General features: G+C 37.8%; 9 protein-coding genes, 1 long non-coding RNA gene and 1 pseudogene across 21 annotated transcripts; 6 read left to right on the forward strand and 5 right to left on the reverse strand.

Annotated features, from left to right (window-relative positions):
- The first annotated feature begins 424 nt into the window (after positions 1-424).
- Positions 425-11,226, forward strand: atf7ip2 (activating transcription factor 7 interacting protein 2). Of its 3 annotated transcripts, none has more exons than XM_052553169.1 (12): positions 425-674; positions 3,153-3,244; positions 5,968-6,099; positions 6,249-6,335; positions 6,445-6,521; positions 9,509-9,561; positions 9,654-9,712; positions 9,909-9,945; positions 10,034-10,080; positions 10,177-10,240; positions 10,349-10,404; positions 10,492-11,226. In XM_052553169.1, the coding sequence occupies exons 2-12, from the start codon at positions 3,155-3,157 to the stop codon at positions 10,891-10,893; spliced, it is 1,104 nt and encodes a 367-aa protein (XP_052409129.1). In that variant the 5' UTR covers positions 425-674; positions 3,153-3,154; the 3' UTR covers positions 10,894-11,226. The 3 variants fall into 3 exon arrangements, with proteins under 3 accessions (XP_052409129.1, XP_052409127.1, XP_052409128.1); XM_052553167.1 differs by having other exon boundaries at positions 430-674; positions 9,906-9,945; XM_052553168.1 differs by lacking the exon at positions 425-674 and adding an exon at positions 707-834 and having other exon boundaries at positions 9,906-9,945.
- Positions 11,227-15,482: 4,256 nt separating this feature from the next.
- emp2 (epithelial membrane protein 2) lies at positions 15,483-31,361 on the reverse strand. Of its 2 annotated transcripts, none has more exons than XM_052552975.1 (5): positions 31,194-31,361; positions 20,403-20,517; positions 19,965-20,061; positions 19,648-19,788; positions 15,483-16,873 (listed from the first exon to the last, which is right to left on the reverse strand). In XM_052552975.1, the coding sequence occupies exons 2-5, from the start codon at positions 20,478-20,480 to the stop codon at positions 16,704-16,706; spliced, it is 486 nt and encodes a 161-aa protein (XP_052408935.1). In that variant the 5' UTR covers positions 20,481-20,517; positions 31,194-31,361; the 3' UTR covers positions 15,483-16,703. The 2 variants fall into 2 exon arrangements, with proteins under 2 accessions (XP_052408935.1, XP_052408936.1); XM_052552976.1 differs by lacking the exon at positions 31,194-31,361 and adding an exon at positions 22,286-22,316.
- Positions 31,362-53,033: 21,672 nt separating this feature from the next.
- LOC127952677 (cytosolic Fe-S cluster assembly factor nubp1-like) lies at positions 53,034-79,883 on the forward strand (annotated as a pseudogene).
- Positions 79,884-80,501: 618 nt separating this feature from the next.
- On the forward strand, positions 80,502-93,019 carry LOC127952676 (MHC class II transactivator). 2 transcript variants are annotated; one of them, XM_052551328.1, is made up of 20 exons: positions 80,502-81,179; positions 85,004-85,054; positions 85,159-85,212; positions 85,298-85,324; positions 85,989-86,066; positions 86,159-86,209; positions 86,341-86,475; positions 86,562-86,654; positions 86,737-86,787; positions 86,863-86,976; positions 88,539-88,604; positions 88,684-90,367; positions 90,957-91,136; positions 91,291-91,356; positions 91,439-91,519; positions 91,620-91,703; positions 91,839-91,922; positions 92,032-92,115; positions 92,213-92,296; positions 92,646-93,019. In XM_052551328.1, the coding sequence occupies exons 1-20, from the start codon at positions 80,858-80,860 to the stop codon at positions 92,719-92,721; spliced, it is 3,465 nt and encodes a 1,154-aa protein (XP_052407288.1). In that variant the 5' UTR covers positions 80,502-80,857; the 3' UTR covers positions 92,722-93,019. The 2 variants fall into 2 exon arrangements, with proteins under 2 accessions (XP_052407288.1, XP_052407289.1); XM_052551329.1 differs by lacking the exon at positions 80,502-81,179 and adding an exon at positions 84,302-84,656.
- Positions 93,020-96,930: 3,911 nt separating this feature from the next.
- On the reverse strand, positions 96,931-100,086 carry LOC127951866 (uncharacterized). The gene is made up of 3 exons (XR_008152753.1): positions 98,057-100,086; positions 97,879-97,964; positions 96,931-97,239 (listed from the first exon to the last, which is right to left on the reverse strand). It is a non-coding gene; the product is annotated as an uncharacterized LOC127951866 (long non-coding RNA).
- Positions 100,087-102,308: 2,222 nt separating this feature from the next.
- Positions 102,309-103,134, reverse strand: LOC127951865 (dexamethasone-induced protein homolog). Its single transcript, XM_052549950.1, has one exon. The coding sequence runs from the start codon at positions 102,730-102,732 to the stop codon at positions 102,475-102,477; it is 258 nt and encodes an 85-aa protein (XP_052405910.1). The 5' UTR covers positions 102,733-103,134; the 3' UTR covers positions 102,309-102,474.
- Positions 103,135-103,270: 136 nt separating this feature from the next.
- On the forward strand, positions 103,271-160,338 carry LOC127951864 (protein CLEC16A). Of its 3 annotated transcripts, XM_052549949.1 has the most exons (24): positions 103,271-103,456; positions 104,015-104,143; positions 104,226-104,359; positions 104,453-104,601; positions 106,397-106,502; positions 109,383-109,506; positions 109,644-109,818; positions 110,464-110,514; positions 110,617-110,730; positions 122,114-122,345; positions 123,618-123,738; positions 126,771-126,871; positions 127,403-127,522; positions 129,153-129,262; positions 130,028-130,072; positions 131,664-131,714; positions 132,459-132,587; positions 133,311-133,431; positions 145,737-145,888; positions 148,273-148,477; positions 148,858-148,968; positions 150,602-150,727; positions 154,814-154,920; positions 158,399-158,545. In XM_052549949.1, the coding sequence occupies exons 1-23, from the start codon at positions 103,287-103,289 to the stop codon at positions 154,897-154,899; spliced, it is 2,862 nt and encodes a 953-aa protein (XP_052405909.1). In that variant the 5' UTR covers positions 103,271-103,286; the 3' UTR covers positions 154,900-154,920; positions 158,399-158,545. The 3 variants fall into 3 exon arrangements, with proteins under 3 accessions (XP_052405909.1, XP_052405906.1, XP_052405907.1); XM_052549946.1 differs by lacking the exon at positions 154,814-154,920 and having other exon boundaries at positions 103,272-103,456; positions 158,399-160,338; XM_052549947.1 differs by lacking the exon at positions 154,814-154,920 and having other exon boundaries at positions 103,272-103,456; positions 122,114-122,297; positions 158,399-160,338.
- A 4,923-nt stretch (positions 160,339-165,261) lies between these two features.
- On the reverse strand, positions 165,262-168,239 carry LOC127953841 (suppressor of cytokine signaling 1). The gene is made up of 2 exons (XM_052553173.1): positions 166,627-168,239; positions 165,262-166,216 (listed from the first exon to the last, which is right to left on the reverse strand). Exon 2 carries the CDS (start codon positions 166,143-166,145, stop codon positions 165,540-165,542), a length of 606 nt encoding a protein of 201 aa, XP_052409133.1. The 5' UTR covers positions 166,146-166,216; positions 166,627-168,239; the 3' UTR covers positions 165,262-165,539.
- Positions 168,240-172,545: 4,306 nt separating this feature from the next.
- Positions 172,546-181,725, forward strand: LOC127953746 (phosphatidylinositol N-acetylglucosaminyltransferase subunit Q). 3 transcript variants are annotated; one of them, XM_052553028.1, is made up of 11 exons: positions 172,546-172,734; positions 173,926-174,635; positions 174,726-174,857; positions 175,329-175,449; positions 175,715-175,841; positions 178,323-178,476; positions 179,014-179,125; positions 179,204-179,284; positions 180,301-180,415; positions 180,614-180,675; positions 180,902-181,725. In XM_052553028.1, exons 2-11 carry the CDS (start codon positions 173,959-173,961, stop codon positions 181,061-181,063), a joined length of 1,743 nt encoding a protein of 580 aa, XP_052408988.1. In that variant the 5' UTR covers positions 172,546-172,734; positions 173,926-173,958; the 3' UTR covers positions 181,064-181,725. The 3 variants fall into 3 exon arrangements, with proteins under 3 accessions (XP_052408988.1, XP_052408989.1, XP_052408991.1); XM_052553029.1 differs by lacking the exon at positions 172,546-172,734 and adding an exon at positions 172,883-173,626; XM_052553031.1 differs by lacking the exon at positions 172,546-172,734 and adding an exon at positions 173,357-173,634.
- Positions 181,726-184,198: 2,473 nt separating this feature from the next.
- On the forward strand, positions 184,199-204,882 carry LOC127952801 (ras-related protein Rab-40C). Its single transcript, XM_052551570.1, has 6 exons — positions 184,199-185,443; positions 194,443-194,503; positions 198,021-198,081; positions 198,350-198,427; positions 200,892-201,114; positions 202,446-204,882. Exons 1-6 carry the CDS (start codon positions 185,302-185,304, stop codon positions 202,718-202,720), a joined length of 840 nt encoding a protein of 279 aa, XP_052407530.1. The 5' UTR covers positions 184,199-185,301; the 3' UTR covers positions 202,721-204,882.
- A 423-nt stretch (positions 204,883-205,305) lies between these two features.
- On the reverse strand, positions 205,306-215,466 carry LOC127951809 (transmembrane channel-like protein 5). 4 transcript variants are annotated; one of them, XM_052549854.1, is made up of 18 exons: positions 215,327-215,466; positions 215,126-215,241; positions 214,390-214,492; positions 214,232-214,301; positions 213,879-214,133; positions 212,604-212,746; positions 212,161-212,308; positions 211,927-212,082; positions 211,673-211,842; positions 211,502-211,577; positions 210,691-210,788; positions 207,998-208,093; positions 207,834-207,909; positions 207,620-207,753; positions 206,620-206,784; positions 206,445-206,523; positions 206,240-206,323; positions 205,306-205,865 (listed from the first exon to the last, which is right to left on the reverse strand). In XM_052549854.1, exons 2-18 carry the CDS (start codon positions 215,214-215,216, stop codon positions 205,803-205,805), a joined length of 2,007 nt encoding a protein of 668 aa, XP_052405814.1. In that variant the 5' UTR covers positions 215,217-215,241; positions 215,327-215,466; the 3' UTR covers positions 205,306-205,802. The 4 variants fall into 4 exon arrangements, with proteins under 4 accessions (XP_052405814.1, XP_052405813.1, XP_052405816.1 ...); XM_052549853.1 differs by having other exon boundaries at positions 215,126-215,443; XM_052549856.1 differs by lacking the exon at positions 214,390-214,492 and having other exon boundaries at positions 215,126-215,442.
- Positions 215,467-283,775: the final 68,309 nt, after the last annotated feature.

Raw genomic sequence — 283,775 nt, forward strand, 5'->3', positions numbered from 1 at the left:
TCACAGAATGAATGAATTAGTTACATTGTGAAATATAACGTAAAAATAGTGTAACTGTGTAAATGTAAATTGCAATGCTAGATTATTTACAAAGCGTTTTAATTACATTTATTTACAAAAAAAAAAGCTGTCATACAGTCATATTGGTAAAGTTCCTATTATTCGACGGCTTTATTATTAGTTGCTCTATCAGTGAAATAGATTTCAGAGCCATAGAGAGAGATGGCTCTATGATGCTCTATAGATTTCTAATGCTCTCACTTGATTGCGAAATGTTCCTTTGTTCACCCCGGTTCTCATTTAAAGGTGTTGTATGTAGGATTGACACCGACTGGTTGAACTAGGTATTGCAATCCAAATGAAAAATATCGCAGAGGTTCATGTCATAAGGCTGTTCATAGTTCATAGTGGTTGAGCTGATGAGTCGAGAACCGCTCTGACCGATACGTTATTAGTACCATCCGTGAAAGAATCGCTTAGACCGGTTTTGTGAACCGGTTCAAAGAATTCTCTAAAAGATTCGACTCATAAGAACCATTCATTCACAAAGCGAACATTGCTGCTAACTACCTTTCGTGGCGGGACTTATATTATTTAAAGAAACGGATATCCCCACTACTAAGCTGACCGGTAGTTACGACTCGTTCGGCATTCTGTTTAAAAGAGCAGTCCAGGTGGGTTGTTTTTAAAAATGCCTTTCGTTTTGTTGGGAGAACACAACGCAAACAATTCGCAGGCTTCGTTTGGAAGATGTAACGCGCATTGTATGGCCAGCGCCATGCATGCTTGTACTGTGATAGAAAACGTGCTGATTTAGGAAAGCCAACTGATTTTGTAAGCAATATGGATTGTACCTTGCTTAAAACTTTTATTGTTTAAATCATTATTTGCTTATGGATCTTCATCGTCGAATGTAAGCTAACGTTAGCGTTTTCGAGGAAAGGCCATTAACCTTACAATTAATAGTGCAACTAGGAGCGTCGGTAACTCTTTTAAACCAGCTAGCTTGTTGTTGCCATACTTCCATACTTGCTTGTTGCCACATTTGCACGTCATTTCCGGGATGTTTGTTTCATTCAGTGTAAATGTGTTTATGTACAAAAAGCACAGGATTGTATTCGATGGCACGCTTTGAGCTAACTGTCTGTTTTATGGCTGCATCCCGTGGAAAACCTCGAGATAGTCTCCGTTCATTTTAACCAATAAGAAATGGACTGCAGCTTGTACGGCTTTTTTTCTCGTTTTCATAATTCATTCGAGTCAGTTTTTGGCGTTATTTTAATGGCAAATGTCGAGAGTGCATTATTGAAAGCCGAGAGGACGCCAGCCCGAGTCTCTCGGCTTGCAGCGGGCTTGCTCCCTCAGATATCACCTTTACACGTGCACCCTCAAACTTTGTTTATTATAAACGGGTATTCGTTAAATAATTGTATTTAATGGAGCGCAACCCTCAAAGAAAGAAAGGGCCTCATTCTTCAAACACAAGCAGAATATATTTGAGTGTGTAAATAGTTCGTAATGCGGTTTTTACGTAAATTCATGAAATTATTAATGAAAGTGTTCGTATTTTCAAAATGTTGGTGGAAAGAAATGTACACCTGCTTCTTACCACATGTAAATGTTGTGTTCTTTTTAACAAACTTATGACATTTAATTATTTTTATGATTATTATTATTTATTTTTGTAGCTGAGAGTTGATAACTGTTTAGTCTTGGGTAATATGCATAAACTGTATATATATATATATATATATATATATATATATATATATATATATATATATATAATTTTTTTTTTTTTTTTTTTTTTTTTTTTTTTTGCACAATAACAACATGCAGAGGATCACAGTGTATTCAACTAAACGCATAGACTGTATGAAAACATGGACGTAATGTCCGTGATTACACCTCTAGGTTTCTGAAGAGCATTTTTGAAGCTCAAAGTGGGTGGAGCAGTCCGTCGCCCTCTTGGCAGCGCGTCACTCCCTGATAATCGAAAATGGTCAAAAAGGCAGGAGCTATTTGCTGAAACCACGCCCACCTAGCTTGACGTCTGTGACAGCATTGGCGATTCACCTGTCAAAAAGGGCCACGCCCTTAATTATGCAGAAATTTAAGGCTTAATATAAACTGATGAGTTATGAAGGGCAAAAATAGCTATATAGACCAAATCACTTTTTTTACTATGCTGTAAACACCTTTTTTCTGTTGTAAAGTTGGGCATTTTAACATGGGCAGTCTATGGAACTGACTCTCTTTTTGGGCCGGTTGATGAATTGCAGTTTTAGTTACTTCTATGTTGGCTTCACGAGAGAGACCTGAAGGAGGGGGGCGGAAAAATGCGGAATTCTTTTTTTTTTTTTTTTTTCAGCTAGCTAGAAACGCTTTGGTGGACACGTTATTTAATATGTATTGTTAGGCATATTGCCTATTAGTCCTTTTTGCTTCTATGCAATATACTGGAGCCAAACCTGAGAAAGTACAACAGAATATTCCACTGCGTTCCTGGACACACAATTTGCATAGCTGTAATTCATAAGCGAGTATTATGTTTAATTGTGAATGAGCGTGCACGAACGCCCTATGTGTGAATAATTGGAATTCATATGCACATGTCTAACTATCAAATCTGATGTGTACGAAGCGTTTGTGTATCTGGAGGAGAGTTTTCAGGAAGGTCCGTTGTATGCACAAATTACACAGAATTTACTCCTATATTTACAAATGTTTCATGAATGTGTATTAGGCCTATTTGGTTACTAAATAAATTTCACTTCACAAGAACACACCATCCAATGGAGTATACTCTAGCGAGAGATTAAAAATAAACTAACAACCCAGTATAATTAATACAGAGTAATGAGAATTAAATAATAGAAAATATTAAAGGGGTCATATGACGTTGTAAAAATTACCTTTTATTTGGTGTAATGCAATTTGTTTATGCGGTTTAAGGTTCACTCACCTGCAAAAACATAAATTGGCTGACTGAATCTTGGATGCTGTTTAATCTGAAATGAAGGACACAATGAAGTGTTTACATTGAGGGTGCTAAAAGAGCTAATGCTTTACTTCGTCTCTTATTTGTTTGGTTTTCTTTATGAAATGTAACAGCTGATCATTTGATTTGAGGTTAAATCTCTTCCTCTCAGGTATGAAAAGGTCCAGATATGAGGACGACTCCACAACCTCACAGTTGGCTCAAGAAAGTGGGCAGAAGGCGAATAAACTCCCTCGATCCGAGGCAAGTTTGTCAGTTACTTTTCTTGTATGCTTTTCTCCCACAATAGTAATGAAATGTAAAATGATTTGATAAGTCTTTGTAACCTTCATTATGAAATGGAAAGGCTGTGTTTTTAATTTTACTTCAGAGTTGGCAAAAAACTCCTTTCAAGATCATGAGCTGTTGCATATGTAAATATGAATTTACTTTTTAAAAAGGAAGTGTTTCTCTTTCATTGAATGGGCATTCATTTGAATTAAAGGGGTCATATTGTTGTTGAAAAAAATAATGTTGTGTTTGTATTTAGTGTAATGCAATGTGTTTATGCAGTTTAAGGTAAAAAACAAAAACAAAAAAAAAGCTCATCGTTCTGAAAAGCGAGGTGTGCTCTGATTGGCCGGCTATCCAGTGCGTTGTGATTGGTCGAATACCTCAAGCGTGTGATGGAAATGTTATGCCTCTTAATATACTGTGATGCCATCACAACCAGACAAAAACATTAAAACCCATTATGTGGGCATTTGTTGCATCCATTGGGGACATAATTACTGATTATAATGACCTGTACTGTCTTTTTACGCATTGTGTATCGTGCTTCGTAAACAAACCCATGTCTGCATTTATGATCGGAGAAAAGACAAACGACAAGCACTATTCTACGCTGCTCAAAAATCGCTTATGAATCATCAGTGGCAAATTCTTTAAATATGTAAATATTTTTACAGACTGTGAGTCAGAAACTGTCCTTGCAAAGTTAGAACTGCCTCACTTTTTAGAAACAGACACCAGGATTGTAGGCTACTCTCACACAAGAAACAGTCTTCCTCCTCCCTAAAATGTGCTACACACATCTGAATATGTGTTCACAACTGTTCTGGAATAGTCTTGTAAATACAACTTAACCACTGATTTCAAGTTATGCTCTCTTTTGGAAGCGAGAATAAGTTGCGTCTTTTTTTTTTGGCGTGAACATTTGGGGCGGCATTTTAGAAATCTTCCCACATCATATATTCTTAGATTTTTTTTTTATAGTACATTAACATTATCTTGCACATTTTATCTCCCCAATGATTCTAATTTGAAAGAAGTTTATAATGAATGTTCAGTATTCCCAATTCAGAAGAGCGCACGCACACAGCCTCTGTCTCTGAATGCATTTAAAGTCGCCGCACATACGGAGCCTGTCTTGTAATGCTCGTTTATACCAGGGTTCCACAACTCTTGCCATGGATGGCCAATGCGCTGCAGAGTTAAGCTCAAACCCCGAGCTCACCTTACCTGTTAACTGTTAATTTTATTATTATTATTTTTAATGATCCTGAAGACATTGATTCGCATGCTCAGGTTTGTTTGATTAGGGTTAGAGCTAAACTCTGCAGGAAGGTGAATCTCGTGGCCAGATTTGAGGATCCCTGGTTTATATTCTCGCGTGGCTCCTCACCGCCCGTCTCCACGAGCGCATCTGGCAATATGGAAAAGGTTTGATGCACTCGCCCAACCTGTGTCAACTTGCTTGGTTCCTCGTTTAAAACTAGTGTAAATTCATTCAATGAATTTAAGGGTTAAGGTTAATATTTAAGGGTTATAATGGGAATTATATTGGCTTTAATTGAAACTATCATGGTTTATGTATTGTTTTTTTGTTTTTTGTTTTTTCAGCAGGGAAACGATACCCTTAAGTTACTGTGCTGCACACTATTGACATCATGAAGCCGATGCTTGACTTTGCAAAATTAAAATGGAAAAAAATACTATGGAAGTCATAGAAATTTTTATAATGGTTTTATAATGGGGTTTTACAATTTGTGAGTAAGGCCGGCGACACACTGGATGCGTGGCGCAAGCGTCTCAGCTGCGTGGCGTGTACATTTTTTAATTCGGCTCCCATGTTAACAGGTTAGAGCTTGCAGACTGCCTGTGTAAGCGCGGAAAACACGTGCATGCTAGAAATAGAAACAACACCTATTTTTCACACAACACGCAAGCGTGTTGGAAGCGTTTCCAGGCAAAATAGAGTAGGAAAACATGTTTATATGTCAATTTGTACACAAATACATATTAATTCATGACATTTTGATGTTTGGAAGTCTATAGGTTGAGATATATTCAGATATAAATGTAATTAACAAATCGATTTTCATTTGCCGTCAATACTGCTGACGGTGTCCTTTATCAGTAGGCTTTATATTTATGCTCAACATGAAATAAAGATATTGTTGTCGTGAAGACAAGAGCCTGGTCTGTCGGCGGTCTCCCTCTATGTCACCTACAGCAGCAGCAGAACGCCAGCGCTGCGTCAGGCACGGTTCTGGTGTGTAAAGACACCGAAAACGCAAGGCAGCCACCACGCAACTGACATGCATCAGAAATGCCACGCAGCCAGTGTGTCACCGGCCTAAGCCTGTGGTAAACAAAATGCGACAATACTTGATGTTTTGTACGATGTAAATTACACTCATCCATCCAAAACACCAATTTTGAAGCAGTCATGTACATTGTTGTTTTTAAAAAGTAACTAGATAAGAATGTTGGCAGTGTAAGTGTGTGCAATTTACACTGTGGTTGGCCTTGCAGCAAGACAAAACATGCAAACAATTTGAGTATTAATTTACATGTTCTTGATCTGCAATCCAGGTTTTTGTTACCTAAATTTAAATGCAATATTGAATGGTGTTCAAACACACTTGTGTGTATTTCCAGAACTGCATATGGTCTCACCCCGTTTGTAACCTGTTTATTGACAGATTGAAAAGATTATTTCAGATAAGGTTGTGACCGCAGTCGAGCAGTCTGACTACAAGATGAAGAATCTGATGGAGAGAATCGGTGAGGTGAATGGTGAACCCAGATACGATGCCAGAATCAAGAATCTTGAAGTAAGGGACCTGTGGACTTTAATATGCTAATATAAATACATATTTGATATACTAATCCATATTACTGTATTGCCCTGCAGTGCCAGTTTATTATAACCACCATGCACATTTTCTATGTTAAGTGTTTTTTCTTTTTTCTTTTTTGGCAGGCTCATGTAAGGAAAATAAAACGAAGGGGAGATGCAGTATTTGCATATATCAGAAAGTTCAGATCTTTAGGGATTTCTCAGAGTCAGGTATGAGCTAGATAATGAGATTTATTTGTAGAACCAATACGAAGACATTAATAAAGCTGACTTCTATTGTTGTAATTATCACTGTTGTGTTTTTCGATCTTTTTAACAGTCTCCTTCTATAAGTCCTTCTCCTGTGCAGCCCCAGCGATGCATTTCTCCAGCGGAACCAGTAACCAATATATCCAGGTATTCTAAAGTAGGCCTATTTTAGACTTAAAACAAATGTCGTTCATAATACATCACTGCCACCAATAAAGTCAAATATTGCCTTTGAAGGGGCTTTCGGTGTTAATGTAGCTGTGGATCTGTATACATTTTAATGCTGCAGACTGATGCCTTTCAACTTGAAAATGATGCAGAAGCAGTGAGCCTTCTGTTTGAATGACAATCACTAAAATATTCCATTTACTGTTTAATCAGAAGATATTCTATTAGAATGATCACCTCAGCGGTGCCCTGTGGTCCTTTTTCTTTTCGGTGGGTTGTTTTTAATTCAGTAATGATTCAAGGCTGCAGTCTTGGCACCTTTCCATTTCTTTTCTTTCCCTGAGGTGCTGTATGCCAAGTGGCATTTCTTCACTTTCATGTGTGGCTGTTGTAGCCTTATAAACTAGTGTGCTTCACTGAAGAGGCGTTCATTGCTGCTTAATGTTTGTTCCAAGGCCAACGAAGCATACTTGTTCAAACCAATGATTACAGCTATTTGTTATCCTAGCCGTTTGCTTAATTGTTGAATTACCGCAATCACAATTCGCTGTAAGAACTCGAATGCGATGGGCTGAGTTGTGCAAAATGTTTAATACAAGAGCATTGCCTTACAGTGATTTAAATGTCATTATTTTTAATAATAAAATCAGCCCAAACATCGCTCTGTTGGATTGATCTACTAGAGATGTTGAGAGTCCTGTTAGTTTTTTTTATTTTTATACATTTAACCTAGTTCCTTTACTAGTGTGCAATGTTTTCCATGAAAAAGATCTGCAAAGTCCACTCCGAAAGGAGTTATTCTCTATATCAGCAAGCACTCTTTCTGAACTCCCTGAAACACTGATTTATAGTCTTGAGTTTTCTACCAGGAATTTGTATGTCACACTATCCCTCATTTAAAGAATTCCCACTCAGGGCATATATCAGAAGATAAGGAGCAAGGCCTACATCAGAAGATGAGGGATATCATCATGTGTAAAAGATGCTGTTTCACAGATCTAATATATAGAGTGTCCTATATATATGTGTGTGGCTGGTTATGTGTTTTATGTGCATTTGACCGTTGATGTGAAGTTGACATTCTCAAGACACCTGAGATTTATATTGCGTGTTGTAAAAAGGGGCATAATAGGATCTGTTAAAAGTATGACCAGTATAATTAAGCCAATATTAAAATTGAGAATTTATGTAAAAACACTTAGAAATAAAATGTTATGTTAAACAAGTGAATTTGGTCATTATAACATTATAATCTAAGGTATAAAATTGGAACAGTTAAGGCAGATGTAAAAGATTAAAAGCTAATATTTAGTTGCAGATCCCTTGTGTGCAATCAGAGCAGAGTCTGCAACCCACAGACATGTGGGTTGCACTCTTGGTCTTCTGCTTTGAAATGCTTTCCCCAGCCTTTAATGCATGCAATTCCAGCTGTTGCTTGTCTTTAGTCCCCTCTTCAGCTGGTAATGTCCAATCTGATTTAAATCTGGAGATTGATTTGGGAAATCTAAGACTTTACATTTCTTTGTCCTGATGAAGTCCTTGACTGAACTGGCAGGGTGTTTTGGGTAATTTTCCTGATGCAATATGTAGCACTTTCTGATGAGTCTGGTGGCATTTTCTTGAATGCTGGTAGCCAAGATGATTTTTTACCCTTCCAAATTCATTCTGCTACTGCCATCAAGTCATCATTAAAAAGAAGAGGTCCTGTTCTAGAGACAACCATACATGCCCATGCCATGCAGTTCCCTTTTTTTCTCCACACTTTTGCTTTCCCATCAATTAGATAGTTTAAATCTTTGTCTCATCGGTCCATAACCCTCTATTCCAAAACACTTCTGGCTCACATTTGTGAAGAATCTTGCCTTTCTATTTTTGATCAGTGCTGATCGGAGGTTTGCATCTTGCTGTAGCTCCTGTAATTCTGTGTCAAATTCTCCTGCGGACTGTAAATTGACAGAACATCACCTCATCTTTCTGGAGGTTGTTAGTGATTTTTACAGACATGTATTTTAGTTCATTTTCACAACTTTTATGATTTGCCTGTCATCAACTGCTGTTGTTTTTCTTGGCCGATCACGGTGGTGTTGCTTGCTGATGTCGCTGGTAGTTTCCAAATTCTTGATTTCTTCATGCCCTTTGTTTGTGCAATAGCTCTAATTTACTTCCTCCTTTCTTTTAGCATCCAAATTGCTTGCTTTTCTCTCAAAGTCAGCCCCCTCGTCTTCATCCTAGTTTGTGTGTGTGTCCTCATCATATGCAAGACTCAAAATGCAAAAGCAATGGATAAAACGCCTAATACTGACAAGCTATGCAATATTGTGTTCATAATCAAATGTGATTCCTCTGTGATATTGTGTAGCTTGTCAGTGATATATGGATCTGTGTATTAAATGCTTCTGCATAATTTTCATCTGAAAGCATGTGATGGAGATTTACTGGTACTATTAATCACAGAATCAGCTTTACTAACGAGATGTGCATGACAATTGCATGCAATTTATCATGCAGCCCTTGTTTGTTGATCACAAAATACAAAGATGAGAAAAACTAGGATGTGTGGTGTATTCAAAGTGCCACCATTACTCACCAGAGTGCATGGAATGGTGCACTGATTGGTTGAGCTGATCTATCACATTCTGCTTAAAAGGGTGACTGGTGTTTGTCGCTGTTTGGAAGAAAAGGGAGAAAACTGACCTTATAACGTAAAAAAAAAAAAAAATCAATACTGACCAGATACAATATTTTTTTTTTTTTTATGGCATTTTGGAACGCATGTATGCATCTATGTAGTGCTATTAAATTAGTGTTTTTAAAGATTAATTTGAAGTGAGCATTGGGTGATGAAATTGTAATTATATTTGTGAATGGACAATTAACATCCAAAAAAAACATTGAATTCATTATTATATTATCATTATAATATTATTTGTTGGAATTTAGAATTTTTATTTATTTATTTTAACCAGAAGTTCAGTCAATGGAGGGTGTTTCAGTGACAACGCTTCGGTGTCATCAGCAGGTCTCGTTGCAATTTTCATTATTTATTCTAACTTCGGTGATTTCAGATGTATATACTGTGACATAATAAAATGATTGTTTTTGCATTAACAGACAATGATTGTGAGATGACCACATTGAGAAGACCAAAGAAAAGGTTCTGGCAGAGTTCGGTAAAGGTTTCTTTTCGATGTCTCATTCTCAGTCATTACTTGGCTTTGTTTATCTTTGGAGTATTTATATTGTTATAGTTTTGTAATATGTGGCTCATGTGATAACATGATCAGCCTTTACTAGGGACTATAGATTACCATTGTTCATATATCTACTTCAAAGGGGGGAAAAAAATCTCTTTTTTTATTTTAGCAGTCGAAGAATCAGGTTGTTGACCTTACGGAAGATGGAGGTATTTGATCTTGAATAAAATTGTTATAAAGAAGTGTGCTGTTGTATAGACTGTATGGTGGGCATGATGTGTTTTTGTTCTGCTTCAGCATCCAGATTGAATGAAGAGAGCCCGGTTACCCAACCATCAGATCAGGTTTGCCATCATCCTCTCACTCAGGTTTCTCTCCTTCAAGATTTGCATTTTCAGACTGTTTCATAGCAGTTTTGCTTTCACATTTGTGCTCTGCAGATATCTGAACCTTCAAGATGGGAACAATCAAATCCCTCAATTACACCACCAGTAGCCATTAAAGGTATGGAGACGTTGAGTTATTTTTTTATTTTTTTCTAAAATTATGGTTTATTATAGACTTAAACAATTATTTAAGTCTTGTTTTAATGTCATTTTATTTAATGAACAGAAGAAATGCAAAGTGTAACGGAGGACCGTGTCAGTTCTTCAGTACAGTTGGAAGAGGTATACTAATGTTTTGTATTTGCTAATACATCAATACGTTTCTATCAAAAGGGCCATAACATTTCGGTTTCTACTTTACCTTCATAGGAGCAGTGGCACTCCAAACTCCATCCGTTCCCAGACACTCCGTTTCCCAAAGAGCTTCCGGTTGTAGCTGCCTCTTACAACTTGCCCCAGAAGCCAGTGGTGAAACTAGCTCGGATTGGAAGTGCACAGGAACTAGGCATTGCATGGAACGTGGATCAAAAAGATCCCCATGTAGCAGAGATGGATTGCTACTACATTTACGTTTCCCACGAACACAAAAATGGCACTTTTTCAGGATGGAAGTGCCTTGGGGAGATCAAAGCCATGCCTCTTCCTATGGCCTGCAAGGTGTCAGACTGCAAAGGAGACAAACAACTTTGCTTTATCGTTGTGGGGAAGGATATTTTTGGCCGTTATGGGCCGTACAGTGACATACACACCGTTGCATCGGGACAAATATGATTTTGATGACATTCTCCAGTGTTTTGAAACTTCTGTTTATATAAGATTTGAAGGAGTATGTGACTCTCTTTATACTGGCATTTAGAGTATTTAACTGTAAGATTTGAATTTCTTAAAAGATGTTAAGTTGGGTACAAATAAAATTAAAGCTGCTGTTATTTCCTCCATTATTTTTGTATCCCTAGTTTTTTTTTCTCTCTCTGAAGAAAATGTTTTTTTTTTTGTATCAGAGAGCCCAGATCGTCAGTCCACTTGTACGAATCTCACTAACACTAAGTATTAAAGAAACTGCCGCCTTGTATTGTTTTTATTGATTATAAAGTTACAAACTGATTTCAATTGTCTCTGGTCTTCATAATATGAGGTCTTCAGTGGTATGAATTAACAAAGAAATCACTAGCCATAATAGACCGTGATGGTTGAAGGGCACCTAATTTACAAAATTCACGCACATATTTGGACATAAATTTGTGCTGGCAATTTGTATATACAACCACCCTATAATGATAGAAAAAATCCACCCGCTCCTTTTTATTAAAGGAGGGGTGAAATGCTATTTCATGCATACTGAGTTTTTTTACACTGTTAAAGAGTTGGATTCCCATGCTAAACATGGACAAAGTTTCAAAAATTAAGTTGTATGATTGAAGGAGTATTTCTGTTCCAAAAATACTACTTCCGGTTTGTCACAAGTTTCGGAAAGTTTTTTCCGAGTATGGCTCTTTGTGACGTTAGATGGAGCGGAATTTCCTTATATGGGTCCTGAGGGCGCGTCTGCCGGAAGAGCGCGCGCTCCCGTATAGCACAGCACTGAGAGCACAACAGACTTCACTGATCAGAGTGAGAGCGTCGCGAAATGTCACAAAAGGAGTGTGTTTTTGGTTGCCAGGGCAAGACAACCCTGCACAGATTACCTAAAGAGAAACAGCATTAAGGGACCAGTGGATGGAGTTTATTTTTACAGAGCATCAACGGAGTTGTGCAAGTGTTTGTGTTTGTTCCCTGCATTTCGAAGATGCAAAACAAACAAGGCCCAGTTTGACGACGGATTTGCACATCGTTTATTTCTTAAGGATAATGCAGTCCCAACGAAAAAGGGTCAGGATCGTGTGTTGGAACCGCAGGCGGTGAGTGAAACCGCTTCAAAAATATCTCTGTGTTGTTAACTTAGCTATCGGCGCGTAAGCACATCAAGTAAACAACATGCGATGTTGTCATCAAACTGCACTTTCCACATGTACAGCTTAAAAAAAAAAAGATGACGAAGTGGAACTTAGTCATTTTCCAAAACCGCTAAGCAAATATATATACAGTTTCAGTACATACCACATAGAGCCGCTGTTGTTGCTGCTGCTCTTGTTAAATTTCAGCCTCTGGATCATAAATATACGCTGAATCTGACTGTTAGCCATGGTTTGTTTTTGGTTGGTTTTGTCCTCAAGCTTCCAAACGCTATCAGCGCAAAAGCCTACTGGCTCTCGTGATTCTTTAGCTCCGCCCACACGTCACGCCTACAGACGCTCGTGTTTTTCCAGAAAAAATTGGTACAGACTATCTTTCTCTTATGAATATAATAAAACTAAAGACTTTTTGGAGTTATGAAGGATGCAGTACTACTCTATAGGTACTCAAGATTAACAGGATATTGAGTGAAAACGAGCATTTCACCCCCCCTTTAATCTCTCTTTCATTAGCAGCCTTTCAGAGCAAGTCGATAACAATTTGTGTGAAGTCAAATTTTGCAAGCCCCACCCACGAGTGTTGATTGACACTATGAGTCTGTCCACACCATAGACAGTAAAAGAAATGGACACAGCGACCCGATTGGATTCAGCCATAGACAGTAAAAGAAATGGGCACAGCAACCCCATTGGATTCAACCATAGACAGTAAAAGAAATTGACACAGCGACCCCATTAGATTCTACTGAGACAAATTAAGTCAATTAGAAGTACGCACTTCCTGGGGGTCAGGCGCAGACTCAAACTGACCTTGATGTAGATGTCACGTGAACAACCTGTAAGTCTTCTAATAGCAGTGCCAAGAGAAATCTGAATCACCCACCGGATCTTCCAGAGAAGGCGAGCGTGAACAGGAGCAAATTTTAGTAAGTATTTGGATAAATTAACTCTCTTGACTTTATGCCTCCACGTCCCCCGATAGCCTCATACAGTTAAAGATTACCTGCGAGCTTCTACTCCTGTCCATACGGTAATTTCTCTACTGTGCGACAAGAGAGTTGCTGATTATGACGCAATCGTTAGTCTATTTTTTTACAAAAACTGCTTCTATGGGACCATAACAAGGTAATGGAGCCTTTTATACATTTTCGTGTTTCTTAAGAAATAATTAATGGACAAATGGAGTCTTTAAACGCCTCAGATTTAAAGTTATTCGCTGTCAAAGTGGCACCAAAATGAATGGGAGTCAATGGAATGCTAACAGCAGGTGGACCGTGAACAGGAGCAAAGTTTGGTAAGTATTCTGATTAACCTCTTCAGCTCTGCGGCATATTTGGCATTTTTACTGAAATTTGGCATATCTGGATTTAAAAGAGCACCACAGTCACATACATTGGAGTAAACTGATATAAATGGTCTCATTTCATAGTAAACATGAAATAAAATTTTATTGTATTTTTTCAAAGTTTGTTTTTGAAAGTCTGTCACTTAAAGGTGCAATATGTACATTTTATCTAGCGGTGAGTTTGCGAATTGCAACCAACGGTTCAGTCCCCCGCTCACCCCTCCCTTGCCGACACAGGTAAAGATGTCCTCGGTAAAGACACCAGATAGCAATGATATTTCTTTACAAAGGTAAATCAATGAATTATATTTACCTAATTATTCAATAAATCGATGGTATTACGAATTTTAATGTACTTGTTCATCATTGTGTCAGTGTTTTATTCACAAGAACAACAAAGTGACGAAACGCTCTGTAAAGCAGTTTGTCAGTTTAGGGCAAGTGTAGAAACATGATGGCGACATCCATGTTAGGAGACCAATGGTGTATGTAGATATAAATTCCTCAATCTAAGGTAATAAAAACATAACGGTTCATTAAGTAACGTTTTTATACACCTCTGAAAACATAGTTATGTATATTAGCTTTCCAGCGCTGGAGAGAACTCAAGGAGCGGGAAGGCCTCCAATCAGACACCAGGGTTGTAAAATTGGTTTTGCTTTGTTTCACAGAACTAATATATGCTGGCTTTTGCTTGAATATGCTCGTGTGTCATGTTTGCTTGTTCATCTGCAATCGTATTGTCATTCCCTTCAGCTATGATAAAGACACATTAATGAACACACCCTATAAGCCTGGAGCATCTAAACTTCCTCCACTATCTGTTTCAAGCATCAGCTTCCAAAGCGTGTCCGAAAAGTAAGATAATATGTTTAAAACAGCAGATTCCGCCATAACTGATGCCTGGGTTGCATGCATATGTGTGGGGCTGAGCAGTCAAAATAGGGTCAAGACCCTTTTGGTGTAGGGCCGTGTTTGTTTTGGTCAATTGAAATATCAACATTGGCTACCAGAAGTCACAGGGTGTCCGTGGGTCCTTTAAAAAAATCGTAAAATGTCTTAAATTCAGATACGATGGGTCTAAAATATTTTTGTTCAGAACTTACTGCATCATTAGACAGAATTGCAGTAGCAGAATACGTCAAAATACATTTGTAAGTATTTTAATCTTTTCCTTTGATGTGATCCTTTGTGATTAGTTATATACCCCCGTCTTGTACCTCTTTAGTGAGTTTTTTTTTTCTTTCTCTTTTCTTGTATTTTTTTGTTTATTTGTTCGACATTACAACAGCTTTTTTCTTTGTCTATATAATGTTCTTAATAAATAAAAAAATAACCGTCAAAATACCTTCAAAAAGGTACATTTATAACTTCATATATTGAAATGTGGTGAAGGAGTGTTTAGAAGTAACAGACAGGAGCATATATGAGTGTATTCCTTCTCCTAGGGTCACAAGGTCAGCTAAAATGGTCAGTGGGGGCCCTTCCTCTACGTGCGCTGCGAGGGATGAAAAGAATTGTAGAACAGTGACATTTAGAAGAATATACTAGATATCAAGAATCCTGTTCTATCCAGTATTTCTATTCTTCAAGATTAATGTCAGCCTATTATGTGTGTGTATCCAACCGTAGTGATAAGAGACTTGCCAGTGCTAGAGAACCTTGAATTGTAGATATGGGCTTTGTGTGTATGTGTGTGTGTTAGCACCTATGTTCACTACATAACTGTAAATTCCCCTAACTGTTAAACGTTAAGCTTGAAAGTACTGTTTCACCACAATTTCATTTTGAGAATGCTTTTTTCCAACACTGAATGACATTAAAATGTTCCACTAGATTATTATTATTATTATTAGTGACTTTTTTCACACTTTCTTACATTAATGCTCAATTTTGAGTCAAACAATGTACATATGTAATATTTAGGCAAAATTATTTTGCATGTTGTTTTAACATTTGACATTTTTCCATGACTAAAACGCCTCAGATCATATTAACTGCCATATTTTGAGATTAATCCAACATATTTTGCTGTACATCCGAACAGAAAGAGTCACAAAGCGTTTGTTAATGTAAAATACATTTATTTGATAAAAAAAAGAAAAAGAACAATATTAAGCCCTTGGTGGCGATCAGTCTCCAGAAACAGACCTGACCTGAACAACTCAGCAGACATTTAAATACAAAGCTGCCATTGTGGTTTCATTCCAATTACAAAAGCCTTCACTAATATTCATTAAAAATCTTCTGAAAATTAAGCATTATACAAACATGTTCAGGCCTATTGATATAATACTTCATTACAAAAAATATTAACAGCAACAATGCAGTTAGTCTTAATAAATACAGCTTAACTTCACTTTTTCGTCTAAATAATATTAGCTAATTGCTTTTTATTCCATAGCAGATTTGTTGATGAAATGATTACAGAAGAAAGGAAAACTAAAACCATTGGTGTGCTTCACCAACACCATCATCTTAAGGTTATTTGCATGAATATGACATAAATCCCAAGTGCCCTAATCAAACAAAATGCCTAAAAGAACTACAAATCTGTACTCTTTTTGTTAATAGTGATTTCAGATTAAATGCTGCAAACAAATACAAAAACATGCAATATAATTAGTCAACACTAAAAGACTATTTTACAAACAAAACAAAAAAAAACCTCTATACACGAGAACACATCGTGCCACTAATATTGATAATTTGTTCAGCTTCAAGTATGATATAGTGCTCAGCAAACTGGCAGCACAATATTTCATTCAGATTTAATTTTGAATTACTTTTTCCCCAGGCACATATAATGACCAGGAAAAATCACACTAGCATGTTATTTACTACACACCAAGTGTTACATATAAGGCCAGTTTCACATCATGCATTACATGTTGAGCCCATAGTGGTTCCACTGTATTTATATATATGTGTATGTCCTATTATATCTCCCACTCTTTGTGTTTTTCCATGCCCTATTTTACCTTTCTAAATCACAGCACTTCTTTTACTGGGCAGGTAGAGCTAAATTATACATAACAAGGTAAAAAAATGTGACATACTATGAATAAAATCTAATTATGTTTCCAGTATGCCTGTAAGTCGCTTTGGATAAAAGCGTCTGCTAAATGAATAAATGTAATGTAAATGTAATATTATAAGATCATCTACTTCATTCTAACTTTGGCAAATATTTAATCTACATATAAAAAACAAGTGTCATTACAAATAAAGTCTCTTGGCTAAGGCTGTAGCTGGGTGCAGCTAGTGAGGTGGTGTGTTGTGCTTTATTTGCGTTTTCTTAGCACTAGATACATCAAGCCGCTCAGCAGCGTCATGGGGAACGCGACCCAAGCCACAACAAAGGAATATCCATAGTCTCCATCCTTAAAATTCTCGTTTTTGAAGCTTAAGTGCTCTGCTGTGTAGATAGATGCGCCGGTCATGACACAGAAAGCTGTGGAAGGAAAAAAAAAAAAGAGCAATTTACAGTTGGCTAGTAGAATTTAAATGGATACTTCCCCCATAAATTAAAGCTGCAGTATGTAACTTTTGTAAATATATATTTTTTACATATTTGTTGAACCTGTCATTATGTCCTGACAGTAGAATATGAGACAGATAATCTGTGAAAATATTAAGCTCCTCTGGCTCCTCCCAGTGGTCCTATTGCCATTTGCAGAAACTCCATCGCTCCCGGTAAAAAACAACCAATAAGAGCTGCGGTCCATAACTTTGTGTTCAAAATGTAGAAAAATGTATATAATAAGCGAGTACACCATGAATCAATTTTCCAAACCGTGTTTTTAGCTTGTCCTGAATCACTAGGGTGCACCTATAATAAGTGTTTATATTCAGACTATTTTAGATTGCTTCGGGGGTACCGCGGCGGAGTAGCCCAGTACCTTTGTGATTCTTCATAGACATAAACAGAGAGAAGTAGTTCCGGCTACAATGTTCTTCCACAAGACGCAAGCAGTTCTGTTTATTAACCGCTAGAGCGTCAAAAGTTACCTACCGCAGCTTTAATTTCTCTCCCTCATGTTGTTCCAAACCTGTAAGACCTTTGAAAAAATGAGAGAGATTTCTGACCCTCCATAGACAGCAACACAACTGACATGTTCAAGACCCAGAAAGGTAGTTAAGACATCATTAAAATAGTCAATGTGAAATCAGTGGATCAGCCATAATTTTTATGAAGCTACAAAAACTTTTGTGTGAAAAAAAAAAAAAAATGCCTTCATTCAACAACTTCTTCTCAGCAATGTCAGTCTTCGACGCGCTTTCAGGAAATTCCAAGGTAGAATGTCCATTTCTCTTTGTTCATCGTCTGTATATTCCAACGCAATCTCATGACCAATTCATACATATTTTATGAGGTGGCTAATTCATATACATTCGTATGACCTCACATGATTTTTTTATGATTTGTCTACACCCCAGTGATGGGTAGGTTTTGAAGCAGGGTTAGGTGTATGTCATTCATATAAATTTTTATGTAAAATGCATACAATTTAGCAAAAATCATATAAATTTGTATGAGTGAGGTCGTATGTATGAATTGCCATGAGATAGGGCTGTATATTCTTGTTCAAACAAGGCTAGGTAAAAAATTGCAAGTCATCCTCTTTTGAAATCAAAGACGTTAATGAATGATGATGTTTGCGTGCATCTTCCTCTACTTGTAAACTGAATGGCAGCTCCTGCGTTAGAAGCACCACATGCATGTGTCATGGTACTCTTGTGAAAGTGCAGCAGAGAATGACACCGAGGAGGACAAATTGTTGAGTAAAGTCGTTATTTGAGTTTTCTCTCAGAAATTATTCTCGCAGCTTCATAAAATTATGGTCAAATCCCTAATATCACATGAACTATTTTAAGGATGTCCTTGCTTCCTTTCTGGGCCTTGAATGTAGTTGTACCCTTGCTGTCGATGAAGGGTAAGAAAACTCTCGGATTTCATCAAAAATATCTTTATTTGTGTTCCGAAGATGAAAGAAAGTCTTACTCATTTGAAACAACACAAGTGTGAGTAATTAATGACAGAATTTTCATTTTTAGGTGAACTATCCCTTTACGGTTCACAAGCTATTACTTGACCGATAAAGACTCAACATTCAACAAACAATACAATAAATAAAAAACATATTATAAAATGAAATTTTTTGTATAAATAAAAGATTTTCTAAGGGAATACGTCACCCAAAAATACAAATCTGATGTCATCAAAGATGAGTTTGAGTTTGTTTCCTTGTTGGAACAGATTTGGAGAAATGTAACATCACATCAGTTGCTCACCAATGGATCCTCTGTAGTTAATGGGTGCCGTCAGTATGAGAGTCCAAACAGCTGATAAAAACTTCACAGTAATCCACATAACCCCAGTTCATAAATTAACTGCTAATGAAGAGAAAAGCTGCTCGTTTGAAACAAAATCATCAAGGTGTTTTAACGTTAATCCGTTTCATGATCCTCGTGTGATAAAGTCTATCACCTGTTGTCCTCTAACATCCCAGTCCATCTACATATTTCTTTAATGGGGTCATAGGACATGCTAAAACACGTTGTTTTGTGTATGTGGCGTAATGCAATGTGTCTGAGGATTAAGGTTAAAAAAACAACATTATTTTCCACATGCTGCAGATGATTGTTTCTCCTCTATGCCGCACCTTTCTGAAACATATTGTTTTTACAAAGCTCATCATTGTGCTGCGTAAACATAAAACAATGTTTGCATTTGTGATCAGACCTTCTCTCACAGGAAGAGGAAAATGTCCTCCGTTAAATGTGTTGCACACACTGTAATATTTTTCTAAGGAGTTTGAACTCCCATTCTGACGGCACCCATTCACTGCAGAGGATCCGTTTGTGAGCAACTGATGCAATGCTAAATTTCTCCAATCCTGATCTGAAGAAGAAGAAAAAATCATCTATATCTTGGATGATCTGAGCGTGAGTAAACTTTGTTTTGTATGAACTATTTCTTTAAATGTACTTGTAATAAATGTGGTAAAAGTTTTTCATCTTACAAAATAAGTCTTTCAAAGCTGGGTCAATTTACATACTAGAAAGATGGCATCAAAATAATAGTACAAATACTTCAAGGTGCTTCAAGACCCCTCTTTACCTGTGGCTAATTGTTCATTTTCTTTGCACAATACATAGACAATAAGAAACGGAAATTGTACTGCTAACAATGATTAGAAATATATTCTTTGGGAATGAACTCACCAGACAAGAGCTGGATGATGGCCGTGAAGACAAATCTCTCTCCCTGCTTCAGACGGAAGAGCTGAAGGATGAAGACAAAGAAACCCACACAGCACAAGATAGTGGCCAGTATCATGGTGGCCTGGACAGTCTGAAGATAGGCTGATAAAGATGAAGAGAACCAAGATGCGATAAGTGTCTCCTTCTGGACAGGTTTTATCAATCAACAACTTTAAACAATGCCAATAACACAAGCATTTATACTGTATGACATGTTGCTCTGACCAAAGTAAATGGTGGTTATATTTGACTTAGATTTTATGATATTCAAGGCTTGCCTGCATCGTAGGTTGCACTATTCGGTATATCATAACAGTCTGTGGAGTTGCAGTGATACCAGAGATCTAAGGAGTAATCCTTCCAGACCCACCATACCTTGAAAAGATGGAGAATATATATTGACAGCATAAAAACTCAGAGAGAAAAATGATGTGTTTAAGAACATTTTGTAAAATTCTAATTAGCTTTGCAGATTATTATTACAAGGTATATAATATACATGTATAGAAAAGTTTATTTCTTAAAATGAATACAGTTGTTATAGCAGTACATTGTACAGTATGTGCTGTTACAGATCAACAGTTTATTTGAGATAACTTTAGCAGAAATGGTGCTAGATGAGAAAAAGCTGGGCTTTTTGCTGAAAACCCCAATAATAACACATTGGGTTTTTTTTAAGCAAAAAAAAAAAAAGAACCTGATGAAGATCATCTTACGTTTCTGATGGTTGATATGAAGAGTAGAATTGCTGAGGTGATGTGGAAGAGGATGATGAGGGCCAAAATGATCAACATGGCTGATGGTGGAACAGAAAATCAAAAGCAGGAGAATCTGGAGGGGAAAAGAAAGACACGAGAATGTTATACAAATCCTGAGTACAAAGCTGAGACTGAGAACGGGAACTGCTGTTTTCTGCTTCTCTTGGTGGGAAAATCACCATGTGCCTATCTGAACAACCTACTCTTATTCTGCACTATGACCTTGGAAGTACTTATCCACAAGGTTTTTTTTTTAATCTAAATTATTTGGTAACACTTTACAATAAGGTTCCTGTTAACGTAAATACATTACATTAGTTAACAATGACAAATAACCCCAAAGCATGTAACAGTCTTAGGTAAATTTGAAATTATTACCAATAATACCAGAATCTGTTAACATGAACTGAGTTACAACCTTACTTACAAGGAACAGATGTTTTAAAATAATATCCGTTAATAGATTAACTAACATTAACTATTGGGATATTATTGTATTGTGTTAGCGATTAATTATATTATACCTATTTCTGTTTTGCATACGATAGACACTTCACAATAATGTTTAACCCAGCAAATTAAAATTAAATAAATGTCACAAAGATTTAAACATGCAGAGCAATACAAACCACTTTATATTATACCAGAAAATGTTTTTAGAGTTATTCGAGTTAAAGAAGCTACATTTATGATTTTGTAAGGTATAATTGAAAATTCAAGTAGATAGGAGGCAAGTCTAAAACCTCACATGCAGTCAGCTTCTGCTTACGTCACACACAAGTCTCAGAGTCAGCTGCTAAATTAGCTTCCCGTGATTCACTGCACTACAGCCAATACAGACAGCATATACATCTCAGCCTGCACCACAGCCGCTCCGAGCCATTTATGAATGCCTTTTTTCTTCTTCACCTTGTATAGTGGGTGTAAGTTTATACTGGAAGTGAGAAACCCATTTTTTGCTCTGAAGTGTTTTAATGCTCAGTACTTGAGGATACAATAAATTAAAAAAAGACACCTCTAAGGATTATATCACATCAGCACTATGTCTGTAAAATACATGTCGCAAAAACCATATGTGGTGAACAGGGTTTCATCTTTTTGCTAGGATACAAAATCCTTTACATTTACATAATTTTATTTGAGACACTTATAGCAATTTTAACTAGATACACAAACAGAAATGTAAACTCTAAAATACGTGACTAGTTTACGCAAGGCTTACTGAAGCAGGAACAAATGTACGAAGGATTAAACAGATTTTTTTTGGGTAATAAAAAAATGATACAGAAGGAGGTAAATGAACATAGTGAAAGAAAACAATGATATAATCAGCTGTTAACGATGATGTTTTCATCCTTTAAAAAATTCCCCCATTTAATCTGTTTCCTTACTATACAGTTTATACACAACCAGATCTTCAATAATTCCCATCTTAATTAAGATGAAGCTGTTTTGCTCCAGGTGTATGAATCTGTCCTGAGGTGGCGCCATTGAGCTAACATGTGGAAACTCTCCACATTATCAAGAAGCATCAACTGGGGAATATTTATATGTTTAGTTAGCTGACATCCCCACTCACAACTTGTAGAAGAAAAACCTTAACATCCTGCTTAACTTCTTCTTTTGGTGTCAAAGACAGGAAGTCATACAGGTTTAGAAAAACACGTGGAAGTGTAGCCGATATAAAGGCAGAGTTTTCATCTGTGTGTAAACTGTCTCTTTAAGATGGGATGTGGGAGACAGGGTGTGGCATTTGAGCAGTAAAGAGTTTAGGTGGGAAAATGCTAAAAGAAAGGAGGGTTTCTGTTTGCGCTTATCTTAAAGAAAGCAAAGAAACCTACCGCTCAAAACCGAGTCTGAAAGATTCAGCCAACATACTAAAAGAGACCCGAGTCGGAAGAGGAAGCCAGCCTTAGCACACAAGGGTGGGGCAGTGTGGGAGGTTACAGGATGACGCTCGTCTAGTAGAAGTCTTTACAAACACAGGCCTGAAAATCCTCTCTTTTTTAACTTTAACAGTTTCTTCTAAGGTCAGGGAAGGTATTGGGAATAAAATTAAGTGTAGGCATTAATAAAGACTGAGAATGTTGTTCATTTATTCAGAGGCAGTAGTGGAAATCCTCTGGAGACCTTCACCCCCTCAGGCTGTGCATTAGCTGTCTGTCTCTGTAGAGTGTAAAGTGGGAGGCTTGTCTCATTAAATTGTAGCCTATCATGTTCTTGATCCACACATGGTCTTCATTTTCTCTTCAGCTGCCTTCCTGTGTTGTACTTGGGGGCGTAGAGGGGCTGGAAGGGGAGGAGCCAGGAGAGGAGGAACAAGAGACCAAAAACTCAAAACATGCTGTCCCAAAATCTGTGATCTGAAGTAGGAAATGTGTTGAGCAGATGATTCTGAGATAAAAAAAAAAAAAAAAAATGAATATTTGAAACACGTTTTTACAATGAAAGGAGACTGATAATTTCAAGCTTCAAAAGAGATGCAAAAACAAATCAAGTAGTTATAAAAACGAAGAAGATTCTTAATTAAGGTCTTGAAGTTACTCCTTCATGCGTTCTTCATCTGAGACTGTAGCAGTCTGTCAGGATCACTGCATTTCCAAGAGCTGCTGGGCGGCATCTGTTAATTTGCTGAACTCTATAATGGCGCAAATGTGGCATTTAACAGACAGAGAACCAGTGTTTTGTTGTTTATGTCACTAGCGGCTCTGTAAATGGTGGGAAATTGAGGAAGAAAATTCCTGTTTCCTGAAAATGAAACCCTTTGACTGGGCAGAGGCCCACCAAACACAGAATACACGCGGAAGTACATACTGAAAATTGTATGTTGGCTACACAGAGGGATAATCGTCTGTGCACAGTCCCCTCAGGCCTTTCAGGAACAAAAGATCTACTGTAGAGGTTCACCGAGGCCAACGGCAAGAGTGGAATCAGTTTCACGGGTAATTCACTTCAGCCTTCACAGGAACCGTGTACCTGTAACCGTCAAAAAGAGGCGAATCCATGACCACAAGGGTCTTTAAGAAAAACAGTTTCAGTACAATTCATGCTCTATTGGCAGCATGTTGAGAAAGGACCAACAACAAGCTCTAACGGTTACTCTACTTGTGTGGCTTTTAAGTGTGGCTTGGGAATAAATATGTCATTCCTGTACATTAGATCAATCAGTCAGGCTCAGGTCAAATAACAAATCACAGAAGTCAGAGAAAAATCCAGAAATCCAGCATTTAGCGCAGCCTTGTAATGGGGGCTGGGGCCCCGTTAAAGTTTATATAGGCTGAGACATGAAAACCTATGAGCGTTTGTCTTGGAAACTTGCTGTGGAGTTTCACTTTGCTATGTACAATCCTGCGGGATGATAATGACAGCCATACCTCCCAAGCCTAGAGGTTTCCAGAGAATTTACAAACCATCATTAGTAAATTAATTGGAGTCAGCGCTTTAAAAGGTAGCAGATAAGCCATGTCGACTTATTTCTGCACTGGGAAATGTCTGCACATGAGTGTGTGAGTGCAAACGCTACGGAGCCCCTGCTCGTTTCCCCTAAGCTTGGTGGAAAACGCTGACTTGAGTTTCACTTTTAATGTCATTTTTTCATAAAAGCCGCAGTCTCCAGGAGACTTCCAAGTCGGCCACTGCTGAAAACAGAAACTACTGTCATGGAACAAATTATTGAGATGAGAAGGAAAGCTTCAGTGTCACCCAGCAAAGCTTTGCAGCTTTAATCCACGCAGGGCATGTGTACTGCACATCATTTATGACCAGGGCTGGATATCGGAACTGATTTGCAGATATGTTTACATTCTGTTCAATTAAATCTTAATTCATTTGGGAATCCTTTCAGAAACAATGTCAATAGATCTCTTTCAGTTATTAAAAAAAAGGTCACTTTTCAAAATATTTCTTTGTTATACAGGTTTGAAACTACGTGAACAGATAAAAGCATATAGATTCAAACAAAAGTTTCCTTTATAACTTTTTTTTTGTTAATTTAGTTTGATACATTTTGTGGTGATTCAGTGTCCCAAACCTCCACTGACCACAGAAACAATCACAAAGTGCTTCACTATTGACTATCCTGAGCTGTGACGTCAAAGGCAGCAGATAACACACAGACAACCCGACAATTACTCCCGTTTCATTGTGCATCATTGTTCTTCCTGCAGCATTTAAGCAGAAGCAGCATGAACTCAAAAAAAAGAATGTTCCTCAATAACATGACGCAGTCAGACATCCATAACTCTACTCAGGAAACAAATCATTGTGCAAAATCCAAAGGATAAAGTGTTTTATGAATTATGTCTGGTGCAGATATTTTGCTCATGAAGTCCAGATTGTACAACATTTGTTAAATCAATAAATGATGACAAAAACATGCAAATGGGAACTGCAGAAAATGTTACCACCCGGTTTGACCTAACCTGACCCTGACTACCAGTGCTGAGCTAGAGGGAAAACCTCAAAGTAAACGAGGGATATGAGGGGGAATGTTTTAGTGTGTATGTTTGACATGGCCTGTGGTTTAAAATGTCAGCCCAAAGGTAACAAACCGTTTATGGGTTGTTTTGCAGTCTGAAGACCAACTCGCACTCTGAGACATGAGAGAATGCAGATAAAAGGGAAGAAAAGCGTGCAATGGTTCAGATACGGGAAGAAATGATGATGAACAGAGTTTATTGTGGATTCAATCCATGCACGCCTTTTATTGTAGATGTCCTTCACTGCCGAGATGAAAGGAAATGTGCTAAAAAGAACCGTCCTCGGAAACAGTTGTGAAGCCATGAAGGTTAACAGCCATGGATAAACAACATTTTCATTTTTCAGCAAGTGCTAGGCATTCTTAAAGCTATAAACAATAATCTAATTAAGATCAGTGCATTCTCACAGACTCATTTCCACTGAAGCACTCATGTTTATCCTATCAGGACAGGGGCGTTTGTTCTAGAATACAGTCATAAATTAAATGCAGCCCAGTTCTTGCTCAATAAAGTTAAAATTAAGCACTGAAATGTGCCTGCTGGGTCCCATTCAACTGATTTCCTAACAGGCCTCTAGTTAGGTTTGATGGCTACAGTTTACAAAAAGACATCAGGGTAATAATTTTTGCCATACAGCATATTTGTCAGGGGGCATCATGGGTAATCTGTAGCTAAAATCTGTGGTCTGGGGTATGTGTTGCAAATTGCTACAAGGATCATTTTAAAGTCAAGTAAACGTGAAGACATCTTTGGCACATCTGTGGTACTTCAGTCATGTGATTACTGTTACCCATTGTTTTCTTTGCCCACAATTCCCAATACTTTTTTCAATAATTATATTCTATGTGACACACTTTAATATGTAATAGTTCACCAAAAAATTTGAAATTATGTTAGCATTTGCTCACCCTCCTGCTGTTCCAAACCTTTTTTTGTGGAACACAAAAACATATTCTAAAGAATGTTGGGCTCCATACTAAACAACATTGGACCTCATTAACTTTCATTGTATTAAAAAATAATAATAAATACACATTTTTCAAAATATAATCATTTTTTAAAGATTAAAAAAAAAATTCAAGGTTTGAAAAAAAAATGTAAATGATGGCAGAATTTGCAACCATTCTTTTTACATGCTTTCGTTAAGCAGATTTATTAATAACGAATGAAAGTTGAGTATTAAAAAGAATCACGCAATTTACTAATGTTTGCGCTTGTTAAATTACTGGGATTTGCACCATTATTTAACTCCCGGGACCATTTGTGGAGGAATGGTTAATTTTTCCCCGAATCCTACTAATTTCAACCAAACAAAATTCAAGCCATAGTAATATATGTAAATATATTTTGAATTAAAGTTCACATACAAGGGAGGCACAGACCGAAATTGATATAAAATTCAAGATGGATTATTTATGAAAATAAAAAAGCCAGGGACTTTGTTCCATCTTTCAGCTACTTATACAGTCAGATATAAATGATAGTTTACAGTTGATTTTAAGAAAAGGATTGGGTTTATACAGACTAAATGTTTGGAGAAGTCCAGCATACATCACCAGAGAGGTCTTTTCACTGAAAGATCCGGTTATGAAAATTTGATGAAAAAGAATGAACAAGAATATTATTTTATATCCCCGAATCAAACTCTCTACCAAACTACACTTACACCAACTAATCTTTTTGAGTCGGATAGAAATAGTGCCTCAAATTAACAGCTGCACTTAACATTTACAGTGTCGCAAGAAATTAAATTATACAACTCAGAACACACGCTGACAATCAGATCTGTTACTGATGTCTCCAATTATCTTTTCCCTACTGTGCAGCCCCTGTAGTCACACTGGTGCATGTGAACTAGAATGGAAACATAAAACATGTTTTTGGAGTAAAAACAATAGCCAGAATGGGGTTGCTGCTTTTGGCAGCTGCCTAAAATAAAGTTTAATGTACAGAACAAACAAAACTTGCTTTTGGGTATCTTCTATTAGTCTCACCCAGTAAAGTACTTCTTGGACACAAAAAAAAGGTAAGGAAAAAAAGAACAAACTCTCACCAAAAATGACGTGTACAGTGTGTATACTTGTACAAAGCCTTAAGGTTCCTATTACAAAACCTTGAGGTACTCCACAGATATTTCAACACCATTCTGGGCAGTTTTGGCACAAGGCTCTCTTCATTTTGTAGTAGAAGTGTATTTTGGCAAGGCACATGTGTTCCTGCTGCAGCTGATCTCAGTAGGAGCCTCATTCACACACAGTAGGGTCCCGCTCGGCTCTCAGCGTGGCCTGCTGATAGGCTTTCATCTCACTGCTATGGCTCTACTGCAGAGCAACCATGCTCAGGTGCCTCAGGCTCTGTTTTCACATCGCATTCCACTGATGACACGCCGCCAGCACGAGTAACGGCTCCCACATGGATCTGTCAAAAGACACGCTGCTGAACCCCAGCGGCCACATCCAGACAACCCCTCTCGCTGAGAATCAGGACGGCTGTGTTTAATGCATTCACACACTGTCCAGATTCTCAGTAGCTCCTTTGATCTTTCAGCAGGAAAAAAGAGAGAACTCTTGTTACTCCCAGGGAGTTTCTTGTTGTGTCCTGTGCACTTAGCAGCAAGTTTTAAATCTTAAGTGCACTAAAGCCACAGACTAGAGAATAATTTTGAGGCTCTCAAACCATAAAATCAGACTAAGGTCATAAACACCATTCTCTGGGGTTTTTAAAAATATTTTTTATCAGTGTTGAAAACAATCTGTGATGAATCAAAATTTCAAAAGAAATGCTTTTATTTAATATAAATGTAACATTATAAATGTCTTTAATTCATTTTTTAATCAATTAAATGCAATTTTGTGAAATAAGATTTTTCATTTCTTTAAAAAATCTCAGGGGAAAGCATTTAAGGGTTTAAACATTTTAAATAAAGAAATTTTACAGCATTAATGAATAAGAAATATGTAAGATTCTACACTATTTCTAGGTCACTGTTTTTAGTATTAGTCCCTCCTCTGTTTTAAGGATGTTTTTCCTTAATTTAAGTACTTAAATTCACAAAATGAAAGAATTGACATAACTATTGACTTTAATGTGTTTATTTAAATAAAATAGTATGTTTAGTAGTATTATTGGTAAACAGCATTAACATGAAAATTATAATTTTACTAAAGCACCCTCCCGCTGATTTGCCAAATGAATACAAAATGCAGTTTATGATTGAAAATTTACTGTTTAGACATGACCTTAAGGCATGACAATACAGACACACCCACATGAGCACATCCCCCTCTTTCCTCTAAGTGCATGTCTGTCAAAGCCATATCGTTTTCTTTTCTCTTATATTAGCATGGAATGTGACTGTTTACTGCTAAGCATGGCGTTGTTCTTGTGTTTAAAGCTGGTGTGGATCTCTGGTAAGACTGGTATATCAAGAAAAGACCTCCTCGTAGACTTTTTCATAAGCTAAGAGAGGCTTTAAGCTTCAGCAGTGTCACCCCTGTGCACACTTTGCTACCAAAATCCACAGCAACACTTCAAAAAACATGCAAACACATCACAGCTTCCCAGACTCAAAGACTCAGACTGGTTTTACGATTCACACATTTTCCAAGTCACTGTGTCTGTGACACAACAGTGACCCTGGATTCCACCGATCACTGGAGAAGAATGAGTTTCAGTGTTATTCTATCTGTAATTGGTGAAAACAAATGAAAAGTCAATGGAACCATCTTTAAAAAACTGCTTCATTTTTCTCTCTTTTGTCACAGCATTATGTTGCTGAGAACACATTAGCAGTTAATGGCAAGATTAAAGTATCAGAAATTCTTTGTCACAGTTTTGCTGAAGCAATAGCAAGAGAGTTAGGAAACAGCTCCCTGTCCATTACAATCACCTTTCAACTAAAGTTCACAATCCAGTGAGTTTCATTTGAACATGAACTGACGAGTTAAACTGGAGCAGCACCACATTTTGTATTTTGTACAACACATTTTACCCAAGCTACTAATCAGTCTGGATTCTCTATTGAATGTGATTAAATAAAAAGACTGACAGAAAAAGTCTATTTATCCACACATAAAACATTCAACTTGACAATTGTAGTCTAATTATGAATTACTTGAAGGTGGATCAAAAATAAACAAAGTGACCAATTTTGCATGATTCATAAACAAATGCCTCCCATGATACAGTTGGTTTTAGTAAATATGAAAAACAGTGTCCGATGAAACATAATTCCCAAAAAGAATGTCTCATGAGGCAGCGGAGCTTTCAAACAATCAGTTTACAAAGACAAGTTAACAATTTGACTCAATCTGAATCTTTTTACATATCATTTACAGTGGCTAGAATGTCTATCATATACAAGCAAAATGAAAATTATAACTAAAATACACCCAAATGATTTAGAATCAAATAAATGGGATCCAAACTGAATCAATTCCGGAAAATATGTATGGACATCCGGTCCAATAGTTTCACATGCTGTTCCGAGTCATTTAGTTTAGTTACTGATTCAGCCTTTTACTTAATTTACTGGCTTTTAATACTGCCATTTTAAAAAAAAAAAATTAAAAAAAATTAAAGAGATGCATGATTTAACTTTTCAATCTTTAACATATATTGAGGGGCACACGCCCCCTCCTGTAGCTTGGTCAATCTGAGCTTGACGTGAGGGTTAAAAAAAGAGTGTCCAGAGATTTGGCTCAACCAAAGGGAGAGGCATTTCCTGATCCAAACGTTGACAGCATAGATTCTAATGAAACAACCCATCCACAAATAAAACCTGCCACCTATTCTTTGGAAATCCCTGCAAGCAGCACATTTCTGAGCGGCATCAGTTCTGCTAGATCAATCAGCGACCCAAAACAAGAGAGAGAGAGAGAGAGAGAAACTGAGGTTGGAAACAACTTGGTCCATAAGTAACTGGAAAAGCCTCTCACTTTTGCAGCATGGAAAATTAATACATGGAAAATAAGCCATCACTTTGTCCAAATCTTCCAACACAGACTCTTAACAGGGGAGTTGGTGCGAAATGGCCACCACAACAGAGTTGTAGCATGGATGATGTATGGATAGGTTGGACTACTACACAAACTGTGAGTAGGATGATAAATATCTTTCAAATAATGCTGGATATGAGTTTTCGCGGTGGCTGAACTATACATCACACTGTGTTTTAAAGGCTCGCGCACATATCCTTTCCTGGAGCGGTTTGGCTTTTGATAGGTAGGTTTGAGTTATGGCACTCACTGCGGCTGTGTTTGTGTTGTAATAGCAGAGCAGACAGGCGTCCGGAAATCCAGTCCAGTGAAAAAGGCTGCACCTCATGAACACACTTCACACTCCCCACCCCCAAAACTGTCCCACGAGCAACACGCTGGAATGTGCCACCGAGAAAACACTGTGACTATCTGTCTCACACACACTCAACTGAGAGAGATGAAATGCGACACATGCAAAATTAATCAAACATGCAAAACAATTTGTATTACCACGTTAGGAACAATGCTTGGCCTTGTAAAGTGCAAAACATCACACCCTCTACATCTAATATGTTTTTTTTTTTTTTTTTTTTCAGAACACTAACACAATCTACAATATCTTTTGACTGGAACGTGATTGTTTAATGCATTTTATTTTAGGAAAGTTGGGAATACAAACTTTCCTCTTATATACAGTTCAATCCAAAAAAAAATACATATTTCAAATGTTTAATCATAGAAGTTCAGATATGACTTATGAAAACATCTGAAAAACAGGATAGCCTGTACTGACAGATGAAATGCTTTCACCAGGGGGCGATATGGGAGACAGAGTTGATGGTACTTCACTCCAAATGATTTTAAAATGAACAGCCGCCAAACACCAGAACAAATCCTTAAGGGATTAAAGTACAGCTCTATTTTTTTCTTTTCTATTCTAAAAACTGAAGTCAAACTAGATTGTCCTGCTTGCTTTGAAGTAAGAAAAAAAGATTATAAGTAAACAAAAGGTCTAAGAATATGAAGTTAAGTCTAGTTATAAGTATGCGCTGCTGATTCATCAGTGAAGCATCACCGCCAACGCCCCTTTTCTCACAAACTCTTCAGTTTACATTTTCAGGCAATAAACTCTCAAACACATAAATTAAGCCTTTCAGGTAGCAATAAATCAACTGCCTACTTACTCCAGCCAGTATTTTAGACATCAAAGATCCTGTGATCCTCTCAAAGAGTTTTATGACTTCTAAATGTTTGCATGCCTGTAGAAAAAGTTACTTATGGTTCACACTCACCGCTGAAGAGAAGCCTAAAGGGTCAAATATTGTATCGTTTGGAGAGGGCAGGCAGACGTGGAGACGAAGTGATGCAAGCGTGACTGCAGGGTAAACGTAGTAGTAGTGAAATGAGGAAAAAGTGCGCGCTCCTCCTCTCCAAAATCCTGAACAGCCCAGAAGTCTGGTTGGGTGTGGTCTGGAACTCAATACGTGCTGTGCTCTGCTCTGCTGTGTCGAGGGAGGGAGGGGAAGCTTTCTGAAAGCATTAGGTTTTGACAGTATGTTCACAATTCTTTGTGAAATGCTTCCTTTTTAATCTGGACAAGGTTTAAGACTTCAGAAGCCGACACGCATGTCATTTGTCCCAAAACAGCCTGCTCTGAACATCTCACGCATCTATTTTTCCACTCATTCTCACGTGATTTTGACGGAGAGTGTGACAGATTTGGTTGGTGGTTTATGTGTGTCTAAATGTGGTTCTGTGGTGTTGAAGACGACCAAGAGTGCAAGGGAAAGTCTTAGCTCAGCTACCTCTCCCTTGTTCTTCTAAGCAGCTGCTTCTGTGAACATCCAGAGGGCTATCCAATTCAAAAAAACTATCTGCAATACTTCTAGTTAAGTACATTTATAGATAGATAAGCACTATGTAGCTAGGTATATTTGTAGTTCCACTGTGCGTATTTATTATGTAACAGAGGGATATTGATATACACCATTGTTTTATACCATCTGCAGCCATCTGCAAATATTTGTCTATTCATTTCCCGTGTGCTCCTCCCTTTTGCATTACATCCCAAGGATTCTGGCTCCCTGGGTTTCCTGAGCGTGTGTGTGTGTGTGAGATCTAATCTAGTGGACTTCAGGTTTGACTGACTCTGATCTAGACTAAGACTGGATTGATTGGCTTTCTCTCTAATAGGACAAAAGTGCTTAATAATCAACTGTAGCACTTTCCTTTCAGAAAACACCTGTTGCCGTTCCAGTTCACAAGGCTTCTTTACAAAAAAAGGGAAAAAAATATTTTTAGCTGATTTCAAAGTTAATTAAACAAACAAATGGCATTTCAAACTACAGTAAAGACTGTAGACAAACTTTAACTAATTAACCCTAATTTATAAGAAAATTACATCACCAGCACTCTTACTGTAAGTCCTGAAAATGTTAGAAATTTAGAAATTTTTGGAATTTTGAATATATATATATATATATATATATATATATATATATATATATATATATATATATATATATATGAAGGTAGAAATATGTAAGATTCTGCACTTTTCATTCTGGTTTTTTACACATATGCAACACTAATCTTGTTAACACTTTCTAGATCTCTATTTTTTTTTAATATAAGTATTTAAGATATTGGATGGCTGTCTGAAGTAATGTATAGGATATCTCATTGGGGGAAAAAAGTATCTCAATCAGACATTCTGCTCATTTACAACTTGAAGCATAATTTTTAGGCATGTTTTTTTTTTATTACATTTTTTTGCTTTAAATTCTTATAATGGAATCGGTAACTAACTGACTGTAACTAACTAACAATGCAAACCTCCATTCTAGAAAGAATCTTTTTATGCATTCCTCTTTTGTCGCTCAGCTGTCATTTTGTGTATTCTGCAGTGATTACAGAGCAGGCAAACTTTACTCATGCTATATTTACAACCACAATGGCTTATGAAGTACCATTGTTCAGTTGTAGACAGCAGAAATACAACTAATAACATTCTGAACGAGTTGCCAAGAGAAATTCTTATGAGCTGTTTTTACCCACAACCCACATTTATGCTGCAAAAAGCATACAAAAACAAACAACCCCTATTTGATCATATCACGCAGATGAAAGCTGGTTCTTTTTTGCCTGCCTTTCACATTTCAGCTGTGTGCTTTTGTTGATAAAATGTTTAGAGCGCAGAGAGATGTAATACACGAATTTAATGCAGAAAAATGTGTATTTATCATCAGACCTTTCGAAGAAACTGTTAAACAGCAAAAAAATTAAAATAAATCTGTAGGAAAATTTAGGACATTGAAACAACTGCTAGGATATTGCTAAGCACCATAAATGTGTTATATAATAAGTAAAATAGTATCGCAGTGCATTAAAAGTGAAGGGTGTAATTTCTGCACAACTAGCATCAATATAAATCCACACCAAGCCGACGTTGCTGTTTTGGGCAGCTCAGATAAACTTTTTGGTAAATCATCCTATCGATGGCCCATCTTAAAGTCACACCCATCACATCTATGCTTAACTTACATTAGAAATATGTTCTGGTTTGGATCAGACATGGCAGGTTTATGTGCTCAGACTTTGTGCTGGATGCCTGGATTCTTCTGGCTCAGTCGGTGCAGTGATGTGGAAATTCTGGAGATCCGGACAGCTGTGAAACAACAGGACGACTGCCAAACAGCGCAGAATAAGGTGGAGCCAAAGACTGGGGAGGCCCCACCGTGGCCTCTCTAAACCCTCCACACCAGTCTAGCATTGTGCTTCAGATCTCTGCCTAATGAGACAGGAAAAATGGAGGAAAAGTATTCCATGTCATGCATTGAGAATGTGGCGTGCATTTATACAGTCCAATGTGTGAAATCATTTTGTTTACCACCAGTAATCCATTGTACTTCCAGGTCACAGGCTCCTCCCAGCTTTTCACTGTTCTCAAATATAATTTTTGCTGATTCAATGTAACAACAAACTGTCTCCAAGTTAAAGCTGTAATTGTAATGTGTCAAACAGCAAAAACAAAGTTTCCATTTTTCCTTCAAACAGACTGTCCTGTCCCCAGTCTGATAGCATTGGTTAAATCAATGTTGCTATGTTGGGCTGGTTGGAATGTTCAAACAGAGCAAAGTTTTAATAGTGCCACAATCTGTTAATCGTTTTGGGGAATTCAGCCCATAAAATGGATTGTCTAAAATGTATGTGATCCTTCACATTTTGAACAGCTCTAATTAAGACCATGAGTGTGCTCTTCACCGTGAGTGTGATTAAACTAAACAGCCTGAATAATCAGGATTCCCGTGCAGCCGGGGTGAAAAGGTGCAGAGGAGGAAGGTCAGAAACTACAGGCTGTTTTGGAAAGAATGCTGTGGGTGATGGCCAGATCACAGGTGGAGAAGTACGGGAGGAAAACCCTGGGGGGCTGAAGTGGGCTGGATTACCATAGCTCAACTTTTTACAAGCAAGGAGTCCATTTGTTTCCATGATAAAGAGCTTGTTTCCTTGTGTGCAGATAAGCTCACATAATTTACCTTATAGGCAAAACTCCATATCACAACTAACCAGGAACAACATAATTAAAAAAGGTTCATAAAAGCATTCAAGCTGTGCATTTTAAAAGGCAAAAAAAAAACAATATACATAGTTCCTATATAGATTTATAATAACATATTTGATAATAAAAATATATATTTCCTGTTCATGTTGAAAAAGAAAATATATGTTTCCATTAGTTTTACTGTAAAAAAAATAAATATATATATATATTAGAAAATCAAGTTCTAAAATTAAATTATTTGTTAAATTATTATTGCTGGTCTTCAACTCCAAACATGGAGCCACCGCCCATTTGCTCGGGGGGATATGGGGCGGGGGATTCTTTATGTAAGCAGTAAAACCAGTTCTAACACTCCCTCACACTTTCCAAAACCATCAATAGCTGTGAACAGCACAACATTTATTTTCCAGCACACGTTTTCCATACAATTTGCATTTCATCTTTGGTTCATTTGTTTAAAATGTGTGACCCACAGGAGAACGTTTGAGCTGAGGAGTCAAGAGCTCTCCAACCTCATGACAGAGGCTCCTCTTTCACACTGACAAAAGCAGAATGAATTGCTTTCTCCCTGCTCTGATTAAGCTCAAGTGCTCCCGTAGCTCGGCAGAAGTGGAAGGAAATTAAGACAAAAGTGGCCTTTCTGATGAATATGAATGAAAGGTTTATAAAAGATCTCTAATGGTGCCCAAGCTTCTCGACAGAGTCTAGTTCCTGTCTGTTGTCGGAGCAGTTTTCTTTGTGCCAGTTCAACTGATGATGTGGACTTCTGGCCATTGACGGAAGACTACACCTTCTGAATCAACAGACCTTAATAACCTCAATAAATAATGAAATATACCGTAGGTCAATAAGCCTACAGTGAGTAGGAGTAAGTTGGTCCTGGGTTGAGCAATATTCAAAATCTGAGAAGTTCAATTGGGATGACAGGAAGAGGAATTTAATGAAGTGGAATTCAAACAAATTAAACTGTCACACAATAGGGGGATTTCAATAGTCCAGCACAACAACAAACTGGGAAAAAACGTCTTCTGTATTCTTCTGTAATCCTGCCTGATTGGCATAGCTGTGTTTCCCATAGCTATTTAACACACACACACACAAAAAAAAAAAAAATTCCAAAACAATATGCATTTCACAGTTCACTTTGATCCAGTTCAGTTACATAATAAAGGTAAATCTTCATTGTTACACTCTAATGTGTGAAGGTATATTACCTAATAACATGAAATATGTTTGGCAAAATTGTAATTTCTACATCCTGTTTGCTTGCTAAATTGAACTGAACTGGACTAAACTGCAAACAACTCCTGATTGACGTCTTATTACTTCTGATAGTGGTCTGAATGTTCCAGTACTGAATAACACTGCAAGTTTACCTCTAACACACCTTAATTTAATCAGCATTCATCTACCTTCAAGTGTAACAATAAAAATCCATCGGCAGAGGTCTATGGTTGCAGATGTGATTTGTAAGATGGGTGTGTGTGCGCAGCTGTTTGAGGTCATTGCAGGCTATCCTCCCCTGAGACGAACATCTACTGCTGCCTCCTTCAATGTGACTGATGATCTAGTAGCTCAGTATACACACCCTAACACCCTACAAGACTCCCTGCTAGTCCTGTAATGTTCTCAGAGAGAAAACACATGTAGCTGGTATTGTAAGGAAATGCATGTCTGGATCTTTCCTTAGGAATGGAATACATTTAAACTGGATCGGAGTACAACCAAAATAGAAAGCTCTTTTCCTTCCTGGAGTGTTTTCTCGGAGCAACTGTGTCATAAATGGTGGTTGCGATGTCACAAGGCCAATTGGCTTACCATACATAGCTTGTTTGACCTCAGACACCTGACCTGAAGGGTTTACTGGGTTAAATTTGGTCTAACCATACGATTTAAATATACGGGAAGGAGTAAAGTGTTAGGGATCAAATACATAGCATTTTCCATCCTGGCACCCACACATTCCTACACGCCAAATTTGGTTCAGCCTCATAATACATCCTGGTATTTCATGAATTTCACCAACTGAGGATAAACTGAGATAATGATATTTAGAACTGAGCTACTCTTTTTGTAACGTATTCCAAACCAAATCAAGCTCTAAACGGTGAAAGCTGATGTTCCAGAACTCAATCATATGGGTGCAGTTTTCTTTCTGAAAACAGAGATTGAATGTCACCTTGCTAATGATGAAGCTTCAGTACAGGATCTTGGAAAAGGTTCAATGGACGGCTCCCTGCTGGCACAACAGGCGCTTTGTGTCAGTACTACTGTGCAAACAAACTGGATGAAAACACATTTATCTTCACTGAACATGGCTTTACTTTCAAGTATATGCTGGCAAACAAAACAAGCCATAACAAAACAGTAGAACTGTGATCAATTTAGAAAAATAGTTTCTTAAATCATTATGAAGTCACCCTGCATGTTCCTGGTCTTATTGTGGACAATTCACTGGTGCATGTCATTCCAAAGAGAAAACATTTTTTAGTATTTGTAATCTTTATCAAAATGTACAAACTTTATTTTCCACTGATGTCACTTAAGGCCGTGTAGATCATGTTAACCAACAGGTCAAAAAAATAATATTTAGGCACAGTGTTAATCTCAAATTCACTCTGGTTTTATTCTGCTAAGTTACTCCCATTTTCCAAGATTTAATGAATTCCAGATGAATAAAATCTTTTTTTGTCTCTCACTGAATTTCAGTTTACTTTTGGAAATACGTCCACATTAAAGAATTAAAATTCCAGGAATAAAAATCCTATTCATTTTCTAATTCTGCACAAACTTTCTTAATTTATATCTTACTTACTTCCTTCGTACTTTATTGCCTAAAATTTGACATCTTTATTGAAGAATTTTTTACAAATTTCTATGGAGAAAATGAAAATGAAAATACTTCAGGGACCAACGCTGATGAAAACGTGGGCCGTAACAGTTGCAGTCTGTTCACGTCGACTTTAATCAAAGGACTAGACTCCAATCAATCATGACAACTTTGCATTGAAAGTAGTGTGAGTGCAAGACAAGCTGAGTGCTGTTGACTATAAATCCACCCAATAACAAATACTGCAGGGTGAAGACAGGAAACTTAATGAAAAGAAATGCCTTTGATGCTCCAAAGCTGGGCAGAATTTGCATGCACGAGATGTGAAATGGTTGTGAAAAGCTGGCACACTTTAGTGGTGGTTTGCATGTCACGCATGTGTTGCTTTGTATTGCCGTTGGAAACTGGTCATGCACCAGTGTTTAAAAAAATCTATCACCTTCATAAAGAGGAAACTGCTGGTTTCATTTGGCCAGACAAGAACGATGGAGTTTTGGTTCCTTCGACAAACTGTTTTCCTGTTTATTACTGTACAGCTGCTTTGACAGAATCTGTTTTGTAAAATGTGCTATATAAATAAATGTGACTTGACTTGAAACTGGTTAAGACACCCTAACAGTTGTGGGAAAAAATTGATCCAGGTGGACAGAGCGCTTAGACACGCTTTGCTAAAATATCCTCACTGTAAAACTAAATTTTTACTATAAGCAAACAACTGAAACAATCTACAAAATATCTTATTTTGTGTTCGGCATACAAAAACTATTCATACAAGTTTGGGGATGTGGATGAGTGAAGAATGACACTTTTTAATTTTTGGGTGAACTGTACGTTTGAGCCAACTTTGGACAAGATAGAAAAAGAAGTCTAAAACTACAACCCCACAATATTTATAGCTCTATCACAACGCTGATGATAAAATGTGCAAAAACCTGAATTCTATTAGGAATATTATTTCAAAACACTGTGTGGAAAATCAAACATCAAAACAGCCGCATAACCTAAAAAGACTGTAGAGAATAAGACAAAATATAATTTCGCACCAACATTAAAATAGAAGGCTTAACTACTCTTGACCGCCTTAGAAATGATTGGTTATTGTATTAAAACTCTTACTGTGGAAAATGTTGAAGTAACATACTGGTGAAATTTATAATAAATACTCTGCTACGAGTACAATCTCAGGATGTTGTAGCTAGAGTTTCTAAATGTATAAGCTGATCAGATTCATCTTGCTAGTTGACAAAAAAAGTCTTCATTGCAGCATGGTAATGAGCCATCAATCGTGTTACCTGAAATTAGCTCTATACTGTAACAATGCAATGCAATTGAACTACAGTACATTTTCATAAGGGCAAGCACAATACAAAATCAAGAGCTTTAAAGTCCGTAACTTTATGAATTATTGACAAACCAATCATCTAACCCGTGGAACTGATATTGGGACAACCTGGCTTGACAAGTAAAAGCCTGATGAAATAAAAACATCTGTTAAGGAGAAGGAAATAACAATTTTCAGTATTAGAAAAATGTTGAGTAAAGTTTGTTTCATGGCACTTCTCAAGCAGAAAATTCTGTCAAACTTAAAAATTTCCAGGTGCTTCAATAATTCAAACATCTCACATATTTTATGCAAACAAGTAATTGTTAACTATTACCTAATTGCAGGCGTGTTATTAATTAACCCTTTTTTTGTGGATGATAGGTAATCTACCACAAAAGTCCATTCTGAATTCATGAATAAAGCAATAAATCAAAGGGCCAGCATACCCTAGAACCCCACTTAAATGGTTTCCTCTTCAGTTCCCCCAATGTTCCGACTAGACCTGTACACCCTTGCATATACTGTAGGTCTGTTGTGCTTAGAAATTTGAATGAATCTTACACCTGGTGGGGTGCACAGGGAAAATGCTTGTGCAAGCCCGTGCAACGCTCCAGGCCTATAAACAATGAATTTGCCTCCTGCTCCAATGTGGCCTTGAAGTCAGCCAGCCAGCTGCCGCTTTGTGTCACGTGTATCACCGAGCCACTGCTCCAGCATGTTCATTGTCTCGTGGATATCCTAGTCCTCAGTGCCAAAAACACACACCATACTACAAAACTTAATTCCAAAAAAGTTGGGACACTGTACAAATTGTGAATAAAAACAGAATGCAATGATGTGGAAGTTTCAAATTTCAATATTTTACTCAGAATACAACATAGATGACATTTCTCAGTTTAAACTGAGAAAATGTACAATTTTAAGGGGAAAATAAGTTGATTGTAAATTTCATGGCATCAACACATCTCAAAAAAGTTGGGACAAGGCCATGTTTACCACTGTGTGGTGTCCCCTTTTCTTTTTATAACAGTCTGCAAACATCTTGGGACTGAGGAGACAAGTTGCTCAAGTTTAGGAATAGGAGTGTTGTCCCATTCTTGTCTAATTCATTCTTCTAGTTGCTCAACTGTCTTAGGTCTTCTTCCTCTTTATAATGGGCCAAATGATTTCTATGGGTGAAAGATCTGGACTGCAGGCTGGCCATTTCAGTACCCAGATCCTTTTTCTATGCAGCCATGATGCTGTAATGGATGCAGTATGTGGTCTGGCATTGTCATGTTGGAAAATGCAAGGTCTTCCCTGAAAGAGACAACGTCTGTGATGGTAGCATATGTTGTTCTAAAACTTGGATTTACCTTTTAAAATTGATGGTGCCTTTCCGGATGTGTAAGCTTTCCATGCCACACGCACTTATGCTCCTATCTGATATTACTCTACTATTTTTTTGCCGCAGCATTGGCGGAATTGGTGATCCTCTGCCCATCTTGACTTCTGAGCGACACTCTGAGAGGCTCTTTTTATACCCAAACATGTTGCCAATTGACCTAATAAGTTACAAATTGGTCCTCCAGCAATTCCTTATATGTACATTTAACTTTTCCGGCCTCTCATTGCTACCTGTCCTAACTTTTTTGGAATTGGGTTTGTATATCAAAGAGGACTAATATCACATCTAATTGTTGTGCCACTGGCTCTAATCATTTTATCTTAACAGACATATCCGTTTCTCAAGATACACAAGGACAAATCTCCAAAGTTGGCACAGATCTGTTGCAGGCTCATGTCTGACAAAATAAAACGTGAGCAGTGAGAACTGTAATACCATGAGAGTTTTGCAGGGCTCTGACACAGCTGAAAGATTTCATAAAGATCTGACAGCATAAACAAAGGGTGAGATGTGGGCTGAACAATAATCGATTTAAAGGAATGTGAGTCTTTAAAGATAATGAAAGAGCTGAGTATGTAAATGAACATGGCCTGACTGAGGGATTTGTAAGGAGCAACGGGGGTGAGTGCCAGTAGGCTTATTAGTTATTACCCATACAATAATCTAAAAATCGCACTTTAAATAGCCTACAAGATATAAAGAACAGGTAGCCTATGAAAAGACAAAGGCTGAAAAAAGAGGGAGTTGTTCTAAATGTTTGGAACATCGGTAAGGAACTGTTCAACTCATACTATAGTAATTATTATGTATCTACTCACCTGTATGGTGTTCTGTATCTAGATGCTGTTAGTTTTTCCCAGAAACGCAAAAGAATAATTTTCGAACGGTTAACAATTTATAGTGACATGGCTGGCGAGTTCCAATAAGCACACAAAAGTTGGCCTATCATAGCATAGTAACGTTACACGTGCGCTGAATCCACGCAATATTTTTGTTGGAGAACCAGGCTGAATTCTCAATGTTATCCTTTATCGTCTTTTCAGTAAAAAGTTGCAAAATACAAAACATAGATAAAATGTTGAATAATGTCTAACGGAATCTCCAGCGCCGATGGCAAAACAAACATATTATCTATCAACGAAGAAATAACACGACGTATGGTCCGGTTCTTTATAATGAACCAGCAATATATCGCTCCGTTCAGTTTGATTCACAAGCATGACTCTTATGAACCGGTTCTTGTAATGAATCGTTCGAAAAAGACTGAAGAGCTCAGCGGTTTGAATCAGTCTGACCTGACGCACTCTTCAGTGAGCTCTTCAGTGAATCAGGGAGTGAATTAACATCTGATTCAAATAGTGAATAGGAGGTTATCATTACTTTCAATGATGTTTGTTTACTAAAATTAGTATAATAAATAATTAGTTGGCAAGTTACCTATTTAGTATAGATAGAGACCTTATGTAGACAGGCAGCTGTATCTTCCTAATTACGTCCAATCAAATTTCTCCAATCAATATTTAGAAATATCTCAAGGATTCTCCAGAGAATTTTTTGTGTACCTGAGCTAAATTTGAATTGTCATTGCAAAGGGTCTGAAAACCTTAATCTTAAAAATCTATGTAATAATAATAATTATTATTATATATAAATATAAATGGAAGGCTTAAATACTCCTCTAGTGTCCTAGTCTGTATTGCACCACTTTCAGTAAATCTCCTGCAGGGTCTGCGGACAGAGCACAAGAACAAATTGTGGCGGGTATGCTGTCATATTCTGACACTCCGGTTGTTTTAGTGTGACTCAAGCTCTCCAGTATGACTATGTGTGCTGATGTTTCTGTCTGACTCTCTTATTTTCTTTACAGAGTTCTGGAGACAAATGAGAAATGGCAAGATTAGCACATTTATAGTGAGTGAATCCAATCATTGTGATGGCTGGGGATGCCAGTGAGCCACTCCCCATGGGCAGCACACTGGCACTCTGAGTCACTGCAACAATGCACATTTGCATTCTCGCTTCTCTCTTTGCTTTGCCAGCACTTTATAAAATTCACTCACACATCAGAGGGCTCGAGATTCGTTTAATCTTGTTGCTCTTGCTTTCCACGGAGCAAAATTCAGCTGGAATGCAATTTTATCTGGTCCATTTAGCATCTTCTTGAGTATTAACTAATAAAACATAGTTGTTTTTCAACCAGCCATGGCCGTTTTCACATGAATACTTTTTTGGGAGGAATGTGTGGTCAGAATAACACTACAGTATGTATTCTATCCATACCAGCATGGTGATTACTGCAATTAACTTTCAAAGAAAAATGAGCATCCACACTTATTAACCTACAAAGCACTGAATTTATATCAGATGAATTATAGACACAGTAAAGCCTGGGTTCTCTCAGGCATTCCTCCAAATATATTGGATTAAATGAAGGCTTGGCAGAAATCCTGGATCATCCGTGACACATCTACTGTTCCACTTTGAATCACCAAGACACTTCATTGAACAGAAGTCATGTTGTTCTAGTATAACAAGTGAGCGCTGTGTATGATGAAAATCCACTGCAGTCTGTATTGCTCTCTGGAAGAGAAGGCTGAAAATACTGGAGATCAGCTCTCAATGATCCACAGGGCTGTCACAAGAGAACACTTGTTAACAAGTGCTGAACATGTCTCTTCAAGGTGAGTGTGTCCATGGATATTGGTTGCACATTCTCCGCTCTCCTGGAGTTGTGTTGTGTTGATTGAAGTGCTCTACTATCCTTTGTCCTGGCCTTTAAACATGGGCTATAGCCAAGCTTTGAAGAGCCAAATCTAAGCCCGTAGACATGACTAGCTTTGGAGGCTAATCTATGCAGAAGAGCGAGCGGGCCTGATGGAAGTCCAATAGATTTAAGTCTTTGCCCTTTGGGCCTGAAAGAAAGAGCCATCACAAAAATGGCTTAGTTCAGTTTCTCCACCAAGAATCATAAAGGCTTCTTCTCAAAAAGTCTGAGTTGAAGAAAAGCATATTTTGTTTCTTAAAAGAAAAGTGTGCTCTGTTTTTTTATGTAATAATAATGACAAATATATTTGCCGATATATCGGCAAAATTAATTATAAAAATGTCCAAATGTGTATTTTGAACTTTTTTTTTTACTTGGTAATGCAGCCATGAAGTCACTTTTCACTCATAAGCAATTGAGTATGCTAAGTATACTAAGATGAATGAATGAATCTTACCTGAAAAGCGGTGTAATCATGTTCAATTGTGCATATCTTTGAACTTTGAAACTTGGCCAGTTGGCTATAAAGTCTGAAATAAAATAAAAAACTGAAATATAAGCTTCATTGACTTATAATATGATTGCTAATTGTCTATGCTAATCAAATATTGTATTTTGTACATAAGTGTGCTTCTCAACTGTATTAACCAGCCACTAAATGGGATCTATGTTGCCCTTTGAAAACTTGACAAAGTCTGAAACACCAAAACACAAGACCCATAACGGAATACACATGTTTGACATTTCAGATCTGTTAAGATGCAGTCGTTCTTTATTCATTATTATTCACCCATGAGATAGGCTTATGATTCATGAAAAATTTGTACTACAAGATGATTCATTCCTTTGATTCACATAACATGACACAAGACAAGGGTGATGCACAGGACAGAAAAACTTGATCTGTCACATTCAATGTGCATAAGACGTTATATATGTAGTGTCTTTAACACTCAAAGCAAAAACTTGCGTTATTCATTATTTAGCTGTTCTGAAACCCATTTCTGGTCTCCTACTCTAACAACGATAACCATTAGATAGATGAGGAAATATAAATACACACTCTTCTTATTGGTTTCTGAAGTACTTAAAGGGGGGGTGAAATGCTCGTTTTCACTCAATCTCCTGTTAATCTTGAGTACCTATAGAGTAGTACTGCATCCTTCATAACTCCAAAAAGTCTTTAGTTTTATTATATTCATAAGAGAAAGATAGTCTGTACCGATTTTTCCCGGAAAAACACGAGCGCCTGGAGGCGTGACGTGTGGGCGGAGCTAAAGAATCACGAGCACCAGTTGCGTTGACAGCGTTTGGAAGCTGTGACAGCTGTGAAGGCTGAAACTGAACGAGAGCAGCAGCAGCAAGGACTCGCTCCGAGCGGGGCTCGAACCCGGGTCTCTGGCATGGGAGGGGACTCACTAACAAGGAGGCAGAGATATTCGAAGCAGTTTTACTCACCGCCTGTGGTTCCAACACACAATCGTGACCCTTTTTCGTTGGGATTGCATCATCCTTAAGAAATAAACGATACGCAAATCCGTCGTCAAACTGGGCTTTGTTTGTAAAACAAGTATTTTAGAAATGCAGGGAACAAACACTTGCACAACTCCGTTGATGCTCTGTAAAAATAAACTCCATCCACTGGTCCCTTAATGCTGTTTTTTTTTTTGGTAATCTGTGCAGGGTTGTCTTGCCCTGGCAACCAAAAACACACTCCTTTTTTGTGACATTTTGCGACGCTCTCGCTCTGATCAGTGATTGTCTGTGCACAGCCTCTCTCAGTGCTGTGCTATATGGGAGTTCGCGCTCTTCCGGCAGACGCGCCCTCCGGACCCATATAAGGTAATTCCGCTCCATCTAACGTCACACAGAGCCATACTCGAAAAAAACTTTCCGAAACTTGTGACAAACCGGAAGGAGTATTTTTGGAACAGAAATACTCCTTCAAACGTACAACTTAATTTTTGAAACTTTGTCCATGTTTAGCATGGGAATACAACTCTTTAACAGTGTAAAAAACTCAGTATGCATGAAATAGCAGTTCACCCCCCCTTTAAAAAAAACACACACACAAACAAAAACCTTGCACTCCATTTCCAATGGACAAGGACTGGCTTCAGGCTAGCCAGGTGGAATAGTTTCCTTGGCAATAAACGGACATGTATTTGTGCACTCGCCCTGGTGTATTTGAGGTTACAGAGACTCCTTTATGGGTAGTCAACGACTCTCTGCCATTTATGACTCAGTGCTTTTATATGGATTTGCATGATTTGAGTGCAAGTCATGTGACTGAGGGGATCACCAATCACACTAATGTGCTTGTTATTCAAGACGTTGCTGCTTTGTATAAGTATTTTTATTATTATTTTTATTAAATGACGTTTGAGTTTAAAAATACTTCTCAGTTATTATAAGAAATACACAACAAATTAGTTAAAAATTAAAATAAAATAAATAAAACATTTAATTGATTAAATTAAAAAAAAATTCAAACTTGCCAATTCCCTTTTTTTAGTGATTCCTTTGTCGCCCCCTACAGAACAGAATGAAGTGTTGCACCGGTGTTTGCATGAACTAAAATAACTTTTAACAGTACTGCACATTTTACTCTTTTCTGTCTAAGCTAAAATGCATTTTAAAAATGGACTTCACTAATATTTTGTATTGCCTTTCAAAAGAAAATATAGCTTCTGCACAGTTTTCTGATCAACTCAGCAAGAGAGAAAATTCCTCAGCACACCTTAGGGACTCATAAAAGAGGTTTAATATGAATGAGGGATGAGGGGGGACAAGAGCTCTCCTCCCATAATATCTGTCCATGGGCGTGACTCTTCATGGCTGACTGCATTTGTGAAGGGTGTAAAAAACAAAGGCGATCTCATATTACATTCCCTGACAAAGGAAAACTCATGGGCGCAAAATTTAAACTGATCACCCTGAGCTTTAACCGTCAAGAAACAAACCCCCCATTTTTAAATATTAAAAATAAATAAATTAAAATACAGAACTGGAAAAAAACTCGAACTCTTGTTGTTTGAAGTTGACATTTTCCCCACAACAGGAGCCTTAGATGTTCAAAGAGTCAATCTCAAAAGCTTTGTTAGAGTTGTGGATGACAAATGGTCAGAAGTCAGCCAATCACCTTTTGCCTTTTATGTCGCTCCCTGGCATTTAAAAAAGAAACATCCGTAACTGGGCAATTCAAGCACAAAGCCATCCTGTATACAGTGACATTGCCCTTGGGAGGGACTAGGAAAGTGACTCCAGTGTTGCCAGAAAGTCATTTCTGCTTCCTCAAAAGCCCTGCACAAACACTTGAGTTAACCCTTTGGTGGCAGAGAGGTACAACTGCATTTTAATCATTGTTTAACTAAAACAGCTAAGTGAGTGTGAAGATCTGAGACCAGAACTTGTGGCTTGGGTAATATGTTTGGAATTTGTAGCCAGAGTTACATTCCTTTTGATTTCCACAACAATTAATACAGTTGACCTTTCAAACACTTTGCTCAAATAGGCAGAAGGTCACCATTATTTATTTATCAAAAAAAAAACATGAAACAAGGCCTTGATAAATAAAAAATCTTTGTCTACCGCCAAGAAGTGAGAATCCTGAAGTTATATCATTCAATAACTTTCTCCAAAATACGTCTGCACTTTGTTCTAAAACATAAGTTACACACAATCATTCCTCAAACATGAGTTTAAAGCTGCATTATAAAAAAAAATTATATTATTTTTATTAATTAATAAAATATACATAATAATTAAATGTTACAATGTTATATGATGTTAAATTTTGTAATTATATATAGGTTATATAAGCTTTATTTTTATTATTCAAATATATAAGTTGATAACTACTTGCCAAAGACTATAAATCTGGGAGAAATCAGACAACCACTGCAGGCTTTATGTAACAGTTTGTTAAAATGTTAGTGATTAAGAATTAGTGAACAGAATATGAAAGTCTTATTACTTATGTATTTTACTCTTAAATCGAAAAATTATATTCTGAAAACCTACAGAATATTAAACATATTTTGTGTGAAAATTATTTCTTCAGTGTCACTTGAGAACACACAGTCAAAGGTTTATTTTTAACTGGAGTTACATTTATAATTTATAATTATAAATGCACCTAAAATTGTATTAAAATTGATAATTGCTATGTTGCTCATAAAGTATTTACCTTTATATAGTAATTTATGTTATGTGTAAGGTAAGTGCCAGTATATGTGTGCTGTGTGTGTGTGTGTGTGTGTGTGTGTGTGTGTGTGTTACTATTAGTAATTATGAGCCCAACCAAATTTACCGCAATGCCCTAAAACGTGACTGCGCTGAATCTTCGACACCAAGCATTATCCGGGGAAGTTCTTTGTCTTTGCACCAGTGTCAGGAAGTGTGCATGTTTAGATAGATGTCGGACGTTCCTAATGATGCCCCAGAACGTAAGTTCTATGAACATTAATACATTTTCACATTAAGCATATAGAACCCACAGCTGTCTTGGCTGCCATCTGTGTACAGTTTAAATGACGCTTTCGCCAACTCCGACACGTTTCGCTGTGCCCCTCTGATGTTTATGTCTTGGAAAATGACATGTGTCATATCAGAGAGTCTGTCACAACAGCTGCTTGTGTCAGCTGCCTAGACCTTTGCATTACTGTTTACATTAAAATCCATAAATACAGTTACACTTACAATATGCTGTCAAGCTAAGTGTGGGAAGTTAGTTGTGGTCTTTCTTTGAATGGCATAGTGGACTTATGTCTAATCCGCCAGTCTTTCAGTGTATTAATAATCTCGGTTAAAGCCAAAAAAAGGAAGGGTAGAATTTAGAGAGACATCTGTTCAGATACACACTATATATTTGTGTTTATCAATGGCTTAAATCTGTTGTCATCCCCTCTAGAGTCTAGACTGTCCAGGCACAAGCAGTGACCAGGCTGGTAACTCATCAGCATGTCAAGGAAGTCCAAACCAAAACATGTTGTTTTGTGTCACAAACACAGCCTCTGTGGCTCCCTCCGGTCACCACCAGAGGGAACCATCACCCGAGTATTAACCTCCTTCAAAACTCCATTTCCCATACACCGCGTACCTGGGGCTGATTACCTGCACAGGTGTCGCTCATCTTCATCCCCTATTTAAGGAACTCTCCCTGTTCTCTCAAACGCGAAGTCTTGTTTTGCCCATGCAGACATTACCGAGCGTTTTCCCACTGTTGGATCTTCCGTGTATGACCTGGACTGTTTATTGGACTGTGATTCTCTGCCGCCTGCCTTATCGACCTCTGCCTTGTTCTCTCGCCTCTACCTGCCAGCCGCCAGCCCTGATTCTACGCTCTGTCAAGGTTTATGATTGTGATCTGTCTACGTGGTATCTAACGTCCCTGATTGACCTGTTTCTGTTTACTCTGTGGATTATTGAAATAAAGCTGCTTATGGATCATAACGTCTCTGACTCAGCGTTACAGAAGACTTCGCCAGATATTGATCCAGCGGCTTTCTTCCAGATCATGGCAGAAGTATCCGCTCAAGCTGCGGCACTTACAGCACATCAGCAGCAGCTGAATCGACTCACCTCTCTCACCGAAGAGATGATCCGAACCCTCCAATCACTCTGCCTGCAAACCCCGGAGGGAAACATTCCAGCAGCACCTCAACCTCAGCAAATGGCCGCCGCCGTGGCCACACCTCCCGCTTCAGTAAGCCCGCGCTTGGCGTTCCCAGAAAAGTTCGATGGATCACCAGCCAGATGCAAGGGGTTCCTATTACAATGTTCGATGTTCGTTAACCAGCAACCCTCGTTATATCCCACAGAGGACAGCCGAATTTCGTTTGTGTGCTCTTTGCTCACGGGGAGAGCACTGGAGTGGGCCACAGCCATCTGGAACGGAGATCGATCAGTCTTCACCACCTTTTCCGCATTTCTACTCCGATTCAGAGAGGTTTTCGAACATCCCGCAGGAGGAAAGGAGGTTGGTGAACAGCTTATCGCACTCCGTCAAGGAGGAGGATCGGCCGCAGATTATGCCCTCTCATTCCGCACTCTAGCTGCACAAACTGGCTGGCCAGACGACCCTTTACGCCTACACTTCAGGAGGGGACTGGATGCTGAGCTGCAGACCGAACTAGCCTGCCGAGACGAGGGCAAAACCCTCGAACAACTCATCGATCTGTCCATCAAGGTAGACAATCTGATTCGGGCACGTCGGCCCCGATACCGAACTTCTTCATTCACCCTAGTCAACAGCTCAAGCCCGGATCCAGAACCCATACAAATCGGAGTTACCCGATTAAGCGAGGAGGAAAAGTCACGCAGGCGACAGCACAACCTATGTTTATACTGTGGCTTGGCTGGACATCTACGGGCTTCATGCCCCACTCGACCGCCACGACATTCAGCTGTGGTGAGTTATCCCTCTAGAACTTCTTCAATGTTGGAGATACCTGTCATGTTATATGTTCGGGGAGTTAGCATCAAGGTGAGGGCATTGATTGATTCCGGAGCTGCGGGAAATTTTATTGATACCACGTTTATGGAGACTCATAACATCCCATGTATTCCATGTACCTCTCACTTGGCAGTGGCAGCCCTAGATGGACGACCGCTGGGCTCCGGTCGCATCCAAACCATCACTGAGGAGTTAGAACTCACCGTCGGGGCTCTCCATTCTGAAAAGATCCACCTCTACAGCTTCCAATCTCCTAATAACCCCATCATCTTGGGACTACCTTGGCTGGAAAAGCACAATCCAATCATCACCTGGTCAACGAAGCAGATATCACAATGGTCAGATTACTGCAAAGAACATTGTCTCCATTCCTGCACCCGACCCACGATCACTCATACTTCCCCATCGGCCTCTCAACTGCCTCAAGAGTATGACGATCTCCAGGAGGCTTTCAGTAAAACCAAGGCTGCACAACTACCTCCTCACCGACCAGGCGATTGCGCCATTGAGCTGATGCCAGGCGCTCAACCACCCAAGGGCCGTGTATTTCCGTTATCTCAACCCGAAGCCACAGCCATGAAGGAGTATATCGAGGAGGAATTAGCCAAGGGATTCATTCGACCTTCAACCTCACCAGCTTCTGCAGGATTCTTCTTCGTGAAGAAGAAGGACGGAGGACTCCGCCCTTGTATAGATTACCGCGGTCTCAACGACGTTACGGTGAAGTACCGATATCCCTTGCCACTCGTCCCAGCGGCTCTAGAGCAACTACGCCGAGCAAGATACTTCACAAAGTTGGACCTCCGAAGTGCTTACAACCTGATCCGAATTCGAGAAGGGGATGAGTGGAAGACGGCCTTTTCAACCACCACTGGGCACTACGAATTCCGGGTCATGCCGTTCGGCCTTTCCAACAGTCCTTCAGTGTTTCAAGCCTTTGTGAATGACATATTCAGGGATATGTTGAATCGTTGGGTCATAGTCTACATAGACGATATCCTCATCTACTCTGAAACGTATACAGAACATATAAAACAGGTCAAAGCCGTCCTCCAACGCCTAATCCAGCACCAACTGTATGCTAAACTGGAGAAATGCGAGTTCCACAAACAGACTATCTCCTTCCTGGGTTATATAATCAGCGCTGGAGGAGTAGCCATGGAGGAGGGGAAGGTTCGCGCAGTAGTCAACTGGCCCCTACCCCAGACTCTCAAAGAACTTCAATGCTTCCTGGGTTTCGCCAACTTCTATAGAAGGTTCATCCGCGACTTCAGCTCCATCGCAGCACCCATGACTTCTATGGTGAAGAAGGGCTCTCAGCGTCTCCACTGGTCCTCCGCCGCCCTCAACGCCTTCCAGGCCCTCAAGGATAGATTCACCACCGCGCCCATCTTACATCATCCTGATCCAGAGCAGGAGTTCATTGTGGAAGTAGACGCTTCAAGTTCAGGTCTCGGGGCTGTACTCTCACAACGTCAGGGAGATCCACCTAAATTATACCCATGTGCCTTTTATTCTCGGAAACTAAATGCAGCCGAGAGGAATTATGATGTTGGAGATCGCGAGCTCCTAGCGATGAAAGCAGCATTCGAAGAATGGAGGCACTGGCTAGAGGGGGCTAAACACACCTTCACAGTCCTTACGGATCACCGCAACCTGGAATACCTCCGGTCAGCCAAACGCCTAAATCACAGACAAGCCAGGTGGTCGCTCTTCTTCACAAGATTTAATTTTCAAGTCACCTATCGTCCGGGTTCCCAGAATACCAAAGCAGATGCTCTCTCTCGTCTTTACGAAACCAACCACCAAACTCCAGACCACGAACCCATCATTCCTTCCACAATCATTCTTGGACCCATCCAATGGGACATTATGACTGAGATCAGTGAGGCCCAACGCATCGAACCTCCACCTCCTGAGACTCCCCAGAATCGCACATTCGTCCCTCAAACAATGAGACAACGAGTACTACATCAGGTCCACTCTACTCCAAGCTCAGGACACCCCGGTATAACCGCCACCGTCCAGCTCCTATCTAACCGCTTCTGGTGGCCCTCAATGCAAGCAGACACCATCAGTCATGTTAGAAACTGTATCACTTGCAACACCAACAAATCCTCCCATCAATTACCCGCTGGTCTTCTTCACCCGTTACCCGTTCCTCAACGTCCTTGGTCCCACATAGCCATCGACTTTGTAACTGATCTGCCTCTTTCGCAGGGCAAAACCACTATTCTATCTGTGATCGACCGCTTCTCCAAAGCCTGCCGCTTCATCCCATTACCCAAACTCCCGACTGCTTTCGAGACGGCAGAGGCACTTTGTGAGAGTGTGTTCAGGTTCTATGGCCTCCCGGAGGACATTGTCTCTGATAGGGGTCCCCAATTTACCTCCAGGGTATGGTCGGCATTCTGCCAACAGCTGGGCATCAATATTAGTCTAACATCAGGTTACCACCCACAATCCAACGGACAGGTCGAACGTTTGAACCAAGAACTCTCCCGTTTCCTCCGATCCTACTGCAACCGGAATCAAAATGATTGGAGCCGCTTCCTTCTCTGGGCTGAGTACGCACAAAACTCCCTTCAAAAACCTTCCACTGGCATGACTCCCTTCCAGTGCATCCTCGGATTTCAACCCCCTCTCTTCCCATGGTCTGGCGAACCATCCGAATTACCTGCAGTTGATACGTGGCTAAGACGCAGTGAGGAAACCTGGGATAGCGCTCATGTTCACCTCCTCCGAGCAGTTCGTCGGACTAGAGATCAGGCCAATCGACACCGCAGAGCTCATCCGGATTACCAGCCCGGACAATGGGTCTGGCTGTCCACACGGGATCTTCGCCTCGGACTACCATCCAAGAAACTTAGTCCCAGGTACGTGGGCCCTTTCAAAATCCTCCGTCAGATCACACCAGTATCATTTAGACTATCTCTCCCATCTCATTACCGTATCTCACCCACGTTTCATGTTTCCTTGCTCAAGCCCGCTGGTGGACCGAGAGGAGCGGAGAACCTAGAGGAGGCTGGTGACCAGAGAGCGCCTCCCCTCATTATCGATGGCCAGGAGGCCTATCAGGTACACGAAATCCTGAATTCACGTCGCCGGGGCCGAATCTTACAGTATCTGGTCGATTGGGAGGGGTACGGTCCGGAGGAAAGGTCCTGGGTCAATGCTGAGGACATACTGGACCCCACTCTTATCACGGACTTCCATCAGGATCACCCAGACAGACCCGCTCCTAGACACCGAGGAAGACCCCGGCGACGATCACCTCATCGCGTCAGGAGCCGCTCGCAGGGGGAGGGCTCTGTCACAAACACAGCCTCTGTGGCTCCCTCCGGTCACCACCAGAGGGAACCATCACCCGAGTATTAACCTCCTTCAAAACTCCATTTCCCATACACCCCGTACCTGGGGCTGATTACCTGCACAGGTGTCGCTCATCTTCATCCCCTATTTAAGGAACTCTCCCTGTTCTCTCAAACGCGAAGTCTTGTTTTGCCCATGCAGACATTACCGAGCGTTTTCCCACTGTTGGATCTTCCGTGTATGACCTGGACTGTTTATTGGACTGTGATTCTCTGCCGCCTGCCTTATCGACCTCTGCCTTGTTCTCTCGCCTCTACCTGCCAGCCGCCAGCCCTGATTCTACGCTCTGTCAAGGTTTATGATTGTGATCTGTCTACGTGGTATCTAACGTCCCTGATTGACCTGTTTCTGTTTACTCTGTGGATTATTGAAATAAAGCTGCTTATGGATCATAACGTCTCTGACTCAGCGTTACATTTTGTGTCCAAACAAAACTGGTGCAGCTAAAACCCCTGATCCAGGTATTTATACATGCGTACATGCATCAATATAATAAAATGAGTCTCCTCTGTGTGAGCAGTTTCCTCAAAGATGCTTTGAATGTTCGTAATGAAAGAACAAATTAAATTAAATTGAAATTTAGGTTGATGGCATGACTTTTTAGCTTTATCCTTTAGATTTGTTAACAGATGATGATGTACAACAAGGTTTATTATTATTATTATTATTATTAAAATAGATTGTTGGCTCTATCTAAATCTTAAGTGTGTGACTTTGTTTTCTCTCATTGCATCCATAAGGGAATCAGACAGAATTTGATCTCTGTGAAGCCCAAGATTCTGGTTTTGTCTGGAAAAGGAGGTGTTGGGAAGAGCATATTCAGTGCACATTTGTCTCATGCATTGGCTAGTGATGACTCCAAAGAGGTAAGACAAAAGAATACCGCAACTCCGTACTGTGCTGCAGTTCTTCAAAACATTGAGTAATGCAGAACTGCAGTAGTTTCATACAGTTATTACTTGTTAACTGAAATATATATCTTTATTCGTACCATGGTCTGTTTTAATATGACAGGTCAGTTTAATCACCTTCTATATTAATGTGCTGCTTTAATTGATGCACACAAACACATACACATCATTAGCATACACACACACACACACACAAAGAGAGAGAGAGAGAGAGAGAGAGAGAGAGAGAGAGAGAGATCGAGATCTTGTCAATGCTGCCCCATGACTTTTATGAAGCTGCTTAGATATTGGATTGCTACATTATATTGCTCTGCAACCAGGTGGTAAAATCGATCTATTTTAAGTAACAAAACAAACGTCTTTGTTTGTAGAGAGAGACACACAGAGTTGCAGGTGATACACACAGCTGTCGTCTCTCTCTCTCAATGGATCAGGAATTAATAAAAAAAATTGGTGTAATTCATTCAAATAAATGTGTTCTTACTGCTAGTGGTCGACCGATATATCGGCAAGGCTGAATTTTATTTTTATTTTTTTTATATCTGCTTCTGTAAGATTTTCTGTTTGGTCGATGTTTTATGGCGGGATGATTATATGCCGTTGAGAATAGGACTGTACTGAGACACGCGATCTGCAAACTTTAAACTGGTGATTTCAAATTATGCTGCGCTTCATGCTTTTGCCAAGTGTCAGATTCCTCATATTTTCACTGTGTGCTGTATTTAAAATGAGTGTTATCTTGGCTTTATTTGGAAAAAAATATGATTCCCAATGCACACAAGTGTCCTGTTGGTTACAGTGTTTACTTCCTTTTTAATTATATTTTCATTATGTTTATTTGTGAGAAATACATTGTCATTTAAAGTGTAAGCATGTTTATTTTTCATATTTTTTTTATCCATTTTCAAATTATTTAAAATTTCTAAATATTAAATAAAATTATATTGGCTTTACATCATCCATCGGTCACCCTGCTTTAAAAGATATCAGCATCTGCTGTCAAAAAAACTATATTGATGGACTACTACACACTGCATTATTTCATATCTGTGTCTGATTTGAAGCGGGGAGAATGCTAGCACTGATAAGCCATAAAAGACTCAAATAACCATCATTTTACCCTTCCAGTCAATTATTGCACTTCAAACAATATTAACAGCTTCTCAACTATACTCTCATTCTAGTGTAATACTCAAGGAGCTTCGCTGCCATACCATGGGTGCAGCAGGCGCAATGATATAATTCGGCCTTTGAAAAAAGGGCAAATTGGAAGTTTCCTAGTTGGGACCATTTTCAAGCGCTGCGTGATATCATTGCGTATGCTGCATCCATGGTACAGCAGTAAAATTTCTTGAGATTACGCCGGAATGAGAGTATAATTCCTAGCCATATCGGCCTAGAAAATTACAACTTTTCATTTTCCGTTGGTCTTAGTACATAATGTAACTACAGAAGAGTCAAGTTTTAAGTAGGAACAATACTGAAACTCTATGGTCATTTTTGAGTGAAATGCTAATGGTCTAATCAGATTCAATGATCTATGATCCATGCTAAGCTAAGCTAAAAGTGCACCGCCAGATCCAGAGATCAGATGAATGGATTAGAAAACGGAAAACTCAACTGTTTAACTCTAGGGATGCAACGATACCATTTTTTCAAAACTGATCCGATCCTATACCGGAAATTCTGAGTATCTACCGATACTGATCCAATCTGATCCCAGCACAGTTTTTAAATCAGTGTAGAATTTCTATACTTCTTTGTGTTGACCTGATTATCACTCTTTTGTGTGTTAAACACAATCTAATACATATACAAAACTTCATTTTAATGAAAAATAACAAATGAAAATATATATAATCATAATCTATGTAAAAAATACAGTTATTAACTAGATTAGTAAAAAATGTAGCAGATGAGTTTGTTGACCTCTTTAATCATGTGTTGTGTAAAGAAAAAAAGAAAGTAGAAAAGAAAGTGAAAGTGACGTGATACAAAGCCAAGTATGGTGACCCATACTCAGAATTTGTGCTCTGCATTTAACCCATCCAAAGTGCAAATGTAAACAAAAACTTTTACTTTGGATGCGATTAATCATTTATCAGCACTAATTTTGATATTGATGATGCTCTTTTGAGCATTTTTTTTTATTCACATGCACACTAAAAAATGTCAAATATTTGTGAACTAACTATTTTTTTTCTTCTTTAATTACTGTGCTTATTATAAAGAAAATCTATTGATTCATAAAAGTAATATATGTACAAAAATTGCCATTGAAATTTTTTCAGCCAACTAGGCCTACACATAGTGCTGTTGTGACATGTCAAATGGTACATTTATATTGCCTTTGACTAAACTGACTAAATTATAGTGTTAGTAGAAAGGATGTGTATTCTGGAATTGTTCGATGTCTTCCTTCCTCTGCCAGAAAAGTTAGCATTGTTTAGAAATCAGACACAGCTATTGTTTTGTCCAATATTTGTCTCACTATTGATGTGATACCAGTCAATGTTTTTCTATCAAGACTCAATCATGACCTGTCCTTTTTTATAAAAAATGCCCTTTTCTGCACTCATTGGAATATGAAATGCCACAGTTAATTTAGATGTGCTGCAAGCCCTGCTCATATTGTCCTAAAGAATTTTGATAAATTTTCATCATAGCTTGTTGTTCAAGTGGATTGTTTTTCCCTTACAGCACTATGAATGTTAAATCACATTTCCGAACTCGCCCATTTTTAGACATTTTAAGTGCGCTGCCTTTAGCAAAACTTTATCAAATTAATCAGAACAGGAAAACCAACCATGTAAAGAGGAAAACGTAACACTTATGCTTTCGAACTTGGATGAAGAGAGCAGTGAACAGGAAAAGCTTCTGTTTGTATATTAGCATCCGAGCCAGGCGCTTCACAAAAATGTGTCTCCATCTGAGACTGCTGGCTATTTTTAGTGCATTGTAGAGCTCTGCGGCAGAAAGAGCTGTGTTTACCGGGTTCATTGAGAAGAGCACGGCTCTGACTGGGACTCTTTCTGAGCCAGTGCACTGGGGAGAGCTGTATTGATCTCGTCTCAACAAACTGCGGCCACAATAGTGCAGTCAGCGTACAGACTGCGGCCGCTGTTTACCCTTTGCCAGCACACTGACTGAAATAATCTTCATTCCCTCAAACAATTTAAATCACACAGCTTGGGGACTTCCACTATGTAAAACACTCTATTGTTGGCAGACATCTAAAACACTGAGAGGAATCAAATCCCACACTCTCCGCTTACAGTATTCAGAAGTGGCTTTAAAAGGTCTCGCTGTGGAATTATGGGTCATGTCTTTTTTCTCTTACATCTCACTCTCTTTCTATTGTAAGATGGCAGGTTGTGCAACTGTGTATTTTTCTCTTTATTGATTTTTTTTCTTTTTTCCCCAAGGGACTGCTGTTAATTTTCAAGGACATTGTATATGTAGTAAAATATATATATATTTTTTAAAGTGGTCTATTTTTTTGTGTGCTCATCTTCTTGGGTGAGAGTGAGAATATGGTCACCCTGGCTGATGCTGTTGACAGTTAAAACCCTCTGTGTGTGTGTATGTGTGTACGTCAATATGATCTCCAATAAGCACCTTCCACTCTGTTTGGCCTGTGTGCTGATAGCTCCCTCTTATCTGCTGTGTCAAAAGTCCCTCTTCTGAATCCGGGAGGGCTGTGAGCGTGAGTGAGAATATCCTGTTGTATGCCTTGTGTTGTGTGCACACTTCCTGCGAACTGAAAGAGTGAGGAAAGCATTGAAAGGCTCCTCTAGTGTGACTTTCAACAGATAAGAGAGGCACCCAACACACACGCATGGTCAGTCATAAGGAGTTTATTTCACATGGAGGGAGCTAGATCTTGCATTTACTGCCTGACCCAAAACAGTTGGATTTAAATAAGTAAATACATAAGATTTTGGGGTTTAAACATTATTGCAGTGATTAATGTATTTCTGGCAAGTTGTATGTTTGGTATTATACTACGGGGCTGTTGAATGCTTGAATCTGATTGGCTGACGAACTTTCTGGGAAATGTAGTTCCTGGCAGCTCTCTTGACCGCATTACAGTTCCATATCACTACGCATAGTTAACCATAATAATGGTCACGCAGTTTGCACAAAAAGGTGTTGTCCACTGATGACTTTATCAGTTAGCCTATATAGTGTAGCATCTTAAAGGCTACAAATGACATTTCTCACTAGCGAGGAGACAGCGCTGTTTAGAGATGGAAAGAGGTAGTCTAATTCACACAAGCTCTCTTTCTCACGCTGTGTGTCTCTGTCTCTCTCGCTCTCTTTCTAATAACTTAATAAATAACTGCATTCGAATGCTATCAACAGCTCAAGCCTCCATTACCAGGTTTAAAATTATGTTTTAGAACCAGCAAAAGAGGCATTGGTTGAGATGCAGAAGAAATAATCCTGCTCACAATAGCGATTTAAGTACAAAAACCGGGGCATTGAATTATTAGAAAAATAATGCACACCCGTGGCCGCATCACCACCACCTATTAATTCAACGGCCGGAGTCAATTATTCCTTTCACAGTTCTTTTTAACCCTGATGAATTTTATTTTTATTTCAACTTTCATTGTGGCATTGTTTTCGACAACATAATGCAGCATCAAAACATTTATTTCCATCAAGAGTTGCATTCATTTTTGGCAGAGATTTTGTATTGGCTATAAGAGACCACACTGTTAAGTTGATACCAGCATCAAGTTTTTTTAACGTCTGCTTCTACATCACTGCCTATTTATCCCCGCCCACCGATTCATGCATGTAATGTTAATAACAAGAGAGGTAAACATCGGTCTATGCAGAAACCAAACAATACCAACATGTCAGTATGCTGTCAAACATAATCTTTTACTATTAGTCAATCATAGCGGTCAAAAGAGTGTTCTGATGAGGGTTTCAAAAACAGGACAGAGAATAGCCTACCACTTGTAAATTATGAAAGAAATGCAGGTCATGACCCCTTTAAGGCCAATTAATTTTTATCATACTGTTAGGGGTTGACCGATATATCGCCAAGACTGATATATCGGACGATATTTGACATTTTATTCAAATATCGGCATCAGCCATTAAGTCTTTCTGTTTGGCTGATGCGTTCATGGTGGCAGTTTTATTTTGATGGCGCTGAGAACGGCAGCGCCTGAACACACAGTGCTCACATTCTCCCTCTTGTTCACTGTCATCAGTCATTCTCGAATGATTCATTCATTTTGAATGAATCTTATTGTGACCCGGGAAGAATGAGTCTGAGAATTGAGTGAAGAATTTATTGAAAAATAATAAACTACACACTGCATCATTTAGGATTAAAAGAATTGGTGCCAGACATACAACATGCCAGCTTTAAGCAGAAAGTAGGCAAATTCCTCTGATAGGGCTCAGTGAAGCCTCAAAAAACTATTTTCTGTATTTGTTGTTTCCATGTACAAGTGTTCAATGAAGCTGGATTCTTTATATTTACGCTGACTATGTTTATCCCCACTGTTTTCTAGCATGTCCTCTGGAGTGAGTACTTCAATAAACCCAACCACCTCTAGTCATTTTGTTTTTTCTACAGTAAACGCTAAAGGTCATATTGTTAAATGTTGTAGACCACCATCGTGCATTACAAAAATACTTCCCAGTGTTGATTGTTATATATATTGTTTGCCCTTACACATTTCTTGCTAACAAGCATCTAAGTAGTGATTTTACTCTATTTGCATTTTAATGTGGGTTGAGTGTTGCAGGCTTTCACTGAAGGTGCATGCGAGTTGGAAAAGTAAAGTTATCTACAGGTGTGGCATTCACTCACAGTAACTGGAGCGGTTAAGGGGATGATGTCATCACTACAACATAATGAAAAGCATCATGTAGCTGTTAATGAGAAAGTTTGTGTGTTAATGGTGATAACTGGATAAACCTGCTCTAGTGTAATCAGATGCGGTTCACACATTTTGCTGAAATACACAGTGTTTAGTTTTATATTTATACTTTATGCTGAATTAAATTGTGATGAAACATAATTTTATTATGAAATTATTATATATTACACGTTTGTACCAAAAAACAAAGGCTGTAACAGTTTTTTTTTTTTTAGAACAATTGTCAGGTTTTTCGTTTCCATGTGGAGTCTGTCTCATAGTTTTGATTACAGGGGAATACTCCGCCCAGCTGAAACTGGGAAGAAACTTGTGTTTGACCCAAGAATGTCTTGTTGTTCTGCCATTTTAAGTGCTTTAGGCTGTTGCAAACACCCTCTTTTGGTTCTCAGAATGGAAGACATTCATAATCTCTGGCTGTTTATATTTTTCCTCAGACATTTCTATTGAATCTCTTTCTGTTGGTCTGTAGAGATATGGTGAAATATTTTCATAACTAGACGTGTGAAGAAATAAGATATAAGAAAGTATTTCCCTTTGGATGAACTCTGTCTTCCTTCCTCCTTCTCTTTAACAGAGGATAAATACCCTTTATGATAGAACTGTGCCTATATCTTAAACTTTTTTGCATTTTTCTTGTGTGTCCCAAGCTACTTTTTTAAGAAATGCTGGTGGTTTAGTAGCTGTCTGCAGAATCTTGATGAATATAGCAGCCACTTGTTTTGATGGTTGAAAATAATTGCCTGCAGCTGGGCAGTTAAAAAGCCAGGTCTTCAACAGTATTGTTGTTGTTGTTGTTGTTTTGAATGTTTTTGCCACTCATTAATAGCATATGAACTTAATTGGAAGACAAATTTGATCAGAGTTTAGGTGTTCATTTATGGTGCCAGTCACCAGAAGGTCTGTGTATGGTTTAGGAATAGGCCTTGAACAAACAATATTTGGTTTATGATTCCAAAAACCCCAGAAGTGAACAAACTATTCAGCACTCATTAGCTTGGTTTCCATCCATATTGTTATGCAATTGTTGTGATATTTGGGTTTCCTTTGTTGGTGATAAACACTGATCTTTTTCTTCTGATCTTTCTTCTTGAAATCCTGGAAAGCTTTACATGTAGTATAGCTTGAAAGGGATCAATAGTCATTGCCAAAAATAACATTATTTGTGTATTTGGTTTAATGCAATATGTTTATGCGGGTTAAAGGGTTAGTTCACCCAAATATTAAAATTATGTATTGTATTATAATTTTATAATATTAAATATATGTATTATGTATATAATAAAAACATCTTCAAAGTAGTCCATGTGACATCAGAGGGTCAGTTAGAATTTTTTGAAGCATCGAAAATACATTTTAGTCCAAAAATAACAAAAATTAAAATTTTATTCAGCATTGTCTTCTCTTCCGCGTCTGTTGTTAGTGCGACTGCTGTGACTGTTGACGTACGACACTGCTGACGTGTTGTCTGGTGCGCCCGATGACAAAGATAACACGTCAGCAGCGTCACTGCAGTGTTGTGATCGTGCTCACAACAGACCCGGAAGAGAAGACAATGCTGAATAAAGTCGTAATTTGTAAAATGTAATTGTTGATGTTTTTCTTACCTTTCTGGACATGGACAGTATACCTTACATACATTTTCAAAGGAGGGAATGAGAGCTCCCGGACTAAATCTAAAATATCTTAAACTGTGTTCCAAAGATAAACGGAGGTCTTACAGGTTTGGAACAACATGAGGGTAAGTTATTAATGACATAATTTTGCTATTTGGGTGAACTATCCCTGTAAAAGAAAAAAAAAGTTAACTTCTGAGAAATCTTGGTTCAAAATGGAAATGGTTGTTAAACATCATGGGCCCTATCATACACCTGATGCAATGTGATGCAAGGTGCAGTGCGAGTGTGTTTGCTAGTTTCAGTCCGGTGCCGTTCTCATTTTCCCGTACAGGGCCAAGTCATTTTATTAGCAAAAGCATTTGCACCCACTTGTGTGCCAATGGGCGTGCTGGTCTAAAAAAAGAGGTGTGTTCAGGTGCATTGCTATTTTAAGGAGCTGAAAATAGACTGCGCCATAGACCAACTCAAACCTGGTCTAAAGTCTAAAGTCAATTGGCACAATATTTTTTGTTATTTAAAGAGTGCGTTGGTAGATAATGCGCCTCCTGGTGGGTCACATATGTATTTATATATATATATATATATATATATATATATATATATATATATATATATATATATATATATATATATATATATATACAGTATTGTTCAAAATAATAGCAGTACAATGTGACTAACCAGAATAATCAAGGTTTTTCGTATATTTTTTTATTGCTACGTGGCAAACAAGTTACCAGTAGGTTCAGTAGATTCTCAGAAAACAAATGAGACCCAGCATTCATGATATGCACGCTCTTAAGGCTGTGCAATTGGGCAATTGGGCTCTCCATTAGTTGAATTAGTTGAAAGGGGTGTGTTAAAAAAAATAGCAGTGTGGCATTCAATCACTGAGGTCATCAATTTTGTGAAGAAACAGGTGTGAATCAGGTGGCCCCTATTTAAGGATGAAGCCAACACTTGTTGAACATGCATTTGAAAGCTGAGGAAAATGGGTCGTTCAAGACATTGTTCAGAAGAACAGCGTACTTTGATTAAAAAGTTGATTAGAGAGGGGAAAACCTATAAAGAGGTGCAAAAAATGATAGGCTGTTCAGCTAAAATGATCTCCAATGCCTTAAAATGGAGAGCAAAACCAGAGAGACGTGGAAGAAAACGGAAGACAACCATCAAAATGGATAGAAGAATAACCAGAATGGCAAAGGCTCAGCCAATGATCACCTCCAGGATGATCAAAGACAGTCTGGAGTTACCTGTAAGTACTGTGACAGTTAGAAGACGTCTGTGTGAAGCTAATCTATTTTCAAGAATCCCCCGCAAAGTCCCTCTGTTAAAAAAAAGGCATGTGCAGAAGAGGTTACAATTTGCCAAAGAACACATCAACTGGCCTAAAGAGAAATGGAGGAACATTTTGTGGACTGATGAGAGTAAAATTGTTTTTTTTTTGGGTCCAAGGGCCACAGGCAGTTTGTGAGACGACCCCCAAACTCTGAATTCAAGCCACAGTACACAGTGAAGACAGTGAAGCATGGAGGTGCAAGCATCATGATATGGGCATGTTTCTCCTACTATGGTGTTGGGCCTATTTATCGCATACCAGGGATCATGGATCAGTTTGCATATGTTAAAATACTTGAAGAGGTCATGTTGCCCTATGCTGAAGAGGACATGCCCTTGAAATGGTTGTTTCAACAAGACAATGACCCAAAACACACTAGTAAACGGGCAAAGTCTTGGTTCCAAACCAACAAAATTAATGTTATGGAGTGGCCAGCCCAATCTCCAGACCTTAATCCAATTGAGAACTTGTGGGGTGATATCAAAAATGCTGTTTCTGAAGCAAAACCAAGAAATGTGAATGAATTGTGGAATGTTGTTAAAGAATCATGGAGTGGAATAACAGCTGAGAGGTGCCACAAGTTGGTTGACTCCATGCCACACAGATGTCAAGCAGTTTTAAAAAACTGTGGTCATACAACTAAATATTAGTTTAGTGATTCACAGGATTGCTAAATCCCAGAAAAAAAAAATGTTTGTACAAAATAGTTTTGAGTTTGTACAGTCAAAGGTAGACACTGCTATTTTTTTGAACACACCCCTTTCAACTAATTGCCCAATTGCACAGCCTTAAGAGCGTGCATATCATGAATGCTGGGTCTTGTTTGTTTTCTGAGAATCTACTGAACCTACTGGTAACTTGTTTGCCACGTAGCAATAAAAAATATACTAAAAACCTTGATTATTCTGGTTAGTCACATTGTACTGCTATTATTTTGAACAATACTGTATATATATATATATATATATATATATATATATATATATATATATATATATATTAACAGACTCATCGCGTCTTTGGTGGATTCCTGCTTGTCCCATAGATGATCTGCTCGCAAGCTTTAACATCGCACACGATCCGTTTCTTCGCTTGAGAAGCGTTCAGCTTTGCCACCAACAAATTTCACCATGTAAATGGCGAAATATGGAAATATGCTTAAAAATATCATATTAAAATAGCTTTGCATTTAGATCATTAAAATAGGGCCCCATAAATTGTTTGCTGGTTCATGCCTTCCAATTGATATTTTCCACCTTAAATTAAAATTAAAAATTACATTTATGCATTTAGCAGAGGCTTTTATCCAAAGCAACTTACAGTGCATTCAGGCTATAAATTTTTACATATCATGTGTTACCTTAAGTGAGTGTATAAAGTTTTATGTAAATTTTCTTAATTCTAAGTTTCTTTTTTTTTCAGTAAATATCTTTATATATATATATATATATATATATATATATATATATATATATATATATATTATTTTTTTTTTTATTTTTATTTTGGCTGATACCACTAACCGACAATTCCTTAACGGGGGGGTGAAATGCTCGTTTTCACTCAATATCCTGTTAATCTTGAGTACCTATAGAGTAGTACTGCATCCTTCATAACTCCAAAAAGTCTTTAGTTTTATTATATTCATAAGAGAAAGATAGTCTGTACCGATTTTTCCCGGAAAAACACGACCGGCTGGAGGCGTGACGTGTGGGCGGAGCTAAAGAATCACGAGCGCGAGTAGGCTTTTTCGTTGAGAGCGTTTGGGAGCTGTGACATTACCGTGAGGAAAAAAAAAACATAATCCAAAACAAACCATGGCTAACAGTCAGATTCAGCATATATTTATGATCCAGAATCAGATCCAGAGGTTTCACAGCAGTTCAGTCAGTGAACTGTTTGAGTAAATAAATTACTCCGGGATATTGGTTTGTTTGAATTCAGAGGGAGTGTCAGCCACATTAAACAAGTTAACAGCTTAAGTCATTTGTGGATTAATGCGAATTGGAGATGTGAACAGTTTAAAATGATTCAGTTCAACTTGCTGAACTGTTTCAAAAAGATCCGATTACATCGAATGATTCGTTCGCGAACCGGATATAAAAAAAAACTCCTTTGTTTTGAACTCTCTCACAACAGACACGGAAGAGAAGACAATGCTGAATAAAGTCGTAGTTTTTGATATTTTTGTACCAAAAATGTATTTTCGATGCTTCAAAATATTCTAACTGACCCTCTGATGTCACATGGACTACTTTGATGATGTTTTCCTTACCTTTCTGGACATGGACAGTGTACCGTACACACAGCTTCAATGGAGGGACTGAGAGCTCTCGGACTAAATCTAAAATATCTTAAACTGTGTTCCGAAGATAAACGGAGGTTTGGAACAACATGAGGGTGAGTTATTAATGACATAATTTTTGCTATTTGGGTGAACTATCCCTTTAACAGCATGGGATGTAAGCCCTATACTCGCAAATTTGAATGAAAGCCAGTTTAATGTCTCACTGCTTTTCTAGGACTAGCATATAGGCAAAATCTGCTTCTGGTCTCAAACAGGCCCGTTTTCGGATGTTCCATATTCTCTCAAGAGGTCTGTGGGATTCTTTACATTTTTGTAAGGTTAAGATGTGCTTTTCCACTCCTCACTCATCCTATATTTGATGAGCCCTGAGGGTTTCAGACATTGATTTAAGAAGACCAAATAAAACACAGAAGCATGTACATTTGTGTTTCTAGCCCAAGAAAGAGGGAAGTACTGGAAAAGAAGAGCAGTTGCCAGAAGAAAAGTATTCAGACTCTGGGAGGAAGTGGTGTGACTTCCCCTTTAGCTCAGTGGAAGAATCTCTGATTTATGCCACTATAGTCTTAGCCTCCCTACAACCCTGCTCACTGAGCATCCATTTCCTGAGAGAGCATGAAAGGGAGAGCGAGGGAACCTGCTCGATTCCTGTGGGACTATTAAGTGGCGTACTGTGCTCCTCCTCATTTGCAGCTTTCACACCAAAGTATGCTTTCAGTACATTTCCTTCAGGAAGCAGAAGAACAGGGAGGGAGAAATAAACAGTGTGGCTCTACAGAGGCTGTGTTTTAAGTGCGTCCTTCTTAATTCATTATTAATTCAATTAACATTGTTTATTTCTGATCCATTTAGGTGCATGTCATGTCTTTGTTGCATCAAAAGAAAGCGTCCAAGAAATCAAACCATCAGCACATCTGGAATTTTGATCATTTCCTATAATGTCCACAGATCAGTCACACTAACAAACTCTTCCTCTGGTATGATTATCTAAACACATGCTGAAGTATGATCCACTGAGCATGCAGCAGCTCTCCGGAGGTCTATTGTAAGAGAAGAAAAAGAGTTTTGATGGTCTTCTATACAAAAGCCAGCCCTCTACAAGATTCCCAGGTTTTTTTTTGTTTTGTTTTTTCTTGCCTAATGACATTTGCATCTGTTTCTGTGAGGCCCTGTTATGGTGTTTGCAGAGATAGATAGAGAGATGCTTATTTTTTACATTTATAATGCTTCTTTTGGTACAATGTGATCCAGTCTGTTGACAAACTCTTCTGTGAGGCCCTGTTATGGTGTTTGCAGAGATAGATAGAGAGATGCTTATTTTTTACATTCATAATGCTTCGTTTGGTACAATGTGATCCAGTCTGTTGGCAAACTCTGATAGTCTGTTTGCTATATAATCACTTTTAATGAACAGAATACATTTTAATTCCCTGGCCTGCTCTAGTAGTAGTGTTCTGGATCTGTTGTCACGCACGCTGACTCAAACTGAGTGCCTGTTCTTATGTCATGGACATCTGGCCCAGAGTTCATATATAACTATTAGGTCTTGTATACACTCAACCCTCACCAAACCAAGGATGTACACTCAGAAATGAGACCACAGACGTGCTGTTTTCATTCATACCGCATAGGCAATGGAAAGGTTGTTTCCCGGTCACAGCAGGGTAGAAGTGACATTCAGAGATTAGTTTAAATAGCCCAAAGGTGTGGTGGAGGTGGTTGTGGTCTGTGTGTATAGAGCTGGAACTGAAGTGATGGTTATGTAATGACTGAGTCAGTGCTGGTCAGACTGAAGCTGTATGTGTGTCCGTGTGAGTTGCTGACTCACTAAGCTGTGCCATGCTGACATCTTGTGTTAACATCATTGTACTGCCGTGGTGCAATTTTCATTTATCTTTAAGAAACCGTTTTGTTTTTTTTGCTTCGTTTTGTTTTCCCGTGTTTAATACTGTAAATAATACAGTATGAGGAAGGTACTTATATGAAGTGACCAAATTTTCACATTTGATTGGTGATTTTTGCCACAGGATTTTATATACAGTAATTGTTCGACTTGATTACTAAAGTCTGTGTAAAAGCAATTCAGAGAATTGTTTGTAAACATATTATAAATGTTAGAAATGTATTGGTGAAAACTCATTACAGTGAATGTGAACTATGTAGCACTGTCTAATGTGGTTAGACCGTTAAACCACTGTGCGGGATTTTTTTGGGCGAGCCTATGTCTGGATGATGCACTGAAGCCACTGAGCATGGGCCTTCCCCTAACACTATAATAACTAAAGAGCACATTAGCATCAGCGGTTCATCTGCTCAGGCGTGAGTTACTCTCAGCCTTCAGTTTGTTAGCTAGCTATGCCTTAGTCACGTAAATGTATATTTCACGTATGACTGTGCAAATCCAGTTAAACTGCTAAAGGGTGCATCCTTTCAAGTATTTGACAGTTGAGAGAGCTAGCAGCTTTCCTGCGAGTGGGAGTGGTTTTGGAGATTTTGATAACTCATTTTATTTACTTGCCTTTTTTTCTTTATTCAAATTTGGCTGGGTGGTTAATGACACTTTCTTTGTTGTGTTATAAACTCAGAACACATTTAATATCGCTTTTCACAGACTTTCAATGTCTGGGTAAAAGGCAAATCCTTATTAATCCATATCCTTAGTAAACATCCTTGTACCAGTTTCTGTGCTTGATTTTTTTTTTTTATGTTCCTCTTCCTGGTTGCACTGCTAGATGTGGACATCTGTGGGCCATCTATACCAAAAATAATGGGGTTAGAGGGGGAGCAGGTATGTCGTATCTCTCTGGTTTGATTGTGCTTCTTGCTTGCATCAGGAAGTTGATTGGGAATCTCACGCTTTGCTTCTTTTCTCTGTAGGTTCATCAGGCTGGTCCCCAGTGGTGAGATCTTTTTAAATCTCTCTTCTTTTGATTTGTATTTCTCAAGTATTTGGCATTTTTAAATACGGGTATGTTCTCTCTGTCTAGTATGTTGAGGACAACTTGGCCGTCATGTCCATCATGTCCATCGGCTCAGTAGTCCAGATGATGCTGTTATCTGGAGAGGCCCCAAAAATAATGGTTGGTTCTTTATTTTAGCCCTGTCTTCTATTGTACACATCAGGAATATTCAAATGTAAAAAAGAATTTAAATAGTTGAAATGGCCTTTCTCAAAGTCATATGCACCCCTGATAGTAAAGGTCAAAACAAGCTGGGCAGCCCTGCACAATCCCCAAATACCATATGACCTATTTAATTCTACCCAGAATGCTCTACTTCAGAGTTCTAGGGGAATTCAGGTACCTGATGAACTGCCGAAACGTCACGAAACTTAGTTTGTCTGTCCAAACCGAGAACAAAGTAGAATTTGTTAATTATTAATGAGTTAAATGAGTGAGAGATTGACAGTGTTACTGATCAGTACATTTTAAGTGGTGAAAAAAAATAAAAAAAAAAAATAAAAAAAAAATATATATATATATATATATATATATATATATATATATATATATATATATATATATATCTTGTAATGCAAATAAATGACCATCGTTCCATCGTTGATTTGCATTTATTTTTTTTATTTTCATGTAGTGTCATAATGAAACTTACTGCCCTGATATGATTATAACCATTTGTAATAATAAAAAATATCAAATGACACATCAAATAAAAAAGTCCCTACTAAATATATGCCCTCCTAAATAATAAATAAATGATTAATCATAAAGAAACCGTAGTCCTCATCAGATTCTCAGTGTAAAAGACAACAGCCAGTGGGTGTATGAGGTGTAGGCAGCCATCATGTGATTGTTGGTTCTATGGTTAAGTATATCGTGGTGATGCATGTTTGGTTTCATGCAGCTGTTTTTATCTGACATGTTTCCACTTGGTTAGTCCGGTCAATCTTGCTTAAGCGTTATTTCAGTAAGCCGGTTTGTAAATCTCTGCCAGCTGGTGTACAATAACTGATGCTTCTTAACAATCTCTTTGTGATTAACTTTAGTGCAATTAAATAAATAAAGAAAAAAGACCTGTGTTCCAGTGGTAGCTAAAACCAGGTCAGCATTAGCTTCCTGCCACAATAAAACTCTACGAAGCAGAAGTACTGCTTTCAAAATTAAAAAAAAGGGTTCCGCTCTAATAGGACAACACAATGCACATATGACTTTTAGCGGAACTTGGATTAAATGTTGAACAACAACAAAAAAAAAAAAATGCATTTTATGACATTCATCTTTCTTTGTGGACCAGACCTGAAAGTATTACTTTTTTAAAGTGTTTTATACTTTAGACGGGTGTCATGTTCCACGGTGAGATGCTCCGATGCAATGAGAGCACATGGCTCTGTTTATCTCAAGCACTAAGTTAAGTTTCGACCGGATGGGTTTCACTTCCGTGAACCCTGCATTTTAACCACTGTCTGATATCGAAGTGTCTCATCTGTGAGGAGGACTGGTTTCCTTTACTGTGTGTTTCACAGGTGGCTTGAATATAGCTTCCTTTAGAGTTGAGAGAGAGTGTAGAGCTTTATTGATACACATACGGGAGCTGAATGACTTTTGCTGTAGAACTTCAGCTACACGGAAATAATCTATATGACAAACAATAGCCTTTTTCAAGCACATTAATCTGATAAACTTAATAAATCAGGTTGGAAGAGCTATTGTTGTTTTTCTGTGCTTTTTTTATTTCAGGAAGTAACACTGTGTGATTCAAGGCAAGTTGACGTGTTGTCTAGTGTTTTGTGAACGTCAAATCAAATGCACAGCTCGCTTTTTTTTGTTTTGGGGATGCACCTGAATACAAACGGAAAGAAGGTTAAAGGACAGAAGGTCATAAGGCTTCAAATTCAGGACATTTTTGTTTAAAAATAAAATAAAATAAACTATTTTTGAATGTTTCTAAAATGTAAACAAGTAAATGCAAGGTTACAGTTACATTTGCATGTACCTTTTTTACCCATTTAGTCCCGAGTGCTCTTTTTTTTGGAAGACGGTAACTGTGTGTTGTCATTTGGGTGGAGGGTTTGGCAGGACAGTGATTGTTATGCAACACAAATGCCTTTGTGTGATACGTTTGGTTTGGTGTCATAACAAATGTATAATATTGCAGTGTTAGCTGTGTATTTACTCTGTTGGGTACTCTGTTCCCTACTGTATGTGGATTCTATTTACTTTAGAGTTGTGGGAAAGGCTTATTGTAAGTTACTCTGGCCTCGTCTGCCTGGAACAGGCATCAGAAAAACAGGATTATACTCTCTAGCTCAAGACCATGACTAAAATGTATGAAACAAATGGCACTGTTTCGTGCATACAACAACAAACATGATGCAACCCATGATGTCTGATTCATAAACAGCTGACTCTTGTGAACAGGTACTTTTTAAAAAATTCACACAACTGCCTCACTAGTGAGTTAATGGAAATAATCTGGCTCATTCAGTCCATACTTAATTACAAATTTAAATGCTATTAAAAAGCATTCAGATGTTTGTCACTGGACATCTGCCTTGCACCTTCTATTGTAACTTTTAAAACAATGTTGAGAACATATCCCAGGCATTCTAACTGACTAGCTATGTTTTATTGTTTTATAGGTTTTCTTGCTTGTCTTATGTTTTAACTTTGATTCTGTTCAGCACTTTGGCCTGCTTTGCTGAGATAAATGTGCTGTATAAAAAAAAAACTTTACTTACCAAGGTAAAATTGCCAAGGTAAAAATGGTTATTATTTAACATAAGAGGGTGTATTGTTGAATTAAGGGAAAGTTAAGGGAAGTTTAGTTTTAACCATACAAATTCATTCATTGTGGTGCACATCAAGTGTCAAAACACTAGTGTACAAAAAAAAGGATTTTAAGTCGTCTTGAGTTGCAAAATGGTTCGCTTTTCTGATTTTCATGGAGATTGCATCAGACATAAGACTGGAGTGCTAGACAGTGCAGTTTTTTTGCAACATGATATTTTCATTTCCTACGAAGTTGCTTTGAAACAATACGTGTTGTGGAAAGGCCTTTACAGACAAATGGGAACTAAACTGAACTGAATTCGGGGACATGTTTGTTATGGTGCATTGTTACATTTTCAGTCTTTTGTTAATGTTTAGGCATGATAAAAGAGTTTCTGAGGGATGTGGACTGGGGAGAAGTGGATTATCTGATCATAGCCATGCCTCCAGGAGCATCTGATGAGCATTTGTCCATGGTGCGGTATCTCAGCGGCACTGGCATCGATGGAGCCGTTATCATCACCACCACCCCACAGGTGAACAGCTACTCAAAGACATGTGAAACGCTGTGCATGTTCCAGGAAGTTGCTTTTACATCTTGTGATCTGCTTTGCATTATAAAAATAAAATATTAAAAAAAGATTCAAACGAAAAGATTTGCATAGAAAAAAACACATGAATTGACGTGTGAGGAACAAGATGCTTTCACACTTTACTGAAAGTTAAAAAAAAAATTGATTTCCTGCACACTAACAGTGAAGTGGAACTCAGTGGTGTGAACAATTTATAAAAAAGAAAAACAAGTTATTTATGTCTCCACACGAGTTGCACTTCTTAGCTGTGCACATGCTGAAAGAAGCCATCAACACATTTTTCAGAGCTAAGCATTTGAGCTTTGCTGTTAATTTTTAATCGAAGAGGATAAATGTTTAGAGGCTTTCACTGAAACTCTGTGATAGGTCACATAAATGCACTAAAACTTTCTTAAAACTGTTGCAGTCTATCAGTCCTATAATGTCAGTGGATGGGAATCACAGCTTTGAGAGTCCTATACACCAACAAAACCAAATCACGTGCTCAGGACAGTGGGAAAAATCAGAGGTAAAAAATACCAAAACAATATAAATACTGTTCACTTTCTTGCACAGACTGATCCTTTTGTATCTTTAACCCTTGTGGAGTTTTTGGTCATTTCTGACCGTAATATTTTAAGTTTCGAAATGTCAAAATTCACAGCTCCATTGGAATGTTATGAAATGCAGTGACTTTTATGGCACTTGGGATGTGAAGACACAAAAAATTTAGGGGAGGATTCGAACAGTCTAAGTGGGCGGAAAAAAATAGTAACACTCAAGGTCTTTGGTCAAAAATTACCGGCCACAGGAAATGAACGGAAAATAGACAAAAACACAACAATTCAGAGAATGTTTGTGTACACAAATCTACAAATCGATCACAAAACTGAAAAAAAGTGCACAGTAGTGAAGGGATGACACTATAAAAAAAAAACATCAAGAGTGTGATATTGACATATCCAATCACACACACACATAATTACACATAGACACCTATGAACTACTGTGTCTGTAATACAGAGCAAAGTTTTGAGAATGAGAAATCCATTCAATAATTCAGTCATAATGCAGAAAAATCTCACAGCAGTGAAGGTATGACGCTCTAAATCATCACACATGCACACGCATGCATACACACACACACACACACACACACACACCTATGACCTGCTGTCAGTAAAACAATGATGAGAAGCATTTTTTTTATTTTTTATTTTTTGCAGAAGCTCTGTGGCAAGAGCATAAGTAGTAAAAAAAAAAAAAAAATGGCACAGAATAGTATGTTCCTGAAGGCCATGCATCGTGTTATTCACTATTTGCTTGTCCAGGTTTTTCTAATGACCAAAGACTGTACATAAATGGAAGTCTCTCTACCCATTTTCCCCAAATCTCTCGGACAGGTGCCTGTTTGTCATTTTGCTTTCCTTCAGCTCTTGTTCTCTTGTCATCAAATCTCACAACCCTTGACAGTTGATGGAATGTTTTCTCTCTCTCTCTCTCTCTCTCTCTCTCCCTCACACACACACACACACACACACACAAAACAACTGTAACATTTTGAGAATATAAAATAAAATGAATAGATTCCAGAGTGCATATCCAGAGTGCAAAAAATAGACATTGTATACATGTCATTGTATACATACTTGCACACACACACACACACACACACACACCGTGAGATCAAAGGCTGAGGTTCTGTATATAGTTATAGTAGTTAGTATACACAGCAGTTACATAGTAGCCTGCATAGGATAAAGTTAGAATAGTATTTTTAACTCTTATTTTATTATTTCTCTTTTTTTATTTACTGTTTCATTTTTTTTATGCTTCCTGTTTATTCGAGATTGTTTGTTATTGTTTCCTTTTGATTACTATTCCTTCCTTTTGTTAGTGTTCATTGCTAAATGTTTACATAAACTGTTATGTTTGAATGAATTGCATTTTTAAAATTCATTTCTAAATAAAAAAAAAGGTTAACAAAATGCTTACTTGTGTTCTCTTTCTATTGTAATCAAAAGGCAAATCTTTAAAGCAAATAATGCATGAAATCATTATTTATAACAAAAATAAAATCTAAAACTATACAAAAAATTGTCTTTAGAATGTATTATATATTCTTGATATAATACTTAATATGAGTAAGCAATTATGTCTAAAAACAATAAGGGAATTCACAAGCCTCTCTACAGATTCCTATACTGGCAATAAGTGGTTGCACCATGCACTTACATATTTTACTTTCTTTTCTCTGACCAGGTGTCGCTAAAAAATCTTCAGAAAAATGTATTTGAAAGTCCTAGTCTCTGTTTTAATCTGAAATACAACATTAATTTAAAAATAACTTTGAAAAATTTGAGAGAAAAAAAATCTGTACTATTATGAGAAACATTGTTCATAATTATTGCATAAATATTCATTAATACCTTAAAATTTTCACAAAATACAAATATAAAAGAAAAAAAAAATATTATTGAAAAAAAAAATATATTCCACAGATTTTTACTGGGGGCCAAAAAAGTTAAATTACACTTTTGACCATGAAGACCCTGAGTGTGACTTCCAAATGAGGGCCGCCCAAGGGTTAAACATCAATGTATCATCACGAACCGCAGGGTTTAATTGGGTTTTGTTTATGTATGTATTTTAGTTTTTTTGTCTCAAAGCCGTGATTCCCATCCACTGACATCATAGGGCTGATAGACTTCAACTGTTTCAGTTAAAAATCTCTGTTTGTCCTCTACTGAAGAAACAAAGTCACCCTCATCTTGGGTTCTCTGGGGGTAAGCAGATAAACATCAAATTCTCATTTTATTTGGTGAATTATCCTTTTAAGTTCAATGTTTGTAGGTGTTAGGGTCACCCTTGTTGTGACACTTTGCTGCCATCACTGTAAATGAGAAGAAAATCAATTTTGCTGTATTTGTAATGCACTAATAGGAATACCATGTAATAATCCTTATTAATATGTAACTATGTTTTTTGACTGCGGCATAATTTTTTATTTTTTTATTGTATTGTTCCCTTCTGAAATAGGAAGAAGTATCTTTGCAGGATGTGAGAAAAGAGATACGATTCTGTAAAAAGGTCAAAATACCCATCATAGCTGTGATTGAAAACATGAGTGGCTTTGTTTGTCCTAAATGCAAGGTACAGTAAAAGTGTTTAGATGCAGTATATCACAGAAAAACACATCATACATCACTCTTGATGTTTTCTGTTTGTTAACAGTGCTGCAAGTGACTTTTGTGTAAAGAAGTTTGAGATTGTCATCTTTTTGTTTTGTTTCTAACATTATTTTCTCACAAATTGAGACATTTTAAAGATTTTAAAGGCCCAATTATCTTACCTTTTTCTTTTTCTTTTTTCAGGCAGATACATTTAATAGCATCTAGAGCTATTAAGCTTCAAAGAGGATGCGAAAGCACCATTAAGTATCAGGAGAGAAGTCAGTTGGAGTCAATTGATCATATGATGATTTGTGACTAAATCGTATACTTAGTTTGCAGTCAGTGAGGTATTTTATTGAAAACAATACTTTCATTCGTCAAGGATGCATTAAATTAGTTCAAAGACATTTATAATGTTACAAATGATTACTTTTTCAAAAAAATGCTGTTCTTTTGAACTTTTCATTTTTTAAAGAATACAAAAAAAAATACAGTTTCTACAGCAATAGTAAGCGGCACAACTGTTTTGAACATTGCTAATGATAATAAATGTTTTCTGAAGGACCATGCGACAGACTGAAATAATGATGCTGAAACTTCAGCTTTGCCATCACAGGAATAATTGACATTTTTTAAAGTATATAACAATAGAAAAGTTATTTTAGTTTGTCATATTTCAAAATATATATATATATATATATATATATATATATATATATATATATATATATATTTTTACTGTTTTTTTTAATCAAATAAATGCGTAAGAGACTATTTTCAAGAACATTTTGAAAAATCTTACAGACCCCAGACCTTTATATGTGATTATAAGTTGTTATTTACAGATATTATCGTAATTATTATTTTTGTAGCATCCTTAAAATGAATCTGTTTTTGCAGTTCATAAAAACACATGAATAATTAATTCATAAGTCTGAATAATCTGCTTATAGAGTTCTGAAAGCCAATGGAAAGGAAAGGTCATGGAACAGCATATTAAATTCTGTCCTCTTTGCCACATGAAGCTGTTGTACAACATAAGTTGACTCGGGTTGTGTGGGCTGCTTTGAATGATCCCTTTGCATTATTTTTTAAGCTTGTATATTCCATTGTTCTTGCATGGAAAAGAGCAATACATTTTCTGTTGAAACCAGAAGTCATTAGAGCAAGGAACAACACAAGTGTGAGGAAATAAAATATTGCATTGTGTAATGACCTGCCACATCATATACTGTTTTTTGAAATGCCTTCACTTTCTGTTGACAGAATACATCACAGATATTTCCTCTGACCACAGGAGGAGCACAGAGAATGTGTTAAGAGCTAAATCTCCCTCTTTTGGGCAGAGTACCCCTCGATCCACAGATAGGGTACAAAGAGCTTTAATCTTTTACCATTCACAAGGAAGTGATTGTTTTAAACCAGATTAAATACAACAGCAAAATATCATTCTACACTTGTTCCGCATTGAGTGGTCAGGACATTAGGAAGTTTAACAATTCACATTATGTGAGAGTGTTTCCTTGTTTTCATAGTATTTACAGCATGTAGTCAGTGAATCAAGTGTCAAAAACTCCCTATAGTGGTTCTTATGAAGCTTCTGAAGGAAAGTCAGCAGCCAGCAGTTTCTAGTTCTCTAAATGCACTTCTGTATTTTGCTTTTCAAGGGAGAAGCTGTGACGAGGGAAGGTCTCTCCGAACTGAAGCTCCAGACTCTCCTGCTGCAGTGTCCAGTGTAAGTAATCCAAACCCTGGCAGGCATCTCTAAAACAGACCTGCTCAAACAAAAGCTGATAAACTGCCATTACTAACCATTCTGGGAATGCTGCTTTAGTATGTCACCTAACAGTCTCAAGTACTGGTTTGACAAACCAAGAATTAACAAGTTTTGCCCGAGGCGAAAAGACTGTGCACTAAATAAAGGTTAGGAGACACGTGACACTAAAGGAAAACAACTGCGAAGACATTAAATATATCAACACTTTGATTGAGCTCTTTGATTTCCCCATTCCTTTTATGAAGAACCAGTTTTTTATGGTTTTCAGTGAATCAAGAAACTCATTGGGCATAAGATATTTAATCTTGATTTGAGTCTCAAGAATACCCAAAATAGCTTTCTGAGAACTTCTGTATACAGATCTTTTCTTCCCCTTTTTTGTTCCTTATAGGGTAAGTTCACCCTAAAACGAAAAAATTTGGTTGTTTTACTTACCCCTGAGGCTTCCTAGGTGTATATGACTTTCTTCTTTCAGACTAATCCAGTCTCAGAGGTCAGCTCTGCGCATGCGCTGCTCAGAAGTGACCAATGCAGAATCACATCGGTGAGATCAAAACAAAACAACAGTCTACAATCAGAAGTACGAAACGAGGATTTGCAAAGAAAAATGTCAGAGGATTTTTTCGAGAATACCAAGAGGAGACTTTGCTTCCTTTGAGCTTGTAAACAAATGTTGGTTTTCACGAGACTCACCGGCGCATGTGCAACGCTGACCCATGTGTCATCCCCCCGAAGCTGCTTCTGTGTACAACTGTTGGCGCACGCTACATTAAAGGGATGGTTACGTTTTGAATATGGGTATTTTTCTTACAAAAATGCATTGAGTAGGCAGGAGGCCTTTGTTCACCCCCCGGAGCTGTGTGTGACAATTCATTTTTTATTGATATGTGCTTTTTATTTCACTTCTTTTGGACTGATGAACTGCAACACCTAACTAAATTGAGTAATAGAGCTTTTAATATAACTCTTACTGGAAGTCACAGACACCTAGGATGTAAAACACAGCCTAATTTTCATTTTTGGCTGAACTAACCCTTTAAAGACATGGCACTTAGTATATTTCTCTTTATTCGTATACACGGATCTGCCACTAGGTGTATTTGTTGTTTAATGACATCTTCAGATCATGTGGTATAAACTCATACGCATAGCTGCTTTAAGGGGCCAGGAACTGGAAATCAAAATCTCCTATTTATAAATAAACATCCTGCAAAGTTTCAGAACTCAAAGCTTTCTCATTAGTCTAAAAACAGCTTATGTTGAAGGCAGTCTGCCACATGACAGATTGTGGAATGGACCACTTTAGTAGTATGACATACACACCGCCCCCACAGAAGAAGATCAATGTCTGCTTCTAAATCGCTGCCTGTTTAGCCCACCCACCAGTTTGTGCATGTAGTACTGTAGGCAAATGATGAGAGAGAAAAACAAGGGTCTACACAGAACCTAACGATAGCCTTGATTTAATGAACCTGTTCACTTAATTTCATCCCAGATTCTCAACTGTGTATCATAGCAGTGGGCTTTTACTTCTGAGTCTACAATCCACCACACATATTTAAACAGAGTGTTCTGATGAGGGGGCCAAAACAGGACAGAAAATAGCCTATTACTTCTAAATTTAATTTTGATGTAAACATTTTTTTTTTTTAATTCTTCATTTGAAAATTGTTAGTGGGCCTCAGAGAACTTTCAATCAATAATGAGAATGGGGGAAAAATGTGATCTGAGTGATTTTACTCACTGTACAGATGCACAACTGTAAGAACTGTAGCTCAGAACTTAAGGAGAATGCTTATATATATATATATATATATATATATATATATATATATATATATATATATATATATATATATATATAAATGAATGAAAATTAATTAAAAATGTATTATGATGTAACTATTAAAATGTACATATTACAACAATTTATGTATTTGTGCTTTTTAGAAAACCCTCATCTTACCTGTTTTTTCTTTAAGAATATTTGTTGAATATTTGTTTAATGATGAACTCAAATGCAGCAACATAAAATTTGTGTAAAAAAGGGATCCGTTTATTTTTGTAATGATGTAAAAGTATTAAATATCACTTTTCATGCTGGGTTAATTGTTAATAATATTCACTGTAGCCAGGTTTTGTACATTTTGCCCTTTTGCTGGATGACCAGGTACTGTCAGTAACTATGGTGATAAGAGGAAAATCCTGCTAGATATGTGCTGAAGTACTTGAAGATTTCTTCACAGACATATTTAACACATCCTTCAACCAAGCCACAGTGTATATCTCATAAGAGAATAATTGTTGAAATATAGACAAAATACTACACTACCGGCCAAATCATGCAAAGCTGATTTTTCAGCATCATTCCTCCAGTCTTCAGAGTCACATGATCTTCAGAAATCATTCTAATGTGCCGATTTATTTTCTGTGCGGGAAACTGTTGTGCTGCTTAAAAAAAAATTGTAACCTGTGATACTTTTTTTCCGGATACTTTGATGAATAAAAAGTTAGAAAGCTGAAAATTTAAATATATATATATATATATATATATATTTTTGTATGTATATTTTTTTTCTTTTTTTTTTCTAACAATGTAGACTACCGTTCAAAGGTTTGAGGTCAGTATTTTTTTTTTTTTTTTTTTTTTTTTTATTGAAAGAATTAAATGTGTTAAATTGTTAAGAGGTAATAGCAAAGATTTATATTGTTAGAATTTTTTTTTATTTTGAATAAATGCTGTTCTTTTTAAATGTATTCATCAATAAATCCTTAAAAAGTAGTGCAGTTTACAAAAACATATTGGGCAGCACAACAGTTTCAACATTGATAATTCGAATAATAAATCAGCATATAAAAACGATCTCTTAAGGATCATGTGACACTTTATACTGGAGTAATGTCCATCAGAAATTCAGCTTTGCATCTAAGAATTAAATTAGTTTTTAAAGTATATTGAAATAGAAACTATAATTTTATATTCTAATAACATTTTGCAAGATTACGGTTTTCTTCTGTATTTTTGATCAAATAAATGCAGTGTTCATGAGCAGAAGAGACTTCTTTAAAAAACATTACAAGTCTTACTGATCCCAAACTTTTGAGTGGCAGTGTATATTCACAGAAATCTGATCTCAAGAAAATAATGTGTAGCTTGTGAGAATCCCCCAATCGCTCACCCCCCCTGCCCCTCCCCCCTATTTAGAAGCGGATTACAGAAGTGAGTATTCGGTAGAATCCGGATATCTTGTTATTTTGACTCAATGTTGTCACACAAAATGGACTGTGGTCTTCACTTGTGCTGACAATAACAAAAATATAATTATATATATATTTTTTATTTTTCACAGAAATCAGAGATTACTGTTCTTCCCATTCTATACCAGACGATCCTTGTTGACGCAGAAATGTGCATCAGATCTTTGTCCAGCCAACTGGGATGTCCTTTAAATTTTCATGTGGTGAATCAGTCCAAAAAGAAAGGTCATTGTGAATCGTGCTTTCTGCTCAACACTCTTGCTCACCTTCATAAACTCATTTACAGAGCAAATGGAAAATATTATCTAAATTCCTGGCTTCCCTTCAAATCACAGATTTTAGATTACAAAAATAATTTGTTATAATACATCAAAAAATGAATTCATGTTGTACATTAGAAGTGCAGATCACAAGTCATCACCCAATCCAAGAATCCAAATTTGTAAATTGTAAAGGATGAAACTGAAACCAAAATATAATTATTACCATAAAGACAATGAGCATGTTTCAGCAGGCCAGGAGAAATTATGTCTGTTATCAGAAAATATAATAATGTGTGCCATATAGTGGCTTTTTCCGTCACTTAAGATAACAATTTCTAAATCCAGTCTGCACTAAATCTCTGTTTATATGTTTTCTGATCAATAAAAAGCAAAAATACCTGTTTTATGTGTTACACATACACACATAATGTATACACTTTTGTGTTGTTTCTTTTTACATTGTATGTCAAACCAACGAATCATTTCTGATATACCGGTACTTCAGAGTATTTATATTATTCTTCATAAAATATTCATAATGCTACCGTAAGTGCAAAATTTCAGGGGATTTCCACTTTCAGTTTACGAAGGCGTGTGCCTGCCAGAGCAGAGTCATCGTGAGGGTCTTTATACAGGATCAAATATGTTTTTTGAAATGCATCCAAAAGCATGGCTGCTTTCAGATGAACAGTGTGTTAGTGTTTCATTTTCATTTGGCTGCAAACTTACTTTCACTATGAGACGAGCCACTGGCACAGTTCACCTCAAAGCATCGGCCACACTTTAACTCACAGCTGCCATTTTGGCCAAAATAAGTGACATTTATGAATTAAATTCTCTTTTCGGCTTCTCCATCACATGCCATTTATACTTGTTACAGTAACTTCAGATCTGCACACTCAGTAGAGCCTTGTTATGCAAATATTGTATTCTACTGTGTTTTAGTGTCTCCCTACCTCCATATACCGCTTGCAAAATCAATGTTTTTATTTTATTTTTCAGATGTAGGTCATAATCTACATTTCATTTTAGAAGAGCAGAACGCATTGTGCTCAGTATATGGAAGCATTTCACTTAAGGTAGTATACTAGAGGTAGGGGTAGGGATCTGTTAGTGGCATGTATATATATGTAATCTCTTCCATATTATTTCCTAGTAACAAAGGAGAAGTGAGATGGAGATGTGGGCTCTTGATTTGTCAGGGCACAGCACATTAGCGACATTAGTTTTCTTCTGGAAAATTACATGCGAAACTGTCCTCACCTGACCTGGCTAAAACTGGTTGTCCTTAAACACAGCGTAGAATTAAACAGACAAATGGAGTCCGCTGAGGGGATTTTTTTTATCCAGGAACAAAAGCACAGATAATTGGCTTTGGTGTGACAAGGAGGAAATGAAGCATTGAAATGAGCTGGTCTCGCGGCTGCTGTCCAGTCATGGTTCCCTTTGAGGAGGTACTGTTTCAGGTGAGAAAAGCTTTACAGGTCAGCCCAAGCCTACTGCACGAGCTTCTCCGAGAGCTACACGAGGCCCGCGTCTTCTCTACCCAGTATTACCAGTCTCTCTACAAGGATGGGGACATTGGAGAGCAGCGTTTGTGTGAAGTCTTTCTCAACAATGGAGAAGATCTGGCCAGAAGACTCTCTTTGCCAATCTGGCAGAACTGGGACATCAGCCAAAGCATCTTGGATTTGGCACTCTCCAAAGAGGAAGATTTGGTTCCTTCTGGTGAGTTAAATATTTTTTTTTACACATTATTTGTCTACTCATGATAATGTATAATATTTTACAATAACTTGTTATAAGTGAAGTGTTTTGTTGTTGTTGTTGTTGTTGCATTTATTTTTCTGTCAATCGCTTTTCATTCCACAACATTTTCTTTATAGTGGAAAAATGTTCTTTAGACTGTTAAAATGTTCTTAACACTAAGAAATAGACATTTGAAGAACTGTTCACTGAAAGGTTCTTTGCAGAAGAGGAAATAGTTCTTCCATGGTATCGCCACAAAAAGCCACTTTTGGAAACTAAATTTTTGAGAAATATATGAACATTTAGCTTTTCAAACAACAATATGAATATGAATTAGTTGTTTGTATTAAATCAAACACAGTTTGCCCCACAGCTGTCATTTTGGGTAAAAGCTTAGTTGATAATTAATGGCCAATATAAAAAAAATTGCATGGCTTTATCAATGAAGGATTTTCCATAATTTACTCAAAAAAAAAAAAATGGTAAAAATAGAGCACAATGGTCGGCACCGATAGCCTTGTGTTTAGCGTGCTGGGATACAGCGTAACTTCGCTCGTTGCGGCCCGAGTTCAAATCCCGTCTCGTGGTCCAAATCTCCTTTGCTGATCCCGCTCCCCTCTCTCTCCACTAAGTTATTTGCTGACTGCTCTCTACTGCCCTGTCCCAATTAAGGCATAAAAAAGCCCCAAAATAAAGAGCAAAATGTACTGTATTAATATGAAGGAATTTCCTGATTTTATTATATTTTTTACAGGTGTTTTTGCTGGATTTTGAATTTTGCACTGCATTATGTTGTGTTTTAGCATCACAGAAATGTTGATGTGTATCATGTGTATTATATTATGAAGTGTAAATGTACTCATCGTCTGTCATTTAAAATTCACTTAAAAGTTCTTAGTATTAAAATGCAGATCACTTTCTGATGTGCATTTCTCAGTCACAGACAGCTGTACTTTATTCACAGTGTTCACTCTCACAGACAGTTAGGCTGTTTATGATGATGGACCCTGTTTGTCAGAACACTGCCCACAGAAACAGTGCACAATAGTGTCACTGACCGAGGGGTGGCACATCTTACCCCAGTGTAAGCACAGTTTCCCAACTTCACTGCCAGTTCTTCCACCATAAAGACTAGATAAAATGCATCAATATGTCTTACAGTATGAGAACTTGAGGATAAAATGCTTGATTGTTTTCTATGAATAATAATTCAGTTATACGGAATAGTTTAGGAATAGAAAATTTGTTCAAATGTACTCATTCTTAGGCCATCTGAAATATAGACGGCTTTGCTTCTTCACAGATTTAGTGTTATTTAGCAATTCATCAATTGCTCATAAAATGGATCCTCTGCAGTGAATGGGTGCCGTCAGATCAATGGATCAAATAACTGATAAAAACATCACAATGATCGACAAGTAATCCATGTGTCTTAAGTCAATCAATGAATGTCCTGTGAAGTGAAAACCTGTGTGTTTGTAAGAAACAGATTCATCATAGCATTTAACTTTAAACTCCCGCTATTGGCCAAAATATCAATCCAGAATCCATAATAACACTTGCTCCAGTGAAAGTTTTATCCTTTAGTCCTCTCATATCAAAATCCACCTTCATATTTGTTCAGGACTTTTTTGAACTTTTATCACATGTAAACTTGATGCTTAATCTGTGCATATTTCTCTCCTGATTCAGATGAGATTGCGTTTTCACTGGAGAGACAGTGTTATTGATAGAGGACTCATTTTTTAGCCAGTGGCAATGTTTGTTAGTAAACAATTTTTTTACATTGGTAAAAACATCTTAATGATGGATTTGCATATGGAGGACATTCAACTTTTGGCTTGATTTATGTAACCTCCTTTGACCCTTTGCACAAAGAACGACATCTCTAAAACGGCAGTGCAACAAGAGGGTGTGAAATAATCTTTTAAAACAACACTGAAGCATACTAGGCCAACAGTGAAACTCAAATGTACATGTAAATACTGTCCACATTTACTTACCTGTTTAATATTGCTTTGTTGCAGCTCACAAACCGCAAGTGCTTATCACTGCCTGACAGAATGCACATGTAATCGGATCTCTCACAGACACTAGAGTTGCTTTCTAAGCACGCTGTGTGTTAGTCACTGAAGTATTTATTTATTTATTTATTTATTTTTTGCGGAGATTGCTGATCAGAATGCAAGAGGACACTGAACAATGTCAGAGTGAAACCCAAAAGGTGCCACTAAAACTTCTAATGGTAGACACTCCTCCTCTGTATAACACATGACTTGACTGTGAGATATCGTGTGGTAAATAAGGGTAAATGTGATGTCACCAGCAAGCTATGCCACTTGGCAAGACAGATTAGGGTATGGGCACAGTTAATACAAAACTCAATCAACAAAGAACTTGTTGTTCCAGTCTGTGATACTTGCACAATATTTTTGTTTCACTTTAGGAAGAGGCAGGGTGGCATCAGATGTTTTTTTTTTTTTTTACTTGGAACTTGTGTAAATTACTTATTTTAATATTTGCAGGGTTTTTTCCGACTGGTTGGTTGGTTTTGCAAAGTCAAATAATAATTGACATTATAAAAGCATAAATGTGTGTCGTATATAAAACCAGTCCATTTAAAATAAAGGGCACAGTAGAAAATGTAAAATACCTGCCACTCCTAGGTAAGTGCATTTCCGCATAGGAGTGCCAAGCTCTTACATAAACTATGGATCAACATGATTTTCTTTATTTTTTTTTATTTTTTTTTCGTCAGCTTCTTAAACAATAAAATAAAAAACAATAATATTCTATATATTTTAGAGTTCCTTACTATTTACAGATTATATACTATATCAACCTGTTGTAGCATTGAAGATCTATTTGTTACTTTAAAATGTAGGCTACTGACATTAACTCTTGGTAAAATTAAAGGACGTGATGATCACATGACAATTCAGTAAAATCCACTTTTTTTATTTCTTAAAACGTTTCTTTTTACCAACAATTTACTGTAAAAATACATGTATTGTCTTTTAAAATAATTTATATTAGCCGCCAGCATTTGAATAAGACTAGGGCTGGAACAGAAAAAAAAGATAATAATAAAAATAAATAATTATAATTATATATGCAATGTATCAGTTCATCTCCATCATCTCAGAAATAGGCAAAGATTATCCACACGACGCAGAATGCATATCCTCTGTGAGAAAACAGATTTTCTAAACGGCCGAGTCTGGCAGAGTTTGGTTTATGCAGAGCCAAACCAACTCCCTTCACATACTGAAAGTAAAAGCAAGCAGTGAGGTGTAGCCAGTTTGGTGTTTGCCAGACAGAATGCCTGAACCTGCGTAATTCGAGGACACGTCGAGCGTTTATGACAGTAGAAAACTTTTTTTTTACTTCACAACTTTAATGTAGCCTAATGGATTAATAATTCTTCAGTAAACATGGAACATCTCTGTGAAACAGGTAATGTACAAAGATATTTCAATTAATTAGATTTATTTATATTTGTAATGCGTTTTGCGTCATAATCCAACTTATTTTACTTCGATAGTGCATAAAACCAGGCATTTATATAAAAGGTCCAAAATAACATTAGAATTTTAAAAGTCAGATAATTGTTTCTATGAAACGGGCTTTCCCCTCTCGCGCTATTTTAAGTTTTTTTATCTCACAGCAATGGAGCGCGCGCTTCACAGCATCTTGCGCGTCCACGCTAGAAGCAGTTACTAACAACAATATTAGTTTTCACATTTATGTCTCGAATTAAAAAATATGTATATGTAATGTAATGTGTCTCTATATTACAACAGATGCTGAATGGCAAGATATTGTCCCGGACTTAATGTCTGAACTCTTACCTGGTGAGAAATAGATGCAGCCTACTACTTTGTAAACAAATGTAGCTCTATAGTTGCCATTTGAGTTTTCAAATGAAAGATTTCACTTTTGTTACTTTTTTTCACAGATAATGTCATCTTAAAGTATCTCGAGTCGCCTGAGTCTATTGAAGATGATTTTGGTCAGTTTCACTCTTTGCCCTGTTTATTGCAAAACAGTGTGTTAATTTCGTGAAGGCTATAAATACTTTCCTTGTGTCTTGGCAGATCCCACCGTCCTTGATAACTTTCCAGGTAAGACTGTAAAATAATATATACTAATATTATTAATAAGACATATTCAATAGAATCATACTTACATTGAAGATAAAGGGGAACCAGTGACATTTGCATATTTTTTCATGCGTATTTCACCTCTTAAATTAGTAAATACACTACTTGTGCAGTTCTATAATGGCACAATTTACTCAGACAGATGACTTTAAAATTAATTTCAGAATAGGTAATTGTACATAAAAAGCAAAACAAATGTGATTATTTCCAATAACTTTTTAAGGCAGACACTATGGTACAGTACAAATATTTTGAGCTTCCCCTATTCTGTCCCTTGTTTTTTTATATATAAAGAATCACAAGTGTCCCTTATTTTCCATTCCTGAAGTGAATTGGCAGCCCTAATGATGACGTAATTATACTTCCCTGACAGAGGCACCTTGCCAAAAAAAAAAACATGAGTTGTTCAAAATATGTGAGCAAAAATTCAATGAATTACAAGGATGTAGGAAACAGTTCACTATTACAGACGTGGGCCTATAACTGAGGTTTTAATTACAATATTTGAATAGGTCTATAGTAAGTCATGAACTAAAGTGTCGGTCGGTCTAAAGCATGAAACTCAAGGGCTGAAAATGATCCCACTCTAACCCTGAGTCTTTTATGTCTGCTTTGCAAACAACAGGTGACATAGGCACGACCTGCACGCCAATACCAGAAGATGCTACTTTCCTAGATGGAGTGCCACCCAAAAAGCCAAAAGGTAATGCTATTTTCTCTTAGATGTTCTCTAATAAAAGATCTGCATTGAATTCAGTAAGTAACAGGTGTGTTTTCTGTCGAATCTGTCAACAGTTGTACACAAACGCCGCAGAAAACGTGGCCATTCAACTGTTAATAGAAAAGGTAATAGAACTGTCTACTTATTTATTTAAAAAAAAAGGGAAGGAAGCATGTATTTGTGATAACTGAATATCTCAGTCTAATAAACCAAAAGTAAAATGAAACATTGCTAACAGAAACCTAATGTATTGCAGCTACAGTGTGCCCAGAAAGTCCCTCAAACGGAAGCACACCCACCATTGTCCCTGAGAGTAGTTTCCATCTAAGCTCAACCCCGTTCCAGCATGTGCTTCGTATTCCCTTCAGCCCTCCTCTTCTGCCCCCTAATGGTGAGTAGCTGTTTCCATACTGTATTTGCATTTCAAGGAACTATGCCTTGTCTTGACCTTTGACTATGAGTTTTTAAATACCTCAGGAGGTTCACCACTACAAATAATCCAGACAATTGGCCCTTATACGCCCCCTCTGTTCGGCACTGTGGTTCCAACAGGGTCTACATACGTGATTGGTGAGTCAACTGTAAAAGTATCATTAATCTGCTCTTTTAATGTCATGCACTGTATTTCTAATTTCACATTTAATATCTGCAGTATCGCCCCAGTGTGTGAGTCCGGGCGCTCAGATACTTCCTCTTTCACCTGGTAAGTTAAAAAAGGGTCATACTTTTAGGGTTAGCAGTATTGTGGTGTGTGTTAACTGAAATCTTCATCTTCCAGCCACTGGCACAGTTGCGCCGCCAGAACTCACTGGTTCTGTACTTCCTGTTGGCTCATCCTCAGACAGCGCATGCCAGGGCTCGCCAACAGTAGACCCACACTCCCCTACAAAAGGTGAGCTCAGGGTTTGATGACAGCAAATATGTGTCTTTGGGAGGTCTTAACCAAGTGTATATAACTTGAAAAGATACAAGGCCAGTCATTCTTACAAAGGATTACACACGTCCAAACAGGATTGTGCAAGAGTAGAAAGGGTTTAGAGTAGAGGTTGATAAAAAATGGGTTTTTAAATTGCCAATGTGGGCATCTAGAAAAAAAATCAGGTCAATATAATGATTATATTGTTGAGTGAGCGCGTGAGGCACCGGGACGATCACTGGATTGTTTTCCCAACTGTTTTGTGGTCATGCAGATAGAAGCAAGTCATCATTCAAAACTCAAGTCATCATCTCAAAACTTTTGAAAAGTAAAGAAAACTGTAAAGTTTTTATTTGTAAACCTGGATCAAAGTCCTTATCTGATTTGCTAGCTTGGGTAAATGACATCAAAAGTTAGGTGTGTGTGATCATTTTCTTCGGTTAAATGAAAATAAGACTGAATAAGGTTGGATTTTGTATGTCTGTTCTCTTGACCTTGGTCTGGATTTATGTTGTTTTATGGTGCTGCTGGATTCAGTTATATGATCTTAATATAACATCTTTTCTTTATTAGAAAACAAGGGACAGAATAGGGGAAGCTCAAACTATTTGTACTGTACCAAAATGTCTGCCTAAAAAGTTCTCAGAAATAATCACATTTGTTTTGCTTAACCTATTTACCTATTCTAAAAAAAGTACCATAGTAATTTAGGAAGTGAAAATACATGCATACGACAACAATGGCACATACATTTTTGACCAAACATTTTATTGCAATTATATATTTATCCTGTGAATGAAAGAAAATGCATATTTTTCAATTAAAGAAAACTTAGAGTGGGCTACTTCTGGTCCTTGTATTTGTACTTGGGTCCAGTTTTAAGAATACACGAAGTACATTTTTAGTCAGTTTTTTCTCTATTCAACAGTAATTACTTAACAATAAAATACATCTTCCCTCAGGAAGATTGAATGTTTTCCTGCCTTGCTGGATGTTAGGCTAATGATCAATAAGTTGTTTCCATTCTCCCAAAATTATTGTATATTGGGAATTGCAGTAAGTCCCGCTCGCTGTGAAGGGACACTTCTTTGAAGCCTTTAATACGGGACGATTCCGTATTATACGGGACGACAGGCAACCCTGTGAGTGAGGCTGCGAGAAAATAATAAATGAAAAGAGTGGGGCTGCTTTGAGTGGATGCCTAGGACAGCATATCTCAACCTCAAAAAACAAAAAACAGACCAGCCCACCGAAATTCTCCCGGTCCTCCCGATTAGCCAATCCAGACGTGCTTTTATAGAGTAGTAGAGAGATTGATTAGCCCTTCATTCAATCTATTATAGCTTTACCACAAGCTGAATTGTTTGAGGAAAATTAATATTCCTTGCAAACAGTGAAACTGTGGCTTTTTTACAATTCACAATTCAGTTCAAGGGTTACATTATTATATTTGTATGGAAGTGCTGTGCATATACTAACAAATTTGAATGTGAATTAATAGTAACAGAATGACTGCTTGTCTGTTTTGCAAATTACAGACCTACAAAAACACAATGATTCCACCTCTCCAAAAAGCGAAAAGAAACTCCGCCCAGCAGCACCAGGTGAGAAACCAATTTAAACATCATGTAAGCTTACATTACTTTATTAGATTGTGAAACATGACACATGTTTGTTTTACAGAATGTGTGAAGGACTACAAACATCACACACAATCCTACATGAGAGATGTCTGCTGCTCAATGCGTGGGAACCTGGGAATGGAGTCGCACTACGTGGACGCACATCTGGTCCAGAGAAAACTCCTTATCAAATCTGGTAAAAATGCAAACAAGTGTCTGGAGAAGGAACTGGTCGTCCTTAGTGACTCAGAGCGAAAGAGGGCAAAGCTGGACAGAAGCCAGTTGTTTCATAACAGTGATTCCAAACCGAAACAGTCATTTGCTCTCCTGGGAAAAGCCGGAGCGGGGAAAACCACGTTCATTCAGCGTTTATGCTTGGACTGGGCGAGCGGTAGCCTGCCTCAATTTCAGTTTGTTTTTTTGTTGAACTGTAAAATCTTAGACCTTACAAAATCAACCTACAGCTTGAAAGGTTTACTGTTGGATTTGTCTGTGTCTCCTCGCTGCGAGGACTCAGACTCTGTGTTCAAACACATTCTGTCCTGCCCTGATGAAGTTCTCATTATCTTCGACAGCTTTGATCACATTAAAGACTTTGAAGGGCTTCTCCAGTCCCCTGCCAAATCACACACAAACACTAAATACACAATCAAACAGCTATTTTCCGGTTTGTTCCAAAAGGAAATCCTCTCGGGCTGCACGCTACTCATCGCCACGAGGCCTAAAGACGTTTTAAACCAGGTGCTGCGAAAAATGGACAGCCTTTTGGAGCTTTGTGGCTTCTCTCCTGAGGACATTGAGTTGTACACGTCAAAATATTTTGGGGATAATACTTCCCTCCAAGAAAGTGCACTAAAACAGATTAAGAATGACAGATACATATTCAGTTTATGCTCCAACCCGCTGCTTTGTTGGACTACCTGTTTCCTGCTCGAGCACCAAGAAAGCTGCAGTGATTTGCCTTCAACCCTCACGGATTTGTACCAAAGAGTGACCTCCAAGCATCTGCAACTAGCTAGCCTTGAGAATAGCTCGTTGTGTAAAAACAGAAAACATCTGGACATCCCACAGTTGTGCAAAATGGCATGGGAGGGCTTCAAGAATCATGATACACGTCTAAACCCTGCCAGTTCTGCGGAGCAGCTGGACTGCGCTCTAAAAAGTGGCATACTCACGTCCTACAAAACGCCTGAGGGTCAGGAAAACCACTTTGCAGACCTTTTCACTCAGAACCTCCTGAGCGCTGTGCATCTGGTACAGTCCAAACAGGTGAATGAGAAAATGGTGGTAGCAAACAGCGTAGTCCATCAGAAGAAGCGAAAGGTTCAGGGAGAGTCGCAGGACGTGCTGCAGAGGTTTGTCACCGGCTTGGTCTTCCAGAAGCCCCCTGATGGAGTCAGCATCCTGGACAGCAGTGTCAACATTAAAGCCAAAAGAAAGGCTGTCGAAACCCATCTGGAGAGCATGAAGCCGAATGATTTGGTTCCTGCCAGGTTACTAGAACTGTTTCATTGCGTTTACGAGACCGGCAGCGCCAAGTTTGCCAAACTGCTGTTGAAGAACCTGCCTGACAATCTGTCATTCTATGGGACGCAGCTTTGCCCATCGGATGTGTATGTTATATGTCACCTCCTTCAATATGCCAGCGCACTGAAGCGGACCTTCTCCATTAACCTGCAAGACACATGCATTCCCATCAGTGGCCTGAAAGAGCTTGTGGGACTCAAATGTATCAAAGCATTCTGGTGAGAAGCTGTCAAAATGCATTGCTCAAAGAATAGCTCACTTAAAAACGGTCATCATTTAATAATCCTAACATTGAGTTCATAACCTGAATGAATTATATAATTGACTGGTTTTCAGCAAAATACAAAATTGTAATATTTTAAGACATTTTAACAGTGAAGGGAAGCTTTTGAGCGTCAAAAAAGACGTAAAGGCATCATAAAAGTACCATGAAATTTAAATGGTTATTAACTGAACAAATGATTCATGTAAAAGATTCAACTCATTAACGAACCAGATTAAAAATAATGGTTAGTTCATGAATCAAACATTGATGAGTGAATCATTCTTTTGAGCTGTTTATCAACTAATTAAGAGGAAGACTAATTGGATTCATTAGTTCGCTACTTTTCTTTTATTTTCCTTTAACATGGAAATGAAAGCTAAGGTGGATGTCAAGACTGTCAGTGAATAATGGCAAACAAATAACAGTGATTCTGGGAAACTGTATTTACAACTTTTAGGATAATTTGTGTCCTTTTTTAAAAATTTATTGAAATTGCATGGAAATAAGCATGATATGCATATTATTGTTTGTTTTCCCATTAGGTCACATACAGCAGACACCATTGGCTTATGGGAGGACTTGCATCAAAGCAATGATGAACTGAACCTGAAAAGTGCCATTGAGAAATTCACCTTGCACCCATTCAAGGCAACAGAAGGGTATCACATAGAGAGCCTGCCCGTCCTTGTCCAAATTCACAGAGAGAAGAAGCTACCAATGAGGTACAGCGTCAAATTTGTGTTGGATAGGAAGTCTGATGACTATAAAAATAAAGCTAATATTTATAGCTGACCGATGCCATTCCCATTCATGTTCTTCACTTCAAACTGTAGCATGAAATGATTCTGTTGATAAGGAGTATGATTGTACTTTCAGTGAATCTGTGTCTGCACTGGATGAAGGTGTGCCAGCCCTCCGGCATCTTCAGAGACTGGAATTTGAGTAAGGTTTCGCTTTCTGTTTCTGTGTCCTTGTAAACATTCAGTGTTGGTTTTATAATAATTGCTGGTGTTCTGCATTGCAGGCTTGGAGTCCAGAACGGTCCTGAACTTTTCCCTAAACTCGTAGAGGTCCTGCCTTCTCTGCAGTCCCTCCAACATCTGGAGTGAGTATTTACTGGTGGATATCATATGGTTTCACGACAATGATTGGATTGAAAAAAAAAAATCCTTCAAGTGTTTTTAAGATTTTTGTTTGTCTTTTAGCCTTGAGAAAAACCAAATAGGAGACTCTGGAGCTGAGAAGCTAGCTGGCGTTTTACATTTCTTGGAATGTCTGAAATTGCTGAAGTAAGTTTTGAAACATCTACGGCCTTATTTATGTGTACTTAGTAGTCTCTGGAAAATTTTGTTTTCCCAAGTAAATTCAACTTGTAAAGGAACAACTGTGTCATGACTGAGCTGTCCAATGTTTTCACCATACAGTCTGTCTCAAAACCTCATCGGAGATGCAGGAGTAGAGAAACTAGCTAAAGCTTTGGCAAAAGTCCCTTCTCTACAGAGCCTTAGGTACACCCTCAAAATATATTTACCATCACTGAGTAAAATGTGTATTTTGGAAGTGTTTATAAGACCTCACTGTTTTGTCAAAATGATGCCATATTCCTCACCTTTTTAGCCTTTATGGAAATGCAATTGCTGACATTGGAGCTGAACATCTGGCCTTGGCTTTACCGGACATGAATTTCCTGCTGGACCTGAAGTAAGTATTTATTAAAATCACATTAAATCAACAATGTGCAAAAATTGACAAGATTAATCAATGCAATATCAATGCATTTCTTGTTATTTACTTTCAGCGTTGCGTTCAACAAGTTCACAGACCTTGGAGCTACAAAGCTTGGTGCTGCTCTGAAAAACTGCACAGGAATGAAGTCCCTGGAGTGAGTCTCCATTTTACCATCTACCATCCTTTTGGATATGAAATGTAGTGGTTTGATATGCCACCACATTAGCTTTTATTTGGATAACTTTTCCTTGTAATAAGGTATCAGATACTAGCATCTCAAGACTATGTTCAAAATTTGAGCTAGTTTAAACATTGAAAATAAGAGATATTGCTACAATTAGCCAACACATTCAAGTGAACAGGAAGAAGTTTATCTCTACAATCTGACCACAGTCACAAAGAATATGCATTGTCCATTATTGTACGTGCATTTAGTTTCATCGCATAACTCAACCATTTTTCCTGATATGTAAATTTTCTTGTTTTCCTTCTCCCTACTTTAGGCTGTGGAATGACTGCATCCCATATGGAGTTTTTGAACACCTGCGTCTTCAAGATCCACGGATAAGATCACTTTGACGCACATTATAAAATGGCCATATACTGGATACTGTTACAAGTTTTTTATGTTGTTGTCGTTGTCGTTGTTTTTACAAAAGCACAATTAACCAAAAAGTTCATCAACATTTGTCAACAAAGACACTAAACTGCTTTAGAATGTTGTTTCACTTTCTCACTGAAATAACTGTACATGTGACTGCTATAATGACTGACTCGCACTTACTGACACTTTTGTGGATATACTCTTCCTCAGCACTAAAAGTACTTTTTATACGGTTTTTTTATATATACATATAAATAAATACAAGTTCTGTGAGTCTGCTTTTCTGATTGTGACAGTTACATATGTCAGATACGTCAGATCTTTAGTTGCTTCTGTAATTCATTATATTTTGACTTAAACATTAGTTAATACTGCTGCTCTGATTATCTGTTCAGTTGCAGTTTTCAGGGTTTTAGAAAAATGTACAATAAAATTAAATGTATACATACAGTGACTTGAACACACCTCTCACCTTTTTCTATGATGAGCAGCTTGATTTATATCAAAATTAGAGACCAACCTATCATTTCCCAATTTTCAAGGCCACTGCTAAATCCTATTTGAAGTTAGCCTAACAGGAGTAGGAGGGCAGTTTTTAAACATAATTCATAAATAAAGTGTAATCTGAAGCACAATATAAAAAACTTTTGAAAAATAACTGATCAAAATGAGAGAGCACTTCGAGATTATCTCCAAATTATCGGTGTCAATCTGGCACTGGTGCTTATTTTTTTAATTATCTGAAAACCCTACATGTCTGGCAGCATTCCTCCAATTTTCACTGAGATTGTAAGATCACAGGCTGCTCTAAGTGTCAGGGTTTTGGCAAGGGAGGAACTCAGGTGCAGACAGGAAGTAACTCAACACAGGATTTATTATACAAAAAGGGGAAAACAAAACCCACGAGGGGGAAAACAACAGCTAGGGCAGGAACTAAACAACTTAACAGGGCAGGATTGATAAGACAAACAAACTCTTGACACTAACTACAAACACTCACGGTAATACAAGGACTTCAGAGGGTACAGCACAATCTCACACACGATCACATAAGTAGAACACATCTGAGAAACACATAAGTAACACAATGAACCGACGCAAGACAGAGCACACTAGGAGATCTAAATAGGGGGAACAATTAAGACACGACAGGTGACACAGATAGGGCAATCACGACACGACTAGGATAACAAGGGGGGCGGGGCAAGGGAACGAGACAACACAAGCACATGGCCCAAAGACAAGGCCATGCGCTTGTACACAAAACAAGGGTCTGTCATGATCCTGCCTCAAGACTAGGAAAAATCAAGGACACGAGGGCAGGATCATGACAGAACCCCTCCCCTAAGGAGCGGCTTCCAGACGCTCCTCAAGGGAACATCAAACACGGGACATGACTGACATGACAGACTGGGACACAGACACAAACCAACAAGACATGACTAATAATAACAAAGGCAAACATGAAAACACAATGGCAGGGTTAGGGCGACATAACAAAAAAAACAAACAGGGAAGGGGAGGAGGCGGGAGCACAAAGTTCATGGGGGACAGGCCAGGGTGGGTGGGAGGGGTAGGGATTTTAGGAGGACAGGACGAAGGCTGACGACGGGGGGTACGGGCAGGTCTGGGTGGTGAGGGGCGGGGAGGGGTCTCGGGACAGCTGGCCGAGGACATGACAGGAGCAGACACGGGACGCGGGGCAACACTTACGGGACGCGGGGAGACGACAGCTGGACAAGGGGGAACAACATCTACTGGACACGGGGAGACAACAGGACACGGGACATCTACGGGACACGGGGCAATATTCACTGGACACGGGGCTACATCCACGGGACACGGGGCAACAGCCATGCGCTTGTACACAAAACAAGGGTCTGTCATGATCCTGCCTCAAGACTAGGAAAAATCAAGGACACGAGGGCAGGATCATGACACTAAGGTGACTGAAAAACCCTGTAGCGCTCCTTTGATTATTCCCAACTTTGAGAAGCTCCGCTCACCAGAGGCATTGGACACCATCATGCACAGATAGATGCGCAACCCAATTTCGACATTTGGAAATGTCTGAGAAAGATTCAACGATGACAAAAACTCGTACAAGCTCTGCGGATTCGTTCACAGTCACCGGTTTCTGAGTGCGCATAAATGCAGCAAACTGTAACAGCTAATTTTGACCGATTAATAAACGGTCGTTTATTTATTTTCAATAAATTAACAAAATATTAAAAAATCCTGTGCATCCATTCTGTGATGGTTGAGCTAAAAAATAAAGATGGGATCTGAAAGTTGCGTTTGGTAGTCAGTTTGTTTGTAATGTATATTTCTGACTAACTTCTTGCACTTTTGATGTTATTTCTAGTGAGAAATCAGTACTATAGTAATTAAATATTAGTTTAGCTATCACAAAAACTTGTTCTGTTTTGTTGTAGATCATTAAACCGTTACGCTGCCTCAGAAGCCTATTCAATATCAGTTTCATGAGGCAAAGTCATTTGCCTCATACGGCAGCAAGTCAGCTACCTAAGTTTCCAGATGCAGCCTAAATATGAGCACTGCAAGTTTAAAGTCAGGTGCTGCTGCTTTGTTTATTGTGGTTATGGGGGAATATTCATGGCAAAAAGTGCCACCTGCTGGCAGAAAATAAATTAGCATTTTTCAATAAGCCCTTCTGCTATTTTGTTTACACCAGGGGTCCTGGAGGGCCGGTGACATGCAAATATTACATTTATAAGTAATGGTTAAAGGGACATGGAGGGCCGAAGTTTACTTTGGCCTTTACAATCTATAAAGAGTCTATGAGACCGTAGGGTGTCCCAATCCTCATTTTAGCGTTCAAAAGGGTGCTCGCGAGTCCGCATCAGATTTCTACCCGACAGTCAAAGCAGTATTACGTCATGAAAGTGCAGCCTCGGAGGAAGACCGCAAGGGTTTAGGGTGCCATTTGGGACAGGGCCAGTATCATAGTCTACATTAAAGTGTCTGCGCAAACGAAGGATAAGTAAATGTAGCTACATTTTGTATAACCACAATTGAATGTAAATTACATATACAAATTCTCATGAGATCACGATGGAAATGTGCTAGGCTAAATAAACAACCTTGCCTAAACCATATGGTGTTTATTAGGCTAATATTAACATTACTACATGGGGAATTGCACTGTAACCATGAGTTTAATGGTATATGGACATTTGTTTTAGGTTATCTGTTAAATATTTGTTTTGAATCTGTGTAAATATTCCTTTTCAGGATGATACGACACATGTAATCTGATCTCTGCCTAGGACTTTTGGACAAAAATGACAAAGTGATTAACTGCGGCGGTTTCGTAAACACTAGATTGTAACGAGATGTTCAATGTACACAAACGTTTCCAACATGTTTTGATGTAGGCTAAAGCTGTGTATGTTTAGTTATGATTTGATATTAGCCCAATGACACATACTGTACCAGGTTTTTGTGTTGGGTGTTGCAAAGTGGACAAACCAGTTCTGGGTTGGTTAGGGTAGTTAAATGTGTGATTGCAAGATGTATGAGATTCAGACGAGACTGCAGACTGATGCTGTGTCCATTCCGGTAACCTAAAAAACGATTTCTTTGTTCCTATGTTTTCCATATGTATCGTGTGAGGTACTGGAGCATTTCTTAACGCAGCAGTAACTTCCAAGCATGGTAAAACGGTGCAGAATTGCGAGAACCTCCATTACTACCAAGTTAACAACACACGTAAACAATCATGTTTTGCCGCCGGTGTCCTGGCAACATGGCGGAGAGGGTGATATCGGGGGGAGGGCCCTGTACTATGACGACAACTCCTCACTCTCGTAGAGTGGGGGGAAACCAGGGGGGAAGGGTTTCATATATTTTTGAAGCACCCCTGGGCACCGCCATTGGCTAGCAGACCCCCACCTGCTGTTAGCATTCCATTGACTCCCATTCATTTTGGCGTCACTTTGACAGCGAATAACTTTACTTCTGAAGCATTTAAATACTCAATTTATCCATTCATTATTTCTAAAGAAACACGAAAATGTATAAAAGGCCCCATTACCTTGTATCTTACGTTGTGGTCCCGTAGAAACAGTTTTTGTAAAAAAATAGGCTAAAGAATGCATCATAACCTGCGACTCTCTGTCGCACAGTAGAGAAATTACCATATGGACAGGAGGAGAAGCTCGCAGGCAATCTTTCACTGTCTATGAGGCTATCACGGGGACATGGAGGCATGAGGTCAAGGGAGAAGCCCATAGAGAGTCCATAAAAGCAATGGGACAAAATTATTCAACAACGTCTGCAAGATTCGGTGGGCGATTCAGATTTCTCTTGGCACAGCGGTTAGAAGACTTACAGGTTGCTCAGGTGACATCTACGTCATCAAGTTCAGTTCGAGTCTGCGCATTACGTCCGACCCCCAGGTGCGTGCTTCTAATTGACTTCATTTGTCTCCATTGAATCCAATGGAGTTGCTGTGTCCATTTATTTACTGTCTATGGGGAAAATAAATACGTAAACATTAATTCATTAGCCATTTACAGCCATTTTAACATTTATATTTATACATATAACTAAGCCGTGCAAACAAATATGTTGTAATAAATAAATAAATACATAAATAAAAATTAATTCATTAGCCACTGTTCATCCATGCACATTTCATAGATGAATTCCCCTCGAATCTCATTGGAACAATCTACATGTGCCCTTTTTTGGCACCCCTAACACCTTATAAAAGTCCCCCCCACTAATTGAAATAACTCCCCACAGTAGAGGCATTCTGTTTCATCTTTCTTCTTATTCTTCACTTCAGCTGCGCTTTTGCGTTTAACTTTTTTTTGTGTGCCTTTGTTTTGTGCAGCTATCTTATCCTCTAACATTTTTATATGGCGAGGAGGTCAGCACAGCTGAAGATTCACATGCCCTCTTTCGTGGCCTCTTGTTTTTTATCCTTGTCCTAGGGGACAGCTCTTCTAGAATCGAGGAGGGGGAACTGACTCAATAAGATGGTGACGATGACAGTAGCCTAACAGAAATAGAGTAATACAAATTAAATGACTAGCTAGAGTGTGTTTTCAAGTGACTGGAATGCAAATTATAGTAAGCTCTTTAAAATACATAGTTTTTCTTACCATGTTCAGCTGACATCTGGAGACAGTCCCAGGCTGTGGTTGGGAGTGGGCGCTAGTGCTTGGGACCACGGATGATCCACTGGGGCCTGTCAAGAGAACACATACACATACACAACTTAGTGATGATGAAGATGACAATGACACTAGCCTTATAGTAATAGTAGTTGTAATTGTTTACCAGCACTTATCTCCTTCTCAATCTCCCTGCTGTCCTCGAGGGTTGGATCTGGCTCCTCAGTTACTTCAGCTCCTTCAAAGTCTTCATCTTTGTAGATGGTCTTGTCAAGAGGCCAGATCCCACAGGTCTTGAAACCCTTTTGGACCTTCCCCACACACGCTGAAGCTGAGTGGGCTTTATCGAAAAGCCCACACACAGCATAAATATCTATTTGTTGTCTGCAGTGTTGTATTTTGCCTTAAAAGACTTGAAAAAGGTGCGATCTAATGGCTGCATCTTGTGGCTGCAGTGGGGTGGGATGGTAATCATTATCACCCCACGCTCTCTCGCAAGCAACACAGCCTCAGGGGTCTTATGCAAGTGGTGGCCATCCAATATCAGAATGTGAGGCCTCTGAAAAGTGCATCCAATGGTGTCACAAAAATGTCTCAGCCACTGGAGTGTACTGTCCATCCACCCTGTGTCACCAATCGATCCTGCTGGGGCACCACACAGTAGGCGCTCATTCATTCTTTTTCTTGGAAAAATGAACAGTGGTGGTACAAACTGCCCAGCGGCGTTCATGGAACAGGCAGCAGTGACAGTAAACCACCTGCCTCTTCCCCTTTGAAGCAACAAATTTGTTGGACGCCCACCTCATCCATATTCCACAGACGGGTGTGGTCAACGTTTTCACCAAGCCTTTGGAGCTCATCCTCATAAATACGGAAGAACAGGTCCACCTTCGGTCTGTTGAACCCCAACCCTCCTAGAAATGCTAGTCGCCTGACAGACAGGGTTCCTTGTCTTCTTAGAAAATTATAGAATCAGTCTTTCCCTGCCATCTTGCCATCATCTGAATTAAAACAATGGTTCAAGCCTAAACTCTCTGCCAGGTCATAGGCCAGCCTCCTTACATCAATCGTTGGAAGCCCAAACAATGGCCTCTCCATTGATTGAATGTGCTCAGTTAACTGGAGCTCGAATAATGACATAAAAACTGTTTTGCAGCCTAAACACTTTGATTCAGGCTCCAAAACTTTTTATCCCTATGCCACCTCAAGGTCTTTGGGGGGACTCCAGACTGATGAAAATTGCAGCCTTCAAAGCAGTTCCCTCTTCAATTGCTCTGATGGCATTTTGTAGCGCTTGCTCTGTATAAGCACCACGGTTACTTTTTTTGTCCCCATCTATATGGAGAGAAAAAATATATATGAGGTTGAGATTTTTACACAAGGCCTTTATGGGGTTGATAATTGATGTATTTGTTCACCACTATCACCAAGACAAACAGAAAACCTTAAATAAATATTAAACTTATACATTTGTTTATTTATGTAGAGAAATATATGCAATAAATGCATTAATAAAAGCCACAATGTTTTATTATTGGGCCTACTCAAATAAAGTCGAGGCGGTCCGACTGAGATGCCCAATCCTTTTCCGACGCCGAGAGTGGTGGCTGAAGCTATCGTCGGCGAAGCTGACAGCGATGAACTCGTCTTCGGGCGGGGGAGGACGCACCTGCGGCTCGCTGGCAGCAGTGGGCCTCAACCCCGCTGTTGTCCGAGCTACTTCTCTCCTGGCTCTGATGGCGCGCACTGGCAGCTCTGCACAGTAAGCGCACGTGTAGTCCGTGAGTGCGAGAGCCCTCGATGTGGGCGAGGCCCAGTTAGGTGACACAGAACTGGCGAAGGTCGGGCGGGTCAATGGGTCCCGCGCAAATCTGGCGTGTAGCAGCCATCGGATGTGGAGCGGGAAAAGGGGTGAGTAGTCCTCTAATGCAACTTCCACGATGACTTCGATAAGACTTCTAGCGTGAAGAAAGAGATTCTGACGTAATTTTCGCGCCTATGCATTTTATACTGCCCACTGGCCTGTCAGTATTTGCATGATTCGCGTCAATTGGCCATCTGTCCCCAGCTGACATAGCCCATAAGATTTCATCAAAAGTGGAGAAGGAGGGAGTTCCCATATACGTCTTAGCTGACTGTTGAGTTATCGCCTTGAAAGGGAACTGCTTTAACTCATTCTGTGAATATATATGTGTGTGTGTGTGTGTGTGTGTGTGTGTGTGTGTACCATAGACAGTAAAAGACATTAACATTTAAATGGGAGCATCTGTGTGCAATATATACTTAATAAAGTATCAAACATTACGAGTATTAGATTTATCTTTGTCTTAATTTCAAAAAATATTTGCATGTATTAATATATAGCCATATATTGTCAATGCATATATTGCTGTATATTGAAAAATATAAGCATTAGTTTCCAATATATGGAAATTTCATGTAATGTATTGCATGACATTTTGCAGGATATTCCCATATATTTTTTGTTCCGTAAGGGCATGTCCACTAACAAACCCTCCACAAACCAGGTAAGATTGTTTATCTACTGTATATATTGTAAAACGAATATATTCAATGTCTCAATCATATTTATTCTGTACTTCTCTCAAATAATCAAATAATGTTTCTTTTTTTTCAATTATATCCAAAACTCAAGACTGCGGCAACGTGTCTTCAGAGATTATAACAGAAGTAACAGAAGGATTTGCAATGTTTTCCTGTCCACTGTTGTATTGTTTTACCTATTTAATTAAATAGTTACTAAAAAATTTTGTCTTGTAGGTATCCAGCAAAATTTATAATGAGGCTAAGAAGAAGATGATCCAGGGAAGGCCCAACTAAAACAGTCAATCAATCAAAAAACAAAACAAACAAAAAAACTAATGACAAACAGTGAGTTTGGAAATTGACATGATCTAACTCTTCTAAAATAGGCTATTAGTTTAGGGAGTATGTACATTGGTTACATGACTGTTGTTTTGCAGTTGCTGGAGATGAGGTCAGCAGAGACTAACACAGGAAGAGCATTGTGAACAGAAATATTGGAGCTCAGTATAAGAGGAAGTTGCTGTTGATGTGGGTTCACGCAGGAGCTACAGAGGACTGCAGTTGGATGGAACTGATCATTTCATCAGTTGTTTACTGCCTTTGTTTGAAATCTTTAATTCAAAGTAGATTAAAAGTTGCTTTCTAGAATAAGATTTGCCTTCCAGGAAACTTCAGTTTATCTTTCCATAAGATAATCTCCATATAAGTATCATCCAACTCAGTCACTTGCATTTATCAATCTTTTGCATTTTATCCATTCATTGTATAAATTTAGTAGTTGTTAGTTACTCTTTTCTATCCCTTTGTTAACAAGCCCCCTTTTATTACACTTTTGTCTTCCTTGTGTTGATAATACAGTAATTTGGCTCTAAAGATATCTCACAAATCCTTCATATTAGTCAAGAGTGCAACTTCCTAGAATTAATTTTTAGGCTTATTTATTTGGCAATCTTCCAAGATTGTTCTTTACGGTCAAGGTGAAATTCTTGGCTGATGCCTCGTAAAATAGTATGGCCAAAAATAAACATTAATATTAAAGCCCAATGTCATTACAATACTTAAATCTAAAATCACTACATTTAGCAGTATCCAACAATGTTTTCACTACATGCGCATTACTTTTTATTTGATGAGCACATGCCACAGGATTCACTAAACTGAAAATTTGCTAAATGTTGTTCAAAACTCTAAGAAATCAACACGTGTTTCAAACTAGATCTTGGTCACTGACTTTATCTTTTCAGCAAACAACTTTGTTGTGATGGAAGTCAGATGTTACAGACAAAGGCACCGGATATTTGAAAGGCAAAAATTACACCATGGCAACACAAAGTGAAAGTTATCATTTATTAAATATATATTGAGTGAATAAACGAACCTCGGTCAAATATATCATTCTCTGGCTGTCACAAATATGCGGTTCTTAAAGTAGACTTTAAAATAAAAAAAAACTTGGAACACTTATTGAGACACTCTGTTTGTCTCATCATGACTTATTGCTCATTTAAATAGTATTAAAGGGAGCGAAAACATGCTGAGACGGACGACGTATAAGGCTTCTGCATAATAACAAGCCCTTGCAGGGCTGACACAGAATCCTGCATGAGTGCTACACAGCAAACTAAAAATAAAGAGGCTAATGTAATATTTATATCCACAGTAGTGGTTAGTGCCTGAATGTGATCTCTGAAGAGACACTGGCTGGCTGTGCCATGGAAAACCCCACGGCCCATTTGGCTTATCTGTTCCAGGGCACGATGGCTTGCTTGCAGGTCAGTCCTCTGAGCCTGGACAGCCTGTGGAGACACGACACTTAATCCACATGTATATTTTTGATTATGAATCATCATTGAAAAACGGACTACTTACTTTTTCACGGGAGTCCCTTTTATATAAGGTGACCTTTGCAGCATATTTTTATGTCTGCAGAGATCATGTAGTTCCCTTTGACCAGGGTTCTCCAGTAACCAAATGAATCGGCCAAAAGACAGCTTCCCCGCGAAAGCTTCGACTGGAAGTGTCATTTTCATGGTTTGTTTATTCCAGGTATCCTTCAAAAACATCCAGCTCTGTGTCTGTGTCGTATGGAAGTGAGGCTGGGTCAGAAAGTACCCCCAAATCCACCAGTGCCTGGTCCATATCCTCTGGCAAGAACACTATCCCTACATTAAGGACTATGTATTCCATTAAAAAGGCATAGTAGAGAATTAAGACATTGACAAAAAACAGGCCGAGATAAAACATATATGGGAGGTCGCTGATGAGCGATTCCGCTGGATCTAATGAGTGTGTCATAGACTCCGAAACATATGTTTCAGCCTCACTGAGCAGACTAGGCGAATTAAAAACATTTAACCACACTTTATATGAGACAGGTCAGTCTGGAAGCGTCAATCCATCCATTTCACTCAAACACGCGGTGAAGCAACTCCCTTTTCAGCAGTATTTTCCAGTGTCAAGTATGTTTCCATTGACTTATACAGCAAATAAGTAACTTAAGTGAAGAAAAGCACGTTTGATTGTTCCAAGGCAACGTGCTGCTATTTGACATTTAGGACTATCCCGTTTACCTCTTAAAAGCGCTGCGACGAAGAAAGGGGATACATAAAAATCATCTGAAGGCTCGGCGGAGCTTTATAACGCGTGAAAAACAGAAACAAACGGCGCTTTCTCATGACTTCAGCAAAACCGTTGCATTCGCACGGAACTCTGGGACATCGAGTCCATAATATAGGGTGACTTGGTTCGAACGCACTGCAATGACTGCCATAATAAACTACAAGTCCCACAATGACTTACAGCCGGGGTGTCTGCTGTCATGAGCGGTAGGACGACAGGTATGTTTTCATATGAGGATTCTGGGCCTTCACTTCAGCGGATATGGGTCAATTCGCTTAGCAAATCGTGTTAAAAACATACATACTGCGAAACAGAACCAGCGAAAAATGTTCGGCCGTTCAAGGAGCTGGGTCGGAGGGCAGGGGAAGTCTAAAAACATTCATTCTTTGGACCATTTGAAGTAAGCTTTTATAGACCTTTTGCAGCTAATTCGCTAGCCAGCTCGGCTCGTGCAGTTTAAGCTTTTTAAACTCAGTAGGGGCTTGACATTGATGTGTAAAGTCACTAGTTGGCGGTTTAGAATTGTTAACATTTATATTACTCACTGCGGGATTTATTTGTGATGTAAAACTGAGAACATAGGAGCAAAACTGTGTGTGAACCATTAGGCTGGGTGTCAAAACCTAATGAGCTGCCTAACAAGACAACATTTTAGTAGACATATACTGTACATACATTCGGACATGTGATGCCCAAAAAATGGTGCCTACGTAGTCAGTTCACTATGTTTTTAGCAACATTGACATACAGTTGTATGAAATGCTGTGTTTGTATCTTAAAAGCAGCTACAGTGTCTTATTAAATGTCACTTACACTAATTTCTAATATGCAAAAACCATTTATGGTCCATTTATCAAATAAATTATAATTAATTATATGTTGTGCTCTTAATATGAAATGCACTGTGTCATTCAAGTAGTATTTATTTTTTATCATTACTATTTGTTTTTTTTTTTAGGTACATGTACCATGTCCTAACAAAGAACACAACAGTGACTGATCACAACCGAAATCTGCTGGTGGAAACTATCCGCTCCATCACTGAGATTCTCATCTGGGGCGATCAGAATGACAGCTCTGTCTTCGAGTGAGTTTCACCTTCAGATTTGAAAGTGTTTCCACACATACATAAAATATGCAAAGACCAAAATCCCGCTCTCTTTTTGCAGCTTCTTTTTGGAAAAGAACATGCTTGCATTTTTCCTCAACATACTACGGCAGAGGTCCGGACGGTATGTGTGTGTCCAGCTTCTGCAAACGCTCAACATCCTGTTTGAAAACATCAGTCATGAGACTTCTCTTTGTGAGTACACCCCTGGACAAAGTTCAGTTTTGATGATTTTTTCATTATATGTTTGTGTCCTGAACGTATTATATGTTGTCTTTCCTTTTCTAGACTATTTGCTGTCCAATAATCATGTTAATTCCATCATTGTGCATAAATTTGACTTCTCTGATGAGGAGATTATGGCCTACTATATCTCCTTTTTGAAAACTTTATCTCTGAAGCTCAACAACCACACGGTGCACTTCTTCTACAACGAGGTAAGGTGCATTTACTGGGACAACTGCCGTTTTTCAAATGACAGTTTATAGACCGAAAGCAGAAGGGGGCTTTTATCTGTGGGCTCGGATGCATTCTGTGTGTAACAGACTCTAGTGCACTTCCAGGAAGAGTCAACAGCTCACAGTGACTGTGTAAAACCATGTTTCCTGTGTTCTTGCAACCTGAGCAGTTATTTTCTTTCATTTTGGACAAATGTAGTCCAGCCGTAAGTTTACAACTGTTTTATGTGGATTGGAAGGTGCTGGAAATGTTTGGGGGCTTCTTTGTATAGGGGGAAGTTATTGGTGTACTGTCAATGGCTGTATTTAACCGTCATGTGTTCTTTATTCTGTGGCACCTCTGATGCTGTTAATCGTTGGTGTCAGGAATAGAGAGGGCCTGCATGGAAGGATTTGCTCTATGAGAGATCTGATGCTGCACTGATTGACTTTCTCTTAATGTAAAATGTGAACCAGTGCATATTAAGACGAGCCTTTTACAGAAATAAACTAAAACTACTGTTTAATCTGTTAAAGACTTATGAGGCATTTGAAATCAGCTTTTGACTTTACAATATAAACCAAGGTCAGAGTAATATAACTGAGATGACACATTGACAAAGTGACGTTTTGGGAGTGACAGCTGCATTGCTTGAGGAGACACACGAGTCTCATAAGAACTCATTATAATTGTTATAATAACCATAATAACATTCTGTAACCTTGTGGGAAACAAAAAAAGATTGAACTAGAATTGCTGACCAAACTATTATTAGCAAATAGACATATGTAGACATATGCTTAGTAAATGAATTACCTAATCTTATATCACAACATAAATATTTTATATCACTTAATGAAGGAGTGATAATGAATAGTTCCATCTGTAAATTGTTATTGGATGAGCCACATTGAAAATTGCTCTGCAAATATCGACAAAATTATTATACAATTGAATATTATACATATTTGTTCTTTATTCTAATGGTTAACATAAGGAGCCCTTCCACTGATAGCTATGAATATGTTTTTACCACAGCATAATGTGGTAATAACAAAATGTATATAATATATTGGGATAAATTTTGGAAGAAGTTATTTTGTTTATTGCGGGCGCATTAAATTGATCAAAAGTGACGGTAAAGGCTTTTACATTACTACTTTCTATAAATCATAGTATGCTGAAAAAAAATGTATCATGATTTCCACAAAAATATGAAATGATAATAGTAAGAAATGTTTCTTGAGCAGCAAATCAGCATATGATTTCTGAAGGACTGTGTGTCAGTGATGGAGTAATGACTGCTGACAATTCAGCTTCACTTCCATCACAGGAGTGAATTGCAATTTTAAAAATATATTCAAGTAAATGACAGTTATTTTGTAATGATATTTCACAATATTAATGTTTCTTTTGATCAACTACAGCAGCCTAGTTAGGCATAAGAAACCTCTTTTAAAAACGTATCTACCTTGAACTTTTGACCGGTACTGTACATACAAAAAATAAATACACCCTCAGTTTTCACTACAGCAGAAAAGAGGAGAAGAGTGACAAGTTTATCGAGGTGTGGTGTGTGAATGAACTATATATAACAAGAATTTTAATTAGATTCACGACACTTTTTCAGTGTCAGTGATGTTCTGAGCCTATTTCTTCTGCTCTGTAGACATACTGGATTCACATTCGAGAATAAAAGTGCAGGGCTTTTTTCACGTCCCCAGTTGCAGCTCTCCTCTCTCTGAGCTAATCCTCCTCGCTGATGGCCTCACTCTCTGTCTCCCATGCTTCTAGCACACTAATGATTTTGCCCTGTACACGGAGGCCATTAAGTTTTTCAACCACCCAGAGAGCATGGTCAGGATCGCGGTCAGGACTATCACACTCAATGTGTACAAAGGTGAGTAGAGCCCTGACTCGGCTGCTGCTTCTGCCTGATCCTCCTCTCTTCTGTCAATCGCTCTGTCATGCCTCTGATGCATGGGCATGCTGACGCTGCTCTCTTCCATCCATGAGTAACACACACATTACATTTAGTGATCGCTGCTGACTCCACACACATGCACGGGCAGACTGGGGTTTCACTTGGGTATGGTCACGCGCTGAAGACTGAAGGGCTTTCACTGATCTGTTTCTCTGGCTTGAGCTTGTATTATAAATCCTTCTTCCCTTCTTGAATAACTGACTTAACCTTTCTGCCTATAACTAATCTTATAACTAATCCACTGTTAAAGTCATTGAAGTCAAACTGCAATTAGTGCATGTTACTGACGTTAATGTGCATTCATTGGCCCTAAATAATATTTGGAGATTCATACAAAACACTTAAAAGTTTTTATGTCATTGCATTGATAAACAACCTTTTACAAGTATTTAAAAAAAAAAAAAAAAAACAGTTGGTGTAATATTTTAAAGGGATGCTCCTACATGGAATATATATAATATATATATATTAGTCTACATTTTGCCAGATTCATTACAAATAATTGCTCATTAAAAGTTCAGCAGTGGGACATTGCATCATTGAACTAATGTAGGCTTGTTATGGATCATTAGTAAACAGGTTGTACATACCTACAATACAGTACAGATGTTATTTCTGTAGCACATTTAAAGTGCTTTCCAGCATAGAGACAATAGATGCACTAGTTTGGCTACTTACATTCACCTTAACACACAAAAAATTGTGTTTTACTTACTGCCAGCTTACTTTTATCAATGTTAAAAAGAAAATATAACTTAATTAAAGTATAATATTTGAATATAACTTAAAATATAAAATAAAGCTAAAAAAACGATAAAGAAAAAGTGTTAAAAATCTTGAAGTAACATCCAACCATCTATTTTATTTGATATTACTTTTAATGACATGTAAGTGAAATATAAATAATGTCATCCTTGATCACTTTATTGTCTTAAATATCAGTCTGATTTTTGTTTATTGGATATTATTAATATTAATATTTTTTATTTTATTTAACATGGACATCACAGTTACATTGGACAAACCATATGCACTTGCTTAAGTGTTATGGAACGCATGCTAATTTTCAACACCAGTCCACAGGAGATTTTTCGGAGAAGAGAAAAAAAAACCCAATGCTAATAATAATAAATAACAATATTACAATAAAAGTAATAATAATGATACTAATTAAGAGAAGGGGAAAAAAAAACATTTATACAGAAGCTACAAAGCAAAGACAACATAATCAGAAAATATCACAATAGTAATATGATGTAAAGAACTATTCATGTAAGGCATGGGTAAGGCATTCCGAAGTTTTGGCCCCTTTCCAGAGAAAGCAGATTGGCCAAAAGAGGTCTTATACTTTGGAACAAGACATTCACCACTAATAGTGGCTTGTGTGTTTGCCCTATGAGAGTTCTGACGCCTACTGGCCAATTCAGAAAACAGTGGTGAAACATGATTCATTAGACATTTAAAAACCAATTTGAGTAAATATCAAAACTAAGAAGGTTATTCTTTTTTTTTATGAACAATAACCTTAACATAAAAAACTCACGTCCACTGAAACCTTCATGAACGCAGTGCACCATGTGTCTTCAAGATTTTATATAATGCAATAACATTCATACATTTTTAAGTGTTGCTTTATCTGTGGCTTTCTTGATATGGCAGGTCACATGGCTAATTACAATATAAATGCACTGAATTAACTGCTAAAGTGCAGTTAAAATACCTGATTGTCAGAAAAAGTAGTTGGGTGGTATGCTTTGCTTTTAGTATGTCCCTGCAGCTTCATGGATCTGGACGATATGTCTGTTGTTTTTGGCTGTCCTTGCTTCCAGATGTTCTTTTGTACAGGTTTAGTAGCAGCCACTAGGTGGTGTGATGGTTTCATCTTTAAGCCTGTAGGGCCCAGAGCTCCTGTTTAACCCTTTGTCTGTTCTTCCCCTCTCCCTCTATGGTGACTCCTGTGTGCCTTATTCCAGTGTCATGTAAGTTAGTTAAATTCAGAACTTTGTACTTGTATTGCATGTTCTCTGGAACAGTGTTTTTTTTCTCTCTCTCTCTCTCACAGTTGCTTCTTTTGTCCGTGTGTAGACAGGTTTACAATTCACAAACAGATAGTAGTTAACAAATACATTTACTTATATGCACTGTTGCACATTGGTGCCTTTATTTAAACCCGTTTTTTTACTGTTTTTTTTTTTTTTTTTTGGCAGTATCAGTTGTATGTGTGTGTTTAAGTAAAAAAAATGTTTTAAAGATGCTGGAGGTTCATTGAGCATTGATTATTATAAAATCTACAGTGCTAGATACAGATCAACCTACATTATAATCCACCCATCAACTCCTAAATGGTTCTTTAGCTGACAAGACAAACATAAACAGACCCATTTGTTTTTTAATATTCAGTGTATTAGTGGCACATTGCAAAGGACCTTTGACCAGTTAGACCCCTATTTATTTGTTACTATGTATTACATAGTCAGCCTTTATAAGTTTAGGTACATTTCAGAGCATCTAATTCTTTCAGCATGCTTTGTAAAGGACTTGTTTATTGCATAGGATCAAATACAGTGCAGCCTAGCTTCATTTAGCAACTCTGGCATTTAACCTAACCCTCCAACATCTGACCGATCACATTGCACATTGCTTTGTAATTAACCCCTATTGCTTTTTTTAAAACCATTTGCCGTCAGTAAGTCTGGCGCTGTTGTGTTATTAGTTACAATAAACCTAACAGTTCTTTTACCATGTCACTGTGGCTGTCTGTGCGTAACCGTGTTTCATTTTGGTCCTGCTCCGCAGTGGACAACCAGCACATGCTACACTACATCCGGGACAAAACAGCTGTGCCGTACTTCTCCAATTTGGTCTGGTTCATAGGCAGCCATGTGATCGAGCTGGACAAGTGTGTGCAGACTGATGAAGAGTAAGGTTTTCGTGACACCTTTTTATGTGCAGTTCACCACTAGGTGTCACTAAAGACCACATTTGAGCACTGAAGCTCATCATTTTTTCATGATTAAAAAATTGCACTTTCTTTCTGTCTACATCCATTCTCATCAGACATAAAAACAGAGGAAAACTCAGCGATCTGGTAGCCGAGCACCTGGACCATCTTCACTATCTGAACGACATCCTCATCATCAACTGTGAGTTTCTCAATGACGTGCTGACCGACCACCTGCTCAACCGCCTCTTCCTTCCCCTCTACGTGTACTCTCTGGTCAGTCAGGAGCAGGTGAGGACACAAACGCACATGTCTGAAAATCATCTAGTAGGCAAGTGTTTCCAGGCTAACTTTGCATAACCATTGGAGCCGAGGGAATAAATTCTATACACGACTTTATCTCAAAACCCTTTCAATTAAAAAACCCACTATTTCGACTTGAGTTATTATTTTTCTTTCCCCTGTTGTGCTTTAATGACACTTTTCTTTTAATGAAAGGATGTTGAATAGAAAAATAAACTAAATGCAGTCTTCAGTGTCACATGATCCTTCAGAAATCATTCTGATTTCCTGCTCAAGAAACATTTCTTAATTTAATTATCAATGTTTAAAACAGTTTTTGTGGAAGCAATAAGAAAATGGGAAAAGTAACAGCATTTATTTAAAATAGAAATATTGGTAAAAAATTTAATTCTTTACCGTGACTTCTGATCAGTTTGACTCACCTTTGCCTAATAACGTGTATGTATATATATGTATATATATATATATATATATGTGTGTGTGTGTATATGTATATGTATATGTGTATATATATATATATATATATATAAAACTGACCCCAAACTTTTGAATGGGAGTGTATGCTTGATGTCATTTTACACCCTAAGTAACCGTCTTGTTTTCATCCCACATGACAACATTTTTTTTTTCCAGTCTGAAGAGCGCAAGATCAACCCTCAGGTGTCTCTGTACCTGCTGTCACAGGTACAGTGCTTCAGTTTTGTTGAAACTTGAAGTAGAATAGCCACTATACACACAGTGTGAGCTGAGGTCAGGTGGCAACATCTGCTGTCCTGCTCTCTCTAGGTGTTTCTGATCATCCACTACCAGCCGCTCGTCCACTCTCTGGCTGATGTCATTCTGAACGGAGACCTGTCAGTGTTCACCCTGCAGACGGAGCAGAGCGCTCACAAGAGTTCAGTGAGTACATTCGCCAGTTGGCCTCTTCATTTGGATGTGCATGCAATAGGGAACCAGAAGGATGCTGGACTGATCCCCACAAGGAGCCATGAACCATTTATTAGGGTTTCATGGGAACAAGTGGCTCCTAGTCAATAAAAATGTTGCTCTAAATGGCCTTCCACGTGACCTTAACACTGTGTTGTGACATCATGCTTAAAGTTACATCAAACTAAAGTAATATCATTGCGTTGCTATTTTTACCAATAATTTAGCACACTTACTGCTTCCTTGTGTACTAGTTTGCCATCACGTCAGAAGTGCAGTGTGAAGTCCTTATGTGAAAGGTCTTTTAGTTTAAAGGGCATTTATTTCTGTTCCACAGTTACAGGTACTTGGTAGATCTTCCTGTCTTGAGGTTTATTGGCCTCTAGTTGATATTTACTTGATGTCAAATGAGTTGACATGGCTACATCAAGCTGGCCAAACTTTCCCCTACCTCAGGGAAGATTCAATCAGTGTGTCAGTTTTACAGTGACGCATGTGTCCAGTCCACTTGGCTTGCCAAATGTTATCAGGTCTGTTGATCAACTAAAAGATGTCAGTCGAGTGCTACTGTCTCACCGTGCCCTTTTTTAATATAAGATGCGTATCGGCCGCAAATAAATTTCTCAGAAAAGAGGTAGTTACGAAACGCCACTGCTCCAGTCTGTGGATGAGATGCTTGAAGAGGAGTATTCTTCTTTGCGGTTTGCCTCTGCCCTTGTTATTTTCATGAGGGTATTTACACTGAGGTAAGGCAGGCAGATAAGAGCGCTGCGATATCAATGGTGTTAATGGGCTACTTTGATGTTTTTTCTCCACAGCAGACAGCACTGCAGCGTGTAGGTGGATGTGAGACTGATTGTGTAGAGCAGCCTGTAACACTTAACTTGTTTTGGCTTTTTTTTTTTTTTTTTATTGTCTGGATGTCAGAATCCGGGCCAGGCCGTGCATATGCACTTATGCAAATATTTTGCAATGAAAGCGTCCCGAATGTTTAGCTGGTTGAGTCGTTAGCTTGCACCTGGCAAAAACAAAATCACGTAAATGTCAGATTTGTTTCTGAGAGAGGAGAATGTCATGCATGCTTGAAATGCAGGTTTCCACTCTTTTGAGACTCTTACCATTTGAGAAGTGTATCAGTTAGTAGTGTTTATATGTTTTTTGCGATGACATAAAAGTTGCATCACGAATTAGGCAATGCCAGCAGATAGTTGGCAGATTAATTTGGTAACACTTTAGAATAGGGAGCACTTACTCACTATTAACTACAACTTTTCCCTCAATAAGTTCCTTACTTGCTGCTTATTAATCGTTAGTAAGGATAGCTGTTAAGTTTAGGTATTGGGTAGGATTAGGGATTTAGAATAGGGACATGTAGAATAAGACATTAATATGTACTTAATTAGTAATAATAAATGGCTAATATTCCAGTAATATGCATGCTTATACAACTAGATAAGAGAGCCTAAAATAAAGTGTTACCATTCATTTTTGCCATTGCTCATACTTTGATGTGCAATTCTCTAGCAACCTATCTACATGTGCACATGGAATATCTTAGTAACAAGCTGATGTCATTTCCTTTGTAAAGTATAATATATATATTTTAATGACTTATCATCACTAGTGGTCCTTGATTATTTTAAGCTATATAGTTTTAGCTGATTCAAAACAACACCTTTGGAAATGAAATCAACAACAGTCGGCGTGAAAATCCATTTCACTATAATTGACATCACAACATATATTTATGATGAATGCTGTGATGAACACCATAGCGAATCCACAAATCTGAATGGCTATTTAAATATGTTTAGAAAGTGTCACAGCTGCTTTATTTATGGGGTTTCCAGGGTAATGGCTGCGATTTCTTCAGTTTAGTGTAGAGATCGACCAATATGGGTTTTACTATAGCCAATGCCGATGTTTAGAGGATAGGGTCAGCCGATGGCCGGCATGTGCAGCCGATTTTTAGGGCCGATATCTTGAGGTTTTCCCCTTCGTGTGCATGCTAAAATGTTACACTAATAATAAGTGGATGCACAACATTTCTAAACTTATCACCATTTATTGAGCACTGACTTGAACCATCTCTCGAATCTTAATTTTGTGCACTGCACGGTATTAAAATAAAAAATGTATCCAAAGTTAACCAAACAAATCAATAAACTGACCAAGTATTAAATATATAAAACAGGTAAAAGTCAATCATTTACATAAAAGTTTTAGAGCATTTATCAAGCAGAAATTTTCAAGTTTGTTGGAACATTAATGTAAACTTAAATATACATTAAAGTAAATAAAATGTAATAAATAAAAATCAATTAAACTGAAAAATATAAAAAAATAAAATATATAAAAAATAAATAATAGTAGTGCTGCAAACACACTAGAAACCAGCAATATTAAAATAAAGTACAGTCAACCAAACATATAAAAGGTTACACTGGTCAGTTTAAATAGACCGTAGTATATCAGTCCACTCTGCTGTTATGCCAAGGATGTTTTTAATCATGTGAAGAGGATGATCTTTTCCATCTAGTTTACAATAAAAAAAAATATATATTATAGTTTAACATTCAGATACATTGCGAGTATGGAAACATTTGGATATGTGCAGAACGAGACATGAACAATAACCTCCAAATACATGTAGTTAAACACGTGCTCGCTCGTCCTCGTATGCAAGCACTCATGCACTGTCACGATTTAATACACTGTAAATGCTGGATTTTTAAAACAAATAGGCCTAGCAGAACGCAAAACAGAACAGGAAAGGACTGGATCAGAACAGGATCAAATAAAGTACTTGCATAAAATGATTGATGTGAAAATAGCGGTTCACTGACTGCGCAACACAGCCACAAGCGCCACAGTTCCGTTTGGGATAATTTTATTTTTAATACTATAGTGTCATTTGAAAACATTGCAACTGTGTTTTAAAATACAACAACGAGCACCACGAAACCATTTAAAGAGGCGCATTCAGCGTCACCTTGATGGGAAACAGTCAACAAAGTAAAATGATCTCAAACGTATGGAGCGCTCTCTTCATTTTATCAAATGATCATAATCACATCTATTCATTTTACAGTCCTGCTACTAGCATTTTATTCAGACTAAAACCCCTTTAATTCGGCTGAGAAAGCTTTTTTTCCAAGTGGCTTTTGCACATAATAATAATAATACCGCTGCAGATGCATTTTGCAGCATTAAGGTTATTAATTGATCGTTAATTTAATTAATTACGCTGCAGTGTTTGTAAGAGCTGCCAACTTCTCCACCCCATTTACAGAGTGAAATTCTCTGACTACCTTTATCTCCCAGGACTGTTGTTGAATCTTCCAAAAGTTTTGGCTTGTGGTGCTTCACATGCGGCAGCAGCACTTTCCACCGCACCAATAACACGGGGCTGCCCGTCGATGTCCCTGACTTTAAATCGGTGCTACTAAACACGGATATCAGCCGATGACGATATATAAAAAAATGACAAACATCCACCCAATATATCGGCCGACCGATAGTTTAGTGCCATCTGCTGTACGAGAGTGAATGTGCTTTCATTTAGAGTAAAATTCAGAATAATTTGTAATATGTAATTATTTACGGTATAAATACACACACGATAACAATATTGTGCATGGTTATTTCCGTGATGTATCGCATTACCGAATACCAGCACATGTATATTTGTGTGTATGTGTGTGTGTGTATATATATATATATATATATATATATATATATATATATATATATATATATGTATATGTATATGTATACATATGTGTGTGTGTTTGTGTGTGTGTATAAGGGATGGCACGTTTTTAACTTTTTATACTGTTCGGTTTGTTTCACGGTTTTAGAGTCACAGTTTCAGTACAGTTCAGTATGTTGTATGTTTATGGAAAAACTATACTTTCAAAAGAAAAAAGAATATTCTATGCAACTACAAGCAACAGCACAAATAAATACAATAGAGTAAAGATACAAAAAATATATAGTGATTTTCAGTTTCAGGTCTAGCTTTAGTTTTTAGTTACAGAAATTGAATAATGTAATCAAATGTAAAACAGCATTGCATATTGGACTGTATAAATTAAAGATTATTCTTTATTAAAGTTACAAAAACTTTTCAAAATTCAAGTGGACTTTCTTCAAATCACTTTCAAAGTGATTTCTTTGTTGTTGCTGTTTAGTTGATATGAATACTGTCACTTTAAGAAATGCACTAATCCGGCTATGTCTACTGTAGGATACTTATCAAGACCATTTTGACATAATTTTTGTGTGAATTTGTCCATTTACACACATTACTTCAGAGAGAGCTTAATATTTGCACGGGTTTGCGCATATCGGATGAGCGCAAGCACGCACAAATCTTCTCACTGCGCACGCAAGCTTGCATCCTTTGGCTCTTAAATGTTTAAACTGCCAAAGCTTAAATTAGTTTAGTTTAAACACGTATTAATGTGTGCTGTTCACGTCTCACCTGTGTGTGCACGCGCTATCACCACCCGGCTGATGACCGAATAAACATTATTATTGTTTAAAAAAAAATATTTTTGTTTGCTTTAAAAACTAGACAGATAATTAAAATAATTCTAATTTTGGAAGTTGATGATGTTATCACATATATATATTCCTAGAATAGTTATTAATAAGTGCTGTGGTAATAGTAAGCCAGCTTCAGCACACCATCATGTATTGTTCTGATAAACATATGTTTATCATCAGCAAAAAAAAAAAAAAAAAAAAGAAAGAAAGGGGCAGTCTGTCAGTGTTTTCAAGGAAATGGTCTGTGTTCTCATATGTTGTCGGTATTATCAAAAGCCATTTCCTCTTTCCCGTTCTCTGGCTTTTTCTGTGGTCTGTTTCTCTGTCTCACCTCTCAGGCTTAACCACAGCCTGCTCTTCTAGACCCTTTTTTACAAGCTGACAGTAATCTGTCAAACCTAGCTTCCCTAAACCTGTGCGACTGCAATTTCAGATCATTTTAAGAAAAGGGTACATTTAAACAAAAATGCTTTGTTCAGAAAAGCACAACAAATTGCAAATATTTATGTTCTAAATGAAACAACAGAATATGTAAACATGTACTGTAGATTATATAAACTGCACTGTGTTGAAGATAAATAGACCATGACAGCGACATTACGACATTAAGTTTGAGTTCAGTGCTGTGATATGAAGTTATTTTGCTGACTGCTACATTTGCTTTGGTTTGCACGAAACAGTTGACGGCATGCATATCCGTGCAGCCATGTACTGTAAACAAAACTCTGCCTTCCTCTGCAAAACTCAGCACATCCTTTTGCTGTAAGGTCCTGAATTGTATTGTATTTCTCAGGAGAAAATGATGTTAATAGTATATAATGAATGTAGAATGTGAGAAATATGTAAATGCACATATTGATATGCATAAGTGTGTGGATTTAGTTAGCTTCAAATGGTTAAATGTAGGGTTATGCGGTATACAACAACATGATCATTTTTCAGATTTCAATACAATTACCTCCAAAAAATACCTAAGCGACAACAAAAACACTATTCAGAATTAGTTAGCTAATTTTAAAAGGGGTCATGAACTGCCTTTTTTATTATTATTTTTTGCTGTTTTTGGAGGTCCCCTAATAATGTTACATTTTAACATCAAAAAACATAAACATTTTGAAATTTCTGTCATGTTTTCACCCCCTCATTAGAACAAATTGTCATTGGCGGATTGTAGACTCTAAAGTTGGGATGTCCCAAATAGGGTTGGTCATCGATTGGGTTTTTTATGATACAGATGCCATATCGATACTTTTAAAATGGTACCAGTGCCTAAACCGATATACAAAATAAAAAAGCCACAAAAAACTATGGATAATATTAAAGAACATTACAAATATTTAAAATAAATGTATAGCTTTCACTCGCTCCTTGGATGCTCTCATTTCCCAAGCTTCCCTTACTCTAAGGCTAATAAATGTATATCATGATCTGGGTCATTACACAAAACATCACATAATGTGTCTACTGTATCTCTGTCAATCACTCTGATTGTTAAAATGAGTGCTGTCTGTCACTGTCTTTAATCAGTTCTTTGAATGACTGTATGGTCATTCTTTATGAAGAAACAATGTTGTTTGTAAAGTACAGTACTTCGCAAAAGTCTTAGGCACATAGGTATTTTCACCCCAAAAAGGGTTTTGAGCCAGTTATTTATATCTTTTGCTCTTGTGTGTCAGTAGGAAATATGTTTACATTTCCAAACATTCATTTTAATAATAATCTAATGAGATTTTTTAATGCACGAGCAGTCTGACAACAGCCGGTGCTCCATATGGAGATCTGATCTCACCATCATTGAATTATTATTATTATTATTTATTTATTGTTTTTGAGAACCACTTCTCATTTACAAACATGACCTGGCCAAGAGACTACAGGAATAAATAGGAACATACTGTACATAGTCAAACACAAGACACATTGAACAAGCAATTCAATAAAAAAAAGATAGACAAAGAAAAACAGTAAAGTGCTTAAGCATGTGTGTATAAATATGATTCATGATTGTCAGCAGGAACAAGAGTCAACTATGTAATTTTGGAGGTTTTGTTTAAAGGTGGAGATTGGTATCAGAGATGTAAGTTTCATGGTAGTTTGTAGTATGTTCCAGTCATATACTGCTGCAGAGGAAGGCATTATGTCCAAAGGTGGGGGGGTACTAAATTTAATCAAATGACATGATCTTGTGTAATAGGAGTTATGAATGGCATGAAAAAGAGATGACGGATAGAGAGATGTCTTGCCCAGGATTGTCTTGTACATGAAGAGAAACCAATGATGAAGTCGCTAGGTATGAAGGGAGGGCCAGCCCAGTTTATACAGGTCACAGTGATGAGTGTGAAAGGGTGCATTAGTGGCAAAACAGATGGCTGAATGATAAATTGTTTCAAGTTTTTTTTATGCCTGTATTTGGTGCCATTCTGTAGATAACATCGCCATTATCCAAAATTGTCAGTACTGTCATCTTAACAAGGTCACATTCGGTAGCATAAGTAAAGGGAACTTTATTGTGGAAAAGAAAGGCTAGTCTAGCTTTGACTTTTGTTTGAAGGTAATTGATGTGTGTAATGAATGACAGGGAGGAATCCAACCAAATGCCATATTAATATTTTTTGACATACTCCAGAGCCGTACCGTTCGTGCAGGTAATTGTAAGTGGAGTCTGGGTAACCGGTTTTCTGATAAATAGTATACATTTTGTCTTACTATGGTGGTGAAGATTGTCAAAAAACTTTTGACCACAGAGCATGGCGTCAAAGGTGCATACCGAGTTTATAACGATACGTCAATGTGTTTGTAAATGATAGCATTTTATGACAAATTTCTTAATGGCCGACACCCAAAATGGCTGAACTGGGAAAATACAGTTTGACTCCGCATGACCCACCAAATCTAAAGAGACCAGTTTTGTGATTTTTGGTCAAACCATTCAGAAGTTATAAGCAAAAAATTTTCATATCTCCTAACCACTTGGTGGCACTTTGCCGAACCATTTCAGGTAGTCTCAGGTCATACTTGTTATAACACACACCAAGTTTGGTCTCAATACACTGTGCAGTGACCTAGGACGAATAAGAAAAATAGTTCATAAACATGAGTGAAACTTTGGACAGGTAGTGGCACTAGAGAGTTTAAGTTAGAGACTTCAAATTTGCTACGGTTAGTGTTGACCTTGTCCGGAAGAAGAATAAGAATGACACCAATGGATGCAATAATACCAACATACCTTAGGTGCTTGGCCCCTAATAAGAAATGTGCGTGCGTGACACAAGAACCAGTGAGGTCTGTTCTAGCACCTCACACACAAGTTTGAGATTCCGCGTTCGGTGTATTTGATGCCCACTCTTAATGATTGCTCATTCATTTATCGGTTATATTTATCTGCGTATCTGCTTTCAGATAATCTTGAGACATCACTGCCATAAGGTAATGCTATGGGCTGCGTGCTTGCTTTGGATTTGACTGACAAACTGGCATACCGAAATTGCGAGCATCATGTTTTCTAATCATGTCTACAATTTTTTATCTTTGCTGCAATTATTTTCCTCATTTTATATAAAAAATACAAGATGTTTACATAGTCAGCAAAGCATCGTCTTTTAGTTTCAATCTTTCTGAAAATCCCGTGGTAAATCCTCATTCATGGTAAAATTCAGCGAACAAAAGACCAATTTCTTAGTGATGCATTCTGGAACTAAAAATAAAGTTCATCCACTCTTTCGTAACATTGGGATCAGAAGGAAGGCAATGCAATGACAATGTTTTTCCACAACTTGTTACTGCACAGCATTTTGTTTTCCTCAGAGCCATCTTTATCATTTGGTTTCTGTGTAGACCTGCGTTTTCCTCTCTCTTTGTTTGCACTACATGCTTGATTTGGTGGGCGGGGCTAAACAGGCAGGGATGTAGAAGTAGACATCGATCTTCTCCTGTGGAGGCGGAGTTTAGTCCCACTGTTACATCATGGAGTAGAACATACCACAACCTGTCAGATTGGCTTCAAGCTGTTTTTAGACTGAGAAAGTTTTGAGTTCTGAAACTTGCAGGATATTTTTATAGTACAATGATCACTTCTATGCCAAAATATCAAAGGAATTTTGGTTTCTCAGTTGACCCTTTTAATATGTTGTTTAAATGTATTACATTTGCTAGTGTTTCTGATTTATTCTGTAATTTATCAATAAATCAAATCCAGATGGGTAATATTTTGCAAAAGTAAAGTCATTTACTCTTTGATTGGCAGAATTCTATTATTAAAGCTCAGTAAGTACAAAAAATAAAACCATGAATACAATGAATAATGAATATCATCAGATGACCGTGTCAATAATGTCTGACAAAATCTCTCCCACTGCAAAGACTGCACTGTTTAGGAAACACTGATATGCAATATCAAGATTTCAGATTGAAGCTCTTTATTGACTTTGAACTGGTATGACAAGTTTTTTTGCAAATATATTTCACTATGCCAGTCAACACCTTTTATTCCCCCCGATGATCTGAATGCATCAGCAACAAAATAGTTATGAGATCAATCACAAATTATAAATATTCAATTATTGAAACCGCACAAGTTTCAAGTTTATGTTTCCAGTTCTTGCTAAAATTCTGAATTTTTGCCAAAACTGAGGCTAGCCAAAGTTTGGTTCCTGAACATGCATCAGTGTTTCAATTTATAGTAAGCACGCAGTCTGTTGTAGGACTGTGTTGTGTTGTGAAGAGCTCGTTTTAGGAAGCCAGTGGGAATCCTTATGTAAATGCAAAGTTCTGGTCTAGCTTTTGTTGTGGCTCTCGTTGCTCTGATGTACAGCGATTTGCTTTACACCATCACCGCACTGCCTCTAACCTACTTTCCCTTTCCCGTAAAGCCTGTGAAATAGATGCTAGTACCTGTGTGTTACCAGCAAGCCTCTGCTACCAAAACACACATATACACGCACGCACATCACATGACCTTCCTTTACCACAAGCCACAGCTAGAGGATGAGCACAGAAGGGACCAGGCAGAGATAGCGGGTGCGTAGATCAGGATTTCAAACAGGTCCTTGCGCAGATGACAGGAAGTGTGAAGTTTATGTAGTGCAGAGATGAAGGGCTAAACCGCCACCGTATTAGAAGCTTCCCGTTTTCTCATTATACGATTCACATTCTGCACGATGAGCAGGGTGCATGTGTTAGCAGACGCACACCTGCTGCTACGCAGTTTGCTGGAAACGCACCTGTAGCCTGGTGGCACGCTTTAGCGACCCCATTTCGGGAGATTAAACGAGCACAATGCAGCATTTCGGCAAATGCAACTTGGTCATTTGGGTGGGCTGAGGTGACTGGGACTCTCACAGCAGTGCAACATACATCAGCCTGATTTCACAAATCTGTTTGTTTTGATTCATAAAATTATGTCACAAATATATGAGGAGGTTCAATGCATGTCAGATGACAACATTTTGACCTTTAGTAAACCTCTAATTGTGTGTTTTATATGTTGTCTGTTTATACATATATATATATATATATATATATATATATATATATATATATATATATATATATATATATATATATAGGCTTATCTTGACAGCAGAGGCAATGATTGAGATCATCACAAATGCAGATCAGCTGCCTGTTATCTCTTTGGTCCTTTCTCGTAAGTAGCTCAGTCTTGACGATATACTTTGCACTTTGAATAGAATTTACTCATTAAGCTTGTGACCACAAGCAAGACCACAGATGACTCTTTTTTTTGCAAATGTGGCGTCCTACTGACTGCTCCACTTCTCAACTGCGAGCGCATGTTCTTCGCACCGTGTCACTGTGACCTGTTGTGGTCCTGTTTTTTTGTCGAGAGCCGTTTTTTACTCTTGTGCTACCTTAGGTTCCTTAAAGCTGCTTTCTGAACTTAAAGAGAAACTTTAGATGGAGAACATCATTTCACGTATCGAAACAGTAGAGGTGGGTTCTTTGAATCCTCTCAGGCGTTCTTTGAAAAGCAGACCGAGTGGTTCAGAGTGCAATAGTGCAACTGTGAGACCACGAGCAGGTGATTGTTCACAATGTTTTCCTGCTGTTCTAAGAATGAACGTCTTATCTCTGGTGTGGTTGTTGAAAATGAGGTCGGGGGTCCTTTCGTGTCATGCCCAGAAGCACTGCCTAGAGCTTGTCATGTTGTGTGAGTTATTGGAGCTCCTTGCAAACATCACCTCTGTCCGTGCTGCAGTTACCATGTGTGTCCTTGACTGTTTGGCAGCTGTTTCCTGTCTTAGCGGGTTCTTGTTTCTGAGAAGCCAGAGACTGTTTTCCTTTCACTGCTTCTTTTAGTTCTGCAGACGCTGTAAAAGCAGCTATTGCTGTTATCCGAGATGGTTCATGTGTGAAAATGTTGTGCCAATACCAAGCAGCAACAGGTTTATTATTTGTATTCATGTTTTATAGGGAAGCATTTGAAAACATTTTATAGAATTTTTTTTTACATAGCAAAGTTCTAGATGATTTTATTCATATTTAAATATCTATTAAAGCTTCATGTTTAAAAGACATTAAGCTTTTGTTTTCCTTCAGATTGTGCCATTTGCATTTTAGGTACTTTCTCTAGTTGGCCTAGAAAAAGAAAAAAATAAATAAATTTAAAAGAAAATTCTGTATAACATTACAAGTAAAATAAAAGATTCTAAGAAACAAATAAACATAAGTAATAATGTAATTGTAATACTATTATTGGTGTTGTTGTTGTTGTTGTTGTTAAGAAGATACCTTTTTATGACCCTCAAAAAGTGTACATGCGCCTCATCCATTGGCAATTTCATTTCAGAGCAATGCTGGTGTGCGTCGCTTCACCAAGCCCACCGAAAGTCTGGAGCGTTCCCTGGAGAAGAGTCGACACCGTGGGAGGAAGAGGGCCCAGAAAAGACCCAACTACAAGAATGTGGGCGAGGAAGAGGAGGATGAGCGGGGATCAGAGGAAGGGCCGGATGAAGAGAAGGAAAAGGCTAAAGGTACAGAGGCTAGTTCAAAGGCCAGCAGGACAAGTGGGGACAAGGAAGGTGAGTAGCACTAGATGAATGTCCCAGCATGACTGACTGACCCTCCATTCTTTGGATCACACCACACTTCGGCTGTGGCTCTGCTCTCAAAACTGCCCGAACAGCTGCACCCATTTGAGTTTGCAGAAAAGTCCCGCATTAGCACTCTGTACCAATCTAGGTGAGGTTTACTGGGACGTTTCACCTGAAAATGAGAACCGTGTCATCATGTACTGGTCCTCATGTTGTTCCAAACCCATATGACTGACTTCTTTCTCTAGAATACAAATGGATACATTTCATTGGTATTTACCCAAGTAGGACATATGGACTGGAGCAATTATCCCATCAAACAATCAGATTTCAGGTTTAGATTGGGTTTAACGATTTGAACAATGTTCTGATAATTTGAGGAATTTAGGTTTGGTCCTTGGATTGTTTCTTAGCATTGTTGTTCCAGGACCAGTAATGATGACAGTGTTGACCGAGCAACACGTCCTACTTGGCTAAATCATGTTTTGCCAGTTGCGAGAGCACTCCACCTTCTCACATCATTTGTGTGTTATGACGAGGTCACTTTGGTCCACATTCATTCTGTGCTCCCCACCTCTCCGATTGGGCAAAATCTCACCCCCACCCTCTCCCTCTTCTACCGTGGAAGACATGTTTGTGTCTCCTTAGTTTCTCTGGGAGTTGCCAGACTTGAGAGGGAAAGTGAGCTAAGCCCTGTCTCCTGTGGTGTTCACTCCTCTGTGTGATTCATTCTTTCAGTCGTCCTCCCCACGTCTGACACACAGACACTTATATGATGTTCATTTAAGTAACTTTTTGCACTTTTGCAAGTTCAGGCATTAGAATAGATTCATTTTTTGTGGTCTCTCAACTAATCAGTTGTGTAAACAGTTGTATGAATATTTATTTACATAATCTATAATCTATTTATAAACTGTTCTGTGGAACCCTGCAGAATTTTCTCTTACGATCACTGCCAAATATGTTTTAAATATTTATTAAATCCAGCGGTCACTTGCTATAATAAAATTCTAGAAAACATTCCCTTGTGGCTTGGGTTGTTAGGTTCAGTTTTGAAAGTTATTAACTGCACCCAAGCGGTTTCCCTTTTTGAGATAAATGTCCGCTGGCATATAATAATTTCATGGGAAATCCATTAGTGTAACTTTAGACAGCTTAGATCAGTTTAATGCAGGGATCTTCCACGGCTGACATCTAACATAGACTATGCCAAAATCCAGCATTGCTGTTATACTTTCGGTAATGTGTTGGTGTTTGCAGAAATTGAGATGGTGGTAATGGAAAAATGTAGGATCTCTGAAGTGTCCACTTTGACGGAACAGAACATTACCGATGAGGAAAAGAGCGCGGCTGCGGCACGGTCTGAAGGACAGAAGAGCAGGTACACAAGCAACCACAACCTAGTAGAAAACATGTAGCTCTTTTTAGGCTAAGAAAATATATTCACAAACAATTTAACAATTTTAAGAATTTCCACAAATAATTTTTGTCAGATTAAGCTAGGAAATTTTATTTCATTAATTTTATTTCACAGTAAAGATATATATCCCAATTATAGTTATTTTTGCTGTAAACAAGGTCTTTACGATATCAAAAAAATCAAACAAAAAAAAACTGCAGTAAAACAAATAAAAAAGAAATGCCATATGTGTATGTATATATATATATATATATATATATATATATATATATATATATATATATATATATATATATATATATATATATATATACACATACACACACACAGTGCCCTCCACTATTATTGGCACCCTTGGTAAATATTAGTAAAATCGACTGAAATCTGCATTGTTTATCTTTTTGATCTTTATTCATAAAATTATAACCTTTTATTGACATAAAACAACAATTTAAATAAATGTTTTTCCCCAAAGCATGTTGGCCAGAAATATTGGCACCCCTAGAAATTTTATAAAATATAGTAAAATATCTCTGAAGTATATTCCCATTCATATTTAAACTAATTTAGCACACCAGGGTGACTTTGAGCATGAAATTGTCCAGCCATGACTTCCTGTTCCACTGGATTATAAATATGAGGAACACAAAGGCCAAATTTCATCCATCACAAGGAGTGAAACCAAAAAATATAGTTCTAATGTGTAGATCAAGATTGTTGAGCTTGGTAAAATAGAAAGTGGCTGCATGGTGAAGAGGAGAGTTTGAGTGGCCAAAGACTCTCCAGGGATCACAGCTGGAGAATTGCAGAGATTAGTTGAGACTTGGGGTCAGAAAGCCTAAAATAAAATCAAACGACCCCTACATCACCACATGTTGTTTGGGAGGGTTTCAAGAAATATTCTCCTAACTCGTCCAAAAAACAAACTCCAGCATATTCAGTTTTCAGACATGGCTGGAACTTCAAATGGCACTGGCTTCCATGGTCAGATGAAACTAAAAAAGATCAGATGGGTTTAGTAAAAACAGTGAAGTAACCCATGTCCAGGGTTAAATATACTGCTGGATCTTTAGTGTTGTGAGCCTGTTTTTCTGTCGGAGGTCCTGGACATCTTGTTCAAATGCATGGCATCATCAAAAAAGAAAACAATGCAAATTTATTTTTACAGCAGCCTTTGATCATATTTTCCAAGAGTGCCAATATTAGTGGAGGGCACTGTATGTATGTATGTGTATATATATATATATATATATATATATATATATATATATATATATATATATATATATATATATATATATATATGTATGTATGTATATATGTGTGTGTGTGTGTGTTAGTGCTGGGCAACAATTACTTTTTTAACATCATGATTAATCGCATTGTTATGCACGATGCAATCAAAAGTAGTGTATTGTGCACTTTTTTCATTTAAAAGTACTGCTATATGAACAAAAGTACAATAACATCTGGTTTGCAAACATGTGCTGGACGAGTGTGAGATGGGTAGAGACTCATGTGTGCGGGATGCAGGTGAATAAGGGTGTACTCCCACTAGGCGGTCTTAACCATGCCCAAGCACGTTTGACCCCCAAAGTCTGGTTCGTTTGACTAGTGTAATACCGTGCTCGGTTGGAAGAGGTGTGCCAGAGCGTGGTTCAGTAATATATAAATCAGTGAGTGTGAGCCCTAACCGCTCCGGAGTGTAGATCTTCTGATGCTTGCCGCATGATTGCATGAACTTTTCTGAGTGGCAAGAGTGATAGATCTGTAAAGCAATATATTGTGAAGAGGGCCGTGTGTTACCACGTCTCAAACGACTCAAAATAATAAACCACAAAGTTAACAAAACGATGCACCACTGTGCTAAGCAAGAGTGCTTCTCTGCTTTCTTCACGTGCTATTGGAAAATCCTGAAACGTTGCATGAATTGCTGTTTATGAGGATACATACCCAAGTAGGACATATGGCCATATACATTGCTCCAGTCCATATGTCTTACTTGGATACATTGTGTATTTTACCATTCAAGGCCTATAATTCAGCAAAAATAACTTGGTTTAATACTCCCAAGCTCTGTGAGCACCGTCTTCAGACTTCAGACTTGCGTTTCAGTGGCTTAAATTAACGTATTTTAAACTACAGTGCTTAAAAATGCATGCAAACAATACGTTTTCATGACCACATAGCACAGCAATGTCACATTAGGGTGTGACCGTGATGGAGACGCTACTCCAGAGGTTAAATCTAAAGGTTAATTGTGTCGACCGGTAAATCACCCACCCCTACTTCTGTGACATTTTCATTAATAAGGGTCAGAATCATCTACAGTATACTGCTCCACCTTTTTAGTTTAGAATCAACAGTTCAGTACTTCCATTAAAACTCCATTGTAGTCCAAAATTGTGCTTTATGAACCATTAATAATTGTCAGCATTATTAAAGGGCATTATCATTGAACCGATGACCATGCAATTGGCTTTTTATGCTCTGTTCATTAAAGTGCAGCGAAGCTCCCCTATTTAGGTTGGCATGCTCCAGAGAAAGAGGGCTCAGGACATGTTCATACTATTCCCCAAGCTTTTCCAAAGCAATATTTATTTGTTTTTGCTATCCCAAGAAGAACATTGCTTGCCTGTAAAAAAAAACAAAAAAAAAACAGTGTTCTTAAGTATCAAATCAAGTCCATGCAGAGTATTCCTAAGAAGAAGAAGAGTTTACACATGTGGAGAATATTTTTAGTTTGAGAGGGAGGGAGGTAACTACAGTTTAGTCTGGATATAAGTGTTTTCAAAGCCAGTCTAAGTTCAGCATGATTTATAGACAATAGCTCACATAGTAAATGCCATTCGCAACACTCAAACGATGCAGTATGTGCTACACAGAAACTACACAATGCAGATTGCACGCATAGTCCTGTTGTTCATACTTTTGCATGTTTTCCAGAGAGTAGAATGAAAGAATAGCTGTTATCATCTTGTTTGTTGTTCTAGGCCCTTCCTGGACATGTTGTATAACGCACTGGACTGTGACACAGAGGATTACCAGGCTCTGTTTGTGCTTTGTCTCCTGTATGCCGTGTCTCACAGTAAAGGTATTTGATCCAGTCTCAAACAAAGCATTTTAAATAAAGGGATAATTGTGGTAAAAGTTGTGAAAAGGTTTCTATATAAAATATATAAATAAATAAATATTACAAAAGAAACTTAATGTAGACACTAATAATATGACACTGAAAACAATCTGAAGTGTTTCTTGAGCACCAAATCAGCATATTAGAATAATTTATCATGTGACTGACTGAAGTAATAATGCTAAAGATTCAGCATTTCATGAATCTTTCATGAATTTCATCAAATTAATTTAAAAAGAGAGCAGGGGTTGTACATTTTAGAATAATTCACAATATAATTTTTCCTATATTTTAAAAAGCAGCCATTCAAAATGCTTACATATAACATGTTTGCTTACTTGATTACGTAATACAGTGTTTAATACTGTAATACAATAGTTATATGATTACATGGTTTAAAACATCTTTAGACAGCTTTATAGTGTCAACATCATGCTCCAGCATTCTGTTTCTTTATCTCTTATTGGTTTATGTGTGTGTGTTCATGTGAAGGTATAAACCCGGAGCTCTTAGAGAGGATCCAGCTACCAGTGCCAAATCAAGAGAGGAGCTCTTACAGTCAGGTGTTGGTGGAAAGAGTGATCCGAATCATTAGCCAGGCTGCTCAGCCAGGTACACACACACACACACACAGCACGTTCTCACCCTACTGTACTTTACAGACAGATTCCAAATATAATCCTTCTCCTGCTTAGACACGCTCATTAAATATTACACGCGGCAGATTCCATTAATGTGCCTGAACTTGACCGTGTAGACCAAAGCACTCACTGTTCATTCAGGGTACAGTGATATGCGCGCATCCAATTTCTTTATTGAGGTACTTCATAAATATATCTCATTCATCAGTACAAATTATTCTAGACAGTTTCTTTCATAATCAAATAATAACTTTCTTGGACTCTGAACCAGTGTAATTTTAGTGTTATTTAGTACTTTTTTTTAAATTAGGTTTTGTTTAGTTTTTTTTTTACTTTTTATTTTAACTTTATATTTGTTTTTGTGCTTTTGGGAACACTTTAGAATAGGAAGTTTTCCCCGAAAGAAAAAAAAACTCCTAACCTGCGGTGTATTAATAGGAGTGCCGAGATAAAAATCCTCCCTGTGTTCAATATCCTGTTTCAGTTGGAAATATGTCACCATAGTGAAATACAGTCGGCAGCAACTTCGGGTTCACATGGACTTTAAGTTTTGGTATAGTGTAGGATGAAGGCATCTAAAATATGATCAATAAAGAATAAGGCATTAATATGTGCTTTATAAATACCGTACTAACAAACAGACAATATTTTAGTAATATTCATGCTAATAAGCAGCTATTTAATAGTGACTATTGGAGTTAACGTGCTTTTTTGTTTCAATTTTCTTAGTAATTTGAGTTATTTTATCTTAGTTTTTTGCCAGTTTGTTTAAAAAAATTTTTTTTATATAGTTTATATTTAATTTCATTTCCGCTTTTGATTCAAATTATTTTAAATTGTTTTAATTTTAAATCTTAATTAATCATTTCAAGAAAAAGAAAAAAACTGCACATAAAAGAATAATATTAATTAACACATAACAGAATTTTCTACAAATCTTTCAGTTTGCAGAGATCTCCAGTTTATGGCTGTGGGATGTTTTGTAAAGCTTTAGCAACAGTTATTGTGAGTAACTGTAACCCAGGGGGCTAAAGTGCAGTGAAGTGTCACTTGTTATTGATGCATGTTTCTTTAGCTCTGTACCATTTACCACAGCCTTGAGTAACACAAATTGCAACCGATTTCCTCTGACCGTTGATCTCTTTCACCTTTGTTTAGAGGAATTGTAGCTGATTTCTCCTTTCGGGGCTCCTGTAATTGTGACATTTGAATGCTGACTTGCTCCACATGCTCTCTATACTTAGGATTAAAACGTAAAGTCCACAGTATACACGATGAGCTGTTATCCTCATGTTTTATGATTCATTCTTCATCGTGACACTGGCATGACAAGAAGCCAAACTTCTCTTTCCCCAAGATCCACAGATTTCCTCTTCATTTGTGACAGTTTTGTCTGCTAACATGGTGGTTGCCGTGATTCCACGCCACATCTGAGTTATTCTAATGTCACACACTTCCCTTTTTAAGTCATGTTTGCATTTTTCTTGTCTTGAGAGTCACTTGTTAGGTCCAGTTTGATTCAGTTTTAAAATTAGCACAATTGCACCTTTTGTGTGTGATGTCCATCATCACAACTTGGCGCGCATGTTTGTGTGTTTCAGATGGAAAGGTGCGTCTTGCCACCTTGGAGTTGAGCTGTCTGCTTCTGAAACAGTCAGTGCTGTCCGGCTCTCAGTGCATTATAAAGGACATTCATTTAGCCTGTTTGGAGGTAAGAGTCTTAACACAGAACCAAAAGCACTTCACTTTACTGTTACACGTTCTGCATTTCATGTATGCCAGCTACTGTCATATCTTTGCCAGAATTATTTTTTTTAAGGCTCATGGTGCATAAGATTTAAGTGTACCAAATGGGACTGGTGAAATCCATGAATATTTTTAAATATATATACAATATTTTGAGGGAAAATAATGACACGAACAGGAATAAGGTGATACAATTAATGAGAGACATTTATTGACATCAAAGAATAGTAATAGTTTATTTGTATAAATAAACTTCCATAAATATGAATATTAAATTATGATAGACAGTGTTAGCAAACTTATAAGACAAGTTATAGAGCCATCAAATTGAAGTCATTCTGAATGGCGTTGGTCTTATTGCAAAATCCATGATGGCATTATTTTGTGGTCACTGTTTCAGCAATGAATACACATATTGCTTATTTGTTATCTTTCGCAATAATTGAAAAAAATGAATTGTGACACCAAGTAAAAAAAAAGATGAAGTGATTTATGCTAATGAGCTTATCAGCCATTGCATATGAGATTTATTTAAAACTGGTTGCTACATATTTCTAATTAATGCAATATGCACACTTAGGTTTTTCCCAGTCATTTGTCTCACATTGGGTAACGGTAGCTTTCGTTCTTATTTTGACACTAGACAGCTTTACAGGAAGTAGGACATTTTACTTGTTTATATTGCGCAACCCGATCATACCATTGCTGTGATGATATTTTCTTTTTTTAGGGTGCCCGAGAAGAGAGTCTTCATCTTCTGAGGCGGTTTTATAAGGCAAGATGCTCTTTTATTTTATTTTATTTCGGATCACATGAAAGTCTCCAGTTGGTTGAGGTACTTACTGGAACCCAGAGAGTTCAAGGCAGCCGACGTTCATACTAATAATTCTCATAATTACCACTTAGTCACTGGTGTTTGATTTCCTTTAAAGTCTTGAGGAAGAATTAAGCCCAGCTCATCCTGAAGACTTTGTTGTTGTGATATTTGGGAAAATCCCAGCAGCTTCCTGCTGAAACTTGTACGCGCTCTTGGCGGCTTATTCACATTGAGACATTTCTGTGAAAGCAAATAACAATTAAACAGAATAGAGTAGACTGATTCCAGCAAGATAACAAAGGACACTAGTGCCTTCAACTTTTGCTCTGGCCACTCTGTCATTTGCCGTGACGTTGAAGGACATGTTTTCCAGATTTTACTGCATCCTGCAGCACTTTTTTGTTTGTTTGTTTGTTCGTATTCCCTGAAGTCATGTTCGCTCATGAAATTGGAGTGCTCTGGTGTTTAATGTACGTGAGAACAGCAGCCGGTTTTGCTTTCACAATTCAAAGAAAGATCTCTTCTGGAACGCATTGTGCAGACTGCACATTATCCCAACCCTTTGTCTCTGTGTGTGTAGACTGTATGTAAATGTTCACTGTACTGAATGTTCTGTTCTGGGATTATGGAGGGCCCTGGGAGGACCCGTGTTTTGGTATCTCATCTGCATTTCCTGTGTGCATAATTGATCAGCGTGTCCCAGCTCTTCCAAGAAACTGGGCGGACGCGTACAGCAGCAAATCACGGGTTGAGACACACCTACTGTTCCTTTATCGTTTCTGTCTTCTGCACTATAGCATAATAGTGAAGTCAAAACTACGAAATAACAGAAGTGAAAGCATGGGAATTATGCAGTGACCAAAAATGACTTGTACTGTAAAGGTGAAAGAGTCAGACTGTTCCGAATAATTGAACTCGTGCTTTAGCTCATTTTCTCTTTAATTCTGTATATTAGCACCTTTTCTCATAATGTCCCTCCCTTCATCCTTCCCGTGGGGATTTTCATGGAATGTAAACGCTGATTCATATTAACAGCTGCTTTTTTGTAACTTAATAATAATTCATTTTTAAGAGTGAAATTTTTTTAGCTTTCCTGGGGTATGCTGGGATTTGGTTTTGACTCAACTTGCACCACCCTTCCAATTTGTAGTTTTTCAAATGTTCAATAAATAAGTATTTCGAGCTTACCAAGGCTGCATTTATTTAAACAAAAATACAGTAAAGACAGTAATATTGTGAAATATTTTAATGTGCTTTTAAAAATACATATATATATTTTTTATTACAGTATAATTTAAAAAATATATATTTTGAAGAATAGTCAGTTCTAAATTTAAATAAACCGCATTTATTTGAAATGTTGTACCGTTGTTACATTGTAAATGTCTTTGTGGTCACTTTTGATCAATTTAATATATCCTTACTGCATAAAAGTAAAACCGTTATCTAATCTAAATCTTACTGACCCCAGTGTTTTGAAGAGTATGGTGTCATGTGTTTTGTTTTCGGTTATGGTAATTTTTTCCATGTAATGTTCCTCTTCCTGCAGGGGGAGGAGATTTTCCTGGACATGTTTGAGGATGAGTACAGGAGCATGATGGTAAGCTGCCTTACTAAACATACAAAAGTTGTCTTTTTTGCAACCTCACAGTTATTGTCTGTTATAACCTGATGATACGGGCAACACATCCTGCTTCTGGGTGAGAGGAAATCTCTCTTATCTATCACACATTTACTGGATGAGGAGTGGCTAATGCACCCTATGTTGATCTACTTCCACTTACAAAAAAATTGTTTCCTGGGAGTATTGTTTTTCTTAAAGGATTATCTGAGCTTGAATGCAAATATTGCCATTTACTCATCATCAAACACAAAGGCATAAAAAAAAAAGTTAAACAAAAATGTAGTTGCGCACTCATTTTCCTGCAATTATAAATAATGTGGGCTTGAGCTTTCAACACAAGAGCCAACATGACTCTTCTATATTAGTTTCTAGAAGAAAACAGACCATATGGACCATAAAATAGTATGGAATTGAAGTCATATTGTCTAGTTTTATATATTTTTTGATGTGTAGCTTGTCTTGTAGCTTATATTGAAAAGAGCAGCCAGGATATTCTTTAAAAATGAACCTTTAGTGATGTTGGTTTTTTAACAGAAAAAAAAAAAAGTCATTTGTTTTTGGAAAACTTAACTGTCATGTTCACACTGAACCACCGACAAACGCCAAGAGGCTGTTTGTCCAGCAAAATGAATGTTTGTGTTTGTTGGACCAGGATCAAGAAGCTCATAGAGCGATTAATGTTCTTGCATTTTGTCTTTGTTTATGTGTACTGTGCGATAGAATAAGCCCCTAAACGTGGAGTATCTTATGATGGATGCATCCATTTTACTTCCTCCCACTGGCACCCCACTTACCGGCATTGATTTTGTGAAGCGATTGCCCTGTGGAGATGTGGAGAGGACACGCAGGGTAGGTGATGAACATATGCACTAATGCTGAAAGATCTCAGATTGTATTGTATGGGTAGATCATGTGGCCTTTTGTCTAACATTTTGGCTTTTCTTGTCAAACATCCTCCAAACCTTTTCTCATGATCTGTGAAAATGTGTTTCTTGGCCGGTGTGTACACTGTTTGTCTTCTGGGAACCCATTCAAAGATTTTGGAAATTGTTTTCATGTGCTTCAGATACATAACAATGCCAGGCTTTCTGCTGTATTGCTTATCGACTTAATTTGGTCTAAATGACAAGCAGCTGATTTTGAATATACACATGCTTATTTGGGGATGCAGCTGTGCACATGAACAAATGCATTTATTACACACATTTAGGCTGTATTTACAGAGCAAATTCTGAGTAAAACATTAATTAGTGCTATTATATCTGTCAATCATTCAGTGAAGACTTGTAGCAGGACTTTAAGTAATATTATTTTATATTTGATATGTACATAGAAAACTTTAAACACTGTTTACTTAAGTGAGCAGTGTTTTCTAGTTTTGAAAGTGGTGCCAAGAGTTGTGAGATTTCACAGTTGTCAGTACTGAAACGTTGATATCATGACTCTGGGGTGATTGAAAATTTTTTCAAAAAAAAAAAAAAGTTCTATTTATTTTAGAACATTTAGCACTCATGTAGGACATAAATTCCAGGAAGATTCATTGATGTTGCGTGTGTGTGTGTGTGTCTGCAGGCTATCCGTGTGTTCTTCATGCTGCGCTCGCTGTCCCTACAGCTGCAGGGAGAACCAGAAACTCAACTTCCTCTAACCCGACCAGAAGATCTCATCAAAACTGATGATGTGCTTGACCTCAGTAAGGCCTTTACAGTCACATAAACCCGATGCTGAAGAAGTTGCTTTTGCAAACCAAACATTTTCAGTTTTCAAAATATCAGCTGTAATGATTTTTTTCTGCTCATTCAGGTTTTTGTTTGCTTTGCCAACATTTTTTTTTTTATCACCATCAACAAGTAGTTTCAAACCTGCATACATTTCTTCTAATGAACACAAAAGAAGATATTTTGAAGAATGTTGTTGACCAAACAGTTTCTGGTCATCATTGACTTCCATAGTATTTTTTCTTTCTGTTCTATGGAACCAACAACTGTTGGTTACCGACATTTTGCAAAATATTTTGTTCAACATAAGAATAAAGGTCATAAGGGTTTGGAACAACTTGAGGGTGTGGAAATGACAACAGATTTTTCATTTTTGGCTGAACTCACAACAACAACAACAAAAAAATATTTTTAAGAACAGATAAATGTTATTAGTATATTCAGAAAGTAGTATATTTAGTATGTTTTATGTGTGCCATAATACCTGGGTTTTACAATTTTAATTTATTACCTGGGTAATTACTGAAATGTAACTCATAATTAAATTACAATTTTGATGTCAAAAATAAAACATGGCATATGATTTTCCAATGATTTTCACAAGACACCAATGTTCAGTTAATCACAGAAAACCAATGTTTAGGCCTACAAGGATTAAAAGGGTCCTATTATATCCTTTTACAAAGTCTTCATTTAGTTTTTAGGGTGTACTAGAATTCATTTTCATCCTTGATTGTTCCTAAAAGCACCTCACTTCCCAGTCTGTCTCAAATGCGCTGGTTAGTTCCTGTTTCACTGAAACCCCTCCTTCCAAAATATGGAAAGTGCTCTGATTGGTTAGCTGGCTCAGTGCTTTGTGATTAAAGAATTGCTGAGAGCCTGTTCTGGAAAACTCAAGCCCCTTACCATAACTGTGAATTTACATCTGCTCAGCTGTAAATAGTAACAATAGCATTGTTTTTATTAGATTTTTTAGTCTGTGGTCTCTAGCCAACCTCAACCAGTCCTCGTCTGTTTTTGTGCATGTTCCGTGGGCAGAAGTTATTTAAATTACTTCATTTGTGACTTCACAATATCTGGAAGAAGCACACTATAGTCCAAACTTGTTGTAGTTGTAAGAGAATACCTCCCTTTGTAGCTGACTTTGACCTTGCAGATCTTTTTTTTATATTTAAACGGCAACATTACACTTTAACTGAAGTGGAAAAAGTGCAAAAGCATAAAAGGACCCCTTTATAATAGATGTATGTGTCCAATGAATGTAAGACTCAGTGACCTCCCATCCCCCAATGTGACCCGATGACGTTGTTGTTGAGTCTTGGTTCCCTCTCGAGGCGGTAACTCAACATTACGTCAGCTAAGACGTATATGGGAACTCTTCCCTTCTTCACTTTCACTGAAATCTTATTGGCTAACGCCAGCTGGGGACAGCTGGCCAATTGACGCGAAGCATGCAAATACTGGCGGGTAAGCGTGCAGTATAAAATGCATGGGCGCGAAAATTACGTCAGAATCTCTTTCTTCACGCTAGAGGTCTTATCTAAGTCATCGTGGAAGTTGCAATAGAGGACTACTCACCCTGTTTTTTCCTCTCCGCATCCGATGGCTGCTAATGCTAGATTCGGACCTTCACCAGTTCTGTGTGACCTGCCTGGGATTCTCACACGGACCACAACTTGCGCCCACTGTACCGAGCTGCCAGTGCGCGCCCTCAGAGCCAGAGTGCCTCGGAGGACGGTGGGAATGAGGCCCACTGCCGCCAGCGAGCCGCTGGTGGGCCCTCCCCCGCCCGAAGACGAGTTTGACGTCGGCGTGGTGGACTATAGCTTCCGCTAACTTCGTCCTCTTCGGAGCTGACGAGGAAAACAACTCCATGTCGCTTCGACATCGAAAAAGGTTTGGGCCTCTCAGTGGGACCGCCCCGACCAAGAGGGCCCTGAGACCTCCAGGAGAAGCTCGTCAGGGTCTTCGGAAAGGTCGTCACGGAGCTGAGTCTCGCTTGCAACGCACATGACGAGCCTGTGATAGGTAACCAGACTCGTGGCTCCTCCAGTCGAGCTGCTACCAGACGGCATTTAGGCATGCAAGAGCTCGTGGTGAAATAGTGGGCTGCACCCCAATCGGCGCGCACCCACTCTGCTACGAAGGCCATATCACGCACGTGGACGGGACGGAAACCCTCCCCCCCGCCCCGTCTAGGAGACTGTTACCACACACCTGTGCTCGTCTCCCTCTGCTTTTGGTTCGGACCACAGTCTAGAAAGAGCGAGTGCAGCTTCTGCTCTTCATGCCAGGGCAATACTCAAGGTGTTTCAGGCAAACGGCGGCACAGTAGCGCTGACGCCATCAGGATCTGCACGCGGCAACTGATCTCGCGCTGATTGCTACTAAGCGCTCTGCTCAGCTGTTTCATGGAGCTCATGGTCATCTTTACAGGCACCTATGGCTTACCCTAGCTGTCCTGAAAGACGCGGACCGTAGGCCGCTCCTAAACGTTCCAGTTGCTCCCTCCGGCCTCTTTGGTGACGTCATGGAGCTATTCTCAGAGACGCAGAAAGCGCGCCAAAGTATGAGCCATGTGATACTCCGTCGCTCACCCCAGTCGTCTTCTGCGAGATTCTTATGCACCTGGCCAGGCTCTAAAACCAGCTAAAATAACCCGCAGTGGCACCCCGCTCTGAACCGGACGCTCGTTTCTGCCGAAACCAGCAGTGGTAAGAGCCTGGAAGGTAACGCCAGGGTCAGTTGAGGACCCCGCGCCACGAGAGAGCCAGCGCGCCATACGAGCCGTCTCTCCCTGACGGTGAAAGAGTGAGTGAGCGGGAGGCCCCGCCCCCAAGCGCCATGTTCATATGCATCATGTCCCCCATTTCCTTCGGGCGACGATTTCTATGTCTGTTTGAATGCTGTTTGTGTGAGTTCCACAATAAAAGCAGGTATACAATCAGCGAAAGAGCTTTACTGCCTCTTACACTCATCTCTGTGTCACTCGCCCTGTCTCAGAACAGTGCAGAGCCACAACCCATGATTATACTGGCCTCGCGAGAGTGCCAACACCACATAAACACGGTGTCACCCTCAATGTTCAGATGCATCATGTCCCCCATGTTTCTTCGGGCGACGATTGCTATGTCTGTTTGAATGCTGTTTGTGTGAGTTCCACAATAAAAGCATGTTACAATCAACTAAAGAGCTTTACTTCCTCTTACACTCATCTCTGTGTCACTCGCCCTGTCTCAGAACAGTGCAGAGCCACAACCCATGATTATACTGGCCTCGCGAGAGTGCCAACACCACAATAAACACGGTGTCACCCTCAATGTTCAAATGCATCATGTCCCCCATGTTTCTTCGGGCGACGATTGCTATGTCTGTTTGAATGCTGTTTGTGTGAGTTCCACAATAAAAACAGGTATACAATCAGCGAAAGAGCTTTACTGCCTCTTACACTCATCACTGTGTCACTCGCCCTGTCTCAGAACAGTGCAGCGCCACAACCCATGATTATACTGGCCTCGCGAAGGAGCGAGAGTGCCAACACCACAAAGACACATGCATCATGTCCCCCACACCACTATGGGTGACGACTGCTATATGTGTTTAAATGATGTTTTTGTGAGTAAAAATTGTACTAAAGAAGCATATATACAAATTCTTGCACCCAACGTTGTGTCACTCGCCCTGTCTCAAACAGCGCAGAGCCACAGTCCATGATTATAATGGCCACAGGATGGCGCAAGAGTGTCACACCATTTCGCGACGCGCCCGCCCTCCCGCCAGTGCTCCCAGCCTCGCGGGGGCGGGGCCTGATTAAAAGAAGCCATCAGTGGCTGTAAAGGTAACGCGTCCGCCGTGTCATCTCATGGACGGTAAGAGGGCTATCCCGGGCGTTTCACCGTGGATACTGGGAATAATTCACGACGGATATTCTCTCCAATTCAAACGCAGACCTCCCCGCTTCAATGGCGTGGTCCCGTCACTGACTTTGCCCCAAAACCGTCCTGTTCTGCGACAGGAAGTTCTCAGTCTGCTCGAGAGAGAGCGATAGAGCGAAATTTCCCCTCAGATCGAGCGGAATGCGCATGTTGAATTATCTGGACGATTGGCTGATTTTAGCCCACTCAAGAGATGTGCTATCAGTCACGTGGAAACAATGCTTCGCCGTTTGGATACGCTGGGACTGTGTGTGAATATGCAGAAGAGCGTGTTTTTTACGAGTCGGACTGTAACATATCTGGGAATATGTTTGGACTCGATGGCGATACAAGCCCATCTCTCTCTAGAGCATTTCATCGACTCTGCACTGTTTCTGACTGGGCAGGTCGTTTGCACTGAGGGAATTTCAGAGGCTTCTGGGACTGGTGGCGGCGGCTTCTTCAGTGTGCCATCTGGGTCTGCTACATTGCGGCCGCTACAGTTTTGGCTGTAACTCGAGTTCCGCCGAGGGCGTGGTCTTCGGTCCACAAGCACTTACGGTCATTCACAGTTGCGTCAGCACTCTGAGACCGTGGAACAGCCCGGATATGTTCAGCCCAGGAGTTCTTTTCTCTGCGAACGCGATCTAGGCTGGGGAGCAGTGCCTCTGGGCCTGTGGTCGGAGTCACAGAGAAGGTGACACATAAACCGTTTGGAATAATGGAAGCGGTGTCCTAATATCCCTGCAAGCCTTTCGGTCGAAATTGGAGCGGAAACATGTACTGATTCAAACCGACAACACGTCTGTGGTCTCGTACATAAATCGCCAGGACGGCGTGCGCTCCAGAGCTCTATTCAAACAGGCAGCGGACCGACACTTAATCTCCATAGGAGCGTCGCACATCCCCTTTACTTTGAACCGTGGAGTGAGCATGCTTTTGAGGAACGGGATTCCTCAAGGAGATGTTGGCTTCACCCAAGATCAGATCTAATGATTTGGGAGGGAGGAAGTGGATTTGTTTGCCACGAGCGAGAACACGTTTGCTATCTCACTGCCCCCCTGCCGGGAGATGCTCTGACATCGCGTTGGCCGTTAGCCAGGCTTACACATCCCTCCTGTGAAGATTCCGCCTGTGTTGTGCAAAATCAGGGAGGAGAAAGCGTCAGTTATACTCGTGGCCCCGAACTGGCCGAATCAGCCCTGGTTCGCGGACCTGAGAGAGTTACTGATGGCTCCCCCATGGCGAATCCCCCTCAAGCAGGACCTGCTGTCTCAGGCGAATGGCACAATATAGCACCCCAGCCCCGAGCTGTGGAACCTTCATGTGTGGCCGCTGCGGGGACCCTAATGAGGGGGACACTCTGCACTGACGAGTGCTAAACACACTTACTGAGACGCGAGCATCATCGAACATTCGCTGCTACGCGCAGAAGTGGTGAGTTTTCACAAAATGGTGCGAGAACATTTATATTGACCCGGGGACCTGTTCCGTGTCGGATGTTTTGCGCTTTCTACAGCACAGTTGGATAGCGGGAGTTTGAAACCATCCACGCTGAAGGTGTATGTGACCGCTATTGCCGCTTTCGTTCCCCGGTTACGGGTAAACGATCGGTAAGCACGCTCTGGTATTCAGTTTTCTCAGGGGAGCAAGTAGATTGTGTACTTCATGGCCGCCCTCCGTGCCGCCGTGGGATTTCGCTCTAGTTTTGAGGGCTCTATCTCTTATTACCGTTCGAGCCATTAACCTCGATTGTGGTTAAGGAGCTTCCCTGAAGACTGCCTTGCCTCTTGCTCTCGCCTCAGCGAAGTGCCTTGGAGAATTTCGTGAGTGTTTGGTGAACGATATTGCATTGGTTTCGGGCCTGGCGACTGTAATGTCACTCTCCGGCCGAGACCGGGTTTCGTTTCGAAGTCACTCAATACACCGTTTTGTTTCCCTGCCCGCCTTATCTGTTGAGCCGTCAGCCTCGCGCGACGCTGATACTCAGAGCGCCGGGACCCTGTTAGGGTTTTACGGATGTATATGAATTGCTCGGCCGCCTTTCGTCAGTCGGACCAGCTGTTCGTGTGCTTGGTGGATGTAATAAGGGACGTGCTGTTTCTAAACAGAGACTTTCTTACTGGATCGTGGACGCTATCAAATGCCAGGGGAAGGATTACCCCCTCAACATCAGAGCTCATTCTGCGAGGACATTATAAATGCTTCCTGATGGGCCTGGTCTAGAGGTATGTCTGTCCAGTATTTATGTTTTGCTGCTGGCTGGTCTTCCCAGAACACAATCGCCAGGTTTTACAAGCTGGATGTACCCTCTGTAGCGTCACATGTTTTTCGGTGAGTTAAGTTTTATTCATTAAAGCTGTTATAACCAGCTATACAGTAGTTACCATGGCTGCTAACTCTGTGTTATGGTTTAAATGGTTTATGCAGCAGTCACCGCAAACGCCGTCGACTCTGTTTAACTCTCATGCTTGAGTGCTTATTGCTTTGTGTCTGCCCTGGTTAGTGCAGATTTCGATATATTGCTTGAAGTTATGCATATTTTGTTAGGGTCGGAGCGGATGTCTCATTGGCCTAGTTCCGCCTATCAGATGCAAGCACTCTTAGCGACACGGCCATTGGCTAGAACTGTACTGCTTTTGTGAGGGTGATTGACTCCGTTCTGGGCTTATCGTCACTGCTCTCACGGCGGGATTTTATACAGTTCCCATATACGTCTTAGCTGACGTAATGTTGAGTTACCGCCTCGAGAGGGAACGTCTCCGGTTACTATCGTAACCTCGGTTCCCTGAGAGGCGGGAACGAGACATTACGTTAGCCGCCGTGGTCGCTGTTTGATCAGCTGTGCTAGCGTTCAGTCGTGATTCTGACGTAATTTTCGCGCCCATGCATTTTATACTGCACGCTTACCCGCCAGTATTTGCATGCTTCGCGTCAATTGGCCAGCTGTCCCCAGCTGGCGTTAGCCAATAAGATTTCAGTGAAAGTGAAGAAGGGAAGAGTTCCCATATACGTCTTAGCTGACGTAATGTCTCGTTCCCGCCTCTCAGGGAACCGAGGTTACGATAGTAACCGGAGACGTTTTCTTAGCATTTATGCTCTCCCAGATCTGCTTTGCAAAAATAGATTTTGGTTGCTTTTATGATTTTAGAGCTGAAATCTTACAAATCCTACTTCGCTTATAACATCCTGCCTTATCATCGGGGACTACTACTCAGTTTCATGTGAATCTTTGCGATAACTTGATATCAAACACCTACAGCTGATTCACATACACTGAGTTGTGTGCTAGCTCTTATTTCTGTGGTATCAGATAAAGTGCAGTTAGATAAAGATGAAACTGCAGCCCTTCGGAGTTTTAATAGAAAAAGTAAAAAAAAAAAAGAATGTAGAATCGATTTATTTCTCATGAACTGCAACCATCTCCTTGGTTTTGAGTTCCGTGTTAAGACCTTCCTCGTTGTATCTCGCACTCAGTCGTGAAGTGTTTACCACACATGATGAAATCGCTCTCTAGTCGCCTATGCAGCTCTTTTATGCAATCTGTGGGTTTGCACTGTTAACCGATTCTCACTTCACCCCTGACGTGTTGCATAGAGGCCCTTGGTCTCAGCCCCTTCAGCTCAGTTCTTGTGTCCAGGTGTCCTGGTTAACTCAGGTCGTCTCACTTTGACAGGTAAGAGGGGGTGTGTGCAAAGACAACTGACTCAGACCTTCCACTGTCGCTGAGGCCTTTGCTAGAGATGGTGCAGCTGTTGTGGGCAGCAGCCTTGAGCTCTTCCAGTATATCTAACGTCTAACAGTAAGGCTGCTTGAGAAGCACCTACAGCCTGGGTCAGAGAGTGGGCAGAACGAGCCCTGGAAGTGTGAGCAGGTGGGAGGAAGCTCAGATTTTGCTGCCAAAATCAACCCACTGCAGCTTCCTGTCTCACAGCCAGTTGTGCATGAAAGGGTTAATGCACAAGGCATGACATCGGCTGACTGTTTGCTCTCTGGGTTTGAACCGGTTTCATTTGTGAAGAGACATATTTAAGGTCAAGTCGATAAAGATTTAAGTCTGACATTAAACGTAGTTTTACAGGGTTGCATTACAAGGACAGTAGGGTTCAAATGTTTAAAGGGGTCATGCTACATGCACTTTTACAAGTTGTTTGAACTGAAATGTGTTGGTAGTGTGTGCACACAACCACCCTATTATGATTAATAAAAAAGTATCAACTAAAATATTTACCCCTTTCTAAAATCGAGCCGATCTCAGATGCCTGACTTTGTGAGGTCACACAGACAGGCCCCTCCCACAACAGTTTGATTGACAGGAGCGTTTCAGCACAGACTGGGCTGGGTCTTACCTGCTCTGAGTGAACTGTCATCAGTCAACCATTGTTTCAACGCCAGAGCAGATGTAGATAAGAATGACCCCTGAGTGATCGAGGTTTTCTGTTGTTGGATGTAGTTATGAACATAGCAGTCATCATTTAATCCCAACATCTGAGCCACTGAAGGCGCAGTTGATTACGTGTGTTTCTGAAAGGAATGTGCCCCCGATCTACATAAATGCGTCTATTTTTGCACAAATCATTCGTGGTCTAGTTTCACCTACATAAGTATACGTTTTTTTTTTTTTTTTAATCTTTGCAAATCGCCTTTCCTAATAATGTGCTAATTAGCAAGTTTCACGATGAATACGACTAAAGTAAACAATCTCTCTGAGAGCAGCTAGGAAGACAGGGGCGGAGTCAGCAGAGCTCATTAACATTTAAAGGAAAAGGCTACAAAACGACTAGTTTAACCAAACTATGTACTTTTTTTATGTACTCATGGAAATGTGCATCTGATGACCCCTTTAAAAAATCTAATTTATATGTAAAATGAAAAAGTTTTTTGTTTTGATTTTTATTCCCAAAAATTCTGAACAAATCCAGTGAATCATTCAGATGAATTTTTGGACCATTTCTTTGCATTGAAATTTTCCAAATCCTAATAATGTTATGACATAAGATTCATTCTTGCTGGATTACATGATCATCAAATTTTATACAAATTTGTCGAGTTCATGGAGCTCAGATCCTATTGTAAATAAAGCAAAATAGGTAAAAAACAAATATTAAAATCTTAACTTTTCACACTAATTATTGTTCTGGTAATATAATTTATAATGAAAAATAGTATTAATAAAATACAATTTTCTCTAGTGATTTTAGACTTTTGGACCCCACTATATCTGTATCTATATCTCTCTATATGCAAAGCATCTTAACATAAAATCATCTTGCACCATCACATTTTGTGACAACATTGGCCTTTTATGTTTTTTTTTTTTTATTGTGCATCCTGGAATGGGTCATCAGTAAATGGATGGAACAAGCTTCTCACTTTCAAATGACGAGAGAGACAGATAGACAGACAGATCGACCTGAGAACCTGACGTGCCACTGATCTGTGTTATTTTTAGATGTGCAGGAAATGATGCATGCGCACAACACAGTAGACGCATCACAGTGCATTGTGTGAACTTTGTGTGAACATGAATTCTTGCTGAATATTTTCCACTCGTTGCTGTTGTTGGTTTTTTTTTTTCAGAAGATATTAACTGAAACATTGAGCTGAGTTGCAACTACATGTTCAAATGTATTTTGTGCACTTGTTTCCCTTTTTGCATGCATACACAAATGATGCACATGGCATGTGAACAGTTTCTGAGGAAGTTCTCAGAAAAAGTTTCTCACCTTAAACACTTAGTCACATGGTACTTTTGCATGTAACACCCCACCCCCACTTTGGTTGAGAGCTGAAATCTCTTCTGTTAATTGGGGTTTGTTAAAATAGACATGCACTTTACATTTTCTCATGAATTTACACAGGATGTAACTGTATATCGATTTAGCTGCTGGTGTCTTATTCAGTTACTCATCCAGGGTTAAAGTTAGCGATTTGTCCTAAGTTATTGTTTAGCTGACTCTTGCTTCAGGATTCCTCATTGGAATATAAGGGAATTTTTGTTTTTTTGTTTAATGTTTTTCTGGCGACAGCTTCTTAAAGGGATAGTTCACACAAAAATGAATATTATGTCATCGTTTACTCATCTGTAAGTTTCTCGAAACCTGTATGAGGTTTGTTATTCTATTTTTAAAAGATATATTTTTAACCAAACAGTTCACTTGTAGCCATTGACCTCCATAATAGTTTTTACCATGCAGTTGAAGTCAGTCTATTTTAACGACCATCAGCTGTTTGGTTACCAAACATTCTTCTAAACAATCTCCTCGTGCGTTAAACAGAGGAAAAAAAAGAAATTTGTACTGGTTTGGTGAGTTTTTTTATTGTTATTATTGTTATTATTTTCAATTAGTCAGTTCAAAAAACAAATTGATTATTCAGAGCAGTATACATATCAGCACTGGTCTTTCACACCTTAGATTTGGAAAAGACTCCAGAAATGGGCATGTAAATCTGTGGAAATGTGAAGTGTAGAGTGTGGGAAGAGCGGAGAAATCAACCAATAATACACAGGCTTACAACACTCATTATAAAGACAAATGTATTTAAAATAGGAAGAATAAAGGCACAGTTCATTTTTGTTTACTTTTCTTTTGGTCTCTAAAATTGTTTGCTGTTTATCATGATAATCTGTCTTGTCATGGTATTCATGATCGGACGTACCGCTGTATCAGTGCCATTATTTGCGTGTATTTTATCTGAAGAAGACATGATAAGAATTGAAAGACGTTTGCTCCGGTCCATATGTGTACTGCGATCCCCACAGAAAGTGTTGTTGCAGAAACTGCTCTCTCGTGCATGTTTCACGTGTTGTCACATATTAAATATCGTTACGGTTATGTCTACAGAGGTTTGATGTTTAATGAGATTTGAATTCTCTGCTGTAAGTTAACCTCATGCATAATACAGCGCAGGGATTGGGTCAGAAGAGTTCATTCTCAGGAATAATACTGAGAAACGCTCGTAAAACTGAAGATTTAGCAGTTTCTCCAGCCAGAGCTGCCAATCACCACTCCAAATCAATACATATACATCATTTTTTTGTTACGTTGGTTCAACTTTGCTATTTAGACCAGAAGAAATGAAAAATGAAACGCATTATCACTTTAAAAATAGACATAATGAGTGCTATTGTTGTTTTTGCTGATGTGCACGCTGTATATGTTAACATTGCCGGTTTCCTGACCCTTTAACTATTACTTTGTGATGCTGATTGCAAAACAGGTTCTTCAGAGAAGATTCCTTCTCCTAAATTGATGGTTCACAAGTATGAATGATTCATTACATTCATTGGAATGAAGTCACCCAGCTTCTACATAAACCCACTGCCATTTATAGACACCAAAGTGGAGACTCTTTGTTCTGTTTCCTTTTTTTTTAAAATACAACTTCTTCATGAATCAACCAGCACAACCACATGTAACCACCCAGAAGTGTCTCCCGATTGCCCTTAGGATACGAGATTCCACAGAGCTGAGGTGTGTTATGGTATTTGTGGCTTTAAAAATGACGAGCTACTGTGCCTCAGCTGTCTGCTTAACTAGTCAGACGGTGTGTATTCTTTGGTGTAGGCTCAGGTCATTTTCCCCAGAGGCAACACAATTCTCTGTCATCACCGTCGCCTGCGAGTTAAAAGGAAGATCAGCGCTTGCTCTTTCAGTTCTGAAGTAATTCCTCAACCCATCAGTTTGACTTCTTAGGAAGTTCAGAGAGAAACTGGTATAAAGTCATAGTACCTCAGTTGTGACGATGCTGTTTCTGTTATTAGTGTAGTTTGTGTACCTGAAACCAACTTCAAACGTTCATGACCTACCTCTGTTGTTTACCCCTCCCCTTCTTCCCCCACCCCCCTCTCCGCCCACCTGCGAGTAGCTGCGATGTACTGTGCGGGTCATGACTCACTGGAGTGTTTTGAAAACTCCCGCACGTCTGAGTACAATCTGATTTCATGCCAGTTTAACACTCACTCAGTTACTGAGTCTTTAATGTGATTGAATTCACCCTGCACTGACATTTTCTCAACACTTTATAATAGGAAGTGCATGAGTATATTTAGTTGTGCAAGGCCTACGCTTTCTTTGGAAATGGATTAGGTGGTTGAATTGAAATTTGAAGTCTAAATTTCCTGACGCGTCTGATCAGAGGCTACTAATGCAATGAAGTAATGTCGAAATCCCTAATGCAATGGTCAGATCTGGACTTGCACATTTGTACAAACTTTTCACTTTGGTTTTAGTTGTTACACAGTGTTCCCACCGACAGTCAAAAACTAAGACCTTTATGGCTTGTTTTTTTCCTGATTTATATAAGTTTGTTGAAGGACCCTTGGAATTAACTATCAATTATTCAATGTTATTCTTCCCTTGTAGATAACAGTGATCTTATTGCTTGCATGGTGGTGAGTAAAGACGGGGTTCAAGCTCAGCGCTTCCTGGCCGTGGATGTTTACCAGATGAGTCTTGTGGAGCCAGATTCTAAGCGTCTCGGCTGGGGTGTTGTAAAGTTTGCTGGCCTTCTACAGGTCTGCTTCATTCCCACTCCTACACTGCAAACATAACAATCAAAAAAAAAAGTGCACTTTGGCCACATTCTTGACTCTGATCTTCAGCTCAGAAGTGAAGTCCTCTGTCAGATTTTAAAGTTAATGCATGTAACAAAAGAGAGTATTTAAAGGCTTCGGCCAATTAAGCAAAAACCTTCTTTATATCAGCCCTGTACAGTGCATACAAAAAAAAATAAAAAAAAGTGTAATTTTTTTATTATATGCTATTAAAGGGGGGGTGAAATGCTCGTTTTCACTCAATATCCTGTTAATCTTGAGTACCTATAGAGTAGTACTGCATCCTTCATAACTCCAAAAAGTCTTTAGTTTTATTATATTCATAAGAGAAAGATAGTCTGTACCGATTTTTCCCGGAAAAACATGACCGGCTGGAGGTGTGATGTGTGGGCGGAGCTAAAGAATCACGAGCGCCAGTAGGCTTTTTCGTTGAGAGCGTTTGGAAGCTGTGACACAGATCCAGAGGCTGAAATTTAACAAGAGCAGCATCAGCAAAGCGTCTCTATGTGGTATGTATTGAAACTGTATATATTTGCTTAGCGGTTTTGGAAAATGACTAAGTTCCACTTTGTCGTCTTTTTTTTTTTTTTTTTTTTTTAAGCTGTACATGTGGAAAGTGCAGTTTGATGACAACATCGCATGTTGTTTACTTGATGTGCTTACGCGCTGATAGCTAAGTTAACAACACAGAGATATTTGAAGCAGTTTTACTCACCGCCTGTGGTTCCAACACACGATCGTGACCCTTTTTCGTTGGGACTGCATTATCCTTAAGAAATAAACGATGTGCAAATCTGGCATCAAACTGGTTTGTAAAACAAGCATCTTCGAAATGCAGGGAACAAACAAACACTTGCACAACTCCGTTGATGCTCTGTAAAAATAAACTCCATCCACTGGTCCCTTAATGCTGTTTCTCTTTTGGTAATCTGTGCAGGGTTGTCTTGCCCTGGCAACCAAAAACACACTCCTTTTGTGACATTTCGCGACGCTCTCGCTCTGATCAGTGAAGTCTGTTGTGCTCTCAGTGCTGTGCTATACGGGAGCGTGCGCTCTTCCGGGAGAAGTTTCCTCAGGACTCATATAAGGAAATTCCGCTCCATCTAACGTCACACAGAGCCATACTCGAAAAAAACTTTCCGAAACTTGTGACAAACCGGAAGAGGTTTTTTTGGAACAAAAATACTCCTTCAAACGTACAACTTAATTTGTGAAACTTTGTCCATGTTTAGCATGGGAATCCAACTCTTTAACAGAGTAAAAAACTCAGTATGCATGAAATAGCATTTCACCCCCCCTTTAATATTTTATTTGACCCTTGATGTAACAAAATGATAAATATTTTAGTTTACCTGAGACAACATTTATACAGTGAAAGAAAACAGTTAACTTCTTTATAATAATATAATCAAATTAAATGTATATCGATAATATGAAAAAAATTAAGCAGTTGTTGCGCATTAATTCCCTAATGTCAGTTATTTATTAGGCGTATTTATATATATATATATATATATATATATATATATATATATATATATATATATATATATATATATATATATATATATATATATATATATACACACACACTACCTTTACCAGTTCTAATTCTAGAGCAGAACCAATTTTAAAGCGGTTTGCCCGAGCATTGCGATTATTTCACGTTTACTAGAATTTCAATCAAGTGGCCTTCCAAACTAATTTTTGTGTGTGTCCTGTGCATGACATATTATTTCTTCTGTGTGGCTGCGTATGAGGGAACATTGTTTACTAATGGGTTGCTTCAAAACCCTCTTTGAGCATCCTGCTAACTTAAGATTCATGAGCAAACCTAATAAGATCAAATAAAGAAGTGAAGTCTGCACACTGAGAAATACTGCTCCAGAGGAATTTAATTAAGCTCAAGCAACGTTTCGACCTTCAGGTCTTCATCAGGCACAGTCAAAGCTAATAAGAAACTTAAATTATCACATGGAAATGCATTTGCCAACATATTTGCACAAGATTAATCCTAGTTAATTTTACTAATCTTTCTCTTTAGCCAAACTTGGACTTTAGTGATTCCTTTCAGCTACTTGTCAGAGCAACAGTTAAATCGATAGGTGCAGCTATTAGACAGAAGTAATTATTATTATGGGTACTGATTTCTCAGAAGACATTTCCATAAAGACACTGGACGTGTTATAGGAAAGAATAAAAAAGAAAACAAAATTAATTCTTAAATAAACAAATTCTGAAAGCCAATCCCCCCAAAAAAATGAATAAACAAATGATTTTCAAAAAATTGTTGCACTTTAAATCTGAGAAACCGGCAGAGTTTAATGGAAAGCTTATGTTCACAGGACATGCAGGTTTCAGGTGTAGAAGACGACAGCAGGGCCCTGAACATCATCATACACAAGCCCACGTCTAACCCTCACGCCAAGCCGGTGCCCATCCTGCAGGCTAATTTCATTTTTGCAGACCATATTCGCTGCATCATCGCCAAACAGCGACTAGCCAAGGGCCGCATCCAGGCCAGACGCATGAAAATGCAGCGGATATCAGGTCAGGTCTTGACGGCTTACCAGTTTATAAATCGCCTGAACCCAATGTTTTTACAGCAGCTTGTATCCTCTGTTTATAAATGATACTTTCTCAGACCTCCCAGCTGTTGTGCAACATTGAGGGTTCAGTTGAGTTGAACTTTAGTTATACTTTAATCTACCAGAACATTTTGAATGGATCCAAGGGGCCATAAATTAATTGTACTGATTCCCAGACACATGGAATTTCACTTTAGCTTGGATTGGTATCCTGCTACGACTTAGTGTTAATGTGTAGCTGGAAAAATGTATTCATATTTCTGTCAGACTTTATTTTTGCTCATATTATCTTTGTTTTTTTTTTGTTTTTTTTTCCTTCTTCCATAAATATTCATCCTGCAGCTCTATTGGACCTCCCTGTTCAGCCTTGCACAGAGGTGCTGGGCTTCAGCCAACCGTCTGTTGCTTCATCTCTGCCTTTTCGCTTCTATGACCAGTCCAGACGTGTTCCAGGTAAATGTGTGAACGATTAAGGGATTAAAGGGATACTACACCCCAAAATAAAAGTTTTGTCATTAATCAGTTATCCCCATGTCATTCCAATCCCATAAAAGCTTTGTTCATCATCGGAACACAATTTTAGATATTTTGGATGAAAACCAGGAGGCTTGAGACTGTCCCATAAAGTACCAAGTAAATATCACTCTCAAGGTCCAAAAAAAGTATGATAGACATCGTCAATATAGTCCGTCTGCAAAGTAACAAAGTTTGGAACGACATGGTGACACTGAAGACTAGAGTAATGGCTGATAAAAATCAGCTTTGCATCACATGAATAAATTACATTTTTCAAATATATTAACCCCTAACTTTTTAAAAGTATTTTATTTTAGAATTGTGCACTTTTATTGAAAGTGACGTTTTTTTTTGAGCGTGCTGCTGCATACTTTCTTATGGATGATTTGGTGGTAGATGAGTTCTGTGTCTTCTTGTAAGATTTCTGTTTTGAAGGAAAGTGCTCACAACATTAGAGGTTCCTGTTTCTGTTGCAGCAGAAGATATATTTAATAAATGTTGTGAAATATTTACCTCTTTTGCATATTTTTTTTTCTTTCTGAAAGGGACTTGCTCACTCACTTCTCTCTCTCTGTGGAGATTTGCACAGAAATTTGACTTATTTTTAACTATTGCACATCCTAATTTGGTTTCCCCCAGCATTTCTCTAGTGCTCTTCTAAGTTACAGTTCTGTTTTGCCTGGAACAGGTTTCTAGGTAATGCTTCCTCTGAACCAGCTGCGATTCTGAGCAGTCATGGTGTTCAACCCTTATTTAGACTTTTGATTCCAGACAAGTGGGTCATTTACAAAGTAATGTGGTTTAATGTGCATGTAAGTGTGATGACTTTATATGTATATATATATATATATATATATATATATATACATGTGCGTGTGTGTGTGTCTACATATAGTACATACTGTGAGCATATATATGTATATATCGAGCCACCTAAACCACTGCTTAGACAATTACAGCAAAATCTATGAAGAAAAAATAATAAGTAAAAAAACATCCTCCAAATCTCTCAATATTTACAAAATGTAGTCAAAACATTCAGATTTCGGTAGGATTGTGGTGGTTCTTAATTTCACAAAACTGAGTTCTCTGTATAGGGAAATGGATGACTAATAGCAGTCTCTCAGTCCCTTTTGATGACGTGTTGATGGTTCAGGTAAAAGAGATTGTGGTTCCCAGAACTCTTGGTTTGATGCCAGGTGCTTTGAAAACCCTGATCTGTTTATTGCTTGCCATTGGATCACATTAAAGTTGTTTGGTAATTAAGATTATTTGTACCAAAATGTAGGAATGCTATCAATTAGTGTTTCAATAATCTACAAGTAAACATGTGTATTTGTGAGGGTATATGGGACCTCTTTATTTTTATTATTTTCTAATTACATGGAGACCGGTCAGTATTTATTGGAGAGGACTAATGGCCAGACTGGAATCTTCACTTTAAGCCGCAGTTCCAGCTTGTTGTTGTTAGCAATTAAGTTTGACCCAGAAAGTATATAACAGGACATTCAGTGATACCAGGTTTGTCAGTGTCTAAGTGATTTGCATGTGCCGTGTGTTTGCTTTCCAGGTTTTGCAGTTGCTCACGTTGCTCAGCACAACCCCCCCTCAGGCCCTTCCAGTGGCCCCAGCGGCCCCGCTGACTCTGTCACAGCCAGCAGCGCATCCACACACACCGTCACACAGAATCAAACAGGTAACAAACACACACACATATACAACTCTCTCCTCTACATTTGCTTAACCAACCCTACATTTCTACCAACTGAAACACCATAAGCCTTCATACGTGCTGGCAGAAAAACATCCTCTTTGCAGAGATGCAGATTGCGCAATCCTTTTAATTTTTTTTCTCACAGTAGATCAAACTATCCAGGGATATCTAGGGTCCAAGATTAATTAGTTTCCCACACTCGTCAATGACAAATAGATGTTTTACTCATTTTCTTCGATGAGAATTTTCTTTGCTGCCCATTTTCTGTAATTTCCATCTCTATATTTGCAGGTCATTGTCTCTTTTCAGTTTTTCTATCTGTTTTTTTACGCATTTCCACAGATCTGTAATCAGATCAGACGTTTATTAATTATTGCATTGTGATTTACATTTATACGTTTGGCAGATGCTATTATCTGGAGCGACCTACATTGCATTCAAGGTACACATTTTAGCAGTTCATGCATTCCCTGGGAATCGAACCCCTGACTTTAGTATCGCTAGCGCATGCTACACTGTTCGTTTTTTATTAAATCTTCTAAGCCAATTTGTACTTTAATTTAGCGCTTGGCAAGGGTTAATTTTGGATCCTGCCAATATCACAGTCCCACTTTTACAGTGTCAATTTTATTGTTGCGGCCATATAAATGTAGATTACGAGCTGGTGCTGCAGTATTACAGCTGAAGTACGTGATTATACATAGATTAAGACCAGTACAAACTAGGGATGATAACTATGAATATAACATTTTAACAATCCTTCTAATTCTAGAGAAAGGGGAAGTCGACTCCACAGCTATAACAGTAATGATACAGAGAAACAATATAGTTGGAATGCTTTTCAGAATGCTTTTTTTTACAGCTCAGCAATAAACTTTTTTTAAAAAAGGCAGCTAATCAGAGTTGACTTACCGTTTAAAGCAGCAGATAACGTGACTGCAGTGTTTGCTTAACATAATGTTAATGTTGTTGTAGACACCACTTGTGTTAAGACCATGTTTCTTTTACTATGAGCTCAAAGCCTCACATCCCATACACTCTAGTTCTTTTTCATCTTCAAGTGCATGTAAACATGGTTGAATGTGTGAGTTCATGTCATTTCATGTTGGCATTGTCCTTTTGAGCACTTGTCAGCCAGCCAGTTTCACCGAATTTAGAAAGACACAAATTCCTTTGTAAGCTGTGGTCAAGTAGTTGTTTAAATGGAAGACTATTTTATGACTACCAGCTAAATATTCCTCCAAAAGGCCTCTTAAGAATTGTTTGCTGGGTAGAACAAGAGCCCCTGAGGGACTTTGTTCATGTCTAAAGGTCTGTAAAGCCTATGGCTGCTCTATGTACCTCTGCTTACTACACTGTGTCTGTTAGCAGTGATCAGTGGTGGTCAGGTGTGGTTTTGGAAAAACCTGAAAGCTCAAGAAGTCTTCACACCACAAGAGCCCAGGAACCAATCTGGTGAATGATTCTCTGAATAGAGCAGTGGAGTGTTGTGGCCTCTGTGAAGTCTCCTACAGATTTCTGTTTTGTGGCGGGGGCGTTTAACTAATACGGTCATGGGCTTTTTTTTGTCTCTTTCATTATGTATCTCAGTTCCTTCTATTCTCTGAATCACTATGATGATCTGTTTTGAAATACAGTGACCTTTTGGGGTTGTCTGAGGTGACACGGTCCATATAATTTAATAATCTCTTAAAGGTTTGTCAAAGAGTCTTCTGAAGTGACTCAAGTTGTTTGAATGAGGGCACTGTCACAAACACCCGAGTGCAGCAGTGTGAGCTGACCACATTGATTCGTTAGTTAATGCCTCGTGGGGTGGCACATCTTTGTAGAGAAGTTTTTAGAAACAGCAGCGGTAGTAGCAGATTGTTTTGAAGGTGTGGATTTGTGGTGAGATGGCCATTTCTCCCTCTCTGTCATAATAGTGGTCGCATGTACTCAACCAGCGTAGTATTAAAGTCAACAGGAAATCCATCTGACCCTGTTTTAAAGTCTTTAAAGACAGAACTAGTTGTTAATCAATCGTACATCTGTTTGCATTAGTTCAACTCATGTTTAAAATAACTGTTTAACATAGGGATGCACCGAAATTTCGGCCACCGAAAATTTTCGGCCGAAAATGGCCTTTTTGGTTTTCGGCCGATAGACTTTTATCACCGAAACAACACGGCCGAAATGTTGTGATGACGCAAACAGAAACCGCGACCTGCACGTGCACCTGCATAGCAAAGACCACGAGCTCCCCGCGACATTCACTTAACACCAGTGAGAACATTCTCTCTCTTCTTACTCCTTTATTCGCAGCACTAAAGCGTCTCCTAACAAAGAGATTAAGACGGAACACGAAGTAAAAACAAAGAAAAGTACTTATAGAGTCTGTTAGCACACGTCTCACTGAGATCTTTTCTGCACTTCATCGCGAATGTGCTTAATCCGCGTTATAATGACCATTACTTGGATGCGGAAATAAGGCAGCGCGCACGCGAAATGATCCAGGCCGCGCTGGATGCGGAGAACCCGCCTGGAGACGGAGAAGCGCCAAGCGCAGGAGACAGATCAGAGCGCAGAAAAAAAAGACTCGTCTCTGCACCAGATGAGTGGAATGCACCATCGTTGTCTGATATGTTCAGTGGAATTCTGCAAGAAAGTGCCTCAAATAATAATAATACGTTGGCTATTTTGTTCTTAGGCTACTACACACACACACACACACACAAACATATATACATACATAATATCAGATTGTAGCCATATTTATGCTAGATTTTCTGCTAGATTTCTGCTTTAATTTGATAAAAATGTTTATTTATGCCCTGGCCCTATTTAAATACAAATATGTCTCAAATGTCAGGCAGATGACAAGCTCAACTGCTCAACAGCTGGATGGTTATCTGTCTGAAGTCCCCATCCCCAGAAGTGATAACAGTCTTGCCAACTGGAGAAGTAATGCACTTTCTAGTCCTACATAGAAAAATTTCAAATGCACTTCACCTAAATGCACTTTGTTTTTATGAGAGAACTGTTCATTTTAAAACCTTTCTGCAGGCCAGTAGGCCTGTACATTATTATTAAATATACACATGAGTGGGATACTTTTTTAGTTTGAATTTTATTTTACACTGTGCATTGTTGCAATGTGCTTAATAAATATTTACATCATTTGTAATTATGTATTTTTATGTTTTTTTTTTAAAATAAGTTATGTAATTGTAATTATCTTTGAAACTTTAATATTAATTTATGCAATTGCAATGTCTTAATTTTAGTAAAGTTAGTACACGGACATAGCAATAAATGCAATGGTACTAATAATTGGCATAATTTATTTCGGTGTTTCGGTTTCGGTTTTCGGCCTTGGTTTTCTCTTTTTCGGTTTTCGGTTTCGGCCAAGAATTTTCATTTCGGTGCATCCCTAGTTTAACAGTTTAATTTGGGGTCAAAAACTACATTAGCCATTATTATGCAAAGAAAATTCTATCAGTCAGAGTGTTTCGCTTCTTTCTGCATAGTTTTTAATTAGATAGCCATTCAGTGCTTCATGGGTTTGTAGTTCTTTGCTGCAAATTAAAGTTTTTAATGTTGTGACTGTGGTTTGGTTCATTAGCTTATAATGCTTTTAACAAAAACTCTTATAAAATCCCTATGAGAAAAATTAATCTTGAATCAGTGCATATATATATTTGTAGTTCAAAATAATAACATGCTCCGCCTCTCAAATGTCTTGTCCCACCTTGCTTTATGTCCCATTACTGAAGTAAAACAGGTTGAGGGAATAGGAGGAATAAGATCAAGACATTTTGCAGTCTAGACTCGAACCCAGATCACTGGCATAAGCATCAGTGCTCAATATGCCGGGTAGATAGCCAGTGCACTTCAGTCAACTGTTGTGATTAAATCAAGCTGTCGCCATAATCCTGCTTTGTTATTTTTCTGTGTAGATATAAAAATAGTGTGCTTTGCATGTTAAGCTAATTGATAATATCCCTTGGCTGTAGGTTTTGCTTCATGTATGCTTCAGATTAGATGATTAATTAAGTAGGATGCGTTCTGATCTGTCCCTCTGTTCTCTAGTCTCTCTAGTCAGGTCGGGCAGGGAAGGCCGAAGGTGCGTTTTTTCTCTGTCAGAGGATGACAGGCACGGTGGAGAGTGGGTTTAGAGATCCATGCACATGAAACAGGCATGTCTGTGTGGCGTTTTTACATAGATTGACTATGAAGAGTGGTAGTTTCTAGTGACTTGCATTGTGCTACTAAAACTAAAGCTGTGTGTGTGTGTGTGTGTGCACTTGGTAAACCTAATTTAATCCAACTGCTCAGGAAATGTTTGAGTTTAGTTGATAATCTAAAATAGCTGATTTCGTTACGTCTGTATGAGTCAAAGTGTTGCAGCTGAAGAGTAATACAATTTGAAAAACGTAAGCTTTGAAATGCATTTATCTGAAGTGACGAGTGAAATAAATAAATACATCATTGTAGAAACTGTGAAACCTCACTCTAAAAGTGCATGGTATTAGCAAGAGTGGCTTAGCTGATGAAATCCAAAGGCTGTGTGAAATAATGCCACCCCAAAGTGAGAAAGCGCTGTATTCTGCTTCACCCTTTTTTATCTTCATGCTATCACTTCCATGGCTCTCTGCCATTCCGGTTCCTCCATGTACATTCATACTCGTATTCTTGGCAGAGAGCTTCTTAATAGAGAGACCTTTGACACATCTGACTCACTGTCTCACATGTCTGATGCCCCTCCCACTACCCTCCTAGGCTTACTTCAGCATTATAGCAAGAAATCAGTTATCTACACACCTCACATTATTATCTACACACCTCACATTATTATCCACACACCTCACATTGTCAGTTACTACCGTATCTATAATCTTTCCTTTGTTTAATTTATTGTTTGACTGCAACATTTTCTATATGAATGTCTGTCTAGCCATCTGCCTGTCTTATCTGTCTAACTATCTATGTGTATCTAGTAGTGCTGGGCAATATACCTGTTCAAAGAGTAAACCAATTTGAATTACACACATGGTATGAAAAAAAAAAAAAAAAGTGGCTATGCAACATAGATAGATAGCATCATGAATTGAGAGGAGATGCCTGTTAACACTTTTGACTAGGGGTGTAATGGTACACAAACACGACCTTGGTTTTGACATCACGGTTTGATATGGTTTCTGTACAGCTGGAGGAAAAAAATACCACATATATAATTTATTTTAATTTTTTTAATGTTTACTGAACAAATTTCTCTTTCTTTAAATTCAAATAGAATACTTCTTCATAAAATAAAAAATACAAAAATCTATAAAAATGTACCTCTGCTGTAAACTACAGGGAGTCTTTTTACATTAGGCCTACTATAAGGTTACAATTAACAACAGAGTCCAAACTTAAGTTTAATTACTGTTTATTTTTACCTATAGTAATCAAGACTCAAATGTAAAAAAAAAAAAGTATGCAAACATGTTAATTGCACACAATGTGTTTTCTAAAATAACTTATAAATTCTAAAATTTCTATTTGTTGTTGAAATAGCCTATAATCATTTACACAGTGACTGTCATAACTTGTTTCATGAATTATTTATTTAAATATAGCTTACATTAAATACTTAAGACATCGCTAACCGGTAAAGTAAAATATAATGAATAGATAATGAGTATATAAAGTGTATATTTCGCAAAATGCTCTTCTATAAACTTAATTTCTCTGGTGAACTGATGAACTTCGGACAATGATGATTTGCCTGAGGTAATGAAATGCTACATAACATTTTTGTTTACAAGCAGTTTTAATCTCATCTTTTTGCGAGTGAAACACTGTGCGATTTCATGAGGCATGAGATGTTAATTCATGTGTATTTTATATTAAAGCCAGTATTAAAGAGGAAGAGATGATCACGCTCACTCGTGCGCCACGCTGCTGTCAGAGGCATTTACAACGCGATCTGTCACACTACATCAAAGAGCACCAAAACGGCATTTATTGTCTAAATTTCATGAATTTTTTTTTTTATGATTTGTTTGGTAGATGTACGTACCAAACCGAAAGACCCGTACCGAAAGTTTTACGTAATTATGTGTACGGTTACAACTCTATTTCTGACTAATGGTTAGAGAACTATTAATAAAACATAACTAATTCTTTAACTGGGCAAATAAACCAACTGTAAACGGCCAATAACAGAAGCCAGAGACCCTGAAGACGAAAGCAAAGAGGAGAAAATACTGCATCTGCCACTGCAAGTTAGCACATGATGCAAAAAGTATTAGAACAAAATAATTAAATTAATTGGGATGGGGTTTATATAAATGTATCTCAGAGGGAAACTGATTTCAGAAACGTTTAGATGAGGTTTTCTTTTTTATCTTACCTCCATATAATGCATATTAATGAGCAGTGCTGCTTTGTTTACAGCAGTAACCAAGGAAACGTTCTATTGCTGCTGTTCCATAAGCGCCACCTGCTGTCAGAGAATGAATGAGTTTAATGCAGCCCGCCTGCTGTTTCTGTTTGTAAAGATGTTTTAGTTCGCATAATTTCACAAAGCTAAGGTCAGACCATTCTCGTTTTGCTTTAAAGTGCTCCTATCATGGGTAATGAAAGTTTACTATATTTGTTTTGGGGGTACCCAACAACTGGTTGTCATGCATGCAAAGTCAAAAAACACTTTCATTGTCTTATAGTATGCATTTATTTTTACCTTGTTCAATGACTCCCAAACGACACACTCAACAATTCATTTTCCCAAACCCCGAAATCGGAGCTAAATCGGGCTAACACTCCTGTAGTGTGAGCCAGGCTTACACACTGCATGAAAGGTAATTATCAAAAATCCATAATAGGGGCACTTTAAATTTTTACAATCTATACAATCTAATTTACATTAAAAACTGCTCATACTATCTAGCTTTTTCTTCCGGTAAGAGGGGATTTGGCCATTTGTTAATTCCATGGGTCTAGCTTCCTGTCTCATCTGCATCCATTTTTAGCTTTTCAAAAACAGCCCATTATGCTGCTTGATATTGAAAATTGGTGTGTATTACCATACTATTTTAATGCATTATCTTAATTATAAACACACTATTTGTAGTGCAAACAGTTTTACCATTTACTGCACATTGTTATTATTCTTGTTACATCCCTATAGCGGCTAATGAACCGGAAGTTTCACCCATAGGCTTAGTTCTGCATTGATGAAAAAGGTTGATAGTACAGAACGTTTGTTTGGATTGTGATTAAAATGCAGTGTTTCTGTAACCATTTCATGCAATCTGATTCATATAAAGGCTTAGTCAGGGATAAAAAAAAAAAACATGCTAAACCAAAAAAAAAAAAAAACGTGATACAGATTTTTGGTCAAACTGCCCAGCACTAGTATCTAGCCATCTATCAATCCTCCCTATCCGTCTGCCAAACATCTCTGCAAAACTACTAAACTCTCAGATTTATTGCATACATTTGTCTATGTATCACAAGCACACACATATGTAACAAAGCTGACATTCTCTTCCTCGGCACTGCTTGCAGTTCTCCCATTGTCTGGTTTGTATGTTCAGTATGAATTGTCATTTTTGCATGTGTGAAATTCCCACCCCCTTCTCTATAAGTCATGTGCAGAACTCACCGGCCCTGCTCTCCCTGTTTCAGGACTCGCCCTGGCGCCTAGCCTCACCCCTGCACCTCAACCCACCATCTCCCTCCTGTCTAACGATGATGCCGAAACGCTGAGTGTGGACTCCCTGACCCTGCTGCCCCCGGCCGACCCGCCCCGCCTGCGCTCCTTCAGCACCCAGTCCTCCATCCAGGATGACGCCTCTGCAGACGGAGAAGAGACGCCGGTTGCTGGCCGAAAGGAAGACGACGACACGGGAGCGAGGGATCCACAGGCTCAAGACGACAGGAAGGACATTTCAATTATTCCAGAGGAAGATGAGCCATCTCCTGAGTCTGGGCCATTGCTTAGTGCAGAAACTGAGGATTTGATGCAGATACAGAGGGAGGAACCTGTGACTCAGCCCGAGACAGACTCTATAGGCGTCACGGCCGACCAAGAGGACAATCCAGACCTGGAGGAGGAAACCGCGATAGACTGATACATCTAAACTAAAATCTACCAAGAAAATTAGGGCCAGGTTACTAAAGCAAGAACGCATGTTAATGTTGATTACTCAATGTGAGCATGATCGATTCTGGTTTTGCGCAAGCTCCTTAAGCTAGTCAGCACATGCTTTCAGCTTTAGTGATTCAGGCCCTCAGTTGCATCCATGTCTATTTGCAAACTGTGTCAACACAGAAGTTACCGGTACTTCTCCTTATGTCAAGATCATGATGCATTTCATAGGAAAACGGCACACTTAGAACAATAACATAATTGTTTGTCAGGAGTGAGTGCTGCTTAAAGCACAGTCTTTTTTTTTTGTCGTGTGTGAGTTGATCCAGTTGTTTCTCTGCATGTGCGACTGATTTGTGATTTGTGTGTGACTGACTGTTGGACTGTGCGCGAGAATGGTTTTATGATACCGAGCAGATGGAGAGGAGGAGAGGGCGTTTGTATAAATCTGTATCTGAGTTGGTTAGTGGGGAAAGCCCGCTTGATTTTACCAGTCTTAACACTGAGGAATGTACAAAGACTTCTGGGCCTATCCAGCGGTGCTCTTTTCTGAAGGTATATTTAGTTTGGGCTGAACATTCATTTTCACTTCAGCGTTTTGAAAAAAGCCCTTTTGTGTCATCCTTTGGCGATTGTAAGGAACCGATATGAGCTTGAACTAACCCGCTTTAATTTGTCGCTACACTGAAGATCATACAACCCATGAACTCTTGCACCATCCAGCCTTTTTGTACAAAAACCGCTGACTCACTTGTATCAGTCACGTTATTTCATCAGGTGAACAAACCTGATGTCACAGAGTTTCATTCCTAAGCGATTATGTCACTGCCGTACCTGCACGCATTTGTTTTCTTTTTTTAAACTATTTGAAATCTGGAAAAATTTATCCATGTAGTTACTTCTTTAGGTACCACTAAAGTGGTCTCTTCCCTTTTTAAAGCTGAGGCAACGTATCTGTGTTTTTAGGTGCGTTTTAATGTTCTTTAACACTTGATATTCTAGAGGTCATCAAGAGCTTGTGCTGGACACACGTAATCAAAGCTGGGTGTGATGTATTTGTGGTTTCATTTTTATTTTGGTGTGCAATAACAGTAATTGAAAACAAGTAGTTGGACTACTGTCACTAATGGACTGAAGTGGAAAATTAATTTTCGGTTTATAGACTGCAGCACATAGAAGGGATCCACACACTCTTGCGGTGTGGCACAGATGCAAATGTGTGGCAACCGAGACTGGGCGCTTTTCTTTCCAAAGAAAGCACTGCTATTTAAGCTTTATCGGCGCAGAGATTGTAAAGTATTACCTTTAAAGCAATACGATTAAATCTTCGTATATATCAGTATTTTGAGGTTCAATTCATTGCGGAGAAGGGGGGCATCATAGTTTGTACACCGTGTCAAGATTTGTTTTGATCTAATGTTATAATTAATTTACCAACTGGAGCTATCAAAGTCATGCAATAAATTATTCTGATGTACACTTTGGTCGTCGTTTTTTTTTTTTTTTTTTTTTTACCATTTATAGTGAAGTGTCATCTCATAAAGCGTTGTTCTGCTTTAAAATCTTTCCTCACACATGGTTTATTTGTAGATCAAAATACATCTGCAAGTTTCCTGTTCTTGTGAAATATCAACAAGTCTATTTAATTCCCGATAGTCATCGTTTCCTAGAATAGGTGGGTTTCTCAGTGTTTGGGTCTCTTGATGATTAAGGGGAACTCTGGCTGAGTCCAGTTCTGCTTCTTGTGATTGGTTAAAACCTATTTTTTCTATTAAAAACGAACTATATATTAGCAGTTTTGTAACTAACACGTGCATATATTATTACTGTGATGAAAAAGCCGCATTCCTGTGGGAGGGGAGATTGCAAATATAAAAATTATATTTTTGAGGTCATTTTCCTACTTACTGTGGGCTGCTTATTCAGATGTTATTTCTCTTAATCAATTTTTCATACATGCTAAACACACCCGTAATATGGAAAGTGCTTATCCAAACATCAGTGATAGATCTGTGTGATACTGAGAAAAGAATTTGATTTCTATACTAATACAACTATAATTTTACCAATGGCTAAATGGGAAAACCGGCTTCTGGAAAGAAGTCTGTGGTAATATATTTTCTGTGACTAGCAATACAAACCTACAACTAATACAGTACAAGATACTTCACAGGACTCACATCACTCAAAGGATTTATTTTTTAAATGGGTCTAAGCGACAGATATTTGCTCACTATGCACACTGGGTAGCACCGATGACTATTTGCATGCCACATGGACTTGCCAACCTGTTCATTCATTTTGGATATCAGCGACCGTTCAACTTTCTATCATTATGGGCTGTAATATTCCTCCGTCTCCATCACTCTGTTTACTGGGTAAAACCACAGAAGTTGATAATCATCTGATTAAATATAAAAATACCCTCTTCATCTTTCTTTACTATCTGGAACTGGTCTAAACTGGAAATACAAAAAAAAAGTATACACATCAACCACTGGACTAACCTTTTTATAGAATACATATTCATTAGAAATAAAAAATAACATACACAAATAAGAAAAATATATTTAAGGACATCTGGAATCAATTTCTGACTTATTTCGATATACACCAGAATCCTGGCACCCGACCTACGCACTCTCCCAACAACAACTTGACAAACATATAGTTAGAAAAGATGATTAATATATAAACCTAGGAGCAGATATAGAAATAATTTGTATCTATGTGTACGTGTTTATGCATTTCTATATGTACTCATGTATGCGTATATGTTTAGGCATGTCTACTTGTACTGATGTATTCTATTGACATAATGTATAGTTTTATTATTATAGATTTTATTTTTACTATTATAATACTACCCCTGAATATATTAATATCTATATATGCATTTCATATGTTGGTTCTTTTCCAGTGCCTCCCCTTTCATTTGTTCACTTTCTTATTTATTCATTCATTCCCAATTATTTCTTTTCTTTCTTTATTATTAATATTATTTTCTTCTTTTATTTGATTGTTATTATTATTTGTGCAAATGTGGGGGGATACAAGGTTCGACCACATCACTAGTGCCGTTTTTGTAAGAGTGAACATGTCGAAGTGGATTGAATGCGCATGCAACTGGATTCACTCCTAAATAAACTGATTCCCCCCTCAGGGCTTGGGAAAGGTTTTGAAGGAGTCTGGGTGGTAAACCTTTAGTCAGACTCTTTTTCTTTCAGTTCACTATCAGTGAATCGCTTTCTGTGAAAAATTTAGGCTGTGACGTCAGTCTCAAGTATGTCGGTTTTGATAAAAGCATCTGTTAAATGAAGAAATGCGACCTTTATCTTCAGTGTGGTTGTTCTGGACGGTAGAAACAGGTTGATGCCAAGCTTATTAAAAGCGACCATAAATGGATGCATGCAGAGAGTCTCATGAGAGACTCATTGGCATTTTCTCTAGAGGTCTCGTTCCTGGAGCCTGTGCTGATAGTGTCTCATGCTTTCTGCTGAAAGATGCATCACAAGGGTGTTATTTCTGAAGAACACACACACTAGCTTGTGGTTTGCATTATACGGCATTTACCTGAGAACAGCCATATGACTTGCCACAATACAGCGCCCTGTATTTCACTGTAAATAGATGGTGAGATTGCTGCAGGCGCTGTGTTTAAGTCTTTAAAATGATCTTCGTTGATGAGCTGTACACTGGAATATTTACAATTTCAATACTGCATTTGAATGTTGCATGAAATAATGAAGCATGTACATTTGGTTCAAATTGCATTAATTTGATTTTTGTTTAATTCACTTTCTTTTTCTGCCAAAATCAGGTGAAATAGGTGTTATTGGACCCCCGTTAGTACCTCTACAGAGCCCATAGGGGGCCACAAACACCATAGGGACCTTATGTGTGAACTACGACTAAATATATTTTTTTGACTAATACTCAAACCATCTAAAACCCACCTGTTTATTTATGGAAAAGGGGTCGAGGAGATGACCGAATGGTGGTCTTTGTGTTCTGTTCGCAAGAAGCGGGTTTATCTTTGTGAATCAGTGAATTGGAAGTCCTGCCCACATGTTCTCAGTGGAGGCCATGGGGACCTTCTACCTTGATGTGGGATGGCAAGAGATGAGTGTTGTCATAGTAACCATTATGTGGGTAGCCCTATCACTTGCTTCCTGGAATATAGCTTTGTGGTCTGAAACATTTTTCAATTTACCAAAACCACTCCCAGGGGGCTTCAGCATCAGCACTATGAATAGATTTTAAAATGTACGGTTTGGTCACGGCTAATAATTTTCCAGACCAACATCTAGTTAGTCAACAAGTTAGCTACTTGCCTTTTCATTTAGATATTATTTTCTCAAAAATGTATTATTTTCCACAAATGGTTAGTTTTTGTTTTTTCCCCATTTTCTTTAAAAATCTGTATTATTTGTAACTTATTTTCAAAAAAAGTTCATTTCCACAAATATTAACTTTTTATTTTATTTACAAATACTGAATTTTTTGCCACAAATATTATATTTATATATATATATATATATATACTCTTCTTTTTTAAATTATTATTATCCACAAATGTAAACTCTTTTTACAGTGTATTAGCTATAAGATTTAATTATAATTATTATTTGCAGTTATTTTATTGTAGTCTTTGAAAGTCAGCTCAGCTCAGTGCTACTTCTCTGTGTGGATGGGATGAGTCTGAGCACTGAAAGCACAAACCAGGGCCGTTTCTATGAACAGATTACCCACACGGGCTTGTGTTTATATCTGTCGTTTTGGAGAGGAGCGTTGTGGTTCCAAAAGGAAATACACGGCTCAGGAGTGTGTACACATGTATGTTTGTGTAAGTTGAGGCCAGATGCAGTGGAGATTAGGGGCTCTTCAGGGAAACACAACTGTCTCTTTTCCTGGAAGTGACTGCGCTTTCATGTGTATTAATCACTAAGAGCGAGCGAGCGAGGGAAGATCGACCGATCAACCCTCCACCACATCGACCAGTTTACGCAGTCAACCTCAGCGACCTATCTAACCTTATCAAACAAGGCTTCTCCGTTCCACTTTCTGAGTAAATACTTTCCTATTTGTGTCAGAATAACATGTGAATTAAATGTACAAAGTTGATCGATAATCTGCGTTGATATTGGTGAAGGGAAACCCCTTGATAAATACGCCAGCTGGGTGCATCGAATGATTTCCCCCTCACTTCCACATTATGATAACATGAATTCATTAGAATCAGGAAGCCACCACATCCCCCCCTCCCCAAAAAAAAGATAAGCTTACTTGTAACAAAGCTCTTCCTTTTGAACTTTGACATGTTTATATCCACTGTTTGGCTAATGATTGATTCGAACCTCTACATGTAACCAGAAAACAGCTCATTCCCATTGTTCTATCGAGGAGGATCACTCAGAACGGGTTCTGACACAGAATTAAACACAATCTGAGTCTTTCGACATCTCGTCATAGTCTTATCTGATGACTGAAGAGTGCAGATCACTTCCTTCAGCCGCGAATGGAATTCCAAGCAGTGATCTAAAGTTTACGTGAACCCTAGTGCCGAGTATTGTCTTGTTCTTAGTCATTTTTCTGCGTAACCCTGTCAGAAGTATCGTAGAGTTTTATTGATAATGTGTACGAGCATCTCTGGAGATCACATGCTCCTCCCCGTCACACTCCATCAGTCCTCACAACCCACTTCATTTCTTGTAAATGTCTGTCTGAGCCATAGGCAGTTTACGGTCACCACAGCTCCGCCCCTCATCCACGCTACTACCTAGATTAATCAGCCTTGTTCAGTGCAAGAACGACTGGCCTGACCTTCCTATAAGTCCCTGTCTGAATGTCATTTCAGGAATCCAGGTACACAAAGACTGTAATCTAGTAAAATACACCGTAGCTTAAACATGACCTGTCAGATTCGAAGAAAAAGGCGGGTTCCATGGGCAGGGATTAGGCGAAGATATGAATCTTGAATCTTGTTAGACATGGGTGAGGCTCAGTTTGGAAATTTCTCGCCTGTAGTCTATTTCAGCACTTTTGAGTATCATCTGAAATGTCTGGCCGTTATTTAGCGCATGGTGTTTAGATGAAAACTAATAGCCTTACTGAAAGAAAAGTTCTTGCCTACATAGATTATTTTTTTTTAGATATGTAAACCTTCATTTGAATATAATTTAAAAACATTTTATTTAAATATAACTAGTTATTTTGGTAGCCATTCATTTGAATACACTTAGACTTTAATTGAAATGTAATAGTTTGAAACGACTCTATTTGATGACTGCCTTTTTTCTAAATCTAATAATAATAACAAAAACAGTAATCAAGCATTTCCATTCAGGTCTCCGAGTCTTTGAATCCCCCAACACATAAAGTAAAAAAAAAATTGAGATGGTTTAAGTTGATTACAAATACATTTATTATTTTTATAAAAAGTATTATTTTGAAATAAATCTTTCTGCATAGCAGAAATAGAACCGAAGGAACACAATATTCCCGTATAGTGTAAACATTCACAAACAATGTAAACTTTCATTGTGCAGTGTTCAAGTCTGATATTCCAGAATGTGCTACAGTATGATTCCTGTGTCCTAAAACAGAACAGGACCACGAGGAGTCCATCAAGTATCTCCAGAATATTCCAGCAGCGCTTTAATGCAATGAGTCTGGTCTTCATAGCGGATGAGGGAAGGCATGGAGGAAGTCTTTGAGGATCGGGTGCACAGGGATGCGGTCGATGTCTTTTCCGCCGCATGTTTCGATAATCCGTCTGCGGCACAGCTGCTGCAGAGACTCCACCGGTTCTTTCCTGTAGGGCCTGACGAGACCCTTCTTCGGGGAACTGATGTAGTGCTCCAGCAGTTTGAAAAGACAGTCAAAAGATTGCTTGCTGCCAGTCAGACTGAATTTGGAATTCTTGAAGGTAATCCGGACGCTGACGGGACCGTTCTGTGCCGTGTAACTCAGTGTAAAGAAAACGTCGCTCTGACAACTGTCCCGGATCAGGAAAGTTCCCACTGGCTCCTTCTTCAGCTTCTGATGTGCTTCCTCCACAGTCATGGGACCCCAATAGAAGCCACTCTCCTCTAGCATTGAGGTGGTCTTCGCGATGGTCTTGAAGTCCCTGGCATAGTTGAAGGGCCTGAAATGTGTCTGGATAACCGCTGCCAGTTGGCTTGGCCTGGGTGTTTGGGATTGGGAGAACTTTGGGGAGGCTTCTGTCCTCGCTTGGGGTTCTTCCGTGCCTTGATTCCCTTCCACTGAACTGTGCGCCACCATCCTACAGGAAAGACCAACCAGTGTGGTCTTCCATGCCGTACCACAGGAAGATCATCTAGAGACTCATCTGTCTGTTGAAGAGCAAGTGAAGAACACCGTTAATCAGTGGCCTTTCCGAAATCGACTCCAAGTCAATCTACATGGTGTAAGTTACTGACAAACGCCACACAGGGGGCAATACATTCTCTCGTTTCATGGTAACATCTGGATTCACTCATCTGACTAATCCTTCATTATCAGGGCATTAGGTGTTTAAGTGTATTTGATAAAACTTTTTCAAAAGTTTATTTCATACGTCTTTATATTTTAACATTGCTACAGTAGCAATACAAAATATCTTACAAGTTAACTTGATGCGTGTTATTATAGCTAAGCGTTGCATCACAACGTAAATAAACAAAACAAAACGCACAATTACACATTTGAATCGAAAACAGTCCGTGAAACTGTTTTAACGGTAGCCTCAAAACTAGAATCTTACCGTTTTAGCGAATGTGAACTCCAAGAGCAGTCAGTACAACTCTGCCTTTGACAAACTCTCGTCGCCGTTTCCAAAATCAGGCGTGTTTGAACTCCCATTGATTTATTCCACCGTTATATCTCGATAGAGAGCTCCTCCGCGCGAGACAGAATCTTCTGCTCGTTCTAATGTCAGAATGAACTGACAGCGCTGTGAAAGCTCTACATATAAGGCGAACAGCTCCGCCCATTTCCCGGAATCCTTTCACTCTCAGGCTTTCTCTGAAATCAACTCAGGATTTGGCCACTCCTACCTGATAGTAAAGCGTCTTCTTTCACTTCTCTTATAAAAGTTTAAGCATTTCCAAATAAAGTTCCCTTTTTTCTTCTTCGTTTTTTTAACCAAAGAATAGATACCAAGAAAAGTATCTGAATGGACAATGATCAGCTAAGGTTAATGGCCACATTAATACCCTAATGTCATCATATATCAGTATTAGTAGGCTTAGTGTGTGTGTGTGTGTGTGTGTGTGTGTGTGTGATTCAATAAGTTCATGAATCTAAGGGTTGAACATGCTCATCTTACTGTTACGGTTGTTGTGAATTATGCATGTTTCCATTTGTCCTGTTAATGTAACACTGTGTTAGAGCTGACAGATCAGTTCAGATCCGTAAAGCCTTAGCCGTAAATGAAACTGAATTCTGCAGTAAATCCACATCTGCGGACCATGCAAGCATGTATCCATAAGTTTCTTATTCTTTTAAGTTTCTTACACCCCCTGATAGAGTTTAGATTGCATGACAGCATGCATATTAAAAACACTCAGACATGCACTGCACAAAAAGTTCTGCTTATTAGACATAATTTGTGCTAAAGTTATTACACAAAAAAGACCGTTTAAAAGTTTTGCATGCAATTTCAGGGGATTCAAAAATCTATTGTCTGCATGAGCTTTTAGTCTTCATGGCCCAGTCAATGTGATTTATATGTGAATAAGCCATACCTGAAAGCCCATTTAACAAGAAGAATGACATCAGCCTGTACAACAAAATACCTTTTAAATGAAATGAACTCTTCTGACTCTGTGATTCGTTTAAATGATATCATTGTGAAACTGAAATCCCAGTCATGCAAATTAGAGGGTGTATTTTCTTTACAATGAGATGTTTGCCTTTCAGTTACTGGTTATACTTTCGTTTCTCTTGTATTTCTCAGAAAGGCACATATTTACAGTAGGAGGACCACTAGTGGAGAATAACGTGCTTGCACTTCCACACATAAGGAAGAGAATCTAAACAAACCGGCATGTGTCAATTATCAGAGCTTTTCCCTGAAACAACCTTCTTTATCAGATTGAGCAACTGCTTGAACATGTTAGGCGCATTTTTATTCGATGACATTTTGGTGCAATGCCATCATCACCTTCATTACTATCTGTCTGGGTTCGTGTCGTCTCTAGATGCCTCCGCAGATATTTACAGTGTGTGGTGACAGGTCTATTTTTATTATTAATAATAATTTCATCACACACGCAAATGCATATTTCCAAACGCGCGCTGTGTTGTGGATGCAGCCAAAAGAAATCAGTTGCATATTTTTGCACATCTGTTTCATTCACAAAGCCAGATTAATTGAAAAAAGGCCAGATTCATAAAATCTGACTCAGTCAGCCACCTCTCTCTTAAACAGCAAAGTCACAGTACAGGAGACATCTGTAATATGCTTGCATCATTACTACATGTTAACATAATTACGTACATGAAATGATCCTTACCTTGTTCTTTCACGGCTGACATGCGTTGTTTGCTATTCAAACACATTTGCCTTTTTTATCTTCACCGCATAGCCACTCCAGGTGCTTTACGGGAAAACGAAAGTGAAAGCAGCTAGGTGCCTGGCCTGCTCCCATAGTGGCTATAATTTACTATAGATGGTGCTGTTTCTCCTAAATTGCAATTGTTCGAGTCACCTAATGCTATTCGTAGAAAATGAGGAATAGGCCTACTTCTTGAGATAGGGAATCCAACAATACAATCACCTAATTCTAAAACACGTAGAAACTATATGTTAAGATGAGCTGAACTTCACTTTCTCATTCTTTGCCTCCTTAGGAATTTGACCTGTCCTCCCGTCACGTAAAGCTGGCTACGTTATCACAAAAGCAATGCTGTTAAGCATCAGATAAAGAAAATAAACTCTGGTCACTTTCGGTTTGAACTTTATTATTATTATTTTTAAGTCATGTGATCCAGAGGCGACATCACTGAATTCCAAACCACGTAAACAAAGTCTCGTACGGTTTCCTAGAATAGTAGCCTATGTTTAGAAAAGCTTCTTCCCTTACGTTTTTATTTTTTATTATTATTATTATTTTTTTGTATGAATCCATTTGTTATCGCGACCCTTTTTTGCTTTGCATCAATATATTTTTCCAGTTTTATTTTATTTTTTATTTTTTTCACACAATTTACATAGCGACTTACAAATTACTAAGCAAACGTATACCATCTAGGCTACTTCTAAATTTTCAGTGCTTTTTTATAAATAATAATAATAATAATCCTTATAAATAAATAACAAACAAAGATAATGATGAAGATGCGTGTAATGGGCATGAATCATTATGAAGTTATTGGGAATTCATGAAAACGAGACAAAAAAATCCCTCGCATTCAGAAGCGTCACGTGCGTGGCGCCAGGCTTTACAAGAAAAGCTCGTCTTTGTGCTAAAGAACTTTGTTCACTGAAGAGGCGTGTATGTAGGACACAGGTTTACTGTTACATAATCAGGAGTCAGGTTTGTGGACAGGTGCTACAGGATTAGCCTACTCTTAACTGAAATAATATAAATGTATTTTTTTTAGGGAACGTTGTGGAAGTGCTTTAATCAAATGTTGAAAATTATTGTTATTCTGTTATTGTTATTTGAACAAGACGGAATACACATAGTGGTAGGCTACTTTGTGGCACAATTAAACAGTTTCAGTTCCCATTGACTGTATTTATTTGTCCACACAATGACAGTAAATATTTAATATTTCTTATGTTCTGCAGATGAAATATATTTATTTATTTATGTCGACTATCCCTTCAGAAATCTGCTGGCTAAGGTTAACTCTGTTGTACTGTACTGAACTAAACGTCTGATTTACACAGCTATAGGAAATAAAGGAACGGTTTTTCTGTAATTCATTTTCTCCTCAACGGATGTTTGTGCCTTGATAAGCAAATAGTGATTAATCATGTGAGTATGTATGTTTTGTCTTAAAGCTTTTGTATGTCTGTATTGAATTTCGTTTTATTGCGGTTTAGCAAACTCCTCCTGTTATTCCTGTTATTCCCATTTAACCCTCTATGGTACGCATTATGTTCTAACCATGAAATATTTTTTTAAATAAGTTTTTATTACATAAAATAGCTTCAATTATACAAATCCAAAAAGATTTTGTGAAATATTTCTTGGGCGGGTATTTAGGAAAACGTTGCCATATGGTAACAGTGTCACAATGGAAAATGGCCAAAAAAGTAGTTTTTCTATTAAATTATGATTATCTTTTCTATTTAAATTGACATTTCTTTTATAGATTGTTATACTTGGAACTCGTGCAAACCAAAAGTAGGTAGGTTCCTATCGTTTAACCTTCAAAATGGTAATTAAAAGTATTATTATAATGCTTGCAAACAGACAAAAAAAATTAGCTTTTGTACCATATGGATATCAAATTCATTAACTTTTTATTGTTTTACATCCACAAAGTTTCCAACAACAAAAACAAATATTTTTGAAAGTATTTTATACAAGTTAAGTAAATGTATGGTAGCTTGGAACATGCACTAATACCAAGTAGAACATGAAAATATAAAATACAGGTATTACGAAAGGCAGCTCCCCAAAGTAAAGTGAAAAGTGAAAGTTGTGACATTTGCCAAATTTGGTAACCCATACTTGGAATTGGTGCTCTGCATTAAAACCATCCAAGTGCACACACACACAGCAGTGAGAACACACCTGGAGCAGTGGGCAGCTATATATCCAGCGCCCGGGGAGCAAATGGGGGTTCAGTGTCTTGCTCAAGGGCACTTTAGCCATGGGTATTGAGGGTGGAAGAGAGCGCTGTTCATTCACAACCTCCCATCTACATCTCCTGCCAGCACCGAGACTCAAACTGGTGACTTTTGGGTAACTAGTCCAACACTCTGACCATTAGAGCACAGCTGCCCCTCAGTGTGGGTTTTCCCAGTCCATCCATGTGCACCCGTCTCAATCCAACTCATGTCAAATTTCATGACATCCCATGAAACTGCAAAAAGCAGTTCCTTTCAGCTGTGATGCAAAGGTACAAGTCAATTTTGCTGCACTTCATGCGGACGATCCACCTGCAGCCAGGGTATTTGCACTTCTCTTTCTTCTCCATGACAGGCCAACTCTGCACTCTTCCTATTGCCCTTTCCATAAAATATAGCTGTATTCATTTTCTGAAAAGAAGATATAATTTTGTTATTTATACATAAACAACTATACTACAATACACACTTAGAATCATTAAATAAATGTGATAATTTTATTGACGCTACTACCTATATGGCAACCTTGATATTTTCTTAATTTACAGTAAAACTTTTATAGACCAAATTGATTTATGAATTAAAATAGCTAATTTACTTACCAAAGATGTTGCAAAAAAATCCCCCTTGAGAAAAGATGTTTAGAAATTAGGTTAATAATGCAATTTCTGGAGCACTTCAACAGGTGTTTTCTGTGTGAGGTTGACCATGGGAAAATGAGTTTTGGGAGGACATTCAGTTGTCATGTGACTTAAAAACAGCACATCATTGGCTACCTTAAGGCCTACCCTTTTAATTCCCATAATGTGATAGATCGTAGTTTTTTTCAGAATAACAAAGAAATGAGTATAAATTCATTGTTGCCATATGGCAACTCCGTACCATAGAGGGTTAAGTGTCATTTCAACACCCTGGATATTGAAGTTGGAGTTCATGACTCCATCATTGTTAATGCAATTCTAGCGCCATCTTCTGGAAACTATACTATGTCTACCTCTATCACATCAGTGTTGGGCTCCTTACTCCAAATATGTAATTTATTACGCATTACTAGTTACTCCTTTTATATTATTGCTTTATGTATTACTTTCTGGCAACACTACTTCAGTCAAAGGTTATTACAAACACTCTTTTTTCATTTCTCTTTACCCATATATGATTATGCTTCATAATGTATTTTATCAAAAGAAATGGCGTTTGTAAGATGTTTAATCATAGTAATATCATTTATATGTGGATCAAAGGAGGGGCAAGCCATGAATTGCCAGAGTAATGCCATAACTTACACATCGGTTCTCAGAACTTTTTTTTTTTGTTGTTGTCCTGACAAAATCAATACAATGTCAATATTTCCATCCGCTGAATGTAAGCTTTTTCATATTTCAAGCTTGCTTGATGCACTTATGACTTCATGTGAATTATGAAAATAAAACTAGGTATTGTTGGATGTTAAATCAGCAGAGGTTAAGGCATCTATATAACCAACGAGCTGTTTTATGGATGGTAAATGTAATATTCTAACAAAAATCTTATTAGTAATTAATTGCACTACTAGGTACTGTAAAAAGTAATATTATTAGTTGCTTAAACTAGTTACTGCCCAACACTGGTTAACACTTTATTTGAGATTGTGAACAGGCAAATAATGTTGCTAATAATGACCAGTGCAGACGGATTTGGGCTGTTTTATTATATTTATTTATTTTCCAACATACTTTTGTCAAGGATCATTAAACATTTTAGTGCAGATGGTATTATATGAAGTATAAAAAGTTCTGCATCACTTTAGAAAAGAGGTGAAAAAATAAAAAAAAGACCATTTAAATTTGCGGAGTGACTTAAATAAACGTTCATCCACATCTCATGTTCATATTTGCTTCAGTTCCCTCCTGAAATTCAAGTGTTATCATGTGTGAAGCTGTTATCAGGAAAGAAAGGCTGGTTGTTTAGAGGACCCTTTTTTGTCTTGAATGTTAAGATAGCTAACGTTTCAGTTAGGATAAGTCCCATTCAGACACATTCAGCCGTCGGCAGTTCATGTGACTCTTCTGGCTTTTAAACAAGGCAAGTTTCTTTAGAACATTTCATAATGCTAATAAGTGCTTTAAATGAAACCTTTTAAATAATCATAACAGATTCCTAAGAAGAAAAATAAAAATAAAACCAGGGATAAGAATGGCTACATAAGATGATACAGAGCAGTCAGAAGGACTCAGCGCTCATTCAGTAAACAGATGTGTTTTAGTCTGGATTTATATGTGAAGTCTGTTGTAGTAGCCTACATCTGATCTCTTCTGGAAGCTGCTTCCTTCCAGCTGACTTGTTTTGAATGAAACCTTTGTTTTTCTAACTAACTTAGTCCTAATGATCCTAATGATTTGTTAGGTTTAGGCCTGTAAGACAAAGACTATATCATGCAAATGAAAAATTGTGTTTAAGAACGAGATTAAAACGCAATTATAATGGTTTGTAGAAAGAAAAAGAACACACTAAAATGCAATGATTGTTATGAGTTATTTAATCGCCTTTGCTATAAAATTGGCATATGAGCATTGAGCAATATTGATCTCTTCATATAACGTATGGATGTATTCTATTTACTTCGGGGTTAAACCTGCAGGCGTGATCTAGGTCGAATCAACCAAGCGCTACTTGATTATTATTCCTGTCGGAACTGAAAATGTCCCTTGAGTTCACCCGACCGACATTCAGTGACGGACTATCAACAATACGAATGTTTAGGTCTGTCTACTTCTACGGTAAAACGGGTTTTTGTCAGTTTAGCAGGAGTCACAACCGGACTATTATCCCGGCTGCTGTTTTCTCATGATTTCATTTTTAATTTGTTGGGAGCATGCCAGCGTTGGTTATCGCACAAAGTAGAGTTAACCTGCACGGCGTCGGTTACAAGATAAGAGCAACTTCTCAGAAGTCCTTGCCCTTTAAATCACACAAGGTAACTTTGTGAGTACTTAACTAATATTTACAACATGGAGTAGCATGTCCCTGCATTTGGTAACATTAAAAGTGCGAATTAAATCGATATGAGTTTTGCCCGGAGCGTGTAGTTTCCACACAAACGACCCGAATTCATGTTCAATTGATTTGTAAGGGGACGAGTACAGCAGATCTGTTCTCTCTGGATCTGTGGGGGCTTCTAAGCAAACTGCATGTTTGTTTTTGACTTGGCAACTCAAAACTTTCCATTATAGAAACTGTATGCATATTTACAAAAATTAATTTTTGCCTATACAGGAGTGTATCGTTTGGACTTTATAGCACACCACAATGGTGCTGAAGATCTTCTTTCCCCAGTGCTGTAACACTGCTGACAGCGGCCTGCTGGTGGGGCGCTGGATCCCGGGGCACACTTCTGCTGTGGTGCTGGCTGTCGTTCACTACCCCTTCATACCGGGACAGGTGAAGAAGTACCTGAGTGAGCTGCAGAGCCAGACTCAGGTGGAGCTGACCGTCCTGGGCTCCTGGAGTATGCCCAAAGAAGGCCAAGAAGGAATGGACAGCTTCCTAAAAGACCTGAGTACCATCTTTCCTCAGAAACGTTGGCTGCAGTTGAGCCGTGAGATTGGCAAAAGAGGCTTTACGTGTCAGGTGGTCCGAAACAATGGGATACATCTGCAGGAGCAGAAGAACGGCGATGATAAGATCATCCTCATTCATTACGATCAGAGGAAAGTGATGCTGTCCCAGCTTCACCCGGTACAGGATGTCGGCCAGAAGTCTGATGTTGAGCCCTCAGAGCTGCGCTTGGTCTTCCAGACAGTTGATCAAAGTCAGCCTCTCTTTTTCCTCGACAAATATGATGATGGGCCACTCAAGCTCACCCACTGGCAGTCTGAAGGCAGGGAGGCTAGTATTATTGCAGAGCTTCTGAAACAAGCGTCGGTCCCGCTCTGCATCTTCCTGACATGGCTGCTGTCTCTGTGGCACTGGTTGTGCAGTTTCAGGTGAGTTGATGTGTCTCGGCTTGAACCTGTTCAGTCGAGACTGAAGAGTGATGATGACAATTCATACTCGGATCTTTTGGTATTTTACAGGATTTTACATTTGAGTCCAGTGTTGTTCATCTCAAGCAAGCTGTCCACCTGTGTTCAGTTGGGATACAGAGCGGTTCATTTCAAGACTGTTTTCTCTCCTAAAAAAGCTGCTACACACATGGAATTCATGAGGTACAGTACTTGGGTCGGTGACAAACAAGAGCATCATTGATAACAAAAAGACAAAGATTTGGTTTAGAATACACGTGCCAACTTCTTAGAAATGTACTCTTTGAATTCATGTTGGTTTCATTAGGTTTTTTTTTAAAACGCTTCACTAATTTTGAGAAAAGTTGTAATATTAGGACATTTGTAGCGTAACATTAATGAAAAATGTTTTCCAATGATTGTATAAATTAAGAGTTTTTACATCTCTCTTTCTCTCTTTATCTGCGTGTACTGTATATATATATATATATATATATATATACAGCCTTGTCATAGAAAGGTAAAAAAAAAAACACAGTAAATACCACATGTTACTTATTTTTAAAAACACAAATTGAGACAAAGCATTGTGTTATTGATCCATGCATCATGTTGCTCTTTTGTTATTAAAAATAAATCATATTCTCACACCCTTCTTTTTTTTATTCTTTGCAGAAAAGCAAACATTTTCGTGTCTTTTCTTGTGGACATAGCCCTTGGTTTGCTGCTTGTCTCATGGCTTTATAGGGAGAATCGTATCAGCAAATTGGCAGATACTTTGGTACCTGTGGCTGATGTAAGTATGACACACATTATATCACACTTGTGGAAAAGTCTGGAATCAGTAAGATTTGCTGATATTTTTGGAAGTCTTGTATGCTTGACAAAGCTGCATTTGTTTGCTGTCAACTGTCATAATTTTACTTGCTGAATAAAAATATAAATTTATTCTAAAAAAAAATAAAATAATCGTTTTAACCCCAAACAAAGATTTAAAGGGTAGTGTGTATATATAAATGTGTAGTCCGATGTCTATCTGACAATCTTGGGTTCTCTGGCAGCGTGTGGCTAAAGAGCTGCAGGAGCTGTTAGAATGGCTGATGGGAGCTCCTGCTGGACTGAAGATGAACAGAGCTCTTGACCAGGTCCTGGGGAGATTCTTTCTCTACCACATTCATCTGTGGATCAGTAAGTAGATCTTCAGTTCTAGCATTCTCATAGTGGTACATTTACATGAAGTCATTTAGCAGACACTTTTATCCAAAGCGACTTACAAATGATGGCAATGGAAGCAATCAAAAACAACAATGCATGTGCTATAATAAGTCTCAGTTAGATTAATGTAGTACATGTAGCAAGGTTTTTTTATTATATAATAATAAAAAGCTAGTGTTAGAGGCCTTTTTTGCTTTTTGTTAATTGTATAGTAAATAGAAAGAAAATGAATAGAATATAAAAAAAAGTAGAGAAACTAGTGTAAGTTTTTATATATATATATATATATATATATATATATATATATATATATAAAAGCAAGCCGTTATAGTCCAAGTCTAAAAGAGGCAAGGTTATTATTATTTTTTTTTTATTTTTTTTTTTTTATTATGTTTGCTCAACTAATCTTTCTCAAACTATCACGACTTGCCTAAAATAAAATCTATAGATATAAAACAGTTCAAGCATTTAACAATGTTTAAATGTTAAACCTAGATAAATGTGTGCTATATCCAATAGTGCAGAGACGCTTTGCAGGACATGGCTGTGCCAGTGCAATAATTGTTTTTCAGTGGATACGCCGTCATTTTTTTTTTATTTTTTTTTTATATAGTTAAGAGTAATCATTCGCAACTGCTTAAGTAGGGTCTACTTTTATTTGTGTGTACTCACAATATCAACAAAACGTTGTGATTTTATAAAATAAAGAAAACAAAAATGATGTGCTTTCTGCCATCTCGTCTTTAACAGGAGTACAAAAATGAACTGAAGCTCAGCAAAAACATGCCTCATAGATATGATAAACATCTATAGAAAAATTTAAATGACTACTTAATGAAATAAAACAAATCGAAAACAAAAACTCTTTCATTATAATCATAATCTGTAAAGATGCACTTCTCTCTAAAGGCACCTCTGTGGATCGGCAACTTCATCCTTGCGACACAGACTCAGAAAACACTAGTTTATTAGTAAATATAATTCAGAGATCTCCTTACTATTTCTCTGTCACATTTATGGTAATTACTTATACTGTTTTTTTGCGACTGGCTTAAGCCTATTGCATGTACATTTGAGGCCATGCACCATACTGCTGCTGGTTGGATAGTAAACACTGTCGAGCCACTCTTGACAGTCGGGGTAGCACGGTCTCGTGTTGTTTCCACCAGCGCTGCAATTATTTATTTTCATCACTAACTGATGGATGTCTAAACTAAAAAAATAGACAGGAAGCCTACCAGGCCCGGCCTGTGTCTGAACTATGACGTGAAAATTGGCCTGAGGGGCCCGGGCTGAAATGCAGGGCTCTAAGAACAAGAGCTTGAAGAAGGAGTTGTGAAGCATGTTTCGAAAGAAAGGGCCTGATCTTCTTGATATTAAATAAAGCAAATCTGCAGGACCAGACAGTTTTAGCAATGTGGTCTGAGAAAGTCAGATGATCATCTATCATAACTCCAAGGTTTCTGGCTGTTTTTGAAGGAGTTATGGTTGATTTGTGATGTGATGTGTTCTGGATGGTGAAATTGTGATGAAACAATGGTGGAACCACAAGCAGTTCTGTCTTGGCAAGGTTGAGTTGATGGTCCTTAATCCAGCAAGAACTGTCTGTTAGACAAACTGAGATGTGAGCAGCTATCATCGGATCTTTAGGATGGAATGAGAGGTGGAGTTAATTGTCATCAGCGTAGCAGTGATATGATAAGCCATGTTTCTGAATGACAGAGCCTAGTGATGCCATGAATACACAAGAGAAATGGTCCAAAACCTGAGCCCTGAGGCACCCCAGTAGTTAGATGTTGTGACACCTCATCTCTCCAAGATACCTTGAAGGACCTAGAGGTAAGTCTCAAACCATTGGAGTGCGGTTCCTGAGATGCCCTTTGCCAATAGGTTTGAGGGAGGATCCGGAGGTTAAACGTCAAAGCAGCGGACAGATCCAGTAAGATAAGTATTGTAAAGTCTAAAATTTCCACTTTTGCCAGTCTTTGGGCTTCTGAGAGCAAGGCGATCTTGGTTCAATGTCAAGGAGGTTGTTCTGTGTGAGAAAGGCAGAGACTTGGTTGAACACAGCACATTCAAGTGTTTTTGCAATGAAAGGAAGAAGGGAAACCGGTCTGTAGTTCTCTGAAAGAGATGGGTTAAGGGTTATTTCTTAGTAATGGGGTTATACAAGCCTGTCTAAATGCTGAGGGGAAAGCACCTGTGTGAAGGAATGTGTTGATGAGTGAGTGCAGGCACAACTGCAGGAGAAATGGTTTGAAAGAGATGAGATGGAATAGGATCAAGCGAACGAGTATTAGGATGATTAGAAAGGATGAGTTTGGAGACTTCTTCCTCAGAGAGTGAAGAGAAGGATGTGAAATGAGTGTATGTTCGCTGGTAAGATATGCTTAATGATTAATGTCCCATGCTTAATGAATGACTCGCATCTGTGTTTTGTGATTGTGTCTGCAGGTTACATCCACCTGATGTCTCCTTTCATTGAGAGGATCCTGTGGTATGTTGGACTCTCAGCCTGCTTGGGATTGACCTTTGCTCTTTCCGTATTGTCTGACATCGTGGCCCTCCTCACTTTCCACATCTACTGTTTTTATGTGTACGGGGCAAGGTGAGATTTGGTTTTGTTGCAACGTACTGTCATCTTTGTGCATTTCCAGTAGAGGGCAATATCAACTTTTATATCTGCGCCTCTTAAAGGGATAGTTCATCCAGAAATAAATATTATTTACTCATTCACTTTGTCATTCTAAACCTGTATGACTTTCTGTTTTCACAACATGTCCAATGTCCAGGCTGCTTTTTAACGTATTATACTAGTGGATAGGAATCATGGACCACCAAGGTCACTGTTCCCTTTCATTGCTTGAAATAAAAGTGATTTTTATGTTCCATTCTAGAAAGAACATTACACAGGTTGGGAAAGACATGAGAGAACATAAACCATAACAGAAATTTAGGTGTACTATCTCTTTAAGATTCTATCTCAGATTTTTCTGGGCAGTTACTTGTCATTTATATTTAGAGTCTTGCATCTTTTGTTTACATATTAACCTTGACACAAAATTCCAGGGACTTTAATCTTTTCTGAGAACTGCAGTACAGTTTATTTGTTTTGTGAAGTGTACTTTCCCATCTCTGCTGTCAGACTCTACTGTCTGAAGATCTATGGTCTCTCCGCCCTGTGGCGGCTCTTCAGGGGAAAGAAATGGAATGTATTGAGGCAGAGGGTTGACTCGTGCTCCTATGACCTGGACCAGGTACATGTCCTACACAACTGCCATCTATTAAGCACATCCCTACAGAACACATCTGACACTGCTCCGTTTCCTTTGCAGTTGTTCATTGGCACTTTGCTCTTTACGATTCTGCTGTTCCTGCTTCCCACCACTGCCTTGTATTACCTCGTCTTTACTCTGGTGAGTCTAGTTTCACACTTTTTCCATCTCAACAGTTTTTTTAATGTTACATCGGTCCAGAAGTCAGCTACATTTCTTTGCCTTCTAGATGTGACCCTAGACCACAAAACCAGTCATAAGGGTCAATTTTAAAAGTAGAAAGCAGAGTAAAAGAAAGCTGGAAGCTGAATAAACCTATGGTTTGTTAGGACAAGACAATATTTGGCCGAGGTACAACTATCTACTGGAATCGGAGGGTCCAAAAAATCGGAATTGAAATATTCAGAAAATCGCCTTTAAAGTTGTCCAAAGCAATGCATGTTACTAATAAAAAGTTTTGATATATTTACGGTAGGGAATTTACAAAATATCTTCATGGAACGTGATTTTTACTTAATATCCAAGAAATAAATAATTTTGGCCCAATACAGTGTATTGTCGTCTATTGCTACAAAATATACCTGTGCTACTTATGACTGGTTTTGTTTTTATTTTTGGGGAGCATTATGAATTAGGTCATTATGAAAATTATTAAATCATTATATGGTAATTATCATGTTTTAGCTATTGACTCTTGATGATTTTATTGCTTGCGATGGCCTGTATAGTACTGTTCAAAGGTTTATGGTCTGTGTGATTTGATTTTTTATTTTTTTATTTTTTATTGTTAAGTATATAAAAGTCTTTTATGCTTACCATCACTGCATATATTGGATCAAAAATGCAATAAAAATAGGAATATTGTAAAATATAATTACAATTTAAAATAACAATGTAATATATTTTAACATGTATTATATTCACTTGATAGCAAAGCTGAATTTTCAGCAGTCATTAAAGTTTCACATAATACTTTAGAAATCGTTCTAATATGCTGATCTGCAAGAAACGTTTCTTATTATCGATGTTGAAAAGAGTTGTGTTGCTTAATACTATTGTGTAAATCATAATGCTGTATTTTTTTTTTAAGATTTATAAAAATCATAAATATTTGAATATATATTGCTAACATAAGTATGTTGTTTCTGTGTTTCTAGCTGCGGCTGGTGGTGGTGCTGTTTCAGGGAGTGATTCATCTTAGTGTGGACTTCATCAACTCCTTGCCCCTGTTTGCCATCGGCCTACGGATCTGCAGACCATACAGACTGGCAGGTAAGCCATAATCTTTCACACACTGAAATCAATCAAAAAACCTCATACATCTTTTTACTTTCTGATGATAGAGATGAAACTCTGAGCATTCTTCCAGGCCATGTACTGCAGTCATATACTGACCTCCTGTGAAAACCGCTTGCTTAATTATGTGTTTATACAACTGATTAGTACTTTACCCATCTCTTTGTATTCCAGAGGGCGTTAAATTCAATGTGATTTGTCAGGAGCCAGGAACTCCTCTTCACCTGATGATGGAGGTAGGTTGATTGCTGCTAAAACAGCTCGTCGTCCCATGGTTTATTTATGCTTGGGTTTCATTTGTGGTTTGGGTTTGACCTGTTGATTTTGTGGGATGGATGTGAGGGTTATTGACTAGCTTTGCTTGGCTCACTGTGGAGTGCAAACACTGGACATCCTTTACTTGTCTCTGTACCAGATGAGCAAACATGAATGAAAAATGTATTTTCTTTTCTCCAACTTCAGATCAACCCACTGAAATGCAGCTCTGTACTGCAGTGTTACCGGACGCCCACTTATAGCTGTAACCCTAAGGATTCCTGGGCCGCGTTGTGCAAGAAGCTGTTTGTAGGAGAACTCATTTACCCCTGGAAGCAGAAGACTGACAAGACTGACAAGACTGACTAACTCTGGGCACTGGGAGAAAGTTGCTCTATTGGAGTCCAGTGACGCTCAAAATAGTCTTAGTTAAATAGTCTTACTTAGGTTTTTAACAGAAGTAGATATTCTTTCATTTGTAGATTAAAATCATGATCTTTCCTTTTCTAAACACTTTGATTTAAACTGATTTTTATTTTTGTATTTATTTTAAAGCTACTTTTTATAACACTGAAGATTATTACATCCAGTATATTAAAACATTGATATTTAAAAACTTGTTGCTCATTCGCTGCCATAATTGAATGAAGATCACTTGAAGCGGAGTTGACACTGTTGACATCTCCTCAGTTTTTTTTTTTGCTGTCTCTCACGATGCACAGATAGAAAGAGAATGACTGGTAAAAGTAAGCTATAAAATGTTAGACAGTTATGAGTCTAATCTATCTGATTAATGTGTACTGACTCTGAATGTTGAATGTAATACAGATTAGTGTCAATCAGTTGACCATGAACCACTTGTTATGCCAGTGTTGCCAAATTGTTGTTTTGTAGCTATTATTATTATTAATGTTAATGATTTATAAAATCAAGATCTTTATAAATGCAGTTGATCATAATGTTAATATATATTTGTGCTGTTCATTTTCAAAATCTTAATGTACCTCAATAAAGTTAGTTTAATACCTTTTTGTAGACTGCAGTGTCATTGTGCATCTTAGATCATGTGTTTCATGTTTGGACTTGAAATGGTTGCTATTTAAAGTTTACCCATTTTCGGAGACGTGCTAGTGTATAACCAGTCTTGCATCTTTTGTTTGGGAGAACAGCCGGTGAAGAATGTGCTCTGGACTGAGAGCACAACACAGAAATAATGGACTTCTGACTATTCAATGCAAATCCAAAACACATGAAAAACATCTGAACTGGGGATTCACCTTCAGTTTTTTTTTTTTTAAGGCAAAATAACCTGACACACAGATGGGTAGTCGAAAACAGAAATATATATGTTATTCCTAGCATAGCTATAACTCCAACTCTCTTTATGTCTCTCTATATATGATTTTTTTTTTTTTTTACAATAAATGTTATTAAATTGATCAAAATACTTAAATAGTGTTACAAAATATTTATATTTCAAGTAAATGCTGTTTTTTTTAATTAATCAAAGAATCATGAAAACAAATGCATAGTTTCTACATAAATATTAAGATCTGAAATGTTTCTTGAGCAGCAAATCATATCAGAATGATTTCTGATGAATCATGTGAATCTGAAGAATGGAGTAATGATGCTGAACACTCAGCTTTGCCATCACAGGAATAAATTACATTTTAAAATATAAATATATATATAAAAAAAGTTATTTTCAATTTTAATAATATTTCACATTCTACTGTATTTGAGTCTTATAATTTATATTTTATTATTAGTATGTCTGTGTTTTACAGTGCATATAGTCATTTATTGGAAGTTCTCTATACATGACTGTAAAAACTGAAATGTGCAGAATTCTATTTAAACGGCTGTCTCACATCTCATCCTAGGAGAACAAGTGATATTATGCATGTGTTGAGGAAGAGCGTTTATGTTTTTTAATGGCTGGGATAGAAGATGAAGCAGGGTCCAGATGTCCCCTTGTCTCCCTTGAGACCCTTGTGTAGCTGTAGTCTCGATGGGCAGACACAAAGACTTCATACAGAAATTAGCATTTTAATCTATTCAGGGGGAGGGGAATTATCTTCTTGTGATCCCTGAAAGTGCAGAGACCTCTGGCTTGTGCCCAACACATGGACCCTCCTGCATCTGCCACACAACCAGCAACCTGGAATATAAGTGCTGGAAACAGAAGGTGAAAACAGTACATTTCGATTTTTTAAAGATATATTTAAAGGGATAGTTCACCCAAAAAAATCATTATTTACTCACATTATGTATGCAGAATATTGGGTACTGACAGCCTCAGTCACCATTCACTTTCACAGCATTAAAGAAATGAATTAGTACCAACTGTCCCTCAGCTTAAAATGCTACATAATTAAAAAAGAAAGTTTGTTGGACATAAATAACCTGTCTTTATATACACACAAATGAATTAAGCCAGTTGCCCGTGGGTTGTGCTGTGTGTACTGAACAGTTGTGTATCAAAACTTAGTATGCTGCCTACCTAGCCAAGGCATGAAACATTTATACAAAACACAACTAAAGATTTTTCTTACTGCTCATGCCTGGTTAAATGTTTATATTATTTATTTATTTGGTGAATTATTTAAGTATTATCTAACGTTATTAGATAGTATTACATGATTCTCTCAGAACAATTTGTCCTTAGAAGGTTTGTGTGTATTTTGTCAAAATATTTTAATTATACTTTATATTACATTATTTATTTATTATTAATTTACTTTATATCACAGTATTTTAATTATATTTATATTATTTATATAAACATTTTAATTATTTTTATATAAAATTATTAAAATTGTTTATATCACAATATTTGCATTGTGCATATCACAATATTTTAATTATACTTGTATACTTCATTTATTTATTACAATTTAAGTATATAAGTTTATATTACTTTTATATAAATATTTTTATTATTTTTTTCAAAATATTTGAAATATAAATATATTTAATGACATTTTAAATTAAATACTTAATATAGCTTTATTAGCTTCATTAGTGTCCCCTAATTTTATTTATTTGTTTGTTTTTGTCCCTGTTTGTGATTTCAATGTGTGTATTTATATCGATATAAGCAAAAATAACTACATTAAAAATAACTACATAACTATGATGTTCAAAACTGTTGTCTAGGTAGGCACCTCTCAGTGTGTGTGTGTGTGTGTGTGTGTATACTTGTTTATGCTACATTGTGGGGACCAAATGTCCCCAACAGGGTAGTAAAACATTATTATTATTTTTTCATTTTTGGGGACAGGCCTGAGGTCCCCACAAGGGGAAAAATATAAAAAATAGTCTATTAAAAATCTGAAAGTGTAACAATGCAAACAGGTTTTCTGTTATGGGTAGGGTTATGGTTGGGGATAGAAAATATCGTTTGGTAAGAACGAAACAATAGAAGTCAATAGAACAACATAGAAAGTCCCCATAATTTACAGAAACAAACCTGTGTGTGTGTGTGTGTGTGTGTAGGGGGAGGTACAGTCAGTCAGCAGAGCAGAGCGCAGAGGTGAAAGCTCCGAGTGACAGTGTGTGTAATCTCTGTGAGAGAACATGAGACAAATTTGGATATCCGAGAGCATTTACAACACAAGCAATAATATCCAGCGGCTCGGATTAGTTTTTAATAATCTCTCACCTCGCGCGCCTCGCCCCAGAGGCGCCTGATAACGCGCGCAGATCCCGAGACGCGACGCGACGCGCGAGCCTTCATCAATCTTTGTTATTCAGAGGAAAACAGAAAAGGAGCCATGACGCGCTAGCATCGGCTGCTCGAGCTAACTCAAGCGCGACTGTGCACATCCTTCTCGATTCCGTCAGCCTAACGTTTCTTTCTTTGTCACATTTCATCAGGAATATATTGTAATCGGCGGGAGTTTATGCTGGCCTAGAGCATTATGGTATGAAATCAATGTTCTGCGCCTCTTGTTGACTCGCCAGGCTAGTAGCGTTAGCCGAGGCTGTGTTACTAACTTACGTCTGACTACAACGGATCTTCTTAATTGGGTTTTAATTAGTTTTACGATAACAAATACACATTCTTATTAGTAATTTTGTCATAACCGTGCAGGTGGTTATTAACGTTAGATAAAATGGTAATGAGATTATTTCTTTGTGTTGACAGTTTGGCAGGCGCATGCTAACAGTGCACTAGCTCGATAGCTCAGATGCTTTTCTGTCACAGCAATAACTTTCCATGATGAGATAAACGTCTTTTTGTTTGGTTTTCTTTACACGTGTTCTCTTCGTTTTTTTTTTTTATAATAACGATGATTTGAGCTCGTGTGAAGACATGTAAAACAACCTAGCTGTTCAGTTTGCCAGCCATTGAAGCATCTGTAGACTGATGTTATTTTAAGACGGGAAGCGTGAATACGACTGGACATTTTAAAGATTAAAAACACTTTTGGGTCTGGACTGGAAGGGAGGGAAATGGTTTGATTTGGCCTGTCTGCACCCTTTCAAAGATAGACCTGACACAAGAGACTCGTAGAGCCCCAGAGCTCTGGAGGACTCCGAGAGGGACACACGGGTGTCTCCGGTCCTTTGCTCGGACTCTGGCTCTGATGTGAGCAGTCATGGGCACTCAGGGCAGCCCCGTCAAGAGCTACGACTACCTGCTCAAGTTCCTCCTGGTGGGAGATAGCGATGTGGGGAAAGGAGAGATCCTGGACAGCCTTCAAGATGGATCTGCTGAGTCTCCATATGCCTACAGCAGCGGTGAGTTATCAACACTTCCCACACATCTTCACGCAAACTGTGAGCGAGTAACACATCCTTCAGCCAGAGTAATCTCACAGCAAGACTGTCGCTCAGTCAGCCATTCATACAAATGTGATTTGAACAGGTTTACCAACTAACATGGTCAGTATTGTTCTTTTGAATATGGTGAGTCATTCTGCGGGTGCCATATTGTTGCTGAAAGTGATGTACAGGAGGAGGAAACACAGTTTATTATTATCTTTATCTTTTGAAGGATTGTCTAGTGTTCACTTTTGCCCAGTTAGATTGTTATATAATAGCTGCACATTTTCTGCTCAGTGGCTGTATGAAATACACTTCAGGTTTATTAAAAGAGATCCGATAATCGGTTTGAACAGGTTTTTTTATGTTTTAACCGTATTAACCAACTTCAGTTTAATTGGCTATTGGTCCACAAATAAGTGGCACAGGGACGTTTTTAATTACTAGCCATTCATTTTCATGCAATGATTTATGCAAATCAACTTTGTTTTATCAAAAGTAAATCCAAAATTATTAGTAATAAAATATTTATTATGTATATGGTTGTTGTAGTACAATGATCAGTAAGTTATTATTGTGTAAAACGTATTAAATCATTAAAATCAAGTCCACATTTTGCATATTAGACACTTAAACATATAATGATTGGATTAACCCATATAGTTTTTTAAATGACTGAGAAGTACCCAAAAACCAAATACTGTGTCTTGCTTGAGAATAAATGAGCAATTATCCAGTTATGATTATTATAATACATTCAGTTACCTCAAATCTGAATGCTGTTATTATTAAAGGTGCTCCCTTATTCAAATGGTACCTTTTTCTCTTAAGGTAACCTTTTTTACTCAAAAAATGTGAGCTGAATATTGGTCAAACCTGTTATCAGTAGCTGTCTGTAGTTCTACGACGCTGTCAAAAATAATATGTATTAGTATTGGTCATAAAGTCAATATTGGTTGACTTAATTATTACTCAATCTTTTCTGTATTAGTCAAGATTGTACTAGATGTTTTGGGCGAGTGTTCCAGTGCAGTGCAGCCTTCCCCCTCAGGATACAAGACACACAAAGTAAATATAACTTGCAGTGTGTTTGTATGTCTGTTTTCTTTGAACAGGTCAGCACAGCACACCGTCAAGACCGGTTAAGCTCAAGCTTCTTTTGATTTGATTAATTTCACAGCTTTCCATTTGCTGTAACGAGATCTTCCATGCTCTGTCATTAGGTTGAAGCCAGCGAGGGTATAGACCAATTATAGACCCATATGTCTTTCATATCCAAATGAGCCTTGTGTGTGCAGGCGAACAGGAGCTGGGTTGCTCATATGGGCTGCTGTTTCTCTTGTCAGTTTAAGCTTTAAGGGAACAGTGTGTGTTTTATGGGTGTGGGAGATCTCCTGAGGGAGCTTGCTGGTCCTGCTTCAGAAGAGTAGCCCTGTACCATCACTCCGAATCAACACAGATGGCTCCACGATCTGTCCGTGGTTTCACTGATGGTGAGTTATCCTGCAGGCATATATATTTCCCCGAGGGAGATCTCATCCTGACGTGCTCAGATGGCTAAAATGTTGAAAGGCTTTTTTAAAAATGAATTATACATATAGGGTGTGTAGAGGAATTGGCAGTGTGCAAGGAGGAATATTAAAGCATGATGAATAGAAAAGCTTCCTTTTTGGGTTTAACCTTCGTCTCATTCTATAAATCTGCGTTTACATTTTTTTTTCTTTTCTTTTTAACGAGGACATGTGGTTTGTGTTAAGGATCTAGACTGGCAAGCCCAAAGGTCATGGGCGTTTAACCCCAGTCCGCCTCAAGGGGACTGTCCCCTATAAGAAGTGTACTGTAACTTGCTTTAGATAAACGCATCTGCTAGATTACGTTTCATTTTCGATTTCTTGAGTTCAGAGAAGCCTTGTTGAACTGCCTTATGCAGTCGTTTCAGATTGTGCAGTTTGTATTCACATAAATTGGGTTTTGGATGTTTGCGCTGGCTTTGAGTGGGCGTCTGTAAATATTTAGAATCTAAAGTTGCAGATGCAGACATCTTGTTTGGCTGCTAGTGATCGGCAGACGGATTTGGCACAGACAAGCACAGCGGTAAAAACATGACCAGAGAGTGTTTTCCCTTTAGACAGTACTTTTCCTTTCCTTATTTATCTGTTCTGTTCTGTTCTGATTGAGTCACTGACATGATAGTGAAATAAATGTAAAATGCGACAAACGATATAATTGTGTGTTGTTAGGACAGCATAATAAATGGGCGTGTTGACCTTTAAAAAGGAGGAGATGTATATACCTTCCCATATCCGCTTTGCTTTGTTTGGTTAATTATTGCTGACAGGACCATGAAACCTTTTAAAGTCATCATAGAGACAATTAGAAACCAGAATTTAAATGTTTCCATTCCAGCTTATGTCATGTTGATCATTTAGTATATTAATGGATTTTTGTGGTTGGTAATTATTTTTGGTAGCCACCTGGTGTCAGTATTAAAGATGGGTCATGTTGGTTGACTACAGACAGTCAGTTGCTTAGTTTAACTCCATTACTTGGGTTTTGACATCTTTAGTGGCAGTGCTTTATTTAGTATGCTGGTAGTGTACTTTAGGTGTTTAGACTCTCACAGAAATGTGCTTTTTTAGTGTTTTTTAGGACTTCATGTCAAGTTAAAATAGTCCAACTTTTAAAAATGCATCTCGAGATGAATTTTTGTTGCTCTGTGACTAAATGTTTATTAATCTAGGAACCTTGCTTGTCTTATTTATGATAAAAAGTTTATTTTTCCCCCCCAAAAATCTCACGTTAGACAAGGCTGTTTATATTTGATCAAAAATATGGTAAAATTAATATAATATACAATTTGAAATAACTGTTTTATGTATTGATATATTTTAAAATGTAAAATATTTCTATTAAAATATACTGACTTGGAGTGTAAGTAACATTTCTTATTAATGCTTTTTGTGAAAACTGTGATGCATTTTTTCAGGATTCTTTGATGAATACAATGATCAAGAGATCAGTGCTTATTTGAAATAGAAATATTTTGCAACATAAATGTCTTTACTGTCACTTGACTTTTCATCAATTCCATGCATCGCTGTAAGAAACGTGTCTAATAGCAATCAACTTGATAGCAGACTGCTCAGAAAGGGCTTCCTTAAAGGGATATAGTTCAGCCAAAAATGAGAATTGGCATCATTTACTTATCCTCATGTCATTCCAAACCTCTATGACTTACTGTTATCTGTGGAACATAAAAAGACATTTTGAAAAATATCTGTTTTGTTTTTGTTGTTGTTGTTGTTTTTAGACCACAAAGTGGAAGTCAACATTCAGTAGTCTTATTTTTGTACAGAAGAAAGACAGTCATACAGGTTTGGAACAACACAAACAATAAATTATATCAGAATTGTAATTATTGGAAACTGTTCCTTTAAGACCAATTGGTTTTCCATTTTGAAAATATGTAGCACTGCCCTAGTCCAGGTACAAAACCACTACTATAGACCCCCCCCCCCCATTGTAGTTATAGTCAGAGTTTCCATTAGTGCTTTAACCAGAATGAGGCCTAAAGTCTCAGCCTTGAAGTTAAAAAGACATCATGACACTGCTCTAAGTTAAATGAGTTAAATGTTTAGTGAAAAGCCAGCATTCACAGTTCTTCTCCTTCTGATGACTGATAAAGTGCTGATCAGATATGGAAGTCAGAGTTATGTTGTATGCCGTTTAAACACACACACACACACACACACACACACACACACACAAGCTCATGTTGAAATGCACTGTCTCAGTGAAACCAGCTTTTCTACCTTTCTCAGCCTCAGGCATGTTTGTTTCATTGCTCTCATATGCTTGCAGTCTTTGAAAAATTTCCCTCAAAATCAGACGCACCCTGTTCTAGCTCACCAGCGTTGCTTGGCACGTTGCAATTTACAGCATCTCAGTATGTCATAAAATAAACCCAACAATGAGACACAAAGACATGCTCTGTAAGCAAAGGCCTCCTGCAATGCAAAAAATCTAACGTCACTACATTCTCCAATTGAAAACATTTTTGGTTTCCTCTGTCCATTGATAATAGGCTTTTTAAATCAAATGAAACATGCCCATACATGTCCCTGTCCACTTGGTCCCTCTCAAGTGTCCTCAAGTTCTGCTGGATCTTCCTCAAAGCTAGCCTCCTCAGGCTGTCTTTGCTCAGCGTAGCTGGGAAGTCTTGGCCTGTGGCCCGAGCTGGAACCTGAGATGATAATTACACCGTACTGCCCTTGTCAGGCCGTGTATCCAAGCCATCTGCCCATACAATTACCCAGAAGGAAGGAGGAGGGATGCTAGAGGAAGAAAGTGTGATGCTCCCTTGGCCTGATGTGCTGCCCTGCTTAAAGAGCCACACAGATGGGAAATCAAAAATTACCTGTATTACAGTGTATGATGTAGCTGTCCATCAGTGTAAACAATGTGCAAAGTAATTAAACCAAAAAGTACACGATTTATAAAGTTATTGGCTTCTAAAGTAAGGAGTCGACTCTGAATCGCTGAAACGAGTCGTTATAGATTTCAAATCTTTTGCCCATCTCTATGTACGTCACTAGGAGCACTTTGCATAATAATCTCCGCCTACCGTGTTGAGAGAAACGAAGCTCTGACCTGCCCCACCCCCACACACAGACACTCTGGTTGGTGTGAAAGCATCATGTCGAGGAGACCGTTTATTTTATTTTCACTGCCAAAGAATGAAGATCAGAAGAACCAATGGCTAAAATTCATTTTCACCACAATACCAGAGCAGTACAACAAATCCCTTTTGTTGTGTCCACAACATTTCACTGATGACTGCTTTTCTAATCTCGGTGAGTACAGCGGGACTTTCAAAGCGTTTGGCCATTAAAGATGGTTCATTACCAACTTTATTTAGACCAGTGGTTTTCAACCTATGGTAGGGGGCCGCGGTGGTATTGCAGGTGGGCCGCCAATTATTTTCTGTTCATTTCCAGTCCATTCTAGGGCTGTGCGATTAAAAGAAAACGTCCTAAAATCACGATTTGAGCGTGCGCATATGCCTAACTCCAGGTTCACACACTGTCTGTGATGCGCCTTTTTTCTGAGCCAATGTTGACGGATCAGAGCGTTCTCACTGCGGTAAAAGGCTAGAAATAAAAACGTGCGAAAATAATTCATGTCTAACACATGAGCATAGAGTGAATTTGTTAGTGAACAGGATGCAGTTTAAGTGAGAGGAGACACGTTTTAAGTGTGTCTCCTCGCAAAGCAGTGTGTATCTGAGCAAGCACGACCGGTTTTGTGACAGAGCAAAGGAAATCTGCTGCGAACAGAGAGATTCGCACTCGTGCATTATTTTAATGTGCTTTCGCGTTATATTTATGCGCTCTCACTGCTGACCGCATACACATACTGTATACATACTGCAAACACCTGAGGCACCGCTACAATTAATGAGCTCTATGAACAATGCATGGCAAAAAAGAAAAAAAAGTCCCTGTATACAGGATTTTTTTTTTATTTATTTTTTTTGCCACAAGTCTATACATTTTTTTACATCTTCACTATAGTGATAATTTTGACTTATGTCTGTTCTAGAGATGTTACAACTTTTTGATAAAGCTCTGATTGGTTTTCTTTTGGAAATATGTTTCAAATTAATCCCATTTATGACTGTAAAAGCACAATTGCAAAATTGATCAAAAAAATCGCGATAGTTTTTTTTTTTTTTTTTGTCCATATCGCACAGCCCTAGTTTATTCAATAAATATAGTTTAAAATCTAGCTTCTGAGTACTAAGTTATTAACCCAACAATAGCGGGGTCAGTTAATTTTTTTAAAGTGGACCGCGCAAACATATGTGTTTGGTTGTGTGGGCCGCGAGTTGAAAAAGGTTGGGAACCACTGATTTAGACCAACGAGCATCTCCGAATCACAACGCGAAGTATGATTATGAAGTTATGTGTCTGTTTTCTCCCGAGTGTCTTATCAGTATGTGTGCTGTCTGCAGCCTTTATCTGCGCTGATCGTCATGTACAAACGCGTCATTAAAATGAAGTGTAACTCTGTGAATACTCAAATAAGAGACATGAGAGAGATATCTATAGAAAGCTTGACATGTCTACTTTAAAACTAAACAAGTGCTGCCGAAAACAGATATTCTGTGATAAAGTAATCCATATGAAAACAACGCGATGTCTGTTTTTCACGTCTCCCTTCGTTATATCTAATGTGACCATGCCCCCGCACTGAACGCGCTATTCAGATTCAAACTGAAGCGCGCGGCTTGAATACACACACACAGAAGAAAAAGCAGCGAGACTGTTCAAGTTTTTTATTTTACTGTTTGCTTCGCGATGAGAGGAATAAGACATAATTCACCCCAAACAGATGCTAACGCATAGTTTACCGTGGAGGTGTGTGCGGAACAACCAATCAAACAATGTTAGTTGACCAATCAGAACACAGTATGCTAACGAAAGGTGGGGTTTAAGGAAACTGAATCTTTTGAACAGCTTTGCGCGAACCGTTTGGGGATCTCTGAGAATTGAGGTAATTTTAAAATGATATTTTGACAAAATGACAATGTTTTTTAACCTTGGATGGATTTAAACCTAATGTACAGGACTTATAAACAGTGATAGGAAGCTTAGAATTTTCATCTTACTGGCTCTTTAAGAGCAAAGCTTTTGCGGATTGGAGAGCAGCAGGAAATCGGCCCCAGTGGTTCTTTTTAAGTGCGAGCCATTTTCCCTCTTGTTACATTCTCTTGTAGATGTTTAATAATGGAGGACCGCAGAAGTCTGAGGGCTCAGAAACAGCTGACATTCACTAGTCAGGAGATCTTATGCTGCCTGTGTAGCTTCGCTTGAGAGGAGACCCTGCTTCAGACGTGTTCTGTTTCAGAGTCATCAAAGCTTTACCAAGTATCTTTCCCCTTCCTTTTCTCTATTTAAAGCCACAGTTAATCAAAATAATGAAAGACTGAAAAGCGGCTCCAAGCTTTTTTTATTCGTTTTGCTAATAAACATTCTACCTTTTTTTAAAATATTGTTTCACAGTGAGAAATTGCAATAGTAATACTTGCTTTAATTTTTATTTATTAAAAGCATTATAACCACATTGATTTTCAGTCGTTATTTTTATGGTAAATATTGTGATTCGTTCTCTTCCCTAATTCATGCAGCCCTACTGTGTCCCCTCTTTTATGACATCGCTGGAAGAAAACAGCAGATATCATAATGGAATAGACAACAGAAGGGTGCGACTTTGTTTTGGCCTCTACTCAGAGAGGAACAAAGTTAATTTCCTTTTTAGAACTGATGTTCCAGAGGAAGCAGTGTCCAAAACCACTCTTGTTATGATGAATAAACTCTCCACACTGCTGTTATTGTTGCTTAATAACATTTTTATGGATTTTTACTAGGCATGTGACAGTGTGATGCATGCATCTTCCCGAATTAGTAATGAGATTCATTTATAAATCTGCTGCTGTCAACAAAAAGAAGCACTGAGAACTCCCTGTGGGTTTCCATCAAGATAAAAGCTCCATCAACATTTAGAAGTGATAGTATTGTTATTTTACTGTAAGTAAGACAATAATAATGATGATAATAAGTACAACAGCTCTATTAATACATTTATTGTAACATTCACACACAGTGTTCAGACTGGGATCTGTAATATTTTCTAATGTTTTAAAAGAATTCCCTTCTGCTCAGAAAGGCTGCATTTATTTGCATGCCTGATTCAAGAAGGGGGTCTCAGAAATGACCTCAATATTATTTTACTAACTTATTAATTTGAAGTTAAATAGTGCTTTGTTGGTATAATGTCTGCTAGAATGTTAAAAACTGTTCAGTGTTAAATAAGTATTTTTAAATGATTGTTTTTGTATTGTGTACAAAAATAATAACTCTTTATTCCATGTAGTGTCCATTTCATTCATTTAAAATTTAATATTGGAGGCATCAAAGTTATTTGACACATTTGAACTTTTTTTTTTCTTTTAGTGATGCAATAGTTACTTTCCCTGGTAATTGGTTACTTTTATAATGATGTAACTCAGTTACTATTTGTGAGAAGTAACTATAACTTTTACTAAATAACTTACTAGTAACTTGCCCAACACTGCACTACAATGCTGCTTCTGCCACCTCGTACAATAGATTTACACTTTGTATTAGGTAGTCTGTCATCAATGACAGTAGCTCATTGGAAAATGATGGAAAATGCCCTTCATTGTGTTTGCACTGGTAAATGCTGCTGCCTGCCAGCTGGAATCACCAATAAAACGTGGTTCCATGTTTTTTCTCTATCCTCATAAATATAATCATTGCAAAAATTCTTGAAATATCGTGATATAATTTTGAGGTTATATCACCCACCCCTAGTGCAAAAAGATGATCCACTGAGACAAGTGCTTTTGGCATGGTGGATATTACAGGCACTGGCCTGTATGAAAAGAGACGCTGTGAGCCTTTGTTAGAGACAGAGCTGTGTATTAAAATGCAAAAGAAGCTTGAATGCTGACCCGCTGTGAAACGCCCGAAAATGCAGATATTGCAATTCAGTTGATAGAGCCCGTACTGTGTTGATCTTTTTCGTTTTCTGAATGATAAATGTAGATAAGCAGTCAAGGTAATCGCCTTATGACAAGCGTCCTGGACACATTTCAGCTATGATAGCATTAGCTAACAGCAGATTGGTTGCAGCTGTCAAGCTTTCCACTGAATGTGCACAGTCACTATCAAGATGGTCATTTCAGCTTTAGTGCCTTCTAATAAATGGAAGAATTAGCAGAGAATTAAATTAGGTAGTACACCAAATGCAGTCACGCTGACAGCCGAAGCTTTTCGAGTTCCCGATCCTGTCTAGAGTATTTTTCTTTTCAGTAGACAGCCTTGTGTGATGTCTGATTGTAGACAGACTGTTATGTTTTATTTAAGTGTTCTCTGTCTCTCATTCTGTAGGGATCGACTACAAGACCACCACAATCCTGTTGGATGGGCGGAGGGTGAAACTAGAGCTTTGGTAAGTGGATCACAACTGCTGTTTTGTTGTTCCCCTCAAGACAGAACAGTGCCTCGTGGTCTTAAAGCACGAATCCGTCACTAATAAAGGGTTAGTTCACCCAAAAATGAACATTAGCCCATAAATTACTTCTCAAGTCATCCTAGGTGTATTTGACTTTCTTCTTTTTCCAGACATCAGGAAACATAATATAGCAAAATCATACATTTAAGATTTATTTTCTAAATCATTTCTAGATCTTATTAAAAAAATTATGTTTCTATTATGTTTGTTGTTGAAATATAATTTACACAGTGGCTATTAAAGCTTTTCATAAAAGGTTTATATAAACATAATAGACATTGTAATAGGCATAATTACATAAACATTACAGGTTAAGCAAAATATAAGGAATACCTAGGCTATACGGTATAATACAGTGCATAGATTAAACAAAAAACTCTTCTCTAGATGTTATTTCTCTCACAAACTGTGGATGCTGAATGACTTTTTTAGGTAAATGTGACATTGTCCACAACTGGTTTTATTGACCTCTTTTCCACGGTTGAGCCACTGATTACATGGGACATGATACATATTAAAAAGTGATCTAAACTTTAAAAGGACATTAAAATAGAAACAACACACAAGTTATTCAACATGAAAAGCAATAGAAATGTAGTAACTGAGTCATTTCATCAGATAACTGCGCTCTGCTGGGCTGCGGGACACAGGACTACTACTTATTAATCTGTGGCAATTGTCTATGTTTCATTAATTTTGTCCCCTAAATAACCCATGATTTAAGTGAAATAAGGGAACAAGTTAATAGATAGAACGAATTCTTAATTCATGAAATCTTTTATTTCCCTTCCCATGTTTACCACACACAGTAAGAGTTGCGATTAAAAGTGAAAGATGATAAAATAAACCTGCGAAATTAGAAGATTTAAGAAAAGAAACCGGCAAACCAGGACAAAGCCACATTAATGAAGTCTATATCTCGTACAGCATCCAGAGGCGTGGTCACAATCAAAATTTTCCTAACCCTGCGAAAAAGTTTTTGTTTCGATTGCGAAGCCTGGCGCACGCGTATATTCTAGCAATTCAAACATACATCGCAGACTGTACATTATCAAAATAAAATACAGTCAACTAAACTTATAAAAGGTTACACTGGTCAGTTTAAATAGACCAGTATAGCAGCACTGCGTGTCAGATTTTTAAAAACAAATATGCTATGCCTACCAGAACGCAAAAATTCAAAATCTGACATTTTCTAGAACAGAATCAAGCAAGATCAGATTAATGTGAGCAACGGTGTTTTGCTGCAGCAGCGATGGATGCGGTTCACTTAATGCGCAGCGCAGTCACACGCGCGTCACAGTTACGTTTCGGATCATTTTATTTTAAATGCCATAATGTCTGCTGAAAACATTGCAATTGTGTTTTAAAATACAACAACGATCACCACGAAACCATTTAAAGAGGCTCTTTCAGCGGTCTCCGTGCCAGAACAAAGTCAACAAAGTAAAATGAACTCAAACGTATGGTGCGCTCTCTTGATTTTATCAAATGATCATAATCACATCTATTCATTTTATAATCCTGCTACTAGCATTTTATTCCGACTAAAACCCCATTAATTCAAGTGAGAAAGTGTTTTGTGTGTGTTGTGTGTGGCTTTTGCACATCCTGCCAAGCCATGCCGGTGACTGCTGCCTGCAATAGATGCATTTAGCAGCATTATGGTTAACGATTAATCGATTAATTGATCGTTAATTTAAACGACAACCGATCATGGAATTAATCGATATTTTACTTCCCTAGATAATACCAATTTAGGTCAACCAATTACTAAGCAATGCTTCATTTTGTTGAGTCTTTACTGTAAAAGGGCCAAATTAGCTATTAAAGAAAAAAACACTTAAGCAAAGCATGGTGAGGTCAAAGTGTCTGAATAATTTTTGGTCCCAAATTATTATTAGGTTTACTCGTAGTCCACTGTATGGAGAATTTTTGTGTATAATATGTTACAGTTTACGTTAATATATAATTATCAGCTGGTGTATGTGTGTATATATATATGTATATATATATATATGTATATGTATATATATATATGTATATGTATATATATATGTATGTATATGTATATATATGTATATGTATATATATGTATATATATGTATATGTATGTATATATATATATATATATATATATATATATATATATATATGTATATGTATATGTATATATATATATATATATATATATATATATATATATATATATGTATATGTATATGTATATGTGTCTGAATAATTTCTCTTTCTGTATGCATGTAGAAAATGTACATTAAAACACAATTGCAAGAGCTCATAACTCATCAAGTAAACATTCCATTAAGGAGGCTAAGAAATCTCGAGCGTCGAGCCCACTTTCTGTTATACATCCATTAAAGCATTTAGCCACTTCCCCTGAGAGAAAGAAAAGTTTCCTAATCAGGGAGGCATTGGAGTGTAAGACAGCAGAATTACACATTATGAAGACAAACAACAAGCTTATTAGCGTTAACACACAGTGTGGTAAGAGCCTGAGGAGCAATTCTCCAAACCCTTGAGGAAATTCCCATGTAATGTCTGCTGTAATGTGCTGGGCTATATAATGCAATGCTTTATAGTAATTGGGCTTCTTACTGCATACAGAGTCTAATGCACGTTTCAGAGATCTCAGGTATATCTGATGAGCTCTGTAATGTGACTGTGGAAGTGCAGCACTAAACAGCTTTCCCAAGAGTGGCTTCAGCCCTACAACTTCAAAATGCAGCTGCCATTTAGACTTTTTTTATGTAGATTTATTCCACCCCATTACAGGCAGATTAACTGTGTGAGAAACTTCTCACTGATAGAGAGTGTAGGCAGCTGGAAAGGTTATTTGGGTGCGGACGTGCCACAGTGGAAAACTCGTTTTTCTAGGTTGTGACGCCAACACAAGTGCCTGAGTCATCTTGTATTTGGGTTAACTCTAAACTCAGCGTCCATTGTCCATTTCAAACACATAGCTTTGTTCCAAAATATAGTGAGCCACCTATCTATTTACTGCCTGCATAGGCTGCTGCCTTTTAAGGGAGCATTGTAACTGAAATAGAACCTCTTAAGTGACCGATTTGGAACGCTTTTCATAGGCAGCAACTCCCAGTGCTACATATTTAGTGCTGAAGCATGCAGCATTTGTTTGATGTTAGCTTGTTAAGTTAATGCAGTGCTCCTAAAAGCATAGGAAATGTATAGCACACAAATAATGTATTTTTATTCACAGTGAATTCTGGTATTTCCTTCTTTGCGAAGGAATTAATTGTGGCCTGTTCTTAAAAGGCAGCATAATTTAGATGCCCACCTTTTGGAACAGCTTTCACATTATAAAATCACTTATGATGCCTTCAAATGCTATGAAAGAGGGTTCAAAGCTGAACTGTAGTATTTAGCAGCTGTTTGCTGTGTGATTTTGTCCTGACATGTCTTTGTTTGCTTCCAGGGACACTTCAGGACAAGGCAGGTTCTGCACCATTTTCCGGTCGTACTCCAGGGGAGCGCAGGTAAAAGCACTTTTAGTGTTCGAGTTTCACCCAAGTGCTTTGCTGAAGGCAAAAAAAGGGACATGCATATGTCCTGTTATATACTGTTTACATAACCTGCTAGGATATACCAATATGTTTATATAGTTTGGTTCAAAAGTCTGAGTCCAACAAGAATAAAAAAAAATCACCAGTGGGCTTGGAGTGTTTTGTGTGGTGCTGTGAACGTCCCTCTTCACTGCATGAACAGGATACCAGCTAACAATACATGTTTGTTTGTCCTCTACAGGGGATCCTGTTGGTGTATGATATCACCAACCGCTGGTCGTTTGACGGGATAGACCGCTGGATCAGGGAGATTGATGAGGTAACATTAAGCTGCTCCTTACGATAACAGGAAGTGAGATCACTAATATACATATAGTCCTTTAGGCTATAAGTTTGAGACTGTTAGATAGATGTCCCTGCTTTACTGCATGTATGTGTAATCTTAAACGAGTCATGTTCAGTATTACAGCAAGTTGAACCCGGACTCACAGCATACAGTGTCACTGTTACTCTCCTCTCCTTTCCTTTCCTTTCCTTTCCTCCCCCGTTCCTGTAGTTGTGTTTGAGATTCAGAGAGGATGTCCTCTCTTACTACAGCCCCATTTTTTTTAGGCTACTCCGTTACGGTCTCTTCCTTCCTTCCTGGTTTGAGAATTGTGTGTTCTTGTGTGTATTTAAGTGGATATGTGTGGATATGTGTGCTTGGGGAGTGTGTGTTTGTTGCATGGCTGAAGATTTCTTCACACAAAGAGCTGCAGAAAGCACAAAGCGCACATATGATGGAAAGAGGGAGCGTGCTGTATTAGTTGGCAGCAGAGACTTCAACTTGAGGACTTTTGACCTGCTTTGGTAAATATTAGAGTACTTGAAGCTCTGCTTTGACTTTGCAGCATTGACTTGAGTCAGACTTAAGCTGATGATTCACAGTGAGTCATTTCATTACAGCATGAGCTTTGACCTTGCTGAGCTTCGGAAGGGTGCAGGGTGCAGTGCTTTGCTCCGCAAGCTTCGAATTAGTGTAGGGAGGAACCTTTTAAGATCTCTTGAGACATTTTAGGTTTATATTAGTGCTGTCAAACGATTTATTGCACCCTAAATAAACGTAATGTATGTGTGTGTTCTGTGTATATTTATTATTTATTTATAAATACACACACATACAGTATATATTTTGAAAATATTTACATGTATATATTTATATACATATTAAAAATATAATATAAATTGTTAACAACACTTTTTTTTCTTAAATGTATACATGCATGGATTATGTGTGTGTATTTACATATATATACTGAATATAAACTGAAAAAAAAAAAACATTTAATTTGGATGCGATTAATCGTTTGTCAGCACTGGCTTATAGTTATGTTCGCAAAATATTTACACTACCGTTCAGAAGTTGGTGTTTGAAAAGTCTCTTCTGTTCGGTGTCACATGATCTGTCAGGAGTCAATCTAATACAATGATTTGCTGCTCTAGAAACATTTCATATTATCAATGTTATAAAAAGCTATGCTGCTTCATATTTTTGTGGAAATGTTCAGGATTCTTAAAAAGGTCAGATGATTGCATCGTGATGTCCTTCCCACCCCTTCATCCCATTTCCGTGCTTGGAAAGGAAATAAAGTGTACTAATGAACCCCTAAAGGCGATAAATAGCCTACGAGATGGGACAATAAGAAAAATATTTCAATACTTTCTCTCACAATTATATGGTTGGGTAATTATACTGTCTATAGAAATTGTGGGCATCAGGGAGCCACTACTAATATACAGGGCATCACACAGACTCTAAACTATGGAGCGGCAGCACCTACCACACATTTTACAAGATTAGATGTTTGTCAGTGAGCAAACTATTCATCTGTCCTTACTCTGTGTATGTGCTAAGTGAACGTTCATGTACTGTAACAGTCTAGCGCTAGCTAACGGCTAACCATGTCCTTTTAGTTGCTCCATAGGATAAGTTATTATTTGTTTTCCGTGCCTTTTCTGCATACGGATTCAGGCTTCGTGGCACACACAACGTAACCCCGCCCCCGATGTCATCATCCATCACGATGTTTCACTGTTGACATACATGGTTGTTTAAATGGTTGTGTAGATATATTTTTCCATGTATATTACTAGCATATACATTTGTTTTAATTGTTTATTGGTGCCAATATTGTAACATTATTAATATTAATTCATCAGTAATAATTAATCATAATTCATCATTAAAAAAGTAAACCATATATTACTAATACATAATATAATACAATAATACGATAACATTTTAAAATCAAGTCCTAAAAAGCAAAATAAATCATTTTGTTTTTAATGTAAAAATACATTTTGGCCACATTGTGATGCACAGTATGATTTTATTTAATTTTTTACGGTTTCCATAAAAATTTGCTATAGATTCCATTTGAACTGTTATTAATTATTAGTGTTTTCAATGATTAAAGGATTGAGCAAAATTGTTCAATATCCGACATCAACTAATAATTGATAAGAAACGTCTTTCAGAGCATTATTTGAGATTCACTGTATGAAGAATAAGATTTGAGACTTGACTGATTTGATTTGAATCCACTTGCGTGGCTCCGTAGAGCTCCTGGAGATTGCCGAGTGCTCTTTTCTCTGTGGACTTGAGAAAGGCACAGATAAAACAGGCCTCATTGAATAAATAAATGAGACAGGCCAGCTGTGACACGGTTTGAGATTCAATCAGCCTGACAGGACTGTGGATTTCCTTTTGTAACCCACTTTCTTGTCTCTCTGTCTTTCCTCAGCACGCACCAGGTGTACCCCGTATTCTTGTGGGTAACCGGCTACACCTGGCGTTCAAGCGACAGGTCCCCACAGAACAGGCACGGGCATACGCAGAAAAGAACGGCATGACGTTTTTTGAAGTGAGCCCTCTCTGCAACTTCAACGTCATCGAGTCGTTCACAGAGCTGTCGCGCATCGTGCTGATGAGGCACGGCATGGAGAAGTTCTGGAGGCCCAACAGAGGTGAGGCTTCCTCAAGCTTTAATACACCAACATCTCTTCACTTTGAAATCAATGAAAAACTGGCGAAAAGGTCCATTCTTTCTGCTATTTTAGATGGTAATACCACAATCACAGTGGAAATCTTTGGTTTCAGCCTTCTGGGGGATGCAGGAAAACTGGCATGATCAGCATAGCTTTCCATTAGCATAGAAAACCACACTGTATGTCGTCCAGAGCCGCATAATTAGAGGCAGAAGGCTTTCAGAGAAGCACGTCTTTCTCTGTCTGTTTCCACCATTATGTGGGGTTTTCCCATGAGACCTCGCCGTGCCTCAGACGAGCTGTTTAGCAGAAGCAGCGTCCTGCAGCTCTGAGAACGGGAAGCACTTTTCAAAATGGCAGCGATTTACACTCCGTATTGCTCTCCTCGGCTGTTCATGCAGGAGCAGAAAAGATTGGATTCTGTTCAAGCTCTAAGAGTTTGCTTTTTGAAAGAAATGAATACTTGTATTCAGCAATGGCAATTTAAATGCTTCAGAAGTTTCAGATATTTATAACAGAAGTTAGAGAATATCAGTTACAGAAGATTTCTATTGCAAATAAATGTTGTTTTTTCTGTTCAAAGAATCTACAAGTTATTAAGCAACACAACTTTTTTTTTATAATTTATGATGATATTAAATGTTTCTTGAGCACCAAATTGGCATATTAGAATGATTTCTGAAGGATTGTGCGCCAAGGATAAATTCCATTTGAAAATATTTAAATTGCATTTCAAAATGTTAATTGTAATAATATTTCACAATATTATTTTTTTCTGTACTTTTGATCAAACAAATGCAGCCTTAGTGAGTGCAAGATATTTCTTTCAAAAACAATAAACAGTATTGACCCCAAACTTTTGAATTATATTGTATTGTATTATATTATCAGTTCATTATATTGTTGAAGGCTTGCTAACAGCACCATGTGGTTTTTTTGCTAAATATATACCAAATGTCCTTCCCAGAGGTTTTTCTCTGTAGATTACTTTCTAACACGTTAACTAATATTCCCTTGTCAGGCTTCACATTCTCATTCTCATTTGCATTCGACTCCATCTGAACAGAAATGCAGGCAGCGTGTTAACATCTGCTGAGGGAGTGCTGAATAATTGAAAACATTCTCATTACTTTTGTAAAGAGAATAAAAAATGATCTACTGGAGGCAGCTACTGTTGAATCTCTGAAACATCACATGCCTAATTCTTTAGTTTTTATGGTTCGATTATGCAAACATTCAGTTTGGTTCTGATCGCCTTTGCCTTGTAACTCAAGTGTGTGTGTGTGTGTGTTGTCTTTGTTTCGTTGCAGTTTTCAGTCTGCAGGACTTGTGCTGCCGTGCCATTGTGTCCTGCACCCCTGTGCACCTAATCGATAAGCTGCCGCTTCCTGTGGCCATCAAGAGCCATCTGAAGTCATTCTCCATGGCTAACGGCATGAACGCCGTCATGATGCACGGACGCTCCTACTCACTAGCCAATGCCGCCGGAGGCAGCAAAGGCAACAGCCTCAAACGCTCCAAATCCATCCGGCCGCCTCAGAGTCCGCCCCAGAACTGCACCAGGAACAACTGTAAGATCTCCTAGCCTCCGGGCACGCTCCCTTCCCTTACATAACACTCAGGTGCACACGGACGAACACACGAGGAAAGCGACACAGGGCTGGGCCGATGAGGTGTGGCACCTCCCGGTGTGGGGAGAGCAGGATGTGATCACTTCCTGCTGCTACAGACAGCTACGTTTCTCCTCCTCACATTGCTGCAGTACAGTTGATTCCTCACTCACAGGTCGTGGATAAAAACAAACCCTTCATCAGACTCTGATTTCGTTGCACCACCGACAGCATGTTTCCTACCGCGCTAGCGCCCTCTACTGGACAGTTCATGCTGCTTTAACCCTGCGTTGGCTGAGAGGCCTCGTTTTGAAGTTGTTTTATGGGCTTATATTCGGCTTTAGTTGTTGCTCATACTCATTATCCTCAGTGCTCTGCATACGGTGTTCCTCTTTTTTTGCTCTTTTTAGGTACCTGTTCTCTCTGCAAAAGCTGAAGTTCCTCAGTCACGCGGTCTTGCATTCTTACCAACAATGAGAGAGGGCTGATGCGAAATGACATGTAGTGCTTACGTATGAACCGATGTATTAAAAATGTGATTTGCACTGCAAATTGGTGGTTTGTGAATTTGCCGGCCGTTTACACAATGACTGTTGTTGAATGTGGACTGTGGGACCACCAGGCCGAGCGCGACGGCACAAGCATTTCCAGACTACTTCTGTTCACAATCTTTCCTCGCTGAAGATCCAGAAAATGGTGTTGAGTCAGATCGGTCTTCTCCTTAAACACGGATTACAGGAAATTACTCCTCAGGGGACAGTACTGGCAAAGGGTTTTTTGTCTTCGTTTACTCTCGGCTTCTCCTCGCTTTTTCCTGCATGCCTTGTGGGATTATTTGTCATATTTACAATAGTTTGAAGATTATACTGTAATTACCTCTCTTCTCATGTCCAGAATTCAATACCACGACTGCCTCGCAGCTCGAGTTTCTCACTCAAACCCACACATTTCAGTACTTCCGTTGCAGTTACAAGTTTCCACCCTTTTGGGGCTAAAATGGGCGATGATTTCAAAGTCCACGTGTTCTACCGGTTTTCAGTGTTGTAGCATGAGTTCAAAAGTCCGGTTTCTGCTCGAAGCTCTTTTAATCTGCATATACAGCATGGTTTCTCTATAGATGTATGTCAGAATGAAGGATGATAGACCAGGCTTGCTTCTAAATTATCAAGCACAAACCAAACAAGTGACGTCACCGGTGGAATCTACAGCACTTCCTTTTGCTTCTTCCAATCTATTTCCTCCAGGTCTGATGAGCCGTAGTTTTTTCTCCCGCTCTCCTCCACCCCTTCATCTCAGGGATGAGCCCTGGCCTCCAGCGGCAGACCTGCCCAATGAAGCCCGTTTAAACCGGGCTGAGCGACAGGACGCCATCAGGGGGCCTTTAAACTTCTTCAGAGGGCTCTGAGCTCTCGGGGTTTGACCTTTAAGCTATTTGCTACAGGCCTTTTGCAGTCACTATAGCTGACAGAATGATCCTGGCACATGTTGGCTATGTGTTTAGAGCAGTTGTGTGTGTTGGTGTCCCTCTGTTGGGTGACGTAAATACTAAAGGGTCCACAGAAGGTGTTATTGCCCCCCTCTTAATCTTTAAATCCCAAAAGGTTGTGGTAATAGAAATACTACAAAGAAGTGTTGTTTTATTCCTTTTTGGGCACCTGTAGGTATTAGTTTAACCCTCTCACCTGAGAGCAATGTTGTTCTTCTGTTATATGCACATTATATGGTGCAAAGAATTTCTGTGGCTTAGTTAGAAGGCTCCATTTCAACTTTTTTGTATTGTAAAGTGTTTTTTCCTCTTTGTAACTGAAGCCTCTGATGAAATGTAAAAAACACGCTCATGGTATTTTAGTGGGGCGGTGTGACGGGACCCTCCTGGTGTTGCCAAAGGGGTGGTTTCTTTAGTTCTTTATGAACGGGATAAAGGGAAATGTGATTTGGTGGAGCAGTAGGAACACAATTGTAAACACTATTTTCCTTTGGTTGAAGCTAAAAGCTGCTGAATAACTTGCGTAATTATCAGAAGTTCCTGTAACAACAACGAAAAATGTTTTTTTTTTAAGTTATTGATTGTACAGTTCTTAGTGTATGAAAAGTGACGACTTTTTTCACAATAAAATTGATAATGTTATCAGTAAAACCAAGCTTTGGGGTTCTTTGCATCTTACATGCTGTTCACAGATGACACTTATTTACATATGAAAATATTAATTTGTTGATATTTACACCGATCTCACTTTAATCAGAATAAATGATTAGGATGTATCAGAATGTGTGTTGACGGAAAAAAACATCAAATTACTATGGGTAAAATATTAGTTTTTCACCAGTACAGTGTTTTTTCTACTTATGAGAAAATTATGGAGCATTAGTTATTAATATTTGTTTTCTTGTTTTAGTCAAGGCCATTATTTAACAAAGTAAAAAAATAAATGAAAACTAAACAGTGCTACATGGCCATGATTTACCTCAAATAAGGGAAGAAATGAATACAGTGTTATACTGAACTAAAACAAGGGAATGAATGAATAAAACATGGCCACAAACAAATCTTGAGAACACCTTCTTAATTTGTGACACCTCATTTATTTCACAGATATGTGTGAGACTCCATAGAGAAAACACGGAGCAGGTTTACATGCACGCCACAAAGATTATAACTCACAAATAATCAGCTTATTAAAATAATCAGTTTTCCCGGTTTACATGCACATGAGAAACCTGACAATGCAAGTAAGCTGCGTTTACATGACTTCATAAATCAGGTTATTAGGGACGTCAAAATATAATCATTTGTGCATTCGAGTATTCCATACATTTGTCAGTTGTGTTGTTAAATTAAGCTTGAAACAAGTCAACTTGCAACAATGCGTTTTCGGCTTAATAAAGTGCATGTAAACGCGCTCAATATTCCGATATTAACATGATTAAGACAATCCTCTGATTACGAATCTACCGTGTAAATAGAGGTTTTTAATTGCCTTAATCCAGCTAAAGTCATACTCGCATTATTGAATGAAAAAAAAAAAAAACAGTACAGTATACATTTAAGAATATATTTCACATATCCATGGGCAGCGTATTCATCCAGTTTGGGTTGAAATGTGGGGTCTGGTCAAAGTCCTACATGACAGAAATTAAGATCAGAATGTTTCAAAATGCTTTCAAATGAGCAAAATGGCTTTAAAATAGCAACTTAAGCAGAGCTGATTTTTTTCTGCTTTTACAGACCATCATAACAGGTGAGATGCGTCCCAGACAGCAACAAGTGTCGGCCCACATCTGGACTGACACTATGTTGCTGTCAGGGATAAATCTATCTTCCTGTCTGTTAAGTGGTCGTAATCTTCATTAGACAGGTGCCCTATTCTGGTCTTTGTTGTGCTAAAATCTCCACAATTGCAATAAGTTTCTCTTTCTGTTGAGTACAACATTTTACTAATGACAACTAGATGCAAGGAGGAAGCAGAACAGACAGAACACATGAGAATAAGCACCTGAGGTCTGTAGGATGCCATTTCCCTTCTCTCCTTCTGTAGATTTTGCAGTTTATTCAAGAGAAATGCTTTGTCCTTTCCTTCCTGACAGGCAGACGGAAGAAGAATGGAGTCAGAGAGGTTAAAACTATTATCCATATATAGTAGTTTCTGATGAGACTGAAGTGCGCTGGACTCGAGAGTGAGGTATGATCTCAGCACTCACATTCACAATCTGCTCTCGCAGAGTCTTGATGAGCTCTTTCCGTCCCCGAGTGATTTGCCAGAGAAAATAAGTGATGACTCTGAAAGAGGAGAATAAAAGAAGATCAGAAAGTCTCAGATCCACCCAGGAAAAAAAAGGTTCTCTTAAATATATTTGGGTGTAAAACTGGACTTACAGGACGATGAGGCTAATCAGGTAATAGAAGAGTTCACTTCTCAGTATGTTTTCAAATATCCACCTGACCCAGTGGGTTTCAGGCAAAGAATGAGTCCAGTTGAAAATGGTGTGGAAAGGGGTGTTGAGACCCTGGAAGGGCCCACACTGATCTGAGGGTTTCAGACTTCAAGAAAACCAGAAAAAAACATATGAGGGTCGGTTCACAAGATACATTTTATGACCCAGTGCTTTTGAATGGTTTTTCTATGTAAACAATGCACTAGAGCAGTGGTTCTCAACGTTTTAATGGCAGGGTCCCCCTTTGTCCATAACACTATTCAAAGGCCCCCGTGACCAAAGGTTAAGGTTTTACTGGATAGGGATTTAAAAACTTTTTTGGACTCCCATTATATATTTGGTAAATTTGGCATTGACATCTCTCTTCTACTGTACGTTCAGAATTTACACTTTAAGAAGAGGCTTCATCGATATCTTGATTATTAGTTGTTTTGTTTTAATGCTTGGTTTGTCTTATTTCATCGTCTTGGAGTGCCCTTAGGATCGGACAATATTTGGCCGAGCTACAACTGTTTGAAAATCTGGAATCTGAGGGTGCAAAAAAGTCAAAATACTGAGAAAATCACCTTTGAAGTTGTCCAAATCAATTCTTAGCAATGCATATTACTAATCAAAAATTAGGTTTTGATATATTTATGGTAGGAAATGTACAAAATATCTTCATGGAACATGATCTTTACTTAATATTCTAATAATTTTGGCGTATTTTTTTTTAATAATTTTGACCCGTACAATGTTTTTTTTTTTTTGTTTGCCTACTGCTACAAATATACCCCAGCGACTTAAGTCTTAAGGTTTTGTGCTCCAGGGTCACATATTAACTGGTGCCGCTCTCTAGTCTGTCATCTGAAAAGCAGCTTACGATAAGTTCAAATTGAATGTAACTTGGTAAGTAGATAACTTATGAACCAAAACTGAAAATATAAATGAAGGGGTCACACCTCCACACTGTGAATGCTACCATGGACAACGCTCCCACAAACGAAGGGAAGAAGAGTAGGGCAATGAAGACCGTTTGTATCTGAGCGGCCCTGCCAGTGTGTTTGGGAGGCTGACAGTTCATACTCAGACTGATCTGAAACAAGAACCATAAAACTAACAGCATGCAGTATAATCTGGACTGCAAGGACAAAGCGATTATATAATGCTGCTTACCTTTTTCAAGTAAAAGATGATAAACAATTTTAGGACTTGCATTACAGGAAGTAGAGGGGAGAAGTAAATTCCAATCCTGGGCAGACAGGAAGAGAGATAAAAGAGACAATCAGCTGGAAGGAATATCAAAGTGTGGGGCTGAAGAGATGCAGATATTGACTTACCAAGCCAGAGTCTGGCCATAGATCAGATCAAGTACATTCCTAGCAATGTCAAACTCTGGGACGCCGAGACTCTGGATGCACATGGTTCCGATTACACTGTGGCAATTTTGAAAAAGTGAAATAAAAGTGAATTTATTGATTCTGTGTCATGTGTAATCAGTAATTACTCTTCATAAATAATAATCCACAGTATGCACATGAATAGTACTGTAATGTAAACCATTTCCTTAGAATGATTTATTTTTTTATCAGTCTGTAAAAACAGAATTTATAGTACAAAGTAGAAGGCAAATATAATATTTACAGTCTAGATTACCTTTGCTGCAAAGTTTGGGGTCAGTAAGATTTATATATATAAATAATCATAAAATATAAAATATATATTGTTATTAAAATAATATATATCTTAATAATATATAATAAATAATAATATATATATATATAAATAAATATAATAAATAATCTGTCCGATCCTGCAGATTTGCTTTATTCAACATCAAGAAGATCAAGCCCTTTATTTCGGAACATGCTGCACAACTCCTTGTTCAAGCTCTTGTTCTGTCCAGGCTGGACTATTGCAATGCCCTCTTGGCAGGTCTTCCAGCCAGTTCTATCAAACCTTTACAATTAATTCAGAACGCTGCAGCAAGATTAATTTTAATGAGCCAAAAAGAGTACATGTCACACCTCTGTTTATCAATTTTTACTGGCTTCCAATAGCTGCTCGCATAAAATTCAAAGCATTGATGTTTGCCTACAAAACTTCCACTGGCTCTGCACCCGTTTACCTAAATGTATTACTTCAGACTTATGTGCCTCTAGAAGCTTTCATTCTGCAAGTGAACGTCGCTTGATTGTGCCATCCCAAAGAATCACAAAGTCACTTTTATGGACTTTTAAATTAAATGTTCCCTTCTGGTGGAATCACGTTCCCAACTCAATCTGAGCAGCTGAGTCCTTAGCCATCTTCAAGAATCGGCTTAAAACCCATCTCTTCCATCTTTGTTTGACCCTCTAACTTTAACACTCACTATTCTAATTCTATTCTTTAAAAAATCGAACTACCTTTCTAATCTTTTTGTATTCTATTTTCTTTTCATTTATTATGCAATTGTATATGTATGTGTGTGTGAATGTGCAAAGACCTCTAACTAGTTTGCTCTATTCTTTTATTTTTTATTCTATCTGTTTTCTTTTTATTTATTATATTATTTAAAATCCCATGCTACGTGTACTGTTAACCTAAATGAGACTTGTTATAGCATTTATATATCATTGCTCTTTTTGTTGATTTTGATTGCTACCACTGTCTTCATCTGCAAGTCGCTTTGGATAAAAGCGTCTGCTAAATGAATAAATGTATAATGTAATGTAATATATAATATGTAATATGTAATATATCTTTAAAACTTCACAAAATAATTTTATTTTACATCAATACTATTTGTTTGAACTTTGTATTTAGAATCCTGAAAAAAATTATGTCTGTTTCCACTTATAATAGTAATAATAAATGTTTCTCGAGCAGCAAATCATCATATCAGAATGATTTCTGAAGGATCATGTGTCACTGAAGACTGGAGTAATGATGCTGAAAATTCAGCTTTTACCAACACAGAAATAATACACACACATACACACACAAATACACCGTATTTTCCGGAATATAAGGGCCATTTCATAGTCAACGCGAGAAACGCGAGCAAGCAACGCGAGCGACGCGCTCCCTTTCATAGTCTAAACCGTGAACACAAGCGTCACGGGTGATGCGTGTTTGCAATACACCGCTCACTTAACAGGGGGTAGTAGAGTCGGGTGATATTAGTAGACTCGGGTCGCGTGATATTGAGATCACAATGGAAACTGAAGAGGAGTGTATTCTGTTGCTGATGAACTATCGTATAAATGTGGATGAATACGTATAAGTTCGCATAATTTTTCCTCTTCGCCCGCCATTGTATTCAATATGTCTTCTTCTTCTGTAAACACAATATACTTGAATTCACAGAGCGCCCTCTCGCGGCTGTAGACGGTAATGTTTTCTCTTGGTTCTTGGTTCAAAATAAATGCAACTTATAGTCCAGTGCGACTATAAAATTCGGGTGTATATATATATATATATGTGCAATGTGCAAAGACCTCTAACTAGTTTGCTCTATTCTTTTATTTTTTATTCTATCTGTTTTCTTTTTATTTATTATATTATTTAAAATCCCATGCTACGTGTACTGTTAACCTAAATGAGACTTGTTATAGCATTTATATATCATTGCTCTTTTTGTTGATTTTGATTGCTACCACTGTCTTCATCTGCAAGTCGCTTTGGATAAAAGCGTCTGCTAAATGAATAAATGTATAATGTAATGTAATATATAATATGTAATATGTAATATATCTTTTTTTATATATATATACACACACACACATACGCGCACACACACACACACATATATGGAACCTAACTTATTATTTTTTTCTTTTTTAAATTTTACCAATCCCAAACTTTGGAACAGGTGGCCTGTTCATTATTTGGAAACTGTGAAACAACACTAAAGCTGGAAAATATTTTTCACTGTTGCAGCAGATGTGTTTATGCTATAGGTTCAATGTAGACATTGTCCACTATGGTTATCTGGTTTTTGCAGTCCTACTTCAACAGCCAAAATGTACTTGACTTGCTGTGTTTGACTCACTTGCGTAGGAATTCCCCAAAGAAAATGCCAAGTAGACAGAATATGAAGTCAATTATCAGCAGTCGATACACGCTCTGCCCAACAAAGGACTCCCAACACTTGAACAAAAAGATAACATTTGAATAAAGAGACACATAACCAACCTTTGCTAGAAACCCATAATAAACTGAACTCTTAGGCTGCATTTACACTGCAGGTCTTGATGTCCAAATCCGATTTTCGGACTATATCCGATTTATTTGACGACCCGCTTACATCATCTTTTAAAAGTGTCCCGTATCCGTTTTTTGCATTTACACTATACACTGCTGAAACTACCAAACGTAGACGTTCTGACCCGGAAAAGGAAGTAAAACAGCACGAAATACAAAGGATGCAGATGCAAATAAAATTATACAGTGTTTTGCTTTCCACAATAATTTGAAAAGTCAACAAAAAAGTCAGCAAAACATTGGTCTCATACGGTAGGAGAAAAAAGAGGAGCCCTTGTTGCAGCCTGGGCGAATTTAGCTCCTGTAATAAGTCACGTGATCTCAGCTGGTGGTGTCCACCTGAGTTGATTTTTTTAAAGACGTATGACTTGCATTTACTGGGGAATATCTGATTTGTCTGCTTACATGGCACACGCAAATGCACGTATCCGATACATATCCGATTTATTACCACATATGAATGAGAATTCATCGGAATCCATGCGTTTTTTTCCTGCTTACACGTTCACCGGTCATATCCGATCTGTGCCACATGAGAGGAAAAATTGGAATTGGGTCACTTGAACCATGCAGTGTAAATGGGGCCTTTGTGCACCTACTGAGATATTGGTGGGAACGAAGCTCAGCCAATAAAAGCAAAGGATTCCAAGAATGGACATCTTCAGAATAACAGTTCTATGAACAAAACAAACGATAAAGGCAAGGTCACCTGATATTGTTAGCAATGGAAATCTGATGCTTCTGGCAAGGCAACGAAACAATGATCCCACCTCACAATGCTGATGTAGATCTTTGCGCGGGGGTTGGAGTAGCTCTCTATTTTGCTGATGAGAGAGTAGAGAAGAGGCACGATCAGGTTGAAGAGCGACACGACCACAGGCAGAAGCAGAGTAGATGCCTCAGCCCCTAAATCACTTGGATCGTGACTGAAACTGAAGGCCTGCAGCAAAATTTAGGCACGGGAGAGTGAAATGCATGCAAAATACATATTTTTCTTATATTATTACAATGTAAATGAACTTACCAGTTCTCGATTCGTCCCCAAGAAGTAGATGCCTGCACAAGATCCTAGGGCAAGTCCTAAAGAGAGTAGCCAGGCCAGAAGGTGAAGAGACAGATGCTTTATTCTGTCAGACCGAGACATTTTGTTTTTCTCCTGTAACCTTTCTGATAAGGACTCCTAGAGGACATGTGCAAAATGAGCCAATGGAAACAGAAAAGGGACGACATCTAGAAGAAGATACGAACAGGTATGAACCTTCAGCTGAATGGCGAGATTGTTCTTGTTGTACTGTATGGCTTTTTCATTGACCACACTGAAATCCCAGCTGCACAGGAGACGCCATGCTCCTCCAGAGACAGGTCCTGTCTCTAACGCAAAGTTCTTCTGAAAGGATCTGGACGTGCTGAGGAGGGGGGAAAAGAAAAACACATCTTTTTACATTCCTTTCTGGCATTGAAATGGTAGTTTATTGCATCATTCGTTACTTCTATTCATATGGTGACCTTTGAGTTCCAGTATGTAAATATTCAAACATCAACAATCAGCCATTGACTTGAATGTTCGTTATTTCTATATGGCTTTCAAATGGCAAATATCCCATATGTGAGGTCATGGGAAAATGTGTAAATGCTCAACAGGAAGTGATCTAGCTACAAAACAAGCCTTTGTATTGCTTGTATGCTGTAAAGGCCTGTTACCTGTAGATAAGAGACACCCCACACAGCACCAGATACGCAGCTATGGTGAAAAAATAGGCCAACTGCATGTTGTAGGCTGGTTTGGATACGATCACTTCACCATTGTAACCACCATAGAACAAGACAGTCTTGTTGAAATAACCCTGTCGACAGAGGTATTGGCAGTTAATAAAACCAAAGTTTTGTTTGATGAACATTTGACAATTAGGATGATTTATTTAAATGAATTCTCCTCCCAAAACTGAAAATTCACTTACTCTAAATCCATCCAAGATGAGTTTGTTTCTGAAGATCTGGAGAAATTTACATCACTTGCTCACCAGTGGGTCTTCTGCAGTCAATGGGTGCCGTCAGATTGAGAGTCCTAACAGCTGATAAAAACCATCACAATAATCCACAAGAAAGCCACGTGACTCCAGTTCATGAGTCAACATCTTGTGAAGTAAAAGTCCTTCAATTAATGTAATCTAAAGTGAAAAGCTGCCTGTTTGTAAAAAAAAAAATGAATCCATCAAGACATTTTCACATTCAGACGTTGTTTCCAGCTAAAATTCAAGTTGGCTATTCATAACAATTCTTTCTCCATAAATCAAGCACAGTTTTCAAGCAAAAATGTTTGTAAATCTTGATGTGAGAGGACTTTTTTCACTGGAGAAAGCATTATGGATTATGGATTAGGGTATTTTGGTCAGACATGATGATTTAAAGTAAAAATGTCTTAATGATGTATTTGTTTCTTACAAACACACAGCTTTTCACTTCACATTACACTGATGGACTAGAGTGTGGATCATCGTAAGGTTTTTATCACTGTTTGGTCTCTCATTCTGACGGCACCCATTCACCCCAGAGGATCCACTGGTGAGCAAGTGATGTAATGCTAAATTTCTCCAAATCTGTTCCGAAGAAGAAACATATTTGTCTATATCTTGGATAGCCTGAGGGTCATTTTTTAGCACACATTTTTGGGTGAACTGTTCCTTGAAGATAAGCCAATGCATTAATTAACGTGTTCTTAATATTTTTACTGCATTTACTATAGAATAAAGAGAATCTCTACATACATACGTGGTAATATAGTTTTAACTTTTAAAGCTGTATAAATTAAGGTTAATCTATTATGGGCAAGCATACATTGACAATGAATATTTATACAATCATTTACCTGAAACAGTGCTGTAAATGCTTCCTGTTAGTGCATGCTAATGCACTTGCTTATGTGTAATAACAAATTAAACCTTTTTGTAAAGTGTTCATTGTTATATTTGGACTCACCACCCCAGTGAGGAGTTCAAGTCCTCTGAAGCCTGTGATGCTGCTGATATTGGGCGCATGCACAATTTGTGGGATTGTGATGAAGCAGAAGTTGATGATGAGGGAGAAGAGGTTGAACTGCAACAGCCATTTAAGGAACAAGAAGTAGGAGAGGACAGAAGTGCCAAACCTGCCGCCGATCTCCTTCAGAGTGTCCTGCCAGATAACCAAATGCTGCATGGCTGATGCCAAGCTGACACGAAATCTGCGGAAAGACTGGAAGAGGGGGCTTATTTGACCAAAAATATCAAGAAGCATGTTTAGAAACTTGATCATGACACATCTGTATTTAAAAACTGCATTTATCTTTGTACCCGAGACACCTGTTGACCACAGTCTGCAGCGAGGATGGTCTTTGAGAGTTTGACAGAGTTCACTCTGTTCCTGTTGAGACAAGTACAAGTTCACCTTTAGATAAAAGTTAGGATTGTGGGAAATATTGCATGAATGTATAATCATAACAGATGTTAACCTAATTGTTTTCTTCTCATTAAATGGCACATGTAATGATCGTATGGCTTCAAATCTGGCTCCAGCTGACAGGTTAACCAGGTCAGAGACCAGTTCAGATGTATCTGGGATCACAACTTCAGTTAGTTCACATCTAAAACTGAATCATGTAGAGAATACAATATATATATATATATATATATATATATATATATATATATATATATATATACACACACATCATATTTATATACTACTACTACTAAAAGAAGACAATACATTTATTCAGCAAGGACACATTTAAAAGTGTCAATAAAGATGTTTATATTAATACAGAAGATTCTATTTTTAATATTGTTCTTTCGGACTTTCCTGAGAAACCAATGTTTTTTGATTTTCACAAAAATGTTATGCAGCACAACCGTTTCCAACACTGATAATAACTAGAAATGTTTTTATGAACACCAAATCAGAATGATTTCTCTAGGATCATGTGACAGAAGACTGAAGATTTTATCACAGGAGTCAATTACATTTTAAAGGAAATTGTAATAATATATTTGACAGTTTACAGTTTTTTTCTTTGACTTTTTAAATAAATAAATAAATAAATAAATGGAGTTCTGGTGAGCATTTCAAAAAAATAAAACCTTACTACACCAAACCTTTGAGTGTGTGTGTGTAAATATATTTACATTCATGTATTTAGCAACTTACGCTGCGTTAAAGCTGTATAGATTGTGTAAAACATGACCTACTGTTTTCAGTTTCCTGTCGGATTTCATTCGCAGTAAGTCCCAGGTTTCCCAGAGCAGTGTCATGCTGTGGGAAGACACTCATCCTCCTCATCCTGCTGTTTTGATCATAGATGTGTCTTGATAGAGAAGAAATAAACTCCTTTTAGATGTTGCATGTGTGTGTATATGTTCCAGGAATAACAGAGTGCTGGGTTTGCTGACCTCACTGAGGAACAAGGAAGTTATGGTTTAATTGTAGGATACAATGTAGCCTACAAGTGGGCTGTATCTCATTTTATCTTTGTGTCGTGTTGTCCGGGTGACAGGTTTCACCAACCAAATACTAAGCAGGAGGATCTCTGTGGCCAGTGTTGTGTTACATTTAAAAAGGAATTAGTTATTCATTAACTCGTCAGCAGCAATATAATGATGACACATACTGAACAATTTATGTTGTTTCTTTTTGATAGGATGCAAAGGTGCATCATTCTTGGAAGGAAGTTGTAATTTAGGGTTAACGACATAAGAAAAACTTGTCTTGGTTAAATCTTTCACATTGGGACCAATACAGGCTGATTTGTCATCCCTGTCATGTGACGTCCAAAATGAAACACAAAAACATTATATATTTGCCTTGTTTTCACGAAATGGAAAAAATTTATGAATGCTTAAACTGGTTTCTCCTTGTAGGCTAGATAGATTGTCCTTACCAACATTTATAACATTAATGATTAAATGACAAACAAAACACACAAAAAACTGTACAACATAGACTCCCAATGTGGCCTGCACAAAAGCCTCTGTTACGACCGCTAGGGGTCAGCCGTGACAGGAAAAGGATGAGAGTCTGACTCTGAACCAGAGGTTGAATAAACAATATTTTATTTACAAGTTGGGACTTAGCGTCAGGGGCAGACAAGGCCAAAATAACAAACAAAAAGTCCTCTGTTAACCCTCTACACTTCCTAAATCAAAATTAAAGAAACCAAAAGAAATAAAATACAGATTCAACTTACCTGACTCCCTAAACCCAAAACAATGGGAAAAGTGATATCAAAATAAAATGGCGTCTAACCCCCTACGTCCCTCAACTTAACAAAAACTAAAGATCAACAAAATGTTTACAAGATAGAGATATATATATATATATATATATATATATATATATATATATATATATATATATATATATATATATATATATATATATATATATATACACACACACACACACACACACACACACACACACAAGTTAACAGCAAACAATTTACAACAGGCTTAGGTCAAGTTAACCGGGAATATCACAGAATTTAAACAAAGAAAAAAAAACAATACAATATAATTATCACAGAACACAATCGCAATCTTATTCACCAACACACTATCTCTCTGGTAAGACACTCAAATTCGAACAAACAACAATAACAAGGCAAACGGCAAACTATGGAGTCACACGCGATGGCACAATCATGGCCCCTACTGAGTGTTTGGGGCAGTCCTTATATCTGGATCAGGTGAAGAGGAGAACCAATCGCAGCCTCCAATTAATTATCTCCAGGAACCGCCCATCTGAAACAAACATGCACAGAGAACACAAGAGGGCAGAATGGAAACAACCAACAAATGACTTTTGCTCATAACACCTCACTGAACGATTCTTTTTGGAGAAAGCATTTTTTTTTCTCGAATCACTGGGTAAATCTAAATCGCCACCATTTCTATTTTCTTTGTCGTGAAGTCTAATCGGAATTTTAATTGACATATTTAACTATTATGGATATTCTCGGTATATGACAGGTAAGTAAACGCTATCCTATCCTAGCCTATAATAAAACATATGAAAACACCACGAAAACGTCACAAAGCATCACCTTTCAAAAAAAAAAAAAAAAAAAAAAAATGAAGAGAAAGAAGAGAAAACCAGTCCAAATGATGCTACAGCACACATCAGGCAGTAGATGGCAGTATTTGAACATTCATCTTTTTTCTTTTTTTCACCCAAAAGTTTTGTCAGACCTCTGCTGCTGCAAAAGATATAGCAGACATTTATAAAAGTGAAATCGCTTTTTATTATTTCTTTAATAAGTTTAAATGTAGTCATAACAGCTGAATGTGGAAAAGCTCTAAGTGTATGAATGCTTTTAGTTGGGGTCACTCCTAATGACAGTTTCTGACACAGGCAGAGCAATTATACCGTTGAAAAAGATAATGGGGTCAAAATAAAAATGTTCACTCTAGATTTCATGAAGATGGCCTGGATAATCAATGCCTTTTCTTCCTTTCAGCAGGGCTAAAATATTGAAGAAGAAAAAAGAGGAGTACTAATAATCCTGGTTAACAGTATGCCCTGCATAATTCATGATAATACGTGAAGGCTTCATTGAAATTGTTTTAAAATATACTTGGGATATTGTATGTTTAATGACGAATTATTATCATAGCTCTTTTCTGAATTGTCTTTAAAGTACAATGCGCATTCATTGATTTTGCAATGAGGAGATCGGGCAGAGAGATTGGATAGTGTTCATTACTTTTAATGCTTTTTGTTCAAATTAAACATACACTGAAATCCTATAATGTTACATCAGCTCTGGCTTATGGTTCTGAGAATCATGTTATTGTAATTGTATCATTACTTTTGCCCAGAAAATTCCAATGTTTTAATTCCACACTCATCTGACCCTCCGTATCTCTTTTAGGGTGGCTGTGTATTCTTGCAGCTGACAGTATTAGTCCGACATGTGATTCGCAGGCTTGAGCAAGGGCCAATTAACTGGTATGAACCTTTCAGCTGCGAATCCAGACCCTGCTAGAATCCGGAGCGCAGCTGTGTGATGTGTCTGACCTGAGTAACGTGCCTGTCCAAGGGCAAGCCATTCACACCAACACATGACGGCTTTTCACACTAGTCAGCGTGCCCTGAAGGATGTGCCACTCGACGTGCCTCACAGCATCATGTGCAAGGTATACAGTATATCCAGGTATGTAGATCCATGGCACAGGCCAGGGCAAAGCAACAAATCCTGCCGACCCAGAGATTCCCCTCAGCTGAATGTCATGTGAGTTAGTTTAGTATCACTAGGAATGAATCACGCTGACCCTGCTGCACTCAGACGTATTTGTAGAAATAGCTGCATGGGTTTGAGCCAATACCACTGTGCTCCTTCGACACGCTTTCAGTCGATCGTTGCAGCAAGGGGTCACGGCTGTGACAAATGTCATTTGCTTCTGGGAGACGGCTGAAATGTGCCAAGCTCAGTGACCGTTCGGGGCAGGGGTGACGCTGGGGGCAGACGAGGCCACGGGCCATGTGCCACTTAGCAACCAGTCACATTTTGTTGATGAAGATGTAAACAATGTTAGACAGTGGCAGGGACTGATAAGAATGGGGGGTCGTTATGGTGACAGGACTGGAGGGTGAAAACCCCCCGAAAATAAAACATCATCGGATTAATATGAGGCCTCAGTGACTCTTTCATTCTGTCAAAATGATTCATGAAATATTTATGGCAATAATGGCGAGGATTATTCTAGTGCAGTGAAACCCGATCAGAATGGGTAATTGTATCCACTGCCTCTGTAGCAGAGAGAGGAGGGTCGTGCCTCTAAATCTGAACCAAATAGTACTGTGTGTCAGTCAGGATGAAGGTGAGGGAACAAACTCTGTCACTGCAATGAGATGCGAGTCAAGGATGAATATCTTGGCATCATTAAATGATGTCATGGCCTCTTCCATCGCCTGGGTACTCCACTCATTTGTTGGCTATTGTCCGTCAGCTCTTTTATTGGGCACAGGCAGTGACTCTCACATGACCCCTGGTTAAAAATATATATGTCAGAACAATGCATTGTTTTTATTGTTGACTTAAACTAAAGTAAAATTCCGTAATTGAAGTAAAATATAAATATTAGATGAAAAATTCTAAATATTGTCTATAATGGAAACGAAAAACAAATGAAAGCTAAATAGAAATGTTAAAACAAAACTGCTAAAAATGACAAAAGCATATAACAAAATTTACTGAAACATACAAAAATACAAAATATAATAAAAAAAATTATTATAGTATCTGATTAATAGTACATTACTGATATATATAGTAGTATACATACACACACACACACACACACACATACATACATAGATACATACATACATACATATATATATATATACACACACTGTATACTGCTGTTCAAAAGTTTGGAATTAGTATGTTTAATGTTTTTTAAAGATGTCTGTTACGCTCATCAAGGCTGCATTTATTTGATTAAAAAAATACAGAAAATAAATGAAATATTGTGAAATATTATTACAATTAAAAATAATTGTTTTATATTTTAATATACTTAAAAAATAATTTATGTATTATTTACACTGAAGACTGGAGTAATGATGCTTAAAATTCAGCTTTTTGTAACTGAAATAAACTGTATTTTAAATTGTATATATATATATATATATATATATATATATATATATATATATATATATATATATATATATATATATATATATATATATATATATATTTTTTATTTTTTTTTCTTTTCTTTTTTTTTTTTATTTTTTTTTTTTTACACTCACCGACCACTTTATTAGGTAAATGTGTTCAATTGCTTGGTAACACAAATTGCTAATCAGCCAATCACATTGCAGCAGCTCAATGCATTTAGACGTCTAGATGTTGTGAAGACGACTTGTTGAAGTTCAAACCGAGCATCAGAATGGGGAACAAAGGGGATTTAAGTGACTTTGAACATGAAATGGTTGTTGGTGCCAGACGGGCTGGTCTGAGTATTTCAAAAACTGCTGATCTGCCTTTGATTTTCACACATAACCATCTCTAGGGTTTACAGACAAGGTCTGAAAAAGAGAAACTATCCAGTGAGCGGCAGTTGTGTGGACGAAAATGCCTGGTTGATGTCAGAGGTGGACAGACTGGTTAGAGAAGAAAGAAAGGCAACAGTAACTCAAATAACCATTCGTTACAACCAAGGTATTCAGAATACAGTTTCTGAACGCACAACACGTCGAACCCTGAAGCAGATGGACTACAGCAGCAGGCTGGTGGTGATGGTGTTATGGTGTGGGGGATATTTTCATGGCACACTTTGGGCCCTTTACTACCAATTGAGGATCGTTTAAACACCACAACCTACCTGAGTATTGTTTCTAACCATGTCCATCGCTATATGACTACAGTGTACCCATCTTCTGATGGCTACTTCCAGCAGGATAATGCACCATGTCACAAAGCTCGAATCATCTCAGACTGGTTTCTTGAACATGACACTTTACTCAAATGGCCTCCACAGTCTCCAGATCTCAATCCAGTAGAGCAGCTTTGGGATGTGTTTGAACGGGAGATTCTCATCATAGATGTGCAGCTGACAAATCTGCAGCAACTGCCTGACACTATCATAAATGCAGCATAAATGGCTGCCCACTGCTCCGGGTGTGTGTGTTCACTGCTCTGTGTGTGTGCACTTTGGATGGGTTAAATGCAGAGCACAAATTCTGAGTATGGGTCCCCATACTTGGCTGTATGTCACTTCACTTTTAAAAACATAAAAAATCTTGCTGATCCCAAACTTTTGAACAGCAGTTTTTAGAAATAATAGGGTCTGTAGTATATTATTGTCATGGTTTGACTTAATAGTAAGATTATCACAGGTTATCAGTTTTTGTTTCTTTATTGCAGGGACTGCAAGGACTGCATGGAGTAGATAGTGTGAATAGGACCTGGACATGACTGAGGCCAAACTTGAACCTGCAACCTTGTAAGTCAACAGCTTTTATGTCACAAATGTGTACAAACCATTGGGCCATACATCTAACACAAAATGATTAGATCTTTGTGGTTAGAGTAACTGAAATGCAGAATCAGCACTAATGTAGCAAGCCATATGTTCAGTTTACATAGTAATTGAATCTTAAATTAAGTCAATCCAACCACACTAAACACAACACTGTAAATACTGTAGCTCAAGAAGATCAAGCTCTAGAGCTACAATTTACTGCATGCAAAAAAGTCTCTTTTGCCACTGATGGCCTTTTAAAAATATTCTGATTACCGGTACATACAGTGACACAACATGATTTAGTTTCATAATGTTCATGAAAAATGCAGATGGTGGCCCTGAGCACAACAAATATCCGATGAAGTGAGTCACACTGTTTTTATTCACTTAACTTATATATATGCAGTAATTACAGCAGCACGTCTCTCTGGCACAGTGTCAAAATATTTCTTGAGGACACTGATGTTATCTCATGCCTTCTGCAACTCAAGCCAAAAGCTTTCCTTTGAATCTCCAATGGGTCTGTCCAGTTTACTTTCCAACTCGCCCCAAATTTGCTCGATGGGGTGGAGGTCTGTACTTTGAGGGGCCGGTCCAATAGCCAATCCAACAAAAACAACTGAAACGTCTTAAATATGCCAAGTGTTCTAACAATTTTGGCCTCCACTGCGCATTTTCACAGCGATCACAAGTATTTCATTACATTAAGGTAGATCTGTTACCAGTGACAGGTTATTTTTGAAGGACGAGGAAAGTGTGAAATGTTCTCATTCTTCCCTGTCTGCTGCCTTTAATATCACGTCTCATGATGCTACTGAAGTGTGCGTTCTTCAGCCTTTTCATATGTCATTTTCATCCAGAGTGATTAGTCACATGGTATATCCAGCATGGGGTCCAGCTGAGCAGCTGCCATTAGGAGAAAATAAATGCCAACGGATAACTCTCTTCATGTAGTGTAGACCTCCTTGGCATGAACAGAGTGCCAAAGTCACCTCTGGATATCAGATTATTCTTAACTTCCAGACCATGTGACACTAGTCCAACCCTGAGACCCTGATAGCAGAGTTACGTCCATCACAGTGCTATGAGGACAGATGGAAGCAGAGCGGTGGGGAGGCTGGGGCGACCAAATCTTCTCTTTAAAAACTTCCAGGTAAGCGTGATACAGCGGCTTAAACTAGTATCAGTTAAGTAAAATAAGTTCAGTATAGCTTTGTATTTCCCTTCAGCCTATCACCATGAAGGAAGAGTAGATAGCAAGAATGTCCCATAGGTTCTGCTGGTCGGCCTGTGCTTTCAAGAAAACTGCTTTCCTGTCTCTGCCTTTAAAGGATGAATATTTTACATTTATCAGCGCCGACGAGATTTCAGTGACATAATTTATTTGCTCCTCCAACTGAATTTTAAATGCTCGGTGTTTCATGTTATAAACCCTCTGTCTGAACATGTGGCGAGGTGAGGTACTTATATCTGTGTTCACATGAATTTGCATTTGTTCTGCATTGCAAAACATTAAGTCCATGCCTCTGCACAGGGAGCTTCGGACCGCCTTCCAGCTGCACATTGTCACAATAAATACGTGTTTTCCAAGAAAGCTCGTAAGTGTCAGATGCATCAGCAAGCTGTGCCTGTTTTCTTACCCATGAGTCTGTTTTGTCTCAGAGTAGAGGAACCTCTTTGGCTCCCCTGATCCTCCACATTGCATAATCGAGGCGTCCACGGTTTCGCAAGCTAATGACATGGTTCAAGAGAGGAGGGTCTTTCTCACTCAGCCAACGTCTGTCCCAGAAACGGCATCAAAAATGTGTAATTTGAAATTCTCAGGCTGGGTGCCCTGTTTTGTATTACTCACTGTGTCAGGTCAGGCAAATATTTATTGGGTGCCTTCAATAATAAATGGAACATTGGAGCATCTGTCAGTTTGGGTTTGGGAGATGAGTAATAAGTCCATGTTCAAGGGGCCGTACGGAAGATGTCTTCTGCACTCGGTAAAGCTCTACTGATACGAGCCCCCCCACAGTCCATCAGCTAACCGCAGCCATGGGGCATTAGTCATGAATGAGCTCCAAAATAATATCAAAGCTCGTAATGAGGTGAATTAATAAGGTTACAGTATAAGGAATGTGCCTCGGTATTTAAAATGCATCAGTGTTCAATGTACCCTGAATTCCCTCGTCCCATCTTTGCACATTTATATTTGCCTGCTTTTTCACTCTAAAAGGGGAACTAATGGCTGCAAATATGAAGCCTGGAAAGTCGCACACTTTACAGCGAGCAAATCTTCTGCTCTCGAATGTCTAATGTGGCAGGATGGGTCGTTATGATAATATTTCTGCCAGCAGTACAACAGTCGGTTTAGCTTTAAGACCCGCCTGTCACACGAGCCCCGCAAGTGCTCGTTTCCCTGCAGAGGCCGCTGAGATGAAATCCTACAAAATATATGTGCCACCTTCTCCGCAATATATTAAAATTCAGCCTTTTCCAGCACCGGCCAAATGTTCAGATTCATGCACACTGTGTATAAATGCATAAATGTTAAATAGATTGTAAACAGCCTCCTGTATTATTGTACGGTGGGAGTTCAACCTAGATATGGTTCATTTACTTCTGACCAGGTGGTACCTGACTCTACAGGGCTTTAAAACAAACATTCATCATTTGAGCGAGAGTGCTCAACCACTCAGCCGCTGGCTTAATATCTGTCCTGCAGTGCGCACGTGACCACAGGCTTCATCATATTTATCTTTTTTTTTCAGAGCGCCTTTGAAAACCGTCCCTGCTGGTACAGTAGGTTCGTCGCGGTTTAATGCTGCCGATGCCCCATTTGTCACACACGTCAGGAAATATTTCCTCTCTGCTAACACAAATACCAGCATTATGCATATGCAAGTTGATTCATGTTCATCCATTATACCATCATTACTGTGATTAATTCTCATAACAAGCACTATTGCCTGCAGAAAGCAAAGTCTTGCCCCACAGTTTTGTGCCACTGGTGAGAACTGCTCAGATGCTGTGGAAGGATTGCATGTTTTTTTTCAAGAGGGCACCTCATTATCATCTGCGCAGGGTGTGTAATGCTCACAGCAAGCGGGTTGTGTACAAAGTAGCAGATGGAAGGATAGTTAGGGCCGCTTGATCAGATCAGTGTCTAAGATCATTTCATGATCTTGAGAGCGGCTGGGTTGTTGAAGTCAGAGCCTGTTGAGGACTGGATTGGTGACATTGTGATCTCACACCAGTGAAAAACAAAACAGGTCTTGTTTCTCTGTTGTGTCGACTTCAGCACTTTCTAATGGATGGAATGTGCCTTAATTGAATTCAGCTAATTTATCCCATGCAGATGGTGCCTCGCGATGGCATAACCTAAACTGCGCTGGCAATTTTATGGCTAATTTGTATTTATATTCTTCTCCCGAAACAAATAGAGGTAGTGTAGATGTTCCATGGGATTGCAAGCTCATTTAGCAGGCAGAATTGATCCTCTCGGCGGTGGGGACATGGAAGGGATGTAGAGGAGCCAGAGATGTTTCACTTAACTGCGGCTTAAACTTGGCTGCCTCCTTTGCCCTGCTCGAACAATAAAGGCACCTCTGAGCATTGCTGGGAAAATGTAGGCTATTTGTTTGGGCGGAGGGGGTTGGGGGGTTTTCAGATTCTTCCAGGCCATTAATCTAATTTCTTTTCCAATCCAGATCCCTATTAACGATAACCTTCTTGGCACATGGCTGAATCAAATTTGCACATCATTTGCAAAATGTGAAGATTAAATAAAGCAGAAGTCACTCTCTTGATACACTGTGCTTTTGCATGTTATAGCTGTGGTCAGCTGTGTGTGTGATATTGGTTTATGCATTATTCATTTACCTAATTATAGAGATATGCATATCTGATTCTGTCTGTTTTATGTATTGTGGCACCCAAGACAAACCTGAGGTATGTAGACTGTAATACATTAATACCCTCTTGCCTTTTCTCTACTACTATCATGTCTTTTGACAGATAACAGGCTGCTAAGGTTGGTGATAGGAAGAGCTTGCTTTTGCAGGAAAAGGTTGACAGCTTTTATTTACATGAATATCACCTGTAAGAAGTGTCAGCAAGTATGTTAAGGATGTTTCTTTATGATACCTAGATGTATAGAAAGATAGAAACGGCAGATGGGCTGAATGAGAATCTAAATTCAGTTTCTGACAGCAGGTGGCGCTTATGGAACAGCAGTGATACAGCGTTTCTTTCATTACTGCTGTAAACAAAGCAGCGCTCTGCTTATAAACACTAATACACGTTATACAAAGCCAAGATGAAAAGAAAACACCATCTAAACTTTTATGAAGACACTCAGTTCCCCTCATTAATGCAAACCCTGCCCCCAAATGTATTCCGAATTATTTAACATCTCAGCCGTCTTGAATAGTCATACTTGTTTTTTTTATTCAATGGCATCGTTACATCCCTAATGAATAGATATAAAGACTGATAGATACATAGACTGATAGAAGGATACATAAGTTGATTAATAGGTATATAGGTAAGCAGATAGATGATGCATTTATAATGTTGTTTTCATTACATATCCTCTAGCAAAAAAGCACATTCGGTTTTCCTCTCAGCCAATCACATAAGAAGTAATGATCAGCAGTGGAAGCCTGCATTGACCTGACCTTTGGGCTAATATTTCCTTAAATTTCCTTTATAACCGTGTGTTTTGGTTTCCTCCGGGAACGTTTGATATCTTATTTCTTCCCTCTTACAGGAAACAAAAGCTCCTGTTAAAGCTCCTGCTGTGTTCTTATATTTGTGAGTGAGCATGCAAGCTGTAATGGATGATAAACTTTATACTAGCTGCTGCTAATGTGGACGCAGCTGCCATTGTTCACCATTATGTGCATATCAGTGTAGGGGTTTGTTCAGAGCTTCGCAACACGCCACATCGTGCATGCATCAAATTAAGCTAACCTGATCCCAGCAGCACTGAACTCAGTTAATATGAGCTGCAAAAATGGGGAAATTTGTCAATACTCACATGCACGATCTGTCTCCATTTCCCATTTGTGGGAAATGTTTGCCTCAATGAGCGTAATGGCTGTTGATTTATCCACATCAGATGGGTAATGGAAGGTTTTCCTTTCAGCTAATGGGAACGTAAACATCATCCATTTCAGTTTATATAAATACACAAAAGTTAAATCATAAGAAACTCAAAATGAATTTTTCACTATTAATAGTTGTTATTTATTTACAGGAATCTCATTTCCTGTGTATATGTGTGTGTGGAGCAGATGTAGCCTTCATTTTTGGAACCAAATGTCCCCACAAGAATGGTAAAACCTAGAATCATTTAAACTGTAAGAGGACATAGTCTCTCCAAAACAATATTAAAGTCAGTTGACTTGTCTGGAGTTAAATGTTAAAAGTTCATGGATGCTGGCTTTATGAAGTTCTGTTTTGCCAGATTTTGTGGAAACGGGGTCTTCGAGGTTTGTTGTCACTTGCGGTAGTTCTGTGTGGTCTGAACACAGTCAGTCTTACAGCGGCATGTGAAAATATGGGAACCCCTTGCTGAATCTGTAAAAATTTGAATAATTTTAACAAAAGAAGAGAGATCATACATTTTTTTTTATTTAGTACTATCCTGAGTAAGATATTTTACATAATATATGTTTACATATAGTCCACAAGACAAAAAAATTATTTTGCATATTTGAACCCTTTCCAGCAGTGACTGTATGATTTTGAGATCCATCTTTTCACACTGAGGACAATTGAGGGACTCATACACAACTATTAAAAAATGCTCAAGCATTCACTGATGCTAGGCAACATGATGCAAGAGCTTTTTGAATTTGAAGATCAAGGTAAACTGTACTTAATTTGTCTTCAGGGAAACAAAAAGTATATTATGTTGCTTCCGAACGACAGTACTTCATGGAAAGAATTATATTTCACTAAAATTAGACAAATTTGGACATTTTTATCCTGTTCAAAAGAGACCCCATCATAACATAAATAACTTTATTTATAAAATTAAAATAACTAATAATTTGTATGATCTCTCTTATTTTGTTAAAATTATTCACATTTTCACCGATTCTACAAGGGGTTCCCAAACTTTCGCATGCAACTGTATTATACAGTCAGTCTTTACTTTTTTGCCCTCTATTGTTCTTCATTGATGAAACCATGTTCTGTGCATGCAATCATAATTGTAAAGACTTTGTAAACACTGAAATGTTTCAATATTGGACTGTTAAGATTCCAGATGCTCTTTTATGATTTGCCCTTTTGTGTTCACAGTGAGTTGGGGGTGTTTGGGGGGTTCTGTGCAGGTGGCACTGCAGGACTTACTGTCAGGGCTATCTGACAGCTGTTCAATAAGGCCTGATGTGCTGGGCTGCCAGTGCCACATTTATCTTCTGCCCGCATTTTATCTGCACTGTCTCAGCACTGAGAAAGTGTCAGCCATTAATCAGTTTCATCAGTAGTTAATGCTGCCCTCTGCACCCCCTCCAATCACACACACACACACACACACACACACACACACACACACACACACACACACACACGCACTGCTCACCTGGCCTTACGTTGCTCCTATGTCTGGCAGTTTGTAAAGAGGTGGGAGTTTTCATTAGCTCCTTGTCAAGGTTTAGTCTAATCCAGGCAGTGGGTTTGAAGCTGCACTGCGGTCCTGACTGTCAATCAAAACAGCTTCACATTTTTGTGGGGAATATAAATGTTAAAGTCTTAGAGTCGTAAATAAAGCATCTCTTTTAACTGATCACGCAGTCTGATGCTGCGTTAGAGAACTAATCGATACATATGCATTCCCACTAAAAATAATTGTAATATTGCAGTCATCAGTATCATTTCTTCTGCTTCTACTCAAGAAGTAAATACTGAATTAATTGAGTTGAGAATTACAGGTTTTGTCAGTATCAGTGCTTTTTGAAAGTTAGAAATGTTTAGAATGCTTCTTTGAGTTCATCTGTCAAATGCCTCTTACAAAGTTCAGATGTAGCTCAAAGGGCTAAGTTTGCATACTAAGGCTGCAGATGCTACTGGCTATGCAAGCTCAATTTCGTGCGTCGCTGAATTCTGAAATATGTCAGGTCGTAATTCATAATGCAGCGCAAGCACAGATTGCATTCTTCCTATTGTTATTCTTGGTGTCATGGCGAAGCAACAGTTTAAAGATAATCTTGCCACAGAAGGTAGCTGAAATAATGTTTTGAGCAACTTACCTGAATAACAGCACATTTGCTTTAGTGGTCTTCAGTATCACACGATCCTTCAGAAATACATTCTAATATGCTGTTTTATTAGGCTTAAGAAACATTTTTATTATCATCAATGAAGAAAACAGTTGTGCTGGTTAATATTTCTGTGGAAATAATGCATAACAGTATTCTTTGCTGAATAGACAGTTCAAAAGAACAGAAATTGATTAAAACATTTTAAAAATTTGTGAAAAATGTTACCAATATAGATGTCATTTGTCAACTGTCACTTTTTTTTTTATCAATTTAATGCATCCTTGTTGAAATATTTTCTTTCAAAAATCAAGATCTTAATAATTTCAAACCTTTGAAAAGTAGTGGCACCTTTAAAGCTGTTATATATAATAATGTAATGGAACCTATCGATTGGGAAATTGAACATTTATCATTATTTTTTTTTATTTTTTTTTCTCACATAGCCAATTAGCCGATATACCCAAATGTACAGTAATGTGTTTTCATTTTATATGTTTTCAGGCATTATGAACAGCTTCCCCCTGGGGTCCTAGGACTTTGAATTCTTGTTTGAGCATGTTTCTGGCGTAAAGCATTGAAATACTCTTGAGATGTTTTCCAGATCCATGTAAATTCTCTTTAGGGACAGTAGCACCTACCTTTGGTTGTTGTTGAGTTGATCTTTTAATTTCATCCCTCTCTTGATTTTAATCACAGATACAATTTTAGAATTTTACTGCGCCATTTTTATCTCAGCTGCAGCATATTGTGACAGTGATTGAAAGCTTAAACAGGGTGGAAGGCCTCCAGTGCAGTTTAGATTAATGTCGCCACCCGGCTATGAAAAATATTTGCCTGAATAATTCATCGCACTTCCTTCCTTTCTCCTCATCATTCATTTATTCCTTAATTTTATTCTGAAGCAATTACTGTAGCCCATGTCCTGTTCATCAGTCCAGGGACCATTATTAAATCCTCTCCTCTTGTTTTCCCCCTTTTGTAGCACAGGTACAGATCGGACCAGGGGGTGCGCCCACCTGCTTGATTTAAGACTCCTCTGAACAATTAATGACCGTGCCACATTATCACAAACAGGGAGAACAGAAGCTGGAGCATTTGTTGAGTGTTTTTTTCCGTTTTTCGAAAATGGGCACCACAGAATAAATGAGCTCAGTATTGACTTGGATCACACCATTTCCTGCCAAATGCTAGAAAACATAAAACCCTCCCTGCAGTTAAACAGGCCCAGATCCAGGGAAAAAAAGCCGCCCTGGAGGGACTGGTTTCCTAATGCTTCTTGTCTGAAAAAGCAGTCACTGCCACAGGTAGCATGTTAAACACGGAAGCAAATATGAGCTTTTTTTTCTATTTTTGATGCACACCAAAGATGTGGTACCTGAGCTTGATGACTCAAAGAATCGGTTTGTGACAAACCACACTGGATGATTTAGGACAAATATGCGTTTGGGATTTGCATTGGCAGGCTTGCACAGCATATGTGTCTTTACTTTATAATCTTTGATTTGCCCCGGCTGGATATTTCTGCCTCTTTCATGCTTGTGAATTCATTTGAAGTGCTAGGCAACTGAAGCATTTCAGAGAAACAGTGTTAATCCTCAATGACTTTAAAGCAGCATGCTGTTCCATCTTTATAAATTGAGCCGCTCACCTATGCTTTCTTTTAAAATGCTGTTGCTAGACTTTGTGCAGCCTTGTCTCAGTTTTCATACATGTAACATTTATCTTGAGCTCAGTGCATCAGCAACAATAGTTGGTAAGAAAGCACAGCTGGTATTGAGTTTTTATTTAGATGAATTTCCTCCTTAGAGAGACGTTATTTGTTATTATGTGCTCTGATCACCTGTTTGAATCAGAGCAGTGTGGCTGAGGTTAAAAATACTAAGGGACTGGGAACTTTCAGTCAAAATTAAGGGGGTATTCTGAACACTTGTTAGTGCATTGGGATTTGTAGTTGCTAGGATGTTTTGGGTGATTGTTGGGTGTGTATGAATTGCAAAATCAACCATGCAACAATCCATAACTCCCTGTCAACCTACCAGATGGAGTGGTGTTTGCCCTTCATTGTTGTATGTCTGTTAAGATGACCCTTAAAGCTTTTATCATATCCTTTTTTCCTTATATATGGCTTATGTCCTTTCATCAGTGTTAGTATGTGTTACCACCTATCTAAGTCTACTGTTCATATCAAATCTCATTCATATCCATAACTCAGTTGACCCTTAGCAAAGAGCCGCCCTCCTTTGTTACTGTTGTTAAGTTAGACAAGCCAAGCTGCTCTCACACCACACATCATGTTCTCACTCAGTGAAAAATACATTGCCCTGCAAAGAAACTGACAGCACGCCGACAGACAGGACAGAACAGGTCACTTGTGAAACAAGGTCTTAGAAATTCAAACAATAATGTTCAAACGGGACATGGAGCGATCATCTCTTCCTCTCTACTAGTTATAGCATGAAATAAACATGAACGAACTTTCAGCTGCGGAAACACATCAATAAACACCATTCTTAAAGTTCAAGTCAAGTGTGAGAATTTATTGTTAATTGTTTGTTGGACAAAAATGGCAGGTTATGACTGGTCAGAAAACCTGTCAGTCAAACTCCCTGCAAACGGTCAATTGGTGTTGACTAGTTACGAGCTGATGTTTAATACCCAAGTGTAAGTGATAGCAATAGTTACTCTTCAATAAAATAGTGTTGTCATTTGCATTATATAGGATATAGATCATCAATGTATTCTGGCGAGATAAATGGAAACTTATCATCTGAATAATACTGTTATGAGCATAATGATTGCATGGATTCCGTTTATTGCGATGATGCACATAAGTACTTGAAATGCGGAAGAGACACATTCAAATCGCTAATGAAATGTAAGCATGGTGGAATAAGAGTAGGTGTTTTGACAAGTGTTAACAATCACATTATGTTTGGTGTATATAATGGCAAACTAAAAATATCAACCCAGGCTCATTAAAAAAATGTGCCTCTGCTGACTTTTCTGAAGATATTGTGTTTTGTCTTGCACATTTCGCAACAGTTTCTTGATGAAATGTCCAGTGAGTGCACTAAAAGCATGTTTCATTTTACTCTAAACAGATGAACGTGAATCTGGCAACATTTTATTACACTGGTACTGGTTGTTGTATGTACTGTGTCAGAAAAGCCATGCATATTTTTGCCATGCATTTTTTTTAATTACTCAATAATCTGCCACTTTTATTATATGTGTGAAAACGAATAAAAGTTATTTGTGCTTTACTGCATGCAGCATGGAGACACATTTTTCCAATGAGCCTAGGTTGTGTAAAATATTGCTCTGAAGTATAAGTAATCCTGTCATGAATAGCACCTCCCATGATTTTTATTTTTGTTATGAATACTTTAATATACTAATTGCTCCATTAAGCACTAAAAATATGATATTACGGAGTCTGATATTTCTTTCTCCACCTGCTAAAAGCTGATATGCATTTCTAAGGTATTTGTAATATAATTACTGTTCAGAGAGAATAATTAGTAAAGTAGCACCCATCACGATTTCGAGAAAGTAACTGAAGCAACTTCTGACTCTAAAACGTACATATTTTAAAGCAAATTTAAATATGAATTTTAATTGCTTAACATAGTTGTGAAATGGCATGAACTGAAGCTTTCTAGGCAGAAAGGATTTTGTCCCCTCTTCACTTAGATCAACAGCACGCTCAAAAGACATAAACACTTCACTTCTTACTGACGTCTGACACATCTTCTCACCTTCTTCTCAGCGTGAGAAAGTGTGTCGGGGCGGCGCTCCATCTGGTGCCGTGCTTCTCTCTCGCTGCTTCTGTTAAAGAGCAGCAGGCCCATTATCCTCTTATTCGTCTGACATTGTTGTTCATGTTGACTTAATGATTGGAAACAGCACGGCTCTTCAGTGGAAGGCTTGTCATTGTGTCACAATTGATGAGATTCTGTAATTAACTCCGTAGAATTAGACAAGCTCTGAGGAACATGGTCCCAAGAGGTTAAAGCCGCAACCCTCACCTCGCAAAAAGCTGGCCAATCCTTGAGTTTAGGGTGGGCCCGTCTCGACTCGCTGGCTCCAATATATGTTATGATCCAGGAAGCCAGCATTTTTAATGAAGTCTGTGCAGATGATTTTCTCGTTTGCGCTGCTCTCGTCCTTGTGGTGCTTGTTTAAAGCCACACTGTGACTGTTGTAAAGTGATCAAGGAGGGCAGATGTCACGATCAATTAACACTTTATATATATATACTTTTCATCCCCCATGATATTAACCAGCCTGGGTGTAAAGCCAAAAGCCAAAGCGCTGATGATATTAAACTTGAAACCAGACAACAAGGACAGGAAGTGTTTAGGCTATTCTTGGCCAATGAAGCGAGGCGGCGGCGTTTGGGTCATATTTGGGTTGACGCTAAGAAGTGTGCATTTGTGTAGGGCATATTGTCCTGTCTAGATGAGGCATGGTTTGTTCATTTTCTTGTTTAGGAACGTTGCCCGTGGCTGGCGAGAGGCTCCCGTCTCTGACAATCCGTAGTGAGGTCATTTCCTCCGGCCCCTGTCTGGACTCTGATGGGCGCTGAATCTAAACAGCTCTGCCTGTTAGCCAAACTGTTTATCTCTCTGTTTCTCCACCTTCGATTTGTCATTTGTCTCCCCAGCCATTCAGTCTGTGTCTGCAGCTACAAAACCAAACCTTTTTGTTCCCCTCTGGTTAGAATTCACGTCACTCTGTTAATTGGCTGTATTAACTGTGTCTGATTGAAGCACATTTGCAGAAGCAAAGAGAGAAAAACGCACAAATAGCCAACTCGGGGGACAATTATCTTTTCAAATTGAAGGGACGTCTCCATTACCAGTCAGACCCTTTGTAGTTGAAATGATTTGTAGTAACACAGAGCTCTGTGGTGTGATTTTTATTTTATTTTAGCATATTTAAATAAAACTGATTTCTGCTACTGTGTTTTTAGCAAGCAAGCAAGCAAAGCTTTATGTAGCAAGCCTTCCATCATTTGAAACACAGCTAGTTGATGCTTATTTCAATTAGAAGCTCATTCAAACAGTAATGAGAATATTGTTTTGAATTTACGGCACTCTAGACTCGGACTCTATATTATGCTGACTCTTTGATTTTGAATTGACACTTAAGTTAAAGTTTTTTTTAAATGAAATTATTACATTTATTCATCAAGGATGCATTAAATTAATCGAAAAAGACATTTACATTTTTTTCAGGAAAAATAATTTTTAAACTAAATGCTGTTGTTCTGAATTTTTTATTCATCAAAGAATCCTGAATGACAGTGTTTTGTGGTTTCCACAAAGATAATAAAGACTAAACTGAAATATGAAACTAAGACAAATGAGTAAAATCACAACTAAACAAGAAATAATTCCAACACTATTTTCAGTGTTGATAATAATAAGAAATGTTTCTCGAGCAGCTGAAGACTGGAGTAATGGCTGCTTTGCATCACAGGAACGAATTGAATTTTAAAATATTTTCACATGGAGAACCACTAATTTAAATTATAGTAATATTTCACAGTATTTGTGTTTCTACTGTATTTTTGATCAATAAATACAGACGTAGTGGGACTTCTTTCAAAAACATCAAATAAAAACATCAAAACCAAACTTCTGAACAGCAGTGTAAAACAAAACCTTGTGCAGTGCAGTCATTAAATTTCATGTTCTGCTGGCTGCTGAAGCACCTGCTGTCAATGTGTGACCATGTGAAACAGACAGACACAACAAAACTGATTTAATCTTAAAGTAACGAAACATAATTGTATTTTATAGAAAAGAGTAGCGAAGAAGATACTCTTTATAATCTGACCTTTTGTGTTAAGAAAAGTATTAAAAGTATTAGAATTTGGAGTCACATTGATGTATAAATATGTTTATTTGAATATTATATATTATATCCAGTTTATTATATGTATATAATTTACAACAAATTGGACTAAATTGATGCAAACCATTTTTTCACAAGAAAGTTGGTTTTTGCATTATTTACCAGACTGTCGTGTGTGTATGTGTGTGTGTGTGTGTGTGTGTGTCAGAGAGAGAGTCAGGTGTGATGGAGGGTGTGGTGTGCCATCAAGGTTTTCCGTGTGTCTCGCTGCTTGAAGGAAGAGGTGTTGGAGCATCGGGAGCTTTCAGGCCTGCTGCTATAACTATGGGGGTTATGACACTTGTCGTTGTTTAATTGCCTGCAGCTCTGTGGTGCCAAACTCCAGCAAACTTTCTTAATTAGGACCACTGCCAGCTCTGACGATCACACAGGAGCTAGAGACGCCGGAGAGGATGCACGATGGATGATCTTCTTCAGAGGGGAAAGGAAACTCTTTAAACTATCTCTGCATGAGCCTCGTTTTTAAGATCACGGACGTCTTGTAAAGATGAAAAACACGGCGGTGACAGCTGATGCATGAAGGATCAGTAGACAATGACAAGACTTTGATAACAACGATTAATGAATTTAATTAACTGGTTATGTGGTGAAGTACAGGAAATGGAAAGATAAATGACATATGTCTCATCAGCCGAGAGTGTAAAACATTAGGGAGGAACTCAGTTCGAATGATTTGTGCCTTCTGGAAGCGTTGATGATGTTCAAATGTTGTCTGTGTTTTAGTACCCAGTTCACTAAAGGAATTATGCAAAAACAGTTCATGCTCACAGTAAATTATTGCTCTTATGGAAAATCATTTGATTTTGTTCTAGACAGATTAAAATAGGACATGTTCTTCTCCTAAATGGTGCATTCAGTGGATATATGCAATCGTTGGAATATAGCTTGAAAGAAACCTCTGATGTTTTCAAAGCCTAGATAAGCATGAAACGTGACAGTTTTGCATAGAAAATCCATATGGCCATGATTGATTTTTTTCTCTCTTATTGCTCCAAGACCATTGTGATAGTACTTAGTCATGAGCAGAACACATTAACTTTACACATATAACATTACTATGTGTTATTTTCTATTAGCTGTTGTAATAAAGATAAATGAATTTGTGGAATGTTATTAGAGAGACAGTCAAAAGTACAAAATGTATGTCAAACTATTTCTGTAAAAATGATCTTAAATCTAAAGGTATTTTAGTATCATTTGTATCCGATTAAAGTATATATTTTTTTTATTTATTATATATATATATATATATATATATATATATATATATATATATATATGTATATATATATATATATATATATATATATATATATGTATATATATATATGTATATGTATATATATATATATGTATATGTATATATATATATATATATATGTATATGTATATATATATGTATATGTATATGTATATATATATATATATATATATGTATATATATATATATATATGTATATATATATATATATATATATATATATATATATATATGTTAATTTTATATTATATTGAAACTATTTTTAACATTATTTCAGCTTTATTTCAATTAACAAAAATGCATTGTAATAGTTTTAGTTAACAATAACAGGATTGTTGACAATACTGCACTTAGACACCCTGAATTTGAAAAACATGAAAAAATACTAAAGTAATTTATAGTAAATACTATAGTGTTTTTGAACCATACCATGGTAAATTACTGGAATTAATTTGTAATTGTTATAGTTAATACTACAGTATGATGCAGCATTCATTAAAAAGTGTAAAAAAATACTATAATATATACGGTATAATACAATTTACAATAGTATGGTTCAAAAACAATATATAATAGTAACAGTCAATAATATGATCGTCACTGTAAGTAGATAGTGTGTATGGTGACCTAGAATAACAAACCATCAAGACAGGAAGTTAAAATCCTTAAAATGTGACTTATTTGCAACAGTGGCAGATGTAGGGGATGAAAACAAATATGTCAAAAATAGGTTCATTTGAGTACTTAATGGAAGCTTGTTTCTGTCACAGAATTCAAATATTTTAAAGATAATTGTGATTTCCCAAAAGTAATATATTTAAAGTAGCTACTGTTATTTCTGAGAAACGTATTTATAGCATATCGCTTGAGACTTGCTGATATAAAAAGTATAATTACACTTTGTTTGGAGTACTACTTGTGCACGATACGCATTTATTTCTTAATATCAAGCCTAAAATATGTTTTAATGTCACTATTGATCAGAATTGTATGTTCTTTGAATAAAATTGTCTTTAAATGCAAGATATTTGAAGTGTACCTGCAGTATACTTGCAATAGTTCCTCAGTAGCACAATCAGATATACTTCAGTGTATCTTTAGCTGGACTTCAGCAATGCTTCAGCACAATTACATTTTTGTATATTTATTTATCCAATCCTGAGGAAGAGTCAGCTCACTGTTCTGGTATTTCCTTACAATTTGACGAATTTGTGACAGTTTTGACTTTATAACTCGCAGTTGCCAGTTTCTCACAATTCTGACTTTATTTCTCAGAGCTCTCACTATTCTCACTTTATAACATGCGATTGTGAGTTTATATCACACAAGAGATAAAATTACCTTTTTTGTTATTATTCAGTGGTGAAACAAGCTTCCATATACTTGAATTGGTTCAAAAGTGATTCAAATCACTTTATACTTCTTTTTTATGTCCAAAACACCAAGGTAATTATTGAAGTTTAAATGCTTTTGACATTTCAAACCTTAATATTGTCACTTACATTTCAGATTTGACTTAGAAATGAGCAAATATTCATCTACAGGACTGATATCTGGATCAACAGTAATAGAAAACGCTCAATTATTTGAGCACATCACAGCCAGCAAGTTGTGCTCCTAAACACTTTATGAAACAAAATGATTCCCATGTTTGGGGTCATTATGATCTCAGATGAGTATTTGTGGGAATTTTGAATTCCACCACTGGCACGAGAGCGTTCACACAGTCTTCCCAGCCCTCATCAGACCTGTGGTGTTCCTTCAGCTCACCTCTCTGTCTGTCTGTACGCAGAAGGCTGGAGCGAGGAGGAGGAGAGGCTGATGTGTTTTGACTAAATCCCAGGAGGTACAAGGGGTGATTGGGGGGCTTTGAGCAGATGCCCAGCACTCTGAGAGTGGGTGGGTGTAATTGGATTTGTCAGACATGAGCCGTGTGGTGTGGAAAGAGACAGAATGAAATTTTTGATTAAGCTTGTCGCCCTCTCTTCCCTATAATGCTTATGGACAGAGCAGATATCCCAAATGCCATCACACAGAGCCAGCGTCCCGGCTCATTTTCAACAGGGTCATTTTGTACACCCATTCTCCTGAGGTTAAACACACAGACACACACTCCTCTAGAAAACACAAATATATTTACAGACAAGAGATTCTGTGTGTGTTTGGTAAAATATATTATTGGAATCTGAGCCACTGTACTGTGTATATATATATATATATATATATATATATATATATATATATATATATATATATATATATATTATAAATGATTATATATTGCTTCAAAAATATAATTGAATAATATATGTACTAATGTATAGCTATGCATATTCAGGCTTTTTATTATGCTGTAAATATATAAATACTTGCATGTTTGTGTTAATGTAGTTGTTTCTAAATTTGTAATAACCCAATGAAATTATGCCTTATATGTTCCAATACTTTGTAAACTTTGTAAACACACAAGGAGTGAAAACCACTTTATCTTTTAGCAGCTTGATTAAAGCTAATTTAGATCTTAGCTGAGACCTTTATTTCTCATTAAAACTGCATTATTAGTGCCAAATTTCAGAAAAATGCTGACTCATTAATGTCCTTTGCCCACAGAATGATAGTTGAATGAAGATTGGGCTTCAGAGATTGTCATGCTGTAACAAAGCAGCGCAGCGGCCCAGGTGGGGAACTGTCCCACACAATTAAACCGCATTGGCCCGGTAATGTTTTAGTCTCAAAATTGCCCTTGATCTCATGACCTTTTTAAAGTGATGTTATGGACAGTGACTGCCAGCCATGCAGGGTTAATGCGGCCCATCTGTTCGAATCTGTGGAAAGCGGGCTATTCTAATGGCAGGGGACACATACAATTGGCCAGTGACCTGCCTTAATTGCCTTCAATAAAGCGCTCACCGCTGCACCTTGATGGGGGTATTTCACAGAAACGACATCTCTCTTGTGCGTCAGGGCTGTTCTACTTCTCTACATTACCCTTGATTGTCAAAGTTAAATGCCTATGTGTGTGTACATAGGGAGACTCATCCGTAGAAGTAAACTGCATCGGATGCACCGGAGGAGGTTGGCGCCTGTTTGACAAACAGCACAGGAACGTTTATATGGGCCTGGAGGCATTTGCATAAAGATGGAAATCAATACAGCTATGTGTAATGCTCAGTCTAGACTACAGGGTGCACAATTCAATGTAGATCTGCTCATGTATAAATCAGACTGTCTGTTGCTCCTCTGGTAAATTAGAGACAGAGAAATAATGAAGGCAGACTCTAGGAAACAACAGAGAAAAGAGAGATGCAATTGCACACAGTGGCCTGTGAATGGAGGGGATTTGAGGTGGAGGTATTTGTGGGATGTGAGGTGGAGCCGGTGCCAAAAATCTCAACCTGATTAAATTGCATTTCTGTATGAAGTTCAGCCTTGCATGATGTCTTTATGCATAAAAAGCAAACCAGAGATGCTTAAGTTAAAATCCAAACTGCACTTTATCAACCATATGTTTGTTTTGGAAACTGGGCCCCAGCACGGGATGCTAATTTAGGGCCTTAACCACCACAGACACCTCCAGTAATCAGTAAACTGTCCATTTAATTGATATTTTTGATGCTGCTCTTCTCCACTCCATTATAAACCACCCACAGTCAGGTTTGATGCCATATTTAATTTTAACATGGATGAAAACGAGGCTGTGAGGGATAGGCTTACATTAGTCACAATGACACATATAAAGGTCCTCGATCTTGTTATGCTTCTCAACTCACACCTTTCAAGACTGTTTTTTTGTCTAGTAAAAAAAAAAAATCTAAAAGATGTTTCATCAGCTGAGCATTCGTTATGTTGTTAAACAACAGTACAATCCGCTGAATGCATTGTACTTCTATTCCCCACAGACTCGTTTTCATTCTCTTCAAAAATAAAATATGCCACTACCCTGACTAAGATCTATATGCACTTCTGTTGTTAGGATGACTAAAAGTTTCAAAAAATACATTTTTAGTCTGGTCTAAAAAAGGTCAAACAATGCTCATCAATATAAAAATGATTGGGGTTGTCAAACAAGTCAAAGAAAGTGGACTACTGTTGGACTAACTCAATATACAAAAAAATAAATAATGATAATAATAACGCAGTAGAAGGCAGAGTCTTCCTACATGAGAAGCAGGTTAATATAACATGCAAACGAAATCACATCAGAATCACACCCACAAAATTCACAGACAACAGTAACAAAAATAGTGATATGCAAAAAAATGGCCACCCCAAGTGAAATAATGTCAGTGGTGCTATCAAAACCCACTTCCGGAAGCAGTCTGCTCAAGCAAAAGAAAAGGGAACATGACATTAGAAAAGAAACCACTAATTAAATGTCAGTATTTATTTACAACAAAAGGGAAACAATCAACTATTTAGAAAGAGTTCACAAGGTAAAAAAAAATTACTTCAGCACATCGAATTACTTCACACTTTTCAAGTTCTTTACTAGTTTCCTTTCTTACCTTTTTTTCCTTCAAGCCCCTTTAAAGTGGAATCCTTTAATTGTTTAATGCATAATATGTATGAACTGTTTGAAATGTCTTTTCTGCAATTTTGCAAAAAAAGCACAGTTGGTTGGATTCCTTCCAACTACATGCTCCTGGCCTTCTTCTAATGTTTAGGTGTCTGGTCACAAACAGGATTTATTCCTGGTAAAAATAAGATGTCAGTCTACATTGACAAGGAATCAGTTTTCTTGCCACTAAAATCTAACAAGTTTCTGGAGCAGAAAGTTTTTATGTATTAATAGCTGCAATGCATTATACATCATCTGCGATGAACGATTATCAGCGCATGAGTCAAACTTGGAACGCTGACGATTTCTGACACCCTTCATTTTTTTAAATCAGTGTTGACTTCATCTTTTACTTCAGAATCTGAAATCTCTTGCATATTTAGTCTGAACATGGTATACAAAAAATGTTTTAAATGACAAATTATATTACTGAAGCTAAAAAATAGTCAAATAAAACAGTTGTCTTTTTTGACAACTGGTCAAGATAAGCTTTTTGATTACATTAATTCTCTACACTTTTGATCTTTTAGGATTCTGCAAGCAATCTTGCATCAAACTAGTCGCTTTGTCACTGCAGAACACGGTGAACGTCCCTCTTGATGGTTTATTTATCAGTGCAGCGTGATTGCGTTTGTGCGTTGGAGCCTAAAACAGTCCCAGTTCTTCTCTAACAGTGCAGTTTTCCCCAAATCAGTTCTGGTGTATGCTGTTATAAATTTGCGGCGGGAGCACATTACTATTCACGCTTGTATTTCTCCTCAGCGCTGAACTCACCTCAGGATCCCGTCATTGATATTGATGCCTGCTTTGTGTGCTTCCCTCCCTGAGCTGTTTGTTTCTAAAGCCTCTTTATCTTCATCTGGCTCATCCACACGCACACATGCTGTCTGCGCGTCTGACCGTCCTTTATAGACACACTACCCAACACAGCGTTTATCAGGGGCTGTAATGTTTGCTGCAGTGTGTGAGATATAGATATACGTGACTGTTATACGTGGGAGTTATAAATGCTATGAGACTAAATGTTGATTTGATTACATTAGCATTTGAAAGCAAATATGTAAAGGGCATATTTGAAGCTCTATAGTGGTTCACTAGCAGCTTCTATGCTCATTTCGGTGTTGAACTTGTGTGTTTAATGTATACAAAAGGACTTAACTACTTATTTCAACCAGCACATTAGGCATCGCCAGTTAATTAACAGTGTTCAGATCAGTGCTTTAACAGCAACCTCGCGGTCAGAACCTCAATCTGATCTTGTTATTCTGTCAGACAAGTAGCTTAGATGTCAATGGCAAAGCAAATAGGCTGAAGCAAAGATATAATTGGATAAAACAAGTCTCCTGCTGTTGTCCGTGGCAACTCGTCGTACAGGTGAACTGCATGTTGAAGTAGGAGGTTAACCTGAGCAACCTGTGCTCATAAAGACACATTTGTGCACATAATACTATCACAAGGCTGGCCAAATATGACTGTAGTCACTATGCAAATCAAATACTATGCAAGTCAATGGGGTCCAGCACCTGTTTGGTTACCAATATTAATTAAAATATCTTCTTTTGTGTTCAGTAGAAGAAAGAAATTCATACAGGTTTGGAAGAACTTGAAGGTGAGTAACTGATGACTGAATTTTAATCTTGGGGTGAACTATAATTTTAAGGCCTCAGAATGAATCAACACTATACATATGGATCATTTCAGTTATGCGGGGCACAAATGCACCCTTTCAACTGGATCAAACTGGGGCTGCAATGGAATTGATTGAAAAGAAATTGTAGCCATTCATCTTATTATAATATGATTACTGCCTGCGACTCGCTGCCTAATCTTTCAGTGACGGGCTCTTCTGAGTTTGTGAACGCTGTGCACACTTCCTCCGAATCTCTTGAGACTGGTGTATAGTGCGCACAGTGGGACACTGTTTTTCAGAGGCCATGGAAACTTATGTTATGATTCGCCCCCAGGAAATCTATAAAATCTTTAAAAGGGAAAAGACTTCCCCTGTGTACCGAAATGGTGTTCGATGGCGGGTTGTGTTATTTCAAGAACTGAGGTCTCCTCTGCGTGGATTTACTTGAACTTTCTTTTAAAGATTCTTCATGGTTGGGATGTGATTAAAGAAGGCTAGAAAACCAAAGCAGACAGATCATCGAGAACAAAGCCATGAGCATTAAAGATTGGGGGTGTGAAATATAAATTTGGAGTTGGGGGGTGGGGAAGATGTTGAAATGTTTTCACCACATTTTCTATGAATTTATAAATGCACTGCTTTTAACTTTAAAACAACTATAACGTTCTTACAAAGCCTTGTCCAAGTTTGTTGGGGTTGATGTCTGAAAGTTGTTTCCACCTCACACTCAAAAATATAATAAGATATAAAGTACCTAAAGAATTGTGAGATGTAAAGAAACAATTAACTTTAATTGTTTGTTTGTATTTGCTTTTTACATTTACATTTAGTCATTTAGCAGATGCTTATATCCAAAGCAACTTAGAAATGAGGACAATTACGAACACAAGTAGTTATTTTAAAGCTATTTATTAGAATAATGTCACTTTCACTTTCCAGATATTTTCTGAATATCACCAGCGAATTGCAAGACGACTCATTCTTCAATCAACTTTCAGTAGCTGCAGTCACATCATTCTTATGCTTGTATTAAAGGGGTCATATGACGTTGCTAAAAAAGAACATTATTTTTTACAATTTTTACAAAGCTCATTGGTCTGAAAAGCGAGTTGTACACTGATTGGCCAGCTAGTGTGTTGTGATTGGCTGAATTCCTCAAGCATGTGATGGAAATGCTACACCCCTTGACATACTCTGATGACGTATGCTGTGACAAGACGAAAACAATAAAACACATTACAAACGAGGCATTTGTTGCATCCAGTGGGGACATTATTATGGATTTTGACTTGTACCGTCTTTTACGCACTGCGTTGCGTATCGCGCCACATAAACATAAAACCATGTCTGCAAGCATTTATGATCGGAGAAATGGAAAATAACAAGCACTACTCTACACTGCTCAAAACTCATGTTTGAATCATCAGTAGCAAAGTCTTTAAATATGAAAACATACTTACAGGCTGTGAGTCAAAATAGCTGGCATCTTCTCTCCTAGGATCAGGAAACAGTTAAATTCCTCTGTTACATGTGTTGCAAACACTCAAATATTTGGCTTGAACTGTTCTGGAACAGTGTTGTAAAAACTTAACCACTGATTTCTAGTTGTGTCCTCATTTGGAAGACCAAACACAGTAGTTTCGCTTTTACAACAAAACACACAGGCCATGTCCACACTAATACGTTTTAGTTTGAAAACGCATATTTTTCTCTCCGTTTTGGCCTTCTGTCCACACTGAAATGGCATTTTTAATCAAGGAAAATAGAGCTTTTTCAAAATGTTCTCCAAAGTGTATAAATTTGAAAACGCTGTTTTTGTGTTGTACTGTGGACTGTAAAAAGGCTTTTGTAAACGATGACGCAGGTTTAGTCATGTGATGCATATTTTACCAATAGGTATCCGTGTTTATACTGGTGTTGTCACGTTATGTGCTATGCTATGCTATGCACTTTCACACTATTGCTATAGATGTGTTACTTCGTACACTCTTCATATCACAGTCCTGCAAAGATGAAAGCAAATTTACTCGTGATCGCTTTTGCGGAGAAACCTACGGGGTCGGGGAGTTGCATTTTAGATCAGACATACAATCGTGAGTGTGTGCGACCTTTGAGTTATTTTTATAGAAAAAATAATATTTTAAAGTTTGAGACTTTAGTCTTTGGGATTTCATCTTTTACGAACAGTTTGTAACACTCCAAAGAGAAAGGAAAACTTGTAATCGCATCATATGACCCCTTAAAGCACTCAAAGTGTCATCAGTGACCAATTCAGGTCTTTAGATGCATTTTGTTTGAATCAGGGCTGAATTGTGATTCTGATTACTCACTGTTATGTAGAGACGCATCAATCATTATAACTGCCCAGCACTCTCAGAAATCCCCCCCCCCCCATATTTAGGGAAGTAATAATTATAAAACAACTTTGTTTTTCTGTGGTACAAAAAAACACAACTTTTAAGAGCAAGCAGAAGCATTTGCAAGCTGATTGCATCAGTAAAAGACTGACACAAGCATACAAGCAGTAAGATCTAATCCTCATAGCTACTTACCTGCCTCTCTGTGTCACAGTGTCTGGGTTGTGTTCCCTGGGTTTCCACTAGGTGTCCTCCGTTCCCACGGTGTCTGTCACCTTATCACTTCCTGTTCCCTTATTTGGTCACTTTCCTCCTTGTTTTATTTAATTGATTGTTCCCCACCCGTCTCCAGTTCCCTCGTTATCCTTCTGTGTATTTATACCCGGTCTGTCTGAGTCTGTGTCACAGAGTCCTTGTCTTATGTGTGATACTTTCCTGAGTCTGCTCTTGCCGTGTGTTCTTGTTTTGTTTGTTATGTTATTGGATATTCTGGTTTTGACCCTGCCTGGACTGTTTACCCTTTTGGATTTGCCCTTCAATAAAGACTCATACCTGCACTTAGATCTCTTCTCGTTTTCCTGTATCACCGTACGTGACACTCTGCAAATCAGATGACCAAATATCGTCACATAATTAATATTCATAATCTAGGCAGATAAAGTTATAATATGTCTGCCTATGTTTCAGAGCATTCCTGTGCCCTCACTATCATGGATATTGGTGTATTAGATTCACATTTAAATGTAGCTGTTGTGGTAGTTCAGCTAATTAACAAAAGTATTTACAAAATGTTTTTGAGTGGAAAATTCTTAATTAATTCCATATTCTTCACACTTGTTTCATGATAGCACTTTATTTTTTACAAAACTTTTTCACATTTCATCTATCATGTCCTTGACTGCAACACAGGCCTCTTTTTTACATCCAGTGATTACTTTTCGGTTTTGCTTTTTCTCTGAATGGTAACTGGCATGTAGCCGTCTTTCATCCTGTGCTGGTGATAAACTGTTACATCAGCAGCGAGGTATGCCTGGGAAGATGAACACAGACAGTTGAATCTGGAGGAACATGGAGAAGGTGCTTGAAAGAATATAGTGTGTAGACTTTTATTCTTGTTTTTTTCTCTCAGTGCCTTTTGGAGACTATAATTGATCTCTGAGATGAAATTGGTAAATTGAAGAGGAGCAAATGTAGAGAATGCTTGCATCTATTCTCCACATCTCCACTCACTCACCTCATACATTTTAAAGCTAATTTGTTTTTCAAGATTGCACTGCGATTTTCATGTTTCCTTCTCCCTCCCCTCATCCTCTTACACTTAGCCTGTAAGCTGAGAACATTTCGCCAGCTGTCATGGAAACTGGAACACTGTGTGGTCTGCAACAAACACTTTTTAAATTACTTTTGATTTATTTTATTTCCTGCAGTATGGCATCTTAATTGCTGGGCCAGATGTCCTTCCAAGACATGTAGTGTATGTCCTTGTATGCCTTTGCAATATCACTTAGATGTTCCATCATTCTTGCTCGTGAGAAATTCTTCAAAAGAAAAACAGGTTTGAGGAATAAAACATACAGGCAGAAGGCATTTTGAAGCATGCTTTTCAGACAGTTAACTGAAGTGCATCACCATGTGTAAAGACTTTGTACAGTGCATTCACTTACAAGGATTATGTATTTTTAGACATGCATTTGAAGTACCTTGCTCTCCCATGAATGTACCATGCAATACAAAATGGTAATTATTAAAACCATATTTTCAAAACACTATTTTTTCACACATTACGAGACCAAACATTTAAACATGTAATTTGTAACATTTTTTTTTTTTCAAAGAAATGACTTACTGTATTAATTACTTTCAGCAAGGACACATTAAATTGGATCAAAGACATTATTAAGGTTACAAAAGTTTCATAAATTCTGTTCTTTAGAACCTGTTAAACAGCACACCATTGATAATATTAAGAAATGTTTCCTGAGCACGGCATCAAAATATCAGAATGAAGGATCGTTTGACACTGAAGACTGAAGTAATAATGCTGGAAATTCAGCTTTGATCACACAGAATTATTATTATTTTTTTTAAATATTAAAGCAGAAAACAGTTACTTTACAATGTAATAATATTTCAAAGTATTACTGATATACTTTATTTTGATAAAACAAATGTAGGCATGGTGAGCTTGGAATATGTCTTTGAAAAATACTTTCACACAAAATTTGAATGGTAGTATATAAGTATATAATTATTATTATTTTATTCATCTTTTTACAGGGTAGTATTTAGTGTGTTCCCCCCTTTTGCTCTAATGACAAGTGATATCTGACCGATTTCAAGTTTTCCTTTAGAGTGTTACAAGCTGTTTGTGAATAGATAATATCCCTAAAGGAGGAAAGACTAATGTCTCAAAACTTAAGATATATTTTTTATGAAAGTTAAGACTCATGCCCTCCTAAAATGCCTCATTTAAACACACCCAACATGTCTACATCACTGTGTGGGAAGATTTGCATAACACCACCTAAATGTATACCCAAAGACAAAAGGTGTAACTTTTAGTTTCGCTGTTACTGCTGACGTCATGTTGTGGAGACACTGTGTGTTTCCTTGTGAAAGTGAAACTACTTTGTTTGGTCTTCCATAATAGGACACAACTAGAAATCAGTGGTTAAGTTTTTACATCCCTGTTCCAGAACAGTTCAACACAAATATTCAGATGTGTGCAGCGCAGGACTATTTTCTGATCCTGGGAGAGAAGACTACAATGCCGTCTGTTCTGAATCACAGCCTGTAAGTATGTTTTCATATTTAAAGACTTTGCTACTGATGATTCAAACATGAGTTTTGAGCAGTGTAGCATAGCACTTGTTGTTTGTCATTTCTCTGATCACAAATGCAGACATGGTTTTATGTTTACCCAGCACGATATGCAATGCACTGCGTAAAAACACAGTATAAGTCATTATAATCAGTAATTATGTCCCCTCTGGATGCAAAAAATGCCTCGTGGCCACACAGCACAACTTCCTGTGTTTTCAATGCATTCTGAGCAGCGAAGAAGAACCGTGCAGCGGTTAGGCAAAGCTAGCGGTCATAACTAGGTCTTGTTTAAGAAAATGGTATCGGATCGGTATATGGGTTCATGTACTAGCCGATGCCGATGCCAGAATTTGTTGTGATATCGGAGATATTTCCAATACTAGTATCGGAACAACTCTAATCGCAACGGGACACAGCATCAAAGTATGGTGAGGGGTGTAACATTTCCATAACACGCTTGAGGTATTCAGCCAATCACAGTGCACTGGATAGCTGGCCAATCAGAGCACACCTCGCTTTTGAGAACGGTGATCTTTGTAAAAATCAACACGTTTCAAAAAGGAGTTTTTTGTTTTTTGTTTTTTTTTAGCAACGTCATATCACCCCTTTAAGCTTGCCATTGAAAATCCTGTTTTTAATTATTATCTTAGGCTCAGTCAGGCCACGGTTTTTTTCAGCCTGGCAATCACTTTTTGATGCTGTGCCATTAATCCACTGCCATTTCTCACTCATGTCAGTGCCATGTGTCTTTGGTACATGGGGCCAGCGGGTTCACACCAACAACAGAAATAACATGACCAAAAATTTTTCCTAGCATGCAATTACCATAATGGCATCAGCGGTCTTCTACAGCCAATGCTGCGGGCTTTGAAAGAGCTGTGTTGTTCCTGATTGCAGACTCTTTAGAGAGCGATGGCCTCCCACACATGCCTTTGTTTCTGCAGCAGCACAGCAGGTCGAGGGGCTGACGGATGCTGGCAGGTCTCTGGGGCTCAGGTGATTGCTGAATCTTGCGGCCCTTTTCATCGCTGGCATAGAGTGAATGATATGAGAGCCGCAAGCTACCGCCGACTCAGATGGTGAGTCTGATTGATACAGAGTTGATGGAAAGATAATAAACGTAGTTTTTACTCTTAGACTCACAAATATACTCATATACATGCAAAACACACACTTCTGCTTTTTAAGTGGACTGGCTGTCTTGGATTTCATCTGTCAGTCTGTCAGTGTAATCGAGGCAACAGCCTTCAATCATTGTTTCAGAAACGACACAGCTTGTGCGGTCATAATTAAGGTGGAAGTGATTTCCAGGAATAATGTCTCATTCAGATTGCGGTTATGGAGGCTTGTCTTTACCGTGTGATTGCAAATAGCTTCATGTTAATTAGACCGTGTAAGCCTAGCTTGGGCAGAGGAGGAGTGTGTTTCTACACTTTGATTGTTGGTTGGCTTGATTGTGGATGCATTTGCTAAATTTAGTGGCACTTTTTATCTTTAAACAGCTACATGCAAAATTAGCATCGCCACCTACACTTCGCACTGAAGCTCAAGTTTTCTGTTCCAAGAGCAGAAGTTTCTCTCAGTGATGTTGGCAGGTATTAGTGTCTGTGTCAGAGGCACTCAGAGACTAATTCTTGGGTTGAACTTAATTTAATTGTGTCTTTATTTAACAAGAAACTTAAGTGTAAACTCGGAGACCTTGTGTAGCGGAAACAGAACTGAACCAAATTACATAATTTGAGTAAAAAATTCAAGGTGAAACACTTGCAATAAATTATTAGCTGGCAAAATCTCACATTTGCATACTGGATGTTTATTTGGACAACCAGGAATAAAGAAACTCCACAACACAACGCATAGGACTAATTTGGTAGTGTTGCACTCATTTTGTTTTGTTGTTGTGCTGGGCCACCATAGTATAATGTTATCTGGAAGTGCAGAGAATAACAATGAGGTACACTCAACATTACAAGTGCTTCTCTTCATTACTGTTGCTGTCTGACATAAGATCTTCAGAATATCCTCATAATTAACTATTTTGTTACGTTCATGAACAGTTTGTTCATGGACAAAAGACTCTCAGCAAACTGCTCATTTATGTTTCTCATAATTGATCTTTGGCTGCATTATATTCATTTCCCAGTTCAGAATATTATTAATGATTGCATGGGTAGATGTGTTCAGGGAATGTTTCTGTTGAATATATAACATACTGATAACAATAAGGTCTTATTTGTTAACATTAATTTATGCATTTATGTTTATGAAATGTTACTTAATTAAAATGTCAATGTTCATTTCAGTTCACAGTGCATTAACTAATATTAAAAGATACCATTTTTAAACTAAAAATGTGTTAGTAAACCCTATTTTAAGATACCATTTTTTATACTAAGTATGGTTCAAATCTATTAACATATTTACTGACACATCACTTGAGACTTGGAGCACCACTTGTGCACAATGCATATTTCTTATTAAGTCTAAAACGTGTTTTAATGTCATTGTTGATGAGGACTGTATGATCTTTGAATAGTATTGGTCTTTAAATGCAATATTTTTAAAGTATACTTGCAATATTTCCACTTTAGCACAATCAAATATATTTCAGTATCTTTAGTTGCACTACTTTTGTACAATTTAAGTTCCATTTAGCAGACTTTGGGTATACCAGTTTTGTATTGTAAATGTACAGCTGCAGTGTATTTTCATTAAGTACATGAATATGTAAATGTGTTTGTAGTATACATAGTGTGAAATAAATGTATTTCAAACATTAACTGATTTTAATAAACTCAGTAGAAGTATTTTTCATTGTATTTTCATGTAAACTAACGTAATTTTACAAGTAAAACTTAATTGAAAAGTGTTACTGACATATTAAGGTTTGAACTGATTTTGCTCCTTTTGAAATCAAAACAGTCAACACATTTTTCCAATTTCCCATCACTAGAACATCCAATAGGAACAAGCTAGACATTTTCTGTAAAACAGCTGATTTTTCAGTGAAATATGCTCATAAAGGTGTAAACAAAATAGATTTTACTGTGGATATTATTCTTACGTGGACTGGAAAGACACATGCTATCACAAAGCAATTTAATTAGCTGTTTTTCTCTAATGAAATATTTAAAATATGCAATAATGTGACAAAATCAAGACAGAAACAAAATTGAGATGAACACAGAGTCAATGACAGCAGCTTCATTTGAAACTGATTACAATTGGAAACAGTGAAAAGAAAACAATGTTTCTACAACATTTGCACAATGGTACTAATGGTAATTACGCTGATATTTAAGCTATTATTAAGCTATTATTTAGTGACTCAACAATGAGCTGAATTAGTATGTGCAGTAAATGTAATGAAATTACCCTTCATACAGTTCATATATATTTGCATTTTATTACTTCAAATTTACTGCAGGTGATAAAAATCAAAAATTGCATTACCTCATTTTAATCATGTAAACTGAGCAGAAATCAATTTTTGAAAGCATGCTCATAGAGTATCTTCATCTATTTGCAGTAGTTCCAGGTTGGGTTGTCCTCTGTGCAGCAAGCGATTTGTCTATTACTGTAAGGGTCATCCAGTCAGACACCCAGAGGTCACCGATGACAGCCGGGTTCCCTGGCAGTGATTGAGTCAGCACTGGGGCACTCCAGCTCCCTAACTGCTCTCAGACACGTCTGGCCGCGGGCTCCTCTCGTTTATGATGGATGAATGTTTATGGGCTAGTTTGGCTCTGTTATCTTAATGGATGTGCTCCTCTTGGGGTAGCAGGAGTGCTTTCTGTTGGACAAGTGGATGGATTTATCATCCGTCATGCTGGAGAGTCTGCTGCGTACCGCGCTCACGCTGCCCTGCTGTAAACCACTGCGATGTTGGTGCTAGAAAGCAAGCTGATATTAGGTCTGTCAGAGACATTTATGTAAGAGCAGCACTGGAATGCCATTACAAATGTCAAGAAATCCAAAGGATACAGCCAGAACAGCTGCTCCCATTTCTTAAACGAAAGTTTAATGGGTGGTCCGAGGGGGGCGTGTTTGACTCATGTACCAAAGGCAGAACCGTTTCAGGAGTACATTCTGCTGCACGTCAGTGGCGTTATGTTTTTGTGTCCTCAGCTGCTTGCATGCAGGGACATCTGTTCCACCGATGCTTCAAGGTGCCTCTGACATTCCCCAAAGGCCTGAGATAGGGAACCCTTAACTCCCAAAACAAATGAGTTCTTGGATCCTTGTTGTCCCTCCTGTGGCTGTAACTGATGCTGGCCTGGGAAAGATAGCAGTGCTCACACAAGATGCAGTCGAATCTCAACGGGGTGAAAATAGAACAAGCCGTTTGAGATGTGGTTACTGTGCAACACAAGCTCTGATCTTCTTGACATGATTTGTTGTTTATAACAGTGTTGTCATCTATTAAACAGTCTTGGGTGAAATGACGTACAGGGTGGTAAGATACAGTTCACGCAAAACATTAAAATCTGATATTGTTTACTCACCCTCGTGTCATTTCAAAACTGTATGACTAACTTTCTTCTGTGGAACATGAAATATATAAAAAAAAATGCTGCTCTTTCAAATGTTCTACTTTCAAAGAATAGAAAAGTATCACCGCTTCAAGTATTAACTATTAAGCTACACGACTGTTTTAAACATTGATAATATTAAGAAATGTTTCTTGAACAGCATATTAGAATGATTTCTGAAGGATCATGTGACACTGAAGACTGGAGTAATGGCTGCTTGACATCACAGGAATAAATTATTTTTAGAAATATAGAATTGTATATAATAATATTTATTTTATTTTAAATTGTAATAAATAATAAAATCATATTTTATATATTTTTTATATAATATATACTTTCTGAGTATAAAAGACCTTTTTTCAATAATATGAAAAAATGTAGCAACCCCAAATGTTTGAACTGTAGTGAACAACTCTAGTGGCTTTCACTGTATGAAGGTTTATTAGAGTTAACTGAAGCTAAAACTAAAATAGATTAAGGTATACTAATTTAATAATCCGTATAATACACTAAAAACAAAATATTAACTAAACTAATAAAAAAACTAAAATTAAACCTGAAAAAAAAAAATTCAGCAAGTTCTCAAGGTAACGTATCTCATTTTGATTTAGCTCAACTTGATAAATAAAACTAAAACGGAAATGAATATGAATAATAACTAAATACTAATGAACTAAAAACACTAATACAAAACTATAATATAATATAATATAATATAATATAATATAATATAATAACACTGAAAAAAATTGGAAACATTTTCCACAATATTTTCCGAAGGAAGTAATTTGTAACAACATGATGGTGTGTAAACGATGACAGAATTTGTTTTGTCTGAACTATTTCTTTTTTAATGTCCACCAATGCTTATGTAGCCACAGTGAGGTTGTTGATGTGCTGAGATATGGATTTCTCCCAAAGAAAGAGTCTTTTATTTCACACTCTACACGGTCCCACTGCATCAATTAAAATGTGTTGCTTGAGGTTAGACTGGATATGAGCAAGGACGCACTTATTAATACTAGCCGCATAAAATTTGCACTCTCTGTAATTAACGTTGACCCTGGCTGCCTTTATATATTGTTCTCAAGAAGTTGCTGTTTTGTGCAAAGACTGGTAAAGTTTCACCTTATGCTTGTGTGTGCAGAGAAGAATAGATGTAAACATGCAGTGAGGTGGGGGGGAAACACAGGGAGGAAACGGGAGCTGTTTGCTGCACTGCATGAAGGTCATGAATGACAGTGGCATCATTGAGCTCTACACATGCATATTAACATGTGAATGATCATTTCAGGAGAGAATAGCGCTGGTGCGCTGCTCTGTGAAGAATGACATTAAAGGCTTGATTTATTGTATGTGAAGGAGCCTCTCAGCAGCTGTTAGTCAATGGAGAATTCATAATGATGCCCTTCGCTTCATCACTGCTTTAACTGAATGAGAGGAAGGTTGGAACTAAAAAGATCTGCTTTTTGTTGTATCTCTTTGTTTTACCTGCTGTGCATGTTTTATAGGTTGGAGAGCTTCTTTAGACATTCATTTAGTAATTTAAGATTTTTTTTTATCAGAAATCATGAAATCAAAAATCGACCGACCCTGTTTATCTCTACTTTCTGTATTAGTAGATGTCACTTTGGCATGATTTACCCGTGCATGTTGTTCATGCATTACAAAATGTGGCCCTCCAACCACCAGGATCTATTCTGGTATGTACTGTAAGTTATTTTAAAACTGTAATAATATTTCACAGTATTACTGTGTTATACTGGATCTTGTTTAAATAAATGCAGCTTTGGCGAGCATAAGAGACTAATTTTAAAAACATAAACAGTAGTAGCTTTTTTTCAAAGTGCTTTATAAATAAATAAATGTTATTATAAATTTATAAATGTTGACTTCAAATTTAAATATATATATTTTTTAATTCTTATTATTTATTTTAAAAAAAATTAAATAGTGTCTTATAAAGTAGAATTATTTAGTTTAGATATTTCACTAGACAATATTAATATATTTTCTTTTTCTCTTGAAAAAGAGCCCTTCTTGACCCGTGCTGCTCGAGATCCTCCCTCTTTTGTTTCATAGGTTTTCACTTCTGAAGGATACAGGCATGTGTTCACATTTAACATGTGGAAGGAGGGAAAGAAACACATCAGCCTCCCAGCTGCTCTTTCATCCTCCACTCATGCTTTTCCTCTGCACTCGTTCTTCTTCAGGACCAGATAGATGATGTTGAAGGCCTCACTGCTGTGTCTTGGGATCAGCACAGTGGTGTGTGATTGATACCCGGGGCAGAATCCCAAGTGAGAGTGAGTTATTTTACACACACCTACACACTCATTCACACTGAGATATCCACTCACTCATACACAAAGAAATGTGCACAAAGGCATTGATCAAACATCTTGACATCTGGATGCACGTGTACATGTATATACTGTACGCCCAAGCTCTTGTAGTGACATGAGCCAGCAATAGTTGAACGTTCTTGTTACTATATGTGTCGGATTGCAGAAGACAGGAAGATCAGGAGAGGTAAATAAGCATGGAGACTGGATATAAATTCAGTTTTTGGGAGATGTTTGAGTGAACAAGTGGAGGGAAACTGAGAACGCGAGAGTGCTTAACATTTGTATCATTGATCTGATTTTCAGCATGGTGGGGTGGGTGGGTTGTGCTTAAAGGGATAGTTCACCTAAAAATGAAAATTCTGTCTAATTTTTTTTTTTTATCTCCTGTTGAACACAAAAGAAGGTATTTTGAAGAATGTGGGTAACCAAACAGCTGAGCCATTGATTTCAACAGTATTCCATAAATAAAGACAGAATTTAATTTTTTGGTGAACTATCCCTTTAAGGTACAGTCACATTAGTGAAATTTAGGCAACATTTTGCCTGCAAAAATGATCAATTTTCCATTGTTGGTAGTGTAGCGGTGTATGACGTACAGCTCACACAGAAGTCCATTTCAAACCAAGCAGCTTTCTGTTGGTCAGTGCAGCAAATTTTCCTGACTAAAAAAAACTAATCAGATAGATTCTTATAAAAATAAATGCAATTTGCCTGCAAAATTGTGCAAAGCAGCAATGTCACCCAGAAATTTGCCATTATTTCCTCAAATCGAGATGACTTTCCTTTTTCTGATAAACACAAAAGATATTTAGAGGAATATTTTAGATTTTTGTTTTGTTTTATTTTTCAAATTCTGAAAGTCAGTGAAAGATGTTCTAAAAAGGATATAATCTAAAGCACTGCAGCATGACACTGATGCTTGACGGCTGTACTGTAAGCATCACAGTTACTTTGTATGATGAACAAGGTGAAATTTAAGCCTTCGTTCACTCTCAAATGAAATCAAAACATTTATTAACATTAGTTCACTCTTTTTATTAATAAAAGGTTTGGACTTTGTACAAACAGAGATATACTAACCAAGTCTGCATTTATTTGATCATAAATACAGTAAAAACTATAATTTTGTTAAAAAAATTAATATATTTAAAAAAATATTGATGGCAAAGCTGAATTTTCAGCATTACTGCAGTCTTCAGTGTCAAATGATCCTTCAGGATTCATTCTGATATACTGATTTTGCTCTCAAAATACATTTAGTATTTTATTCATTTTTTAACCATGTGTAATTACATTTGTATTACTTCATGTTTTCATTGAAAATATAATACATTTTTTCAAGATTTGAAAAAGGGAATTGTTAAAAAGCATTTCTTTCTTTCTTTCTTTTGGTAACATTATAAAAGGTTTTACTCTTCTAACTAACACCAGGTGTATGCTAGGTAGTTGTTTTCTAAGTTGCAGTCCATCCCTGGGCTTATGGGTAATTATAGGCCTATGGTTATTCCAGGACCAACAAAGGATATTGATCCAGGATCATGTTCTACTTTAAAACATGTAATGCATTCGAGAGACAATATGTGACAGTGATAAATTAAAATCGGATGTAAAAGTAAAATAGTAAGAACTGCAGGTTTGTGTAAAGATGTTTTGTACATCCTGTCATCCTCCACAGAGACTTGTCTCCATTGTTTCACCTGCACTCTTGTGTTTGGCTCTGCGTGTTACTCCCTCACATTTCTGTTCCTCGAGGACTCCAGTGGTCCACTAATTAAACTGACATTGGCTCCAGCCTCTTGCCCATGGGCCGTCATGCCAGTTGATAAGGGCATTATAGGGGAGGGTGTTGTGATATGTGGTGGCCATGGTCCTCCTGCCAGCATCAGATGTTCAGACATCAGAGCGTGAGCGTCTGCAGCTCCTGTTCCCAGAACAGAAGGGTTCACCAAGCTCTGCTGCACCAGCAGTACTGAGATAACAGCACACAGATGCACCCCAATGCGCCTGACACTGTTGATAATGAACACACACACAGTGGCCTAACACTGTGCAAACAACAAACAATTTGTCTGTAGACAGTGAACGTGAAACTGCTGCGCAATGTGACACAGTAAAAGCCTATTCAAACATGCTTGAAGCAGGCTTGTTACTGTTAACTAAAACTAAAACTACAAACATTTTCATAACGTAAAACAAATGTTAAGTGAGGTCAAATATAAAAATCTTAAACATATTCTATTTCAGGTAGTTGCTAAAGCACCACTGTAAAAAAAAAAAGAAAAAAAGAACTACATAGACATTACATAGACTACATAGAGGTTAAAAAACAACAAAAACACACAAAAAGTAAAAAAAAAAAAAATTATTTGAAATATAAATAGAAAAATAAAAAATACTCAATGTTACATCAGTGGTTCAACCATAATCTTTGTGAAGCTACGAGAATATTTTTGTGGCCAAAGAAAATAAAAATAACTCTATTCAAAAAATTTTAGTTTCCGTGTCAGTCCTCGTAGCACATGCATGATAGCAAAATGACGCATGTGTGTGTGTTCCTCTGCTTGTAAACAAAGTGTAGTGGATCCTGGTTCTACGCCAGATCACTGGCTCCGGCGTCAGCAGCATCACATGCATACGTCGTGTTAGAATCGTGAACGTGCTTCGTAAAATGATGGTTGAACCACTGATGTCACATGGACTGTTTTACCGATATCCTTGATATGTTTCTGGGTCTGGGAAGATTCAGGGTGAGAAAGCTCTCAGATCTCATCAAAAGTATCTCAATTTGTCTTCCGAAGATGAACGAAGGTCTTACAGATTTGGAACGACATGAGTAAATAGTGACAGAATTACATTTTTTGGATGAACTAACCTTAAAATGCATTATTATATATAATTTTCTCTATCCTGTTGCCCAATGTATTTCTTTAGCCATGAAATCCTTCATAATGACTTATTTCTTTCCATTGATAATTATTGATTAGACCATAAAAAGGAAAGTATATATGGTCAGTTGTCATTTTATGTTTACTTTTATGTTGGCTTAAATACTGATTAGATTATGACCAGTGAAATTTCACTGTGGGCGGGGCTACCAACTCAACCAAGCTATTTACAAAAATTGTCATGGCTTGTTAGGACAACTCAGATTTACATGGAGGCAAATCCCTTGTTTTATCGTGCCACATCTAGTGTTAGAAGAACAGCTCCCGTACATCTATGCTTACATTTCACTCATACTGAGATCAAAACAACACTTAGATTTTCGAAAGAGCACGTAGGCGCGCACACACATACACACCCACACACACACACGTTCAGTGAGCATCAAACCAGCCAGACGAGGCCAGGAGGAAGCGACTGATGAGAGGACACCCGCTGTCTTCTGCTCTCGTGTGAGAAAGCTGTCAGGTTGCGTTTGTAAGATGTCAATTAAAACAGACTCCATGAATATCAGCCACCACTGCTGTTGTTCTAGCACTTTGGCCTCCATGGAAAAAGACTACAGAGGACCAGCCAAATGTTTCGCCACTGCCAATCAATAGATCCCCCTCCAGAGCAGTAAAGGTCACTTAAGGATGAAGAAGATAAAGCCCTGCTCCTCCACTCTGTATAACAGTGGCTTGTGTTGGGCTTCTGAAATGAGGGGGCGAAGTGTGGAAGTACATTGCCGTTAGGGATACACTGATATTAAAGGGACAGTTCACTCAAAAATTCTGTCATCATTGACTCATCATCATGCTGTTACAAACCCTTGTGAGCACAAAGGGATGTTTGACAAATTTTGGAAAAGTCGATGGTACTATTTGACTTTCATAATATATATATTTTGTCCATATGGTATTTCCAGTGGCTGCTGTCAACTGTTACTGTCAAGTTTTTCTGGGTGAGGTTTCCTTTTAAAGTCCCAATGTAACTGAAATAACAAGAAAATGATATGGATTATCAAAAAGAAAAAATGTGGACTGGGACTTGATTTGTCTGTTGGTTTTTGATTGGATGGAGGGTGTTAATTGGAATAAATAAGTGAAGTCCCCTTATATCATCACAGAGAAGTCTGTCTGATTTTACTAGAAAATAACAAGGTCAAAACAGAAAAAAAAGGTAAGACGAGAATGTATGAATTGTTCAGAATAAGATCAGTAACATGCATTTAGAAAATAGATATAGTGAAATTCCATTTGAGGCCATCTTTAAAATGACTGATTTTAATAAACAGCCAGTCTCTTATTATTAATTGTCATATATTATAATATTCAGTTAGTAATAGCTACGTTAGCAACTTTGTTGGTTGCAATACAATTTCCCATTGCCAACCAACTAAGTTGCTAACAGGTTAGCAACTATGCTTTTGGGAAACGCACCCCTGATCGATACCACTAAACTGATATTTGCAAAAATGCAGATATAATGACAATATAATTGTATGCCATTTTTTAGGACGAACATAAATTATAATATTTCAGAATTTGTAAATAATTAACATGCAATCAATTGAAAAATAAATCAATAAAAATAAATGCTGAAACGCTGAATTTACTCACTTCAGTTTGATCGCATTTAAAATTATATGGTGAAAATTATTATGCCAAATATTTTTAGAAGAAAATTGCAAATCTTTGTTTGGAAATTTTAAATGTATCGGTGAATATAAGTGAATTTATTATTATAACATTATAACTCAAAGTAAGACATAAAAAAGATAAATATTTATATTTGAAATAAGATAACACTGAGCGAGCATGTGATGCCAAAAAAAGATAATCTACATGTAAAAATATGTAAAACTAAGCAAAAAAAACAAACAAAAAAAACTTGAATTTAACAGTAAAAGACTGTAAAAATGCTACAGTAAAAACCTGTTAAATTGCTATTTTTAAGTTCCTCTACTATATATGGTGTAAAACTGTATTGGACATTACATGTAATTTTACGGTAGTTATCGTTTTTGGAAGTGAAAAAGTAGGTATAATTTACAGTGAATAGCTGTAAACTGACATTCCCAGAATTCCCTGCATCACATTTAAAATTTAAAAGTTTTTTTTTTGCTTTTTTGATGTTGTTTTTTTCTTATCCGTTTTGTACATTAGGGTTGTATGTTACATATAATGTTATTAAATGATTATTAATGACTGGTGATTTCATGTGACGTGAGATGTTAGCGTAATGTTAGTACAGAGGCAGCACTCTCAGGATTTCTCATGAACTTAACACATTAATGTCTGTTACATCATCTATTATTCAGTTTGCATATAAGAGTTTGTGTGCAGTAAGACTCTAAAAAAGAAACATTCTGTGATATGTGGCCTTTTTAGCCTTGTCTGATAATATTTTTTTAAACATATATTAAGTAAACAAAATACATTGTACATGCCATGTTATAGTTGATATACTGTTTGAGTATGGTGCCAATTTTATTATTTCTTTAGGTCTTGTCTCAGACCCAATCTCTCTGGTCTCGGTCTTGACTCGGACTCGAATGAGCTGGTCTCGACTACAACATCGCCTAAAAGCTGCTTGTGTTGGACTGTGGTTCATCATGTGACATCATGTGGTTATCAGTGTATTACAAAGCTATCCGTTTTCAGTACTTCAGTAGTTTGTTAAATTAACATTATATCAGTTAATGAAATTATGGTATTTAAATATAAATTTAAGTTAAAACCTAAAATGTTGCTACCGTATTTTTTATGGCAAAATTCTGTCAACCACAGCTGCTGTTTTGTTAACCGTTAATGTTACAGATTTGTCATTACAGTGTGAATAATTACATATCCAATATCAGTGAATATATGCTACTACTGATAATTTTAAAAAAATGCAAATTTTGGGCATTAACATGGTACCAAAATGTTGTGCATCTCTAGTTTCTGTTGGCTCTAATTTTGACAACAAAGCATCAACAGTTCCCTCCCTGTGAGCCTCTGCTCAAACTGGGGTGGAAAACTGCAAACACAGGATTTTCGTCCTACTTTTCACCATTCTTTCACCTTCCCTCCCCTAATACATGATAGATGAGCTGTGGGTTGATCTGCTAATTAGCTTCTACGTGTCTCCGGTAGCCAGTTGGTGGAGGACGTCGGGACACTGGCTTTTGTTGTTTCTTCCCAGGGTCCCAGATGGGAAGCAGTAATTTTACGCCCCATATCCATTAGTGATATGCCACGCGAATGACAGAAGTCAAACTCAGTTAGATGATACCAAGTTGTCAACATGAGAGTTTGACTGCAGCCTGAGGCAATCCGATCCCTGACTGACCTCCCCCTGTTTACTCTGCAAGGCCAGGAAGAGTGTGTGCATGTGCCTGTGTGTGTGTGTGTGTCATTTTTAATGTGAGGCTGGGCATTGAATTCACATAGATACTACAACCCCATCGGCCTCTGAAGTGGTCTGACTTGAATGTATAATTATATACCCACAGGTGTGAATGTTACTAAGGTTGAGATGAGTAGAATTGGCAGTGTGGTAGGATACTGCGTCCAAAACAAACAAGAAACCTAAAACACACACATATAAACAGTATATATGTATGTGTGTGTGTGTGTGTGTGTGACCCTGGACAGCAAAACCAGTTTAAGTCGTTGGGGTATATTTTTAGCATTAGCCAAAAAAAACATTGTATAGGTCAAAATGATCGATTTTTCTTTTATGCCAAAAATCATTAGGATATTAAGTAAAGATCATGTTCCATGAAGATATTTTATACATTTCCTACCACAAATATATCAAAACCAAATTTTTGCACAATGCACAAAATTAGTGATGTGCATTGCTAAGAATTGATTTGGACAACTTCAAAGGTGATTTTCTCAGTATTTTGACTTTTGTGCACCCTCAGATTCCAGATGTTCGAACAGTTGTATCTCGGCCAAATATTGTCCGATCCTAACAAACCATACAACAATCAAAAGTTTGTTTATTCAGCTTTCAGATGATGTATAAATCTTAATTTCGAAAAATTGACACTTAAGACTGGTTTTGTGGTCCAGGGTCACACACACACACACACACACACACACATATATATATATATAAAACACTGGCTATCTTCAAGCAATAGCTTGAAGCCATCTGTGTCCACCGTGAGTTTTGTAATCTCGCAAAACTCTCACGCCTCAGAAAGTTCCCCTGTGTGAAAGCTCTTGTTCAATAGAGCTAATTCATACATTTAAAATCACTGATAAAATGAAAAGTAATTTCTGGGGCTTTTTCATTCCTCATTCGCTCAATTCAAATCTCATTGAGATGCTCTTGAGCCCAGACTGTTTGTCTCACTGGGTCTGGAAGTGTTGAATAGAAGCTGTTAGAGACAGGAGACGCCATGTCCCACTTCATGTCTGCTATAAGCCCGGTCAATGTGTATGTAGTGAAATATCGAAAGAAGCTGGGGTTCTGTGGAAAATGACAGTATAGTCTTTGTTTCTGAAGTTGTGGACTTTAATATAGCATTTCATGGCAGTCTTTGTTGGAAATGACTGGTGGAATTTCATTTTAAGATTTAGGAACACAATGCATTATATACTCAGGATGATTTAGCTTGATTTTTTTATATCCTAAATATACAATATTAAATAACATTTAAAAAAATCAAAATTGAAAAAAAAAAAAAAAAATACAGGAAAATAATGTGCTATATATAGCTATATGTAATGTTCTAGTAATGTTCTGTTTCTGAGTAATATTTTACTTTGATGTCATCTTGATGTCAATCATGTTTTTTTATAAAATTCTTTAAAAAAACATTACATTTTCATTCATAAAAAATCATATATTAAAGGTAGTGAAACAAATTCTATCATAATGTATTAATACCGTTTTAAATACTTTTTCACAATGTAGGAACAAATATTTGGTGACAATATACCTTATTAAAAAGATAATAATAACATTAAAGAGCAAAAATAAACAATGTTAATAAAAATAAGTTAAATTTTATTAAGCAAAATATATGCATACAATACTTAAGCTAGTTCATATTTTATTACTAACAAAACAAATAATATTGTATAATAAATAAAATGATTTCCTGAAAAAAGGAAATGGAAGCCTGTTGTTTTAATATAAAAACTGCCCAGGCACATAAAAGTGCCCAAAGTTGAAGAAACACTCACTGAGGATTTTTGCAGTACATCAAGGTACTTTATCATGGCTTTAAATCATATGGCCACATCACATTGACTTTTTGCATTTCTTTGATTATTTTCATAGAAAATGAATTATGTTTTTTAATTGATATATTAAGACAACATTTCTGATCAATCTGGTAATTTCCTACCACGTAATGTTTCGAGGCTTTTCACAATTCTGACTTTACACTTTCTCCTTGTTACTCAGTTCCGGGATGTAACCAAGGGCTCTCGCTGAATGGTTTTAATCAGATATTTGAAACAACAGCTGATTGGATTACATTGTAAATTAATTCAAGTTACTGATGAGCTCATAAAATCAATCTGCTTTAATCAAACTGAATTAAAGCATAGAAAGGATGGGACCGCTGATAGTGCCTTAATTCACGGATGTATTTCATTCTCAGGGCTAAGCTAACCCAACCATCTCTAGCTGCAGTTCAGCATACTAAAATCTCCTTTATGTATACTTTCACATAGTTTATTTGACTTAATCGCAACACTAGTTAGGTACGGCGAATAAACTGCTATTTCTCTCTTTAATCCCACTTTTGAAGGCCTGCAGCATCACACGGTGGGAATCTGTTGTGAGGTGGGCTGTCAGCTCACAAGAGAGGTGTCTAGGCCGGTTGTGGGCTCAGGTGATGAAGTGCGACACTGCAGGTTCTGTGCTTTCATCCAGAGCAATCAGGCTCGACGTGGACGGCTTTCACACTGAGGAGCCTCCACATCTGTCAATTCAGCCCCACACCAGTGTTCACATCACTCTCCATGATGCTGGATTAGGCCTCTCAGTGGGAAGCGCTGGTTCTTATCTGGCAGCTGTATGGCGAGTTCCCTTCATGCTAAAATCATCACTGGCTGCTTTTCGCCGCTTGACAGGTGCCGCAAACGGATGAGGACTTCAACAATTGCTCTGTGCATCTGGTTCATATCTTTAGGTGGCGAGGGACATATTTTGTTGTGCTATTCAAAATGACTAATCACTTATCGCTGTGTTGTTAACCGTTTGCTCTTTTTACTCCCTGTGAATGACCTTGATAGACGGTGCATTTTCACATTTATCCCCTCCCAGAATCATAATGAAGCGTTTTGCATCTCCGACGCCTTTTCAGAAACGTCCTTTTGAAATAGCGCGAGGATGTGAATAATTTCACCCCGATGCTCTAAGTCTGGTTTCCCTGAGCTACTTGAGGCAAATTGATCGCTCTCGACCGGCTGAAATCTTTGCATTCTTTACGGATTTCTCCTCCTTTCTGTGTTTGTATGGGGAAAATGAGATTGCTTGCTAGGGTGATGAGACTCTAAATGGCTGTCATTTCTCCTGGAATCAGATGAAAGTGGCTGCGTCGCCTGCAGAGGAGCCCAGGGCAGCGATCAGCGCTCACAATTTTCCTCTTGTCCTCTCTGCTGTTATTGTATGACTCTCTGGAGAGCCTCTCATCTTATCTGCAGCTCCGACCGCAGGGCTGTGCAGGGAGCAAAGCCATCTTCTATAACTCCTCATCTGGGCTGAGTGAGGAGGAGCACAGAAGCTGGTAGATCATCTGCTAGACTTTACAGCTCAGTGCTCGGTGTGTGTGTGTGTGTGTGTGTGTGAGGGTGGGTGATGTAGTATCTGCTTTCATGTGCATGTGCTGTAATTGAAGTCACACATGTTTCTAGTAACATTTTAGCATGCTCCATGTACCTACTGTAATTTGCTTCTGTTTGTCTCCTCCTCTTGCCTTTTGTGTTCTCCAGATATTCTCCTCCCCACGTTCCTGTAATCTTTGCCTGCTGTCTCCTTCGAAACGCACCACGGTAACCATGGCAATGCTGCACCTGAGCAGGAAATAGCCACTCCAAACCCACTGAAAGCAAATTCTAGCCTTGCATCCACACGCTGATGTCTGTTAACAGTTCGGAATGTGTAGGGTTGCATTTCCTCTTCTCATTTCTTAGTAGTATGTTATGTGATGATTAGTTTAACCCGGGTCACAACAATTTACAGGGCTTTTGTATCACATTATGTAAATCAATTATCTAAATAGATACAGATTTGTGGTAAATGGGTGTGATATTTAGTAGTTGGTATTAAACCAAGGCAATATGTTCAAATACCAAAGAAAATTAAAAATAAAAATAAAAAAATACCACAGCTAGACACATAGACTTATGTTCAAAGTTTGGAGTTAGTAAGTTTTTTGTTTGTTTGTTTTTTTAAGAAATTAATGCTTTTGTTCAGGAAGGATACATTAAATTGATCAAAACTGACCGTAAATACATTAACATTGCTATAAAAGATTTATATTTATAAAATATATATTTTTAAAAATATTTAGAAGTTCTGTTTTTAATATTGATAATAATAAAAAATTCTTCTGGAGCAGCAAATCATCACATTAGAATGATTTCTGAAGGATCATGTGACACTGAAGACTGGAGAAATGATGCTGGAAATACAGCTTTTACCATCACATGAATACATTTTAAAATTCAAATAGAAAACAGATATTTTAAATTGTAATAATATTGCACAATATTACTATTAGTATTATTACTGTATTTTTTAAAATCAAATATATACAGCCTTGGTGAGCAGAATAGACTCAAAACTATTAAAATCTTACTGACCCAAAACCTTTAAATGTTATATCAAATTCCACATGGATTATAATATAGTACTGTATATTTGAGTAATAATAATATATTTAAAACAAATAAATATCTTATTTAAATGAAGCATGTTTTTATTCATGAAATAAAAAATGTCTTGGAAAGTAATAAAACGAAGAGAACAATGGAGGAAAAAAAATGATTACAAATTGAGCATATCAGGAAAAAAAATTAAAACAATGAATCAAAATTAAAACCTGAGCACATGGTGCTGTTAGTTTCAAGTATTCATTAAGCATTCTAAGATTAAGAAATAATAAAATGTGAAGTAAAACTACTGAATAAATAGCCACAGCTTTCATTGAATAATAATCAACTAAAGGGCATCATTACTTCTTGATGCTGTTCGACTTAGAAGCAGGTCTGTAATGAACTCTTTTTTTCTCTTTAGGTCTAGATTAATTCTACCCACTAGGTCACCTCAAAGCCTGGGATCGATTCCACAGAAATGAATGTGTAATTATGAGAAAGCGACTAAAGCAACAGCAGACCCCACCCACCAAGATGGCAGCGTTATGAAGGGCGGCATTAGCGGCGTGTGCCAGCCCAGACTGGAGCTCCAGCAGCGGGTAAATGGTTTCACGGGGACCTGCTGGCCTCCTGACGGGCTTGCAGATGGCCTGAAGTTTGTTTTTTCTCTCCCTCTTCATGACGGGGCTGAGTCAGAGCACCGATGGCAGTTCACGCAACCGTGGCGCGCTGCCAGCCAAAGAATCTGTGACGGCGGAGCTCACTGACGCTGCACGAGCAGACACAAATGCATGCACGCCCACGCATTCACAAAATGCTTCGCTCATATTCATACATCACGTCTCCTCGTTTTCCCAACCAGATTGTCAGAGTAGGCCTGTAAAAGTCATCCATCTGACTCCGGCTCTATTGGAGTATGTCATTGGAGTGTGCAGGCTTTTGTTTTGCAGCTCACGGGGAGAGAAAAAAGGGCCATTAGTTGCCAGCAAGAGAAGTCGCACTAAAAAACACCTGTAGGTGGGTTGATTCTGTGTGCCGCTATGACAGAATGCTAACCTAAATCAATGTGGTCTGTTCACGAACACCCCTGCCTCTTACACGTCTGAGCCATTTTTAACTGACCCTGTGCCCCTAGCATCTCTTCTGTCTTGTGCCTTTTTTCTCTAATTCGCCTCGCTGGAGCCTCATGGGATGGATGGCAGGCGCCACAGTCCTCTCAGAGTAAAACAACAGCTTTAAATCACCAAATGGGCTTCACCTTGTCTTAAAGGGACGAGTGAATGCTGATACATCACTTGCGAAATGAGGTAAGGCTACATTTATAATCCTATGCCATGGTTTGGCATTTAAACAGGGTGATGAAATGTAGCTAGCTAAGCTACTTGCTACTCTGTAAATATTAGCTAAGGTAAGCTGAAAGTTACCCTTTAGAGAAAGTACAAAAGATGTATTCTGGCCAAATGATTTAGATGAGTGAGTTATTCACCTTGATTCAAGAACTGTTTGTGTTCAAATCTAAACAGCTGATGTTTGTTTACCGAAATCTAAAGAAAAATGTAATGGTTTGCCATTCTTGACTCAACAAAATCATTTTAAATATGGATTGAAAAGTTATTCATTTCTGATTCACTCATAATTTTTCTGATTCTTAACATAATACTTACATAATAGGCCTACCGCAAACTGGTTTGTTGTTGGAATATTGTTTGCTCTACCAATTCAACCGATTAATTGAAACAAACAAAGATTTTGGATTTTGCAATAAAATCACAAAAAAATGTTTCAAAAAGGTTTTTACAGATATAAGTAACAAAACAATGTTTTACCTTATTGCACTGCATCAAAGTGGTCAATTCAGCACAGTCAGGAATAACTTAAAGAGGTTGCCAGTGTTTACTAAACTGGAGACTACTTTTGGATTTTGCTGCTGATTTGAATATTGATTCTGTGTCTGAATGGTGAAAGTGTCTTTTGATGACTTTTCATTTTTAACCAGAAATGTGCATGCTGCTTTTATTATGGTCAAAGGATTTTTCCTTGTCTTTTTTCCCAGTTGCGAAATCCAGTCACTTCAAATGCGTCAATTTGGACTCATTGACACCAAAAGTGAGACTGATTTCTGGTTGACATGACCCAATCTCAATAAATTTACATAACTGAGGGTTCTTTCACATCTATTTTTTGTCCTGTTCAGTGTCCATTACTATTATCACTTTGAGATTAAATCCAGCGTAAACATGCAAATCATGTCATGACTTTGCAATGTGTGTGTGGCTGAAAAACTCCAGTGTTTTTAGTTGAGAGTGTATTCTGGCCAACTACAAAGCCTCTAATTGGCCATTGTGTTCAAGAAATCATCAGATATGTCTGTTATTGGCTACATTGCTCAACACTGCACAAACATATTGTAAATAGTACCTATTGATGCTCTTCTGAGTACAAACACCATTATGCACTGGATAGTTTGCCAGATCTTCAACTGAGGGTGCTCTTCCTTTTGTCTAGCATCCTTTAACATCCCCATAGAACCAGGCCTGGACTTGACTAACTGCTCCAAATTGCACAGGGGCTGACATTAGGGATTCCCCTAATGTTGCCACTGCCTGGCAGAATACTATAAATACATCTTTGTTCTGAAATAGTCATTTTTTTCTTCAATGAATTGACTGATTTATAGAAAAGAGCCAATTCCAAAGAGTCATTCATTCCCAAATTGCTTTGTTTGCTCTTATTTTAAACAGCCGGTGGATAATAGCCCACTGTAAACATGTCTTTATTGCTGAACTATATTTGTCAAGAAAATTGTAACATTTCTCTCTCCTGATTTCACTGATTCATTAAAAAGAACAGATTTAAAAGTGTCAGTAATTCCCCATTCCCAATGCTTGTTCTGATTCTAAACAGCCAAGAGAGAATACTGTAAATATGACTGATCTATTGAAAAGAACTGGTTTGGAAGAGACATGTAATACTAATTTGAACTTTATTTATGTTCTAAACAGTGATGTGTTCTAAACACTGTAAACATATGATTTATTGCTGAATACTGTAGTGCTATAGTGCCCATCACTGCATTTAGGTGGTGGATGAGTTCATCCTAGCAGTGATAATGCTGTCTTTTCCAGCAGGGCTCCCTCTGTTCTACCTGTTCTTCTGACATTCCTGGCGTGACTAACTGTACAAACAGGCTGATACCAAAGGGAATGTGTTGTCAGAGAGCATTAATGTGACCTCTAACCTGAGAGGCCGACGCTGCTGTGCACCAGACTGCAGCTCTGGTCTGAAGCATCCACACCCATCTCACTCTCCGTTCTCCTGCGCTCTGGGCGATGACTCTATCCGTTTATTTGACTTTCCCCTGCAGTTATTTGTGCCGCGTCAGTGCCCTGGCAGCTGGTGTGCAACGTGCCACCTTCACCTCCTATTAGGCACATATTTCACATCTCTTCTTATTTCACAGCTCTTCTTCTCTTACTTGCTTAAGTCCACTCTCTGTGCAGGATTTCAGGGTTTCAGCCCCATTCTTTTAAAAGGCCATTGGTGGCAATTACAGCATTGCAGCTCCCCGCTGGATTTGTTGGGATGTATATTTTTACTGGATTCACTAGAAGCACAGTTTTTTGACAGCCCCCCAACCCCACATTGAAATACTTATATACACACATTGTAATTTTTGTATTGAGATACTATTACTTTTATTACTATATTTTTTTTACATATATTTTATTGCATTTCATTGTTTAAAAATGTCTATATAGTTTTCATTTCTACTTAAGTTGCAAATTTTTTTTGCAGTTTTAGTTTAATTTGACTATAATTACCTAATGCATACAAATATACAAAAAATGCAAAATTATAATATAATAGAGAAGTTAATAGTGCAAAGCAACAAATTAATAAAATAAATAATAGTTGACATACCGTATTTGTAGGATGATTGGCAAATATTTACAGTTCATGCATATATCCTCAATTCAGCTACCGAATACACTGAAACATGTTAAAGCCAATGTCTTTTATTTGTATATTTAAAGTTTTGAATTTTCTGCTCTGATTTTGAGAAATCAGCATGATAAAGTATGTTGGGAGTACAACACTTTATTAGCAGCTGAAAGCACAGCCAAATTAGTCACCATTTAATTAGGAATCATTCAAGTGGTGGGTGATGTGTGGAATGTTTTTAAAGTGGAATCATTTAAATTCTGTAGAAATCTGTGCACACACTTGTGGTATTTTATGTTACTGAAAAAAACTAATAATAACAAAAACTTATAATAAAAGACAAAAGACTTTAGGTGGGTTTTATGGCAGAATAAGCCACTATGATTGATTGTGGGTAACGGAGGATAAGCCACATTCTAGGCCAATTCCACTACTACTGTACTTAAAATATGTGTAGCTCCGGGTAAAATAGGGCTATTTTCGTTTTTTTCTTCGTACATTTGGGTCTAGAGTTAAATATTTACCTTAACACCACTTAATGTGACTTATTTAAATATACATTGTTCACTGTTCACATTATTAATACATTTCTTCCACTCAGGGAAAAATAACAAGAAGGAATGTGCAAAGAGAACCAAGTTAAATTCAAGAACTCTGGCCCAGCATCAAAGTGCATACTGTAGGTAACACTTGTGATTTGGCAGACTTATAATGATGTTCTGATATTAATCCACAAAATTGACTTTCTAATGGACTTACCTTGGACTAAATGTCTTGCTCAAGTTCATGGATCACCCCTAACCTGCAGTGGGGACATTGGACTGTTTCTATCACAGAGGTCTAAAATATCTATCCGGTAGCATTCCCATGAATCTCAAATGCAGTTGTTTGACTGGCGCAGAACCCTGGAGATGATGTAGTTACAGCGTCTACCAGGGGCCAACGGGGTCGTACTAACCCGCCAAACTCATTGGCTTCTGTTGCTAGACATCAGGCATGTTTGGGTGTGATGTTGTCACGTTGGCTGGAAAAAAGAACCCAACCCTTGTCTCAGCTATGGCCTCTTATTGGTCCTAGACAGTCTTTTCACAGCCCAATGAGATCACAGTGTTTATTTTGGCTTTCATCTGTTATGAAATGCCCTCTTCTCATTCCAGCTCTTTTAAAGGAGGAGGGCATTGGCCTTGTTTTCTGTGAACTCAGTGAGGACACTCATCTGCGGCTTCTTTTTTCTATTTCTCTCTCCCTCGCTCTCTGTTTGTATGATTTTATAATGCTCTATAAATTCAGCCGCAGAGGCCGTATTGAAAGACAAGGTCGACAATAAACCAGCTGGGGGTGTGTGTAAATTGGAGCCCGTAGAGCCAATACTGCACAAACACGAGAGATATACTTTCAAAGCTACTCACCTTTTCACCTCATCTCTGAGGGCCTGTTTTGGAAAAAATATAATGGAAGACCAGGTTAATCCTTCCAAGCACATATTTGTTTTAAAACATTCTGATTTCAGAGATACTGTGGACTTGAAACAACCACTTTACAGACAATGCTTCCTGAAAAAGAAGGAATCCATAACATGAACTAGTGTTTCAGTTCTTTGGTGAGCTGTGTCACAGCTGAATTAAATACTAATGGAAATGACTCTAAAAAGGTTATTTGTACTAGAAAATGGGGAAGTGAAGTGATGATGATGTAAGCATGGGTTCTGAAGTACAATCTAATCAGCGCCCATAGTGCTTTAGTCTAGAGAATGCCTTTTGAATTTCAGTTCAATTCTTGTGTTTAAACTGTGACTTCTTTAATTATGAATTTTACAGAGCAGCCACTTGTTTCATCTTCCAAGTGGCAGGCAATGGAATGTGTTTATAGTCTGAAGCCCGAGACACGCTGCATGATTTTTGGCTGTCGCAGACGAAAGATTGGCATCATGAAGCAATCGTGGTGATTTCTGTGATCGTGGCTCCTAATCGTCCTATGTCATACAGTGAGAGAGGTTCAAAGATGACAGTTGTTACGGTCTCGCAACCAAAGAAAGTCTACGATAATTTTCTGACAGTGTCAATAGGTGTCATCATCATGTAGTCTACGTGCATTTTGTGCCCTTGTTTATTCGATCCATCTCACGCAGAGTATGTAATATGCAATGATCTTGTATTGCTAAATTGGATTGCTTAAATTGTGCAGTGTGCCTCAGGCTTCAGTCAGAGATTTCAAGTAAGAATATCACACTTACTACTGTACATTTATTCCACATTTAAATAGTTTGACACAATGAGATCTACCATCTAGACACAGCAGTGTGAGTCTAAGAGGTGTTTTTGCTTACCTTACTAGTTTGTTGATAGGTAATGAGGTCCAGGTGTTTCCGATTACCCCACCCCAGCATGTTTGTTCAGTTGCAGTTGCCCAGGGGGATGCCTGGGCACAGATACACGTGCACAGAGGACTCCTGAACCTCACATCTAATAAAGAGGTGCGATTCATGCGACAGCTGTAGTAAACTCAGCCATTCATCCCAATGAACGTGATAATGCTTGACTTGCTTTATTAATAGAAACCAAAGGTTTCTCGTTCAATAAAGGGCAGCGGTTTAATGAATTAGTACAGGCGTCTGCAAATGTCACTGATTTGAGCTTTTTTACATTTTCAGATTCTTTTTAAGTTCCTCTGGTGCCTGTCAAAGCCCAAATTGGTATCGTCCCCGTTGATTGATGGTAGTTTTTTTTTTTTTTTTTGAGAAAAGCCTCAAGGGTTTCTACTTTGATCCACCAAACCGAGGTTCTCATTATGCCTTCCTCATGAACTGAATCTTTCTGGTCAGTAAAGTGGATAGAGAGGGAGGAACCGAGGAGAAATGATTTTTCACAGTCTATTTTTAAATATTTTGGTTTCTTATTATATAGAACCGGTCAGAGATGTACGTCTTCTTGGCCTTTCAGCAAAGAGCACATGATGGTAGACTGTCACCTGTGTGAGACGAAACCCAAGGCTGGTGTCACATAAAATGTGTGAATTTGAATGTAACGATTATAGGGAACGAAAAGATGGGGAGTTGCAAAAAAAGAGAAGAGACCAAAAGAGACAAAGAGATCGAGAGAACAAGAAAGTTAGTTCATTTTACAGAAAGAGCTGTTCAATTGCCCTGAAAGTTGGCCCAGCAATTGCCATTTGAGGTGCCTGATCCAGACTGCTCCCCTAACTCGTTCTGACCTTCAAAACAGCCAGTCTGATAGGACTACAGAGAAGCATCTAATCTAATCTTTTTTTCTCAGCCCATAACCCCTCAAAACCCTTAGAGTATGGATATATTGAGCTATATATGTGTGTGTCTGTTATTCCCAAACTTAGCTTCTCGCTGCTTCTCATTTAAAGTTGGTAAAGACAAACAGGAAAAAGCAGTGGTCCATAGACTGCACAAATAGACCCCTGGAAAACAGAAGCAACGAGAAAAGTTGGAGGTGTGAGGATGGTAAACATTGGTTTGTTTTTCTGCTCTAATGCTCTACCCCGCTGAGGTGCCTCAGTTATTTTGAACCTCTGGGACATAAACACCCCGTCTCATAAATACCATGTGCCTCTCACTCACCTTCAGGACTGCGGTCCTGCTAGTGATGTGGAAGATACTTTGAAACCCGAGCTTATCAAGTTACAAGCTATTCATATTTTAAAGCTGTGAGACTAAAGCTGCTCTTTTGTAAGGTTGTTAGCTGCACTACAAGCTATTAGCATACGATGCTAGCTAAACTGAATCTATTTTTACATTTAATATAAAAGTACAATAAATGAATACTTTTAACAAGGACACATTCAATGGATCAAAACTGACTGTAAGTGCATTTATAATGTTACGAAAGATTTTGATTTCAAATAAATGCTGTTCAGTTGAGCTTTATTTTAACAAATATAAAATCTATATGAAGCATCAAATGTTCACCACTGATATTTATAAAAATCATTATTTTTATTTAAGCACAAATTCAGTATATTTGAATGATTTATAAAAAAATGATGACTGTTTTACAGTATTTTAAACCAAATCAATGTAGCCTTTGTGAGAATCTCAGATTAACTAATTTAATTAAAAATACTTAAAATTAAGCAGATTATTGATTATTTGTATTATCAGTTCGCTTGGTTTTTTAATGAGGCTAAAAGTAGTGATACACTTTTAACTTTTTTTAAGGTTACTTTCTACCTGGAAACTCTGTTTTAGAAAAAGCTGAGCTGCTGTTTTGCTGCTATAAAATGTAGTTAGTGTTGCTTCAGTACTTTTCATTTCAATGCTCTGTAACACTTAATCCTTGATGTAAAGTGGGGTTACAGGATATTCAGTTTCATTTACATCCAAAGAAAAATGTCCAAACCAAAAGTTAAAGCATGCATTTTTTTGCAGTAGACAAAATGTGCTTGTGCTCTATACTCCCAGCTCTCAGCGAGACACTTGTAGGCTTTGAGGCCTCGTCGAGGTAGCTCGCCATCTTTGTGAGCTCAAGGGAGGCTTCCATTGATGTTTATAAATGTCTGCCTCCAGCTGTCTTAATATCACACAAGTACAGTACACACAAACACACACACTGATAGGCTGGGCTTGATTAAACATTCTTAAGGTGTTAGCTGCTAATCTGTCACTGAACTTCTAAGGAGCAGTTTAAGTTTGGCCTCCATGTGTCACACGGCACAGCAGTGATTGGCTGTTCCTCACAAACACAATTTGTTCTGCTCTTAATGTGGCCACAGAATCTACACTGTGAAGACCTTCCAGACAGCTTTACTGCCACAATCATTAAATCTGAGAGAAATTACTGCTTTCTCTGCACAAAATGCACAAGATTTAATATATGATACAATGACGCTTAAATATGGCTGTGAATGCTCCATATGTAGTTGTACATTTAATGTGTACTTGTGTGTTCCCAAAGGAATGCTCATAGATCAGGGGGAATAATGGAGCTCTCAGATATCTCAAATATAAATATATTGCAGACATTTCAAATCTTTGGATAAAAGGTTTTTTAAAAAATCTCAACATTTTTTGACAAGATACTCTACAGCAGTTTTTGTTTCCCACAAGGGGATTTTTGAGGCATTTTTATTTTCATACTGCTTGTCAATCTCAGATGCACTGTTAACGTAATACAAAGTGAGCACATTTTAACTTTTCGTCTAGTACACTAATAATATAAATTTATTAAAGCTATAATTTCAGATTGGTATATTTGTGAAAATATTGTTTAAAAAAATGATAGCACTTGGCATTAAAAAAAAAGCTATTTTGTTCCCTGAAGGAGGTCACTCTGATATCCCAATTCGTCGGTCACAGACGTGACGTCTCCATTCCCTCCTTCAGGGAACAAGGGTTACCGTACATAACCGAGACGTTTTTGCTACAAAAATCCTAGCATGCTCTCATTAACAACAGATAATAAACAGATCACAGATCTTCATGTGACAAAAAAACAGGTTATATAATAACAATTGTTGGTCCCCATTAACTTCTATAGTATTTTATTCCATACTATGGGAGTGAAAAGAGACCGTTAACCCTTTGGTTACCAACATTCTTCTTTTGTTCTCAAACAGAACAAACAAATTCATACAAAATGAATAAATGTTGACAGAATTATCTTTATATATATATATATATATATATATATATATATATATATATTTTATTATTATTATTCATAAGAGTATCTCAAACAATCAAATAATATATCAAATAATATTGCTGTTTAATCTTATATGAGGGTCCATGGCATTAAAAATAAAAGCTTAATACAAATAGAAAAAAAAAACTCTTGCTTTTGCTTTTTTTCAGCAAGTATCTCAGTATGCTCCGTATATTAATGAATTGTGTATGAACTGATCTCACTGGGTATTTTTGTGCCCTGTGGGCTCACATCTGGACGTTCCTGAAGTGTGTCACATCCCTTCAAACTGTGTCATATCATGCATCTCGTGTTAGGTAAAGTGGCACTACTGGTTGAACACTGTAATCTCAGTGGGCCACTCTGAATTGAATGAAGCATCTGAAAGCCTGGAGACCTCATGTGTGTCAGATGAATTTGAGGCTACAGGTGCGTCAGCCTCTGTGTGCTGCTGTCAGGAGTCAGTTTCCATGACAGCCAATCGCAAGTTAGTGAAACCACGTCCGACTCAGAGATCAGCCAGACCTTCGGTTCTGCACTCGGCCACACTGTTTGTGATCGTGGGAAAAAGCCACAATTATTGCATTTGTAATCAGGAGGTTTTGTGTGGGCAGAAAGAAGAATGACCACCTGCTTTTCACACCTCTGCAAATGATGTCGCTACAAAAGTATAATCTTTATTGTGACCCTGGCACCTTAACTAGCTACACCAGAATAGTTTTTCTTTCTCATGAGAGGTATAAATGCTCTTTGTGTCCAAATGATTTTGATGAGCCTCGTGGGTGATCAGGGTCTCACTTCCTTTCAGAGCAGGACCTATAAAAGGCCACTGCATGTGGTCATTAGACCAGTGATTCCCAACCTGGGGGTCCTTAAACCCTTTTAATACTCCCTGTATTTGCATAGATTTCCTATAAACCTATAAAACTGAAATTTATTATATTTTATTTATTATATTTGTTTCTGATTCATAAGGGCAAAAAAATATTTTACACACAGTTTTATGAATTTGAACTGTGTATACAACCAATTAAAACCTCTATCAGTATAAATACTATTACTAATAATACTTTTATTCAGTAAGGCTGAATTTGATTTGATTAAACGTGATTTTTATAATGATACAAAAGATTTCTATTTCAAATAAATGCTGTTCTCATGAACTCCATGTTCCTCAAAAAAACCTGAATGTTTGTTTCCACAAAAAAACTGAACAGCACAACTGTTTTCAACATTGCTAATAAAAAGAAATGAATTTTGAGCATCAAATCATCACATTAGAATGATTTCTGAAGGATCATGCGTGACTAAAGAGTGTACTGTAGGAATGATGCTTAAAATACAGATTTGCAGGAATACCAAATAATTTATTATATATTCAAAAGTAAAAGAGTTAATATAAATTGTTGTAATGGTTCACAATATAACAGTTTCTACTGTATCTTTGACCCAGTAAATACTGCCTTCTTTCTTCTTTAAAAACATAAACATCTTACCAACCCCAAACGTTTTATTGTAGTGTATTATGTAAACATATTTATATTTATGTTTACATTAAATGAGATGGAAAACGCTGATTTAGACCACATACTTTAGGTAGGAAAGGTTTGGATGACAGAATTGAATGCATAAATCAGACTCAAGACTCACCAAACTTTGAAATACTGAAAATTTGCAGGGGAACTAAAATTTGCTGTCCTCAGAAAACTTTTATTAAAGTTGCCTGGCTGGTCCTCACATAAACCCAAATTACTGTGTGAGACTTGCATAACTTGTGCATTTGTTGTTTGTGACTGATTTCCTATGCCATTTGTGTAATCAATACCATTGTGATTAACAAACAAAGAACATATTATGTGTCTAATTATGTGTGCTGTGCTCTTTCTAAATTGTCCCCAGCTTTCCTGGGTATCCAGTGTGTCCTCTCATATTTGAGTGGATTCGAAGTGGTCCAGACCCTCCGCTGAGCTCCTTCGGTGAAGACAGCACTTGGACAACAGTCATGGCCAATGGAGACGATGGAGCCGGAATAACAACTTTCTCTATTAAATGGTCATTTCGAAACAATAAGGAGGCGTCACTCTTTAACATGGTCCAGATGATAGCAGCATCTCCCCTGCCGGGCTGTTCTGTCCTTCTGCTGGATATAATTCAACGATCTGATCTGATCAGTACAATAACAATCATGTGCTCTGTTATTGCTGCTGCCTTTGCCAGTCTGCGGAGGCCAGTCTGTGAGACCTCCTCTACTCTTACATTCATTCACACTCACTCTTTTGTCTTTCCTTCATCACAAAAGCCTAAACATCTGTTAAACATGTTGTGTTGGTGAGGATGGAGAGATGGGATTTGAGAGCTATGTGTGAAGCCTGCATATTATTCAACTCTTGAAATGCTTTTGCTTTTCTGTCATTCAGGAGCAGTACTGTATCCTGTTATTATGGTGAGAAATAGCAATACACTGTTTTTAGGCTAGTTAGCACCTTGAAATTTACAGGGAAAAAATAATGCTGAGCTATGTTGCCAAAACTGTACTGTACAATTTACAGTAAAACTGTATTTTATATATAATAGAATGTTATATAGCAACCTATTGAAGTGCTAATATATGCATTGTACCTTTGTAATAGACTGACAACCAACAAAAACAGGTGGTGATGAGAAAGACACGTAATGAATCAAAGCTCATCAGCTATACACAAGATGAGGACATAAATACTAATATATAGAACGTGCACAGTTTCATTCACACAAACACCAAACAGCATCATGGTAACACACAACACTAAAGTAATGCAATAAACATTTAACGACATTAGACGTTTAAAAAAACCTTAATGTAACTAATGAGAAATAACTAAGACAAAACAGTTATTTCAGCAAAATATCAAATGTGAAGTATCACTCTAAATCAAGGTTCCTCAATTAGTTTTCACCAAGAGCCAAATTTTGTCAACAGTACCAAGCCAAGGGTCACCTACACCACAATGTTACGACCAAAATGTTTGCTCCTATTATTATTATTATTATTATTGTTGTTGTTGCTGCTGCTGTTTTTGTTTTGCATTGTTGTTTTTTGTTAAAAGTGTCACAAGATCTTTTAGATCTTAATGTGAAAACTTTTTTTTACTAGTTGTCTGTTTTATTCAAACAATTATGAAACATTTTGATGCAGAAAACCACTCATGACAGCAACACACAACAAGCAACAGGAAATTCTATTTTCAAAACTGTTTTTATTTTCTGTGATGTCACGGCTCGTTTAACATACAAAATATGACAGTAATAATCTCAGGTAATGATTCTGCGCCTTATTCAATGTTCTAATGTGAGTTTTAATATTATTGCATGACCTTCATAGCCATAATGAAAGCAACAATAGATATATAACCTCAGATCCTGAAAATAAATTAATGCAAACTTATGGGAAATTAAAACCAGCATATGTGTGAACCAGCATATGCTTTCCATTAAAGAAATGGCATAAGTCACTCACTTACTCAAATAGGCATGTCTGGGATTTGCCCAGTTGTAAACAGATGAAAATTGTGTGTGTGTGTGTGTGTGTGTGTATACACACACACACACCTGGGTATATTTTTAAGAATAGCCAAAACAAAAAAAAAAACACACATTGTATACAGTAGGTCAAAGTTATAGTTTTTTTATTTTATGCCAAAGTCATATTTGGACATTAGGATATTAAGTAAAGATCATGTTCATTAAGATATTTTGTAAATTTGCTGCTGTAAATGTTTTCAAAACCTTATTTTTTATTAGTAATATTCATTGCTAAGAACTTCATTTGGACAACTTTAAAGGTGATTTTCTCAATATTTCTATTTTTTGGATTCCTCAGAGTCCAGATTTTCAAATAGTTGTATCTGGGCCAAATATTGTCCGATCCTAACAAACCATACATCAAATGAAAGCTTATTTATTCAGCTTATACAGATGATGTATGAATCTCAATTTCAAGAAACTGACCCTTATGACTGGTTTTGTGGTCCAGGGTTAGAATTAATATATGGATGTGCAGGTGACGTTGGAAGTGTTGGGATGTCATAGGTCAAAGTTCAATCCACTGAACTGTGTAATTACTGGATTACCCAATTACCATTGGGCCCTTGACCTCCAGTTGCTCCAGGGAACTGATCCTGTTAGTAAATTACCTAAACATTGCTCAGAAATTGGATAAGAAATCATCTGCCAAATGAATAATAACCAAAGTAAGCACAAAGTTAGCAGGCTTGTGATCTTTGTATTGTTTATTTAGTCTATTTGTGTCTTTCCCCTTGCTACTTTACCTTTTGTCTTCCTTTGTGTCTCTGAGGACACTTTGTTTCGCCCAGGCACTGCTGTCTATAATGGAAAGCTGTTTTTGTCTTTAACTCGACACACCTCCTAAACTGAAAATAACCAGCCGAGATGCATTCTCACTAAAAAAACAGCATCAGGTCTTACTAGGACAATGAGTTGGTACCTCAGCCATGAACAGTGGTTTAGATTGTAGGAGCGTCTGTGGCAGGAGCTGCCTAGCTGCTTTGAACTCTTCTGCTGAACACGGTGTGTAGTCATGGACTAGCTGGAGGAAATCTGTACAGATAGCAATATTAATCTGCTCAGACAGCTGGGCTGGGGGATATCTAGTGGTATTAGACTAAGGACACGGGGACCTTGGTAGACCTAAATATATATCAGGGCCGGAATGAATTTTATCTTAGTTGAGCTCACAGGATCTCTGCCACATAGCTTGTACTCTAATGGTTGTAGTGACAGTCAAATGAGTTCATAAGCTGTGCTGAGGGCACCAACACCTGACACACCTGTCACAAAATACGATAAGCAGAGGTGTAAATCTGTGTCACTGGATATCACATGCAGGCATTTACCTATTGTCATGGGACACTGTTCCTACATTGACTTCTTATAACGGGAATAATTAGGGGCTTATGGGTGATCTAAAAAGGTTGCTTAGTTGAGCATTTGTTTTGCTTAAAAACTCAACTTTCCAGAAACATCAATTTCGTAAAGATAGGAAATGAGAAATGAAATATTGTTGCAACAACCATCAATAATAAAAAAAATGTATATTTTTGTCAGAAGACCTTTGTTGTAGACACCACACAGGAAATTAACTTTTTGTAATAGGTTTAACACAAAAACTGCTCCAGACATTTCTTAGATCATTAATATGAATGATGTTATTTGACCTTCATCCCAACTGAGGAAAATCTGAGTGAGAGAGAGAACATAAAATGATAGATTTTTCTTTCTGCTTTCTAAACTCTGAAATTATTTCACTCTATTCACATACCTTGTTTTTTGTTCTTTTTATATAGCTACCCCTTTATTTATACAGGGGTCATCATATATGAGGGGTTCATCATAAGCAAGAGGCTCATCATATGAGGGTCCTTTGCATGAATTTTACTGCTTTTTTTTAAAGGAGAGGTGAAGTCAGGTGAAGGTAGGCTACTGCAAAACTTTTTAAAATATAATGATTCTCCTAACAATCTCCTAAAAGTGGGGGCTCACAATTATAACAGTTATAACACCCCTAGGAACAAGGTAAAGGGGCTCAAATATTACACCAGCACCTCCAGGGATGTGTAGAGGAAAGGTTTTATGGAGCATAGAAATAATGCTTCATAAACAGAAACCATATTTAGGTACAGCTGATTTGTGAAATAAAAGAACATCGATAGTTCCTTTCGCTAGAAATTCTTTAATCCTATAAATGACATTTAAACTTGTGACCAGAGCCTGATTTGTGGCTGTGAAACAAAATTCAGAGAGCTCGTGGTTCGATGATGAGTTGAAAGCATTTCCACACAATTTAAAAGGCTGACCGCTGATGGATGTTCTACCTACATAATCGATTAGGCCTGCATGACAGTCTGCACCGCAGCACGCTTACGAACGCTTTTCCTTATTTTACACCAATTTCGCTATCTGATAAGCCATAATATATGGCACAGCACACACTGACACAACTCATAAATTGTATCTATGCGATCAGAAATTATAAATTGACTTTCAGCCTTTTTTGATAACGCATTTTCCGCTGGAGTAATCAAACTTGCATTACTTTCTACGGTCTGACAGTGTGTGCTCTCCTCTCCTCTATTAGGCCGGAGGGCATGCCTTGTCTCATTGTTTTCTTATGCGTGCTGTTGGGTCTGTTGAAGCTGTTGGGATTCTACGAGCAGGCTGTCGTTGAACAGTATCTCGGTGCTGAAGTGGATTGGACAGAGCAGCTGCCCCGGGCTGAAATGAGCCTTGCCGTGAGCGACCTCTCGCTGGGTTTTCTCTGCTCTGAGATTGCTCTTTGAGGAGTCTTATTCACCTCTCTTACTGTGACATAGCTTTGGACACACTGCATAATATGCATATTAAACAGTTCTTCATGGGGCAGGAAATATGTGGCCCTTGCAAATAAGCACAAACCGTGTCAATGAAAAATGCACTGCAATAGACAAGACTGCGTGGATCCCACAGGGCCGTCTGAATCACCCAAGCAGATGCGGAGGAGCCGCTTAACCCAGCTAAGTGCTTGAATATTTCTATATCTAAAGAAAGATGCTTAATATAAGTTTACATCATTGCATAGGCTGGTATTTTTGTTGTTGTTCCAAAACTACAATCAAACGCTAACCAGCCAACAGAAATACAGTATGTTCTAATAACATTTTGCTAACATTCACAATAAGTTAATAAGAAAATCAGTGTTATTTCTGAATGTTCTCTGACTGTTCTCATAGTGCATGATGTGTAAACTAGAGTTGTTCCGATTCCGATACTAGTATCGGAAATATCTCCGATACCACAACAAATTCTGGCATCGGCATCGGCGAGTACATGAACCCATATACCGATCCGATACCATTTTCTTAAAAAAGACCTAGTTATGACCGCAAGCTTTGCCTAACCGCTGCACGGTTCTTCTTCGCTGCTCAAAATGCATTGAAAACACAGGAAGTTGTGCTGTGTTGCCACAAGCAACCCCTGTTTAGAGCAGCGAAGAAGAAATGAAAACGCGTTAGCAGCCCTTATCTATATATGACTGGATCACTCATCACATTCTAAACTGCCAAAAGACAGTGAAGCCGCTACTATATTATAGATCAGTGGTTAGCAGTATGTCTCTGTAGTACCGGTAGTTACAGACTCTCGAGTATATTCAGTACCGGCAACTGCGTTCAGTCGCTTCCGTGTAAGTCAAAACGCAGGGCTCCAGACAGTAGCCGAATATATACTAGTGTCTGTGAATATTAAACTGCAAAATACTATTTAAATATTACTCCCGCAAAATCTACATCTCTGTGGGTGACTGGCACAGATGCGCGAGAGCTCGCTGTTTTGTAGTCTCTGCTGTGTGTCATGAGGACACGAACGCATAAACCGTCACTTCATGAGAATTTACCGTTTCATTTGAGAATACTGTCATATCATAAACACAGACACTCAAAGATCTTCATGGCAGCCCATTAAAATAAATGTTTGGTTTACATGAGTAAATTGACAATATATAAAGCTACTGTTGTAGCCTACAGTAATAATAATACATCTCTATAATAATAATAATTATGCCTAGATGGTTGCTTGTTTTTTACTTGTTTTTTACTTGTTAGAGATTATCTGATTAATAGATCTTTTTTTATATTCCTAGACTTATTTGTTGCAGTTTTTTTATACAGTTATATTGTAAAACTTAAATACCTTTTTTAGTTTGCGGTGTTAGATTTTTGGCTGCATTTGAAGTTCTTTTTTGCATAAGAAAATAAATAATACTGTCAAATTCATGTTAGATAATAAAAATACTGTAATAAATACAGTAGTTCACCATGTATTTGTTCATGTTTTATTGAGGGATCTGTCTGAAGCACACCATAAAAAAATTCTAGCAATTTACACAGGGCTAGTAGTATATACAGCTGTATATACAGATATACACCCAGGTATCGGATCAGTACTCGGTATCGGCCGATACCCTGAGCCCAGGTATCGGAATCGGTATCGGGAAGAGAAAAAGGGTATCGGAACATCTCTAGTGTAAACCAATACATTTTAATGTTTGCATCACATAACCAACTCCATATGCATGTCTTTTCTAACATAGTAAATTGGCCAGTTGCTCACCTGCTGCAGCGTTACACTTGAAAAGCAGAGCGCTCAGTACAAGTTTAGTGAAGCACAAGATTATTATATAATGCATTGTAATGCAAATAATACAAATGCCAAGTTCTGTCATGAAACTAGATGGCGCAAGCCGATGGGTCTAACGCAAACTGATGATATTCACAGCGTTAAAGCTGATCTGTTCATGTTGCATATGCAGTCAGTGAGCTTGCTGCTTTAACATTTTTAATGGCTGGTTAGCATTCACTAGAACAGTTCGCTACGTGCTTTCAGACCCTCCCCAGCTTAACCTATGTAGATCTGTTACGGGTTATTATATATGCTATTTATGCAGCAGCAGTATGTCTTAAATACTCTCAGCACAGTATGTGCATATGTTTTGGCAATAGTAAGTTCCTTTACTTCCTTGTACTTGTAGCAGATCTATTCTGCCAAAACCAAATAAATTAACAGTCATATTTCTATTACCATGCTAAAATCTTTCAAGAGTTAGGTAGAAATACAATTTTATCTCACATGTGCTTTTGCTCACACTCAGTTATGTTTATTGTATGGTTTAGTGTAGGTGTTACATTGTTTTCAAGCATGATCAACCTATTAGCGGCACTCAACCAGATGTTTCATTTTCAAATGTAATTTTTAGAGCAACTTCTTGTACCAGACTTTTCACTTTAAAGGTGTTGCAAAACTGGCAAAAAAGCTACGCGATGAGCCTGGGTTGTCTAATTTGGACAAGAAAAGTTTTTGAACGGAATCCAAGTTTGTTTATAATAAATATTTATTTTGTTCACCTTTTTGGAATATTTTTACAGAGCAGCTGAAAGCTCATTGCAGTGCATTGATATGTTTTGCTTTCTAAAGGGCCTGAAGGTGTCATATTTAAGTTGCCTTTGTTTTTAAATAGTCATGAAAATGCCTTTCTATGCTAACTCTGTAGGCATCTCACTAGTTTTTGGAACAGAACTCATACATACAGTTGAAGAGGAGGTCAAGAGAGCCTCACGGGGGGTCAGACACAGAGAAGTTGAAGATCATGCACATGCCTACAGTATGACTCTATGAATCTTATAGGCTGCAACACTTGCTTCCTCCAGTCCAGCTCTCAAACTGCCTGGGGCTTCCTCCGCTGTTTCTCTTTTCAGCTGAAAGAAAGAGAGAGACTGAGAGAGAGAGAGACATCCACTTTTACATTATTCAGACTAACCACATAATGGAACAGGCAATTCCCCAAACTCTTCTCTGATGTGTCAGATTTAAAGTGGAATAAAAGATTTAGCATTCTTTGTCTTCTCGTACTTTGAACTGTCAGAGATCTGTGATTCAGCTCTGAGTCGTCTGCTTGGCGCTGAATAATCTCAGTTGAATAATTCTTGGTTGTTAACCTACTCGGTAGCTAATCGAGTTTTCAGTACAAAAAGCAAACGTAACTGGATTTAATATTGGATTTCATAGCCTTACATGAGACACTCATTTAAAAAAATATTCAGTTCACATTACTGTCAAATATTATTATTATATATAAGTTATTACTACATTTTTTAATTAACATGCATTAAAAACAAGTACCATCTGATGTATAAATAATAAATATACTTATGTATAAATACATTTTAACAATGTGCCTTATTTGCATTGTGACAAAATCCGCCAAATCCAATTATCTCTCCACAAACTTCACCAAGGT

Source organism: Carassius gibelio, chromosome B3, assembly GCF_023724105.1.
Source record: "Carassius gibelio isolate Cgi1373 ecotype wild population from Czech Republic chromosome B3, carGib1.2-hapl.c, whole genome shotgun sequence".
NCBI lineage: Eukaryota > Metazoa > Chordata > Actinopteri > Cypriniformes > Cyprinidae > Carassius > Carassius gibelio.

Bases quoted from the DNA above. Each gene is read 5' to 3' on its own strand.
- LOC127952676 (XM_052551328.1), top strand. From the start codon at position 80,858: ATGAGCTGGTCTCGCGGCTGCTGTCCAGTCATGGTTCCCTTTGAGGAG. The intron at 86,655-86,736 runs GTGAGTCAACTG...TAATATCTGCAG, and splicing joins AGGGTCTACATACGTGATTG to TATCGCCCCAGTGTGTGAGT. The intron at 92,116-92,212 runs GTAAGTATTTAT...ATTTACTTTCAG, and splicing joins AATTTCCTGCTGGACCTGAA to CGTTGCGTTCAACAAGTTCA.
- atf7ip2 (XM_052553167.1), top strand. From the start codon at position 3,155: ATGAAAAGGTCCAGATATGAGGACGACTCCACAACCTCACAGTTGGCT. The intron at 9,562-9,653 runs GTCTCGTTGCAA...TTGCATTAACAG, and splicing joins CGCTTCGGTGTCATCAGCAG to ACAATGATTGTGAGATGACC. The intron at 10,241-10,348 runs GTATGGAGACGT...TTTAATGAACAG, and splicing joins ACCACCAGTAGCCATTAAAG to AAGAAATGCAAAGTGTAACG.
- LOC127951865 (XM_052549950.1), bottom strand. From the start codon at position 102,732: ATGACACACTCATTAGATCCAGCGGAATCGCTCATCAGCGACCTCCCA.
- LOC127953746 (XM_052553028.1), top strand. From the start codon at position 173,959: ATGGTGCTGAAGATCTTCTTTCCCCAGTGCTGTAACACTGCTGACAGC. The intron at 175,450-175,714 runs GTAAGTATGACA...GTTCTCTGGCAG, and splicing joins CTTTGGTACCTGTGGCTGAT to CGTGTGGCTAAAGAGCTGCA. The intron at 180,676-180,901 runs GTAGGTTGATTG...CTCCAACTTCAG, and splicing joins CTCTTCACCTGATGATGGAG to ATCAACCCACTGAAATGCAG.
- LOC127951809 (XM_052549854.1), bottom strand. From the start codon at position 215,216: ATGAGGAGGATGAGTGTCTTCCCACAGCATGACACTGCTCTGGGAAAC. The intron at 208,094-210,690 runs GTGAGTCAAACA...AAATTGCCACAG, and splicing joins TTTGGGGAATTCCTACGCAA to TGTAATCGGAACCATGTGCA. The intron at 206,324-206,444 runs GTGAGTGCTGAG...TCTGCCTGTCAG, and splicing joins TGCGAGAGCAGATTGTGAAT to GAAGGAAAGGACAAAGCATT.
- LOC127951864 (XM_052549946.1), top strand. From the start codon at position 103,287: ATGAGGATTCTGGGCCTTCACTTCAGCGGATATGGGTCAATTCGCTTA. The intron at 122,346-123,617 runs GTGAGTAGCACT...TGGTGTTTGCAG, and splicing joins GACAAGTGGGGACAAGGAAG to AAATTGAGATGGTGGTAATG. The intron at 148,478-148,857 runs GTCAGGTCTTGA...TTCATCCTGCAG, and splicing joins GAAAATGCAGCGGATATCAG to CTCTATTGGACCTCCCTGTT.
- LOC127952801 (XM_052551570.1), top strand. From the start codon at position 185,302: ATGGGCACTCAGGGCAGCCCCGTCAAGAGCTACGACTACCTGCTCAAG. The intron at 185,444-194,442 runs GTGAGTTATCAA...CTCATTCTGTAG, and splicing joins TCCATATGCCTACAGCAGCG to GGATCGACTACAAGACCACC. The intron at 201,115-202,445 runs GTGAGGCTTCCT...GTTTCGTTGCAG, and splicing joins GTTCTGGAGGCCCAACAGAG to TTTTCAGTCTGCAGGACTTG.
- LOC127953841 (XM_052553173.1), bottom strand. From the start codon at position 166,145: ATGGTGGCGCACAGTTCAGTGGAAGGGAATCAAGGCACGGAAGAACCC.
- emp2 (XM_052552975.1), bottom strand. From the start codon at position 20,480: ATGTTGATCATTTTGGCCCTCATCATCCTCTTCCACATCACCTCAGCA. The intron at 20,062-20,402 runs GTAAGATGATCT...CATCTTTTCAAG, and splicing joins TCATATCAACCATCAGAAAC to GTATGGTGGGTCTGGAAGGA. The intron at 16,874-19,647 runs GTGAGTTCATTC...TTCCTTCCACAG, and splicing joins CATCATCCAGCTCTTGTCTG to CTTTCTGTGTCATGACCGGC.